This window comes from Martes martes (assembly GCF_963455335.1).
Source record: "Martes martes genome assembly, chromosome: 1".
Classification (NCBI taxonomy): Eukaryota; Metazoa; Chordata; class Mammalia; order Carnivora; family Mustelidae; genus Martes; species Martes martes.
In genome coordinates, this window is record NC_137888.1 from 167,421,937 (window position 1) to 167,710,294 (window position 288,358).

Here is a 288,358-nt window from a genome sequence, read left to right on the forward strand (position 1 = left end):
CATGAGGAAACATTGAGACAAATCCAGAGTGGGAGGCATTCCAAAAGGCAAGAGGCCTGGACTCCTCAGAAGAGGCAACATTATAAAAAACCAACAATAAAAAATGTTGGGGCCTCTTTTACATTCCAAAGACTAAGGAAACATAACCACCAAATGAATTATGTTGATTAGATAGCCTTTGAAGGAATTCTATGAAAGACAGGACAATAGGGAATGTTTGAATGTGGGCTGTATATGAGATGGTGTTTTGGAACTATTGTTAATTTTCTTAGGTGTAATGATGTTATGTGCTTATGTAGGAGAATATCCTTATTCTTAGGAGAAATGTGTTGAAGTATTTAGCAATGGTATTTTGTGACATCTACAAAATACTCTCAAATCATTGAGCAATAATAAATATGAGTAAAGAGAGAAATCAAATATGGAAAGATGAGTGTAAGTTAATGAGAATGAGTGAAGGGTGATTTCATTTTTTTATTTTTACAATATTTCCATAGAGTTGAACATTTTCAAAATCAGTTATAGGGAGAACTCTAAACTTGGTCTCTCAAGGGGGCTGCCCATCTGTGTCTCCTCTAGTTCAGGCTACACCAGGCCATCCCCCCCGCCACCTGCACATTTCCTGCCTCCTTACCCAGCTGAATTATCATCTCTCTCCTCTCAGGTGAAGACCCCCTTGTGGATGATCAAAATGAACGAGATATCAATTCAGTCGCTGGTGTTTTAAAACTGTATTTCCGAGGACTGGAAAACCCACTCTTTCCTAAGGAAAGGTTTCAAGATTTGATATCTACTATTAGTAAGTATTTCCTAGGTGGAATGGTAGAGGGATCAATTCTGTGACATACCTTTATTGAAGTTGTACTATGGGCTCATTGCTGTGCTAGGCACCTGGGAGGGATAGTATGAAAGGAGCAGTATGTCCCTCATTGTTATAGAACTTAAAACCTAGGTGTAGAGATAATTAGATGGTTTATAATGGAAAATGGCATGGTACCATTGGGTATGGACATAGCTCAGAAGAGGCAGAGGGAAACTTGGTTTTGCAGATCACAGCTGAGAGAGTGATGTGAGCAGAGCCTTCCAAGAGGAGTGGACCAAGTATCCTGGGAAGACACACAGACTAAAGGGACCAGAGGAAGGTGTTCTAGCCAGTGAATGGTGCAAGAGGCTGGAAGGGTAAAATAGAGAAAGAGGGGAATTACCCTGCAAGGATTTTGGAACTTTTCCCCTTAGGTAATAGCCATAGAGGGTCTGGGAGTCAGGTCCGCAACATGACAGATGAGTAAAATGGTAAAAATAAATTGACTGTGAGCTTCTTCTGATGTCACAAGCCATCAGAGTTCTCGGATGAAGGCAGAAGCCCAGTCTAGGGGGCTGAAATCGAGTTATCTTGACTATATAATGCCCAAATCCAAGGCAACATTTTGGGAATTTTTAAAAATAAACTTTTAATATTACAATATGAGAATCTTAGTATTTTAGAATAAATTCTGATTTACAGAAAATTGTCCCATGCCCAGTAATACCAGGGATGCTTCTCACAATGTTCTGAGAGGGATTAGCAGCCAGGAAACTGCTCCAGCGGGTTGGAACTTCAAGCCTCTCGCCTGCCGTTATGAAAGACGCTTCCTCTGCCCTGCTCTCTTCCACACTACTTCCTGCTCTTCTTTCCAGATCCACTTCAAGCTCCACATCACCCTCAGAAATTCCAGGCCACAAAGGCCCAACCGTATCTGAGCTCTGTGTCACGTGCTCAGCTAGTGTTTCCAGAAGTCCCATCAGTCTAGTTCCTTGCATAGCCCTGAGGGGACAAACCTGTTGGCCTCCGGTACAAGCTCATAACATTACATACCTTGGACCACATCTTGAATCAAGATGTGGGGTAGAAAAAAAAAATCCTTTCTCAGTTCCGTCCCAAACCCTGCGATTACGTCCAGGAGAAAATTTCAGAGGTCAGTCTCCCTTCTAAACAGAGAGATGAGGCCTCAGTCTCAGAAACTTTGTATAGAACAGTGCCTACCTAGAATTCAGTAACATTGTTTTGCTTTCATTTTATCTATTTTTATGTTACCTCCTAATTAGAGCAAGTGATCCTGGTTTCTCATTTACAGAATGAGGTGAAATCTCCTCTTCAAATAAATGTATTTAAGAAAGCGATGTATTGAAGTGGAGGGGTACTAGGGCACTGATGACTGAAGCTGAGGACAGGGAGTGACCTGTAAAAAGGGCAGTGGAATCAGTAAACATCCAAGGACCTTTAGCTCTGTGGGGAGGCTTGGGCAAGGCCCCTCGGTTTCAGACTTTGAAGGTAGGATAGAGTCTGCTGGGCAGAGTAGAGAGATCACCAGTGTTTGCAAAGGCCCAGGGACAGGAAGGCCTTCTGTGAGAGGGAGATCATGGCCAAGGCAGCCTGGCACAGAGTTTGTCCTTGGGGGTGCTATTGGCATTTAGGGTAACACAGTGCCTTATTGTGTGTCCCATACATTCAGGACACTTGGCACCTTGACCCCTGGATCCCAGGTGGCAATGTTATTGTGACAACCCCAAAGAATGCCCCATGAATTTGTAAGTGCCCAGAGATGCACTACCACCTCATTTGAGAAACATGACTCCGTATCATCTTCAGATAACTTGGGGAAGGGGTCGCAGCTAGGAGGTGAGGTGGGCTGCTTGGCGGAAGCCCTGCTGTGGAAGGCCTGGGATACGGAGGAGAAACAGGAGAAGCCGTGTTTTAGAAGGAACATGCTGACAGAATGTGGAGGCTGGAGAGAGAGGCTATGTGAGAAAAACATGTTTTCTAAGAGAGAAACTGGCATAGGCTTGGGCATCAGCCCTGCAGGCACACATCAGAACTCTGGCAGCTCAGTGTTCACACCAGCTTTCCCTCTCTATGAGGCAAAGCCCACAAAACCCATCTCCTTACCAAGCCCAGCTTGCTGCTCCTGCCCATAGCCCAAATGACAAAAATACCAGCGTCTCTCTGTCTAGGACGGGCCTGGAAACCGGGCTCAGAGACAAGCTCCTTGGCCAGTATAGAGCTATAGAGTTGGTTGTTTATTCAACACTTACTTCCAGCCTACTCTGTGCCAGGCCTGTGGTGTGGCTGGTGTTCACAAAGAGGTCTCAGGGAACATGGCCCGTGCCTGTGTTAGTCAGGACTCATAGATATCAGGTGACAGAAACTCAGTGTATACTGGCTTCATCCATTAAAGGGAATGAATTGACTCACATACTTGCTGTGAGTGGCCAGACGAGAGTCTTGACTCAATCCCTAGAACCGAGAAAACTGTCTTGGCCGGAACTGTGTGGACTGCTCTAGGAGATGTTGGCTGCCTGGCTCCCTGAGGATGAAGGACCCCCTGAAAAGCCCCTTTGTGTTACAGAACTGGAGAACCCAGCTGAGAGGGTGCACCAGATCCAGCAAATCCTCATCACCCTTCCCCGAGTGGTCATCGTGGTCATGAGATACCTCTTTGCTTTCCTCAACCAGTGAGTCGCCTGGCCATTTGGGGGTGGGGGGGTGGCCCCTCAGCTCTGGCCTCCTTTGGGAGGGGATGTCCTGAGGCTTTTGCAGGTGCAGCTGTTCCTAAAACAGAACATGGAACCCTCCTGGAGTTGAGTAGAGCCCTCGAAAGAAAGAACCCACAGGGGGAAAGATTTCCCTTTCCCAGGTGACTTGTGAGTACCTCCTTTCTTGTAGCCTCTCGCAGTATAGCGACGAGAACATGATGGATCCCTACAACCTGGCCATCTGCTTCGGGCCCACCCTCATGCACATCCCTGATGGGCAGGACCCTGTGTCCTGCCAGGCACACGTCAACGAAGTCATCAAAACCATCATCATCCATCATGAAGCCATCTTCCCCAGCCCCCGGGAGCTAGAGGGACCTGTGTATGAAAAATGCATGGCTGGAGGGGAAGAATATTGGTAAGATTCCATTCTTCTTAATATTGTAATTATCATCATCGCTATCGTTGTTGTTGCTGTTGAACAGGAACAGTAAGAAACCCCTCGATTTTCTTACTGCTTTATAGTCTGTATTTCCATATGCATTTTCTCATTTGAGCTTTGCCACAGCCTTATATGAGAGATAGTTGCATCAGCCCAAACTCTCTTGGTTTATAAGGGACAGAAATACAAATCAAATTGGTTAAGCTAAATGGGAAGTTATTAGCTTACTTGACTTAACTAAAAAGTCGAGGATTGTGGCTTCAGGTATAGCTGGATCCAGGAGTTCAACTATTATCATCAGGACTTGGTCCTGCACTCTCCAAACTTTGGGTCTGTTTTCTTCTGTGTTGGCTTCATTCTCAGGTAGTCTCTCCCTTAGTGGCTTCAGGAAGGCATCTAGTAACTCCAGATTTAGAGCACATTTCTCTCAGCAACCCCAGTAGAAAAAGGGCGTCTTCTTCCCCAGTGCCCCAACACAAATCCAAGAATTCTATCCCCTTCCTGAGGCTTGAGTTTGGTGAGCAAATCACATTGGTTAGGAGATGTCAAGCTGTCATGGACCGGGTGAGTCACAAACCCATCTCAGGCAGCAGGGGAGTAGATAATAATCCCCACCACAACCTCTTGAAAAAGGAGTTCTTTTTTCCAGACACAGTGAGTTCACGTTCTTTGAGAGCTCCACGCTAGGTCAGCAGTTGGTAGTTGGGCACCTCTGGGTACCTGTGCTACATGGGGTCTTGGGAGAAAAATGTCAGAACCTAATCAAAATCAGGGCTGACTACTTTCCCCAGACTAAGACCTTAAAATGTGGTAAGACAGGAAATGTTTTTAAATGTGGATTCAGAACACCAGAGACAAGCCAAGGGTTCCTATTCGTTCTTTATTCCCAATCCAGGACAACACACAGCTGTGTATTTAGGTATTCCCCATACTGCTTTCAGCTAGGTTCCTGTAGTGGGGTTTTCTTTTGATTATCACAGTGTTCCTGGACTCTTAAATTGCTTCAAAGAAGGGAGACATTCCAGCCCCTTTGTTCCCCACATTGTCCCCCATAGAGATGTCGGGCTCTGCTGTATTATTTGAGGCACCAGGAGCACATCTGTCCCTGTTCTGTCACAGAGACATTAAACAGCCAGCAAGCATGCTTTCTGGACAAAGAGAAGCTTTTCACACAGTGTTTGCAACCATTACCCGTTCTCTTTTCTTCCTCCAGTATGATCATTAATTGTTCTGGGAAGGGTCTTCAAGATCTGTTGTACTTACCAAAGAACAATATCCACTAACCACACTTTTCTTAATGCCATTAGAGTCCCAGGAGAAAGGGAAACTATTAATTACATTGGAGGTATTTTCAAAGCCAAAGAGGGGGATTTGGCTGAGGATCACACTGTAGTGGACAACATTCATTCATTTGACGAATGGACAGATGGTTGCTGAGTGTCTGTCCTAGGCCTGGCTCCAGGCAGGGGGTCAGGGATGTAACCTGAATGGGCTTAATCCCTGATGCAGGGAGCTCTTGGGGAGGAGGAAACAAACAGTTCCAGAAGAGGGTCTCCCTGAACCAATGTAGCGAGGTCGGAAAGGGCTTTCTGGAAGAAATAATGACTCAGCAGAGGCCTGTTGGATGAACTGGAGTCAGCCAGTCGAGGAGTGGGCAAAGAATGTTCTGGACTTGAAGCATTCAGTAAAACGGAGAGTGGTTCTGTGTGGCTAGAGTGTTGCAGATGCCGAGGAAGTGCACAGGCCAGCAGGTTTTGAAAGGTTTCAAGCCATTGTGTAGCATCTGGACCTTACCCAGGAGACAGTAGAGAATTTTTCATAATGAAATTCATATTTCTCAAATGCCATTGCAAATGTCGCTTCCTCCAAGAAGCCTTCCCTGACCACCGTATGCAGGTCCCCTCTGCTGTTGTCTCTGCTCATTTGCTCCTCCATAGCACATTTCAACTTGCAGCAGATTATTTCCTGGCCCCTGAAGGCAGAGTCTGTCCACTTACCCATCGGTGTGTCCCTCCTACCTAGCATATATCAGGACTCCATCCTGGCTCAGTTAGAAAACTGACTATAGGAATAAACCCTGACCTTGAGAAGCTTATCATTTAGAGAGGGGGTCGCGGCTGGTGAAATTATCCCAGTGTATGAATTATAAATCTGATAGGCCTGGACTCACTCTGCCTCCTCCTGTGCCCATTATGGCTGCCAGCCTGCTGGTGCCATGTGGACTGGCCCGGGCTTTTGCACACAGCACCCTGAGGCAGCCCTGAGAGCCCTGCTCCTTGGGAGCTTCGCTCCTCCTTGTTGGGTATGTCGCGTCCTCTGTAAGATGTGGAAGCAGGTTAGGTAAATGACCTACCGCACTTCCAGAGTTCCTTCATGTTTTGGCCTGTGGTCCTTCTGAGGATAAATGCCAGGATTTTACACTGATCTCTGGGTCTTACGGAACACCTAGGAATTGGCAGCCTTGCAAATTCCAGGGCTAGGGGAAGCTGGGGAAGGTGATTCAGGATAGCTGCCCATTGCAGGGGCTGGCAGCAGTTTTCTATTAGGAGGGCCTATGGGTGGTTCAATGGGTAAGGATGGCGGGTCTGGGCCTGACCTGGGTCAAGCGCAGAGGTGGGCGGGGCTAGCACTTAAGCTGAGGACAGTGTGAGGGTGCAGAGCCCAACGTGTCCTCTTCCCACGTTTCCTTGCAGTGACAGTCCACACAGCGAGCCAGGGACTATCGATGAAGTTGACCACGACAATGGCACAGAGCCTCACACCAGTGATGAAGGTGAGTGACGGAGAACCTGGGGCCAGTGAGCTTACCTGGAACCTCTCACACTGACTCATGTCTGCCCAACCTCTGTGCTGGCCACATAACCCCCTCCAGCTTTGCAAGTTAGCACATTGCCTTCCACAATAGAGGGGGGACCCAGAAAGATCTCGGAGACATGTGCATTCCTGTTCGCCACACTCCTACCCATCTGTTTCTTCCCTTTCTGTGTCCTGCCTGGCCCAAGTGCAAATCCTAAGTGACAAGAGTTTGCTAAGTAGGAAGCATACTTCAGCCCCCGTTTCTTCCCCACCAGGGATCTGTTCTGCACCCAGCCTGTGCTAGGACTTGGGGCACTTTGATGAAAGACACATGAGTTGTGGAGGAGCTCCCAGTCTCGTTACCTGACACATTAGGAGCGGCTCCCCATGATCCACAGAAATAATGCCCAACAAATCTGTGTCCCTAGGGCACGGGTGCCCCAAAGATGAAACCAGGCAGGGATGACCCAGAGACGTGCTGGTGGGAGAGAGGGAAAGCAGGCCTGGGCTTTGAGGGACTCATTGGACCCTTCCATCCCTTCTAGACAAGGTGACTAGAGTTGGGTTCATCTCTAGGGAATGTGGACCACATAGACAAGCAATCTGGATAATATGAGCAATGAAACCATTAGAGAGAATAGGCATGGTACCCAGGGTCAAGGGTATGTTAAGGACCTGTAAAAATGTTTTAGTTTCTTTTAAAATAATGAGGAGAAAAGGAATATGATCCAGCCTGTGTTATATTCATCTTTATATCAATTCAGTTGTAATATATAATTTTTTTAACTTTTTTTTTTAATGGAGGAAGGGACCTATGAAAGTTATAACACAATCCTGTATAGACCAAACATAGCCCTCCTTTCTGCCTGTGATAATTTTATTTTGAAAAAAATCATTATGTAGAGGTTTTCTTTTTTTTTTAATATTTTATTTATTCGACAGGGAGAAATCACAACTAGGCAGAGAGGCAGGCAGAGAGAGAGGAGGGGAGCAGAGAGTCTGATGCGGGGCTCGATCCCAGGACCCTGAGATCATGACCTGAGCCAAAGGCAGAAGCTTTAACCCACTGAGCCACCCAGGCGCCCCGTGTAGAGGTTTTCTTATAAGCTTCTGTGTTTCCCTCTGGGACAGTCCCAGGCCCTGCTGGCCACCATTTTTGTTAGGAGAGCTGGTATATAGTACTCATGTGTGGTTTCTGGGTGCCAGTGGAAAGAGCTGGTTCTAAGACTGATAGGTGGATTTGCACTTGCTATAATGACAGATACTCCAACCCAAACTGATTTAAGCATTAAAGGCCTCAGATATCATATACCTGAAAAATCCCAGGTTAGGCACAGCTTCAGGAATGGATGGATCCAGCTTAGTTGATTTTGTTAGGAATTTGTCTCCATCTTCTGTTCTGCTTCCCTCTGTGTTGGCTTCGTACTCAGATAGGATATCCCTGTGTGGTGGTCTTTGGCAGTTCTAGGCTTTCATTGTCCTTTTGTCCAAAGTCCCAGTGGAGAAGAGCTTCCTTCTCATCATGGTTCTAAGAAAGCTCCTGGGGTAGAGTCTCTGGACTGCCTTGACTCACACACCCCACCAAGAACCAAGCACTGTGGCCCAAGAGGGAGCCCATGGGTCAGGCCTGAGTCACAGGTATGGAAGAGCAAATCTAGGGATAATGTCCAGTTCTGCCAGAATCCTCAGAAGCTCCAGTCATCCAGGGCTGAGGAAAATGTCCTGCAGAGCCTTTGTTTGGAGATGTGAAGGCTGCTAACTTCTGCTTGTTTGTAGCGATTTGGTTTTCTCTTTCCTTCTTTTTGGGTCTCTTGCCCTACCACCTCCAGCTCTTCTGCTTCTCCCTTCTTGACCTGTCTGTTGCTTGCTTTATTTCCATGTGTGTGCGCACAGCTCCTTCTTGCTCTAGATCTTGCTCTGTCTTCCCTTTCCCACTGGGGGAAAGTAGTTCTTGTCCCACAAGACAGACGGATTTTTCAGCATGAAGATCTGTTAGGACAGCTGCTGGTGGAGGCGGATGTGTGTGTGTCTGCAGGAGGGTGGGTCTGGTGCCCTCTGAGGATCCTCACAGCCCACCTTCCTGGAGGCTTAGGTCACTGTGCATCTTCCCACACATGCTGAGTTTTCCCACAGCTCCTCTGCCTGGGGGATGGAAGGCTGCTGTGGGGGCCAGGCCTGAGGAGGAGGGACGGAGAGAGCAGGTCTTGCTGGGTACATGAGGAAGCATCCGCAGGGCACACCCAGCAGGCTTCGCCCCATCAAGAGAAACCCCTCATAAAATGCTACCTCCCTCCTCTCGGAGTAGAGGCACACTATATCCCTGGAACAGGGCAAGTCAGAGCTTCTTGTCTGCTTCCCCAGAAGGTCCCTTCTCGATTGTTCCTTGTCAGGTTGCTGGTTTCTGAGCAGGACAAAGGCAGAAAGATCATCCTGGAAAGGGCAACAGCCAGCTTCAGAAGAGCCAGTTTCATGCTCCCTAAAGTTTCTCACTGTTTCCTGTGTGCTGGTGGTGGCTGCTGAATCAGGAGCATTCTTCAGAGGAAAATTAATTGCATTTCCTAGATGTTTACCTACACACCTGCCCCAATCAAAACAGTCACAGAAATACTGAGTTGCAGGAACAGTTGAGGGACACTAGACTCTGAGAAAGGAGACCTGGATTTGAAGAACAGGGAGAGACCTTCATGGCTCTGGGGTCTTTGGGAAGCCATGTAACTTCAGACCTCAGTTTCCTTATCTATAAAATGAGAATGACAGCACCAAGAAAATTGTGGCCTAGGATAAAATGATGTGACCCATATGAAGGAGCTTAGCACAGTGTCTGGTACAACTAGGTGGGTAGGAAACATTATGCTGTGTCCAGGAGAAACCCCTTTTAATTCTTTTTTTTTAAAAATGTATTTCTTTAAAGAGTTTATTTATTTGACAGACAGAGATCACACGTAGGCAGAGGGGCAGGCAGAGAGTGAGAGGGAAACGGGCTCCCTGCTGAGCAGGGATCCTGATGCGGGGCTCAATCCCAGGACCCTGAGATCATGACTTGAGCTGAAGGCAGAAGCTGAGCCACCCAGGCACCCCTACCCCTCTTAATTCTGATTAAGAAACTGAAGCCACGGATTTTTACGGATCCAACTGCTCTTTGGCAACCCAAACCTCCTGATAGCTTTGTCTGCTTTCCTCTAAGAGATTTCATTTGGGGGATCATCAGTGTCTTTGTTTTTCTTTTTTTTTTAATTAAAAATTTTTTTAAATTAACATATAATGTATTATTAGCCCCAGGGGTACAGGTCTCTGAACTGCTAGGTCTACAAACTTCACAGCACTCACCATAGCACATACCTCCCCCAGTGTCCATAACCCAACCACCCTCTCCCTACCCCCCTCCCCCTGGCAACCCTCAGTTTGTTTTGTGAGATTAAGAGTCTCTTATGGTTTGTCTCCCTCCCGATCCCATCTTGTTTCATTTTTTTCTTCCCTGCCCCCCAAGCCCCCCACATTGCCTCTCAAATTCCTCATATCAGAGAGATCATATGATAACTGTCTTTCTCTGATTGATTTATTTCACTTAGTATGATACCCTCTAGTTCCATCCACGTTGTTGCAAATGGTAAGATTTCGTTTCTTTTGATGGCTGCATAGTATTCCATTGTATATATATATACAACACATCTTCTTTATCCGTTCATCTGTTGATGGACATCTAGGGTCTTTCCACAGTCTGGCTATTGTGGACATTGCTGCTATAAACATTCGGGTGCACGTGCCCCTTCGGATCGCTACATTTTTATCTTTAGGATAAATACCGAGTAGTGCAATTGCTGGGTCGTAGGGTAGCTCTATTTTCAACTTTTTGAGGAACCTCCATGCTGTTTCCCAGAGTGGCTGCACCAGCTTGCATTCCCACCAACACTGTAGGAGGGTTCCCCTTTCTCCACATCCTCGCCAGCATCTGTCATTTCCTGACTTGTTAATTTTAGCCATTCTGACTGGTGTGAGGTGGTATCTCACTGTGGTTTTGATTTGTATTTCCCTGATGCCGAATGATGTTGTGCACTTTTTCATATGTCTGTTGGCCATCTGGATGTCTTCTTTGCAGAAATGTCTATTCATGTCCTCTGCCCATTTCTTGATTGGATTATTTGTTCTTTGGGTGTGGAGTTTGATAAGCTCTTCATAGATTTTGGATACTAGCCCTTTATCTGATATGTTATTTGCGAATATCTCCTCCCATTCTGTCGGTTGTCTTTTGGTTTTGTTGACTGTTTCCTTTGCTTGCATGTCTTTGTTTTTTTTGGAAACAGCCCTATGAATGGAGCCCAGCAGACTTCGAAGGTCAAATCAGCCAGAAAACCACGACCCCATGTCTTTGTAATAGATGGTTCGCCCAGTGAGTGACCAACCAAACTGGAGGAAAAACTTAGTTCTTTGGCCTTTCCTTTCTCAACATATTCTGTACCTAAGTGATACCTGCTGCCCTGCCTGGAGTCTATTAGCACATCATGGGTATATGTCTGAAAAATCCACTTGTGCTTGCTCTTTGGTCTCCAAGATTTATAAAGAAACCATGGTTAGGCTAAGAGCCCTTGATTGTCAGAACTAAGCCAGGTGAAAACATTGAGGTGGCCTGTCAATAACAGCTTTATTAATTAGATGCTAAATAAGGACCTAGGCTGCCAGATAAAGAAACTACTAAAATCAGTTACAAACATGATCATATAGTTACAGTATGTCAGTTTCCAATTATAATTGCACCACCATTCTCTCACTGATATTTTCCCAAAATTCTTCCAGTTGCCTTCCACTCCATGTCCATCATCTACATCTGGAAAGCCATTATGCCATTAACTTTAGGAGATCCATTGTGAGCAACATTTTGTTTCTGTTGGAATGTGTGCCTCTGAGAAGAGGTCCATGGTTTTCATCAGATTTTTCTAGGCATCTACTAGAAATCAGGGTCAGATTTCTTTTGGCCTGCAGTTCGTGATACTTCCTTTAAGAAAAAAATGTCAAGCACACAGAAAAGTGGATGGAAATTGTACCGTCATGCCCATAAACCCACCATCGAGTTTCTACATTTGTTAACATTTTGTTGTATTTATTTTATTGTGTATCTATCCATTCATCAATCCATATTATTCTAATACATTTTTAAAAGATTTTATTTATTCATTTGACACATACACATAGAGAGCACACAAGCATGGGTTGTCCCTGTCCCCTCTCCCTGTCCCCTGGTCAGACTCCTTGCTCAGCAGGGAGTCTGCGTCTCCCTCTCCCTCTGTGCTCTCTCTCTCATTCTTTCTCGAGTCAATAAGTAAAATCTTTAATAAATAAATAAAAGTAAAAAAACCAAATAGCCAAATTTTTAAATGGGCAAAGGATCTGAAGAGACATTTCTCCAAGGAAGATACATAAATGACAAGCACATGAAAAGATGCTCAGCATCATTAGTCATGAGAGAAATTCAAATTAAAACCTTAGTGAGATACCATTTCACATCCGCTAGGATGGCTAGCATCAAAAAGTCAGATAACAACTGTTGAGAAGGATCACACACTGCTGGTGGTAATACAAAATGGAACACTTTGTTTTTGTTCTTTTGTTAAGATTTTAAATTTTCTTTATTTGAGAGAGAGACAGAGATAGTGAGAGTGAGAGTGAGCACAAGTGAGGAGGAGAGGAAGAAGCAGACTCCCCACTGAGCAAGGAGCCTGATGCAGGACTCAGTTCCCAGACCCTGGGATCATGACCTGTGCCAAAGGCAGACACTTAACTGACTGAGCCACCCAAGCACCCCTGCTTTTTTATTACTGAGTTGTAAGCACTCTTTATATATTCTAGATATAAGTTTCTTATCAGATATATGATTTGCCCAAACATATTCTGTGTGCTTTTTCCCTTTCTTATTGGTGTCCTCTGAAGCACAAAAGTTTTCTAATTTTGATGACATCCAATTCATCTATTTTTTTCTTTTTATTGTTTATGTTTTTGGTGTTATGTCTGAGCATCCTTCACCAAATCCAAAATCATGAAGGTTTATCCTATGTTTTCTTTCCGGAGTTTTAAGTTTAGGTCTTATGTCTGGTAATCCATTTTGAATTAATTATTGTATATGGTGTGAGGTAAGGGTCCAGCTCCATTCCTTCTTTGTGGCTCTCCAACCGTCCCATCATCATTAGTTGAAAGGATTATTCTTTCTCGTATTGAATGATCTTGGCTCCCATATAAGAAATCAGCTGACCATAGATGTAGTGGGTGATTTTTGGACTTTCAGTTTTATTCCACTGAACTATATTTCTGATCTTGTGCCAGCACCACACTGTCTTGATTATTACTGTTTTGTAGTAAGTTTTGAAATCAGAAAGTGTGAGTCCTCTAATTTTAGTTCTTCTTTTTCAAGTTATTATTATTATTATTATTATTATTATTTTCTATTACAGGTTCTTTGAAATTCCATATGAATTTTCGAGTAGCTTGTCAATTTCCACAGAGAATTCAGCTAGCATTCTAATAGGGATTGAACTGAATGTGTAGATCAATTTAGGAGTGTTACCGTCTTAACAGTGTTAAGTTTTCTAATTCATGTGTGATACATCATTTCAGTTCAGCCTCAGTTTTCTTATCTGTAAAATGAGGAGAGTGCTGCATGTATTGTTGTGAGGGTAAACTGTGATAGTGTCAGTAGAACATTTAACATACAGTAAAAACTCAATTAGTTCATGCAAGTAATATGGAGTGCCAGCTCATCCCAGAGACTGTTCTAGAAGGGGGAAAATAGCAAATTATAAAACAAAAACCTCTGTCCTAATGGACCTCACATTTTAATAGAAAGATCAACAATAAACAAGTTTTCAAACTACAAGTGCACACGCATACAAACACACACACAAGTTCAGGTTGTGCTAAGTGCTATGAAGAAGAATAAAACAAGAGAAAATGTTACAGTGATTTGACAGTTAGTACTTTTGTAGTTCAGGGTGTCAAGTCCTTTGGTCTTGCTGGGCAAAGATGTTTGCGTATAGACCTGAATGAAATTAGGAAATGGCACACAAGGGTCAATAAATATTTGTTGAATGTGAATGAATGCAAATATCTCAGAGAACAGTATCCCAGGGAGAGGCAATAATAAGGGCAAAGGTCCTGTGGCAGGAAAAGGCTTAGAATGTTTTAAAAACATCAAGAAGGCTCTATGAATATTTATGAATAGAGTGTTAGGGGGTAAAGTGTAATGATGTCTGCAACTTACTTTAAAATTCATTAAAAAATAAGATGGATAGATGGATAGAAGGTTGGATGGTTGGATGGATGGATGGATGGATGGAATGATGGATAGATATGTGACAAAGCTAATACAGTAAAATGTTAGCAGTAGAATTTAGGTGCCAGGTATATGCATGTTCACTTTCAACTTTACTTTGTGTTTGAAAAATACCAGAATACAGCGTTGGAGGAGAAACATTAAGAAGGCTAATGAGGCCACGAGGGAGGAACTGAGTGAGGAAGAGAGTGGTCCGGAGCGAAGCTGCAGAGGGTTCCAGGCCCAGAGCACAGAGGGGCCTCAGCTGGTGTGAGAAGACATTGGGGGTTGGCTCCAAGCACAGTGGGAAGCCTTCAGAGGGATTTCAGCAAGGAAGTTTCATGATCTGATTATGATTTTAAAAGATCCCTTTTGCTGCCTTGGGGAGAACTACCCGAGCACAAATAAGAGGGGGAGGCGTGGTAGAGGGACAGCAGTGGTCTGGAAACAGGGCAGTGGCAGTGGAGGTGGCGAGATGGGTCCGGTTCAGGGGACACTTCGGAGGACTTGTTAGTGGCTAAGACGCGTGGTGCTCAGGAGCAGACTGAGGCCTGAGCGAGCAGGCGGACGGTCTGTTTCCTAAGATGGGGAGGGTGAGAGAAGTAAGTCTGGGGAAGGGTGTGTGGGAGCGTCCTAAGGGGGGGAATCATGTATTCTGTGTCAGGTATGATGAACCCAAGTAAGAGATTTCCTAATAGGTGGTGGCTATGATCACTCTTTCTACCGCACACGCTCATGTAATGGCATCTGCAATCACACGCGCCCTCTCTCTGCCTGCAGCTCCGTTCTGCTCCTCCTCTTTTCTTCTTTTCTTCCCCTTACATTTCCCATTCCTCCTCATCGCCCCACTCCCAACTCCAGACCACCCCCAGTGACTGCGGGAGGCTCTAGAGATGCGGAAGGTGGGACCTAGACACCCAGGCAGCCCCTCCAGGCTCCCCCTGGCAGGAGCAAAGCTCTGCTCCCATCAGCTCCTTCACCAGTGTGGGGAACTGGGCTCAAAGGACAGTGAAACCCGAGAGCACACAGTGCCCTGGGTGCAGCTTCTGGTCTTGCAAACCCTCTGGCCTTTTTGTCTCCATAGCTAGGTGGGCAGACGGGTGACCGGGTGGCGCTAGCCTACGGCTGGTGTAAGATTCCAGGAGGTAGCAAAAAGGAGGACAGAGATCTCCCCATTTCCCTGAGAAGGTAACTCTGAGTCAAGATATGAGTTAACGGGGCCCATTTAGCTATGCTGTCATCTTACATCAACTGTGTTAGAATAGCCTTTAAAGACATTTGTCAGGGGTGCCCGGGTGGCTCAGTGGGTTAAGCCTCTGCCTTTGGCTCAGGTCATGATCTCAGGGTCCTGGGATCGAGCCCCACATCGGGCTCTCTGCTCGTCAGGGAGCCTGCTTCCCCCTCTCTCTCTGCCTGCTTCTCTGCCTATTCGTGATCTCTCTCTCTCTCTCTCTGTCAAATAAATAAATAAAATCTTAAGAAAAAAAAAAAAGACATTTGTCAGAGCCAGCTGGGGAAGGCTGGCCTCATTGCCTGAGGCCCGGTCCCTGTAGAAGGCTGCCCCAGGCATTGAGGACTAGCCACAGCTCACAGGAGCCCTGGCATAGTCTTCCTGAGCCAGCTGCTTACAGAGGGGAGCCCTAATGTGCCTGTGGGTGTGGTGGGGATTAATGGGAGAGATGAACAAAGGAGGTTCCTCCTTCTGCTCTTTGATTTTCTGTGCTGCCCGTAGCCCTTATAAGTACATTAGCTCTGGTAACAACTCTCCTATAGAGCTAACTATGTGCCAGGCACTGTTGCAAGCACTTCCTATACAGTAACTCATTTAATCCTCCTAACGGCCCTCTAAGCTGTGTGCTATTATTAGCATTCCCATTTTACAGAAGAGGAAACTGAGGCTTAGGAAGAAAAAATAAGTTCAAGATCACACGGCTAAAAAGTACCAAAGCCAGGTGTTCTAGGCTTAGCTCCTTGGTGGGCAAGTAGGTGGCTGGATGGACAGATGCAAGATAATCCATAAGGAACAGAGCAATCCAGAGTCAGCGCAGGGAAGGTAGCTGCAGGCTAGAGAAATCAGGGGTCACTTGCATTACTCTTTTATTCCATTAGAAGTCAATGCATTTATTATTTTTATGTAGGTAAATATATACATAAATATATGTGTTATTTTTATAGTGTCAAACATCTTTGTGCTTGAAGTATAAATACATTAACACCCACAGCTGGTTTTCTATCAAGTAGGGGCATCTCTTAGGGTACAACCTTAACACAGATTAAATAAATCATAGGCATAGCTCCCCTGCTCCCCAAAAAGTCTCTTTCCATACCTCACTATCTATATGGCCTTGGGAAAGCACAGAAACTCTCTGTGGCTTAGATTTCTTGTCTGGACCTACCCCATAGGGGAAAGCCACTAGTAATTATAATCATGAGAACAACTACCAGCTGAATACCTCATGTATGTCTGTACTAAGCCAAGGACTTTCAAACATGATGGCTTTTAAAAATCTATTTAAGTCTATTTCTTTTTTAATTGAGATGAAATTGACATATAACATTGAATTAGTTTCAGGAAGACCACATAACAATTCAATACACGTATTGCAAAGTGATCACCCCCGTGAGTCTAGTTAACATTCATCCATACATCGAAGTGTGGGCCATAGTCAGCAGACATAGTTACAAATTTTCTTTTCTTGTGATGAAAACTGTTTAAGATGGGTGCTCTTAGCAACTTTCAATGCAATGCATTATTATTAGCTTTAGTCATCATGCTCTACATTCCATCCCCAGGACTTCCTTATTTTATAACTGGAAGTTTGTGCCTTTTGACCACCTTCACCCCTTTTGCCCACTCCTTACCCGCCCCCGCCCCCAGCAACCGCCAGTCTGCTCTCTGTATTTGAGAGTTCAGTTTGTTTTTGATTTTAGATTCCACATATAAGCAAGATCATATGGTATTTGTCTTTCTCTATCTGACGTATTTCACTTAGCGTAATATCCTCGAGGTCCATCCATGTTGTTTCAAATAGCAGACTTTCCTTCTTTGTTATGGCTGAATATTCCATTGTATCTATATACCACATTTTCTTCATCCATTTATCCATCTATCTTTTCAAGTTAGTGGTTTTGTTTCCTACAGAGAAATCCCCAGCAATGGAATTATTGAACGATATAGTAGTTCTTTTTTGAATTTTTTGAGGAACCTCTACACTATTTTCTACAGTGGCTGCACCAGCTTGCATTCCCAACAGTGCACCAGGATTCCCTTTTCTCTACACCCTCACCAACTCTTGTTATTTCTTGTTGTTATTTTTTTTTTTTATAGTAGCCATTCTGACAGGTGTGAGTGCTCTCTCCTGGTAATTGTGAGTTGCACTTCCCTGATGCTGAGTGACGCTGAGCACCTTTTCGTGTGTATGTTGGCCATCTATATGCCTTCCCACATGCATTATCTTTTAATCCCCCAAAATCAACTGAGGTGTACAGGGGTTACGTGACCTGCCCCTGGTGATGGAAGTGGGCAGTAGGGGTGCCCCAGGGACGAGAGCCATATCCTTATTGCTTAATCCAGTCAGGGCTTGTCACTAACCAGTGAAGAATAAAGGTATGATTGGTAAATGTGCATGTGTAAAGAGGTAAGTTAGAGCTGTGGCCCCAGTAAGAATTGTCTCTCCTCCAAAATTAAATCCATGGATGAATGTGTTACTCAGCTCAGGTTGCCAGAACAGAACTGGGCGGCCTAAACAACAGAAATTTATTTCCTCATAACTCTGGAGGCTAGAAGTCTAAGATCAAGGTGCTGTCAGGGCAGGTTTCTGGTGAAGCGTCTCCTCTTGGCTTGTAGAAAGCTGCTGTCTCACTGTGTCCTCACACGACCCTTCCTCTGTGTACATTCACAGAGAGAAAGAGAGATCTCTGGTGTGTCTTCCTCTTCCTAGAGGGACACCAGTCCTGTCAGGTTAGGCCCTACCCAAATTACTCACTTTAACCTCAGTTACTTCCTAAACACCTGTCTCCAAATACCATCACATTGGGAGTTGGGACTTCAGCATATGAATTGGCTTGGGTGGGGGTGGGGGGGTGGGGGGCACAGTTCAGTCCATAACAATGAGCTTTGAAGAGTTACGTGAGCCCTTGAAAACTGTGTACAGCAACTTTGCACCGATGGGAGTCCACCTACACTCAAAAAATAAGAACCACTAAAAGTATTGCAAGTGGACGAAGAGAGAAAGGGTCCATGGACAAATAGAAATGGAACTTGTATTGAGAGGTAGAAGAAAGAGAAATTTCTTTTTTTTTTTTTAAAGATTTTATTTATTTATTTGACAGAGAGAGATCACAAGTGGGCAGAGAGACAGGCAGAAGGGGAGGGGGAAGCAGGCTCCCCACCGAGCAGAGAGCCCGATGTGGGCCTCGATCCCAGGACCCTGAGATCATGACCTGAGCCGAAGGCAGGAGCTCAACCCACTGAGCGACCCAGACGCCCCAGAAGGAGAAATTTCTTAAGATATTATTTTAATTAGTGTTAGAAAGTAGAAAACAAGAGGGGTAGTGGAAAATAAGTATATGGTAGGTCAGAAGTCAGATGGCCTGCCTGAGGCCACAGCATGGGGAACAGGTCTGAGCTAGAACCTGGTATTCTGAGCCCTAGCCCACTCTGTTTGCACCGGCTTGCTGTCTGTGCTGCCTCACGGAAGCCAAAGCCATCTGAGCAAGCCTCCTGGCTGCCATCCTGCTCACTTCATGGATGCTCTTTTCCTTTGCTCTCCTTCTAGAAGTGGAGCAGATCGAGGCCATCGCCAAGTTTGACTACGTGGGGCGGTCCCCGCGTGAACTATCCTTCAAGAAAGGGGCCTCGCTGCTACTGTACCACCGCGCCTCGGAGGACTGGTGGGAGGGTCGTCACAATGGCGTGGACGGACTCATCCCACACCAGTACATAGTGGTGCAGGACATGTGAGTGGGAATCAAGACCTTCTGTGGAGAATGCCGTAATTGATTAGTGATGTCTTGAATGGGCCCAGGAAATAGGAGTGCTGGGCTGTATGCAAACCGTCTGCTCTCGCTGGTATGACACACTGGTCTTTTGTAAGAATGGATTCTTTCTAACTTCACTTTAAATGATGATCCACTTAATAAATAAGCAAACTGCTCATCCTTTGGAGCACACAGAGACAGGGCTTGGTGCCATTGGCTCACCATCCTGACCCCCTGACAGCCTCCAGGGCATTCATCCCTGCCCTGGTTCTCAGGTTCCACGGGGTCTTACCATATTCCTCTGCCCTCTTGGGCCTTCCCTATACTCAGCAGCCAACCCACTGCCCCCTTCACTGCCCACCATTCTCTGTCCCCCCAAGGGGCTCGCTCAGAGGATGCACAGAAACAGTCATCCCCGCATTTCCAGTTAGTGGGGTACTATTATTTTTTTCATACTTTTTTTTTTTTTAAGAAAGAAAGGCCTGCATCCTAAATACCTAGCCCTACCCGAAGACGCAGAAAGTCAACACCTTCTCTTCTTTGGAAGCCATCACATGTTCCAACAACCCACACTCCTTCTGAGTCAGGGCCAGGTGGAACGGATTTGTCAGGGAAGCAGCCACCATGCTGGCCCTCAAGGGAAAGCATAAGCTTTGATGGCAGGGGAGATGGTGAAAACCAGAGAAAAGTCCAGGGCCAGGCAGGCAACAAGAGAAATGCCAGTGGAGGAACCTTGGCCGCCACCTCATGATTATTCAAAACCCTGGGTTGGGAGCTGAGGGATAGAGGCACTGTTCTTCCTCCCTTGCTTAGCCCTAAACTGCTGCCCAGGGCCCCACACGGAGACTCAGCTCTCAGTGCTCAGCTTGTGGGCTCCTCCCCCCCCCCCCCATTACTCTAGCACTCCCTGTTGCATTTAGTTCGTCCTAGCCTGGAGCAGCCTGGGAGAGGAAAACCTAGAGGAGGGCCTGAGGCCGAGCGGGGTGGTCTCCTGCTGGAGAAAGTAACTCAGGAGGGACTGAGACAGTGGGCGTGTGTGTGGTGCTAAGGCACAGAGTGGGAAGGGCCTCATCCCGAGAATGGGCATAAATTAATCATAAAGTGTGTGTGGATCCACCCTTCAGATAGGTCTCCAGGAGCCCTGCGCGTCTGGGGTTCTCTGGAGCAAAGCACTCCCGATTCACATCTGTCCTTCTCCCCAGGGATGATGCCTTCTCCGACAGCCTGAGCCAGAAGGCTGACAGCGAGGCCAGCAGCGGGCCGCTGCTGGATGACAAGGCCTCCTCCAAAAACGACCTCCAGTCGCCCACGGAGCACATCTCGGATTACGGCTTTGGGGGGGTGATGGGCCGGTAGGAAACGCGGATTCATTTTTTCCTGCTAGTGCCATGCCCAGCTGTGTCTGGTTTGGGAGAGGCAAGGGGGCAGAGGGGAGAGAGGGAGGCTATTGTGGCCCCTTGTTCCCTGCAGGATGGGGTATCAGACACACTGGGGGGTCTGGCTGGAACTGGCCCAGAATGCCAGGTGTAAAATGGTCCAGCTTGGAATTGGGGTGTGGAGAAGGAGGAGAAAAGACATATATTGGCAAATCATTGCCTTTTATTTAAAATAGTAAATAGGGAGAAAGAGAGAGTTATAAACTGACAAGTATTTTTCCTACCTCTCTCCAGTTCTTGCACCTCCTTCCCCATTTTCTGTTGAAGACCTAAGTTGTGTTATATTTAAAAATTTAAGGCTCACATAGTGCACTCACTCCCTGTAGTGCACTACACAAACAGAAAACTCACACCCACGCCCCTGGTGGGGGAAACTGACACTCGGCTCCACCCACTTATTTGGTGGGAGCACATTTGCCAATTTCTTCCCTTCCCCCTGTGTGGGCTGGGCTGTGTCCCATGACCTTTCTGCCAGGCAAGGAGCTGTGCTTGTCATTCTGCCTGCCCCTATGGTCCAAAGAATGTGGCCCTTAAAAAAATGTAAGAAAAAGAAGAAAAGAGAAGCTGACAGTTTCTCACTGCTTTCTCAGTCAGATTCTCAAAATGTCATAGTCTTCATTTTTTTCTTTGGAGAGGTCATGGGATCAGCTCCCACATATGGGTACTTGCAGATAGAGCCAGAGATACAGTCGCAACAGGAACATATGTTTATGAATTTACTTCGGCAGAAGTCTCCGTGCCTCCTTTCCGTATATTCTGTTCAGTTCAGCAAACAGCAAAGGCACCATGATAGGTAATGGAATTGGAGCCACAATGGAAGTCTGGGATAGGTAGAAGACAAAGCCATGGTTCCTTGAATTCTAGGAGGGCCATATCTTCTCCTGCCTCACTCTTCCTCTCCCTCTTCCCTCCCTCCCCTACTTTATTCTGGTTCTTTTCTTTCTCCATGTTTCCTCCTCTCCAACACCTATGCTTTGGTCCTGTTGGGGTACGCACGGGCAGTGCTTAGCTTGGCTGGTGGCTCTGGGATCTGAAGTGCTGCTGACCACGTTGAACTTGGCCCTTCAGTCACAGTCCATTCCAACAGTCTGCCCCTCCTTCCCACCCGCTTGCCACTTCCAGCCTCCCCTCCCTTCAGATCTTTGTTGACCTCCCTAGAATGTGGCAAAATCGCCTATGGGTGGAGCCTGTTATCTTCAGAGTGCTTTCACACCCACCAAAGCTCCCTGGAAGGTGGGCAAGGAGTGTTATGCCCATTTACCAGATCGATAAAGTGGGTCTGAAAGAGGGCACAGGAAAGTTCGTGACAAAGCCAGCCCTTCTGATAGATACTCTAGTCCCCTTTTCACTCCCACAGAGTTTCCCTAAAGAGTGAAAGGTAGCCAGATGCATGTTGAGGACATGACATGACAAGGCATGTTGAGTTTATCACTCCTGAATACCTAGTTTTCCAAGATCTGGAAAAGCCTCATAGAAATCGCCCTTTGCTGGGGAGATTGGGGGTGGGCGACAACACTGGACTATGTTCAGTTCCCAGGGTCCTCCTCCTCTGCTTGCAGGGAGCTGGTGACTTTTCGGTACAGTCAAGCCTCAATGCTTCAGACCAATTAAGAAGTCCTTCAGAATTCATGGAAATGTCTGAACCACTTAAGAACAGATCATGAGCCCAACTAACCATCACCAAAGCATTCTCAGGTTGAAATTCTCCTGGCCTTGACTTGACGTGTAGACAAGATTCGTTTTGTAATTAGTAGCACCACCATCTGCAGTTTGGAAAGCAGAATGCTTCCAATTCCTTCGAGTGTGCAGATTAAACCTGCCCCTTGCCACTGAGTTACCTACTCAGGCTGTGCTTTTGTTGCATAATTGAGTTTGGCTGAATGAGGCTTTACTATACCTGCTCCCTAGACTAGTGTGTAGTGTGTGGCCTGGGGGTTAGCTGATCCATTCTGAGACTTGCCAGGGTTGACCTCTGCCCCATGCCCCTGCCCCCTGGCTCCTTTGCAGAGTGCGGTTACGATCTGACGGAGCGGCCATCCCCAGGCGCCGAAGCGGGGGCGACACCCACAGCCCACCCCGGGGCCTGGGCCCCAGCATAGACACGCCACCCCGGGCTGCCGCCTGCCCCAGCAGCCCCCACAAAATCCCTCTCACCCGGGGGAGGATCGAGAGCCCTGAGAAGCGGAGGATGGCGACATTTGGGAGTGCCGGCAGCATCAACTACCCTGACAAGAAGGCTCTCTCGGAAGGGCACTCGATGAGGTCAACATGCGGCTCCACCAGGCACAGCAGCCTGGGGGACCACAAGTCCCTGGAGGCTGAGGCCCTGGCAGAAGTAAGGGCCAGTGGGAAGGCAGGCTGGGCCAGCTGAGAACCCCAGAGGGCGGCCGGGTGGGAGCCTGCGAACTGGGGAGCCACTTTGCCCTTCACACCACGCTCAAGGTTAAGCAAGCTGGCTTCCTGTCTCTGCTGGCCTCCCCAGGGGAGCAGAAGCTGGATGGGTGCAGCATGCCTGCCCTGGGGGCGGGCTGGTGAGAGGGATGTGGTAATGGCAGGTGTCTCCACAAGATGGCTCAGTTGAGTTATTCATTCATTCATTCATTTGTCTGATCATTCATTCCTTTATCTGTTCATTCATTCATTCCTTTATTGACAAATATTGATTGAGCCACTGTTGTGAGTCAGTCACTGCACTAGGCACCGACAGTACAGTGATGATCTAAAATGGCCCCAGACCCTGCCCCCCGCTGTCCCATCTTCCCGGAGCGCCTTTCTGCAGCCCCACTCGGCAGATTGCTGCATTACCTCTCAGACTAATGCAAGGCTCATGCCTAAACCACCCAGCTGCTCTTTCTCTGAGCTTTCTGTCTTTCTGGCTCACATTCTGCCAGGGTAGAGTGGTGGTGGGGATGGTGGTAGAGGGGTAACCATTGCATTTATTTTTTACAGTTTTACCTTTCAGTTCATGCTGGAGCACTGCAGAGAGAACAGTGAAGTCCATAGGGGACTTCATTTAAGCAAACAGGACACAGAAAGCAGGAGTTATCACTGCCGGGCTGGGATATAGTAAAGATGGGGAGAGGATTGCCATCTCTCCCCTCATATAGATAGTCCCCCACAGCTAATCCTTTGGGTAAAAGAACAAAAATCCCATTCTTAAAGTAGCTAGTGTTCTGGGCAAGGGATAAAATGTCATGAAGAAGCATAAAAGTTATTAGCCGTTGACCAAACATCCCATAGTCTCTTAGCAAAAGGGATAGGCAGGGACCCTGCCTGTGCCAGATTGGAGCCTGTTTGGGGGGCCCAGGGCAGGCAGGAAGCCATCTGTGGGCTGGGGAGGAGAGAGGGTAAAGGGGGACATGGCTGTGAAAAGGGACCGGAAGAACATCTCCAGGCCCCAACTCCATCAGTGTGACCAGACTCACAATTTTTCTTGACTTTGCCTCGGGGCAGAAAAGGGAATGTGTCCTAATAGTGCTCAGGGTCACCGGGGGTTGTGCATCGCCCCATCCTGCAGTGGTTTTAAGTAATATTTCCTGTTGTCCCTCAGCAGCCAGGTCGATTGGGCTGTGCCCCATTTGTGTGGAGGCATCCCTGTAACAGCTGTGTGAGCCAAGATCTCTGGCTAAAGGGAATGTGGAACCACTGCGGGCAGTTCACAGAGTTCCATGCCATCCATTATCTCATCCCATCTTCACAGGAAGTGTAGGTTTCAGCAGAGGAGCAAAGCATGGTGCAGAGAGCCTGACACTTGTCCAAGGTTACACAGCCAGCAAGTGGCAGAGGGGTCTTCCCGCTAAAAAACTAGGCCCTTTGCCGTAGCTCAGGGCTCCTGTTTTGAAAGCTGACATCCAGCTGCAGCGCCCCCTCCTGGCTCAAGGAGGAACAGAAGCCCTGGGAAGGTGGAATGATGAGCCCCCACCACCCGGCAGCCCCGCCACGCCCAGGTCCTGGACTGCCTCAGTGGGTCTCTGTGTCATTCAAAGTGCTCTCACTCTGGTGAGCTCTTACTCTCCAGGAATTACATAGGCAGGTGAGAGAGGTTTTATTGCTTATTAAAGTTTGTATTTTTGAAAAAAGCAAACTTTTCTGATTACAATACAGAGAAGAATGTGACAGTTGCATTATTCTGGAGTGAACATTGTGGGATATTCTAATATATAACCACCAAGGAATTTTTCAATGGGTGAGGATATTTAAAAAAAAAAAAAACAGTAATTGTGGGGTGCTTTGCGGGCTCAATTGGAAGTGTGTGCAACTCTTGATCTCAGGGTTGAGTTCAAGCCCCATACTGGGGGCAGAGATTACTCAAATAGATAAATATTTTTAAAAAATAACAATAATGGTTAGGGACCTGGGCTCTAGGTTGAGACGGGTTATGTTACTAACTAGCTGTGTAACCCTGAGCAAGTTGCTTAACCAGGCGGAGCTTCAATTTTCTCATGTGTAAAATGAGCGTAATGGTAGTTTCTACCTTATAAGTGTGAGGATTAAATGAACTGCAAAAAGAAAGGGCTTGGATTGGTGCTCTGTCATTACCACTGTTACTGCCATTATCATTGATAATGTGTGCTTACTGTCAGGAACCATGCCAACCTCTTCACAGGGACTGTATCATGTAAGGTATTCATCAGCCCCCTGAGGTTGTGTTATCATGATCTGTATTCACAAATGAGGATTCTGAGGCTCAGAAAGGTGAGCTAACTTGCCCAAAGTCACCTAGCAAGGAAGAAGCAGAGCCAGGATTGGAACCCGTGTCTGTCTGACTCCAGAGCCTACCAGTAGTCTCACCTGCCCTCATTGCAGTCTGCTGCCTGTGCAGGCAAGTGCGCAGGTGATGCCCACACGGATTCCCTCAGGTGGTCATAGGACACCCTGGAGGTTTCAGCTCCATCCCAGCCACAAGGCTCATGTGTGCGGATACCTCCCTAAGAAGCCCATAGTCCGATTAGCAGCTGCAGAAGGCCTGGGGCCGAGGCCTCCAGCCTCTGTGCTGACCAGAGCTCTTTCCCTCGGCAGGACATCGAGAAGACCATGAGCACGGCTCTGCACGAGTTGCGGGAGCTCGAGAGACAGAACACAGTCAAGCAGGCGCCAGATGTGGTGCTGGACACCCTGGAGCCCCTGAAGAACCCGCCAGGCCCCATCAGCTCAGAGCCCGCCAGCCCCCTGCACACCATCGTCATCCGCGACCCAGACGCCGCCATGCGCCGCAGCAGCAGCTCATCCACCGAGATGATGACCACCTTCAAGCCGGCCCTATCCGCCCGCCTGGCCGGCGCGCAGCTGCGCCCGCCTCCCATGCGGCCCGTGCGGCCGGTGGTGCAGCATCGCTCCAGCAGCAGCAGCAGCTCAGGTGTGGGCAGCCCAGCTGTCACGCCCACCGAGAAGATGTTCCCCAACAGCTCAGCGGACAAGTCGGGCACCATGTGACCTACAGGACGGGGCGGCACTGCCCTGGCCCGCCGTGCGTGGCCCGCCACGGCTGAGGCTGGGCTCTCTGACTTCCGCGGCCTTCCCGGGGCTCCTGGCCTTGTCTGGCAGGGACCAGAAGGTCGCCTGGAAGCGCGTCTGTGCAGAGCTGAGGCCCAGATGCTGGCCGCAGCTCACGTTCAGCCATGTGAATCCCACAGACCTCCCCTGTGTAAGCAGGCCCCCAGTGGGCTGCAGGAGCAGGAGGCCCACCTAGAGCATCTCCTGAGCTTGGGGCAAAATGGTCAATGGCTTCCCCGCATATGGTCACTGGAAAATTATTCTCTCGACGTTCTCTCTGCATACATAAATATGTGTGTATATATATGTGTGCATATATACACACATACATGTACGTATGTGTCTGTAGGTGTGTGTATATATATATATTTATGCATCTATATACATATACTAGATCTGGACACACGACTAAATGTATATAGGATCTCCTTTTTTCTTTTTATGAAACTTAGATTTACCTCAGACCCGTACCACCAAACACCTCCCGCTGAGTTACTTGGTGGGACTTGCAGGGACCTTTCTGGGAGAATTTAGAGGCCTCAGTGACTGCGAACGAAGCAATACACCACTAACTTGCAGAAAAACACACAAAAATAGTCTCCCACTGTCTCCAGAAGTTGTGGCCTTCCAGAACAGTCTGCCCCTAACGGAAGGGTGGGGCAGGCAGTACCCCAAACAGGCTGTTCCTAGAGGTGGGGAACCCTTCACAGAACCCCCCCGTCTACCCCAGAGACCCTGCCTTTCCACCCGGAGGCCGAGGGCCAACTGTACCCCTGAAGGCACGGGAGGGTGTTGGTGAGATAGCCCCTGACCACAACATCCTTGTGTTTGTACGTAGATAAAGGGGATAGTGAGAACCTAAGCCCCGTCGTAGCACAGTGTTCTGTGTGGTTGGGAAAAAGAAAAAAACAAAAACAGTGGTGTGAAACACTTCAAAACCTAGACACGCTGTAGGAATAAACCTGTGGTAACTATAGAGGTTTAACTTATACCATTTTCAAAATATTTAACTTTTCTTTTCTTCTTTCTACTAATTATACTGTGTCAGATCTGGAACTAAACAGGCAAGGAGGCTTTCAGTCATATCATTTTAATTTAAAATCAGTCTGTGACCCACTTTGGCTGGTGCCCTCCTGCGTGAGGCACAGGAGCCTCTCAAGCAGGGGCCAGAGAGGGGCCGTCCTTTCTGACCCAGAAAACACTCTGGTTGCGCTTGGCTTCCCTCTCTCCTCTTCCCTTCCCAACCGCTGCTCCCCACCCCCTCCCGCCACCTCCATAGCATTTAATGTAATTACAAAATGTAGTGATAGAACTGAGGTGAGTGACTTTTTAGGAATGAGGAGTGAGACTTCTGCTTCTCACCTGGGAAAAGGCCTTCTGGATCACTGTTGTTCCATTTTACTTCCTCTTTTGATCTCTTTGTTTTCCAGAGATAGGCTGTTTCTAGCTAACCGAACACAGACAGGTCAGATCCTATGGGGGCCACTTTTATTCATCCCCTCATGCCAAGCCAAGGGTCTCCTCCTTATTGTTCTCAAGCTTCCTTTCTTTTTCCTGAGGCCTCTGAGTGTGTCTCCATGGCTGTGGTTTGGAATCAGAAGTCCTGTGTTTTGAGTCTCAGTCCCCACCCCATAGGAGCTGTGGGACTCTGGACATGTCACTCCACCTCATTGAGCCCCAGTTTCCTGCTCCAGAAAATGAAGGCAATAAAGGTAAAATGTAAAGGAGCAAAGCTCTAAGCTGGAAAGCACTGTGCCAACATGATTGCTCTTTTCATTATCATTAGTAAGGTAAGTCTTTTAGATCAAAACCCATCCAGGACCTTCCTTTTGAAGTCTCCTAATGGCATTTGAGAACTGGGTGGTGGAATTTTCCTAACAGTTTCCTAGGAGCCCTAAAGCACAGCCCTACAGAGATACCACCTATTGATGCTTGAAATTCTGTCAAGACCATTTCACCATAGTTGTTTAAGTTTTGCCCTCTCCTCTGGTCCTCCATAAAAAGGTTATTACACCCCAGGGGGAGGGACCTATTAAGTCACTAATCCCTGGGTGTGTGGGAGTGGTAAGCCATTACATTTTGTCGGAGGGATTGGCAGTTTGCGCATTCAGTGGAAAAGTCGAGAAAGGGCACAAAAAGAGTGTCAGAGAGAGATCAGTGAGAAACTCGACCTCCTTGTTTAGCCTAAAACCAACCATTCTGTTTGAGCTCCCGGAAATGAAAGAGCCTCAGAACCACCTAGGAGCCCCTCCGTCTTTGAGCAGATGATGACATCCCCATTTTATAGCTTAGCAAAGAAAGCAAGGCCTTGGGATGTGCTGTGACGTGCCCAAGATGTAATGGATGGCCGGGAGTGAGGGCCGTGTCAGGCACTTCCTTGCAAGGACGCTATGCCGTCCAGCCAGGACACAGGCTTCTCATTTCTACCCCAGAGATACTCCCACACCTTAATGCAGTAGCCTCCTGTGCAAAATGTCACATTCTCTGCCATGACTACAAGATGAAAAGAGAAAATTTGAGTTGACAAATCTGTTGCTTGCTATGCAGAACACCAGTCAGACATGTGGCTTTTCCTATGAATTGACTGCATCATTTCCTTCCTGAAAATGGATCTGCCCTTAACCAAATGACCTAAAGGCAGAGCCTTAGCTGTTTTCTTTGAGCACCTATTTTTCCATTGGGAAACGGCTGATGAGTTCACATTTAGGGAAGCTCACACCGCACTCATCCAGCCCCAGATCCGACTCTTGACACAGAACCAAATGGAAAAATCCTTTCCTGCACCACGCCCGCCCCCCACTTGCTCATTTGGCACTATGCATGTCTCCGCCACCCTCCACGCGCACCCCGTCCCATCCACGGTCACTGAGCACTGGCATTCTCTTCCTGACTCCTGCCTGTGTTAGTCCACTATATATTGCTGTATTTGCTTAAATGCTGGAAAGTAACTGTTAAAATGTGAAACTGTAATTTTTAAAAAGGCTACGATTAAATTATAGCCAATGCCACTCACCAAATCTTTGCACCTAGTAGATAGATCAATGTAAAAAACAAATACCAGAAACCTAACTGTACAGTGAGTGTGGGGGAAATGTAGTAACCTAGTTAGTAGTCCTCAATATAACCAATTGTACAAGGGGGAGTGGTGTTTACCTACTTGTTCATCGCCATTACTGAGAGCTATACTGATCAGTTCATTGATAACGGGCATTTTATTTTTTTGTCTTCACAGAATGATTTCTTTTCTTAACCTTCAACTTACCCTGAGGTCAAGCTTTCTGTCTTTATGTGTAACTGATGTTTAGTCTATTTTAGGAATGAACCAGCAAGATGTTCATTTAAAACTGACCAAAGACAATTCATTCCTGGTCTAGTTTCCTGGGCCTTGGGGCCCAGCCACCGCTAAAGACCTTTCTCCGATAAAATTGAGAACAAGCCGTGCTTCCTACCCCACTCTCCCTCTCTCCCTTTATTCCCCTTTCCTCTTAAAGAGCTGCTCTGAGCTGTGGGATTCTATGAAAAATTCTTGCCTTTCCTTGTTTTCAGTGCTAACGATTTCTCACCTTGAAGCGCCTTTTGAACCCCGGACAGAGCGCACAACTGGAGGGAATTGTAAGCTTGGGAATTAGACTTGGGAGTCTTTTCTCTGAGGTCACCAGGCCAAGGGGCAGGAGAGGAATGGATTCCCAAGGGATGAAAGGTTTCTATTCAACGAAGAAATCCGAGTGGGAAGAGACGCAGGGAAACGGAGCCAGCATTTGGCTCCCGGCTGGAACCAGCAGCTCAGAGATCTGCCTTATAAACACTTCAGAACTGGGTTGTGGTACATGAAGGGGAGCCAATATGGGGAAGGGCCTTATGTGGGGCCAGCCTCTCTGTTGGAGTCCCTTGGAGTGCCTTGTTGGGTATATTTCTTTCTCATTCAGGAGGCATGAATGCAGAGGACTTCCTGTGGCCTGGTGGCTCCTTGGCACTCAGCACACGTACTCAGCTGATGGAAAACCACAAGGACTAATGTGATGGTTCTTCCTCTCAGTCTTTCTATTCCTAACTTTTCACACATCCAGATGGTTCCACACTCGAGCAAATGCCTCATTCTCCTGAGAATCCCAGAAAGAAGAGTGGCTGGCTCACAACCATGGCAGGGGGGGCCCCCCACTGGCCTTGGGAGGACGGGCGGGAAGGACAGGGCAGGAGGGGGTGAGCGAGGTGTTGCTTAGCTGATTTTCTGCTATGCAGAGCTAATGCTGATGTTTCATGTCAACTTCCCCGGTTCTCTGGGGCCTCCTCTCCTCGGAGCAGCCATGTAGAGAATTCCCCACATACCCAAAGCTGCCCCGGGGGAGCTAAGAGAAGGGACTTCGCTGTTGTGTCGGACTCCTCCTGGCTTCTCTGAGATCGATCTTGCCAGCATCCCGCTCTCCCGTCCTCTGGGACTGGCCGAATGACCACCGCTGCCCCTTGCCAACACCTCCTTCCTGTGTGAACTGTCCCAGGCAAGTAACAAAGCTGTTCCTTGAACCAGAGCAACCAGAGTGCACTTTGCCTTCCTTAGACGGAAGTAGATTCTGGCTAGAGTTTCGGCTCAGACTCTAGTTCTGGGCAGTGTGACTGTTTACACGGTTTGGCAATAGATTTGGTTCTGATTGCTTCAGAGTGGCTGGTCAATTTAGTTTCCTTTGGTTTCCTTCCTCCCCAGACTGTGTCAGGAGAAACAAACAAAAAGAAAAAAAAAAAAGAAAACAACCCTAGGAAATTGCTGGTTGCCTGTCCCCACGTGATGATAAGTGTCACCCTCTTCCGGATATCGTTTCTCTACCTTAACAACCAAACGCCCGTCCTATAGAGTGTCTGATTGGATCCTCTGTTGCGTATTCTGATGGTGCCTGCTGGTTTGACGTGGAGCTATCCTGTGAAATAAAACAGCTTAACTTTTCTCAAACATGTTCCTGTGGCTTTTTGGAAGGGCGAGGTGACATATGGGAGGTGGGGAGGTCCCAGAAGGTTGTTTCTGTGTGCTTCCTCCGGGAACCGTCCCTGGATCTCCTTTAGCTCAGATCCAGCGAGGGGGAAGGCCAGCGTTCCAAGGAGGACTGCTTCAGTGGTAGAGCTAATTGAGAAAGGTCATTGTGGGAGGCCCTCTGGGAAGGCAGAAGCTGGAAATGTGAAAACAAGGGCAAATGGGAGAAGGAGCTGTCATCTGCAAGAGTGCCTTCAGAAGTTTAAGACAGGTCACCAGAGGCCACAGGATACTGAGTTCCCTGTGAAGGCATGTGCAACATTTTAGCATTTGTGTCTTCACACATGTGATACTGCCCCTTGGATTTTAAAAAAATCTCTGTGTGTGTGTGTATGTGTGAAGTGTTTATTGATCACTTACTTCTGTAAGTGATCTAGTAAGGCACTAGATTAAAGCCCTTTACATGCATTTTCTCAGCAAATTCTCATAATGGTTATTGAAGGTAAGTACCCTTCTTAAATCATATTCTGCACATGGGGAAATGAGGCTCTAAGAGGTTAGGTGGCTCGCTCAAGGCTAGGCTAGGAAGTGAAGGAGCCCAGTCTGAGTCCAAAGCCATGCTCTGTACAAGTTCATCGTACTGCCTGTCATTGAGCATGCCCATTACACCAGCGTTGATGGTGGCATCCCATGATTAAGTTAGTGTACAGCCTGCCACAGTCCAAGAAGCCTCCAGGCCCGTCCTTCCTTCCTTCCTTCCTTCCTTCCTTCCTTCCTTCCTTCCTTCCTTCCTTCCTTCCTTTCTTCCTTTCTTTCTTTTTAAAAAGATTTTACATATTTATTTGACAAAGAGAGAGAGAGCACAAGTAGGCAGAGAGGCAGGCAGAGAGAGAGAGGGAAGCAGGCTCCCTGCCGAGCAGAGAGCCCGACGTGGAACTCGATCCCAGGACCCTGAGAACACGACCTGAGCAGAAGGCAGAGGCTTAACCCACTTTAGCCACCCAGGCGCCCCAGGGTCTTTCCTTTCTGATGAACTCTCCGGTGGGTCTTCGTGCAGAGGCTTCTGTGCAGAAGAGAATGAGGTCTTCTGCCAGGCTCAGGGACTTCATTATTCTCACCCTGAGCTCTCAGCACTCAGTGCTGGTCTTTTGCTAATTTCAGGCCCCAGTGCTGTGAAACTTTCTGACAGGCTACATTTTCTGTGCATTCCACCACCTGTTCACCGCTTGTAGCAACCATGTTCACTTGAGAAACTCAGATCAGAGGCCTCTCATTCAAGATTGTAGGAAGCACCTTTGTGTGCATTGTGCTCCGAGTTAGCTCCTGGCAAATAGGTGGGTAAGACCTACCCTCAAGCTGCTCTCAGTCTAATTGCACAAAATGATCACTCCGTGATTCTGAAGTCTACTTTGACTCCTTATAACAAGGATTAATAGGACAGTGTCTTTGTGCCACTGAGGCACAAAGAAAGGGCACATTTCAAGTGCTTGTGGGCTTTACTGGCCACAAAGCAGTCCATTGCTTGACTGTCCACTTCTGGTCTTATCTGTTTAAGACTCTTGGTTTGCAAGTGATAAACTATCCAATCCAAACAGTTTTGGTTTTTTTTTAATGAACATATAGTGTATTATTTGTTTTAGGGGTACAGGTCTGTGAATCATCAGTCTTACACAATTTGCAGCACTCACCATAGCACATACCCTCCCCAATGTCCATGACCCAGCCACCCTATCCCTACCCCCCCACCCCCCAGCAACCCTCAGTTTGTTTCCTGAGATTAAGAGTCACTTATGGTTTGTCTTCCTCCCCAGTCCCATCTTGTTTCATTTTTCCCCTCCCTACCCCCCATAACCCCCCACCCTGCCTCTCAAATTCCTCATATGAGAGAGATCAAATGATAATTGTCTTTCTCTGATTGACTTATTTTGCTCAGCATTATACCCTCTAGTTCCATCCATGTTGTTGCAAATGGCAAGATTTCTTTTTTTGATGGCTGCATAGTATTCCATTGTATATCTATATACCACATCTTCTTTATCCCTTCATCTGTGGATGGACATCTAGTTTCTTTCCATGGTTTGACTATTGTGGACATTGCTACTATAAACATTCGGGTGCACGTGCCCCTTCAGATCACTATATTTGTATCTTTAGGGTAAATACCCAGTAGTGCGATTGCTGGGTCATAGAGTAGCTCTATTTTCAAATTTTGAGGAACCTTCATGCTGTTTTCCAGAGTGGCTGCACCAGCTTGCATTCCCACCAACAGTGTAGGAAGGTTCCCTTTTCTCCGCATCCTTGCCAACATCTGTTGGTTCCTGACTTGTTAATTTTAGTCATTCTGACTGGTGTGAGGTGGTGTCTCACTGTGGTTTTGATTTGTATTTCCCTGATGCCGAGTAATGTTGCACACTTTTTCATGCGTCTGTTGGCCATCTCAATGTCTTCTTTGCAGAAATGTCTATTCATGTCGTCTGCCCATTTCTTGATTGTGTTATTTGTTCTTTGGGTGTTGAGTTTGATAAGTTCTTTATAGATTTTGAATGTTAGCCCTTCATATGATATGTCATTTGCAAATATCTGCTCCCATTCTGTTGGTTGTCTTTTGATTTTGTTGACTGTTTCCTTTTCTGTGCAAAAGCTTTTGATCTTGTTGAAGTCCTAATAGTTCATTTTTGCCCTTGCTTCCCTTGTCTTTGGCGATGTTTCTAGGAAGAAGTTTCAGCTGAGGTCGAAGAGGTTGCTGCCTGTGTTCTCAAGGATTTTGATGGATTCCTGCCTCACATTGAGGTCTTTCATCCATTTTGAGTCTATTTTTGTGTGTGGTGTAAGGCAATGGTCCAGTTTTATTCTTCTGCATAAGGCTGTCCAAATTTCTCAACACTATTTGTTGAAGAGACTGTCTTTTTTCCATTGGACATTCTTTCCTGCTTTGTCGAAGATTAGTTGATCATAGAGTTGAGGGTCCATTTCTGGGCTCTCTATTCTGTTCCGTTCATCTATGTGTCTGTTTTTGTGCTGGTACCATACTGTCTTGATGATTATAGCTTTGTAATAGAACTTGAAGTCTGGAATTGTGATACCACCAATTTTGGTTTTCTTTTTCAACATTCCTCTGGCTATTTGGGGTCTTTTCTGGTTCCATATAAATTTTAGGATTATTTGTTCCATTTCTTTGAAAAAATTTGATGGTATTTTGATAGGGATTGCATTAAATGTGTAGATTGCTTTAGGTAGCATAGACATTTTCACAATATTTGTTCTTCCGATCCATGAGCATGGAACGTTTTTCCATTTCTTTGTGTCTTCTTCAATTTCTTTCATAAGTTCTTTGTAGTTTTCTGAGTACAGATTCTTTGCCTCTTTGGTTAGGTTTATTCCTAGGTATCTTATGGTTTTAGATGTAATTGTAAATGGGATTGACTACTTAATTTCTATTTCTTCTGTCTTGTTGTTGGTATATAGAAATGAAACTGACTTCTGTGCATTGGTTTTATATCCTGACACTTTACTGAATTCCTGTATGAGTTATAGCAGTTTTCGAGTGGAGTCTTCTGGGTTTTCCCATAAAGTATCATATCATCTGCAAAGAGTGAGAGTTTGACTTCTTTGCCGATTCAGATGCATTTTATTTCTTTTTGTTGTCAGACTGCTGAGACTAAGACTTCTAGTACTATGTTGAATGACAGTGGTGATAGTGGACAGCCCTGCCATGTTCCTGACCTTAGAGGAAAGCTCTCAGTTTTTCCCCATTGAGGATGATATTCTCCATTGAGGATGGGTTTTTCATAGATGGCTTTTGTGATATTGAGATATGTATCCTCTATCCCAACACTGTGAAGAGTTTTGATCAAGAAAGGATGCTGTACTTTGTCAAATGCTTTTTCAAAATATTGAAAGTATCATATGGTTCTTGTTCTTTCTTTTATTAATGTATTGTATCACATTGATTTATTTGGATGTTGAGCCAACCTTGAAGCCCAGGAATATATCCCTGGTGAAAAATTCTTTTAATCCTTTAATGTATTGTTGGATCCTATTGACCAGTATTTTGTGTCCCTGTTCATCAAGGGTATTGGCCTGTAATTCTTTTTGATGGGGTCTTTGTCTGGTTTTGGGATCAAAGTAATGCTGGCCTCATAAAAACAGTTTGGAAGTTTTCCTTCCATTTCTATTTTTGGAAAGAGTTTCTGGGGAATAGGTAGTAATTCTTCTTTAAATGTTCGGTATAATTCCCCTGGGAAGCCATCTGGCCTTGGGCTCTTGTTTGTTGGAAGATTTCTTTCTTTCTTTCTCTTTTCTTTTCTTTCTTTCTTTTTTTGGGGAGAGGTAGATTTTTGATGACTGCTTCAATCTCCTTACTGGTTATGGGTCTGTTCAGGTTTTCTATTTCTTCCTGGTTCAGTTTTGATAGTTTATACATCTCTAGGAATGCATCCATTTCTTCCAGATTGTCTAATTTGCTGGCGCATGGTTGCTCATAATATGTCCTTATAATTGTTTGTATTTCTTTGGTGTTGGTTGTGATCTCTCCTCTTTCATTCATGATTTTATTTATTTGGGTCCTTTCTCTTTTCTTTTTGATAAGTCTGGCCAGGGGTTTATCAATCTTATTAATTCTTTCAAAGAACCAGCTCCTAGTTTCATTGATTTGTTCTACTATTTTTTTGGTTTCTATTTCATTGATTTCTTCTCTGATCTTTATTATTTCTCTTCTCCTGCTAGGTTTAGGCTTTCTTTGCTATTCTTTCTCCAGCTCCTTTAGGTGTAGGGTTAGGGTGTGTATTTGAGACCTTTCTTGTTTCTTGAGAAAGGCTTGTATCACTATATATTTTGCTCTCAGGACTGCCTTTGCTGTGTCCCACAGATTTTGAACAGTTGTGTTTTATTATCATTTGTTTCCATGAATTTTTTCAATTCTTCTTTAATTTCCTGACTGACTCATTTGTTCTTTAGTAGGATGCTGTTTAGCCTCCATGTCTTTGAGTTAAAGTCCCCTACTATTATTGTATTATTGTTGATGTGTTTCTTTAATTTTGTTATTAATTGGCTTATATAATTGGCTGCTCCCATGTTAGGGGCATAGATATTTAAAATTGTTAGGTCTTCTTGTTGGACAGACTTGTTAAGTATGATATAGTGTCCTTCTTTATCTCTTATTATAGTCTTTGGCTTAAAATCTAATTTATCTGACATAAGGATTGCCACCCAGCTTTCTTTTGATGTCCATTAGCATGGTAAATTGTTTTCCACCCCCTCAATTTAAATCTGGATGTGTCTTTGCATCTAAAAAGAGTTTTTTGCAGACAGCATATCAATGGGTCTTGTTTTTTGATCCATTCTGATACCCCCTGTCTTTTGATTGGGGCATTTAGCCCATTTACATTCAGGGTAACTACTGAAAGATATGAATTTATTGCCATTGTATTGCCTGTAAGGTGATTGTTACTGTATATTGTTTCTGTTCCTTTCTGGTCTGTTACTTCTAGGTTCTCTATTTGCTTAGAGGACCCCTTTCAATATTTTCTGTAGGCTTGGTTTGGTGTTTGCAAATTCTTGTAGTTTTTGTTTGTCCTGGAAGCTTTTTAATCTCTCCTTCTATTTTCAATGACAGCCTAGCTGGATATAGTATTCTTGGCTGCATATTTTCCTCATTTAGTGCTCTGAATGTATCATGCCAGTCCTTTCTGGCCTGCAAGGTCTCTGTGAATAGGTCTGCTCTGTGAATAGGTCTGCTGCCAATCTAATATTTCTACCATTGTATGTTATAGACCTCTTGTCCTGGGCTGCTTTCAGGATTTTCTCTTTGTCTCTGAGACTTGTAAGTTTTACTATTACATGTCAGGGTGTGGACCTATTTTTATTGATTTTGAGGGGGGATTCTTTGTGCCTCCTGGATTTTGATGTTTGTTCCCTTTGCCAAATTAGGGAAATTTGCTCCAATATTCCTTCTGCCCCTCTCTCTCTTTCTTCTTCTTCTGGGATCCCAGTTATTCTAATATTGTTTTGTCTTATGGTATCACTTATCTCTTGAATTCTCCCCTTGTGGTCCAGTAGTTGTTTATTTCTCTCTTTCTCAGCTTCTTTATTCTCCATCATTTGATCTTCTAGATCAACTAATTCTCTTTTCTGCCTCATTTATCCTAGCAGTAAGAGCCTCCGTTTTTTGCTGCACCTCATTAATAGCTTTTTTTATTTTAACATGGTTAGATTTTAGTTCTTTTATTTCTCCAGAAATCTTGTTTCTCCAGAAAGGGATTTTCTAGTATCTTCCATGTTTTTTTCAAGACCAGTTGGCACCTTGGTAATTGTCATTCTGAACTCTAGATATGACATTTTACATTAGTAGGATTGGGTCCCTAGCCATCAGTACTGCCTCTTGTTCTTCTTCTTCTTCTTCTTCTTCTTCTTCTTCTTCTTTTTTTTTGACTTGAGTTTTTCCACATTGTCATTTTATCCAGATAAGAATAGATGAATGAGAGAACAAAACACTAAAAGGGTAGCAATGACCCCAGGTTGAATATATATATATATATATATATATATATATATATATATATATATTTATTTATTTTTTTTTTTTAGACTGGTGAATAGAACAGAGCCAAACACTTGATTTTGGGTGTATTTTGGTGTGCTAGAAGAAACTGCCTCCCAAAATTTTAAAGAAAGGAAAAAAAAAAAAATATATATATATGGGTAAACATGATGAATGGATGGAATATGACTGTAAAGATGAAAATTAAAGAAGATTCTAAAAAAGGAATTGGTTGAAAAAAGAGAAAAGAAAAGAAAGGAAAGAATGTAATCAGGCTGGAGACTAGAACAAAGCCATGAGCTAGATTTTGGATATATTTTGATCTGTAAGAAGAAACTGTGTCCCAAAATTTTAAAGATCTTTTTAAAAAATTTATTTATTTGACAAACGGAGATCACAAGTAGGCAGTGAGGCAGGCAGAGAGAGAGGGGAGGAAGCAGGCTCCCCGCTAAACAGAGAGCCCGATGCGGGGCTTGATCCCAGGACCCTGGGATCATGACCTGAGCCGAAGGCAGAGGCTTAACCCATTGAGCCACCCAGGCGCCCCTGTGTCCCAAAATTTTAAAGAAAGAAAAATCTCTATGTGTACAAAAAATAAGGCTAAATACAATGAAGGGATAGAATATGTGACTATAACAATGAAAATTTTAAAAGATTTTAAGAAAGGTATTGATAAGATAAAATAGTTTAAAAACATTAAAATGGGAAAGAGGAAAGATTTTTAAAAATAGAATAAGGAAAAAATAAAATTAAAAAATTTAACTTTGAAAGACTAAAGAATCATGGGAAAAAACCCATGAGTTCTAAGTGTTGCATTCCCCTAGCTCTGGAGTTCTGTAGTTCTCATTGATGGGTAAACTTGATCTTGACTAGATGTTCTTGCTGATCTTCTGGGAGAGGGGCCTGTTGCAGTGATTCTCAAATGTCTTTGCCTGAGACGGAATTGCACTGTCCTTGCCAGGGGCCAGGCCAAGTAATCTGCTTGGGTTCTCTCTCAGGAGCTTTTGTTCTCTGAACACTTTCCATACAGCTTTGGAGGACAGGAATGAAAATAGCAGCCTCCCAATCTCCGGCCCAGAGGAACTAAGAGCTCGGGACCCCACTTCTCAGTGCACCTTAGAGAAAAGCAGTCAATCACTCCCGTCTCCCTGGCCTCCAGCTTTGTTCTGTGCTCACCCAACCTGTGACCAAGAGTTTGTATCTCTGGCGCACAGCCACATTTGGAGTCTCCATACCAGCATATTCTTGCCATGCACTCCAGCGCTGCTCCTCCTGGAGGAGGAAGAAGGAGGGGGTCTCTCCAGATCAGCCACTTGTGGGGTCCCTGATTGAAAAGCAGTGGCCCGACTATGCCTTGGATCATGGTTTAAGGTAACCCTGAGCTGAGAGCCCACTCCTTGGCTTTGTCTCTGCAGCTGGCTTCCCCACTCCCATATCTGGGAACTCTGCCACACTCAGACAGCCCTGGTCTTTTTATGACCCCTGTGGGTTCCAAGATCACACTGTCCCTGCAAGGGCTCCACACCCCCCCCCCCAACCCCGCTCCTGCTTAGCCTCTGGAGCAATGTTTCTCAGTGGAGCAGACTTCTAAAAGTTCTGATTTTGTGCTCCGCTGCTCCACTGCTTGCTGGGAGCTGGCCCTTCCCTCCATGGTCTATCTTCCCATATATCTCCTCAGATTAACTTCTCTGCATGTCCTACCTTCCTACACTTTTCTGTTCCTAGAATTGCTGCTCCTCTTCTCTTCTATCTCCTGTTGAGTTTGTTGGTGTTCAGAATGGTTTGATAATGATCTAGCTGAACTCCTTGGACCTGATGATATTAGGTCTCCTACTCCTCCTCCATCTTGCTCTTCCTCCCCACCAAACAGCTTTTTAAAAAAGAATTTATTGGCTCATGTAACTGGAAACTCTAGGCTAGGACTGTCTTCAAATACAGGAGGACATAAGAACGTGAGTGTTGCCTCCAGGCCAGGGTTCTCTGCTTCCCTCTGGCTGGCTCTCCTCAGCTTCGAGTGATAACTTTGCACTCACACAGGCTGTCTGGAATCTCTGCAGAAGCTCCCTTTGTCTGCACCTCCTCGGCATCAATACAATGCATGTCTTAGATTTGCTTCATGCTGGCCAAAATGGACTTGCGGGTCTGCTCCTGAAGCAGGCCCGAGGGATAGGATAGATCCATGGGTGGTGTCAACCTCACCCAAACCCTGTGTCAGTAAATAAGAGCTGCCCAAAGGAGATCCCAGGGGCTGTCCTCATCCTCTAGACCCCTAATAAATGATAAATGGAGCTTGTTTACAGTGACTACATTTTAGAGTGATTAGTTATGCAACAAGAGTTAACTGATACTCTAGAAAAATGTTCATGTAAATACGGTAAAACTTTGCACTTATGCATGAACTACAGATCAACTTAATAATAAAGCTAATATTCATGGAGTGCATACTCTATGCTCTTCCGAAGACAAAGTACAAAATATTTTGCACACTTCACACCGAACCCTTAAAACCACCCACAAGGGTGAATTATGTTCATATCCCTATTTTATATATGAGGACATGGATGTGTAGGAGGTTTCAGTCCAGGATTCCATCACTGCCCCAGTGCCACAGCCCAAACCCATCTCCTTGGCCACACTGCCTGCCAGACGAAATATAGGAATCACCTACAGGTTCGGCCCTTTCAGGCCAGGCAGGATTATGTGGTCCCCCAAATCCTGGATATGGGGAGGCCTCATTGCCCTCTCCACCATCTTAAGATTAAAGTCTATGCCAGCTTCTCCTGGAAACCCATGATAACTATTATTTATCAATGTCTTTTAAACTCTAATATTGAGGAAAGTGATTATTAGGGATTCTTTGCATTAGTGCCATATTTATTTTCTCATTTTTTTTTTTACTCCAATTCCCCAAAGAACACACAGATTTATGGGATATGAGATATTCATTTTCCAGATGGGGAAGTGGAGGAACAGAGAAGAGGCAGGACTTGCTCAAAGTCCCAGGGTCACATTAAGGGAGAGAAGACACCTCTAGCCTTCCTGGCCCTGGGCCCATGTTCCCTGGGATCTCTCTACTCCCCCAACACCCACCCCTAGCCTACCCTACTCCCACGTTCTACACTGACTAGCTGATCTTGGTGAGCTGTTGGGCAAGGGTGCAAGTGCAAAGACATGAGTGTGGCTACCAGCAGCTGGTAGCTGGTAGCAGCTGGTTGACCTTGGCAAGCGATGAAACTCCCAGAGCCTCTCTTTCCTCAGGAATGTGGGGGCTAATGAGAGACTACTTCTCAGGGTGGTGTGAAGTCTGGAAAGTAAGAGCTATGTAACATGCCCAAGCCATCTCCCTCCCAGGCCGGGGGACCAGACAAGACCCTGAGCATGACTCAGAACAGGGCCCTGAGCTTCACAGGTCTGGGTGTGTTTGACCCAAGAAACATCATGGGTCGGGGGTGGGGGGTGGGAGTGGTCCCTTGTACCTGGCCCCAGGGCAGATGCGGTGGGGATGGGTGATGATTGGGACTTCCAGTATGGTGTGGGCCCAGGTCATAATGAATCTGCTTCTCCTCACCTGACATCTATTGGAGGAGGAAGAAGAGGGGCAATTGTTGTTGCTATTTGGAGCTGTAAGCACTGCCACTCAGTTTTGTTCCTGGACTTCCAGCTTTGCTCCCTTTCTCCATCCACATACCATCCATCAAACTTCCTAAGAGGTCTATTTGAATTCTTCCCAATATGGAGATTAACAGCCCAGGCATGGAGCAGACCTGCAGACCTTCTTTACAGGCAACTTACAGAGCCCTGTCATGTATGGAACAAGATTTTCCTTCTTCATGTGCCCACACCAGTGCTCTTAGGTCTTCGAAGCCCTCATAAATAGCTTGGCTCTTTCTGTTTTACACCAAGTTGTTGAGAAATGTATTAAGTTAGGACTCAAAAACTCAACTTAGCTAGAGTAAATGAAAAGGAATAATTTTTGCCCCTCACCTGAGTGAAAGAAAATTAAGATTCAGGCAGGACTGGATCCAGCTGTTCCAACAATGTCAACAACGTTCTGTCTCTCTACCTCTCAGCTCTTCCCTCCTCAGGCTGACTCTTTCCAAATGACAGCAAGGATGGCCCAAAGCAATTCGGTGTACATCTTACATTCAGCTACACCACAGAAAAGGGGTGTATCCTCTTTTCCAATAGAGGATTGAAAGTCCCAGAATTTTCTCTGATTGGTCTGGCTTGGGTCACAAGCTTCCCATGAACCAATCCCTGAACGGAGGGCAGACCTTACTGTCATTGACCAAGCCTTGTCATTTGGTCATTTTTGAACTAGTGGTTGGTGTCATGAGACTTGCCTGACCACCTGATTGAGAAGATGCTAAGAGTGGTTTTCTGGAAGGAAGAGATGGATTCTATTATCAGAAAAATGATGCTGGGCAACCATACCCCAGGAGCCGATTCATGGTCCCCATGGTCCTGGGTGTGTTTTTTTTTTTTTTTTTAAGATTTTATTTATTTATTTAACAGAGAGAGAGAGAGAGATCACAAGTAGACAGAGAGGCAGGCAGAGAAAGAGGGGGAGCAGGCTCCCTGCTGAGCAGAGAGCCCGATGTGGGGCTCCCTCCCAGGACCCTGAGATCATGACCTGAGTTGAAGGCAGAGGCTTAACCCACTGAGCCCCCCAGGCGCCCCCCAGGGGGTGCTTTTGAGAAATGTGTTCAGAACATGATCTTGGCCCTTCTTGCCATCCTTTCACAGGTCCACAGACCCCTGTCAATGGCAGGAAAACACACTCTCTCTCTAGCAAAATGCTTTGTTTTTCTGCAGCGCCCATTGCCAAAGAAGGGTACAGTGGATATGAATAGGACTCATGGATATGAATGAAGACCACCTGGGTTTAAATCCTGGCCTCCCCTCCCTACCAGCTGAGAAAACTCAGTAATGTTCTTTACTAGCCCTGTCCCTCAGTTTCCTCAGCCTGAAAGTAGAGGCAGTGATAGTACTTGCCTTGTAGGCTTGCTGAGAGACGTTAAGTTAGTACATGTAGAACGCATGGGGTAGTGCTGAGCACAAAGAAAATCCTCAAGAGAAGCAGCTGCTCTAACCCTATAATTACTATCTTGCTTTTTGGACAGTCTTAATTCCAGTGCCCCAGTCTCAAGGCCCCAGTCATCATTTTCCCTAGTAGACCTGAGGCCTTCATGTAAATCAGACAAGCTGACTTCCTGCTTCCTACCCAGGGCTCCACAGGGGAACAGGGAAAGACTTAAATATGTTCACACTGAGCACCTACTATGTGCCACACACCATTCAAAACAATTTATATAGACTCATTCTTTTCCAACAGAAAAGCTATAAGGTATGAACTCTGCTTAGCCCCATGAGGTTCAAAAAGGTAAAGGAACTTGCCCAAGATTTATAGTTGCCAAGTGTGGAAGAGGTCAAGAGACATCACACAAATGACAACCCTCCCCCCACCCCATGCCCCAGCATCCATATTAATGTCTTTGTTTCCAGCATGCCCAGCCAAAGCCTCCATTCCAGTGACATCAAACATAGAGACACCTATGTGAACACAGACACCCTCCCCACCAAGACAGATGTTCCTGGTGATTCCTGGTCCCAGCCCCCAGATACACCAGTGTCTGCAGGAGGGAGCAGGTAGGGGTTAGTTTGACTCTTTATCCCCTGTAGGTCCAGCTCAGAGTCCTTTAGTAAGTTGGCGCTTACTAAAGGTGGATTCGATGCAAGGATGTTGAAGTGAATAAAGAATGAATGGGGAGATACTCTATTTCTAACTCAAAGCTTGGGCTTACACCCAGCTCAGTACTCTACTGTCCCCATGTGGCCATTTGTAAAATGGCAGGTAGGATCAATGGTCTCCAATTTTTAGTGGGAAAAATTTCAAACATGTAAAAGAATACAGGGAATAGTATAATTAACCCATTATGTCTATCCTTGGTTTAACAATTATCTGAATTTTTCTGAATTTGCTTTATCTTTTTAAACTGCCGCCAACATCATGACACTTTACTGTGAAATACATCAGCATGTATCTCTAAAAATGACATTTTTTTAATTAAAAAAAAATTTTTTTTAGATTTTATTTATTTATTTGACAGACAGAGATCACAAGTAGGCAGAGAGGCAGGCAGAGAGAGAGAGAGGGGAAAGCAGGCTTCCTGCCAAGCAGAGAGCCTGACTCAGGGCTCGATCCCAGGACCCTGGGACCATGACCCGAGCCGAAGGCAGAGGCTTTAACCCACTGAGCCACCCAGGTGCCCCTAAAAATGACATTTTTCTACATAATGACAATCCCATTGTCAACCTAATAAAATTAATAATAACTTATCAGTATAATGTAATACATAATTCAAATTCAATATTCATTGATCACAAAAATTTCTTTGAAAGGTTAGTTTGTTCAAAGCGGGGTATAAACAAGGGTGTAATGGGGTTATGGCTATCAACTTTTTTTTTTTTTTTTAGATTTTTATTTATTTATTTATTTATTTGACACACAGAGATCACAAGTAGGCAGAGAGGCAGGCAGAGAGAGAGAGGGGGGAGGAAGGAGGCTCCCTGCTGAGCAGAGAGCCCGATGCGGGGCTCGATCCCAGGACTCTGAGATTATGACCCGAGCCAAAGGCATCGGCTTAACCCACTGAGCCACCCAGGTGCCCCTCAACTCTTTTTTATTCTAGCACAGTGACCTCTGCTCATGACCTGTTGAATTACTCTGATCCGTTTTCTTGTAAAATGCTCCATGGTCTGGATATGTCTGGGTGCTTTCTCAATTTCCTCAGTTCCCTGGAGGACATGGTGTCCTCCATGTATGTGTTATAAACTGGAAGTTTATAATGTTTGATTAGATTCCAATGTTTGGTCCAAATGTTTGATTAGATTCAGGCTCACCATTTTGGGGAGGAATGCACCCTAGACGATGTGGGCTTCATATTATATCACATCTGGACGTGCTTTCATGTGGTACCCACTCCTACAGACGATACGATTGACCAGTAGGTTCAGGTGGATTCACCCTCATTCCTCCACTGAAAAACTGAGTTTTCCCTCTGAACAGCAAGAAAATTGTGGCCTGATCATTTGGAAACTGATAAATATCCAGTTAAGTTAGTTTTTGACACCTTCCTTATTTGGGGACCTAGTAAGATTCTCCAGGCTCATCTCACACCTCTTCTGCCCCCAGACCTCAAATCAGCCATGTCTCTAAGGAGCCCAGATTCCTTTCCACGGAAACAGTATTTAGAGACCACAGTCCGTGTGCTAGCACGCAGTGGAGCTGAGATTGGAACCCAGGCTGCCTGACTTCAGAACTAGTGCTCTTAACTTCCATGCCCTCTGGTTAATAATGTGTAATAGTGACAATGACAGTAATAATTGTGATTGTTATTCCTATTGCCAGAGCCACTGTCAGATGCCCTGCTAAGTGCTTCCCAACATCTAAAAAACATAATCATTATGGCAACCCTCAGAGGTAGGCATTCTTATTCTTACCTTACAGAAAGGGAAACTGAGACTCTCAAAGAGAAGTGGTTTACGCAAGTTCATGTGGTAAGTGGAAGGGCGTGGATGCAAATTGGGGTCTGTGTGACTCTCAGTCCTGTCCCTGAGACACTAAAGGCTGTAATGGTTGGTGAGAATTCTGTCTTTGGTGGGGATGCCTGGGTGGCTCAGTCGGTTAACCGTCTGTCTTCAGCTGAGGTCATGATTCCAGGGTCCTGGAATAGAGTCCTGCATCGGGCTCCCTGCTCAGCAGGGAACCTACTTGTCCTTCTCCCTCTGCCTGCCACTCCCCCTGCCTGCGTTGGCTCTCTCTCTGTGTCAAATAAATAAATAAAAAATCTTAAGAAAAAAAAAAAAAAAAGGAAATGTAAGTCAAACCATGTTACTTCCTGCCTAAAACCCTCTCAGGGTTTCCCTCTGTTCCCACAGCAGCATACTAACAATGGCAGCTGGTACTTACACAGCGCTCGGTAGTTGCCAGGTGGTCCAGACACCTTCGTTATAAAAACTCATGGAATTCTCATGACACGACTATGAGGCAAATGCTATTATAATCATCCCTATTTTACAGATGAGAAAACTGAGATGCAGGGAGGTTCAATAACTTGCCTGAGTTAACATGGATTAAAATCCAAACCTTTTATCAAGGCCCAGAGCCTTCCACCCCCAGGTCTCTGCACAGCTGCCTCTGTCTTATTAGCTGGGCCCTGGCACCAGTGTCACCCTCCCAGAGAGGACTTCCCACATCAGGCAGTTTATAGTGCTCCATACTCTTTATTACACCAACCTTTTTTTGTTTGTGTATCACTTAAGCGTTTTATTAAGTTCTCTATTCACTTTCTTACATTCTTGCTTGTTTCTGTCTGGGCCCCATCCTCCCCCCAGGGGGTCAGTTTTTTTGAGAGCAGGGACCAGGCCTGGTCCACACCCTTCCACAAGAAGGGCTGCTTTAGCACCCCTTAGTGGCTCCATAGGGAAGGGGAAGAAGGTAGGAAAAGAAGAAACACGGGCTAGGTCCTAAGCTCCTTGAATGTCCTTCCTCCCAGGACCAGAGCAAGGATGGGTCCTCATGGGGAGAGAACGGAGAACAGAGAGGAGTGTGATGAAGTGAGACACTGCAAAGGAACTCAGGGCCCTGGGAGGCCTCAGGGTGCAGCCTGGCTGCCCCCCCCCCCCACTCCCCTGGGAGGATGTTTCCCTGATTAAGGTTGTCAGATTTGGCAAATAAAACTATAAGATTCTCAGTTAAATTTGCATTTCAGATAAACAGTGTAACTTTTTTTGTTTAAAGGTTTTATTTATTTATTTTTTAAATAATCTCTACACCCAATCTGGGGCTCGAGCTCCTAACCCTGAAATCAAGAGTCACATGTGCTACTGACTGAGCCAGCCAGGCACTCCAGTGAAACTTTAAAAAAAAAAAAAATGTATTATTTGCTCCAGGGATACAAGTCTATGAATCATCAGGCTTACACATTTCACAGTACTCACCATAGCCCATACTCTCCCCAATGTCCATAACCCAGCCACCCTATCCCTACCCCCCACCCCTCAGCAACCCTGTTTGTTTCCTGAGATTAAGAGTCTCTTATGGTTTGTCTCCCTCCTCATCCCATCTTGTTTCATTTTTTCCCTCCCCGCCCCCCCATGACCCTGCCCTGACTCTCAAATTCCTCATATCAGAGAGATCATATGATAATTGTCTTTCTCTGATTGAGAGAGAGAGAGCACAAGATGGGGGGAGGGTCAGAGGGAGAAGCAGACTCCTGGCTGACTCCATCCTGGGACTCCAGGATCACAACCTGAGCTGAAGGCAGTCGCCTAACCAACTGAGCCACCCTGGCATCTGAAAAAAATTGTTTGCTGTTTATTTGAAATTGAGATTTACAAGGCCTCCTGTGTTTTCTCCGGTGGCCCTACCCCAGATCCTCACTTTGTGCTCAGTGCAAAGGAAGATTCTTCTGAGCATTAGCCTGCTTTTTAAATACGGAGCATTTTGTTTTCACTCCTGAATAAGGAAGTACAGTCTCTTTATTATCTAACAGAAGGAGAACGTCTGTGAAAACAGCAGCTTGTTCAGGCAGATTAGCTCCAAGGGGGCGGATAAATACCATGGGGAGGGCAAGACTAATGCCTTGCCCTGAAGTCAAAGCTGCTTTCAGAATCTCTTGTGTTGTTGCTTGGACTTTCCTTTCCTGGCCCAGAGGTGGGCTTGAGTGGGTACTGCAGAAGATGGCAGGAAGTGTATATCGTTCTGCCTGCGAGGAAAAGATTCCCGGGAATGTGGGCTGATTTGGGTGATTCACCTATTCAGTCTCACTGAGCAGCTGGTGGCAGGAACTCAGAGACGAACGGCACTGGGCGCTGCCCTGGAGGCTCTCCAGAGACGGAGAGATGGATCTGGAGCCCAGGACCAACAAGTGATGCCTGTCCCAAATTTGTCTTCCTGGTTGAACCAACAGGAAGAATGCATTTATTTCTGTCTCTTTCTTTCTTATTCTTCTTCTTTTCTCTCTCTTCTTTTTCTCTCACCTTCTCAGCCTTCGTCTTCAACCTACAAGTACTATAAAGGAAAGAAAGTTCACTATCAGGTCTGGGACCTGGTCTTAGTCTCCCCATGCTTGTGTCCCCCACCCCATTATCCACTTCAGGAACTAGGGAAGGAGTTCATCTGCATGCTCTTTTCTGATTGGTTGATACAAACCCTTTGCAACCCCTCACCCTCCAAGGTCCCTGCCACTCCCCACCATTCTGTTGGAGCCCCACAAAGTAAAGCTTCCTGGGAGTCTCAGACCTCTGACCTGTGGACTTATCTGCTCAATTACTCCACCGTAAAGTGTCCGCGGATGATCCTTTATGGTTTGGGGTTAAAAGACCCAGACTGAAAGCTGGACTTTGCCACTGATCTTGAATGAGTCCCTCCTCTGAAATTCAGTTGCTGCATCTACAAAAATAGGAATAATTCTCACGACGATTTTTTTTTTTTAAATGAAACTATTCTGTAGTGGTTAATATGGACTACTCAGAGAAGGGACAGATCGCTATAGCAATCACGGAGGGCAACGTGAGGAGGAGGCATGAACCTAGATGTTGAAAGGCTTGGCAAGGTCTGGATTTGGTTTGATTCCTGACTGTCTTTTCCTAACAGTCAACAGGCATTTATTTAACAAGGGTTTGCTGCAAAACCTAGTGTGGGCTTTTCAAACCACTTACATGCCTTGAGACGCGAAGGGGCAACGTGGCGCGTGCGCAGTGGGAGCGTCTTTGCCGGGCTCCGCCCTTGTACTATAACTCCCAGCAGGCTCCGCACAAGCCTCAGGCGCGTCGCTGACTGTTGACGTAACGCCGTAGCGCGGGGAATTTCGAGTAGCGGTGGAGCGCGGGAGGCCAGTGGGTGCGGGACCCCCTCACCCTACCTAGGACAGACCATGGACTCCCTAGTCGAGCCTCGGTGGCCTCCAGGTCTGGCAGTCATGAAGGTGAGTGCTTTGGGGCGGTCGGGAGCGCTCGGTTGTCCGCAGGAGGCCAGTCCCGCTGTGAGAAGGAGAAAGGCGGAGACGCGAGCTGCGAGCTGGGCCAGGGTAGCCCGTTCTGCTCTGCCACTTACCGACGTGGTAGATGGGCCTCAGTTTCCTCCTGCTGAGGAAGTGGCGGGGGTCAGGCCTCGGTCCCTTGTGGTAAACTTAGGTTGGCCGTCTTATGGAACCGGGTATTAAGCGGTTCAGCCGCAACAGTGAAAATGACTTCGAGAAAAATAGTCACTCTAAATGGTGAAAACGACAGTAACAACTAACCCTTTCTGAGGGCCTGCTACTTGTCAAGCATGTGTAAACTCTCGCAGTACATTAGTTGAGAATTTCCCATTTCTTTTACTTTCTTTAATTTCTTCTAATTACCTTGTGCTGGTTGGCCCTGACTTCTCCCTGACGTGTCCTAACTCGTAACAGTCGTGCATCTCTTAAACAAGGAGATCAGGGCTCAGGCTTAGCACTAGAGCCTTTCATTGCATTTATATTTCATTCTTTTATTTCATTGTATTTCATTATATTATTTCACTTAAATAACATGGTGGTTTTTGGCAAGGCATTCCAGTTCCATTTACAGTAGCAGTGAACCCTGTGTGCTTGATCAAGAAGAGCAAACACATTTTGCTGTACTAGCTAAGAATCAGTTACTTGGTTTTTCTTCTTGTTCTGTAATTATGTATTTTTCTGACTGTGTGCAAGATCACTTTCTAGTTCTATTCCTCAGTTTGGTAAATTTTTTTTTTAAAAGATTTTATTTATTTACTGGACAGAGATCACAAGTAGGCAGAGAGGCAGGCAGAGAGGCAGGCAGAGACAGAGGAGAAAGCAGGCTCCCTGCTGAGCAGAGAGCCCGATGCGGGGCTCCATCCCAGGACCCTGGGATCATGACCTGAGCCGAAGGCAGAGGCTTCAACCCACTGAGCCACCCAGGCGCCCCTCAGTTTGGTAAATTTGAGGATTATGGTATCAGTCACAAGACTGACTTTGAGGATTAAGGGAAGGGACTTGGGGAAGGTTAAAGTATAAGGCCTTTCTTCTTGCCATCACCAGTGTCAGCTACAGTGCCTGGGGACTTGAAATAGCCCCATGGTGAAAAGCTGACAATGGGGAAGGATCTAGGAAGGATGTGGTTTGGAGTTGTGGTGGCCTTGGCATCAAGGTACTTCAGAGAACATAGATTTGAGTTCCAGTGGTCTTGGGTTAAATCTGGTCTCTGGCTCTTATTTAACTGTGCGATCTTGCGTTTGTTACTTAACCTCTCTGAGCCTACATTTCCTCAACTGTAAAGTGGAGACAAAAATAAACAGTTTATAGGGTTGGTTAAATGAGCTGATGTGTGTGGATAGGGATTCTGTCTGGCTTATTCACGGTGCTTAACACAATGTCTGGCACATAGTGCATGCTTCAAGATTATTTGCTAATTGGTTGAAGGTTCTAAGTATCTGGAAGGTAGTAAGCATTCAGCTAATATGTCTTTATTATTATAATCAATAGCACTTTAACATGTGTTGTTTCTTTCCCCCCTTTTTATTTGTTATTGTGAAGATTGAATTGTATAAAGGAAGTAAAAGCTTTGTAGCTTGTAAAGCTTCTTGCTTTGTAGATTTAAGCATAATTTACCACAACTTTCAGAGGTCTTTAGAGGCAGGTTCCATGTCTTCTACGGATTTGATGTCTCACCACAGCACTGAATACAGGGTTCAGCACCTGAGAGTGTTCAGTGATGGAGTTGATTGAAGCCATATTAGAATCATGGTGGAAAGCCAGCCCCCTCCAGTATTTTCTTTTCTATTTTTCTAATAGCTCTTTATTTTATTTTATTTTAATTGTTTGTACCTATTAGTACTGTTTATTTTGCCTATTCCCCTCTCCCCCCACAACCTCCTCAGCAACCACCATTTCTCTGTATTTAAGAGTCTGTTTTTTGTTTATTCATTTGTTTTTTAGATACCACCTGGAAGTGAAATCATATGGTATTTGTCCTTCTGTCAGACTTACTTCATTTGGCATACATAATACGCCCCAGGTCCATCTGTGTTGTCATAAATGGCAAGATCTTATTCTTTTTTAGGGTTGAGTAATATTACATTGTACATGTATCTTGGCTGTTGTGAATAATGGTGCAGTAAACCTAGGGGTACATATGTCTTTTCAAATTAGTGTTTTCATTTTCTTTGGGAAATCCCTTGTAGTGGAATTACTGGGTCATATAATATTTGTTTTTAATTTTTTTAAGAAACTCCATAGTGTTTTCCATAGTGGTTGCACCAATTTACATTCCTACTAACAGTGCAGGAGGGCTCCCTTTTCTCCATATCCTCACCAACACCTGTTATTTCTTTTTCTTTTCTTTTCTTTTCTTTTCTTTTCTTTTCTTTTTTTTTTTTTTTTGGTACTATCCATTCTGACTGGTGTGAGGTGATATCTCATGGTGGTTTTGATTTGCATTTCCCTGATGATTAGTGATTTTGAGCTTTTCATGTGTCTGTTGGCCATTTGTATGTCTTTTTTTGGAAAAATGCCTATTCAGGTCCTCTGCCCATTTTTTAATGAGATTATTTGGGGGGTTTTTTGGTGTTGAGTTGTGTAAGTGCTTTCTGTATTTTAGATATTGACCCCTCATTGGGTATATCATTTGCATTGAATGTATCTCTCCCATTCACTGGGTTACCTTTTTGTTTTGTTGGCGGTTTCTTTTGCTGTGCAAAGCCTTTTATTTTGGTGTAGTCCCAATAGTTAATGTTTGCTTTTGTTTCCCTTGTCTGAGGAGATGTAGCTATAAATATGTTGTTCAGATGATGTCAAGAGATTACTGCCTATTTTTCCTTTTAGTACTTTTGTGGTTTTAGGACTCATATTTAAGTCTTTGATCTGTTTTGAATTTATTTTGTGTATGGTATAAGAAAGTGGTCTAGTTTCATTCTTTTGCATGTAGCTGTCCAGTTTTCCCAACACCATTTGTTGAAAAGACTGTCCGTTCCCCTTCCTGTATTCTTGCCTCCTTTGTTGTAAATTGACTGTATAAGTGTGGGTCTATTTGTGGGCTTTCTATCCTGTTCCATTGATCTATGTATTTTAATCCCTTTGTCATGTATTTGTCAATTTCTCATCTAGTTTTTCTTGAACTTTTTCTAGGGACAAGGAATTAGCGGCTCCCAGAAGTAGCTCTGTTCGAAATTCTTTCTTATACTGCATAGAAACTTGATTCCAAATCCATGGTTGTTAACATAGGAACCATGAAAAGACTTTTGTATCCAGAATTATTTATAAGATTTTTGTTTGTGTGTGTTTTTCTGAACAGAGTTCTAGTTTTTATTCATATGTTTAAGGGGATCTGTGACCCAGAAAACTCAAGAACCTTTCCTCTAGTTATTAAGTCTTTTCACTCATTCCCTACTTTTGCCTTCCACTTTCCCCTCTTCTAAGTTGAAGTCCTAGAGAATCCACTTGACTGCTCTCTGTTTAGTGGAGTGCATGTTATGGTCTTGAAATGGCATGACTAGAAGTTTGTGTAAGAATATTAAAGCTCTGGGGGCGCCTGGGTGGCTCAGTCGGTTAAGCCTTTACCTTCGGCTCAGGTCATGGTCCGGGGGTCCTGGGATCAAGTCCCACACTGGGCTGGCTCCCTGCTCAGCAGAGAGTCTGCTTCTCCCTCTCTCTCTGCCCACCCTCTCCTCATGTTCTCTCTCTCTCTCTCTCTCTCAAATAAATAAATTAAAAAATCTTAAAAAAAAGAACGTTGTAGCTCTGGGGCTCCTGGGTGGCTCAGATGGTTAAGCATCTGAGCATCGGCTCAGGTCATGATCCCATGGGCCTGGGATCAAGCCCTATATCAGGCTCCCTGTTCAGTGCAGAGCCTGCTTTTCCCTGTCCTTCTGCCATTCCCTCTGCTTGTGCTCTCTGGCTCTATCTCTCTGTCAAGTAAATAAATAAAATCTTTTAAAAAAAAGACACATCATATTTGGCTGCACTGAAAAAAAAAAAAGAATGTTACAGCTCATCTGATGCAGTGTCACCTTCCACAAATCTTGCTCAGTATGTGTCAGCACCTCTCCTCCAGAGAGGATGGTTATATAGAAAAAAAGCACAATAGAGATGCCAGGACTCTGACTTTGAGCCCCAGCTCTGCTCTTAATTGGTACTCAACACAGTCCTCTAGCTTTTTGTGTCAATGGTGGGTTACCATCCAAAATAATGGAAGATTTTGGCATTTTCTTGTTTATTTCCCTGGTTTTATAGTAGCAGGATTTTTTTGTTTTGACGGATAATAAATGGATATGTGTATATAGTAGAAAAAATTAAAATTCAGATTAAGGTAAAGGAGAAAATGAAAGTTCCCCATCACCCTGTCATCTGGAGGTAACCATATTTTAATGTTTTCTCTGTTTAATGTGCGTGTATGATGTGTATATGCATTTAAAATTTGGGATCCCTTTGGAATTGACTTCTTGGGTTTAATTCACCCACTTATAGCATGGTAGTCTTCATCTGTAAAACTGGGATATTGATGCTATAGACTTCATAAGATTGTTAGGCAGATTAAACTGTATAGTTCTATTGTAATGCATTGTTGTAGATTTGTTCTCTGATTTTTTAAAAGTTTCCATTAAAACAACACTTTCCCATGGCATTATTCTTTGAAAGTGTGTATGTTTTGTTTTGTTTTGTTTTTTAAAGATTTTATTTATTTGTTTGACAGAGAGAGAGAGAGAGCGGGGGAATGGCAGGCAGAGGGGGAGAGAGAAGCAGACTCCCTGCTAGCAGGGAGCCCCATGGGGGACTTGATCTGAGGACCCGGGGATTATAACCTGAGCTGAAGGCAGTCGCTTAACCAACTGAGCCACCCAGTCACCCCAAAGTGTGTGTTTGTGTGTTTTTAATGGCTACATAATATTTCATCATATAGACTGTTGGTGACATTAGTCTTTTTTTGTTTGTATTTTTTAAATTTAGGTAATACACTCATGGTTAAAAAAATGCGAAACAAAAAGTAGAAGTCTCCCTCCCAATCTGTGCCTTATCCAGTTTTCTGACTCTTGTTACTATTATTTATTACTTTACTGTGTATCTTTTCAGAATTTCTTTATATGTATACAAGGTAAAAATATAATATGTTTTTACTCCATCCTCTTTTTTTAACAAATGGTAGCATACCTTACCTCTTTTTTTTAAGTTTCATTTTAAAGATTTTATTCATTTATTAGAGAGAGAGAGCATGTACATGTTTGGGGTAGAGGGACTGAGGGAGAGGGAGAAGCAGGCTGCCTGCTGTGCAGAGAGCCCAATGAGGGGCTTGATCCCAGGGCCCTGGGAGCATGACCTGGGCCAAAGGCAGACACTTAACAGACTGAGCCACCCAGGCGTCCCTACCTGACTTCTTTTTTGCACTTGTTTTGGCACTCTTTCCATGTTGGTACAGGAGTGAGTTCCTCCTTCTTCTTCTTTTCTTTTTTTCCTCTTAAAAATGGCTCAGTATTCTTATTGGATAGAATAAATCTTATTTTAAATGATTTAGAAGATTTTGCATTGTGAGAATAGACCCTTTTTTCCTATTTGGATTGCATTCCAGGCTGACACACATCTGTCTGACTTTCCAGATTGACCACATCTTTACCTTCTTCTGCCGCTGCTGGCTACAGCTCTTTCCAGGGCCTCCTCAGTTGGCTCTACCCAGTAGTAACTAACATGTGGTACTGTACAGAGAGCACTGGACTGACTGCCCGCAGGGAGACAGGAAGTTTTAGTCTTGGCTTGACTCATACCCCATTTTTGTGTGTGCTTCTTCATTTGTGAAGTAAAGGTTTTAACTAGATACTTTCTCATGTTTGGCTTTAGTATTCTTTGATTTTGTTCTTAACCTTTGTGGTGAATGGTTATTGGTACCTTTCCCCCAACAGTGAGTGTGGGCCAGGGAATGGGGTCTGAAGAAGAAGAAGCTTGGAGGAAGAGCTGGAAACACGTGAGAAATGGAACAGGAGGGCAGTGGCCATTTTGTAAAGGGTTGACAGTATGGAGCAGGAATCTGTACAGTGTCAACTTTATCTGTTGAAAGCTTTTTCGGTAACTTGACATTTGAATGTTTAAGTCATATGGAGAAGGTTTTTCTTGATTTGTCAAGATTCCTTGCAGTTTATGTGGAGTTAATTTTGAGTTTGTGTTTGACAAAAGAATATTTTTTTTTTAAGATTTTATTTATTCATTTGACAGACAGAGATCACAAGTAGGCAGAGAGGCAGGCAGAGAGAGAAAGGAGGGGGAAGCAGCGAGCCCGATGTGGGGCTCAGTCCCAGGACCCTGGGATCATGGCCTGAGCCGTAGGCAGAGGCTTTAACCCACTGAGCCACCCAGGAGCCCTGACAAAAGAATATTCTTAAATTGTTGTTTTTTTTTTTTAGGGTGTGGAGAAAGAGTTCTGTGGCAGGCATTCCAGTCTTGGTATTTTTCTGATAGATATATATGTATCTTTGCATTTCAGACAATAGATGATTTGCTGCGGTGTGGAATTTGCTTTGAATATTTCAACATTGCAATGATGATTCCTCAGTGTTCACATAACTGTAAGTATGCCTTGTCTCTCTGAGTTAGTAAAAATGTGATTTTTACATAAGGTAGTGTTAATTTAACACCCCAGGTGAGTACATGTATTTATTTCTCACCTTTAGCTCTTCTATCTTGAAGTTTTTGGATGATATTTTCTGTTGCCTTACTCTTGGGTATATATTTTTTTAAAGCAGAAAATTACTATATTTCAATATGCAGCTTCTGTACAACCAGAAATTAAAACATCATTGTAAAATGTTGGTTAGAAAACATGGTATTTCATTTGCATTGATGGCAGATGGTTGACATCCTTAGTCATAAATGATCTCTTAGAAACCAGGAACAAAGACACTAATATTCCAAGGGAGATGGAAAACAAACAAACAAACAAACTGCGGAGGAAAGTGAAATAACAAACAAGTAGAAAGGTTTAAGGATATGTGAAGATGTTTGAATTGAGCAATAACAAAAGAAAAGCAATCTTTGTAATGTTGTATTGTCAAAGATTAAAATACTGACATTTAATGTTTGTACTGTTTTAGAGAAAGTCTCGTAGACAAACAATAAGGGACAAGATTGGTGACAATCTATACAATTTTGGGGAAACCTCTGCTTTTCACTCAAAATATAAATTTTGGATATCCTTAATTCCAATGAAGTGGAACTATTGGGACTACTGCAACAAATTAGGTGGAGAAGTTAAAAATAATTTATATATAAGCATGTTCACTGCATAGAAAATTTGTAGCTAATATATGGGCCCATAAGAATACTTGTATATCAGTTTATTTATCTGTACGCCCCAAACAGATATGCACACAACTCCTTTGACAGATAATGTTGGGGAGTAGAATTAGGAAGGGAAAAAAGCGTTTAAGAAGTGAAAATACTATTGTTCACAAATTCCTGTGTCCTTGGAAATCTGGAAAAAGATAATTTTTTATGAATCAATTTTAAATTTACCCTGTGATAAGTGGAAATTATAAATCTCTGCACTTAAGACTTATGGCAACACTGAAAAAAAAAAGACTTATGGCAACACTGAAATGAAGCCTTGCAATGACACCATCCTGAGCTTCTGTGTAATATAACATGTCCGTCATTCAAGCTCCCAAGATTTAGTCCCGTGTCAACAATGAAAGCAGTCAGCATGTCTGGTTACAATTCTCTCTAGTGACACCCTTCAGGTAACTTTCAAACATGAGTTTTCCCAGTACAGTTTTTTGATCTGTGAGGAACATCCACTCCAGCATATGAAAGAGGAGTATCTGTACATTATGAAGATTGTCTTTTGGATTTGAAGATGGTGGTAGAAGCGATAGCATCAATTTCCTATTTAGTCATCACACTCATTTCGCCAAGGGGTGTTTCTGGTACCAGAGATGGAAGTGAAGAACCAGAGATGGAAGATGGAGTAATATTGCCAGCAGAGGTCTTGTGGCACTATTTCTTGCTATTACAAGCAAAGATAGCAAAAGTGTGTTTCCCTGGATCTATCATCTCCTGTGGTTCCCAGTTAAGACTTATGAATTAAGGAAGTCCATAGGACAGGGAGTGTTCCTGATGTCAGCTGTCCTCAGGCCATGTGCAGATCTCTTCCTTTCTTGTTCTTCTCAGATCGCATCTTCTCCCATATTATTTTCTTGGGTTCCCTGTTGGATATTTTTATGCCTCTTGTAACATTACGGCAATAAAGATCTTGTTCACTATACGTGGTTATTTATTTGCCTAGTACTTTTAGATGTTAAATTTCAGAATTTTTTTTGGTAACAAGTTAACACTTAGGTAGTTAAATCATGTAGTCTTTAACATGAATATATAATTCAAAGTTTAAAAACATATTCGAAATTTAAAAATCCCAGTGGGAAATCTACCAGTAAATAGTATTACAGGCAATTTATCACTTACCTTGCTGTGTGAGGCTGGAAAGACTCTTAAATTGAACTTCGCTTGTACTTAGCTTTACGAGTCTATCATTTTTTTTTTTTTTTTTTTAATTCTGTAGCTTAAGGTATTTAACACGTAGTGGTGAGCCTGTCATTGTCATTGTTTAGGAGCTATTTTCATCTGTCTTAGAAGATTAAACAAAAAAAAAAAAGAAAAATCAAGGTAGGCTTAAAAAATTATTTCGGTGTATGGTAGTAGCTTTGGTAAGAAGTTTCTGTAGCAAAGACCTAAGAGGCTCGTGGTGGTAGCAACATGGGCATTATGGGTGTACTTAGGCTTGACTCTTGAGTCCCCAGCTTACAGCTGGTTGAATTTGCAAATGTTAACATTTCTTCAAATGTAAAAATTTGATGAATAATTTCTACTTTAGAAGATGATTGTGAAAATTAAATGTGCAGAACCCAGTGTCTGGCATGTTGTAGGCCCTTAATAATTGTTAGTTCCTTTCTAGGTTAGATTCACATTAGTAAAGATAAGTTTAGGGGATTGTTTTGAAATGTGTATTAAAATAATTTTTATTTAGATGTAATTTACATATAATAAAACACATCCATTGTAAATGCATAATAAAGTATACAAGCATCAGTGAATTTTGACAAAGGTATATACTATGTAACCAGTACAGTTAAGATATAGTACATTTCAACCCCATGATAGAGTACTGCTCATCTTAGTCACTGTAGCCTCAGGCAATAATGTGTATATCTGTTTCTGGACTCTTTTCTGTTCTCTTGTTCTCTGTGTTTATCCCTGCCAATACCACGCTGTCTTAATTATTGTAGCTTTGTACTACATCTTGATGTTAGACATTTTGAGGCCTCCCATTTTGTTTTTCTTTATAAAAATTATTTGGACTTTTTAGGATCTTTGCATTTTATATGCATTTTCATATAAATTTTAGAATCATATTGTCAGTTTCTACAAAAAACCCTGCTGGTATGTGCATCGGGATTGTTCTGAATTTAGAGATCATTCTGGGTAGAAATGATTTCTTAACAATGTTGAGTCTTCAATATATGAACTTGGTATATTCCTCCATTTTATAGTTTTAATTTCTCTCAACAGTATGGGTTAGCTTTCATTGCACAGGCTATGAACATAGAAATACGATTTCTTAATTGACTTTTTATCTTGTGATCTTGGTAAATTCACTTTTTAATTCCAGCATCTTTTTTTGTTGATTCCTTCAGAATTTTTACATATACAGTCATGTTATCTGTGAATAAAAACACCTTTATTTCTTACTTTCTAATCTCCACGCCTCGTATTTTTTTCTTGTTTTACAGAGGATAGTACTTCTAGTACAATTTTAAGTAGAAGTGATGTGAGCAGACATCCTTTTCTTAGTCCTAATTTATGGGGAAATCATTTAGTTTTTTAAATATTGTGTTAGAGTGTTATTATATTCGTGATACATTTTCATAAATTTATCAAGTTGAGGCAGTTCCTTTCTTAATTAGCTGAGATGTTTGTTTTTTTTTAATCATAAATGTGTGTTGAATTTTGTCAAGTATGTTTTCTGCATCTATGGAGATGCTCATGATTTCTTCCTTCATAATATTATGGAATTGCTTTTTGTTTGCTAAAACAACCTTTTATTCCTTTCATTAATTTACCTATTTAATCTTAGTGGTTGAGTTTATTGGCATAGAATAGCCACATGTGGCTAGTGGCTTCTGTGTTAAACTGTGCAGATACATTTCCACTATTGCAGAAAGTTAAAGTAATTATTGATAAGGCTGGATTTACATATACTCCCATTTTGTGTTTGTCCACCTATTCTTTGCTCTCTTTCTGCCTTTTTAAGAAATAGTTGAACATTTTTAAAGTTAATTTTCCACAGTTGCCTTACTAGCTTTGCTTCTCTGTTTCATTATTTTAGTGGTAGTTTAAAATATGCCTCTTTAACTTAATACAACTTCCTTTCAAACAGTATCATGCTATCTGAATAGTGTAGAGCTGTGTTACAGATGTGTACTTCTGCCCTCTTCCCGTCATCTTATTGTCATTCATTTTATGTGTACATATATTATAGACTCTAAAATACATTGTTTCTATATTTGCTTTAGACACCCATTATCTTTTAAACAAATTAAAAAAATTTTTCTGGTTTAACCCACATATTTATCATTTCTGATACTCCCCTTTGTATATATCAAAGTTAACTTCTGGTATCATTTTTATGCTCTCTGCTACTTTTCTTGTAGTATACATAGACTGCTAAAGAATTCTCAGCTTTTGTTTGTCTGAAAAAGTTACTTCACCCTTTGAAAGATTTTTTTTTTTTTTTTGAAAGAAGTTTTCAATGGGTATAAATTCAGGGTTAATGGTTTTTCCCTTTCAGAATATCATTCTGACTTTACTGGTTTCAGATGAAACCAGGTGCAATCTTTTTATTTATAGCTTTCTGCGTATAATGTGCCTTTTTTCCCTGGCTGCTTTTCTTTTCTCTCTCTCTCATTTTTTTTTAAAATTTTTTATTTCTTTTCAGTATAACAGTATTCATTGTTTTTGCACCACACCCAGTGCTCCATGCAATCTGTGCCCTCCCTAATACCCACCACCTGGTTCCCCCAACCTCCCACCCCCCGCCCCTTCAAAACCCTCAGGTTGTTTGTCAGAGTCCATAGTCTCTCATGGTTCACCTCTCCTTCCAATTTCTCTCACTTCTCACTTCTCTCTCTCTCTTTTTTTTTTTTTTTAAAGATTTTATTTATTTATTTGACAGAGAGAGATCACAAGTAGGCAGAGAGGCAGGCAGAGAGAGAGGGGAAACAAGGCTCCCTGCTGAGCAGAGAGCCTGATTTGGGGCTCAATCCTAGGACCCTGAGATCACGACCTGAGCCGAAGGCAGAGGCTTAACCCACTGAGCCACCCAGGCGCCCCATGGCTGCTTTTCATATTTTCTTTTTTATCACTGGTTTTCAGAAATTTGTAATATGCTTTAGTTTGGTTTACTTTGTATTTGTTCTGTTTGGGGTTCCTGAGCTTTGGGTTTATATTTGGAAAGACTTTAGCCATTGTTTCTTTTGAGTATTTTTCTGTTCATACATCCATCCCATGCTCCAGTATTGACTCCAATTAAATTTTGTTAGATCTTAACTATTTTTACTTTACTGCTTGATATTTATCTACAGACATTGAGACTCTTTTCTTATTTCTTTTTCTGTTTTGGTCTCCACCCCTATTCCCCACACTCACCCTGCCTTTCTGTGCTTAGTTTTGGATAATTCTTTTGCTCTGCCTTCAGGTCCATCCACTTTTTATTCTGTAGTATCTTAGCTGTTAGTCTCTTCCAATGAAATTTTCATTTCAGATAGTATATTGATCATTTCTAGAAATTTCATTTAAAAATATTTTCCATTTCTTTTCTCATTAGGTTTATGTGTATGTTTTAAGCTTTGAGCATACTGAACATATTTCTAATAGTGAGTTTAACCTCCCTATCTACTAATCCATTATCTGTGTCATTTCTAAGTCTGTTTCTGTTGACTGATTTTTTTTTTTTAACCTTTCTTGTGTGTAAACCATATTTTCTTATTTCTTTGCATGACTGGTAATTTTTGATTAGATGCTCGCCATTATAGTGTTTACTTTTTTTTTTTAAAGATTTTTATTTATTTATTTATTTATCTGACAGACAGAAATCACAAGTAGGCAGAGAGGCAGGCAGAGAGAGAGAGGAGGAAGCAGGCTCTCTGCTGAGCAGAAAGCCTGATATGGGGCTCGATCCCAGGACCCTGGGATCATGACCTGAGCCAAAGGCAGAGGCTTTAACCCACTGAGCCACCCAGGCGCCCCAGTGTTTACCTTTTTGATTGGGTAGTTTTATTGTATAACTTATTGGCGTGTCAGGCTGTGTTGTGACAGGCAGGTAAGTCACTGTGGATTAGACTGATTCTGTCACGTTTTGTTTTTAAGTTTTGTTGGTGTGGATTTAGAGTAGCCTTTTCTATAGGGCTGGGTTTTTTGGGGGGGGGGGTGCTGCTGAGGGATTGGTAAAAAACACATAACAAGAAATTTACCATATTAACAAATTGTTGTATGTATAGTATTGTTAACTATATGTTCGTTGCTATATAAGAAATCTTTAGAACTTTTTTATTCTCTGTGACTGAAATTTTATATCCATTGCACAGAAACTCCTCATTTCTCCTTACCTAAGTCCTGGCAACAACCATTTCTTTTTCTTCTTTTATGAATTTGACTATATATTTCATATAAATGGAATTATGTAGTATTTATTTGTGATTGGTTTTTTCACTTAGCTTAATGTCCTTAAGATTCATCCATGTGGTAGCATGTGGCAGGATTTCCTTCTTTTTAAAGGCTGAATAATATTCCATTGTATGTATGTATCACATTTTCTTTATCCATTCAATTGTTGGTGACTCTTGGGTTGCTCCCACCTTTTGGCAATTGTGTATGATGCTGCTTTGAACATGGTATTGCAGATATCTGTTTGAGATCCTTTTTTCATTTCTTTTGGATAAATATCCAGAGGTGGGATTGTTGGCTCATATGGTAATTCTATTTTTAATTTTTTGAGAAACCGCCATACTGTTTTCCATAGTGACTGTACCATTTTTAAAAAAAAAATATTTATTTGTTAGAGAGAGAGAGAGAGAGAGCGAGCACAGGCAGACAGAGTGGTAGGCAGAGGCAGAGGGAGAAGCCCGATGTGGGACTTGATCCCAGGATGCTGGGATCATGACCTGAGCTGAAGGCAGCCTCTTAACCAACTGAGCCACCCAGGCATCCCGTGACTGTACCATTTTACATTTCCATCAACAGTGTACAGGTGTTCTAATTTCTCTACAGTGTTACCAACTTTATTTTCTGCTTTTTTTAAATAATTGGCTATCCTAACAGGTGTGAAGTGATATCTCATTATGGTTTTGATTTGCATTTCCTGGATGATTAGTGATGTTGAGCATCTTTTCATATACTTGTTGGCCAATTGTATGTCTTTGGAGAAATGTCTATTCAGATGCTTTGCCCTTTTCAAATCTTGTTTTGGGGTATTTTTGTTGTTGAGTTATAGGTGTTCCTTGAATATTTTGGATATTAACTCCTTTTCAGGTATATGGTTTAGAGATATTTTCTCCTATTTCATAGGTTGTTTTTTTTACTTTGTTCATTGTTTCCTTTGCAGAAGCTTTTTAAATTTATTTAAAATTTATTTAATTTATTAAATTAAATATAAATAAATTAAAAATAAATTAAAATTTATTTAATTTATTTAAAATTAAATAATTTTTTTAAAAATTATTTTTATTAACATATAATGTATTATTTGCCCCAGGGGTATAGGTCTGTGAATCATCAGGCTTACACATTTCATAGCACTCACCATAGTACATACCCTCCCCAATGTCCATTACCCAACCACCCTATCCCTACCCTCCCGCCCCCCTGCGACCTTCAGTTTGTTTTGTGAGATTAAGAGTCTCTTATGGTTTGTCTCCCTCCCAATCGCATCTTGTTTCATTTTTTCTTCCCTACTCCCCACAACTCCCCGCCCTGCCTCTCAAATTGCTCATATCAGAGAGATCATATAATTGTCCTTCTCTGATTTATTTCACTCAGCATAATACCCTCTAGTTCCATCCATGTCGTTGCAAATGGCAAGATTTCATTTCTTTTGATGGCTGCATAGTGTTCTGTTGTGTGTGTGTGTGTGTGTGTGTGTGTGTCTTTATCCATTCATCTGTTGATGGACATCTAGGTTCTTTCCATAGTTTGGCTATTGTGGACATTGCTGCTATAAACATTTGGGTGCACATGCCCCTTCAGATCACTCCATTTGTATCTTTAGGGTAAATACCCAGTAGTGTGATTGCTGGGTCGTAGGGTAGCTCTATTTTCAACTTTTTGAGGAACCTCCATGCTCTTTTCCAGAGTGGCTGCATCAGCTTGCATTCCCACCAACAGTGTAGGAGGGTTCCCCTTTCTCTGCATCCTCACCAACATCTCTCGTTTCCCGACCTGTTAATTTTATTTGCAGAAGCTTTTTAATTTGATGAAGTCCCACTATTTTCACTTTTTTTTTTTTTTTTTTTTTTTTTTTTGCCAGGGCCTTTGTTATCATATCTAGGAGATCATTCCCAAGGATGTTATGAGGCTTTTTCCCTTTGTTTTCTTTTAAGAGCTTTATAGTTTCAAATCTTCATTCTTTTGCATGTGGAAATAGTTTTTCCACCAGCATTTGTTGAAGAGACTGCCCTTTACCCACTGTGTACCCTTGGTGCCCTTGTCAAAGACCATTTGACTGTGTATGTGTGGGACAGCCTCTTTCTCTCTGGTACTCTGCCCTAGAAATTCTAGCTACCTGGATTGCCCTGCATTCTGATCTTTGCTGCTTCACCTAACAAGACTGATGGGCTGCTTGGCTCTTCTCCATGTACAATGGTCATGAAAATGCCTCCAGACAAAGGTTGGGCTGTGATAGAACTTTCTCATTTCTGCCATTGTCCGAAGTCTGAAAATAGTTGTGTTTCATATATCCCTCCAGTGTTTTAGTTGTTTATGGAAGGATCGTAATTCTGGACCCTGTTACTTTCTCATGGACAGAGATGGGCGTCCCTTCTGTAGATGAAAGACTACTTTTTATGAATTCATTGAACTCTACTTAGCTGAAAAAATTAGGCTGTACTTCCATTCTTTTTTTTTTTTCATTGTTTCTTTGTCACTTACAGTTGTCACTGATGTCATTTTTTATTTAAGAGGAAGTCAGTGGAGGGTACTTTCAGTAATTATTTTATGAGCACTTATTTTTCATATTGTACCTCTCATGATTTGATAGGCCTTTGCTACCAAACACATTTGTTACAGTTCCTGCAAGACCAGAAGTTGCTCTGTGGTCTGTAGTATTGTTTTAATGACACAAAAGCCCATAGAACTTAATAGGAACTAGGTAGGGCAATCATGTTCTGCTGTTGTTCTGGATCGACTAGAATTGGTGACCCAGATACTGTGTTTTTCTTCTTTTATATTCTTATGAGGCAGCACTGTGAGCAAGATGGGAGAAGAGTGATAGCTGCACATACGGATGGGACATACAGTTATGCAGAACTGCATGTATGGGAATGCTGGAGTGCTGCTTGTCAGGAGGGATGGTTCTCTCTTAGCAGCTAGCTGGTCATTTAACCCTAGAACTGGAGGCAGAGACCAGCTTTCTCAGCTTTCCAGGACCTATTCCTTTCAAACTGGGAACTAGATTTTCTTATTTTAACTTGACACTTGAGAACTATTTTTGAAATGGTTCATTTTCTCATACAAGCTTTAAGATCACACACAAAAATAAGTGGTTTAACTTATAGAAATTTGTTTTTTACTGTTAGGATGCTAGGCTCTTTTGATATATTTTTAAAATTTTTTTAATTTTTATATAAACATATAATGTGTTTTTATCCCCAGGGGTACAGGTCTGTGAATTGCCAGGTTTACACACTTCACAGCACTCACCATAGCACATACCCTCCCCAATGTCCATAACCACACCCCCCTCTCCCTCCCCCCTCTGCCCCCAGCAACCCTCAGTTTGTTTTGTGAGATTAAGAGTCATTGATGGTTTGTCTCCCTCCCGATCCCATCTTGTTTCATTTATTCTTTTGCTACCCCCCCAAGCCCCCCATGTTGCATCTCCACTTCCTCATATCAGGGAGGTCATATGATAGTTGTCTTTCTCCGATTGACTTATTTCACTAAGCATGATACCCTCTAGTTCCATCCATGTCGTCGCAAATGGCAAGATTTCATTTCTTTTGATGGCTGCATAATATTCCATTTGTGTACCAAATCTTCTTTATCCATTCATCTGTTGATGGACATTTAGGTTCTTTCCATAGTTTGGCTATTGTAGACATTGCTGCTATAAACATTCAGGTGCACGTGCCCCTTTGGATCACTACATTTGTATCTTTAGGGTAATACCCAGTAGTGCAATTGCTGGGTCATAGGGTAGTTCTATTTTCAACTTTTTGAGAAACCTCCATGCTGTTTTCCAGAGTGGTTGCACCAGCTTGCATTCCCACCAGCAGTGTAGGAGGGTTCCCCTTTCTCTGCATCCTCACCACCATCTGTCAGTTCCTGACTTGTTAATTTTAGTCATTCTGACTGGTGTGAGGTGGTATCTCATTGTGGTTTTGATTTGTATTTCCCCGATGCCGAGTGATGTTGTGCACTTTTTCATGTGTCTGTTGGCCATCTGGATGTCTTCTTTGCAGAAATGTCTGTTCATGTCCTCTGCCCATTTCTTGATTGGATTATTTGTTCTTTGGGTGTTGAGTTTGATAAGTTCTTTATAGATTTTGGACACTAGCCCTTTATCTGATATGTCGTTTGCAAATATCTTCTCCCATTCTGTCAGTTGTCTTTTGGTTTTGTTAACTGTTTCCTTTGCTGTGCAAAAGCTTTTGATCTTGATGAAGTCCCAATAGTTCATTTTTGCCCTGGTTTCCCTTGCCTTTGGCGATGTTCCTAGGAATAAGTTGCTGCGGCTGAGGTCGAAAAGGTTGCTGCCTGTGTTCTTCTCAAGGATTTTGATGGATTCCTGCCTCACATTGAGGTCCTTCATCCATTTTGAGTCTATTTTCGTGTGTGATGTAAGAAAATGGTCCAATTTCATTTTTCTGCATGTGGCTGTCCAATTTTCCCAACACCATTATTGAAGAGGCTGTCTTTTTTCCATTGGACATTCTTTCCTGCTTTGTTGAAGATTAGTTGACCATAGAGTTGATGGTCTATTTCTGGGCTCTCTATTCTGTTCCATTGATCTACGTGTCTGTTTTTGTGCCAGTACCGTACTGTCTTGATGATGACAGCTTTGTAATAGAGCTTAAAGTCCGGAATTGTGATGCCACCAACTTTGGCTTTCTTTTTCAATATTCCTTTGACTATTCAAGGTCTTTTCTGGTTCCATATAAATTTTAGGATTATTTGTTCCATTTCTTTGAAAAAAAAATGGGTGGGATTTTGATAGGGATTGCATTAAATGTGTAGATTGCTTTAGGTAGCATAGACATTTTCACAATATTTGTTCTTCCAATTGAGGAGCATGGAACATTTTTCCATTTCTTTGTGTCTTCCTCAATTTCTTTCATGAGTACTTTATAGTTTTCTGAGTATAGATTCTTAGCCTCTTTGGTTGGGTTTATTCCTTGGTATCTTACAGTTTTGGGTGCAATTGTAAATGGGATTGACTCCTTAATTTCTCTTTCTTCTGTCTTGTTGTTGGTGTAGAGAAATGCAACTGATTTCTGTGCATTGATTTTATATCCTGACACTTTACTAAATTCCTGTACAAGTTCTAGCAGTTTTGGAGTGGAGTCTTTTGGGTTTTCCACATATAGTATCATATCATCTGCAAAGAGTGATAGTTTGACTTCTTCTTTGCTGATTTGGATGCCTTTAATTTCTTTTTGTTGTCTGATTGCTGAGGCTAAGACTTCTAGTACTATGTTGAACAGCAGTGGTGATAACGGACATCCCTGCCGTGTTCCTGACCTTAGTGGAAAAGCTTTCAGTTTTTCTCCATTGAGAATGATATTTGCGGTGGGTTTTTCATAGATGGCTTTAATAATATTGAGGTATGTGCCCTCTATCCCTACACTTTGAAGAGTTTTGATCAGGAAGGGATGCTGTACTTTGTCAAATGCTTTTTCAGCATCTATTGAGAGTATCATATGTTTCTTGTTCTTTCTTTTATTAATGTACTTTCTTTTATTATTTTTAATTAATTTTAATAATTATTATTAATTTTAATTAATTTTATTAATGTATTTTCTTTTATTAATGTATTATTATTATTATTTTTAATCACATTGATTGATTTGAAGATGTTGAACCAACCTTGCAGCCCTGGAATAAATCCCACTTGGTCGTGGTGAATAATCCTTTTAATGTACTGTTGAATCCTATTGGCTAGTATTTTGGTGAGAATTTTCGCATCTGTGTTCATCAAGGATATTGGTCTGTAATTCTCTTTTTTGATGGGATCCTTGTCTGGTTTTGGGATCAAGGTGATGCTGGCCTCATAAAATGAGTTTGGAAGTTTTCCTTCCATTTCTGTTTTTTGGAACAGTTTCAGGAGAGTAGGAATTAATTCTTCTTTAAGTGTTTGGTAGAATTCCCCTGGGAAGCCGTCTGGCCCTGGGCTTTTGTTTGTTTGGAGATTTTTGATGACTGTTTTAATATCCTTACTGGTTATGGGTCTGTTCAGGTTTTCTATTTCTTCCTGGTTCAGTTGTAGTTTATATGTCTCTAGGAATGCATCCATTTCTTCCAGGTTGTCAAATTTGTTGGCATAGAGTTGCTCATAGTATGTTCTTATAATTGTTTGTATTTCTTTGGTGTTGGTTGTGATCTCTCCTCTTTCATTCATGATTTTATTTATTTGGGTCCTTTCTCTTTTCTTTTTGATAAGTCTGGCCAGGGGTTTATCAATCTTATTAATTCTTTCAAAGAACCAGCTCCTAGTTTCGTTGATTTGTTCTATTGGGGTTTTTTTTGGTTTCTATTTCATTGATTTCTGCTCTGATCTTTATTTCTCTTCTCCTGCTGGGTTTAGGCTTTCTTTCTTGTTCTTTCTCCAGCTCCTTTAGGTGTAGGGTTAGGTTGTGTATTTGAGACCTTTCTTGTTTCTTGAGAAAGGCTTGTACCGCTATATATTTTCCTCTCAGGACTGCCTTTACTGTGTCCCACAGATTTTGAACCGTCTTGTTTTCATTATCATTTGTTCCCATGAATTTTTTCAATTCTTCTTTAATTTCCTGGTTGACCCATTCATTCTTTAGAAGGATGCTGTTTAGTCTCCATGTATTTGGGTTCTTTCCAAATTTCCTCTTGTGATTGAGTTCTAGCTTCAGAGCATTGTGGTCTGAAAATATGCAGGGAATGATCCCAATCTTTTGATAGTGGTTGAGACCTGATTTATGACCCAGTATGTGATCTATTCTGGAGAATGTTCCATGTACACTAGAGAAGAATGTGTATTCTGTTGCTTTGGGATGAAATGTTCTGAATATATCTGTGATGTCCATCTGGTCCAGTGTGTCATTTAAGGCCTTTATTTCCTTGTTGATCTTTTGCTTGGATGATCTGTCCATTTCAGTGAGGGGAGTGTTAAAGTCCCCTACTATCGGGGCGCCTGGGTGGCTCAGTGGTTTAAGCCTCTGTCTTCGGCTCAGGTCATGATCTCAGGGTCTTGGGATCGAGCCCCACATTGGGCTCTCTGCTCAACGGAAGCCTGCTTCCTCCTTTCTCTCCGCCTGCCTCTCTGCCTACTTCTGATTTCTCTCTGTCAAATAAATAGATAAAGTCTTAAAAAAAATACTTAAAAAAAAAAGTCCCCTACTATTATTGTATTATTGTTGATGTGTTTCTTTGATTTTGTTATTTGGTTTATATAGTTGGCTGCTCCCACGTTAGGGGCATAGATATTTAAAATTGTTAGATCTTCTTGTTGGACAGACCCTTTGAGTATGATATAGTTTCCTTCCTCATCTCTTATTATAGTCTTTGGCTTAAAATCTAATTGATTTGATATAAGGGTTGCCACCCAGCTTTCTTCTGATGTCCATTAGCATGGTAAATTGTTTTCCACCGCCTCACTTTAAATCTGGAGGTGTCTTCGGGTCTAAAATGAGTTTCTTGTAGTCAACATATTGATGGGTTTTGTTTTTTTATCCATTCTGATACCCCCTGTCTTTTGATTGGGGCATTTAGCCCATTAACATTCAGGGTAACTATTGAGAGATATGAATTTATTGCCATTTTATTGCCTGTAAGGTGACTGTTACTGTATATTGTCTCTGTTTCTTTCTGATCTACTACTTTTAGGCTCTCTCTTTGCTTAGAGGACCCCTTTCAATATTTCCTGTAGGCTTGGTTTGGTGTTTGCAAATTCTTTCAGTTTTTGTTTGTCCTGGAAGCTTTTTATCTCTCCTTCTATTTTCAATGATAGCCTAGTTGGATATAGTATTCTCGGCTGCATGTTTTTCTCATTTAGTGCTCTGAATATATCATGCCAGTTCTTTCTGGCCTGCCAGGTCTCTGTGGATAAGTCTGCTGCCAATTTAATATTTTTACCATTGTATGTTACAGACTTCTTTTCCCGGGCTGCTTTCAGGATTTTCTCTTTGTCGCTAAGACTTGTAAATTTTACTATTAGGTGACAGGATGTGGACCTATTCTTGTTGATTTTGAGGGGGTTTGTCTGTGCCTCCTGGATTTTGATGCTTGTTCCCTTTGCCATATTAGGGAAATTCTCTACAATAATTGTCTCCTGTATACCTTCCGCTCCCCTCTCTCTTTCTTCTTCTTCTGGAATCCCAATTATTCTAATGTTGTTTCGTCTTATGGTGTCACTTATCTCTCGAATTCTCCCCTCGTGGTCCAGTAGCTGTTTGTCCCTCTTTTGCTCAGCTTCTTTATTGTCTGTCATTTGGTCTTCTGTATCACTAATTCCCTCTCCTGCCTCATTTATCCTAGCAGTAAGAGCCTCCATTTTTTATTGCAGCTCATTAGTACTTTTTTTGATTTCAACTAGGTTAGATTTCAGTTCTTTTATTTCTCCAGAAAGGGAGAGGGTTTCTCTCTCCAGAGAGGGTTTCTCTAATATCTTCCATGCCTTTTTCGAGCCCATCTAGAACCTTGAGAATCGTCATTCTGAACTCTACATCTGACATATTACCAACGTCTGTATTGATTAGGTCCCTGGCCTTTGGTACTACCTCTTGTTCTTTTTTTTGTGGTGAGTTTTTCTGCCTTGTCATTTTGTCCAGATAGGAGTATATGAAGGAACAAATAAAATACTAAAAGGGTGGCAAAGACCCCAGGAAAATGCGCATTAACCAAATCAGAAGAGACCCCAAATCGTGGAGGGGAGAAAGGGGATAAAAAGAAGTTCAGAAAAAAAAAATTTTAAAAAAGAAAACAAACAAAGAAAAAATATAAAAAAGAAAAAAAAATATATATATATATTAGACCGGTGACCAGAACAGGGTCACCCACTTAATTTTGGGAGTATTTTGGTCTCTTTGAAGAAACTACCTCCCAAAATTTTAAAGAATGAAAAATGTATATGAGGATAAACACAATGAAGGGATGGAATATGCCTGTAAAGATGAAAAAAGATTTTTTTTTAATTTATAAAAAAGGAGTTGATAAAGTAGGTTGGGAGAATAAAGAAAAAGAAAGTGGAGAGAATTTGCTCGGGCTGGAGACTAGAACAAGCCCAGAGCTAAATTTAGGGTATATTTTGACCTATTAGAAGAAGTTGTACCCCAAATTTTTTACAAGAAAAAACCCTATGTGTATACAAAATATAAAGTTAAGTACAATGAAGGATAAAATATGACTGTAATAATGAAGGTTTGAAAAAGATTATTATTTTTATTTTTTTATGAAAGGTATTGTTAAGAGAAACTAGTTAAAAAACGTTAGAAAAGACAAGGGTGAAAGTTAAAAAAAAATTTAGCAGAAGAAAAAAAAATAAAATTAAAAAAATTAAATTAACTGAAAGACTAAAGACTCACGGGGAGAAAGCCATGAGTTCCATACTTTGCTTTCTCCTCCTCTGGGATTCCGCTGCTCTCCTTGGTAAGTGAACTTGGTCTTGGCTAGATTTCTTGTTGATCTTCTGGGGGAGGGGCCTGTTGTAGTGATTCTCACGTGTCTTTGCCCGAGGCGGAATTGCATTGCCCTTACAAGGGGCCAAGGGGCCGGGCTAAGTAATCTGCTGGGGTTTGCTTTCAGGAGCTTTTGTCCCCTGAACGCTTTCCGCTTTCCGTAGAGTTCCGGAGGACGGGAATGAAAATGGTGGCCTTCCAGTCTCCGGCTGGAGGAGCCGAGAGCTCAGGGCCCCACTCCTCAGTGCGCCCTCAGAAAAGCGCTCAATCACTCCCGTCTCCCCAGCCTCCGGCTGCGCTCTGAGCTCACCCAGCCTGTGACTGGATCAAGGTAACCCAGAGCTGAGAGCTCACACCTCGGCTCTGTCTCTGTAGCCGGCTTACCCGCTCTAATACCTGTGAGCTCTGTGACACTCAGACACCCCGATCCTTCTGTGACCCTGTGGGACCTGGGGCCACGCTGACTCCGCGTGGGCTTCACCCCGGTTTAGCCTCTGGAGCGATGTCCCTCTGTGGAGCAGACTTTTAAAAGTCCTGATTTTGTGCTGGGTTGCTCCGCTGCTTCCCGGGATCCGGCCCCTCCCCCCGTGGTCTATCTTCCCGTCACTTTGGATTCACTTCTCTGCCGCTCCTACCTTTCAGAAAGTGGTCGATTTTCTGTTTCTAGAATTGCTGTTCTTCTTCTCTTTGATCTCCTGTTGGATTTGTAGGTGTTTGCAATGGATTGATAAGCTATCTAGCTGATTTCCTGCTACCTGATGTAGTCTCAGCCTGCTACTTCTCCACCATCTTCCATACTCCTCTTTTGATATTTGAAAGCTAGCAGCTGGCGGTATCCTGTTTGAGATTAGAAATGCTTCCTTCCCCAAGGCTTGGATGTTTCTGTGAAGCTACCCCCCCGCCCCCCATTTTTTAAAAGATTTATTTATTAGAGAGAGAGAGGATGTGAGCTGGGGAGGGGCAGAGGGAGAGGGAAAGAATCTCAACTGACTCCCTGTGAGCTTGGAGCCTGACATGGGGCTTGATCCCACGATTCTGCCGTCATGACCTGAGCCAAAATCAAGAGTCTGATGCTTAACCAACTGAGCCACCCAGGCACCTGTAAAGCTACCCATTACATCACTGTTTTATTCTACCCTTCTCCACCCTATCCACAGAATTAGAGCTCATAGTGGGATTTTGGGAGGAAAAATAGACTTCACAAGTGATTTAAATAAAGCCACTGAGGAATACATAGTCCAGAGCTCTTCAACAGCTCTAACTTTGATTGGAATATCATAGTTGCTCACTAGAGAATGCATTATGCTGGTCTGCAGTTCACCAGTACATATTTGGTAGTAAACTAGTAGACTGAAAGTAAGCCAAGAGCTTGATCTACTTTGGGCCTGTGTTTGGTTCTCTTTATGTGAAATAAAACACATACAAGATTATGCAGAAGAGAAAGTAGTAGTCTCATTATGATACTCTGGGACATGTGATCCTGTTAGTGAAATAATACTTATTTGTATTCTATAGGTATATATAATAAGTGTGTTTTATAAACAAATTGTATATGTTTTAAATAATTAATAGGTTAAGAGCATGAGCTTTGGTACTTGCCTTTGTCACCTATTTCCTTTGTGATCTTGCTTGAATTGGGTGAACCCTGAACTGCATTTTACTTATTGTAAAATAGGACTGATATTAGTACCAACCTCAGGGTTGTTGTAAGGATCAAAAAAGTTAGTACATAAAACATGCTTAAAACAGAGCACATAGTAATGCACAGTGTTACATTAAACCACATGAAATTGCCAGTATTTGTTCTTTTTTTGATTTACTGAAAAATGGCAACTTTATATAGTTAAATGCAGTAGCAAAAACCATGCTAATTAAAAAAAAATTGTTGTTCAATCAGAATCACATATTATGGATGCAATTTACTGGCCCAAATGCATTGAATACATATGACTGGGGGTAGGGCCTGGGAAACTAAATTAAAACCAACAATAATCTCTCCCGGGTGATTCAGATAAATAACTGGGTTTGGGAATTCTTGATTTACAGCATTGCTTAGGAGATTTTTTTTATACTGTGAAGGGAATAACACTGATAGTCAAGAGAATGAATCTGGGGAGAAATTTTGCCTCGGAATGAATCATAGCTCATGTTTCAGTTATATCTGATTTAGGTGATATTTTGGACTTTATAGACTTTAGAGTCAGTGTTGGAATGAATTAAAGACTTTTGGGACTGATGGTATGGAATGAATGCATTTTGCACAGGAGAAGGGCATGGATTTTCAGGGGGCAAGGAGCAGAATGCTGTGGACTGAACTGTGTCCCTCCCAGAATTCATAAGCCCTAATCCCTGGTGTATTTGGGAGTATTTGGGAGTTATTTAGATTTAGTTGTGGCCATGAAGGTGGGGGCCTGATGAGGGAATTAGTGCCCTTAAAAGAAGAGACATATATAGCTTGTTCTCTCCCCTCTTCCAAGAGAGGACACTGTGAGTAGGCAGCCATCTACAAGCCAAGAAGAGAGTCCTTACCACAAACCGATCATATTGGCATCTTGATATCAAACTTCTAGCCTCCAGAACTGTGAGAAAGTAAGTTTATTTTCTTTAAGGCACCAGCATATGGTATTTTGTTGTGGCAGCCAGAGCAGATTACATCTAATTCCTCTCTCCAGTACTTTGTATCATTGATGTCATTCATTCCATTTATACATAAGCGCACATAAGAATGAAAATATGTGTGTATGTTTATATATATATGTGAATATAATAAATATATGAAGAAACTGAAGACACTGTTACCTGTTAGATCAATTAAGAATAAGAAAAATAAAAGTTTTTATTCTACCTATATTTCTTCCTTCTCCAGTGCTTTTCCTTTGTTTATATAGATCTAGGTTTCTGACTTGTTTTCCTTCTCTCTGAAGAACTTTTTTTTTTTTTTAAGATTTTATTTATTTATTTGACAGGCAGAGATCACAAGTAGGCAGAGAGGCGGGCAGAGAAAGAGAGGAAGGGAAGCAGGCTCCCTGCTGAGCAGAGAGCCTGATGTGGGGCTCGATCCCAGGACCCTGGGATCATGAGCCGAGCCGAAGGCTGAGGCTTTAACCCACTGAGCCACCCAGGTGCCCCTCTGAAGAACTTTTTAAAGCATTTCTTGTGATGCAGGTCTACTGGGAGCAAAGTCCTCCATTTTCACTTGTCCGAGCAGGTCTGTTTCTCTTTTACCTTTAAAGGATTATTTCACAGGACATAAAATTGTAGGTTGGTGGTGGGTCTTTTCTTTCAATACTCCATTATCTTCTTGCTTGCATGGTTTCTGAGAAGTTGGATTTAATTCTTTTCTTTGGTTATCTATAGCTAAGGTGTCTGCCCCCCCCACCCCACCCCCCCGCCCCAGCTTCTTTTCAAGATTATTTTCTTTATCTTTGATTTCTTGCAGCTCAAATATGATATACCAGGTTGTAGGGTTTTGTGAGTTTTTTTTTTGGCATTTTTCCTGCTTGATGTTCTCTTGGCTTTCTGGATCTCTGGTTTGCTTTCTGACTGTTTGGGGGGAATTCTCAGTCATTATTGCTTCAAATATTTGTTTTTTTCCCCATCTTTCTTCTCCTTTTGGTATTGCTGTTACATGTATATCACACCTTGTATAATGTTCTGCTTCAAAAATGTTCTTAAATATTGTTCTGGTTTTTTTCAGTCTTTTTCTTTTCACCTTTGTGTTTCTATTGAGATATTCTCAAGTGCAGTGATTTTTCCCTAAGCTGTGTCCAGTCTACTGATACCATCAGAGGTACTCGTCATTCTGTTTGCAGTGTTTTTCATCTCTAGCATTTCTTTTTGATTCTTTCTTAGAATTCCCATCTCTCTGCTTACATTACCCATCTGTTCTTCCGTGTCATCAACTTTGTCCAGTTGTTTTAAATTCCTGGTTTTTTAATTCCAGCTTTTGTGCCATATTTGGCTATGATTCTGATGAGTACAGTTTCTTCAAGCTATGTCTTGCTTTTTAGTATGCCTTGTAGTTTTTTCCTAATAACCAGTCATGATGTACTAGGGAAATGGAACTGTAATAAATAGACCTTTATAAAGTAACGTGGCCATGAGATGTCAGAAGTGCCGTGTTCTGTAGTTCTATGATGATATCTATCATTTAGTGAGCCTGTGCCCTGGACTGTGAACTTTACAACAAACTTCAAGTTTGTTCTTCCCCTTGGTGGGACAGGATGAGTAGAGGTAGCTGGAGTTGCTTATTTCCCTTCCTGAGGTTAGCTGGGCTCTGATAATACCCCTAGAGACTTGGGTCCGGTAAAGTTTCTTTTGAGGGCAGGCCTTGTTAAGAAGAACAGAGTGCTCTGATGTATGGCAGAATGATTACTTTCCCCTTCCCCCTGCAGAAGGACAATGGGATTTTGCAGGTTGTCACTTTGAGTACTGGGTAGAACCCTTGGAGCTAAAATTCATGTATGTGTGGGCCTACCCTATTATCTTGGATCCTCTGGAGTTTTTAACTCTCAGACTCCACCCTGCTGAGCTTCCAGTGATTTGCCAATTACAATTCAGGTTTTCCCGCCCCAGCACTGGTTCTAGCAGAGGCTTTTTCTCTGGTTCTTGTGGAGGTTTCTGCTCTGGTAAGTTCTGATTCTCTGTGTCCAGCCTTTCTGACTCTCTAATTTTGGAGCAACAGCTTGTCCGGTAACCTCACTTCTCTGATGGAGCTAGGAAGAGCTGATTTTTCAGTCTTTTTACTTGTTATTAGATGGAGATGGGGTGATGACTTTCTAACTCCTTACCTGTAAACCTGTAAACTGGAATTTCCCCTTTATTCATCTTTGCTTCCCCACAAAACTTAACCCATTGCCTATTTTATCTTCTCTTTTAACGTGTTCTTTCATTTTTCCTCCTGGATGCTCTTGTTGAGGCTGCCAGGACTTGTTCATTTCCTGGTTATCTATACCCAAAATCATACTGTCTCCTCCTCTTTAACTGAACTGACTCCTTTTCAGTGAGGCCCCTTCACTAAGCTGAATTTGGACTGATAGCAGATTAGCTACCATTAAGGGAGCATTCTATTTAGTCACATTTTCCCCCGCTTTGGGAGATCATTTTATACTGCCTTGGGTGTGAAGAATTTAGTTAATGACAATTTCTTGCTTAAATCCTTAGGATTTATTACAATGAATGGTACTGAAATTACCTCACTACTTTGTTAGCTCCTTGAGGTCAAGAACCTTCCCTTATATATTTTTCTTTTCTGAGTGCTTGCCACAAAGTACTTGTTATATGTGGGGTGTTCGACATCATTTGTAGAGTTAGGATATAGAAATCCCTAATTGACAACCTAGGTATATATTATTTTTTAACATGTGTATATCTTACTTAAAAATTTATATTTTAGATGTTAGGCATAGGGATATCTGACATGTATATACAGTATCCATCCCAGGTCTTACACATATGTCTCCTACATTTTATGGAGTTGTGATATCTTAGGGACTCACAATTATTATTATTTGATATCTTTCCCTGTCCTAAAAATGTTGCTTTATCACTTTTGCAAGTATGCATAGGTAGAGTAGAGGTGTTAGAATTTTGAGATTATAATGATATGCCTTAGATGATGGAAATGTTCTAGGGCTTAAGTCAGATTTTGTTAGAAGTCAGATTCCTATGTTATTAATATAGCTTAACTAATTTATTATGTTGCATTTGTTTTTTTGCAGACTGTTCTCTTTGCATAAGAAAATTCCTGTCCTATAAAACACAATGCCCAACTTGTTGTGTGGTAAGTTTTTCTTTCCTGTTTTTTTTGTGTAAACTTAATTGATTGGTGCAAATTTCTGTATCATGTATACACAAAAGCTCAAGGGAAGAGGTATAATTATTGAATTAAGCTACATAAAGGACATTTTCAGAAAGAACCTCTAAAACACATAAATAGAGACTTGGGCTTTGTTCAATTTTTCATAAAGATTTCAAAACCTAAATGTATTTTAGGAAGTAGAAACTAATTCTAAGATCAGGATGTAGCACTTTTAAGTCTTATGATCTATGTATAATGGCTTCTCATGTTTTATAATTTTTCACCCTGGGTAGAAAATCTGATGGTAGGATTATTCATTTGCATAGAGTTGGTATTTAAGTATGTGTGTGGAAGCCAAAGATTCATGGCCATTGGGTCGAGCCCAGCCTAACTGGTTCCTTACTTCTTCTTCTTTTTTAAAAAAGATTTCATTTATTTATTTATTTTAGTAAAAGAAAGAGGGAGGGAGGGAGTGGGGGAAGGAGCAGAGGGAGAAGAAGAGAAATTCAAGCAAACTCCACAGTGAGCAAGGAGCCTGACCCAGGGCTCGGTTTCACAATCCTGAGATCATGACCTGAGCTGAAATCAAGAGTCAGGCGCTTAACTGTCTGAGCCACCCACGTGCCTCATAACGGTCCCTTACTTCTTTCCCAAATTAGACCTTCATGGAAAACAGTAGGAAATTTGATGTTAGTTTCTGAAGCATTTCAAGTAGGCAAAAAGGTAGGTAAAAAGGGCAAGTAAACATAAATAGGAATAAAGAAAAAAGAAGAGGCAGTGAGGTCTAATAGAAAGGATACTGGGACTAATTGAAGGGTTTGGGTTCTAGTTTGGTGCCTCTGGTAGGTACATGGTGTTAAGATGTCATTGAACTTCTCTGAACTATTTCCCTACATTAGAAATGATGCAGTTTGGCTCCCAAGTTTAATCTCTTTACAAGTTGGTGTCTTGCTATAGCCAAGATGATATTATTAAGGAGATGAACTGAATACCATTCATGCCAAATAACTACGGAATCTGTCATTTTTCTGTTGCATTCCTCAACACCAACCTTGTTTTTACCTTTCTTGTAGCACCTAATGCCTCTCCCTATGTGGTCACTTAAAAGAACATCTCTGTTCTGTTTTTTCAGGAGAAATTTTTTGGGATGGTATTTTGAATAACGATTCTTGCTCATGTTAGGTTTTATCTTAGTTGGTACAGAGCGTATACGATTTTATCAGAGGCTGTGGAGAACTTTTATCAGACTTTCAGTCAGCAGATGCTGATTCACTGTTTTAAAATTCCATATTAGTATGAGATAAATGAACTTTATTTTGAGGCTTTCCTGGAAGACTTAGTGGGATGGAGTGTCTCAGGAGGTTGGGTCACACATTTTCAAAACAAGATTATGACAAGTTATTTTATTATTTCTGACCTTTTTCCATCTGTTGTTTTTCCTTTCTAGACAGTCACAGAGCCGGACCTAAAAAATAACCGCATATTAGATGAACTGGTAAAAAGCTTGAATTTTGCACGGTATGATTTAATTTTGTGACTAACCTGTAATTGCTCTGGCCTTATATATGAGTCCCCTCTTTACTCTGTGAACCTTTGGGGATTAGAGAATGTAGGGTTGGATATTTTGGGTAAAAGAAAGGAAGTGACAACAGTCATTTATCACTTATGGACAATCTGATGGTAATAATATTTTCTTCCTTTACTTAACAGAAAGTCTCATCATGAAAAACAAAAGTTAAAATGCAGATTTGAGCACTTACTATTGGGTACTACAAAGATCCTCCAGCTTCATCTTTTATTTTTCCTGTCCTACCCCTAGAATCATCCATTTTTTCAAGGAGTTCCTTTTATTGGAGAATGGTATTTAGGATCAGGATCTGGAGCTAGGTATGATCATTGTTACTGAGATGTCATTGCTAGCTCTCAGTGGACAGAGCTGGGTAACATATGCATGTATACATATGTGTATACTAACCCACGTGTACACGCTTATCTATAATTGTATCTATGGCTGTTATTTATTAACCCATTAATTCTTAATCTTATTTACTCAGCATGTATAAGATGGTGTGCCATGTGAAATAGGTTAATTGCTGGTACTTTATACAGCTCAGAAATGTAGCTTTATTTCTTAGCATGATGGTAAAGTGAGTTTGGTCTCCCAAAGGGATATTAAAAGGCATATTTTACCAAACAGTATCTTCAATTATTTTTAGTTTTAATTGTGCAAGTCAATCAGGAACTTTTATTATGAAGGTACTGTGTTTAGATAATAGGTGCCCATCTCCTTAAGTATATGATTCCTTAGCTGTTGGGATAGTTTTGGAGGTACAGTACAATGGTTCTGAAATGTAAAGAGGTTTCTTCCAATAGAATCACACATTTATTTCATTGGGTTATGCCCTGAAAATGATCAGGTTTAATCCTCTGAACTTGCCTGTTATGACATTCTAGAAATTGGCCTGGTTAGTCATTTCCCTAAACAGAAGCCTAAAAGGATGCTATTTCCTAGATTAAGAAACTCTGAGAGTCTCTGATTCTTACAATTACAGTTTTTGCTTTTCTTATTTTAAAATCTTTCACCAGTTAGATTTTGCAGTCTGTGAGAAAGGATGGAGTCATGTCTTTAGAAAGAAATTTAAAAAATTTTTAAATTTAAATTCAACTTAATTAACATATATTATATAATTAGTTTCAGAGGTAGAATTCAGTGATTCATCAGTTGCATATAACATTCAGTGCTGCTTATTACATCAAGTGTCCTCCTTCATGGCCATCAACCAGTTACCCCATCCTCCTACCCATCCACCCCACCTCCATCAACCCTCAGTTTGTTCCCTGTAGTTAAGAGTCTCTTATGGTTTGCCTCCCTCTCTGTTTTCCTCTTATTTTATTTTTCCTTCCCTCCCCCTATATTCATCTCTTTTGTTTCTTAAATTCCACATATGAGTGAAATCATATGGTGTTTATCTTTCTCTGACTGACTTATTTCGCTTAGCATAATATCCTCTAGTTCTAGCCACATTGTTGCAAATGGCAAGATTTCATTCTTTTTGATGGCTGAGTAATATTCCTGTGTGTGTGTGTGTGTGTGTGTGTGTGTGTGTGTGTGTGTGTATCTCACATATTCTTTATCCATTCATCTGTTGATGGACTTCTGGGCTCTTTCCATAGTTTGGCTGTGGTGGACATTGCTGCTATAAACATCAGGGTGCCTGTGCCCCTTCAAATCAATATGTTTGTATACTTCGGATAAATACCTAATTTACTGCAATTGCTGGGTCATAGGGTAGTTCTATTTTTAACTTTTTGAGGAAACTTCATACTGTCTTCCCCTGTAGCTGCACCAGTTTGCATCCCCACCAACAATATAAGAGGGTTCCCCTTTCTCTGCATCCTCGCCAACATCTTTTGTTTCCTGAGTTCTTAATTTTAGCCATTCTGACCAGTGTGAAGTGGTGTCTCATTGTGATTTTCATTTGCGTTTCCCTGATGCCTAGTGATGTTGAGCATTTTTTCATGTGTCTGTTAGCAGTTTTTGTGTCTAGAAAGGGTTTTATTAGTTGTTTGATTTTTCCTGAGACAGTAAAATTGAATCTCAAGGCTTATTTTTTTCTTAGCTGGTACTGAAAGTATAATGACTTCCCTGCTAGGTGGAAGGGACTGTCACAAAGCAAGCACACGTTTGTTGAAGAGAAGTGATCAGTATCTTTGGGTTCATAGACCTTTTGATAACTTAAAGGGAGGCCTTGGAATGATAGAACTCACCTCTTTCCCACCTCCTCCCAAAAGGAATGGGCTGTTTAATTGTTCATTAAAGTGGGTGTGGCAGGGTAAGAAGCATTGTTTGTGGATTTGGGATGGATTTTATCATTTCTTTCTCCCTCTGTTTGCCTTGTAATTGTTTTATGGTGGACATTTGTCATCTCTAAAGTGCTATTGTACCTTATTTGCAAAATTAGTAGGGATGAAATTTAGGCTAGTCAATTTCAGTACTTGTTTGACATCTGATTTAGGATTGATGAAAGAAGTTGTTTAATTTTATGACTAAAATAGAAGACATTTGTGGTGTTTGTCAATTTTGTTTCTTATCTGTTATTGCCATTTTAAGACATGATGATTTTAAAAACTTTAATATTCTCAACTGAAATAAAAGAGTATTGGAAATAATTCCAGAGATTTTTCAGATAAAAGACTGACATTCAGGGATGCCTGGATAGCTTAGTCTGTTAAGTGTCTGCCTTCAGCTCAGGTCATGATCTCGGGGTCCTGAAATTGAGTCCCACCTTGGACTGCCTGCTCAGTGGGGAGCCTGCTTCTCCCTCTGCCTGCCTCTCCCCCAGCTTGTGCACACACACTCTCTCTTTCTCTGATAAATAAATAAATAAATAAATAAATAAAATCTTTAAAATAAAATAATGTTCTTCAGAAGTGCTGGTGTCGAACAAAACTATTTAGAATATTTTTGTCTAAGTGGAACATCATTCTTGATCTAAATAAGAAAATACTCTTTCTGTGTTTTTGTGTAGCAGCCAGTCTACATCAATGTCATTTTTACAAATTGAGAGTGTACTGCTTTGATTTATCCCCATCAAGGTACGAATTTTTCTCCAGGTTCTTATTCCAAGTTTAGAATTTAAACATTTTATTTATTTATTTATTTATTTATTTATTTATTTATTTATTTATGATTTTACTTATTTATTTGTCAGAGAGAGTGAGAGAGAGAACATAAGCAGCGGGGAGAGGCAGGCTTCCCACTGAGCAAGGAGCCTGATGGGGGACTTGATCCCAGGACCCTGGAATCACGACCTGAGCTGAAGGCAGATGCTTAACCAATAGAACCACCCAGGTGTCCCAGAATTTAAACATTTTAGATGATAATTCCCTTAGCGTCTTATAAAAGAATGTAGAATATACCTTTTCTTATGGTATAGTTTAGAGCATACTGGCTTTGGATTCAAGCACAACTGGGTTCTAATCCCAGCTCTTCTACTTGTGATGTGACTGTGATCAAAATATTAAATCTTTCTGGCCTCTATTCCCCATTTGAAAAGTGGGAATAATAATATTGATACTTTCAGGGATTGTTTTAAGGATTAGAAATGAAAAGTTATACTAAAAGATACCCAGCATAATACCTGGAACAAAGGAACCTAAAAAAAGATTGTTGTCATTATTATTATATGTATTTTACCTGCATTTATATTGTCTTCACTTATATTATAGATTGATGTCCTAAGGTGTTAATAAGAATTTGTGCTTTCGTGGGCCTCTGCCTGTTTAACCAAACGGTCTTAGACTGCTGTTTGCATGTTTTGGATCAGAAGAGCATTTGCAGGGACTTTTACTAAATAATGAAATCCATGGAGTTAATCGCATGGATTTCATGACCATGTCTACCCAGAAACCTATTTTGATTCTTGATTCTTGATTCTTGGCTGCATTCTGAAGAAGTAAGGTTATTGTATAGTTAACAAATGGGCAAGATTTTCCTGTACCTCATGGAGTCACAGTTATTCTGAAGGTCTGTAATTCACTCCCAAAATTTGAGCATCTATGATGAATGCTATTAGGCATTATAATACCAGCTTTCTTTAAATTAAATTTATAGGAGTGATGGGAGTGAAAGAAAGGTTACCAATTTAGTTTAAGTATCCATTTTGGAATTAATATTTTCACATAGCTCATACTTAAGGTGTATGAATTGCAGTAGTCTCATGGTTTTAAATACCGTATGTCCATTCATGGCTTTCAAATTTATATCTTCAGTTAGATCTCACCCCAGAACTCCACACTCATATATCCAGCTGCTTACCTCACATCTCTGCTTGGACCTCTTCAAAGGAATTCTTGATTTTTCTATGCTGCCTGCAGTCCCCTACTCCAAATGTATTGTTCCCACAGTCTTCTCATCTTGTTAAATGGCAGCTCTGTCCTTTCATTTGCCCAGACCAAAAACCTTGAAGTCATCCCTGACTCTTTCCTTTCACACTTAATCTGTCATTCCATCAATAAATCCTGTTGCCTTTATCATTAACAGACTTCCTGAAACTGAAGCTTTTCATCACCCTGCCCATATTATCCTACCCAAGCCAGTGTCAGCTTGGACTTCTGTGGTCACTTTCTGGTGGTCTTCCTTTTTTTTTTTTTTTTTTTTTAAGATTTTATTCATTTATTTGACAGAGATCACAAGTAGGCAGAGAGGCAGGCAGAGAGAGAAGGGGAAGCAGGCTTCCCACTGAGCAGAGAGCCCGATGTGGGGCTTGATCCCAGGACCCTGAGATCATGACCTGAGCCGAAGGCAGAGGCTTTAACCCACTGAGCCACCCAAGTGCCCCTCTGAAGAAGTGGTCTTCTTATTTCTGCTTTTGCCGTCTGATAGTTCTTCTGAGGCCAGCAACCAAAGTGATCCTTTAAAAAGTGGTCCTTTAAGAAGTCAGATCATACTTAATATTGTCCAGAGGTGGTATCCCATCTCATTTGGAGCAAAAGCCAAAGTCCTCTCCCCTCAGTGGCAGTCCACTGTCCCTTTCTGACTTCTCTCCCACTTTTCTGTCCCTCGTTTATTCTGCTCCAGGCACCTGTTTGCCTGTTTCTCAAACATGTCAATCATGCTCTAACCCTAGAGACTTTGTACTTACTGTTATTTCTTGGTGAAACACTGTTTCCCCAGATAGTCGCATGGCTTAGTCCTTCAGTTTCTTCAGGCCCTGTTTTTCATAGGTCATGTTCTCAGTGAGGCCTTCTGTGACCATTCTGTACGGAGTATCAAGCGCATCCCCTCCTCATGCACAGCTTCACTGGCTTCATTTTTTTGCTGTAGCACTTTCATATATGTCATGAGCATCTCACATCTTTTCCCTTACTATAGTATAAGGTTTGTGAGGACAGATGATTTTGTTCATTGTTTTATTTCCACTGCTGAAAGTACCCTGAAAGTAGTAGGCACATGAAGAAGTTAATGAGTTTCAGTTTTGGTGAGGGGCATAATTTTATCACTGCAATAGTGCAACTGTGTGACACCTATTTTTTTTTTTTAAGATTTTATTTATTTATTTGACAGAGAGAGAGCACAAATGGGCGGTAGCAGGCAGAGAGAGAGGGAGAAGCAGGCTTCCTGCTGAGGGAGTAGCTTGACATGGGGCTTGATCCCAGGACTCTGGGATCGTGACCTGAGCTATATGGAGACACTTAACCCACTGAGCCACCCAGGTGCCCCGTCTCCCACTTTTTTTTCAGCATGTACAATCATACCTTGTTTTATTGTACTTTGCTTTATTGCACTTTGCAGATATTTAATTTTTTGACAAATTACAAGTTTTTGGCCACCCTGCATTGAGCCAAGTCTATTATTATCATTTTTCCAACAGCATTTGCTCACTTTGTGTCTGAGTCAAATTTTGGCAATTGTTAAAATATTTCAAACTTTTTCTTTATTGTTATGGTGATCTGTGGTCAATAATACTTGATGTTACTATTGTGATTGTTTTAGGGGGCTCTGCAAACTGCAGCCACATATGACCACAAACTTAATTGACAAATGTTGTATGTGTTCTGCTGTTCTAATCACTGGCCATTTCTCTCCCTCTTCTTGAATCTCCATATTCCCTGAGACACAACAGTATTTAAATTAAGCCAGTTAATGACCCTCCAAGCCATTTAAGTGTTCAAGTGAGAGGATAAGTCACAAGTCTCCCTTTAGATCAAAAACAAGGAATGATTCAGTTTAGTAAAGAAGGCATGCTGAGGGGCGCCTGGGGGGCTCAGTGGGTTAAGACTCTGCCTTCGGCTCAGGTCATGGTCTCGGGGTTCTAGGATCGAGCCCTGCATCAGACTCTCTGCTCAGCAGGAGCCTGCTTCCCCCCTCCCTCCTCCTGCCTCTCTTACTACTTGTGATTGATCTCTCTCTCTCTCTCTCTCTCTCTCTGTCAAATAAATAAATAAATAAATCTTTTAAAAAAAAAAGGCATGCTGAAAACTGAGATAGGCTGAAAGCTAGGCTTCTTGTGCCAAACAGCCACATTTTTGAAGGAAATTAAAAGTGTTACTCCAGTGAACACATGGATAATAAGAAAGCAAACAGACTCACTGCTGATATGGAGAAAGTTTGGTCTGGATTGACCACACCAGCCACAAATTCCCTTAAGCCAAACCCTAGTGGAGAGCAAGTCCCTAACTCTGTCATTCTGTGAAGGCTGAGAGAGGTGAGCAAGCTGCAGAAGAGAAGTGTGAAGCTGGCAGGGGTGGTTTCTGAGGCTTAAGGGAAGAAGCCGTCTCCTTAACATAAAAGTATAAGGTGACACAAGTGCTGATACAGAAGCTGCAGCAAGTGCTCCAGGAGATCTTGCTGAGATCATGAATGAAGGCGGCTGCACTAAACAACAGATTTTCAAAATAGACAAAACAGCCTTCTTTTGGAAGAAGAGGCCATCTAGGACTTGCATAGCTAGAGAGAAGTGTGCCTGGCTTCAACACTTCAAAAAATTGGCTGACTCTCTTGTGAGGGGCTAATGTAGCTGGTGACTTGAAGTTGAAGCTAGTGCTCATTTACTACACAGATAATCCCAGGGCCCTGAAGAATTACGCTAAATCTACTCTGCCTGTGCTCTGTAAATAGAACAACAGAGCCTGGATGACAGTACATCTGTTGACAACATGGTTATGCTCATTGACAATGTACCTGGTCGCCCAGGAGCTCCAATGTCTCCATTGAGATTAATGTTGTTTTTGTGCCTGCTAACACAGCATCCATTCTGCAGCCCATGGATCAAGGAGTGATTTCAACTTTCAAGTCTTATTATTTAAGAAATACGTTTTATAAGGCTATAGCTGCTGTAGGTAGTGATTCCTCTGATGGATCTGTGTAAAGCCATTTGAAAACCTTCTGCTTATCTATTCATTTGTTGATGAATTTGGATTATTTCCAGTTTGTGGCTAGTGTGACAAAAGCCGCCATGAACATTTGTGTGCAGTCTTTGTGTTCATCTTTGTGTGCATCTGTTTTCATTTCTTTTGGGTACATGTCTATGAATGGAATTGCTGGCTTAAATGCTAGGTGTATACTGAACATCATAAGAATCTGGCACACAGTTTTCCAGCTGGATTGGACCACCTCCACCAGCAGTTTATGAGAATTTAAGTTGCTCTACGTCCCGATTAGCATTTGGTAACATTAATCCTTTTAGTTGTAAACATTTCATTGGGTGTGAAGTAGTAATTCATTATGGTTTTAATTTGCACTTTCTGATGACTAGTGTACCTTTTCGTGTACTTATTGACTCTTCTTGTATCTTTGGGTCTGTTACATTTTGACCCAATTTTTAGAAATGGTATTTTGTTTTTTTCTTATCAATTTGTAGTTTTTTATGTATTTTGGTTGTATATATGTATTTTTTTTCTTCCTGTGTTTGGCTTACCTTTTCATTTTCTAAAGGGTGTCTTGATGAACAGACATTTTTTTAATTTTGACGAAGTCCGTTTCCTCTCTCTCTCTGTCTCTTTTTTATGATTACTACTTTAAAAAAAAATCTTGCCTAAAAAGTCTTTGCCTGTCTCAGGTCATAGATATTTTTCCTATTTTTTTTCCCCTAGAATTGTTATAATTTTAGCTTTTACACTTAGGCCTATGAACCTATTCAGGTTAATTTTTATGTATGATGGAGGTTAAGAGTCAGGATTCATTTTTTTTCCTCGACAGATACTTGGTTGCTTCAGCATCATTTATCAAGACTCACTAAATTGCAGTGGCTCCTTTGTTGTAAATCAGGTGACTACATGTGTTGGGCTAATTCTGGACATTCTGGACACATTCTCTGTGTCTCTTTCAGCTAAAACTACAGTGTCTTTAATACAGTAGCTGTGCTGTTAAGTTCTTAACATCTGTAGTAAGTACTCAACTTTGGTTTCCTTTAAGATTACTTTCATTCTGGGGCCTTTGATTTCTTTTTTTAAAAATTTAATTTAATTTTATTTCTTTTCAGTGTTCCAGAATTCATTGTTTATGCACCACACCCAGTGCTCCATGCAATACGTGCCTTACTTAATACTCACCACCAGGCTCACCCAACCCTCAATACCCCTCCCTTCCAAAACCCTCAGTTTGTTTCTCAGAGTCCACAGTCTCTCATGGTTCTGCTCCCCCTCCAGTTTCCCCCAACTCCCTTCTCCTCTCCATTTTCCAGTGGCCTCCATGTTATTCCTTATGCTCCACAAGTAAGTGAAACCATATGATAATTGACTCTCTCTGCTTGACTTATTTCACTCAGCATAATCTCCTCCAGTCCTGTCCATGTTGATAGAAAAGTTGGGTATTCATCCTTTCTGATGGAGGCATAATACTCCATTGTGTATATGGACCATAATCTTAGAATGAATGTATCATTTCCATCCCCACAAAAGTTGCCTTTATTGTGCTTGGCATTTTATTGAATCTATAAATAAATATGGAGAAAATGGGTATGTTAACATTGTTGAGTTTTCTAATCCATGTACATAGGATATTTCTTTACTGAGGTCTTTTTTAAAATTTCCCTTAGCAGGGGCACCTGGGTATCTCAGTTGGTTAAGCATCTCTCTCGGCTCAGGTCATGATCCCAGGGTCCTGGGATCCAGCCCTGAATTGGGCTCCCTGCTGAGCAGGGAGCTGCTTCTCCTTCCTCTGCCTGCTGCTCTGCCTACTTATGCTTTCTATCTCTCTGTCAAATAAATAAATAAAATCTTTAAAAACTTGAATAAAATAAAATTTCCCTCAGCAAATTTGATGGTTTTCAAGATATAAATCTTACACATTTTTGTTAAATTTATTCTTAGGTATTTAAAGTTTTTGATGGTATTTCAAGTGTTATTTATTTTAAAATTTCGTTTTCTCTTTGCTCACATATTAATTTTTGTTAACTGATATTACATTCAGGGTCTTGCAAAAATTCACTAATTCTAGTTGCATGTGGAGTCTTTAGGTTTTTTTGAACATAATCATGTCACCTGCAAATAAAAAGTTTCCTTTTTTCCCCATTGTTTTTGTGTGTGTTTATGTGTGTGTATGTGTGTGTGTGTGTGTATGTATGTATGTGTGTGTGTGTGTGTGTATTTTGTTTGTTTGTTTGTTTTTTTCTGCCTTACCACAAAAGCTAGAGCCTCCAGTACAGTTTGAAGAGAAATAGTGGTGGTAGACATATCTTTTTCTTGTTTTCAGTCTTAGGGGGAGATATCCAAAGTTTTACTAGTGACTATAATATTAGCATAGTTTTTTTGAAGTTATCTTTTATCAGATTATGAAAGTTTCCTTTTGGGGGGCCTGAGTGGCTCTCTCAGTTAAGCATCTGACTCTTGATCTCTGCTCAGGTCTTGATCTCAAGCTTGTGAGTTCAAGCCCTGTGTTGGGCTCCATGCTGGGCACAGAGCCTACTTTAATTTAAAAAAAAAAAAAAAAAAAAAAATTTTCCTTCTATTCCTGGTTTTCTAAAGTGTTTTTATTATAAATGGGTATTGAATTTTTATCAAATGCTTTTTCTGCATTTATTGTAATGATTGTATAGTTTTCTCCTTTATTTTGCTAATGTGGTGAATTAGATTGATTTTTCAAATAGCAAACCAACCTCGTGTTCCTGGAATAAATCCCACTTGGTAATAATGCATTATTTTTTTTTATTTGTGTCCAGATTTTATTTGTTAATATTTCATTTATGATTTTTGTGTCTATATTAGACTATAATGTTATTTTCACACAATGTACTTGGCAGATTTTGTTATCAGGGTTATGCTAGCTTGATGTGAACTGGGAAATATTCTTTTTTTAATTTTCTGGATGATTTTGTGTAACGCTGATCTTATATTATTTCTTCCATAATTATTTGGTAAAATTTACCAGCAAAACCAACTGGACCTGGAGTTTTCTTTGTAGGAAGGTTTTTAATTACAGCTCAGTTTCTTTACTAGATAATACCACTCTTCAGATTTTCTGTTTCTTCCTTTTGGCAGTTTTTGATGAGTAGTCTTTTTCAAGAAATTTCTCCATTTCATTTAAAATTTTGATTATTGATAATATCCTCATATTAATTTCTGTTGGATTCATAATGATGTCTCCTTATAATTCTTTGTTTCATAGTTTGTATTTTCACTTGTTTTTTCTTGTTCAGTCTCGGTAGAAGTTTACTAGTTTCGTTAATTTTTTTCAAAGAACCAACTTTTGGCTTTGCTCAAATCATCTTAAATTCTTATTTTCTATTTCATTAACATCTGTTATTATTTGCTTCATTATTTGCTCTTCATTACCTAATGTTTTAAGTTGGAAGCTTTGAGTGTTGATTTTCAATTTTTCTATTAAGCTATATGTTGTTTTAGCAAACATCCAAGTTATCATTCAACTCAGAATATTTTCTAATTTGCATTGTTTTTGACCTAAAGGGTTATTTGAAAGTGTGGTGCTTCACACACTTAATGTGTCTCTTAAAAGTTTGGAGATTGTCTAATTTTTTTGTTACTGGGTGTCACATGAAGTCACAGTGGTCAGAGTAGATACGCTGAATTTTTTCATTCCTTGTAAATTTGTTGAGATTTACTTTATGGCCCAGAATGTGGTCTATGCTGGCAAATGGGCCGTGTATATTTGAAAAGAATATGTATTCTGCATTTGTCAGTTGTAATATTTTTTGTTAATTACGTCAATTTGATTAATTGGGTTGGTTCAGATATTCTGTATTCTTACTGATTTTTATCTGTTTTGTAAGTTAGAAAGGTGTGTTTAGATTTATACATACTATTATTTAAACCAAACAACATTATGAATGGGCTCTTTCTCCTTTTAGTTCTGTCAGTTTTTACTTTATATATTTTGAAGCTATGTTTTTAAGTGAATATAATTTATCATTCTTATGGCTTTGAATTAAATAGACCATTTTGTCAAAATGAGATATTCCCTTCTATGTCGCATAATACTTTTTGCCTTAATGTTATCTGTTACTTATGTTGCCATATCAGCTTTCTCTTCATTAGTGTTTTCGTGGTACATCTGTTCCTATCCTTTTATTTTTAACCTTCCTGGGTCTTTATATTTAAAGTGTTTTGGGACGCCTGGATGGCTCAGACGGTAAGCAGCTGCCTTCATCTCAGGTCATGATCCCAGGGTCCTGGGATTGAGTCCCACATCAGGCTCCTTAGTGAACAGGGAATCTGCTTCTCCTTCCCCTTCTGCTTGCCACTCCCTCTGCTTGTGCGCGCTCTCTCTCTCTCATAAATAAATAAATAAAATCTTAAAATAAAGTGTTTTCTTTCAGACAGTATATAGTTATATCTTTTGTATCTTATTTTTTAATCCAGTCTGACCATCTTTGTATTTTGGAGTATGTATCCATTACATTTAATGTGATTACAATTTGCCATGTTGCTTTTTGTTTTCTTTCTCCATTTGTTCCTTTAAAAAAAAAAAAATTATTTCTTTATTCCTGTCCATTCTTTTCAGTATTAAGAATATTTTTATTATTTAATTTCCTTTGTTAGTTTTTACATTATATCTCTTAGTGTCACTCTTTTAAGTCCTTACTGAAAAAATGACAAAATACATCCTAATGATAATGTACCATAAATTAGTACTTTTATTATGTCCTGAACAATTCAAGAACTTCACAGTATTTTTATATTATTCAGTCTCCCTTATTTTGCTATGTTTTTGTATGTATTTTATTTCCATTTGTGTTATAAATCCTGTAAGACATTGTTAGTGTTGTTGAAAACAGTCAGTAGTTTTGTTTTTGACCACATATTTACCGTTTCTGGAGCTGTTGATTCTTGCCGACATTTTTGTGCTTCCCTCTAGAATTGTTTCCTTTAAGCTGAAGAACATGTCTTATAGTATTTCTTGTCTGCCAGTGAGGAATTCTCTTAGCTTTTCTTAGTTTGAGAGTGTATTTTGCTTTCACTTTAGAACACTATTTTTTTTTCTTTTTTAAAAGATTTTATTTATTCATGAGAGATTGAGAGAGAAGCAGAGGCAGAGGGAGAAGCAGGCTCCCTGGCGAACTCCATCCAGGATCCTGGACAACATGATCCAGGATCGTGACCTGAGCCGAAGGGAGACACTTAATGATCTAAGCCACCCAGGTGCCCTAGAGCACTATTTTCAATGGAAAATAGAACTCCTGTTAGTTTTGCTTTTTAAATATGTCATGATGTCATTCTGTTATCTTCTTGCTCTCATTGTTTTTGTTGAGAAGTAAATAATGTTTTTATTGTTTCTTAGAGCAGTGGTTCTCAGCCGGGAGTGATTTTATCCCCCCATACAAGGGGACATTTGGTAATGTTTGGTTACATTTTGGTTGTCTCAACCTAGAGTGGGGTGCATGCTACTGATGTTCCTACAATGCACAGAACAGCAAAAAAGTATCATATGATTCAAAGTATCAGTAGTGCCAAGGTTGAGAAACCATGCTTAGAGGTACCATGGCTTTTTTTTTTTTTTTTTTGGTTATGTACAAAAACTTCTTTCTTTTATTTTTTAACAGTTTGAATAATACATGCCTAGGTTTTATTTTCTTTGTTTATCCTTTTTGGGATGGATTTTAATTCCTCCTAACAGTATGCTACCTTTTTATTCTTTTTTTCTTTTTTCATCTTTTTTCTTTAATATTCATCACAGTAATTTTGAAGTCCTTCAAATGCCACTCTTTGGATCACTTCTGGATCCACTTCCATTGACTATTTGATCTTTTAATTAGTGGCTAATTTCTTGCTTCTTTGCATGTCTAGTCATTTTTAAATGTGTTCTGATGAAATGTTATAGAGTCTGTGAATTATCTTCCTTCGAAAGATGTTGGATTCTGTTCTCACAAGTGGCTAAATTACCAGCTCTTCACTTTTTATTTTCTTTTTTTTTAAAAGTAGGCTCCAGGCCTGGTATGGAGCTCAGTGTGAGGCTTAACGCACTATACTGTGAGATCAAGACCTGGCCTGAAATCAAGAGTCAGACAGTTAGCTGACTGAGCCATCCAGGCATCCCACCAGCTCTTCACTTTTATTCTGTTAGGGCCTTATTTAGTTTTTTGCTGGTTTGGTCTATTTATGTTTTATATTTCCAGAGTATGGTCCTTTATCCTGAGATATGGCTTTTATGGGGTTTTAACTGAATGTCTGGGATCTTTACCAATATCTTCCCAGTTTGGCTGGGCTCAGACTCCCAACAACTTTTCACTGACCTTGGGAATCTCAGCTTCTCAACATGTGCTTCTTATGAGATTCTCTTGTTTTCTCTCTTAGGCTTTTGCAGCCCTGGAGATGATCAGGAATGGATGAGAATTTGTGCAGATTTGAGGGGTCCTCTTTCTGTGGGTACCCCCAGTGCAGCGCCCTATTCCTTCGATCCTAGCCATCTTTGCTCAGAACTCTCATCTCTCTTCCCTCTGGTCTCTATTTGGACTTCATTTTAATACCTAACTCCAGAAGATGCTTCCAGGGGAAATTCTTAGGGGAATGTTGGGTCACCTCATGTTTCCCTTTTCTTTCAGTGACTACAGCCTTGCATTGATGATAGTCCATGCTATAAACATTTGTTTTGTATGTTTTGCTCAGATCTTGAAGTTGTGTATGGTTGGAGAATAAGTTTCACACCAGGTATTCTTTATGGCCAGATGCTAAAGTATCTCCATTTTCCTTTATAAAAGATTAACTGCCTTTTATGTCAGATTTGTTGCTTTGAAGAAATACTGGTTTGATTGTCATTATGGAGTAAGTTTGGTATTTCACAGAATCAAGTGTTAATTGGATGAACAGCTTATGTCAGTTTACTTATTGTATATAACTTGACATCTTCATTATCCATTGTGTTTTTTGTGCTTCAAGGAGTCATCTTTTGCAGTTTGCCTTGGAGTCACCACCCATATCTCCTGCTTCCTCCTCTTCAAAGAACCTTGCTGCCAAAGCACACACTCCTGTAGCCTTCAGACATTCTTTAAAACAAGGAAGCAGGTTAATGGAAAATTTCTTGATCAGAGAAACTGGTGGTTCTACATCAGAGTTGTTGATAAAAGAGAATGAGATTAAATTCATCCCTCAGAAAGAGGTGAACACATCTTCAAAGACCAAAGAGACACCTTCCATAGAAAAGGCAGCTCCATATTCCTTAGATGGTCATGTTCCTGAGACACCCTCTACATCAACTTTGAAACAGGTTACCAAAGGTAGGAAATTATTTTCATATATGTATTTTCTTACTTAAGGGAAATCTTTTCATCCCATTTGACCTGAGAATAAATAAGCATCTTGAGGGGGATGGAATGGGAAAGGACAAACCACATTTCACATTATAACAGTCTCGGGAATTGATGTAAGCAGTGCTGCAAGATATTTTTATACTCTTTCTCTCTCACAGAATAGGAATTCAGCTGATTGCTGGAAAAATGAAGCAATTTTAATTAGCTCATATTTTAACTATGCAGTAGCTTTCTAATTTTCAGCTTTTAATTTCCCTCCTCATCTGTCATATCAGTTCCAGTTTAATCTTAAAGAGCTCCTTTTATCTTCTTATACCCCTCTTTGAAACTTACAAGCTGTTCTGACTGGCATTTATAGCCATAGACAATTAGACCCCTCTCCTAGATGTCTGACCTTATTTCTTACCTCTTCATCTCAGAAATCCTCTTGCAGTAGCCATGCTAATCTTCCCATTATTCCTTGAATAAACCCCGAGATTGGAAAAACTACAAGCTGCAGGCCAAATTTGGCTTGACACCTATTTTTGTAAGTAAAGATTCACTAGAAAATAGCCACACGCATTTGTTGACATACTGTTTATGAATGCTTTCATGCTCCATGGCAGTGGTTAGTAGTTATAACAGAGACCATCTAGCCTGCAGAGCCTAAAATCTCTACTAGCTGGCCCTAAAAAGGTTTGCTGGGACGACTGGGTGATTCATTATGTTAAGCATCCAAGTCTTGATTTTTGCTCAGGTCATGATATCAGGGTTGTGAGATCGGACCCTGTATTGGGGTCTGTGCCAGCAGGGAGCATGCTTGAGATATCTACTCCCCCCAGTGCTCAGTCATGTACATGCTCTTGCTCTCTCTCTCTAAAAAAAAAAAAAAAGTTTTGCTGACCCCTGTTTTTCCTTTTTAGACTCTATTCAGATCCTAATCATTCTTTAGTTATGTTAGATGATATTAACATCTCACATCATGAAAGTGTTACAGCACTTGTTTTCTGGGCTATTTTGTTTATAGTTTGCTTTTTTGATGAATTAGCTTGTTTAACTTATGTTTCCACGTCTCCTCTTACCTGTGAAGTTCAGGGCACCTTTTAGGCAGAAACTAAGATATCTTTGGTACGCCCACATCACACATAGTGCAGGGCAATTAGTGGTTATTTATTTTCGTTTTTAAAAAAGATTTTATTTGTTTATCTGAGGGAGAGAGAGAGCATGCACAAGAAAGTGCAAATGGCAGAGAAGGGCAGAGGGAGAAGGAGAAGCAGTCTCCCTGCTAAGCAGGGAGCCTGGTGACGCAAACTCTATTCCAGGACCCTGAGATCATGACCTGAGCTGAAGGCAGATGCTCAACTGACTGAGCCACCCAGGTGCCCCACTATTAGTGGTTATTAAACTTAGGTTAAAGTTAGCATATTAGTACTCAAGGGTTTAAATTTTGTAACGAGAGGCACTTGGTGGCTTAGTTGGTTAAGGGTCTGCCTTCAGCTCAGGTCATGATCCCAGGGTCCCAGGATTGAGCCCTGCATCAGGCTCCCTGCTCAGCAGTGGAGCCTGCTTCTCCCTCTGCCACTGCTCATGTTACTCACTAAATAAATAAAATTGTAAAAAAAAAAAAAATTTGTAAGGATATGTGAATCTTGCATTTCCTACCATATATTTTGTTAGTCTATCAGTTGACAGTTCTTGTAGTCTTTTTAGCTTGATAGTTAACTTTTTTCCCCAACAGACCAATTTTTTCAAATAAAATCTTAACCTCGAACTGTAACACATAAAATCGCTAAAATTGGTCCTGCTCCATTGAAGTAGAGATGGAGGGCCTGACCTCTTGCTTCATCCCTGCCCTTATTATGGTGGCCTCTGGGCCCCAAGATTCTTCCACAATTCTCTACAACTTCATCAAACAGTTTGACAGTGATTGTGTTTCCTAAAGGGAATACTACATTTGTAATTACAAATAAGAGCTAAGTTATTAAATTTGTAACCATTGTTAATTTTGATAGTAGTTGGCCCAAACCAACACATGTTTCAGTTTAGCTGTGCATAGCTTCCTGTCCCCAGCCAGGTTTATCTTATTCATGTTATTATGATTGCTATAGTGCTGCAGATGAATGGCTCCTAAGACGGAAAAACTTAAGATTAGTTCTATAGGTTAGTCACCCCTCAGTAGAAAAGGACTTAACCAAATCATTTTCTGATAAATGAATCTCCAGAATTCTTTGCAATCTCTTCTGTAAGCCCCAGATTCTAATTATGTGACTTACCACAATTTAGCCGTTACTCAGTGAATAGTCTCTCCCAGTCCTGTTGCCCTGAGGTGTCATTGTTTTTTTCTTCTGCTTTCCTAAGTGCATGTTAAGGTTGGGATTCTATTTTTTATATTAATTGCTGAAAGATGACAGGTTATACATTATTTTTGCCCTTTATGTAAATAATAAAGTCTCTCTTTTTCTTTTTAAAAATTACAGTGGATTGTCCTGTTTGTGGGGTTAATATTCCAGAAAATCACATTAATAAGCACTTAGACAGCTGTTTAACACGTGAGGAGAAGAAGGAAAGCCTCAGAAGGTAAGAAAGTTAAGCATAACCTTTGAGTTACTTTAGCAAGGTACTTATGCTTTATAAACTATTTTCCACCTTTTCCATTCTGGCTTCTTCATCCTGAGGGTTATTTCCCATACGCCATGAGAATCTGGTGACCTGCATTTCTCCTTAGAAGTGTTTCTTCCTGGGGCGCCTGGCTGGCTTAGTCAGTAGATCATGTGACTCTCAACCTCAGGGTCCTGAGTTCAGGCCCCACATTGGGCATGAAGCCTGCTTAAAAAAAAAAAAAAAGTGTTTCTTCCTGAGGAATGAGTTTCAAGTATAGAGGCTGAGTATTTTCTCCTTGAATAGTAAGAAATCAGCACTGATAATCTTGCTTGGACTGCTCTTTTTCTAGATGCATCTGTCATATTTCTTCTAATACATTTAGTTTTGTCAGTTTATCCAAAGACATACTCATCCAAACATAATTAAGTTCAAGTTCCAATAGTGGTTCCAAACCCTGCTCCTTGGAATACCGTAGTCCTGCCATTTGCTCTGTCTTGCAGTTTAGAAGCACTGCATATCATATCTCTTAGGGAAGGATTCATTATACCAGTTAGTGTATTGAAGGCTTTGAGAAGTCCTGTATCAATGCAGTTGTTGGGTTTTGTTTAATTCAGTGAGTACTACATTTACTTGACCCAAAAATCTTTTTTTTTTTTTTTAAAGATTTTATTTATTTGACAGAGATTACAAGTAGGCAGAGAGAGAGAGAGAGGAGAAAGCAGGCTCTCTGCTGAGCAGAGAGCCCGATGTGGGGCTCGATCCCAGAGGCCTGGGATCATGACCCGAGCCAAAGGCAGAGGCTTTAACCCACTGAGCAACCCAGGCACCCCCAAAATCTTTTTTTTTAAGATTTTATTTATTTATCAGAGAGAGAGAGCAAGAGCAGGGGGAGAGCCTCTGCTGAGCAGGGAGCCTGGTGTGGGGCTCAATTGCAGGACCCTGAGTCATGACCTGAGCCAAAGGCAGACGCTTAACCCACAGGGGCACTCAGGCACCCCTTGACCCCAAAACCTTTTTATCCTCATAATTTACATCTTACAAAACTGATTTGTAAAGATATGCTTAGGGGAACATTGAACTGCATTTCCATTTAGTTACATCCTGGTCCTGGAGTCTGGTCACATAAAATATACTATGACATTTAGAACATTTTATCCACAACACCCTGGCAGGCCATTTCTTTGATAGGGGTGACAACCCTTAACCCATTCTTTGTAGAATTGTGTCAGAGTTGATTCAAAAAAACTGTTCTTCCTTTTGATGTCTTCAGATTCTGAAGACTCCTAAATGCATTACTCACTTTCACTAAATCATGGATGAAGGATCAGTATTATCTTCACGTTTTGGGAATCATCTGTCAGCCTTCATATTTTAAAATTCTGGATAGAAATTGTTGATTTCTGTTGGTGCTTTTCATGGTAAATGCCACTAAACTGTAGAGTTTCCCATTCGAATTTCACAGTCATGAGTTTAATTGTCTATCCTTGATAAAATTACTGAACTGTCCCTCACAGTGTGCTTGTATAAACTCCTACAAAATGTTTCAGCTCTTGCTACCCACTGTGATTTTAGTTAGCTGTAATCTTACCTGTCTCATAGAGCCCACTGGGCACTTTTCAGAAAAATGTACTTTCTTGAGGGTTTGTAGGTCTTTCTATGATAAATAGTTATCTCTGGCTTTTAGATGTTATTGATAAAGCATAAAAGAAATAATTTAGGGAGCGGTACTGTTGGTTAGAAGAAAAATGTTTGGTTGTTTTCATTCTACATATATTCAATTGTACTATTTCTCTCAGTGTAGTCTTTGGGCGATTTACATCAGATTTACTCTATGGAAGCTTGTTAACATAGATTTTAGGTCTCCACTTCTGAATGTAATCAAAATTGGGGGATGGTATGGAGATGTGACCAAGAATCTGCAATTTAATAAGCTCCCTTGGTGATTCCAAGATTTACTCCAGTTTGTGTAGCATGGCCTTGAAGGTGAACTAGTTATATGCAAGTCCTTTGTAAAATCTCGGGTTTGTTTGTTTTGTTTTTTTTTGATAAACTGTTTACTTTCAAGTGCTTATTAGTTTTTATTGGAAACTTTGGTATTTAAATTTTGGAATATTGGAATTTTAATGACTATTTTGAATGCGTATTTATTAAGCACCTAATACCATGGTGTTGAGCCAAGTAATGTACTCAGAGAGCCAGCTTATAATCAGATTAAATAGTTTAAAGCTCACTAAGGAGTTCTGTTTTTAAAATTGTCCAAATCATTGATAACCCTTAGAGGTAGCTTGACTTCTATTCCATTTTAAGAAGTAATGTTTCTTAACTGGTTTTTTGGAGGGAGCAGAATATCATTTCATAGGGCTTTGCTATATTAAATTGTAACTTAGTGCTTGTCAGTGTATAAATTATATAAATAGAATGAAGAGACAGGTGGTGGTTTTGCTAATACACTTGTAATCCTTATATATTTGTTAATATAATTAATTGAAGTTGAAGAGAACAAAACCTTCTTGTATTTCTTGCTATTGTTTTCAGTCATGTTCTTTGAAGATGATGCCATGAGAATATTATCTTCCTGTCAACTTTCAGGATTCTTTTTTCATTGGCAGTAATGAATTGGTTAAAACTAACCATCCCAACACATCTTTTTTTTAATCTAGAGCCTTTGTACAATGATTGCCTACACTTTAAGGAAGCAGTTTTGCCTGTGGATTGGCACTTTTTCTAAAGCAGCCATATTCTTGAATCTGTAGTCTAAATCTCAATAGTGTTTGTACTCTGATCATCTGAGGTAACAGTTTTTTGCAGAGATTTTGCATGGAAATCACTGGCACATTTTGGGACAAAGATGCTTTAAAGCAATGGAGAACTGAGAAAGTCTATGTAAGTGTGATTCTAAAGTGAGATTCTCACAGCATTTATTGCACAGGCCTTCCATGGGTGTTGCCAGTCTGCATCTTTAGGCCTGACCTCTTTCTGAGACCTCTTTTTCTCTATGTTGGCTGCCACCTAGACTCCGGTATCTGAATGTGCTGTGGGCACCTCAGATGCATCATGTCTAACACTGTCAACCTTATTTGCAAATTTAATTCTTCTTCTCCTTCCTATTTTTATCTTAATGGTTCCGCTATTTTCCCAGTCACACTGGTACTCCATCAGAGGGCCAATTAACTGTTTTATGTGGAGAACATTTGATAGTTCACAGTAACTCTAAGTGATCTCTTTTTTTCCCCCCTTTTTAGTTCTGTTCACAAAAGGAAGCCTCTGCCCAAAACTGTATATAACTTACTCTCAGATCGTGATTTAAAGAAAAAGCTAAAAGAGCATGGACTATCTGTTCAAGGAAATAAACAACAGCTCATTAAAAGGCACCAAGAATTTGTACACATGTACAATGCCCAGTGCGATGCTTTGCATCCTAAATCAGGTAAACTAATAAAGCAATGAGTTCTTGTTTTCTGGTTAAAGCAGTTTTGTGGGGCGCCTGCATGGCTCGGTGGGTTTAAAACCTGTGCCTTCGGCTTGGGTCGTGATCCCAGGGTCCTGGAATCGAGCCCCGCATCGGGCTCTCTGCTCAGCGGGGAGCCTGCTTCTTCCTCTCTCTGCCTGCTTGTGATCTCTCTCTCTGTTAAATAAATAAATAAAATCTTTTTAAAAAAAAAGGCAGTTTTGTGTAGCTCAGGGATTATAAGTCATAGAGCAGAATTTTAATAAATACAATTTTGATCACAGATGAGACATGCAGATGTATTTCTTCAAAAGGTACTTAGAGTTATACTCTGATAAGCCTTTCTCCCAGCCAGTCTCTCAGTCACTATTCTCTCTCAGAGGTAACCACTGCTGCTGGTTTCTTTTGTGTATCTTCCCAGAGATAGTGTGGGATGAAGAGTTGATCTAGAGAGCCATGATTATAATCCCAGTTTTGCAGCTTTATGACTGGGAGACTATGGGCAAGTTAGTTATTCTCTCACTTTTCTCATTTATAAAATAAGGGTTGTAATACTGCATACTGCATAGTGTTTTTGAAAGGAATAAATGAAAAATGCATAGCCCCATACCTTAGCAAGTAATTAGCATTCATAAATGTTATCATTATGATTATTAATTATACACAAACATATGTCCTTGATTATTGTTTGGTATAAATGTTAGTATTATATATACACTGTTTAATGGTTTGTCCTGTTTCATTTAGCCACACACATATTTTGGAGTTTGAATTTTTAGTATATAAAGAATTACCTAATTTTTAATTTATTTTTTATTTTTTTAAAAGATTTTATTTATTTATTTGACAGAGATCACAAGTAGGCAGAGAGAGAGGGGGAAGCAGGTTCCCCACTGAGCAGAGAGCCCAATGTGGGGCTCGATCCCAGAACCCCGGGATCATGACCTGAGCCGAAGGCAGAGGCCACTCTGATCACTGAGCCACCCAGGCACCCTGAGAATTACCTAATTTTTTAAAAACAAGTATAATATGCAAACAGAAAAATATACAAATTGTATTGTTTGGTGTATTATCACAGTATATTTCACAGAGGGAAAAATACCTTTGTTACCACTTTTCAGGTCAGAACCAGTGTCCCAAAAGCCCCTGTGCTCCCCACCTCTAGTCACTACCACCTTCATTCTCACAGGTGATCACCACCTTGACTTCTAACAGTAGGGATTATTCATTTTGTCTGCTTTTGCCTATATTTTATCTTTATGTAAATGGAATAATAAATAGCTTATCTATTCTTTTGAGTGTGGCTTCATTTGTGCAACATTACGTTTAGAAAATTCATCCATGTTTTCATGTGCAGGTGTGATTTTTTTCATTTTTGTTGCTGTAGAGTATTCCATTGTATACGTATTTCATACTATTTATCCATTCAGTGGTTGATGGATATTTGGATTTTTTCTACTCTTTGGCTCTTAAGAATAATGCTGTTGTGAGTGATCTTTTTTATTTCTTGATGCACCTATGCACACATATTTTGGGGGTATATATGTCTAGTAGTGAAATTGTTGTTATATTTCTGTAGCTGTTCAGTTTTCATGAATATAGCCAAAAACTCAGTATGAGGGCGCTTTTTTCCCCCCTCATTTAGTTCCTTTTTTTCTTCCTTTCTTGTTTTCATTTCTACTAATGTGCACTTTCATCAGGAGGTTCAGAGAGTTACAGTTTTTTTCACATCCTTGACAACGTCAGTATTGTCATTTTTCCTTTTTGACTATTCTGGTGGGTTCTTGGTAGTATCTCATTATGGTTTTAGTTTGCATTTCCCCAATGACTTACAATGTTTAGCACAATTTTTTTTAAGATTTTTATTTATTTGTCTGAGAGAGAGAGAGAACGAGAGGGGTTGATGGGGGAGGCAGAGGAAGAAGCAGGCTCCCCTCTGACTTCATTCAAAACATATAAGTTCTTAATTGTACTATTTAATCTTTAGCATTTTGCCTTTCATTAGAGCTTTCTATGTCCTTGCCTACTACAAGATTAGGAAGATCTTTTGTTTTCTTCTAAAAGTTTTATTGTTTTTGCTTTTACATTTTGACCTAGATTTTACCTGGAATCTATATTAGCATATATTGTGAGGTAAGGGCAAGATTCTCCTGTTTTTCCATATGGATAGCCAATTAATGCAGCACCATTTATTGAAAAACTGTCCTTTCCCCACGAAATTGTCAGGACATCTTAATTGAGAATCAGCTAACTGTGTATGTGTGGGTCTTGGAAATTGTTTTGTTCCATCAATTCACATTTATCCTTTTGTCAGTAGTGTGTTGTCTTAATTATTTTATGAGTAATTTATTTATTTATTTTATAAAAGATTTTATTTATTTATTTGACAGAGATCACAAGGAGGCAGAGGCAGGCAGAGAGAGAGGGGGGGAAGCATGCTCCCTGCTGAGCAGGGAGCCCAATGTGGGGCTCGATCCCAGGACCCCGAGCTCATGACCTGAGCCGAAGGCAAAGGTTTTAACCCACTGAGCCACCCAGGCACCCCTTATGAGTAATTTATAATAGATCTTGCTGCCTGGCAATGTAGTTCCTCTAGTTTTGTTTTTTGAGATTGCCTTGGCTTTTCTAGGCCCTTTGCATTTCCATGTAAATTTTAGAATAAGCCTGTAAAATTTCATCAAGAAACTAAAATCTGCTTGGATTTTGATTGGGTCTATGTTGAATCTGTAATCAGTTTGGTATCAAAGTTGATATCGGTACACTATTTGAGTCTTTCAATCCATGAATTTGGTTTATCCCTTTAGTTTTTCATTTCTGTCAGTGATGTTTTATAGTCTTCAGTATGAAGAGCTTTTTTAAAAGACTTATTCATTGGTATTTCATGTTTTTGATGCAATTGTAATTGATGTCTTGTTTTAAAATGTCAGTTTTTATTTTTTTGTCACTGGCATGTAGAATGTAGCTAATTTTTATACATTGTCTTATATCTAGCACCTTGTTATTTATTCACTTTTTATGTGTGCATTTTAAAATTGGCGCATAATCATCCTATTATTTTTTAAAGATTTATTTATTTGAGAGAGAGGGGGAGAGTGCAGCGGGGAGGGGCAGAAGGAGAGGGAGAGAGAGTCTGAAGCAGTGTTGACACTGAGTGTCAAGCACCAACAAGGGGCTCGAATCCATGACCCTGAGATCATGACGTGAGCTGAATTGGATGCTCAACCAACTGTGCCATCGTGTGCTTCTATAATGCATTTTTTTATTGTGTATAGTTAGGTGAGATTTGACAAATGTATGCATAGTCATCTAGCTATCATTTCAGTCAAAATACAGAACGTTTTCTTCCCCAGATGTTCCTCTGCCCTTTTGTAGTCATTTCCCTCTTCCTTACACTAAGGCCCTGAGATATACTGATCTTTTATGTTTCTCTAGTTTTGCCTTTTCTAAAATGCCAGTCAAATGGAATTATACATATTGTACATTATGTAGTCTTTTGTATCTGGCTTCTTTCACTTAGTGTAGTGCTCTCGAAATTTACCCATGTTGCGTTATCAGTAATTCACTCATTTTTATTGTCAAGCAGTGTTCCAGTTTTTGGCTATTAGGGGTAAAGCTGTGATGAACATGGGATTACAGATCTTTGTATAGCCATACGTTTTCATTTTTCTTGGATAAATACCCACGAGTAGACTTATTGGGTCGTATAGATAAGTGTATGCTTAAAAGTAAAGAAATTGCTGAACTTTTTTTTTTTTTTTTAAGATTTTATTTATTTATTTGACAGAGAGATCACAAGTAGGCAGAGAGGCAGGCTGAGAGAGAGGGAAGCAGGCTCCCCGCTGAGCAGAAAGCCCGATGCGGCGCTTGATCCCAGGATGCTGAGATCAGGACCTGAGCTGAAGGCAGAGGCTTAACCCACTGAGCCACCCAGGCGCCCCTGCTGAACTGTTTTTTAAATGGCTACACTATTCTTCATTGTATGAGAGATCCACTTGCTCCACTTCCTTGCCAACACTTAGTATTTCCAGTCTTCTTAATTTTAGCCATTCTGTTGGATATGTAGTTGTATCTCCTAATGCATGTATGCCTATGTATTATATATGTACGTACACATGTAAATCCATTTACACTTATATGCATTAGAAATTATGAGGACATACTGAACCTGTGCTTACAGTCCAATCTGACAGAGTTCCTTACCTTTCTCTCTTACATATTTATATTTCCCTTTTTCCCTCCACAGAGAGAATCCTCCCGTTAGTAGCATCAGCACATTTACTGATTTGTTCAGTTCTATTGCACAATTAAATTAGTTTTAAAATTGCTTCATCAGTACTACTACACCACAGCAAAACAGACCTACCTATAAAAAAGAATTCAGGATATTTTCTAGTTCTCTCTCCCAGGCTGCTTCTCCCCCTCCTCCCTTAGTTAGACTGAGGGTATGTAGTCAAATATGCGGTCATAATTTCCTTTTTAGGGACGCCTGGGTGACTCAGTTGGTTAAGCGGCTGCCTTCGGCTCAGGTCATGATCCCGGCGTCTTGGGATCAAGTCCCGCATCAGGCTTCTTGCTCGGCGGGGAGCCTGCTTCTCCCTCTGCCTCTGCCTGCCACTCTGTCTGCCTGTGCTCGCTCGCTCTCTCTCTCTCTCTCTCTAACAAATAAATAAATTTAAAAAAAAATTTAAAAAAAATAATTTCCTGGGACGCCTGGGTGGCTCAGTTGGTTAAGCCACTGCCTTCGGCTCAGGTCATGATCCCAGAGTCCTGGGATCGAGTCCCACATCGGGCTCCTTGCTCAGCAGGGAGCCTGCTTCTCTCGCTGCCTCTGCCTGTCTCTCTGCCTGCTTGTGTGTACTCTCTCTCTGACAAATAAATAAATAAAATCTTTAAAAAAAAAAAAATTTCCTTTTTACCTTTTTCATTGTGACTTGATTTTTTTTACTGAAATACAGTGAGGTTCATTTGCTTCTTAGTTGATAAGTGTTTTTATTGTGTCCTGGACATTTTGACTGTAATATGAGATTCTAGCTCCTTTTAAAAATATTCTACTGTAGCAGGCAGTCACCCTGTTAAGGTTTAGCTTCAGATCCAGGCCTCCCTCTGTGGACTATGGTTCTAATGACAATTTAGTTTTCAGAACTCTGGCAGTGTTGTTCAGGTCTGCTTCATTTGCAGTCAAATGCTCTACCCCTGAGCTATACCCCCAGGTCTGCTTCATTTAATTGCTACCTGGGGGGCACTCAGAAAACCTGATATTCCATATTGTGGTTCAGTTCTCAGACCTTTTTGGCCTATTAATTTAATTTTTTTCCAAAGACTTTATTTATTTATTTGTCAGAGAGAGAGAGAGAGAGAGCGAGCATGTGCGCAAGCATGAGCAGAGGGAGCAGCAGTCAGAGGGAGAAGCAGGCTCCCCGCTGAAGAAGGAGCCTGATGCAGGACTTGATCGTAGGACCCTGGGATCATGACCTGAGCTGAAGGTAGATGCTTAACCAACTGAGCCACCCAGGCATCCCTGGCCTATTAATTTTAGGATATTTCACATGTGAGTGGGTCAGGAATGTGTTTAGGATTTGCTGTGCAGGTTTAAAGGATGGTTTTCTTCAGGTTTTTTCTCTCTGAGATCCTCACTCCAGTCACTAGTTAGGGGATGAGGATGCTACCTGCTACTGGTAGGTGAGAGATAGAGATCTAGGTTACTCACTAGGTCTTTACTGGCACAGTGTTCCTGAAAGAGAAAAGCTGTCCCCAGTCTTCCTGGTACTGCTGGGGGAATTAAGGGGGTAGAATCCACACTCTACACTTATTCTCTGGTGATACTTTGGTGGGCAGGAAGCATCAGCAGTGTTTAGTTGGACTAGATCAGGTATTATCAAAAGGTTTATTGGTCTCCTTTCATAGTCCTTTGCTAGAACAAAAATTGGTTTCTTGGAGTTTGTGTGTGTGTGTGTGTGAGAGAGAGAGAGAGAGAACGAGAATGAGAGAGAGAGCTGGTTGATGATTCTGGGTTGCAGGTTTCACCAGTGCCCAGTCTGGGATATATAGAAGATAAAGAGAAAGCCTAGGAAACTCATCATCATGTTGTTCTTTAAATTCTGAGACCCTTAGCCAGTGCATCTTCCTCCTTCTATTTTTCATAGTTCTCTTACAATTGTCTGTTATTATATTACATCTAAGGGTTTTAGTTATACTTAGGAAGAATATGAGAAGAGATACGAGTCTAGTCCATCTTCAGAACTAGAAGTTCTTGTTAATTTTTAATTTCTGTTCTAGGTGCAAACACATGTAGGAATGTTTTCTTAGTGAATTAACCCCTTTATCATTGTATGATTTCCCTCTTTTTTTTTTTTTTAAGATTTTATTTATTTATTTGTCAAAAAGAAAGAGAGAGAGAGAGCAAGAGAGCACAAATGGGGAGTGTCAGGCAGAGGGAGAAGCAGGCTTCTGTAGGGCTCCATCCCAGGACCCTGGGATCATGACCTGAGACAAAGGCAGACGTTAAACCGACTGAACCACCCAGGCATCCTTGTAATTTCCCTCTTCATCCCTGACAGCATTCATTGTTCTAAAGTCTGTTGTGCCTGATATTAATATAGCTATTCTATGGTTCTTCTCATTAGTATTTACATGACACATCTCTCTCCATACCTTTATTTTGAACCTATGTCTTTTATTTAAAATGGGTACTTTGGGGTGCTGGGGTGGCCCAGTCAGTTAAGCATCTGACTTCAGCTCAGGTCATGATCTCAGGGTCCTCGGAGGGAGCCCCACATCGGCTCCCAACTTAGCGTGGAGTGTGCTTGTCTCTCTGCCCTTCTCCCTACTCATGCTCCCTTTCTCTCTGTCTCAAAAAAATAAGTAAAATCTTAATAAAATAAAAAGGATTCTTTGCTGAAAGCATGTACTTTGTTCTTGTTTTTTTTAAAATATAATATGCATTTTCTATCTCTTATTACTGCTTTTAGATCATTTATATTTAATGTAATTATTGGGAATAGTTGGCTTTACAGTTAACGTCTTCCTAATTGTTTTTTGCTTGTTTTATCTGCTTTTGTTCCATTTATTTATTTATTGGTTCTCTTTTGGACTGAGTATTTTCTTTTAATAATACGTTTTATTTCTTTGGGTTTATTTTTTCGTTTTAGAAAGTTTTAGCGGTTGACCTGGGGTTTGTAGTAGACACCTTCAAGTAGTCACAGTCTACCTTCAAATAATATGCTTCATTTGTAGTATGAGAACCTAACAACAGTGTAGTCCCAATCCCTAATTCTTTGTGGTGTTGTCATGAGTTTTACATTTTTACCTATGCTGTTAACACAATAATCTTGTTTTCCTTTAAAAGGACAGTTATCTTTTTGAGTAGGTAAAAAAAGAAAAATATATTTTGTATTTACCTTCATTTTTACCATTTCTAGCATTCTTCATTTTCTCTTATAGGAAGAGATAAAGAAGACAAGTTTCTTGTTTCATATTTCCTCTGCTTAAGCAACTTCCTTTAACGCTTTTATGGTATAGATCTGCTAATAATACATTCTCTGTTTTTGTTTGTTGCAGAAAATCTTTATTCCTCCTTCACTTTTGAAAAATATTTCCATGATAGAGAATTCTGGATTGTCAGGATTTTTCCTCTGCTTTTAATTCATTACTCCATTGTCTTCTGGCTTGAATAGTATCTGATGAGAAGCATGATATAATGCTTGATTTTTCTTTATATAATATACTCTTTTTCTCTGGCTCACACAGATTTTTCTCTGTGTGTCAGTGTGTATATATGCTATTCTTGTATTTTTGTTTTGTTTTGTTTTTGCATTTATTCTGCTTAATGTTCCTTGAGTTTTTTACATTTGTGGTTTGATGTCTTTTATTAAATTTGGCAAATTCTGGCCATTAGGTCTTCAAATATTTTTTCTCTTCCCCTTTCTTCCTCTTTTGGGATTTCTGTTACATGTATGTTAGACTTTTTGTTATTGCTCCATAGTCGTAATGCTCTGTATATAAAAGTGTATATTTATGTTTAGTACATTGGAGTTTGAGTGAATTGGATTCACATTAACAAATTAATTTTCATATTCCATTGGGACTGCTATTTATACCTATATACTTAAGTATATGGGTATATACTTAAGTAAGAAAGGAAGGAGCAAAATTACTCTTACGGTTGTCTTCAACTGTTCTGCATGTGTAAGAGTTCAATGTTTTATTCCATATTATTTTTGTAATCTTTTATTTTGAAATAACTTTGGACTTAGAGAAAAATTATAAGAATAGGACAGGGAGTTCATGTATACCCACCTTTTACCTTTAGAGTTAACACCTTATATATCCATAGTATAATGGGCATAGTATAATGATGAAAACCATGTATTAACAATGGCTGTATGTCCTTATTTTAACAGCTGCTGAAATAGTTCAAGAAATTGAAAATATGGAGAAGACTAGAATGCGTCTTGAAGCTAGTAAACTCAATGAAAGTGTATGTTGATGGTCTGTTTCATTATCTGGGTAGAAATGATGGAAAGAAAAATTGAGTGCCCCCCCCCCAAATTAAAGATTGCCAGAATTAAATCTGTTCAATAGGAAATATCCTGAAACACATTTCCATTTAATGTATTATTGCAACTCATTTTTAGCACTGAATTCTGTCCTTTAGCAATCTTCTAGGACAAAATACAATTATAGTCCTATGGAAAAAGCATATGTTTGTACATCAGGTGACCTTGATATTTGTCCTTTCTCTGCTGGTTGCGTTTGATAAGCTCTTTAATATCTGTGGCCCTTAGGATCTTCGTTTGTAAAACTCAGGAATTGAACTATATGATCTCTAAGATCCTCCTTTAGCTCTGGCATTCTGCAATTCTATGATTATATTGATGGAGAAATTAAGTAATTGTAAATCTTTATGAGGATTGAGTATCTCTTGAGCTTATTGAGGGAATCAGAGACTTAAAATTCTTCACTATTGCCTTCCTCTAGCTTGATGGTCCAAAACTTGAGGAAAGGATACCAAAGAAGAAAATAGTCATTGTGTCCTATGACACTGGAGGAAGTGTTTGGGGCTCTCCCAAGTAGACTTTTTTTCCTAGACCATCGGTAATGTGTCTGTAAGGAAAGCTACGACCTTAGGGAAGTAAGTTTATAATCAGATAGTAGAAAAAAAAATGAGATTTTCATTGACTTTATCATTACCTGTGCACTAACTATAAGATGGAAGCTATAACGAATCCTATAAGTAGATTTCTGATCTTTTAAGTCTAAGATTCTCAAAAGTGGAAGTAGAAATTTAAAACACTAAAATCTTACACTGTCATATTTTCCTTATATGTTATTTTTCCAGTAGACTTGGAGAAGTTAGGTTGGAAAAGGTAGAAGACAAGCAAGAAAATCTGCCTTATTAATGATCTGCTAAATGCTTCTTTAGTCTTGTGGTTTCAAGTGTTACTTGTTGTATTAATGAATGTGAAAAATTAAATGTTGAAAGTAGAAATTTAATTAATTGTTGTGTTAATACTTCATCTTAGTCTTAATCTGTATATTAGTGTTGCATTTTCTACGGATGAGAAAACAGTAGTGAGTGAAAGGTATACTTATTATGCTATTTAAGGGAAATCCACAGGAGTTATTCTTCCTAGGTTTATATAATACAGAGATAAAGAGATTATTTTCCCCTATTTTAAATATCCACATTTGAGATTTTAAAGTTTGTATTACTAATTTTTGTTTCTGTCATATTTTAAATTTTTAATTAAGTTTTTTTGGATTATTTTAGATAATGGTTTTTACAAAGGACCAAACAGAAAAGGAAATAGATGAAATTCACAGGAAATATCGTAAGTTGTGTGACATTTTCTTTATTTACAGAGAACTTGGGTTGCAGATTTTCATCTTAAGTAATTTTTTAAAATAAATTTTTATAGTAATGTTTGATATAAACTTGTTAAGCAACTTAAGCAACTGAATTTTAATTGAGTTTTTATTCATTGACCTTTTTTGTAGTTCTCTGTGCCTGCTTTTTGATTTCTAACATTCTTTGAGCTTATCACTAAGCACTTTGCAAAATATTAAATAGTTGCTCTCAAAGCATCTCTGTGAAAATAAAATGGAATTAAAATGGAAACGTTCCTGACTTTCTATCCTGTCCTCAGGCCACTCATTGACAACACTTCTGTGAAGAATTTCAGCACTTTTGTGGCTTCCAAATTTGTGCCAAAAATATTTTTCATTTTATCAGTTATTACCAACTTCCAAGTTACTTCCTTTTCCTTATTAAGCCTTTGTATATATCTTTTCCAGGGTCAGCACTTTAATGTTTTTGTCAGTTTGGTAGCTATATTGCTTGGTTGGTTGCATTTTTAGTTTAAATTTAAATGTAAGTGCCTGACAAACAGGTATTTAATAAATATTTATTGAATGAGTATTCCACATGTGATATGTTTAAGTTGTGCTAAGAGAATTTTGTTTTCTTCTTTTAGTTCTTGGGCTTTGTATAGGTTCAACAGTGATCTGTTTGGGGAGAGGGGAATGAAGTACACAGGCCCTAGATACAGGTGTCATGGCCTGTGCCTTACTAGAGTAGGAAAAGAAGCCTTGAGTATTCGTGGACCGCAGACAGAACAACAAAAGTCACTTTTATTCTCTTGTTAGAAAGTGTGATGGGAGCCTCCTTAGTCAATATTTGGGAAGTCAATGTGATTTTTCTTGAGACAGGAAATTGAGACTACCAAATGATCACTGAATTGCCAAAAATAAGCCCTGTAAAAATAAGGAAACCAGAAAATCTGCTTTTAGAGAAAGTAATTTAAACCACTAAAAGAATGATACCTAACAACACCATACTGAAAAAAATGTGGATTAGATTTAGGCAAGAAAATATACAACTATCTATTGCTCTCCGTTTACAATCTAAAAGAAAGTCTAACTTTACTAGATAGGTTGTATTAAATTAATGCATTTAGCCCTAAAATAAACCTCTGTATCTAGTTAAAAAAATACATGAAATGGACAATTTCCTTGAAAGATACAAATTACTGAACTGTATTCAAGAAGAAGTAGATAAGCAAATTGAATTTGCAGTCCGTGAAGCAATGCCAGGTCCAAATGCGTTCACTGGTGAATTCCGTGAAATTTATAAAGAAGGTAGTAATATCAATTCCATACATATTCTGCTAGAAGATTGAAATGGAAGGAATACTTCTTACCTCACTTTATGAGGCTGAAGTTTCCATGAAACTACAAACCAAAGACAGTATAATAAAAGTTCTTACTAGTATTCCTCATGAACATGGATACAAAAATCCTTAACAAGATTTTAATAAATTAAATCTGGTAATACATATAAAAGATTATGCATCATAACCAAGTGGGGTGGATCCTAATAAGGCAAGATTGGTTTAATTTTAGAAAATTAATCATTGTAATTCACTGTATTAAGTGCATAAAAATCCACTGGTCTGTCATGTGCTTTGAATAGATCTTTTACTGGTGAATGATTTTGTAGTATCATTTGTTGGTTATTTGGAAAATACTGATTCATTGAGTTGCAAATGTTTGCATTTTTATATTGCATTTATATTATATAATGTAAAAAATAGCATTCCTTAGTTTTACCGCCAGTCTTTTTTTTTTTAATTAACATATAATGTATTATTTGTTTCAGGGGGACAGGTCTGTTATTCATCAGTCTTACACAATTCACAGTGCTCACCATTGCATATACCCTCCCCAGTGTCCATCACACAGCCATCCCATCCCTCCCACCCCCCTCCACTCCAGCAACCCTCAGTTAGTTTCCTGAGATTAAGAGTCTCGTATGGTTTGTCTCCCTTTCTCACCACCAGTCTTAACAGAAAAGTTAAGTATGGGAAGTTGTACAAAATGGTGGATACAAGTTATCCAAAATTCTGATTTCCCTTGAAAGCTATTCTTTCATATTTGGCAGCAAATACTGTTACTTGTTTTTCCTGAAGTGACAACTTCGTTCCCTCATTCATTTTTGAGAAAATATATTATCCAAGAATGAATAATCACAGTTTGTCTACTGTTCTTTCAAATAAAAACAATGTTCATTTAAAAAGTGGCTAATTTAGCTCACAACTGAAATAATTACACAGATGCTTCTGCAGGGCACTTGGGGTATGTAGCAGAAGTGCTATATTTATAGTTCTCATTTTACCTCTAAGGTTATTAAAAAGGTACTCCAGGGTCAAAATTTAATAAGATTAATAATTTTCTTACGGCTTCATCAAGGATATTCTTAAGTAAGATTGACTTTTTTAAAATGGGTGGTGCGTGGTCATGTAGAATATAGTGATTACTGGTACAGTTCAGGGTCACTTCCTTGGCTTATGCTAAGACACCCACGGTTTTATCTATCATTACTATTGCACTGTCTGTGCATATGTCAGTGTAACAAAAAAAAAAGGCAAATAAAATAGGTTTTAACCTCATTTGCCCTCTGAAAAAGGCTCAGAGATCTTCAGGAGTCGACCAGTACACTTGAAATTCTGCTATTTCAGAGTGTAGAGGATGGGTGGGGAGGCAGCGGAGAAAACTGAAGGAGTGGCCTGGAGATAGGAGTGGAACTTCGAAATGTGATATTAGAAAATCTAGGAAAACAAAGTGTTTCAAGAAAGGAGATATGATGAATTGTGTCAGATGCTACTGTAGAAGGTTGAGTAAGAGATGGAAGGCATCAGTACATCTCACAACTCAAGTGGTAAACACTAACTTCCACAAGAACAGTTTCATTAGAGAGGAGGCATCAGAAGCACTCCATGTCGGCTGAAACACATTGGAGGTGAGGAAGTGAAACTTAAGGTGGACAGCTCTTTGGGGGAGGTTTTACTATGTCAGGGAGAGCAGAAAAATGAGGGCGTAGCCGGAGGTGGGTGTTGGTCAAGGGATGGTTTTGTTTGTTTTTCAAGTTGGGAGATAACATAGTGGCTTTCAGATCTTTTTTGACTGCAGCCCATGGTGAGAATTATATTTATTTATTTTAAAGATTTTTTTTTTTTTTAATGTGTCAGAGAGAGAGCACAAACAGGGGGAGCAGCAGAGGGAGTGGGAGAAACAGACTTACCACTGAGCAGGGAGTCAGACGTGGGGCTTGATCCCAGGACCCCAGGATATGACCTGAGCCAAAGGCAGATGCTTAACTAACTGAGCCAACCCGGCACCCTGAGGATTATATTTTAGATATAATTCATTAGATAATTTATTGTGAAATAAAAGTTTCACAAAGGAATATTTACCCTTCTCATTTTTTAAAAGATTGTATTGAGATGTTTTCAAATGATGTTTGCATTCACCCTCCCCCAACCTTAAATGGACCCAACCTTAGAAAAAATTATCTTCTATCATTTTTCTCTCAAAATTTCAGTGACTGAAAAAAATATAAGTAGTGGGATAAATATGTTCCAAAGCCTGCCGGTTATGCTTATCCAAACCACCCATATTGCATCCTATTCTCCCTTTTTCTCTCTCTCTTTTTTAATAAGACTTTATGTTTTTAGAGCAGGGGAATGTTACAGAAAGTTCCCATATATCCCCCATGCCTACACATGCATGACTTCTCCCATTATCAACAACCCCCACCAGAGGGTACACTTGTTATAGTTGATGAACCTACATTGACACATCATAGTCACCTGAAGTCCATACTTAGGGTTCATTCTTGGTGTTGGAGAGAGTTACAATGACATGCATCACTGTGGTATCCTGCAGAGTATTTTCACTGCCCTTAGAATCCTTTGTGCTTCATCTGTTCATACCCTCTGCTACCAAACCCCTGGCAACCACTGATCTCTTTATTACCTGCATTGTTTTGCCTTTTCCAGAATGTCACATATTTGCCATCATGTAATACGTAGTCTTTTCAGATTGTCTTCTGTCACTTGGCAATATGCATTTAAAGTTTCTCCATGTCTTTTCATGACTTGATGGTGCTTTTCTTTTTAGTGCTGAATAATATTCCATTGTCTGGATGTACTAATAGCTTATCCATTCAACAACTGAAGCACATCTTGGTTGCTTACTCTTGCCATTTTTAATGTACTCTGGCACTTTCCATACTACTCTTATTATTTCATTAAGAAAAAAAATGCTGGTCTATACCTAATTGTTTTCATAACCCACACTCTCACTTCTAGCAGAACAGTCGCAGGTGTATTTGTATGCCAGTGGGAAAGGTGCATAAGAGGAGGAAATTGTTGATGTGAGACAGGGAGAGGGTGAGTAAGCACAGGTGCTGTCTCTTTGGGACGACCTTAGTGATGGAATCCAGAGGGTAATTTAGGGCTTGGCTCCTCCCCCCCCCCCCACCCCAAGAGAATAGATCTACACCTTTATTTATTTACTTTCCAATTAGCTTAAATACTTGAGGGGTACAGCCTCACAGGATTCTATGGCCAATGGCATAGCAGGAAGGTTGCTTCGGAATTTGGCATGAACCATGCTACTGTTTCCATGAGCACGAGTTACCTTTCCTCTGATACCTCTGGTTTTGTTTGGCTTGCCACCAGCAGTCACTGTGGTGTTCTTTGTTTTGTACACATAAGCACATCTCTTGCCTAGGTAGAATTCAGATTTATCTCTAGCATAAATACGTTTAATTTTAAGAAGAACTGTGTGTTCCCTCTGGTTCCGGAGACCCGGCTTATAGCCAGCAAAAATGGCCTTGAACCACAGCCTCCAGAGCTTTTTGTCGTTTTAGGAGTCCTGTTCCCAGCAGACCTCCACAGGTTCGAAGATGGCCAGGTGTCGGCCTTTAATTGCTGCAAGGACAGTTATTTCTCAGTCAATACAAGGAAGATAGAGCGTATGTGCACAGATGAAGGGATGGTAGTTGGAAGATGACAGGGCTCTGGTTAGAATGTTTCTGTGTTTTCAAAAAAAAAAAAATATATATAAATATATATATATATATTTCTGTGTTTTCAAAGTAGTGTGAGGCCAGCCGAGAAGGGAGTGTTGCAGGTCTGGAAAAGTGTGACATGGTCATTTTGGAGAATAGTAAAGCAGTGTTTGCTAGAGAAAGGTGAGAAATTTGTATAGCAGTGTTGAGTGCCCATTTTAGGCTTATGTCATGAATTTACAGTGACACTGGTCAGTTCAGGGCTAAATGAATATGCCCTTAGTGAGTATTAGCCATTACTGTTATTCTCTTCTCCATCCAGGTTTAGATGCTTGGGTGTTCTAGGTGGTTGGTGAAAAAAATGGATGAGATTTTACTTTGAGAGACACTGACTCCAAACTTTTTCTGTGACTTAAAGTAGTTGAGTGAGTATCTCAGTATCATCCTTTTGGAGAATGAGTCTGTCCTATTCTTATGACAGCCTGACTTTGGTCTTGTGTACTGTAGGGTTCACGGGCAGATCTAGAGATGCTTTGGCTGTAAAAGCTTGTCTAAAAAAGTAGTTAAGGGGTGGTGAAGGAGTGAAGGGCTTGACTTGGAGAGGCAGAAAGGGTGATAGAATTTAAGTATTAAAAATCTTGAAGAATATCAGTTGGTTGAATGTGGGGCTTATTTATCAGCTTCCACAATTATCTCAGCCACTTAATATTTTTAAGAGGTAAATTCAGGGCATCTAATTAGCAGAACTGAGATTTTAAACTCAAAAGTACTCCTTGCCAGATGGCACAGCTCCTAAAATGAGATGAAGAGATGAATGGGAACAATTTTATTAGTCATAATCTCTTAGCATTGTTCATCTTTTGAGCAGAGGTTATTGGACTCTTTGGGCCAAAGCCAGAGCAGTGGCTGCCATTTACTTTTTGGTTTCCAGCCTAGCTATAGGGGTAATCAGATCAAACAGAGAAAATCTCTTTTAAACCTGGGCTTTTATTACTTCAGAGGAGAAGGTCATTAAGCCTTCTTAACTCTTAATGAGATTACTTGAGCAAGTTTCTTAAGTAATTCTTACACCCATAATTCCATGTATGCAATGGCCTTCCTGGGAGAAGATCTAGACCAGGTCTGACCAAATTTCATAGACCCCATAGTGCTGTGTTACCCTTGCCTAACAGAAACCATATAGTGATGGTGGTGGTCTCCCACTGACTCTGGGGAGCTGAAGGAAGTATAAAATAATTATCCTCAAATGCACAGAGTTAAATAGGACCTGAAGAAATCACCTAGCTTGTTTCCCAGGTAGGATCTCACCTATTTCTGAAGAGCTAACTTTTACCAGTAATCTTTATGGCCAGCCCAGATTTCTTTTGCTGGAATTTTAACCAAGCCAACATGTCTGTTTCATGGGGAGTTTTACATGTATTGTACACATAAATATATTGGGATTAGGAGCAGTCTCTCCTTAATGTCCAAAGTACAGTCACATTTATAGATCAGGAATATTGAAATCAACGTGCAAATGAGGAAAAACTGGCTTCTTCCACAGTGGGGAGGGAAGTCACTTTGACCCTTCGCCCTGCAGGATTTTGCATGTCTGTAGACAAGAATTATTTTCCGTTGCCATCAGTTATCTACAATTTACAGAGCTGTAACATAGCTCAAAGGCAGCGAATGCCTGGAATCTTGGAAGGGTAGCACTAGGAAAGGCATACTTTTCAATAAAAGCACAAATTTTTTCTTGTACTCATTTATTCTTAATATTGTGCCACAGGGAAAGTGTTGGTTACTGTATGAAAATGGTCTCAAAACTTGAATTATTTGCAGTATGATTCTAAAATACATTTTTACAGGATTTACGACATCATTTTGAGCCATGACTTAAGTGTATGACGGTGCTAGATAAGTCAAGTGCAACCTCAGCTGTCTGTACTATAGTTCAGGATCACAAATAGACATCCTAAAGGCTGTGCTCTAACAATGCCTGGCTATTCTTTATTGAGTAAATGAATGTACACTAATAATGGTGACATTGAGATCAGGCTTACATTATCTTCAGATTATTAAAGTAGCAGGTGTTATTCAGATTGGTGTTATTACGATATCCTGAGATAAGGTGGATTGGGGGTAAGAGGTGGATGTTAAAGGGATCTTAATGGGATGTTAAAGGGATCTTCTTAAGAAATGCCAAGGAGAAAGGGAATCCAAATGGATATCCTTTGTTTTTATAATCCAACTTTACCGGAGGCTTCTGCTTTTATACTCAGGTAGTGTTCTTCATGTTAGTACTCTTGTTTCTTGGGTGTTAGAATGGTGTCTTTTGGATATATTTAAGAAAGTGGTATCTTTCATGCTTTATCAAAAGCCTTTCAGAGTATGAGGTTTGGGGGGGAAAACCTATAGTAGCAAACTAGGAATATCCTGTTTCCATGTTTGTTCCTGAGGAAAGGAGAAGATAAGAAGGAGAGGCTTCCGTGACCCCTGGCTTTATGTATTTTTGTGCTTTCCAGTTTGTAAATTTATTGCAAGTGATTCCCAAGGATTTTTTTTTAAAGATTTTATTTATTTATGAGAGAGAGAGAGTACTAGTGAGCAAGCGGGGGTGGGGGACAGAGGGAAAGGAAGAAGCAGACTCCCAGCTGAGCAGGGAGCCCAACTTGGGACTTCATTTCAGGACCCTGGGGTCATCACCTGAGCTGAAGGCAGATACTTAACCCACATATAACTGAGCCACCCAGGCACCCCAACAAGAATGTTGTTCTTGAGCAAGTTTGTACACATCTTGATACTCAGTAAGTCAGCATAACAAAAATACAGCTTTTACAGTCCTTGCTTTACTGAGAAGATCTTTTGAATTTTAGGTAAAAAACATCAGAATGAATTTCGGCTTCTGGTGGATCAGGCCAAAAAAGGATATAAGAAAACTGTTGAAATATCAAAAAAAAAAGTAACAAAAGAAGAAGATGGATCTACAGAAAAGCTATTACCTATTTGCGTGGGTAAGAGACTAATTACAGTTAGTAACTAAAAACAAATGTGTTGAATTTCACTATTTATTTTTAAGATTTTGTTTATTTAACTTAGAGCATGTGTATGTGTGAGAGCAGGGAGAGGGGTAGAGGAAGAGGGAGAGAGAGAATCTCAAGCAGACTTCCTGCTGAGCGCAGAGCCCAACACAGGGCTTGATCTCATGACCCTGAGATCATGACCTCAGCCAAAACCAAGAGTTGGACAATTAACCACCCAGGTGCCCCTGAATTTCACTATTTGTTTTTAATATGAAAAGAAAGTAAAACAATGGGAATTTACCTTTTTATTAGATATCTGAAGTGGAAAAAGTATTTTTAGACATATAGCTGTTGTTGAATGTAAACTAAGTTTGTTACTGTGGGAAAAATGATTGGGAGATGCCCTGAAGACAAGTTTCTAAAATCTTTGGTTTAATGGTAAATCGGAAGTTTCTTAGTTGTTTCAGCCTAAGGATGTTTTTTAGGTGTAGGATTTATTGCTGCACATCTTCAAATATTGTACAAATAATTTATTTTTATTTTTATTTATTTATTTGACAGGGAGAGAGAGAGCACAAGCAGGCGGAGTAGCAGGCAGAGGGAGAGGGAGAAGCAGGCTCCCTGCAGAATAAAGAGCCTGACATGGGGCTCGATCCCAGGACCCTGGGATCATGACCCAAGCTGAAGGCAGTTGCTTAACCAACTGAGCCATCTAGGCGCCCCATATTGTACAAATAATTTTTATCTTAGAATAGTTTTTGTTATAGGTCACTGGTATTTTGGATGGAATATTCTGCTAAAAAGTCTGAAGCTTATAAACTTCAGGTAAATTCCCATTGTTTTACTTTCTTTTCATATTAAAAACAAATAGCGAAATACAGCACGTCCTTAATTTGGGTCCATTTTAAGTTTGAGATTAATATCATACTTCTCTTGTCAGGGCTTTGGGCCAATGAACAAAACAGAATCAATGGAGGAAAGTGCACATAAAAATTCCTTTTTTTTTCTTTATTGTGATAAACTATATATAATATTTATCATTATAACCATTCATAAATGTACAGTTCAGCAGCATTAAATACACTCAGAATATTTTATTACAGCCACCACCATCTAGACCCAAAACTTTTTCATCATCCAGCATAAGCTCTGTACCTATTAAAAGTAGTAACTCTCTTGCCCTTTCCCAGCCACACTCTGGTAATCTCTCTTCTATTTTCTGTGTGAATTTGCTTACATTAAGTACCTCATGTAAGTGGAATCATATTAATATTTGTCCTTCTGTATCAACTTATTTCACTAAGCATAATATTTTCAAGGTCCTGTTGTACCAAATATCAAAATTTCATTGCTTTTTATAACCAAATAATATTCCATTGTGTGTACATGCCACATTTTGTTTATCTCTTCATCTGTAATGGGTTTCACCTTTTGGCTATTGTGAATAATGCTCTGTGAAGATTGGTGTTCAAACATATGTTCAAGTGTCTGCTTTCCATTCTCTTGGGTATATACCTGAGGATGGAGTTTCTGATTCTTAGGATAATTCTATGTTTACTTTTTGAAAAACCACAAAACTCTTTCCAAAGTGGCTATACCATTTTACATTCCTGCCAGCAGTGTTTAATGATTCCAGTTTCTCTATATCCTTGCCACACCCATTCCTATTTTTTTTTTTTAACCATAGCCATCAAGGTAGGTGTGAAGTGAATATCTTATGGTTTTGATTTACATTTTCCTAATGCCTAAAAATGTTGAACATCTTTTCATATACTTATTGGCTATGTGTTTTTCTTTGGAGAAATGTCTATTCGTGCTCTGCTCATTTTTCATTTGGTTTGTTTGGGGGTTTTTTGTTGGTTTTTTTTTTAGGAACTCTTTATATATTCTGGATGTTAATCCTTTTCCATGTATATGACTTGCATATATTTGTAAATATTTTCTTGGTTGTCTTTTTGCTTTCGTCATAGTTTCTTTTGTTGCACAAAAGTGCTTAATTTTGATGAAGTCCGATATATCCATTTTTTTCTTTTGTTACCTGTGCTTTTGGTGTTATATCCATGAAATTGTTGCCAAATTGTTCATGGAGATATTTCTCTTTGTTTTCTTCTGGGAGTTTTATTGTTTTAGCTTTTAATGTTTAGGTATGTGATCCTTTTTGAGTTAATTTTGGTGTGTGGTGTAAGGGTCCAACTTCATTCTTTTATGTGTAGATAACGCACCAGTTTCTAAAAAGACTATCCTTTCTAAAGAGAATGCTCTTGATATTGTTGAAAATGAATTGACTGTATATGTAAGGGTTTATTTCTGTACCCTCTGTTCTACTCTCTGGTCTGTATGTCTGTTCTCATGTCAGTACTATACTGTTTAAATTACTGTAGTTTTGTTATACATTTCAAAGTCAAGGCATATGAGTATTCCAACTTTATTCTTCCTTTTCAAGGTTGTTCTGACTATTTGGGTCCCTTGAGATTCCATGTGAATTTTAGGATGAATTTTTCTATTTCTGCAAAAGTACCTTTGGAATTGAAGCTGTAGATTGCTTTGGGTACTTTTGATATCTTAAAGGGTATTCTAGTTTATGAACACAGGATGTCTTTATGTCTTCTTTAATTTCTTTCAACAATGTTTTGTAGTTTTCAGCACTTCAGTTTTTCACCTCTTTGGTTAGATTTATTCCTAAGTGTTACTGTTTTACATGCTGGTGCGTTCTTTTCCACTGCCCCCCCCACCCAAGTTTCCTGGTAACATTTAGTAGGTTGCTGCCTGAGTATGTACCTCATGCTCTTTGTGAACAACTTGAATGTGTTTGTGTTGAAGGATTTTCTTAGAAGGTAGTTTAGTTCCTGAAAAAAATCTGGCTTAATATCTCAGATTGGGAGAACATTTTGCTTACTAGTTGAATGTTTCTTGAAAATGATTGATTACTTATACTCAGGGCTATGCATTATATATGTATATGGCATAAAAACTGCTCGCTCTGGGGTTCAGAGATGATTGCTGCTTCTAGGTTGTTGTACATGAATGCATGTGTCTGAGAAGGGTGGAGAGTGTGGGAGACAGGAGGACAGACAGACTGTCGCAACTAACTGGGAAGTTGAGCTCTGTACAGCATCATACAACCAGTGTAATTTTTATTCTTTGGCATCAACTTGGTCATTGAAGTGTCAATATAAGTGAAGAAGATACATGTTCTCTCAAGTAAATCCTTCATCTGTTTTTGTCGCATGTCTTCGGGGATGCTTGATGTCAGAGCCTCAGAGTGGTCTGCTCTGTTTGATGTTCTTTTCTGACATCTGTGGACAGATATGAAAGATAACTGACTTTTAGTGCGCACAAATTGTTGAATGATACTTGTCCCCCAAGATGGAATTTATATTGGAGAGGCTTATATAAGAGGGGAAGAAGTATGAAAAGAATATAAGTCAGGTACAAAAATAAAAGATAGTTTTAGGTTGAATTCCAGCTCCCTGGTTTGTCAGCTTGATTGCATTCTCCTGTCCAGCTGAGTGTTGAATTGTCTGGGTTCACTGAGTTTACTGGGTGATTGATTCTTCTTAATGTGATCCGGGGTGTCTCTTTACAAGAGATCGTCAAGCTCCTGGGTGGTTTTTGTGGTTAGCTTCTTCTTTTCTTTTCCCAGATAAACATTAGAGGGTACAGTTCAATTTTGGTAGTGATTTGGCTTATTGAAAGCCCGACATCAAGAGTGTTTTTATAGAAATTACACTTTTGTGATGTATGCTGTTCTTTAGTATAACAAAAACTGTTTATTTCTGGAGAGATCTTGACTGTATGGACTTGGAAAGGTTTCTTTTTGAAGAAGCTATCTTATTCTTTTTCCATAAATTTTCTCTTTATGACAAAGCCTTGACAGTTTTTTGTGTCTTTTGTTGAAGATCACTTGCCCGTGCAAGCACACTGGATGAGTGATGTGTGAAAGCTCTGCTTCTCTGTGAGGAAACTTATGAAAGGGGGCTTTATACTACTAGCACGTGTGGCTTGCATGCTAAGTACTTACTCAGTTCCTGAATCTTAAAGACAGTGCAGCTGAAATCCTAGCAGAGTCCTGGAACAGGTCATGAGAGAGAGTCCTGGGCACTGAGGAATCCTTCATGGGTATTATTTTCTGCACTTACATTTGCAAATATTTGGTCATACCTGTATGTTATATTCTTGCAGACACTGTCTGTATGCCTCCAGCTTCCCTTATTTTTATTTTATTTTTAGCAAGAGACCTCAGAAATTCAGAATATGACAAGGGATACATAGAAATATGACATGTATTAGATCAAACAGAAATACTAGTTATGTCTGATTAGTTTTCTTTTTCCGTATTGAATATTAGATTCTATTTAGTGGACTAAGAGAAATATCCAGATGGATTCACTACCGCATAGTAGTCAGTGACAAATATAATGGTTCTTTTTTTTTTTTTTAAGATTTATTTATTTGAGAGAGAGTGAGCACGAGAGTGGGAGGAGGGGCAAAGGGAGAGAGAGAGAGAGAGAGAATCTTTAAGCAAACTTTCTACTGAGCAGGGAGCCCAACACAGGGCTTGATCCCAGGACCCATGAGATCATGACTTGAGCCGAAACCAAGAGTTGGACGCTCAACCAACAGTCACCGAGGTGCCCCAAGCCCGTGGTTCTTTTGTTAATTGAATTTTTAATCCTTTTTTGTTGTGCTTCATATGTTTGTCCATCTTCTCTCATCTGTGAAATATGCAGGAATTCTTCAGGGATACTGTAAATAGAAGCCTCATTAGAATGACAGTTCACTACTCCTGATTTTAAAAGGAAATTTTGTTTTTACTTTTTATTATATTTTATTTTTTAAAGATTTATTTGCTTATTTGAGAGAGTGAGTGAGAGCACAAGCAGGGGGAGTGGCAGACAGAGAGGGAGAAGCAGACTCCCTGCTGAACACGGAGCCTGATGACACAAGCTCAATCCCAGGACCGTGAGATCATGACCTGAGCCAAAGGCAGATGCTCAATCTCATGGACTTGATCCTGGGACTCAGGCTAATGACCTGAGCAGAAGGCAGACTCTTAACCAACTGAGCCACCTACGCTGCCCCAGAAATTTTGTTTTTAAATTAATTAAAATGGAAATACCTGGGGTGGATAGTATAAATAGATGGCCCATGGTAGTGTTGATTCTTATTCTCTGACTGTTGCTAGAGTTTTGGAATCAATGTTAGATAAACTTCCATTTTACTAAGTATAAGTAATAATATTAAATGTTGTAGAAATAGTAGGTCATAGATTTTCTGGTACTCTTAAATGTTTTTTTTTTTTCCTTTCTTTTTTTCCTTTTTAGAACAGGAAGATAAAAAAGTGGAATTCTTAGATACTTCCCCTGTAACAAACCACTTCTCTCAATCAAAGCTTGAATCCCCAGGGAGAATGGAGCCTGATAGACCAGATGATTCTTCCAGTTGTACTGATATTCAGGAAGAAGCTCTCTCTTCATCAGAATCAGACTCATTCAATAGGTAAGAAACCTGTATTACCTGATGGTTTTAGACTTCTATTTCCTGTGCATGTTAAGATAGATAGGCAAAAATAATTAGAAAATAACTTTGAGGCCTGGGGCAGTTCACTGTTGTTCCACTTCAGTCTCCTCTTCTGCTTTGTAACTTGCACACTGATAGCAAGCAGGGAAGCATGTGGGAGAGTATTGCAGTAGCTGTATGTATTTTTCTTGGAGTTGGAAAAGGGAGCATGATAGGCAGTGATGTTTGTTGGCAATGAGTGAAGAAGATAAAGACAGCTACACTAGAAAATAAAAATGACCAGAAAGACAGTGCATAGGAGACTAATACAAAAAGGAATAATTTTATTGAGCCAAGTAAGAACGGATGGGGAAGCTTTAAAAATGAGAGATTTATGTTTTTCCAAATGATTTTTTAAAAGATGTTTATAAGGGACACCTGGGTGGCTCAGTCAGTTAAGCGTCTGCCTTTGGCTCAGGTCATGATCCCAGGACCCTGGGATCAAGTCCAGCATTGGGCTCCTTGCTCAGCAGGGAGCCTGCTTCTCCCTTTGCCTGCCACTGTCCCTGCTTGTGCACTTGCTCTCTCTCTCACAAATAAATAAATAAAATCTAAAAAAAAAAGGTATTTTTAAAAGATGACATGTTTTTAAAAGATAACAGACATAGAGTTAAATCATTGTATGTATGTATATAATATATGTATAGCTATATGTGTGTTTATAACTTTTGTGTTCTGGCATTTCATTTTATATCATAAATTGTTTGTACCCATGTTTCTCCCTCATCTTTTGTAGCTGTTTTTCAGTCGGTGCAGCGTTCTCTTCTAGTTCTGTACCATAATGACCAGATTCTTCAGTTTCTTTTAGATATCTACATTTTCCTCAGTGTTCTACTTACACCTAAAACTGTGGTAAAGCTCTCTCTTATAGAGCCTTATGTTTCTAATAAGTTATTTTTAACTCTATTTTGACCATGGAGGTGTTGCTGCCTTCTGAGTGAATTACACCAATTTTAAATGCTACCATCAGCATGTGAATATGTTTTAGAAATTATTTAATCTTTGATAATTTCTTCATTTAAGAATTAACAATGCTCTAGAATGATATGTGTATATATCATTGTCTGTATCATTGTATATATCTGTGTCTAAACTGAAACATCAAATTAAGAAGAAATTTTTTTGTAAGAGGAGTATACCCAAAGACCCTCTGCTTTCCTAGGATTCTTGGGAAACTGTTTCATATTATTCAGGGTCGGATATTAGGAGGGGAAAATCTTCTCCCCTCACCCCTAATGTTTTCAGTGTCAGTAGCGTATCTCAAGTTGGGTTAAGTGACCTGTGTCTTGTCCCGTTTTGTCTGAGGGCATGATACTGCTGCACGGTTTCTCTACATCAGGCTGTTCTCCAAGTCCAGTAGGCAGTATTTGTTTTTAAATACAAGTCGTGTAGGAATGCGGGGTAAAAATAGAGGAAAATCAGAGTTTAGGGGAGTAAGAGTTCATTTATAACCATAGTCATAGAATTTGTGAGTCTCTGGGAATGCCAGGGTGAGTTTGAATTTGAAGTGCGGGAATGGAAGAAAGTGAGGAGGAAATGCATGGCAGCCAGATGTATATTTAAGTATTTGGTGATGAGAGGATAGTTAAGTAGGGTGAGTTTGTTGGAGGTCTTAGCCTCAGACAGATTTATTGGCATCAATGAAATGTGAGCAGATTATTAAACCACTAAAAACATTTTTTTAAGGCAAAATTATATTCTGTTTCACATTTTAATTAGTTCTGCACGTGTATGTGTCTACATACACACATACACCCATATCCAGTGCAACTACTTAGTAATTACAAATTTTTAACAGCTGTATTTTGAGATGTAATTTACATACCATACAACTCACTTGTGCAAGTGTACCATTTGATAGTTTTTAGTATGGTCACAAAATTGTACAACCATCACCACAATTTTAGAACATTTTCATCACCCCAAAAAGAACCCTCATACTCATTAGCAGTCATTTCCCATTTCTCCCCAACTTTGCCAGCCCCTGGCAGCTACTCATCTACTTTGTGTCTCTGTAGATTTCCCTGTTCTGGATAGCTGATGTCAGTGAGGTCATACCGTGTGTGGTCATTGTGACTGGCTTCTGTTATTTAGCTTAATATTTTTAAGGTTCATGTTGTAGCATGTTTCAGTGCTAGATTCCTTTACATTGCAGAATATTACTCTATTGTGTGGGTATACAGTTTATTATTCATTTACTAGCTGATGGACATTTGGGTGTCTTCTAATTGCAGCCTTACAAGGAAAAAGAATCATTGAGTTCGCTTGCACCCCTTGGCAGCAGAGCTTTAGAGACCATATATGAGGATTTGCTTGGCTTACCCTTGAGAAAGTGAGCAGTGTCCATTACTCATATCTCAAGTTTGAGTAACTATTAAATACATTGTAAATATTAAATATGCTAATCTTTGAATTTGTAAATTTACTTGTCATTTTGTCAAACTAAGATGCTTTTTAAGTTTAAAAGGTGGAGTGTGTTCCTTATATAATACCTCAAAACCAAGGTTAAAGGGGTAGTGAGAGTAAGGTGAGCCTTTACTAGTGGTATTTGTTTTGATATCAGGACAGACCACTGGGCAACTGATTCAAGAGTAGACTGTAGAGAAGTAAGTATGCAGCAGAAGCCACTCGGGTATAGCAGGAAAAGTAGCAGGCTTAGAGTTGAGTGTCTTTGCATCAGGAGCTGCTGGGTGATTTGGGAATCAATTTTGAAGTCTTCACATATCTATGAAAAACATATAAAAACATCTTATTATTTCAGATCTGCTGGAAAGATGAATTCAGGTGATAGAGAGTCTTGATAATTGTGTTTATTCTACTTTTATAAAAATGAAATCAGTTACATTTCCTTCAGTAATGCTGCAAAAATTGGGACTCTGGCTGGACATTGCATCTCCCTCATTCTGCATCTTCAGCTATATCATAGAGTTAGTCCCACAAGTTATCTTTTATTCTTTCTCTTTTCTTTTTTTTTCCCCCCTCCCTATTTCTGTTCTGAACTTTGTTAGAGAAAGCTGTGAGCCTGGGCTAATTAGTTCCTTTAAAATTCATATAATCTGGCCTCAGCTGGGTGCTGATCAGTGAGGCATAGTCTTCTTAGTTACTCTCTATTGCATTTCCCATGGCACCTGTTCCATGCCATTGTCTGTGTGTTTCCTCACCTTCAATAGATGCCGTGTCTGCAGTTCACCAAGGCCAGCTAATATGACCTGCCTCCAGCTCTACTTTGCCCATTTAACTTTTTTTGTAATTTCTGATCTCTTCTTTCCTGTTTACCATAAGAGAAAGACATATTTCTTAAGATATTTCTAAAAAATTTTTCCTGTCAGTGAGAAAAAGAGATTTCTTTTTTTTTTTTAATTTTTATTACATTTTTAATTTTAATTCCAGTATAGTTAACATAAGGTATTATATTAGTTTCAGGTGTACAGTATAGTATACAATTCTGTACACTGCTTAGTGCTCCTCATGCTAAGTGTAGTGTTAATCCCCTGCACCTGCTTCATTCCTCTCCCTACCTGCCAACCCTCTTGTAACCATCAGTTTGTTCTCTATAGTTAAAAGTCTGTTTCTTGGTTTGTCTCGTTTCTTCAGTTCCATGTAGGAGTGAAATCGTATGGTATTTGTCTTTTTCTAACTGAGTTATTTCACTTAGCATTATACTTTCTAGCTCCACCCATGTTGTTGCAAATGACAAGATTTCATTCTTCCCTATAGCTGAATAATATTCCATCACACACACACACCCCTTCTTTATCCATTCATCAATTGATGGACATTTGGGCTGCTTCCATATCTTGACTATTGTAATAATGCTGCTGTAAAGGAGACATATTATTTCTTATGATAAATTTATCTACCTCCTCTAAAACATTGCTTTGCCAGTCATCCCTCGGGTTGGTTCTTGGATGGCCTCTTTCAGCCCTTCCTTTAATCTTTTTCTCTCTCATTCTTCCCACTAAGCAGGAAGTATTTTCTACTTCTATGAACTTATGTAACAGTGAATCTGAATTCCATAGCAGTTTTGTTTTTTAAGACTTATTTATTTATTTATTTGACAGAGAGAGAGAGAGAGAGAGACAGCAGGAGAGGGGTCACAAGCCAGGGGAGAGGGAGAAGCAGGCTTCCTGCTTAGCAGGGAGCCCGACATGGGCCTTTATCCCAGGACCCCAGGATCATGACCTGAGCCGAAGGCAGACGCCTAACTGACTGAGCCACCCAGGTGCCCCTGAATTCCATTACAGTTTATCTAAGTCAAATCCTTTCTTGTATTATAGTCATTTGAGTATCTTGTCATTCCTATAATTATCCATCAGAGTCCTTAAGAATTGAGTCTGTCTCTCATTTTCAGAAAAATTGCCTGCCAGTGGTTTACCACTAGTCTGCAACTAGTACTAGACCTTTATTTAGTGAATGATTTATTGATTGTAAGACATAACATTTTTTGTTTTACATTTTAATGTCTGAAATTGTGATGTGTATTACAATCAATGGCGTCTTACAGTTGTTGCCTGCCAAGTTTTGGTCATGATGTATTTACTGGTTTGTGAGCATCATGAATCTTCAGACTGTCATTTTACTTGAGCTACATGCATTGTTAACATTACATTGGGCTGTCATTTAAAATATTTTCCACAAAGTAATGAAAGAAAAAAAGATAAAAATATGAAGAAAGTACAAACAGATTGTAAGTTTGATGTTAACAAGTTAATATTCATCATTGGATGAATGGCTGCAATTCCATTCTTGAAAAACAATCAAGTGATTCACAGGACGTAGGGAAGAAAGATACACACAAGTCTGAAGACTTGTTACAATTTTGTTAATGAACTATGTGCAGAGGATTTTCTCTTACATGACCAACTGAATGTAGGAGAAATGGTTAAATCCCTTGGAATATATAGATGAAATTTCAAAGTAATAACAACATGACTGATTCACATGTTGCAAAAGACTATTGTTAGGGTGTCCCACATCAATTTGTCAGACCCTTTCTGATGTCTTTGAACTTCTTCTAGTCATATGCGATGTGATTGAGGAAAGAGACAAATTTAGGAAGTGAATTTGCCTGAAATTCCTGGAGACAGTAGTCAAGTATTTTTAAGAAATGCTGTTATCTCTGGTGCCGTTGGTAGTGCAAAGGGTAACTTTGTGCGGGAAAACTCACATTTCGTAGATAATGAGTCAGAATGTGATGAAGAAGATTCCGGCTCTAAATCTGAAGACATTTTGGTAATACTTTAACCAGTTTATTTCAGTTCTTTTTTTTTTTTAAATATATGCACAATGGTGGTATAAAATAAAAACTTATATCTACATATATTTATAGAACTATCTGGATATGTAAATTTAAAATTCTAAGTGAAAAGCAAGTCTTTTTAAAAAAGATTTATTTATTTATTGAGAAAGAGAGAGTGAGTGAGTAAGTGGGGAGAGGTACAGAGGAAGAGAATCTCCAAGCAGACTCCCTGCTGGGTGGAGCCCAGTGTGGGGCTCTGTCTCATGATGCATGAGATCATGACCTGAGCTGAAACCAACCATCAGTCACTTAACTGACTGAGCCACCCAGGTGTCCCAGGAAGTCTTATATCATAGTTGAATTGACCTTGGTTTTTTTCTAAGTGACATTAAGTAATGGTTCATCTTGCCATCAGTGTTTTGAAATGCAGTATTTAAATATGAATAAGGTTTCACTCACTTCAAATACAATTTCATCACCTAGTTGGAAACTTAAAAAGTATGTCATAATACTGGTTGTTGGTAACCTGGCAGAAGACTGTCATGAAGAATAGTGATCCACTGATTAATGCCAGTGTTATTTAATGACTACAAAACCTAAATAGTCAAAAGAGATACCCAGTCATTTGGAGTAATTAGCTCCATAGAAATCAGGAAAAGAATTCAAAGGGAGAAGAGGACCCATCACAACCAAATGCTTTTAGTAGACTCTTAGCTTATTAGAGGTAAGTCGTCTTTATTTATGTGGTCCAACTTTTACTTTCCATAATATTCAGGGATTAGATGGAAAGTTATTACCCTTATTGAGATATTTTCCAACCCTAAAATCCTATAACCCTGTTATTTTTGATGAGTGTACTAGTTGGTAAGTTACCTGTGTTCTTTTACCACTTGTTCATTTCAGATCACAAGGTAACCTTCTAGAGTATATTTATTCCTTGTATATTAAAATGTTTCTATCTTTATCCCTTTCAGTTTTTACAAAAATTTCTTATTTTTCCCTTTGTATGATAGTTTTGTTGCTTTCATTGTAAAACCCCAAATTTTCAAAACCCCTTTAAATTAGATGTTATGCTTATTTTGAAGAATAGAAAATTTAGGTAAACAAAAAGAATAAAATTCCCGAATTTTATCAACCAGAAATAATTTCATGTTAACATTTTCGTGTGTAGATCCTTCTGAAGATAGAGAGATGGATAGATGGATAGATAGGTGAACCTTTTTAAAACAAAAGGATCATAGTATTTTATAATTTTTTATGCTTTTTTACTTTTTTTAAAGAGAAAAAGTCATGCTTTTTCAGGTCTAATGTGAGTGCAAATATATTGTGAATTGTTTTGAACTCATTCAGTCATGCTTTAATACAGAGTATAGATCTTACTATTAGACTGTTGAATAAAAATATTAGTTTTCTTTGTATTAGAACAATATTCATACTTATATAATATGGCAGACTGACACCTAAGAATAATCTTATGTTAAGACCCAGTAGGTTATCCAATCCAAGTAATTATTAGGATGAAGCTATTTTGTTGCTAACTTGTTTCTTAACTCTTAAGTAAGTACCTCTTTAGAATTTGAATTATGAATGCTGTGTTAATTCTCTGTTGCCAACCTGAAGACAGATGATAAGCAAATTGATTAGAAGTTTATATTTTTGTACACCTTCTTGTTAGATGATTTCCGGGAGTTCAAGAGACTTGTCCAGATTTCTGTAAATTAACTTACTGTTCTTCTTAATGAAAAAAAGAGAGCTTTTGTTCCCTGAGTTTTGGCAAGCAGGAAAAAAATGCATTTTTATTGAGTGCTACATTATAAAAAAACTGCTTTTGATTATGACCCTTTAGAGAAAGCTTTATCTTCATGCAGAGATGAATAGTAGTCATGCTTTTCTTTGGAAGACTCTCCAGATAATTATTTTAAAAATATGTATTTAGTTCTAGGCAAAAGAATTTATAAAGAGACATTGTGTTTTGGCTTAATTAAGAAATTTGAATAAGATCTGTTGATTAGATAATATTAACTATGTCAGTATTTAATTTCCTGATTTTGATAATTTCATTGTGGTCATATTAGTGAATGTGGTTGTTCTGAAGAAGTGCACACTGAGGGGTGAAAGGGGTATGATGGCTCCAACATACTTTCAGTGTTTAAAAAAAATAATTATTTGTGTGTGAGCACGTATGTGCACACATAGTCACTTTCTGTAGCTTTGAAATTATTAAAATTAAAAGATTTATTGAAAAGTTATTGTCCATAATCAAAGAAGTTTGTTTATACTAGGAAATTTTCTAACGGAAAGATTTATACTTATGATTTATTGACCCAAAAAAGTGATAGCCAGTGCTCTACATAGGGTGGTGAGCATGGTTTTCACATAACCCAGTCAGTCAGTTCAGGACCAACCCAGCCAGGTTATCTCTGCTTTGGTGTGTTAGAGAACTTGGGCTATGAAGTGGCAACTGGGATTTTGGTACTTAGAAAGACCAACTAATTTCTTCACTTGGTAATGTAGGTGAACCTTTTTGCAGATTCTAGGTATCGGTCATAAAAGAATCTGAGTCAGATAAGGTGTGAATGAATACATTTTAACTTTTCACAATTTCTGACAAAAAGTTACCTCTTCTCTGATGCTAAATTAGCAGCAACTTTGTAGGAAGTCCAACCCAGACATAGGCGCAGAACAGGCTCTTTGACTGAAAGGCTTAAATTAACCATTGGTCATGAATTTTATATATGTTGGTGCAACTTTTCTTCACTTTTCAGTCATTTTTGGAAAAACTGTCTGTCCAGAGTTCTTGAGAGCAAGAGAATAACAACAAAAAACACAGAAATGTGAAGAAATCTTGATTACTATTTATTGGAAAATTTAAAGGATAAATTTCATCCTTTCATAAGTTATGAGTAAACCAAAGAATGATGGCACAATCTTAGGAGAAAAGGTAGTATTGTGACATTCATCTAAGGAATGTTGAATACTGGCATCATCAGCCTGTTGATAAGACCAAGTAGAACTTTTGACTTACTGAAAGAAAAGGGAAACACTATGTCTATCACTGATCAGAGTGGTCCCTTCTAGCCAGAAGGTCAAAGTTCAGATGTGTGTTGAGATTCCAAAGTTTAGTTTCAGGCAGGTCTTTCCCTGCAGGTCTTGGTGAGGATTCTGTAGACCTAAGTTGAAAATTGGTGAACACAGCAATATGGGAATTTTAAGCAGTGAGGAGTACAAAGAATCCTGGGTTTTCATGCTTTCTATTGAAAAGCTGACGGGGTCTTTTAAGTTTTTGGATTCAAAAATAAAGTTATTCACAACTTTCATGTTCCTAGACAAGAGTCCCCTGGAATAGTGAAGTATGTTGGTAAAGCCTTATTAATGTGGGCAGTAGGGTGTGTAATTTTGATAAATGTTACTTGAGAGCTAAGAGTGTTGCCCATGTTATATCACTAGCCCACAGGCAAACATTGTAAAGATGTGGAGATGAAAGGTTAAAGGAGTTAAATAAGTTGCTTAGGGTGGTATGTATTGTATGTGGCAATATCAGGATTTGAATCCAGGTATAGTTCACCCTAGATCCAAGTTCTCCTGACTGATAATGCTACTGTGACCAAACTTGCTTGCTTTTCACATTCTTGAAAGAGTGGAAACATGCAGGCATTGAAATGGTTAGATTTCCTGAGAAAACCCCAAGACAAGAATTGGAATGGAAGTGGTTAATCTGGAAGGTGAAGAAACCACTATGGGGAGTGAACACAGGAGACAGGAAGGTGAAGACAATATTGAAGGGGGCATGTTATTAAACCAGATAGCACTTTGAGCAACTGGAGTTTTTTCAAAACTCTTTGGAACTAGGAGCTGAGTTAACTCAGACAAAGGGTAAGGAAGTCCAGTTACTTGGTTGTGTCTGCCCTCTGCTGCCTGCAGCCTCCCATGCTGGTGACAGAGCAGGCTCCAGCAGGGAGAGGACAATCCAACAAAGGCTCTGACAGTTGTAAGTCAAGCCTGTACACTGAAGGGATAAGGGTAAAGGGATCAGGCAGGGTACCATTGGGATCTGCCAAAGCAGTGTTTCCAACTGAAGATAGGAAGATGGTTTGGTTTTATGTATGCTTTATCAGTACAAATGGGGATGCTCTAGGCTTTTGCCTAGAGCTCTAGTCCAAAAGAGTGTATAGGGATGCCTACAGACTAGGCATTCCAGAGCTAACTGTACCTCTGCACATCTGTTTGCCAAGCACATGTGCCCATTGCTGCCAGGAGTGGAAGAGGTAAGGATGTCTGGGGCTATTGAAGAAGTGATAGAGAAGGAAATGTCAGGGGGAGAAAGGGACATTATCTAAAAAGCTCTGAGACAAATGTGTCCTGCAAACTGATGGGAGAAAATGTGCTTGTTGATGAGAAACAGTTTACTTTTTCATCTTGTGTGATAGTAAACTGAAGTAAGAAATAATCTATTATCATACTAAAGTTTACCAACATACTGAATAAAAATTTCTTGGCCTTAGGTAGAAAATCACAAACACAAAACTGGGAGTTCTGATTGTCAGATATATTTCCTTACCATCCGCTTTGTTTCTGCTTAATAGAGATAACTGTATTGTTAATGACCCTTGTGTGTATGGACATCCTCTCCCACTTCTGAAGTTACTCTACTGGCTGTAGCACAATAGGTCTGCTGGTCTTTTTGGGGAAGGTCTTTTGAAGTACCTTAGGGATAAGTAACAATATTGTATGACTTTGAACCCTCCTTGGACATATTAAAAAGAAAAAACAAAAACTAACCTACTACTCAGCACATCTAATGGTAATCATTACATTTTTTTTTTTACACACAGTTTCTTACTTATTTATGTTTAAGAAGTAGAAAGTGGTATTTTGAAGTATACTTATCTGTACTGTTTGGTTTGCATTGTTGTGTGGGCCTTAAATACTTCTCTAACATATATGTGTTGAAGTTTCTCCCTGACTTATTTTAGAAGACTTTTATCAAATCTTACCCACCTATAGTTGGGCATAATTTTTTTCTGTCATGTTAGCTATGTGTGCTTCTCTCTCTTTCTCTCTCTCTCTCTTTATTTTTTTTTTTTTAAAGATTTTATGTATTTATTTGACAGTGAGAGAGAGCAAGAGAGCACAAGCAGGGGGAGCAGCAGGCAGAGGCAGAGGGAGAAGCAGATTCCCCGCTGAGCAGGGAGCCTGATATGGGACTCGATCCTAGGATGCTGGGATCATAACCTGAGCTGAAGGCAGATGCTTAACTGACTGAGCCACCCATGCGCCCCTATATGCCCTTCTCTTAAAATGGGTGGCAAATGGGAGCCACGTTGTTGGAGTGGGAGATTACAGAAAAGCAAGGTTAAAGCTTTCGTTGTGGTACAGGGTGAACTCATGGCCGGTTTACTGTAAATTCAGAGGGATACATACAGAGCTATTTATAGATCTGTGTAAGGAAGTGAGCTAATGTACAAACATGTATTTCCTTGCTCTGTCAGCTGCCAGGGCCAAGAAGCAAGGGCACTGCAGTTGGAACCAGCACACCTAGTTCCCTGATCTTGGTTTCTCATAACAATCCCCAAAAGAAGGAACTACTGCTTCTTGGAGAAATGGCTGATTCCCCAGCTGGGGCAGGAAGCAAGACAGTGCTAGAGAAAGTGTTAGAAGAAGAGAGAGAGAGAGAGAGAGAGAGAGAAATAGAGGAGGGAGGAAGGTGTGGGGAGGGAGTATGGAGGGGAGTATGAAAGGGAAGAAAAGGAAGGGAAAAGAAGAGAAAACAAAAACCTGACAGCCACTACCTCAGCCAGGAGATCAAGGTCATCATCCACGGTGATGTTATGTTGATGGCATGTGTTCTTGATATGATGTGGTGGGAATGACACTTTCAATAACCTCAGTCAAATTGTGAGAAAAACATCAGACAAACTCCATTTGAGGGTCCTACAAAATACCTGACCAGCACCTCCAACTGACAGGGTCATCAAAAACAAGGAAAGTCTGAGAAATTGTCAGTCTAGAGGGGCCTCAGGAGACCTGAGGACTAAATGGAATGTAGTGACCTGGATAGGATCCTGGAACAACAACAAAAAAGACATTAGTTAGAGCTGAAAGAAATATAATTCAAGTGTAGGCCTTCAGTTAATAATAATGTATTAATATTGCTTCCTTGGTTGGAACTAATGAATCAGACTAGTGTAGCTGGTAACAGTAGAAGAAATTGAAATGTGGAAATGTTTTGTACTATCTTTGCAACTTTTCTGTAAATGTAAAACTGTCCTAAAATAAAAAGTTTATTTAAAAAAAATATTTAGGACATCAAATTGGGCACTTTCTGGGTTGTAGTAAGGTTAGTTATTGAACTATTCCTTTTTTCCTTTCATTTAACGTTACTTGTTACATTTAGTCATATAAATTAATAAGACCCCGTTTTAATGCATTATATAAATGTGTTATTATTTTATGCTATGTTAAAATTTAATCCATAAATGTGGCCTGAGGGAAGAATTCTACTTTCCTCTCCATTGTCTTTTTTTTTTTTAAATCAGTTTGCTTTCTTGTACTAATATTTTTTTTCTGTAGAGTGATTTCCCCTCCAAAGATGTAGCCCAGCCTTTGCATTTCATCATAAGAGAAAACATGTACAATTTACAGTATGCCTCATCCCCTTTAGTTACCATATTTTTATTAGTGAATATATACTTGTAAAACTGATTTCAGTAGTGATCCTCCAAAAACAGCGTGAAAGGACAAATAGTTTTATCTTTTCTCTAGTACTCATTGCCAAAGGATATTTGTTGTTCATTAATAAGGTTTTTTTTTTTTACTCTCAGGCAGTTGATGTTAGCACATTTGCAGGGAGTTTTTTTTTTTTTTTTTTTTTTTTTTTTACTGTATTTTTTTTAAAAAGATTTATTTATTTATTTGACAGAGCGAGAGAGATCACAAGTAGGCAGAGAGGCAGGCAGAGAGAGGGGGAAGCAGGCTCCCTGCCGAACAGAGAGCCCGATGCGGGGCTTGATCCCAGGACCCTGAGATCATGACCTGAGCTGAAGGCAGACGTTTAATCCACTGAGCCACCCAGGTGCCCCAAGGAGTTTTTTTATTATGCATTTTTATTGGGTAATATGATGAGATTCTTTAGAGTAACTTTGCTGCTGTTTTATAATAAGTTCCTGATTTTTCAGCCTTCTGAGTCAATCCCAGGTGGCAGATATTTTTGTTTGTTTTTATCAAATTCATGAACTGCCATAATAGAGAAGTTCTCTGTAAAATTACTTTGAGCCCTTCAGTTTCCTTTATCAGGAGAGAGTTTTTAAATTATTATTACTTGTGTATCTGAAATGCTTATAGAAACTGGCAGTTCCTTCCAGGTTCCATACTTATCAAATGGTACCTTCATTGCCATAGCTGGGAGCAGTGTCTGATCATCACCCAAGGTTTTGGTACTGTGACTGTAGCGTTGAGAGTTTTGGTTGGCATAACAAAGTAATACTTGCATAAAGTTGACATTTTTAAAGGGTGTTTTCCTTTTTTAGTTTTCAGACATTTCATAAACTACATACAAATTCTTGTTCGTTATGCTTCTGGATATATTTAGCTTGACATATAAAACTGAGAATACAAGCTTGACTGGCTCAGAATTTAGTTTTTCATTAAAAAAAAAAATAGAGTAGCTGATGGTGTATTTTTCAGAATGCTTTCAGAAGAGCAAGTGTGAGACCTTGAAGGAACTACCAGCTTCTTCTGAATGTTAGTAGGCATGCAGTCAGTATTTTGGATGAACTCTCCCAGACCCCCAACTGTGGACAGCCAGGGAAGAGCCTTCTGCAGTTAAAAAACAACCAAATAAATAAAATTTAAAATCAGAGTCCTGTTCTGGTGAATGAATTTGGGTGGAACAGAAGTATATAATTTACATATCATGCTCTTGGAATTTTATATTTTTAGTCAGTTGATCTAGTTTATAATTTGTTACAGTCACCTTGGAAGTTAAAATCAGAGGTTTTTTCCCCCCCTCCGCCTTCTCATTTCATACTACCTTTGCTTTTAAATCAGGAACAGATAGATGAGGTCTCCTTGGAAGCCTTCAGAACTTGGGGAAAAGACATATTAGGGTAGAATACAAATATTTTCAAGTTAGAAGGTGATACAAGAAGTCACTAACTATAGTAACTTAATACCACAGGTAAGGAAATGGAGGCCTGGACAGGGCCAGGACAGGGGACTTATCCAAAGTCAGTGAATAAAGTGGAAGCCAGTAATTCTCAGCCCAGGTTCCCCGTCCTGCCCACCTCCCCCTGATCCCCCCCCCCCGCCCATGACAACGGGAGTTGCATCAGGACTTTTGTCTTAGGCACCATTGCTTTCTTTGCTTGTAGCATTTTAATGGAGTTGTTCAAAATATCAGTTAGATAAGGAATGAGCTTATGTTCTGATTTCCCTGAGATAGGCCAGTTTCCATTTCTTGTCCTGGTATCATTATTAATAGCCATAATATTACTCTCCAGAGTGTCTGGGTTTAGATGCTAGATTGTACGGTTGCCTTGTTAGGACATGCAGTGTTAATTTGCACATGTTCTCTGTTCTCTTTATTCCCACACAAACATTCTGGAACATGGGTACATATAAAATTGCTGATTTTGCTTCCTCTGATTTTACCACATGAGTAGTGCATATTGTTCTTTTATCTCAGAGAGATTTGAGTGTTAAAATGTAACAGGCCTCAAATGCAGAAGCCTTTTTTTTTTTTAAAGTAATTCTACAGAAGTCAGTTATAGAAGCCTTTAATATTGCAATAATGTGTGCTATAGTATGCTTCTCTTGTCCTAATAAGTGCATTTTATTAGAGCCATTTAGAATGTGTTATTGGAGTATGGGTAATAGTATGAATACAAAATTAAAAAACTATCAGAACATTAAAATTTGGTGTAAGTACAGTTTAGAGGGATTATTCTTTCTCATGCACTAGGTCATTTAGTCTAACACTTCATTTTTTTAGGAACTGAATTGCAAGAAGGCTCAATGTCCACTGCCTAAATTCCAGCAATATAAGGTAGTTTTCAGATTCTTCTCCTCTGTGAACTTATCATGAGGATGGAGTTTTATTGCCTCAACTTTGACTTAATACTAGATTTCTGTGGTTTGCGTGGTTAGTATTGGCCCGGCTTCTCAGTTGAATGTGCCTTCTCGGGGTAGACAGGTGGGTAGATGATGTAGAAGTTGGCCTGGCTGTGCAGAAGTCATGCTAGTCTCAGTATGAGCTTCATATCCAGCCCCTTGGTCCCTGTTATTACAGAAATTTGTAATGAAATGAAAGCTTCCTCTTAAGTTATAGGGGAGATTTTCATCTTTGCAATGTTGCTTGTCTTTTAATTTATTTCTCCTTATGGAGGTAAATATTGTAACCTGTCACTATGATCTTGTTATCTTTCAGTATTTTTTTTATTTGTATCAGTCATTATACTGCTGACAATCTAAAGAATAAAAACAAAATGAAGCATCATGGTTTTGCCCCCCTGCCCATTTAACTTGAGAGTTTGATTCAGTATCTAGTTGTAGCAGTGAAAATTTTGCCAATTAAAAAAATTTTCCCTTACATTAGACTTTCAGAGTTGATGTCTTCTTTTGTTTCTTAAGTTTGTAAGTAAAACATAAGCATACATGTTTAATTGTATTTTTAAATAGAATTTTTCGAGACAGCAAAGAGGATTCTAATGTTTGGAATTAACCTAAAGTCCTTTTATTTCTCTTTTTTAAAAAACCAACACATAGTACTTTTCTTAACTTTTTTTAAGAATTTAAAGAGATTGACCTAAAGGTCGTCTCTCTTTAATGCAGTGTTTCCTAACCCTTCTTGGCACACAGAAAAGTTATTTGTGTGTTATGAAGAGGTGATGCTGGAGGCCAGAGGTGCCTGTGATGACCTTCAAAATTGTTTTGGCTCTTTTAGTCCTTTGCATCTCCATATAAACTTTAAAATCAACTTGTCTATTGCTATAACAAAAAAAAAAGAAAGGGAATTTTGGTTGAGATTCAGTTGAATCTGCAGGTCAGTTTAGAGACCAAATGATTTATCAATATTGTTCTGATCCCAAATGGTCTGTTTTTAACGGTTAACTCCAAGGGCACCTGGGTGGCTCAGTGGGTTAAGCCTCTGCCTTCGGCTCAGGTCATGATCTCAGGGTCCTGGGATTGAGTTCCGCATCGGGCTCTCTGCTCATCAGGGAGCCTGCTTCCCCCCTCTCTCTGCCTACTTGTTATCTCTGTCTGTCAAATAAATAAACAAAATCTTAAAAAAAAAAAAAAAGTTTAACTCCAAATGTGAGAATGGATGGGGGGAGAGGGTGCTGGAGGTGAAGCAAGAGTGGAAACAGGGAGACTAGTTAGGCTTTTGTAGCGATCCATTCTAGGGTTTATGGTGGGGTGCATCTGCATAATGATAGTGAAGATAGAAATGGGTGGGATTGGGGATACATTTTGGAGGTAGGAGCTGCAGAAGTTGCAAATGGGTTGTATATAGTGAGCAAGGAAAAGTTCAGCATCAAGGATGAATCCTAAATTTGTATCTGTAGCAACTAGGTGAATAGTTTTGCAATTTAGTGCTTACTCAGTAAGCATCTGACCAAGGCATGACCAGCAAGTCTGCCTGGTGGTTTTTATTTTCTTAATGTAGCTAAGGCAGTTTCATCAGCTGAGAGTGGGAGTAGGGTGGCTGATAGGTGATTTGGGAAGGTATGAGTCCTTTTGAGAGTGGGACTCAGAATGTGCCAGATAAGTATTATAGGATTGCCTGGTAGCAAGGATGGTCCATTTCAGATTTGTGGTCAAGAATTTCAAATGAAAGGGGAGCCTGAGTGGCTCAGTTGGTTAAGCATCTGCCTTCTGTTTGGGTTGTGGTCCCAGGGTCCTGGGACTGAGCCCCGTGTCAGGCTCCTTGCTCAGTGGGGAGTCTGTTTCTCCCTCTCCCTCTACCTGCTGCTCCCCCTGCTTGTGCTCTCTCTCTCTCTGTCAAATAAATGAATAAATAAAATCTTTAAAAAAATATTTCAAATGAGATTAGTTAGCAGATAAAGTCAAATGAATAGATGTTTTGTTTTTTGGCATGTTTAGTTGCTCATGTACAGCTCAGAATGATAGTTAATTTTGGTTAGCCAGAATTCCTGCATTAATTATAGAGGATAGTGTAGGGTACTTGAAAGAATCAGACAAATTTGATATTGAATTGCAGCTAGAATTAAAATTAAGATAAATATAATGATGATTGCTTTGGAATTCTTTCTCATCCACTGAGAAAATGTCAAATATGTAGCTTTAAAGAAGTAATATTCAACTTTGATATATAACTTAATAGAAGTATTTTTTGACAATGAAAGAAGATGTGTTAATACTTTTTCTTATCATTTATAGAGGCTTAATAGTACCTTTTTAAAGAAAATATTCAGGAGTAGATAGTCTTTTTGAGCATCTGGTAAGGAAAGGACTGACTAATAAGGAGAGGACCCACAAACCCAGGAGAAAAATGGGCAAAAGTCATGAATAGAGATGGTTTGCTGAAAGAGAAATACAAATTAAATCCAATTCTCACCTGGTAGGTTGACAAAAAATCTTATTAACATTTTCTTGCATCCTCTGCTGTAAGGCTGTGAGGAAACAGACACTCTCATTTATTACTGGCTGGTACTACTTAATACCATTCCGAAGGAGAAGAATCCGATGGTATCAACCAAAAGTATTATTGTTTTGCCTTTTAGTCAGTATTCAGTGAGTTTGTTCTCCAGATTCCACCTGCACTTATGCACAGTGACTTACACACAAGGTTATTTATTGTGTGCATAGTAACAAAAGACTGGAAACTACTCAGGTATTTATCATTGGGGCTGGTTGATTGAACTATAGTACAGCCATACAATGAAATACTGTGTGGTTGTTCAAAAGGACAATCTCTGTGTGCTTAATAAGGGAGAGATTCCCAGGATAGATTTGTTGTTCAAGACCGTTGTTCAAAACAGGATAGGTAGCATGTGGTTTCCTTTCTAAAAGGCGGGTGAGGGATAATGTATAGTTATATTTATTTGGTTTTTGCATAAAGAACACCAGAAGAATAAAAAAAACTAATAAGTGATTACATTTTGGAGACAAGGGGGAATGGGTTGGTAGGGGAGTGAGGAGAATGTGAGATTTCTCAGTGCACATCTCTTTATGTCATTTTGGTTTTGAACCCTGTAAATATATTAGTCTACTTTAAATGGAAAAAAGTCTGTACTCCTTAAAATAAAGTTTGGAAATCTTTGTTACCTTCAGTGTTAATATAAATTGGTTAATGAAGTTGGATGATACAGGCAGTAAGGTAAGAAAAAGATATTAAAGAGATTTTGTAATTTAGGAGGCATTGGGATTATTGGAAAAATTGCTAAATAAGTTTATGTTTCTGGTCAAGAGAAAACAGTATCTAAAGAAAACATCAAAGTAAACAGTAACATAAGTTAAAAGTATATTACTATAATTCAATGATACCTTGTATTTTAAAAAATCTTCATGATTGCTTTTGGAAGGTTGTCAATACATTTTGTTTTTTAACTTTTAAGAATGTGACATTTATTTAATGTTGCCACAAAATCTTTTTCTACTAAAATACATTACTGTACTTTATTATAGCCGTTATTATAGCCATATATCACTTATGAACTTCAAAATACCTCTGGAAGCTAAATGATTCCCTATGTTTCAGGTGGCGATATTTATTTGTTGAAAGTTTTTAGAGAAATGTGGGAATGTCGAATAGTTCTGTCGCACCTTTTGCGTTTTCAGAAGAACTTAAACTAGGTGGTAAATGAGCCTACTGTCCTTTGGTTGAATGCAACATTGTTTTGGGGGGAATACATCTTCACGTAAGATACTGTGACATCAAGTCCTTGAAATGTATGTGTCTACGAGATCCTCATACCTAGCAGGCAGGCGTTTTTGTTTGTGGAAGTTCATCTCAGTCATGGTTTTCTGACACTAGAGTGGTTCCCAGCATGTAGCCGATTGTTGGATTGATTTCCCTGGGTTTCACTTGCCCTGTTGATAAAATGGAAGGATAGGGGTTTTTTTTGTTTTGTTTTTTGTTTTTTTTTGCTGGGCTAACCTCCCTGGGTGATTCTAAAAAAAAAAAAAAATGAGGTATTATATATTGTGAATGCTTTGTAAATTAAACATAACCTTAGTTTTAAGTAAGGTTTGCTTTCATCTCTTAAGGATTTATCATGTATTACTTGATAAAAAAGTTCTTATTCTTGTATTTGAATCTAGCTTCATTTTATATTTTTCTAGATGTAATGGAGAGCAGTGAAACTCTTAGCTCTGCTTTATCCATGAGCCTTGTTGGTGGTTGTCTGATAAACCTTATTGATGAGTGTATAGGAGAAAGTAGTATTTTTTAACTCTTGTGGATTAATAGCATTTTTCATTCTGCTGCTACTGGTTGAAGCAGCACAGTGTGGTAAAAAGAAGAGGAGCTTTGCATTCACATCCCTGTTTTTGTTTTTTGTTTTTTTTTTAACTTACTTTAATGTCCCTGATCCTTTGTCCATCTGTGGGGTAAAACCTAGGCTGCTTATATGAAGTAAAGCTAAGGCACATTGGCTAATTATTACAATGGTTTGTAGAAGTAGTTGCTCAAAAAATGGTCATTTTTGTCATTGTCAACATTGAGTGATTTCTTGTTTGAACATAGGATGTTTACTATTCTAATGTTTTATTGTTAGCCTGCTGCTAACTTTGGGCATATAAGCTGCTGCTTATCCTGTAGAATAAGAACAGATTACTAAAAATAAGGGTTTGAGGAAGGATTCATGGGAGCCAGCAGCATTTAGTTAGATACCGTTGTCTGGTGGCACTTTGTGCTATCAGTCCTCCAGTGGTTTATCCTTAAGGAGGTTTTTGTTTTTGTTTTTGGGTTTGATATACTCAAGCATGCTCAAGTTAATGCCATAATTATGAGAAGAGATGGGACTGTGGGGGAGGGTGGTGGAGTAACTACTAGATAATAGCAAAATCCCACTTGTAAGTAATCTTTAATCCACAGGATTTTTTATAGCAGATGTTTGCATTTTTTTTCTATCCTACAGTACCCTGTGTACCTGCCATGCTGGATAAATAACAAGTTCTGATGAATTTGCACCCTGGTGTCATAGAAACAGTGGAAATCAGAGATTAAAATAGAGCACACAGTGATCAGGTTTTCTAGCGCAAATGGAAGCATAGTGCTGAGGCAGTTATTCAAGTAATTCAGACCCAGATTTGTTATATGAAAATCGAAGCACTATTTATTGAACACTTACTATGTGCTGAGCTCTGTGCTAACCATTCTCCATGTTATATTGATTAAACTTTAAAATATCCTCATTAACTGCATGTGTTACCATCCTGACCTTATAGGTGAGAATATTAAGACTTGGAAAGACTAAGTAACTTGCCCAGTATTACATATTAAGTAACAGGAACAGCACTGAAACTTGACTGTTTGATACTAAAATCTGTGATTTCTTATTCTCTGGGTAGTCTTATCAGTCATATACCATTGTGAGAGGTATTAGGCATCTTTTCAGCTTTGGTAGTAAAATCTTAACTAGTACGATGAAATCAGATACTGCAAAAGAAAGATGCAAAATGTGTTTTCCTTTGCCTGTTAAAATGTTGTGCTACTACTTTTGGTAAGAGAATAACAAGAGTAAAACGTTATAGAAAGTCCAGTTAGGTCCAAGACCAATAAGCCAAAAACAGTTTAGCTTATATTTCTGAAGGTTTGAGCTGAAAATAAAGATTAAATGATATGAAAATTAAGTATGGGTGTTTTAAATAGATGTACTAGAATCTTTCTGAACAGAGGTTGGGAATTCCATAGAATTCAAGATTAATATTTTTGCCTATGAGTCCTTCTTATGTCTATTTAATCTATAGAATAATTCCTGGTCTAGCCTGGACTAATGGTAACATCAGAGAACACAGTTTAAACACCCTTATATAGGGAGCTGTGACTTTTAAGTACCTGACCTCATATTCATCCAGCTTCTTAAAGCATGGTCTACTAGAATGTTCAAACCCAAATAGTAGAGGAGCTGAGATTTACTCTGAAAAGTTGTTGTCTGAGAATTAAAAGCTATAGCTGTGTAGACTCATACATGCTCTGACCCCTTATATAACAGAGTGAATATTTTCTCCTGTGGAGGGTTTTTTAGATGTCTTGAAAGTATATGAAAGGAATTTTTGATCTCCAAGGCACAGTAAAATGACTAAGACTCCAAAAATATTAATTATTATCCACAAGGAAGAGATCTGTGAGTGTTAATTTTAGTAATACTGACTATTGTGCCCAGTAGTCTCTTTGTAAAATCCTATTTGTGAAACTGTTTGTGTAATTTAAGGAATGTGGCTTTTAAGTAGAATTTGGTGAGTGCATTACTTTAAAAAGGAACGAACAAGTCTCTCTCCTGTTTTAATTGTATTAGCGTCAACTCTTAGTTGTTTTTTGGGAGATGTGGGGAGGGACAGAGGAAAAAGAAGAGAGAATCTTTTTTTTTTTTTTTTTAAGATTTTATTTATTTATTTGACAGATAGAAATCACAAGTAGGCAGAGAGGCAGGCAGAGAGAGAGGGGGAAGCAGGCTCCCTGCTGAGCAGAGAGTCCAATGCGGTGCTTGATCCCGGAACCCTGGGAACATGACCCGAGCCGAAGGCAGAGGCTTTAACCCACTGAGCCACCCAGGCACCCCAGGAGAGAATCTTTTTAAGCAGGTACCGTACCCAGTACAGAGGCCTACCTGGGGTCTGATCTCATGATCCTGAGACCATGACCTGGGCAGAAAATCAAGAATCGGATGATCACCCAACTGAGCCATCCAGGCAGGCACCCCAACTCTCAGTTTCTTAGTGGTGACTAGAGTCAGAGTAGCAGATATAGCAGATAATCCTGAAATATCACTGTAGGTAAAGTTTATGTCATTCAGATTAGTAACTAAACTGGGGTGGAAGGAAAGGAGGCAAGAACTGAGGATGTTGGGAGCTAGCTGGGCAGCATGTCTAGTCAGGGGTATTGAAGTCACAGAGCAAGAGGAGAATGCAGACCATTTTTGAGAAGTGTTTTTTGTGAACCTCCTCTACCATCTGTTTTCACTGAGGTAGTGTAGCAAAAACTGCTTAGATTTATGTCACTAATGTACCGCAAATATTTTCTTTTAACAAATCAATGATTTCTACTGGTGATTTGAAAGCCTGTAGGTAAATTGACCACAAGACTACTAGGTTAGTTGACAGGCCCAGCTGTCCTGCTTACTTAGCTAGAACAGGAGGGATGCTTTGTAACCATTCTGTTAAAAACAAACAAACAAAAAAAAACCCCACAAAAAAACCACAACTGTATGTGTGTGTTGGGGATGTTGGCAAGAAGCACACTTTATTTCTTCTAGCCCTGTGACACCTACCAGAACCCAGAGCTCATGACCACCCTTTAACTCCCATTCCCTTTGCTTATGGCTTCTCGATAGGAGCTCCCTAGTGGATGGAACTTGGTTCTTGGCAGCAAGGAGGCTGGATGGCCAAAACACACACACACACACACACACACACACACACATACACAACACAACACAAAATACCAACTTACTCTGTGTATAAAGCATATATATATATACACACACATATAATATATAAACAGGTACACATAATATTTCAGTATTAAAATCTCATAGAAAGGCAATTATGGAAAAATAAAAAGTCTAAAAAAGATCCTTAGGTGGGGGACGATAAAGAAAAAGGTTGAGAGACACTGCCGTAGCTCTGTCCAGGTGAAGAAGAGTGGGTGATGGTATCAGTGTAACAGGAGAGAGAAGAGGAAAAAAAAAGTTACATGAAAACAACTTCAGTTTTCTTTATAAAGTTGTAGTAGTTAAAAGTGAAGTAAGGAATAACAAAGGTTGGGCTTTTGGGAGTGGAAAGGATAGACTGCTTCTCTGGGGGTGAGCGTGGCAGTAGCTATTAGCCCTCCCTAACAAGTGGCTGTGAGGGTCTGTCTCTTAGAAAATTCATAAAGTTGGTGAAATCTGCCTTGTATCTCCTTAAGAACCTTCTGCTTTTCTCCCTTCTCTCCTAATACTACATTTAGCTAGCTATTTAGTGAGAAAGCTTGTTTTAAGACAGTTTACAGTAAAGTACAAATTACCAGTAAAATGAATGTTATTATTTAATGGGGCACTAGCATTTGCATGGGGGGGGCACCCTCAAATGTAGAAGAGTAGCAGATGATGCTTAGTTACTCTGATACTTTAGATCAGATCTTCCCAACCCAGGGGCTTGAAGGAATGATTCACTGGGCCTGCAAGAGCACATACATAGCAAGAATTATCTTTAGACAAGAGTTATCTTTAAAGAGTGTCTCACAAATCCAGGTACTACTGTTCTTTCGCTGTCCTGTATGTGCCACTGTAATGAGTGAAATATAGACTAGAAGACTCACTAAATTTATAATACTTTATTATTATTTATTTTCTCAAGCCACCTATACTGAATGCATTGTTGCTACCATCTGAGGATCCTTATCCTGAAATGCCTGAGAACCACTGAGCTAGCCGTGTTGGAGGGTCACTACCCCTGCACAGCACGTGGAATCGCCACACAGAGGCCATTGCACGCATGAATGAACCACAGTCAGAAGGGCTCGTGCATATAGCTCCTTGAGAGGCTTAGGGTTTGGGGGGTACCCCTTGAGTAAAATATTTGGCACAGAGGAGTGTTGATTGATGGTTGTTGCCTTGTTTTGTTCATGCACTACAGGCAAACATTGCTTCAAAGTGATTTGTCAGTAGTTGAGAATGATTCACTGGTGCTCCATAATTTTTAACCTTATGTTATCTGAGTATCATTAGAAAATGATTGGCATAGGGGCACCTGGGTGGCTCAGTGGGTTGAGTCTCTGCCTTCGGCTCGGTCATGATCTCAGGGTCCTGGGATTGAGCCCCGTGTCGGGCTCTCTCCTCAGCAGGGATCCTGCTTCCTCCTCTCTCTCTGCCTGCCTCTCTGCCTACTTGTGATCTCCCTCTCTCTGTCAAATGAATAAATAAAATCTTTATTAAAAAAAATAGAAAATGATTGGCATAGACATATCCAATCCTATTGTTTCTCATCCAGGAGAAAGTTATTCCTTTGTTTTCGCCTTCTCCACCCTGGGGTAGTGACTCCTGTTTCTGAGTTGTCCCATGAAATGCCCTTCACATTTTTTGTCTTGGATACCTAAAGAAATGCTTTTTTGCTATTGATGCACATCTTATTTTTTTTTTCTTTTTACTTACTTGGTAAGAATTATTTGGGTAAGAACAAGATGCTAAAAGCTTTGGAACACTTTTTTCTTTTTAAGAAATAATACATGTCCTCTATAACCTTATTTTACCCTGTACCCTGCACAGATAGACCAAAGATTATATGACACTTTAAGCCAGTTTGTATTATAACAAATTCCATTATTAGCACAGTTCAAATTAATTAAATTTTACTTTACTTTGGTTATAAAGGGACTAAAAGCCACTTAGGAACTTAATGTCTCTTTGTGAATCTCATTACTAGAGTGCAGTTTTTTAAACACAGTTTGATCTTTGGTTGCCATGGGAGATTAAAAAGGTTTGTGACTATATTCCATTTCAATGCAGATTTTATGTTGAAGGATTTATTTAAACTTTAATGATTTTTCTTTATTATTGCTAGTTTATTAAGTTTTTTTACATTGATGTATAATAAACTGCAAATATTTAAAGCACACAGTTTGATGAGTTTTGATACATGTATACAGCTGTGAAATCATCTTCACAATCAAGATGGTGAACCTATCCACTCCCAGAGTTTCCTTGTGCCACTTTGTAATCCCTCCTTGCCCACCCTCTGCCCCCTGCAGGTAATCAATCACTGATTTGCTAGTTTGCTTTCTATCACTAGATATTAGTTTGCGTTTTCTAGAATTTCATATAATGGAACCATGTGGGTATGGTCTTTTTATTGTCTGACAATATTGATGTACATGTCCTTTTAGTTCCAGTTCAGATATCATAAGAGATCTTCTAGAAGAAGAGGAAGCCTGGGAAGCATCACATAGGTGAGTTCTCATCATCAAGAAGTAGTGTGTACTCTGAGAAATTATAATTCCATGCAGTTGATTTTCAAACAAAAGAGTATTTGTGCTTTCTGATTTAAGGTAATAATTCACACACATTAAGGTAAAGATTTCCAGTTTACTACTTGTTTCTGTACATTTTTGCTTAGAAGTGGAATCCCACTGTAATAATTCTGCTTACTTGTCAGAAGTTGTTTTCGAAAGACAGATTGTTCCAATGAGAAATTTACAGTTTAGCCATAAGCACTGACTCAGAGTGTTGAGAAAACTTTCAGTCCTTTCCTAGATGTTCCCAGTCATGTTTAGTGTAGAATAAATGCAGCAGTTTGATTCCTTTTCCTGTTAGCATTTAGGAATCTGTCTGGGAAATGAGAATGGTGGAGGGGACCTATTCCAGGTCCTACCAGTAGGTAAGGAAGAAAGTAACAATGCCGAAGAATATTACATTTTCATTAATCTCCACCTGCAGGAGTGATCTGCAGTACAATGGGGCAGCTTTGTTCCACTGTAATTTTGTGATTACACTTCAGTGGGCTCTCCAAACTGCCTAGCAGTTTTACTGTTTCTGTGGTCATTTCTTTGCCTGGTTCTTCACAAGGATTATTTGAAACCTCACCTCTTTCCAGTGGCTGCACCCTCAGCTGGAGACCTTTTCTCTTCCTTTGTAGAGAAAATAGAAGCCATTATGTGGGAGTCCTCATCTTTCCAACACCAAATGTATAAATCTGTCTATATTTGTACATATTTTATTCCTCTTTTTATATTTGCCTCCTTTTATAATAAAGGGATGTCCTATCAGAGGCTAATTCTTCCTTGTTCCTACCCATTTGTTAGGAACTTTATCCCTTCTTTGTCTGGCAGCTGTTCCCCCTCAACTGTATCTTTGTCATTGGATTCTCAGACTGCTCAAATCTTTCCATCTTAAAACCGACCAGGCAACAAATAACACCTCATTCAGTGTCTCCTCTCATTCCCATCTCATCCTGCAGCCACTGTTGTATCTTTCTTTTCTTTTCTCTCTCTCTCTTTCTTTTTTAAAGATTTTATTTGCTTGACAGAGGGAGGCCCACAGCAAGAGAGGGAACACAGGAAATCAGGGGGAGTGGGAGAGGGAGAAGCAGGCTTCCCTCTGAGCAGGGAGCCCAATGCAGGGCTTGATCCCAGGACCCTGGGTTCATGACATGAGCCAAAGACAGATGGTTAACGACTGAGTCACCCAGGCGCCCCTCTCCTTCCTTTACTTAATGGATGGTCTCTACCTGCGTTTTCCACCTCCTTATCTCCCACTTATTCTTCCACATTTTCAGCCAGTTCCATCATTCATCTGAATTCATATTCACGAAGGTCATCAAAGAACTCTATCTTGCTAAATCCAAAATTAAGACCTTCTTTGACTTCTTAGCAGATTTGATACTGTTGACCTCTTCACGTTTTTAAAAGCCTCTTTGAGACTCAAAGAGGTAAATTTCTATCCCAAGGTCACTCAGCAGTAAGTGGTCAGTGATGGAGCTAATATTGTAACCAGTGTGTCAAAAGTCAGCTCTTTGGACCATTACACTGTGTACTGTCTTTACAAAGAAGGAGAAGTTTACTGTACTGAGATTTTGTGGTTTCATAGCTGAATCACTGGGACAATAAGAAGTGTGTTGTATCCAGGGAAAGCATTATGAGGAGATTTATCAGGCCAATGAGTTATTTGGTGGTGCAAACAGTAATGTTTTATGAAAGTTTGGGATTTTGGCTGTATTACTCTCACCTGAGCATTATTTAAATTTGCATTTTGGGAAAGAAGGCCACTGCTTAGCCAACTCTTTCCTCTTGTACCAGGAATCACCCTGTTCATGCTGAGCTAAATCTGACACCAATGGCTATGACACCTTGTAGCCAGAGTTTCTGCACCCCAGGCATTCTCAATAATGATGGCCTCCAGAAGTCATCATATAGGGTGCCTGGGTGGCTCAATGGGTTAATAAGCCTCTGCCTTTGGCTCAGGTCATGATCTCACGGTCCTGGAATCGAGCCCCGCATCAGGCTCTCTGCTCAGCCGGGAGCCTGCTTCCCCTTCTCTCTCTCTCTGCCTGCCTCTCTGCCTACTTGTGATTTCTCTCTCTGTTAAATAAATAAATAAAACATTTAAAAAAAAGTTATCATATAACAAAGCACTGAGAAGACCAATCCCATCGATTCATCCTCATAAATAATAAATGTTACAGCTAGAAGGATCTAAGTGTTCATCTCATCTAATCCCTTCATTTTACAGAAGGAAGCTGGACCCCAGAGTGGTATATTGACTAGGTCAAGGTCCACAGCTAGTTAGTGGCACTGCCAAGATCAGAATCCAGGCCTCCTGACTTAAGCTAAGCATAGAACAGTGCAGATAAGCTTATGCCATAATGTAACTTTAGAGGCAGAATCAGGAAAAGCCTCCATATCTTTACTTTTAAACAAAATTTGGCAGTTTACATCTTAAGCTTATAGGCGTGTTTTGTGGTACCACAGTGGCATATTTGAGATATTTGTCCTAGAACATACTATTTCAGTTCCAACACATTCTCTTAATTCCATAAATGATTGAGAGGTTCTATTAGCAACACAGTGTTCCATATAAAGCAATATTTTCATGAGCAGCAAAAAACCCAAAAACTATTTTCTGCAGACTGGTCTTGGTTTCTTATGTCTGTAAATATTTGTTCATCTTACTGTTTTGAGCTATAAAATATATTTACATCAAACAGAATGAAAACAGTAAGAGAAATGGTCCTGGTATATCATTTCACATTTCTAGGTTTCATTTTTTTATATATATAAAATTCTGCCCCAGAGAGTCTAAGTCCCTTCTCTCCAGAGCTGCTTGCCCTCCACTGTCCCCTCCCTCAGTGAATGGAGTGTGGTAGTCTTGCCTCACTGTTCAAGCCAGACACCTAGGAATCGTTTTCAACCTCTCATACGCCTTGACCTTTCATATTCAGTCATCTGCCAAAGTCGTATGGGTAGGTGGTGCTCAGACCTAAATATGCATCACAGACATCTGAAGGACTTGTTAAAACACAGATTATTGGGCTTTACCGAATTTGAAGAGTTTGATTCTGTACATTTGGGGTGGGGCCTAATAGTTTGCATTTTTTAACACGTTCCCCAGTGTCTCTAAGCTGCTCCTGGGGCCCCCACCCGGCGCAGCACCTTAATGATACCTCTCTCCATCAGCCCTTTGTGCTACAGTTGGCTACAGGCCTTTTGCACTTCTCTCTAGCTTGCTGCAACAGCTGTCCAGCTGCCTCTCTGCCTCTAGTCGTTACAGTTCATTCTGCTGGTAAGATCTGAAACATATTGCATTCTTTCTGTTGGACTTTAAAGTCCTTCGGGGACTTGCCAGCATCCAAGGCTCTTACTGTCATGGCCCCAGCCTACCTACTGGCTCATGGAATTTCATATGTGCCTACCCCCTCTCCACCCCACAATTCCTTGTTTCATCTAAGCTGAACTACTCATAGTCACCTCAGAGAGTCATGTTACCTTGCTTCTGTGCCTTTGCTTTGCCTCATTGCCTTTTCCCCTTTCCTCATCTAGATGGCAATTGTCATTCCTTTCCCCACAGTTCCATTCAGAAGCCCCTGACTCTGCTCTAGCACTCTGCACTTACCACTTGACTGCCTTTCTAGAGAGCATGCGCATTGGACCTTGAATCTTCATGTGTGTAGCCTAGTGCCTGGGTGGCCCATAGTGGGCACTCAGTAAGTATATAAGTGAAAGAATATGTCAGTCAGTGTTTATTGGCTCTCAATACACTCATTAATGGATTTAGCTGTTAGTGACAGCTTCTGTGGCTTCAAGAACCTGTGAGTGGATAAGGATTGTTACTTATGAATCATTTTAACTATCTCATAGTGCCTAAAGAGGAAATTTTAGGAAATAGCTTTCTCTAATATTCTTATAAAATCAGAAAGGAATAATTTTCTCTGTTAATCTGAATTTCATCTTAACCCCATGAGAATTCATTTGCAGCACATTTTATTTACCCATTCAACAGCTGATGGGCATATTTGGGTTGTTTCCAGATTTCGGGGATTATGAATAAAATTGCTGTAAGGATTTGAGTGCAGTATTTTGTGTGGACATAAGTTTTCATTTCTCTTAGGTAAATATCTAGGAATGGCATCATATGGTTCATGTATGTTCAACTGATAAGAAACCGCCCAGCTGTATTCCACCAGCAATGTATGAGAGCTCTAGTTGCTCCATATCTTGGCCAGTACTTCGTCATTGTCTTTATTTTTAAAGCCATTTTAATAAAGATATAGTAGTATTTTTTTGTCATTTTAATTTGCATTTCCCTAAGGATTCACGATGTTGAACTGCCCCTCACATGCATATTTGCCATTCCTATGTCTTTTGATGAAGTGCTTCCTCAAATATTCTGCCCATTTATTAAATTGGGTGGTTTTTTACTTTTGGGATTTATGAGTTCTTTATCAGAAACATGTTTTGCAAATATTTTCTCCTACTTTATTGCTTGCCTTTTCATTTTCTTGATAGTGTCTTTCAAAGAGCAGTTTTAAGTTTTGATGAAATCTAATTTGTCAATTTTTTCTTTTCTTTTACATATGGTGCTTTTTTGTGTCCTACCTAGGAATTCTTTACTTAACCCAATGGTTTTCTATTACGTTCTAGAAGTTTTAGGATTTACATTTAAATCTATAATCTATTTCAAGTTTTTTATAAATGGTACACAGTATAGATTGAGGTTCAGTTTTTCTCTTTTACATGTGGACCTCCATTTGCTTTATTTATTGAAGAAACTATCCTTTCTCCATTTAATAATTTTGGTACCTTAATCAAAAATCCATTGGTTATATATGTGTGGGTCTATTTCAGGAATCACTGTTTTGCTCTGTTGATTTATGTGTTTTTCTTTTCACCAGTGACACACTGTCTTCATTACTGCAACGTTATAATAAGTCAGGAAATCAGCTAGTATGAGGCCTCTAACTTTCTTTTTCCAGTTTACATCAGAATTCATTCTTTGTATTTTATAGTGTATCAGTTTTAACAAATGTATAATGACATGTGTCCAACATTATAGTATAAAGAATAGTTTCCCTGCCCTAAAAATCCTTTATGCTCCACCTGTTCATCTCTCCTTCTCTCCAACTTCCAACAACCACTGATTTTTTTCTGTCTTTATAGTTTTGCATTTTCTAGAATGTTGTTTATTTGGAACCCTACAGTATGTAGCCTTTTCAAATTGGCTCATTTCACTTACTAATACTCATTTAAAATTGCCCCATGTCTTTTTGAGGCTTGATAGCTCATTTCTTTTTAGTGCTGAATAATATTCCATGGTCTGGAGTATTACAGTTCTTTTATCCATTCACCTATTGAAGGACATCTTGGTTGCTTCCAGGTTTTTGCGATTATGATTAAAGTGCTATATATAATTATATTCTAATTAAAAACAAAGTACGGGATTTTGTATGGACATAAGTTTTCGGTGCCCTTGGAGAAATACCAAGGAGTGCAGTTGCTCGATTGTATGGTAAGACTATATCTAATTTTGTAAAAAAAACTGCCAAACTTTGTTCCAGAGTGGCCTATGCCATTTTGCATTCCCACTGACAGTGAATGAAAATTTTTTCTTGCCCTACATCCTTACCAGCATTTGGTGTTGTCAATGTAAATTTTTCTTTTTTAGAATTGTTTTGGCTATTCTGGTTTTGTTGATTAGAATTGAAGCTGAGGTGGGATGCCTGGGTGGCTCAGTTGGTTAGGCAGCTGCCTTCGGCTCGGGTCATGATCCCGGAGTCCTGGAATCGAGTCCCACATCGGGCTCCTTGCTCGGCGGGGAGCCTGCTTCTCCCTCTGCCTCCGTCTGCCAGTGCTTGCTCGCTCGCTCTCTCTCTCTCTCTCTCTCTGACAAATAAATAAATAAAATCTTAAAAAAAAAAAAAAAAAAAGAATTGAAGCTGAGGTGTGCTTGGTGGCTTGCTCAGGTAAACAACGGACTCTTGCTTTCAGCTCAGGTCATGATCTCAGGGTCATGAGACTGAGGCCCATGTTGGTCCTGGCGCTTAGTGTGGAGTCCACGTGGGACTCTTACTGCCTCTCCCTTTGCCCCTCCCCCCACTCTCTCTCAGATAATAAATAAATCTTAAAAAGAAAAAAAAAAAAGTGGTGCTGAGGTTCCCCTGTCCCTAAGGGAGAGGAAAGGCTATCCGTACCAGTCTGGATGTGCTGCTGAACTTTGGGAAGGGATTTTGTGGTTCTGTTGGATATAGGTACCAGATTCACCATCCTACCCTGTCCTGTGGGAAAAGGAAGCACCTGAATTGATTTAATGGGGTTTGGGTAAGACTCACTATGGGGAAGGGAAGTTAATGTGACTTTGTAGATGGAGCCCTTTGGGCTAATTCATTATACTGTTGTTTTTAAATTTGTATGTATGTAGGAATTGATGGGTTATGTACTCGTAATTCCATATCCAGTAAATGCCAGAGCAAATTCTCTGATAGGGAAGAGCCACACACAGAGAAGTGAGTTGAGTTCCCATAACCCTAATCACCCTTTATAGCTACAAGTCTTAAGACTAATGATTTTCCCTACTCGAGCCTCAGAGAAAGGAGGCAGCTTCAACCTAGAGGCACCCTTTGGGATTTTGGACTTGTGTCCAGCCTAGCATAGCTACAAGTTATACATCTTTTTGAAAAATAGCTATTTGCTTGCTATTAGATTCTTGTCAAAACTGAATGGCCTGATCCATGGAGGCTCTTATGGACTGAATTGTTTCCCCTAAAATTTGTATGTTAAAGCTCTAACCTCCAATGTGACTATATTTGGAGATGGAGCCTTTAAAGAAGTAATTAAGGTTAAACAGGTCATAAAAGTGGTCATGAAGCCACAGATTGGCAGATCTCCTGCTTAGAGGCTGCAAACCTGAATGGTGCTGAGTAAACCATGTGGGTCATTCATGTACATATCACTAATAAGGGTCCATTCTTTGAAGGAAATGACTGGAATCAATAATGGGCTGATGGTCAAGGGATTCGCTAGACTTTTTATCCTCCCTACAATCTTCAGGCATCTAATATTACTGAGTGTTGGAATGGCCTCCTTTAAAAATGTCAACTCCCTCACCTTCTAGTCCACACATCTTAGTAAGGAAATTTGGTCACTGAGTGCCGCTGTCTCCAGAAAGGAATCCTTTCCTTTTGGCCACTTTCTGGGTAATGATTAGGACAGAAAGGGTTTTGAGGTTATATATTTGCCTATTTCAGAAACTCAGGGTTCCTTCTTAACTATTCCTGGGCATGATGCTTCTTTCTTTCTCCTAACAGCAACTGTATAATGGCCAGATTGGTACATCTTCTGGGTAGCAGCTTGGCCGGCAGGGGGCGGGGAGGGGGTGTCCTAGCGGATTCACACTTAATTCTGATTCAGCTTATTGGATTCACTTTCTGGACTGATATGGTTCTAGGTCAGGGATAGCAAACTATGGTCCATAGGCCAAATCTGGCCTACTGTCTCTTTGTTGATAAAATTTATTGGAACATAGCCACACACATTTATCTATCTGTTGGCTCTCGTTCTTTTCACGATTACAACAGAATTGAGTAGTCATAACAGACTGTATGACCCTCAGAGCCCAAAATACATGGTCCTTTACACAAAGAGTTTGCCAACTCCTGTCCTAAATCAAAAGGCTAGTGATGACTTGCCTGAGTGCAGTACTCACTGAGTCTTCTTACTATGGCCCACATGTGTCAAAGGGGGAACATAATGAGTCTCTGAAAAGTTTAATAAACTTTTTGAGGAAATTGAGGAAAAGGTACAGTTACAGCTAATAAAAAGGCACAGGCTGGTTTTGTGAAGGGGGAGAAAGAGCAACTGTGCTGACAGTGGAGGAGGAACCTCTTAGACTCTGGGAGTTACAGAGAGGGAGGGACAATAATGAACTTTGTCCTTCAGAGCCCCCCTGGAGCCATCTCTCCATGTGTATCCTCCAGCTTATCCCTAGAGCCTTTATCATATTAATCGTAGTTACTTAAAGTTTTAGTCTGATGGTTCCAACATGTGGGTCATTCTGTCTGTGTCCCTTGCTTACTTTATATCTTGACAGTGGACTTTTTATTTGTTTTTTCTTCTTTGTGCATTGTACATCTTGTGTGGATGCTAGACGTCTTGCAGAGGTCCTTAGATACTGAGGTAAAAATAGGGTTTGTGCCTGGAAACAACATGCTTCTTCTCTTAGGCCATTAGTGTGGGAAGTTGAACCCAGGTTGGAATTTTCTGATTCCTAACATGACTTTCAGTGTATCAGAGGCATCAAATTCCTCAACCAGTGGGCTGATTTTACCTTGTGCTTAGTATGAGGGCTGGACTGTGGGAAGCTTTTGTTCTCTGATTTTGTTCTCATTTACCTTTCAGCCTTGTCTGCACGCCTGCATTCCAGAGGTGTAACCCTCCATGTCTACACCTCTCCCTCAGCAGCTTACTGCTACTCCCTATTACTTGGTGCTTGGCTCCTGATGGGAGCCTGCTGGGGCTCTCTTGTTGTCTCGTTCCAGCTACAGTCTTGGGCAGACCCTGTGTGCCTGGATCTCGGGGTTGGAGCTTTCTCTTCCCATCTTTCCCACCTCCCTTGGTAGTCAGACTGCCTTGCCCAAGCCTTTGCTTGGTGTTGTTTGAGATCACCAGCCCAAGATAATTTTCTGCCCTTCCTCTAGAGGTAAAGATTTTTATTTCTATTTCCCCAGCAGCAAAGAAACTTTGCCAGTGTTCTTGCAAATTATTTCCTGTCCTTCCCATTCAAGCAGACTTCCCGTTCAAACATTCTGCCCCTTCTATAGAGATAGTAGATCTTTGCCTGGTTCCTGTGAGCCAGTGAGTTTCCCTCAGCAGCTGAAAGCTCTCAGTTCATAGGAGAGAAGAGTCCCTAGAGGAGTTAGGGCTTTCTGCCTGATCACTGTCACCCGCATTCACCAGCTTTATCCTGTGACACCAGAGTGGGCTTTCCTCAGTCTCCCACCCTGCTCCCAGTCTTTCTTATGAGCACCATTGGAAGCTCCTGGAAAAGAGCTTGCCAATGCATGTGGCCTGTCCTTTGTGTCAGGGGCCTTCAGTACCAGCCCATAGTTCAGAATTCATTAAAGTGTTAGCTCATGTCCACTTGCCTGGTTGTACAACAGCCACCTTCCTCCCAGTTCTGTGTCAAAAGTGATAGAATTTATGTGACCCACCTTTCTTTCATGGGGCTTATCTTTCTTTGGAATTTGTTTTCTTGATTGCCTTACAACCTCAGCTCTCAGACAGGCTCAAGAGAATTATTTTGTTAGACACTGACTTTGTCTTGTTAGGATACCAGCACTTTTTTTTTTTTTTCCAGTTTTCTTCATGTTAAGCTATTCTAGATTTTGATTCATAAGAAAGGCATTCAGTTCCTGCTTCTGTCACTTACGGCCTGTAATCTTTGCTTAGTCACTATTTTCTCAGTTATAAAATGTGTATAATAACAACAGTAATAATAATTACTATAGATTTGCCAGTGGAGCAGAGAACTGTTTAGTGTATGTGAAAGCACTTGTCAACTAGAAGCTGCTGTAGGATAATCATGATCATTATTTTCTGCTTTTTCCTATTTTCTGTTTTCAGAAGTGATCTTCAAGACACAGAAATGAGTCCAAGACAGAATCGTCGTACCAGATCAGCAGAGGGTGCTGAGACTGAGCCGAGAAATAAGCGGAATAGGAATTAGTGAGGGCTTTGCTGACCTTTCCAGTGTGGTGATTGGAGTGTGGCACTTTGGGTTGCCACATAGACTTCATATTTATAAATGCCCAAGTGTCACCTTCTCAATATGATAGCTGATTTTCATACATTTTGCCTTTCCTGGGAAAAATAAGTTCTAAAACACCCTCACTTGGTCAATTACTCACTGTCTCTAAAGCATCTCTGTCTAAAAATATTGACATCTGCACGTCTGCCAACTTTGCAGAGTACACAGAGATCTTGACAAAGAGTTTTTTGTGGTTTTGTTTCTGAATTTCGGGATATCCTTAAAGCATTCTCCTCTTCCATGTAGAAATTAACTTGAGAAAAGGACTCTTTTCAACCTCTCTCACAAGGAACAGCTGAGGAGTTAAGAGCCTTTGTATTTCTGGAAAGGCAGCACCACTTATCAGCCCTTGATGCCTGGATGCCAGCATGCCTGTCACAGCAGTTATGTGATGGTCATTGCCCCAGTTTTTAATGTAGTCGTTTGTCACTTGGAATAGGATGTTGGTATTGAAACTAAAAGTCACAAACACTAACTTTGAAACATTGGGCATATTCTTTGGAAATGGCACTTCAAAATGATATTAGTCTTTTTTTTCCTTTTTCACTTGGGTAAATCAGATCTTTACTACTCTGACTCCCAGCTATTAAATAAAAAGAATGCAATAAATGAATTTGAAAATGAATAGACTGTATCAATTTAAAATAATGTTCTGGAAATAGTGTCTTATGAATAGTGGAGTACAAGCTACAGATCAGTGGAAAGACTTGGTCAGAAATTGTCTCTGTGCAAAATGTCCACCAGTTCCCAGTTCTTCCAGAGTTCCTAAGGCCACTCTTCAGCATCCCAGAGTCAGCCCTCTACACCCCTGTCCCCACATCACTCCCGGCCCAAACACATCACCTTTCAAATAATATGACAGCACATGAGCCAGTGCTAAGAAAACAAATTTATGAATGTACCAGAGAGACATTTGTGTCTTCCCCTTTCCAAAGAATGTCTCCATTGACTTTGGCTTTTTGGTATGCTTTTGGGTTTCTGGATAATGTGTGGAGTCTCATTATGACTTAGAGTTCAGCGCTTCCACACTTAAATGGCCATTTGTTTTCTTTTTGAGTTCCCTGAGCTTCAAATGGTTATATAAGAATTTGTCATAGTCATTTCATCTGCTAAATTATGAGTGGTACATTAAGGAAACTAAAAGCACCACTCACTGAATCTTTCAAAGGATCTGATATGAGGTAAGTGAGCAATATCAACTAAAATAAGGTTTAACATTGATGTGATATTTACGTCACTGAATTGCCAGAAATTATGCTAAAATGAAAACTGTTCCAATAAAAATTGCACAGCCTACTATGAATTAAACTGGAAGTAATTACTACTTTAATTGCAGCTGTAAAAACCAAAATCCAAACAAGTAAATGTGAAGATCTAATTGGCTTTATTCAAGTATTCATGAATCAGGCAGCATCGCATCTACAAGTAGAAAGGAGCACCAAGTTGCTGTACAAAATGGACAGTTTTTAAAGGCAGAAACAAGGTCGAAGGAAGGACTGAAGCCATTAGCAAAAGAAAAGAAAGGATTGGTGTAGGCAAGTTCACCATTTGGGGGAAGGCTAGATGCAGATGATGTCAGTAATGCTGATCAGGAAATTCCAGACTGGCTGGGTAAAGGTCACATTCCCGCAGTGCAATTAAGTTTTGGTTGCTGTTGTGGGGGCAAGTGACTCCATTTTGGGCCCGTTATTTCTTTTCCTTTTTCTTCTTTTTAAACACAACAAAAGGAGTTTGCAAGGGAGTAGTGAGACCCAAGATAGGGAGTCAGGCAAGTGACTTTATTCAGAAAATATTTGCTTATCTTCTTCGTTAGGTAGCCATCACTGTGCTGAGTGATGTAGGAATGATGTTAGGGTTCAAAGCCAAGGGCCAAAAAAGAACTCTTAAGATGTCTTTGGTGTAAAAAGATGGTTTCATTAAAGTATGGGGAGAGGACCTGTAGGCAGAAAGACTGCACTGGGGTCAGGAAGAGTGGCCCATTATATAGTATCAAGTTGTGGGGGGGTTAGGTATAGCATAAGCCTCCCAGGTATTTTGACAAGATTTCCAGGATCCTGAGGGGGCTAGCTGTTGTTAGGAAAAGGGGTTAGTTAGGAAAAGGTCATTTATTACTCTTTAGTAAAAACTCAGTCATGAGACTTTTCAGATGTGATTCAGTGGCTCATATGCTTGGAGGATGATTGCCAACCTGTATCTTGTGGGGGTAGAGATAAAGGAAGTTTCCAAGGGAATTTTTATATGTTAAAGTAGATTTACAGGAACCTGGGGGTTGGACTAAGACTGTCTTTTGCCCTTAGCAAAGTATTAACATTGAAGCAGCTGAGTTCCTAGAGGAATGCCACTCTGCCTGTTTCAAGGACTTGTCAGTGGGCTACAGGTAGTAAGGAAATTTAATAGTTTTTTTTTCTGCCTTTGTTCCCATATCACTGAGCACTGTGAAAACAGAGGTGACCAGAGGCCATCTGAAATGGTGGTTCTCTGTAGGGCAGAGAGGAAGATTTTGCCCCTAGGAGACATCTGGCAATGTGTGGAGACATTTTTGGGTGTCACAGCTGTGGTGTTAGGGGATTGCCACTAGTATCAGTGGGTAGAGACCAAGGATGCTTCTCAACATACTACAACACACGGGGTAACCCTCATGCTGTGTTTGCTCAGGCTGCTGTAACAAAGCACCATGGACTGGGTGGCTTAAACAAAAGAATTTTTTTTTTCCCTCCCAGTACTTGGAGGGTGGCAGTCCAAGATAAAGTCAATAGGGTTGGTTTCTTCTGAGATCTCTCTCCATGGCTTGCAGATGGCCATCTTCTTACCGTGTCCTTAGATGATCTTTCCTCTTTGTTTCCACATGTTTGTATCATAATCTCCTCTTAAAAGGACAGCAATCATACTGGATCAGGGCCCAGTAATACAATTTCACTCTACTGTAATTATCACTTTAAAAACCCTGTTTCCAAGTGCATTCACATTCTGAGGTGCCGGGATTTACAACTTCAATATATGAGTGGCAGGGTCAGGGAACACAACTTAGCCCATAGCACAACCCCCCCCCCCCCAATTAAGAATTATCTGGTCCATTAAAATTGTCAGTGATGATAAGATTGAGAAACTCCTGTGTAGAGGAGCTCTCAAATCTCCTTGAAAAATAATGCCTAAAGGGCATTTACTGAGCTCTGTATATTAGCATTTAGAATACATTTAATACTCACATATTGAAAGAAAGGGATTTTTATATCCATTTGAGAATGAGGAACATAGGGTAAGTGTTAAATTCAGGACTGAAGCCAATAAGCTTTTGATTTCCAAAGTTCATCTTTTAGTGAAAAAATGATCCTCATCACTGGTTATTCTTTTTACCTCCTAACTCCCCTTAAGGGTAGTCAGGGAGGGTGTAACATCTCCTGTGGGTATGTCATTCCACAATGGCAGCGATATGCTTATGGTTTGGGGAGGGTGCAGGTAAGCTGCTGTGTCATCCAGAAAGGGACTTCCAGGTTGATCTGATCTGTCAGGCCATGCTTTCATCTTCTAATCCCTTCTCTCTTCTTTATATCTCTCATTGAGAGTCACTGGTCTCATTGAAAAAGTAATTCATATACATGACAGCATGAACAGTGTAGTGATGACTGTATATTTAAGAAGTAACTCATGTGGTTGTAGAGCTTTAGAGCAGGTCTCCCTAAAATGTGCCCCTTTGGCATTTGGTAATTGAGCTAAAGCAATTGAGACCCTGTAGGCCCAAAAACTTTTTGCCAATTCCCTTAACTACCTGGAAGAATTTAAACTGATTTAGAATTAATACCAGAGATAAAATTTTATCTGTATAACCTTTCTCAGATAAACATCTAATTACATCTAAAGCATCTGATCTTTTTCTTATTTCCCTGTGAATTTGGAACTCCAGGCCTCTATCCCATTCCTTTCTGTCTTTGAACCTCTCAATGTATGTGGGATTCTCATACATACAAAATTAAATTTGATTTTCTCTTGCTAATCTGTCTCATGTCAACTTGTTACACCAGCTGGAAGAATCTGAAGGCTAAAGAAAAAATTTTCCTCCCCAGCACAGTAAAGGTTCTTGCCAACAGGAGTAAAAAAAATAGAGAAGATTTTGGAGATTTTTTTTTTTCCCTGGTGGCCTTCAGCCCTATAGAATGAGAAGAAGGCAGTTCTTTAGATTATCTCACTAATCGTTGCTGTGGTTGAAGTCAAAATTTGACTCTTGAGTTTTCTTAGAACTTGGGAAAAGGCAGAAACAGTGGATTATGAAATTCTTAGCATCTGCTAAAAGAAAATAATTATTCAAGTGAAACACACTTTTTCCTATTATGTGTTTCTTTTTATGATAAAAGTAACTAATTATGAACATTAGAGGGGGGAAAACCATCACAACCATTGAACTCATGACCGTTCTTTTAACTTTATTTGGTTTTAGTTTTGGGGTATATCAGATGTCCTTAGCTATAGCCAGTTGAGGTAATAAATAGATCATACCAGCACTGACATCTCTTTGTTACTGGCTTCACATCCCCAGCTACCCTTAGGCCTTCTGGGGACATTTCCCCAGCCCCTTCCCCATATGTCCAGGTATCCCTGGCCTCAGGCTACTGAAAATACAGGAACAAATCCATGCCTCAGTATGTTACTGCTCTCCTGCCACATTCCTGCTGGGCATCTGTCACCCTTGCCAGTGCTCTCTCACACTGCTGGTCCTGCTAGAGAATCATGACTTGCCTTGTCCTGACTTGCCGTGTGCCAAATCATCCCTCTGCCTCCTTCCTGTTGATTTCACTGATTCTTGGCCTTGCTGTGTTCTAAGTGGAAGCAATGAAAATGTGTTCCCCTAGTTTGATAGTGTGTGCTGTCCCCTGGAACCATTGTATCCTTCATAAACATTTTGCTGCTTCTCCCTTTTTCTTTCTCCCTTTCCCCTTTACCTTCTCTTCTTTCCCTCCCCTGCCTTTCCGTGGCTGTCATGACTAAATGTCAGGTAGTATAGTTCAGAACACACACCCCCTACACACCCCCTGCCCTAATGGGACTGATAGACCAAATGGGCAGATGGACATTAATTAAGTAATTACACAGATTATCATTCTGATAAGTGAAATAAAGCAGAGGTACATGACCCTATGAAAATACCTAATAAAGGGATTTTGTTTTCCCCATAAGTTCTATAAGGAGCTTAAAAATCAGTCCAAGGGGTTAATCACCATAGTCCTGCTTTATCCTCTATGTCCTCATCCCCAGAAACTGTGTGTATCTTGTGACTTTTTTGGTCCAGAATACAAAATATTAAAATACTCATTGAAGTAAACGTATGCAAATCAGTGCCTGTGTGTCCACTAACTTCACCACTATGTCAGACAAGCTGGACAAGTCAGAATTACATATGACCCAGCCAGGAGTGACTCCATGCTGCATACACACACACAGTGTTTTTATCACTTTGCCACAGAACACTTTCACACTACATTATCAATACTCTTTAGTATTGTGACATGAACCCATCTGGATCATGTGCCACATTTACAGTCTTCTTTTCCTGGATGTTGAATTTACGGCCAGTTTTTCCAAGTTATGAATAATAATACAATTACTTCCTTCACTTAGATTCCCAGAAATGTAATTGTCGAAACATTAGCTTTCAACAAAATATATGGGCAGGTTTTTTTCAAAAGAGAGGACATTAGGATATTAAACTCTAAAGGGAATTTGGTCTGTGCTTTAAAACAATGGTCATTAAGAAATATATTGGGGGCAGCTGGGTGGCTCAGGGGGTTAAGCCTCTGCCTTCGGCTCAGGTCATGATCTCAGGGTCCTGGGATCGAGCCCCGCATCGGGCTCTCTGTCCAGCAGGGAGCCTGCTTCCCCCTCTCTCTCTGCCTGCCTCTCTGCCTACTTGTGATCTCTCGCTGTCAAATAAATAAATAAATAAAAATATTAAAAAATATATATATTGGAGCTCTTTGTGGGAATTTCACAGCAAGTGCAAAATCTTACATATGGCTGCTACTTTTGTTTAGCTATCAAACCTGATAGGTCCACTATTGACAGGGACTAACAACAGACAGTTCTGCAGGGTTATCAGCAAACAAAAGGCCAAAATACTTTGGGCATTCTAATAATGTATTTAGGTTCTCCGAGGGCGATGGCTAGGGAACCTTTTTATAGCATTGCATAGCCAAGTTGAATATATTTTCTGGCAAGATTCTAGAGCTCTCATTTTTCTAGTGCTGTCCAGAGAAGAGTCCAGCTGCTTTGGGTGCCTGATGAACAGGTGAGAAAGTTGGCATACTCTTATGAATGTCTTTATTTGAATGGAGGGCTGGGTGGGTTCAGGAGTACCAGCAGGCAGAGGACATTTTTGGTCCCAGTATTACACCTTAGAAACTCTTAAGTTTCGTAAGTGAAACCCCAGACTTCGCATGGCATTGTTTATTACTTCATTTTGGTTGCATAAGAAGCACATCACGATCTTGAAGGAATTTTACATATTTTTTTTGTGTGTAGCGTTTAAAGTAGTCCTGACTTTTCTGTGCCAAACAGTATGTCTGAACCACAGAATGCACTTCAGACATGTTGTAGTTGAATGAAACTGTTAAATACAACAGTTTGAATTCTGAAGAATATCTGCTAAAAACATTCTTACTTGGCAACATTAATTTCTGAAACCATGAAATCTCTATAGAGCAATTTCTATTGTATTTTCAGTTCATGTCATTGTGTTATCTAAATAGGCTGAAAACCTGAAGGAGGAGGTAGGTTAAGGTTGTGTATGTGACAGCTGACATCTTATGCATCTAGCAATACAGGCTTCATAGAGACACATTTTGCCTAGATGTGTTTCAAGATCATACAGTTTGGACTACTGCTGATTTCTGTCCAGAAGTGGAAAAGAGATAATTATATGTTTCTTAAAGTCCTACCCTGTTCAGGGATGGGACTTTTCTTGCAAAGTAAAAGAATATCGTGATAAATTTGGGGATAGTTGTGTTTAAACCTGTGTGTTCCTCATGCAAGGTAATAGATCGCGAGACCTGGGCTGTACTCTTAAATTTTGATAGGCTAAGGGCACTTGCTAAAGGATGTTCTTTAGTAAGACGGGACTAGAACCCAGAGGAGAGGAGTGAGATACGAAAGGCAGTTCTGAGCAAAGAAATTGGCAAACACATTGGCAAATCTAAACAAAGACAAACCAAAAGAAAAAGAAAAATGTGGTATGGTCCAAACAGGGTGGAAAGACAGTATTACACAGTACCATGGCCTGTGGGAAAGGAAAGCCAGAATATTAAAGATATTCTGAGGCCCTTGGTATTGCTTGGTGGGAGGCATTGACCTATTTTACATTTTAAGTCAAAGATCTCTTAAATTTTTAGGGCTAATTATTCATGAATGGAAACAATGTAGTATTTTTCAAGTCAGACAGTGGGATTAAGGGAAACTTGATCAAACCACTGCTAGACAGAAAAGAAAGTTAACTACAGAAATGTGGTGAAAACATGAAACAAGATGGCCTGATAAGCCCAAATACTTGATAATCACTGTATATAAATGACTGGAGTTAGTAATAGCTCATGTTTATTACATTGTGTGCAGTGCTTGCCAGCCACTGTTCTAAGGGCTTTGTCAGTGTTAACTCAATCATTACAACAAAACTTTACAGAGAGGGAAACTGAGACAGAAGTCAAGACATGTTCCAAGAATACACATGTTGCATGTGTGGCAGAGATGATACTGGATCTTTAATTCCTCCAATGTATTTCAGATAAGCCCAAATTTCTCAGAGGAGTGACTTGCCATGACTTACACCGCCCTGGCTGACCGGAGCCCTGTCCACTCTCCTCCCTTCCTACAAGTCCCTTTCTGTGCCAGGCTTGGCTTTCTTTTCTTCATCCTAAGTACTGTCCAAAGTTATTTTATTTGCCTGCCTGCTTATCATTTGTTTTCCCCTACCAGCACGTGAGCTCTGGGAAGAGGGGCTGTCATGTTTCCTGCTGTGTCTGCTGTGCCTAGGAGAGTGTCTGGTACATAATAGGTGTTTGAAACTGTTTGTCAACAAAAAATGAAAAGCTGTTTGTGGTCTGTCTTCCCCGGCTGGACCGTGAGGCCCCTGAGGCCGGAGACTGTATCTGTGTGGTGCTCACCCCTGGACCCCCAGTGTTCAAGCAGCCTGGGAGGCCAGCGGGTTAGCACTGAAGAGGCACTGGGTGAGTCCTTGCTGAAGAGCAGAGAGATGCGGTTAGCGGACTCAGGGGCCATTGCAGCCATTCCTCCTTCCCTCAGCTCCTGTCCTTTCTACGTGCTCTACGTCGGTCCCAGAAATGCTTGATTCAACAGGATGGAAATCACACCAACGATATCATGTATGTGAACTGCTTGTCACTTACTCCAAATCATCATGACACTCAGTAGCAACTCTGTGTATCTTTACTTAGTTGTACAGTAATCTTTTCTGTCAGCTTACTTGATGACAACGCTAAATGTTTTTCTGACTTTAAGAAGTTTGCTAGTCCTCTAGGGTAGACATAGTCTCCGAACTAAAAAATGTTACAGGAAACATCGTTGAGGACCTCAGTCATGGAAAGTATTTCCTTTCCTTTCCTTTCCTTTTATTTTCTTTTCCTTTTTCTTTTTATTATTTTCTGTTTTTATGTAGAGCTTACCTAGAGTCTTACTTCTTTGGGCCCAAACTTAATCTTGCTTTGAATCTTTGCGTTGACCTGCATGTTGGACACAGATCTTCGCTTAAAATGGATAAGAACCCCTAATGCTAAAAGCTATTACTCTGTCTTCCTAGGTGCCTTCAAGGATTTTGTGAATAGCTTTCCTGTTGGCTTAATAAATGGTCCCAGGGTCTCTGTGTCATATTGAAATGTGCAGCACAGGAGCACCTGCCTGGCTTAGTCTGAGGAGCATGTGAGTTTTGATCTCAGGGTTGTGAGTTTGAGCCCCATGTTGGGTGTAGAGATTACAAAAAAAAAACAAAAAACAGGGGCACCTGGGTGGCTCAGTGGGTTAAGCCTCTGCCTTCAGCTCAGGTCATGATCTCAGGGTCCTGAGATCGAGCCCCGCATCCAGCTCTCTGCTCAGCAAGGAGCCTGCTTTCCCCCCTCTCTGCCTACTTGTGATCTCTCTCTCTCTGTCAAATAAAGAAATAAAATCTTAAAAAAAAAACCCAAAACAAAACAAGTAAATAAGCTTGAAGTGTTCACACTGTCATGCTTTTTCTCTGGAGGTTTTGTGACAAGAAGAGCGGAAATTTTGTTCTGGAGACAAAGCTCTGCTCTTGGGAGTGAAGATCCGCTGTCATCAGGGAACAGATGAAGGGGCATCTGAAGGATTATTGTGGTTGTGATCATAAAAAAAGGCCTGAGATTATTTTACGTTTTTTATTCAAGAGATCATAAGACTGGAATTTGAAATCAACCTCATTGTTGTTAAACTGAAGGTACTCAGTGGAAAGAGAAAGAGTGTTTCTCTCCAGGTCACACAGCAGACATACATGGTCAAAGTAAGAACTGAAATTCTACTTGGACAGATGAAGGGTTGGGTACCAATGCACTGTTAAAACCACTCATAGCAGGGCGCCTGGGTGGCTCAGTGGGTTAAGCCTCTGCCTGGGGCTCGGGTCATGATCTCAGGGTCCTGGGATTGAGCCCCGCATCAGGCGCTCTTCTTGCAAGGAGCCTGCTTCCCCCCACCTCTCTCTGTCTGCCTCTGTGCCTACTTGTGATCTCTGTCAAATAAATAAAATCTTTAAAAAAAACCCAAAACACTCTTGGCTCACTGTAGGATCTCGAGTAAGTCCTCTAACTTGTTCATTTGTGTTATCAGTCTTTGGGGACACCGATTCCTGTCTTTACCATTTTCTGGAGAAAAGGCCAGGTGGATATTATAGCTATTTAATTATTTGTGTCCAGTTACACATGGAATAGTGATGGCCCTTTTATAGGAAGAGTAGAAATACCGTCAGAGTGCCTGTAATTAGTGTATTTAACATTTTAATTATTTTTAAGCAATATATTATCATGGTTCATTATTCATAAGGTACAAAAAGAGTATACAAAAGAAATCTCTCTGCCACCACCATTTTCTAGACATTGAGTACCCCTCCCTGGAGCCAACCAGTCTCTCCCAGTGGATTTTTCAGAAATATTTTTTGCACATGCAAGAAAATATGTAGCCTCCCCCCTTTATATTTCCACAGAAACAATAGCATCCTATATCCACTGTTCTGTACCTTGCTTTTTCTCCTAATATTACACCTTTTAAATATCATTTACTAAAGTATCCTCTTTTTTTAAAGACTGCATAGGATTGCACATATGGCTGGTTGTTCCAAATGTCTAAACCACCTCCCAATTGAAAGATATTTCGATTTCTATGAAATCTTGACATTTGTGACGACGTGGATGGAACTAGAGGATATTATGCTTAGCGAAATAAGTCAATTGGAGAAAGACAACTATCATATGATCTCCCTGATACGAGGAAGTGGAGATGCAACATGAGGGGTTTGGGGGGGTAGGAAAAGAATAAATGAAACAAGATGGGATCGGGAGGGAGACAAACCTTAAGAGATTCTTAATGTCACAAAACAAACTGAGGGGGGCCAGGGGGAGGGGGGTAGGGAGAGGGTGGTGGGGTTATGGACATTGGGGAAGATGTGTGCTATGGTGAGTGCTGTGAAGTGTGTAAACCTAGTGATTCACAGACCTGTACCCCTGGGGCTAATAATACACTATATGTTTATAAAAAAATTAAAAAATTTTTAAAAAAGAAATTTCAATTTCTATTTTCAATTTCTATTTTTCTATTTTTGTTATAAATTTTGCTAAAATCACACACACACGCGCGCGCAAATTGTGTGTTTGTGTGTATGTATATGATAAATTCCTAGAAGTGAACTTAATGGGTCAAAGATTTCTTTTTAAGGATTTTATTTATTTGTCAGAGAGAGGGAGAGTGAGCGCACACACAAGCAGGCAGAGTGGCAGTTAGAGGCAGCGAGAGAAGCAGGCTCTCCGCCGATCAAGGAGCCTGATGGCGTACTCGATTCCAGGACCCCGGCATCATGACCTGAACCGAAGGCAGTAGCCCAACCAACTGAGCCACCCAGGCATTCCTGGCTCAAGGATTTTGATAGTTCATGCCACTTTAATATCTTGAGTCTAAATACTGCTTTCAACTTCTTCTTTCCAAATGATTATAGGCTCTGGCCCTTTGACTCACAGAAACTTAGGATCTGAGATGAGGGGGAAAAGGTATGAATATGTGTCTGCATAATAAAAATAGGAGACAGAAAGTACCAAGACCACAACCTGGCCAACTGAGAAGGGACTAAACATGAAGCTTGGAAATCTTTGTACAGCTCACACTGTCACTTTCGGATGCAAAGACTCCCAGAGTGTCTGCTCCCCCAAACAGGGCATACAGATCACAAAGGACCCCGTGGAGCCTGACCTAGACTATTAATCCTTCATCTAGTTTTTCTTTATAAGGGTCAGAATGAATGGCATATGACAAAAATTAGTATCAAAATAGCAATAAATATTTGTTGGATGAGTGAGTATATTCTTAGATGCCTGTGAATGTCTGGGTCAGCACAGAACTTCCTCAGACTGCTCAGGCTAGTGCTGGGGGCTTGTGCTGTCACTAAGAAGACAGGGCAAGTAGGTTGTGCCATGTGGGGTCCACGCTCATCAACACAGACCAAGTCATACAGAACTGTGTACACCAAAGAAAGAAAAAAGACAATTTTCCTGTATGAAAAAACACACAAAAGCACAACTAGCAAGCAAAGTATCAATGAGTGCTCCCCTTCCAAAAGCTGCTGCCCCGAGGGCTGGGGGTGTAATGTCACAACTCTGGGCCATGTACCTAAACATTTCTACCTTCGCCTTGGTGCTTACAGAGTTGGGCACGGTAATGTGGTAATTGACCTGATGAGAGAGGAACAGAGGTAAAGGCATTTGGCTGAATTTAGTTTCAAGTATCTTGGTAACTAAGGCAGTGTGGGAAATGTGTAAGAAGGCTTTGTTCTCCCTGGCTAACACCCTGTTGTTACTTGGTTTTCATGTTGTCAGTTCCCTCTAGGTATTGTGTATCGTCTTGTTTCGGTCAAAGCAGTGGGATTGATGGTTGCAGGTGAGGAATCGGTCCCTGGTCTCCATCCCTCAGGCATGTCACCTGTCTTAGAAGAGCTAAGATAGGAAGTGTCCCCACTTGCTGGAGGCAGCTGTGCCTGTATTCTCACCTGATTCTCAGGCCACTCCCTACAAGCCCTGAGGCCCGCCTAGCTCTTCCTAACCCTCCCGTCAGCCACCCATGCACCGTCTCAAGATTCAGATTTTATTCCCAAGGCCTCTCTTATGCCCCTCTTGCAGGAGGAGGAAGAACTGAGTTGGGACTATATAGCAGATGGGATTCCCCATCTGCTGGGTTGAGCTTCAACCCAATCTTGTAGATTGTTTCCGATTCAGTTTTGCAGGAGGGTGCCTGACTCTGGTATGGTAATGGCTGGGGGTTTTAGGATAGATTAGGCACCATCGGGTTCAATGTCATCTATGTGAGCTGTCCATTCAGCTCCCCTGGAAGATTACTTAGAAGGGAGTGAACTACAAGGCGGCACTTGTCATGAGTGTTGTCTCTTCTCTGCCAGCCAATAATACCATGTCTTTAACCCCCTGGATAATGTGATTCATTTAAAAAAAAAAAACATTGTAGACCTCCAGATTTATAACCATATCAAACTGGTGAGGAAATCAAATGGCCTGATTGGGCCTCTTCAGAGTGTCAGGAATGGGAAGTTTAGGACTCCCTGGAAAATGCCTGCTGCCCCGACCCTGCCCTCGCCCCAGCCAGATCCCTGCTCTGAGAACCCCCAGCTCACACTCTGTTGGCTCAGGTTTTCCTAGAAGCAGATGCCAAGAGAGACTTGGGCCAGAAGTTTAAATTGAGGAAACACCGGAGAGGGGTGAAAGGTGAGGGAGCAAGACGAGGTTGGGAGAGCCTTCTGGCACCTGTCAGAGGGGGGAGGGAAGACAGAGGCTTGGGTAGATGGAGCCTCAGACCATAGTGTAGAAATCACGCCCAGTGCTTCCCTGCAGCCCTGACACCCTGCTTGTCCAAGGGTTTCCAATGGAGCAGAATGATACTGGACGTGGACAGGGTGAGGCTCGGTCTAAACCCCAGCTCTGCACATAGTTCAGCACAACTTTATCTCAGGCCTCCTCTGGGAGGTGCTTTTTCCTAACACTAGGAATACAAAGATGTATAAGGCACCATCCTTGCGCATGAGGAACTCAGTCTGGTAGAAAGACAAGCAGGTTGGAAGATAATTAGAATAGCATGCACAGTTCACAGAAAACAATACGATTAGAATAATCCTGGGGGCAAGGGGCAGGAACTTCATGAGAGATATTTGGTATTCAGGATGGCACGGATATTGTATCTCTGGTCTCCCATTAAGTAAAAGTTGGCCCCTAAATTAAGGAAAATGTTTTCATTGCCTGGCTTAAGATCATAAGGACACCCCATTGTGGGGTGTTCCCTCCATCAGCTTTGCTCCAGTAGCCCCGTCTTTCTAGCCTGAAGAGAACTAACACGGACCCTTTGGGACAGCCTCTCGGGGGCCTCCACTGTCCCCTGCAGACAACCATAGGCCCTGAAAGGAGACCAATTGCTTCCTGGCCTGCTGGCGCCACCCTCCTGGGCTTGGGGGTCTTTGTCTTCTTTGTTCTGAGCTGAGCAGGAAGGGGGAGAGACATGGAGGGACCACTCTTCTCATAAAGGACCCCAGCCCCCAGTGGCCATCTGAGGGAGGTGGAAAGCTGTCCCTCTGCCTACATTCTGCTGACTTCAGGGGCACAGCTTTCCCGAGTCCCAAAAGGGGGTCTTTCTTCTACTTCCTTGAGATGGCAGGGAAGGAGGCAGGAATTGCAGAAGAGGATCTTGAACAACAGTCACTCAAGGCCTTGGCTTCCCCGGTGGTAAAAGAAGGGTGAGCTGGAGGCTTCCGAGTTAAGCTCCATCACCTGACGTCCTTCCTGGTCTGGCACACCCCAGCTGTGGGGCTGTTCCAGTCAGAGACCAGAGGCTCCTCGTCCTCAGAAGGGTGGAGGTCAGGGCTGCAGATGGCGTTCCTGAGCTGGACACTCTTCATGGGTCCCTCCCTTGCGAAATGAGAGCTAATGTCCAGACCTGCTTCATATTGAGGGGGATCCCTGGAGTTGATGGGTAGCTCTCCACTCAGCGAAGGGACAGAGAAACCTTTTCCCTGCTCAGCTGTCAACCAGGAAGGGAAGGAACTGGTTTCAGGTACTTTAGAAGCAGGCCCAAAAAAATGCAGCCTCTGAGGCTGGACAGCTCAAAGGTGGGAAGAGTCCCTGGAACCTTCAGAGAGGACACACAGTGGCTCTGGGGCTGCCTGTATCCTGGTGACATGCAATTTCCTTGGCCAGTCTGAGAGTCTTGTCTTGTTGCTGGTTTGAGAGAAAGGGCTCCTGCTCTGAGGAACTACTGGCAAGTTTCTTTGAGGCACCAGTAAGGACATCCTGAAGCTGCCACCCACCTACTTGTGGGCTCAGTAGGTGGGTTACTGGTATCTAGACTTAGACTTATAATGGAGGGAAGAGGAGGGATAAAGAGGTTGAAACAAAGGGAATATCAACTGGGTCGTGTCCATGGATTCCATGGAGATTTGTACAAGGATCAGGACCACTTCCCGGGAATCCTACCTCTTGGAGACTAACTTTGTTAAACAGCTTTCTTGAGATGCAATTCATTTAATGTACAATTCATTCACTTAAAACATACTATTAGTGGCTTTTAGTTTATGCAGAGTAGGCAACCATTGCCATAATTGATTTTAGAACATTTTCATTGTCCCTTCATTCCTTATCTCTTACCCACAACGCTCCCATCCTTCCCAGCCCCAGGCAACAACTCATCTACTGCCTGTTGGTCTATTTCCTTATTCCATACATTTCATATCAGTGGAATCATACCATATGTGGCCCTTTCCATCTGGCTTCTTTCACTAAGCATAAGTTTTTCAAGGTTCATCATGCTGTAGCACATACCAGAGCTTCATTTCTTTTTACTGTTTAGTGATATTTCATTGCATGTGGCGTTTATCCATTCATCAGCAGATGGATATTTGGGTTTCTTCTACTCATTTTGACTGTTATGAATTAATGTTCCATTTGTGTACAAGTTTTTATGTGAACATATGTTTTTATTCATCTTGGGTATATATCTGGGAGTGGAATTTCAGGATTTCATGGTAACTCTGTTTAATTTATTTTGAGGAACCGCCAAAGTATTTTCCAAGGTGACTAGCTGTGAATTGGGGTTCCAGTTTCTCCACATTCTTTCCAACAGTTGTCATTATCTGTCTTGTCTATTACAGCCATGATAGTGAGTGTGAAGTGGTATCTCACTGTGGTTTTGTTTTGCATTTCCCCAGTACCTAATGATTTTGAGCATTTTTTCCAGTGCTTACTGGCCAAATCTGTGTCTCCTTTGGAAACATGTCTGTTCAGATTCTTTGCCTATTTAAAAATTTTTTAATCTTTGAGTTGTAAGAGTTAATTGTATAGTTTTCTAAATTTCAGTTTAGAGAAGATTGTGCATTGGTAGCTTACAGAGATAGAATTATGTTTGTGTTGTGATCAGGTATCTTACAATCTTGCTGAACTTACTAGTTTGGTAACTTTTTTGTAGATTCTGCTAGATTTTCTATGTAGAGAATCATGTAGTCTGCTAATCAAGATGATTTTATTTCTCCCTTTCCAACCTGGATGTCTTTTTCAATTTTATAAGGAATCTTATCTGAGCATAGAATTGTAGGTTGACTTTTTTTTGAGTATCTTAAAATATTCACCATTGTCATCTCACCTGCTTTGCTTCCTGTGAGAAAGTTTCTGCCATCCTTATCTGCTCTTCTATATGTAACATGTCTTTTTTTCTGTCTGCTTTTGAGATTTTCTCTTTTTTTTATTGGATTTGAGTGTAATGCAGGAATACTTTGTTTTATTGTATTTCACTTTATTGGACTTTGCAGATATTACATTTTTTTTTTGATATTACATTTTTTAAAGTATTTTTTAATTATTATTTATTTGACAGAGAGACAGACAGAGAGAGAGGGAACACAAGCAGGGGGAGTGGGAGAGGGAAAAGCAGGCTTCCCGTGGAGCAGGGAGCCTGATGCGGGGCTTGATCCCAGGACCCTGGGATCATGACCTGAGCCAAAGGCAGACACTTAACGACTGAGCCACCGAGGTGCCCCAGATATTACCTTTTTTTTTTTTTTTTTTTTTTTTAACAGATTGAAGGCTTGTGGCAACACTGTACTAAACTAGACATCAGCATCATTTTTCCAACAGCATTTGCTCACCGTGTGTCTCTGTCATATATTGGTAATTCTTGCAGCGTTTCAACCTTTTTTCATTATTATTTGTTATGGTGATCTGTGATCATTGATTATATCTCAGTTAAAGCTCAGATGATGGTTAGCATTTTTTTGCAATTTAATTGAAGTATAGTTGACATACAATGTTACATGAGTTTCAGGTGTACAACACAGTAATTGGACATCTCTCTATGTCGTGCTGTGCTTACTACAAGTGTAGCTACTATCTGTCACCATACAACACTATCGCAGGATCATTAGCTATATTCCCTATGCTGTGCCTTTCATCCTTGTGACTTCCACAACTGGAAGCCTGTATCTCCCTGACCCTTCACCCATTTTACCCATCGCCCCCTTCCCTCAGGCAATCACCAGTTTTCTGTATTTACGGGACTGTTTCTGCTTTTTTGTTTGTTCATTTTTTTGTTTGTTTTAGATTTCACATATAAGTGAAATTCTATGGTATTTGTCTTTATTTCACTTAGCATAATACCTTCTAAGGCCATCCATGTTGTTGCAAATGGTAAGATCTCCATCTTTTTTTTTTTTTTGGCTGAATAATGTTCCATTATATGTATGTATGTATGTGTGTGTATATGTATATCACACTTTATTCATTTATCTGACAATGGACACAGGCTGCTTCTGTATCTTGGCTATTGTAAATAATCTGCAATAAACATAGGGGTATGTAAATCTCTGTCTTTTCAAATTAGTGTTTCTGTCTTCTTTGGGTAAATACCCAGTAGTGGAATTAAGGGATTGCATGGTATTTCTAATTTTAATTTTTTGATGAAGCAATAAGATATTTTTAAATTAAGATATGTATACACACACACACACACACACACACACACACATATATATATTAGGCATAATGCTGTTGCACATTTAATAGACAATGATGAGTAAACATACATTTGATATCACTAGGAAACCAAAACATTCATTTAAGTCACTTTACTGTGATGGCATGGAACTGAAACTTCAGTATCTCCAAAGTATGCCTCTGACAGTCTGTGTCCGTGTTGTTTCCTTCATGTTTCTTGCGCTTGGGCTTTGTTGAGCTCCTTGGATCTGAGGGTTCATAATTTTCATCAGATTTAGAAAAGTTTGGCCATTATTTATTCTGTCCCCCCTTCTCTCTACTGTTGAGGATTTCAGTTACATGTATACTAAAACTGTCCCATATTTCACTGTTGGTTCTTGTCATTACAATTTTTTTTCTCTCCGTGTTTTATTTTATATACCTTGTATTTCCACACTTGAAGTTATTTAATCTTTTTTTCTGCAATTTCTTCTCTGTCTTTAATTGTACCCACTGTACTCTACACCTCAGACGTTTTAGTTTTCATCTCTAGAAAGTGATTAAGATCTTTTTTGTCTCTGCTATGTCTCTACTTAATTATCTGAACACAGGGAATTCAGTTATAATAACTGTTTTATTGAACTTTTGTACTCATTCTAACATCTGTATTATATCTGGATCAGTTTTAATTGATTGAATTCTACATTATAGCTTGTGTTTCCCTAATGCTTTGCCTGCTTGGTAATTTTTTACTGGATGCCAGATATCGTGAGTTTTACCTTGTTGGGTCCTGAATGTTTCTGTGTCCTTATAAATAATCTTGATCATTTTTCTGGGATGCATTTGAGTTACCTGGAAACAATTTGATTCTTTTGGGTCTTAAGATTTTTTTTTTTTTTTTTTTTTTTGGTGGGTTCAGAACAAGGCTCAGTCTAATGCTGGTTTCCCCAGTATTGAGTCAAGACCTTCCTGACTGCTGTGCTGAATGCCCTGTGAATTACGAATATTTCCAGTCTGGCTGGTGGGAATCGGCTATGACCAGCTGTGGAAATAAGTTTCCAGCTGTACATGAATGCTGGGCACTGTTACCTCTAATCTTTTCATAGTTCTTTCTACAGCATCTAATATTCTTACATGTGCTAATTAATATTCTCTTGAAGACTCAAGACAGGCCCTCTGCAGGTCTCCAGGGCTTGCTCTCTGTGCAGAAATCTCTCTGTGTCTCTGTCTAACTGGTTTCTCTGGACTCCCAGCTGCATCTGCTCATCTCAGGGAGTTCAGCAAGCTCTGCTTGGGTTCCCCATCCCTGCACTGTGACCCAAAAACTCTCTCTGGGTGGCAAGCTGGAGCAGCCCACACTCTCACTCCCCTTGGTGGTTTCCCACTTCCTAGGGATCAGTATCCTTCATTACCTCAGGGCCAGTTTCTTGATAATTGCTGCTTTAACCGCCCCCCCTTTTCTGCATATTTTAAAAACTTTTTATCAGGCAGGAGAATAAGTCTGATCTCTATTACTCCACTTTGGCTGGATGTGGAAGTTGCCCATCACCTTGTTAATTAAATTGCAAAATAATAAAAATAATTTCAAGATCATCAATAGTGGTACAGTTAAATAAATATGGTCCATATATATGATGTTGTATTTTAAAGCTATTAAATGTTTTGGAAGAATATTGGTAGATACACTTCATAATATAGTAAATGAGCAAAAGAAATTATAAATCGGTATTTACACTAAATTCCAGTGCTTAAAAGTGTATACTATATATATTAGTCATGTATTCTGTGTATACATAGAAAAAAAGAAAACACCCAACATGTAATTTCTGAATTTTGGTATTTCAGATGATTTTCATTTTCCTTGCTGTTTTCTGTATTTCTAAATTGTCTCTAATGCATCCATTGAGAGTCCCCTACAAGTGTGTATGTGTCTATGTGTACATATATATATGTGCACATGTGCGCACACGGGAGTGGGATAAGGAGGAAATATGGAGGGTTTGATTAAAGGAGACAGAGGACGGTTGCACCATAAGCGGCTCTGCTACAACTCTCCTGTGAGATTTAGGGCAAGTCATTTTCCTTCTCTGAGCCTCAGTCTTCTCAGCCACAGAATGATCTGTCCTGCTGGGACATGCTTAGAGCCAGTGACTGCTGTAAAGTGCATATTGCCTTGCTTGTTCTGCCTTTTTCATTTCTTCTCCCAGGGCTTCCTTAAGAGCTAGAGAAAGTGAAATATTTCCCAGAGCTCTCTGTCACTCCAGATGGGATGACATTTCTCTGCTGGTCTGTTTTTCTAGGTCAAGGAGGAGTAGGAAATTGTAGGGAATTGATGATGTTGAAGGAACATCTCCATCAGCTGCTTCCTGCCAGGCTGAAGTGAGCAGTGAGCACAGGGCTGGGCAGGGACAACGGGATCCTCCGTGACACTGTGTGCAGATCCCTGTTCCCACTGCGGCCCCCGCCAGCTGGTGCCACCTCCTGCTCACTTCCAGGACAGCTATCCTCATTGTCCCCAGGCACCTCCCTGTTCCTCCCCGATGTGAATGCTCAGCTTGTTCCTGCTACACCGCCCTTCTAGCTTCTGCATCTCAGTAGCCCCAGGTGTGAGCCCTGAGAGAGCAGGACAGCGGGAACTGAGGAGGACAGGATGGGAGGCAGAGAGGCGAAGGCCACCCAGAGCTTGTGCTGCACCGGCAGTCTGGGAAGGCGAGGGGCCTGAGAAGCATGACAGGAACCAGGGGCATTTAACTAGAAAAGAATGTTCTTTGGGACATTTGTATGTCTGGGTAATAAAAGCTGGCGTTTGCTGGGCCCTCGGCGTGTGCCGGGGACTGTGCTGCATTTTCTTTTAAAAATTTTCACAGGTGCCATTTACAGATGAGGAAACTGAAGCATGGGGAAAGAGAAAATCACTGTGAGTCTACCTCAGTGCTGATCCCCACAGGATACTGAAATGAGTGGGCAGGAAGCTAGGGCACAGAGCCTGCTGTGGCAGGGCTGAGATTTGAACCTGGGTTTGTCTGGGTCTAGTTCCTGCAAGTCTTCACCACCATGTATGGGGACTTTGATTATTCCTATGGGACCTAGTGGTAAAATCTAGACTAATAGGTGGAAAGTACAGGGAGACTTCTTACAACTCAGTACAAATAATATTTCTCTTTTCCACTATTCAAAATGGAATAGGAATGGAGCCTTGACTGTGAGTTGACCATCAGTGGTTATAAAGAAACCAAGGATTTAGCAGGGACACAGAGGAGACCCATGTGTTGAGTATATAATGTGTATGCCAGAGTCACCGAGTGACCTCTTTGGGGTCACTTAGAATATGTGTGGGTACAAGAATGAAGGGAAGAGGGTGTCAGCCAAGGGAAGATGTCTAAGATCTGGGAGCAAAATGTCGAGCTGTGATTGTTAAAACATTAGGACCAGAGTCAAAGGTTCTTGGCACTGCCAAAGATGGCCTGTGAAGGGACAGCACGTGACAGGGGTAGAGTAGGCAGGTTTGGGACCAAGATCCTGTGGGTATACAGTCTATGGGAATTCCTGCACAGGAAAATCCTGCACAGAAAACTTACATCTGGAATTCCAGCCTTGGAACCTCATTCCCTCGGCTGCAGACTTTCTTCTTTGTTAGGGTATGTTAGGGTATGTTTTACCAAGTCGACTTAGCAGAGGTTGAGCTGGGGCAGCAACCCAGCGTGTAGCTCCCACCCTCTCTACCTTAGACTTCTCTGAGTCCTGGGCCATGTGCATGTGCAGCTCTGTGATGAGGCACTCCACTTCCTCTGGCATTGTCGGGGTTGACAGTAGGGGAAGACAGGCATGGGCTCCCGCTGTCCCAGATTTTCCTCTTGGGTTTCAGGGCAGCCACAGGGATTCCCATTAGTCCTCATTCTGTCCTTTGTCACAGCCGGCTCTTCTCTGGACCACAAGCCTGGCTAACCTATGCCTTCAGGCACCCAATCAAAAGCAAAGACCCAGCTTTGCTTCGCCTTCTTAACCAGCCCTCAGGACTGCTTACATCCTAGTTTCTTTATCAAACACTATGTTCCGTATCACTTGTCAGGGTTCTGCTTCTCTAATCAAACCTTTTCCTGAATTACACACATACCTGTCCCCTCTACACGCTTAAGCTTCTACTGGACCCTTGCATATTACTGACATTTATCCGTGGCTCACCCTAACCCAGAAGATCAAGTCCCAATCCCTAAAGATGGCTCTCCAAGCCCTTCATTCACCACACCGACATCTGTTCTTCTCTGCTATGCTAAGCTGCTTTCCAGCCTGGGATTGAATCTGGCTCTACCTCTTACAGCTACAAAGTCTTGGGCTAGTTAATTTCCACTGAACAGCCATTTCCACACGTATAAAATGTGCATGACAAAACCTCCCTTCATGGCTAATATTCCGCCCACATGACCCTATCAGTTGTATAATGTCTGTGTCCTCTCTTGATTCGTTGGTTCCCTACCCTGCTGATTACTAAATACTTCGAATATCACCCTGTATTAGTTTTCTTTGCAGCATCACAAATTATCACAAAATTAGAGACTTAACACCTATTATTTCCCAGCTTCTGCAGGTCAGAAGTCTGGGCATAGTGTAGCTAGTTTCTCTGTGCAGGGTGTCATAGGGCTAACATCGAGGTGTGGCTAGGGCTGCATTCTTATCTGGAGGTTGGGTCCCCTTTCAGGCTCTCTCAGGTCATTGGCAGAATTCAGTGTCTGTGGCTGCAGGACTGAGGTCTCAGTTTTCTTGCTGGGCATCAGCTGGAGGTTTTTCTCAGCTCCCAGAGGCCATGTGGCCCTAGGTCCTAGCCACATCACCCTCTTACAACATGGTGGCTTAGTTCTTCAAAGCCAGCAGGAGAATCTCCAGTCTACTATCAGAGTCTTGCATAATGTAACCTGTTCAAGGAAGTGATGCCCCATCATAACCATGGGTCCTTCTCACACTCAAGGAGAGGGGATTTTACACAGTGTGTACACCAGGGGGTGGGGATTTGGAGGGCCATCTTAGGAGTCTGTCTGCCACAAATCCATCTGCTTCTTAGCACTGGGAGTGAAATGAAATATGGAAGCACCTAGCGCTTGGCCTGGCATGTTGTTGGTCTTTCATATATATTCATTAAATCTCTTTCTCTGACTTATTCATGATTTCTTGAAGCTAAAGGATCCCACCGTGATGTTTCTCTTTATCTCCACCACCCAATGTATAGGAGGCCCAGGACATGTGTTCCACTGTAAGAGGGAAGGAAGACTGTATCAGAGAGCAGGGGTAAGGGAAGGGTAAGGGACTCTGGGAGGAGTCAGGGAGCAGGGTAGGGGCAGGCTCAGATATGAATGAGCAGAGGTGTCTGCGGGCATCAAGGACAAGCTTTGCTTCTATCACCTCTTTCAGATCCCATGCCATTCCCAGCCTGTGGTTGATGCTGCTGCTAACAAATGAGCAGTTTATGATGCATCCAGGGGAGCATCTGTAGAGGATCCTGGAAGAGCTGATCCAGAATCAAGGGGAAGAGGGGAGGCCCAGGGTGCCTGTCCAATTAGCTGGCTCACCCCTCTGATGCAGAGGCTGTGTCTTTTTATCCTCCACCTTCTCCAGATAGGCCCAGTGGGGCAGACTTTTGAATGCAGTTTAGAAATCCTGGCTGACATGCCTTCCAGGATTCAGGGCTCCAGCTGTGACTACTCCAGCGAGAAGGGGCAATGCACCAGGGCAGAGGGAGGGAAAAAGAACAGAGCTGGTGTAAGGAATTGGAGCTGGGTGAGCTGGTGCAAGGGGGTTCTGTACTCAACATTCACTCATGCCCTTTCCCCAAAGCCCACCTGCAAACTCACCCCCTTTCCCCATCACCCTAAATGAGAGCAGTCAGCTTCTTTGTCCCTGTGCATGGGCAGTAGGTTTCAGTAAAAGAGCACTGAACCAGGAGTCAGGATACTCGGCTCCCACTTTGTTAAGTAACATGCTATGTGAACATGAGTGTATCAGTTACCTCCTCTGGGAATCAGGTTTTCTTACCATTTAAATGAGGAGGCTGGAGCACACACACTTTGGGGTGGGTCTCTGTCAGCTTTACATTTGGAGATGATTCAATTCCAGAGGCCTTATTTTATTTTGGTCTTTTGTTCTTGACCCTTCTCCTTTTGGTCTTGAGTTTAGCACCCCCCGCCCCCAACCAAGTGGTTCCACATAGGCTAAAACACTAATAGACCTCATACTATGGAGTTCATTTGCTAAGTGAACACCAAACCTGGCACCACTGTTCCATTTTTAGGAGTGTGTCCTGAATTTCTAACCTGTGTTATGAACTTCTTGGGATTAGGGACGGGACAGTCCCCCTTTTTGGAACCCAGAGTTGGGTGATAAAGAACCCAGAGGGGGATCTGGGTAAAATAAACCATCTAACATGCCAACATCAAGAAAAGAAAACACTGGCTATTTTCGGCTAGAGTTCCCTGCAGTACGCAGGTTGACTTCCCGCACCTGTTGCACACTCAGCCCAGGCTTCAGTAGCAACGTTGATACAGTCAGCCAATCAGTGACAGCTTCACACCAGGGACCGGTGCTGCTAACAGCCAATGAGCAACAGCGTCACACCAGCGATCATGCTGCAAAGAGCCAATCAGCAACAGCTCCCAGTGCTGTCTCTCTCCCCCGCTGAAAGTCGGCCAATCAGCAACAGTTTTGCTCCAGCGACCACGCTGAGGAACTCGAGGGAACCTTCTGTAACCAGGTTTCCACAGCTAAAAATGAATCAATCCCTAAACGCTTCCTCTGCGGGGAGACTGCCCCGAACTCCACGGCTTCCCCTGGACCGGGCACCTCTTGTCTGTTCGGTGTGTGCCTCACAAGGAGGGCAGTCCCTCCCTTGGCTAACAGTTCGGCGTCTGACTTGAGGTTCCGGCTGGTGGCCTCTTCTCGGAAGCGGGCGTTCCCCAGACTCACGGCACCGTAAGGGCAGGTGCCGAGTCGGCCTTCGCCTCTGGTAGATCAGTTAGATCTCCGTGCCTTAGCAGAGCCCCAGGCACAGAGCGCTTGAATTACTGAATGTTCTCCGGGCCCTCTGACTGGAGCAGGGGCTGAGGCAGGGGATAAGGTGCCAAAGTTAGTAGGAACCAGCCAGTGCGAGGAAGAGCTTTCTTCCTGGGAGAACGGCGTGTGCTGGACTTCAGGGAGCTGGGCCGGGACACGAGAAGACTGGGAGCGTTCGGACAGAGGTGAGTAGCCCCCCTGTTCCTGCATCCTGGAATGCTTCCCATCATCTTGCGCATTTCTGTCCATCCCACAAACCAGCCCCAATGCCTTCTCCAGTCTGAAACATCAAGTGCCGAAGAAGCTGGGTGAGGATAGGGAAAACAAGCCAATCAAACCTGTGGATTAGCTGGGAGGGACCTTGGCCTTGGCTAATAGAATCAGAGTCCCTAAGATGCTCTGATACCTGAAACACAGGGCTGACTCCACAGTATCAAACTGGAAAACATCAGAGAATCACTTCACTACTCTGGACCTCCCGTGCTCCCCTGTACCTCGGGGAGACTGGTCTGAGAAAACAGGTGCCTACACCCTGTCCCCAGAGATCCTGATTAAAGTGGTCTGTGGTTGGGCCTGTGAGATGATTTTTTTTTTGGAAAGTTCTCTGTATGACTCCACTGGGGCTGGGAAATAACCCCCAGGCTAAGTTGGCATCTGAGAACATTTCTACCTCTGACACTGTGACCCCACTACTCTCCGTCCGTGGTGTTGGTAAGGGGCAGAGGCACAGTATGCAGAAAAACAACTTAGAGGTTCACATTTTTAATGGTAACAGCAGTCATGGCTCCCATTGTTGAGTTCATATTCTGTGCTCGGTTCTTTGAATGTGCTCTCTTTTAATCAAGTCTTCACAACACCCCTGTCAATCTTTATCCTGATTGGTGCTTTGGAGATGAGGGAACCGACCCTCAGAGAGCTGTGATATGACTTGTTCTGGGTAACACAGCAAGCTAACAAGTGGCTCAGCTGGGATTTGAACCTGCCTCTGGCTGACTTCAAATCCAGTGCTTGTGACAAACTGGCAAATTCAACATAAGTGGCCATTGAAGTAGTTTCTTGGACAATTAGTGTGATTTGGGGTTACTTTAACATTTACGGAAGGGGAAGTCCACCTCTTTTCTGCTTTGGCTACACTATTACTAGAGTATCGGGTTCTGCTCTCTTATGTTTGGAGGACATTGACAAACTAGAGTGTTTTTGGATGAGTGAGGCCAGCCAGGTGGCTGCAAGGATCCCCACCATCATAGGTAGAACCATGCAGGAATTACAGGCCTTAGCTTCAGCAGCAGACCTGGGAGGTGGGAGACCTGTCCTTGGTGGTGTCATGGGCTGCTGGGTGAGAGAAGGGAGAGTTGTAAAGCCAAGTCCTGAATACTGGCAGGATGGCACTCACCAGATCGGAGTGAACATTGACCTGGTTTGAACTTAGAGTTGAAATCAGTGCTACGGAATTGGCCCATGTCCTCCATGTTGTGCATTTCTGAGATGATTGCTGTCCAGGAACACCGACCCTCTTGACCCCGGGGCCCAGAGGGAGAAACAGCAGGGGATGCTCACTGTGGCCCATGTGACTGTCCTCGGATGCTCAGGAACATCTCAAGGAAGCAGATTCCATCCCTAGGTACTGCAAACGAGCAGGTAGATGGAGGGCACGCCTCCTGCCTAGCCTGGCACACGTATGTATGTATGTATGTATGTAATTCTCATATTTATTTACTTATTTTTATTAACATATTATTTGCGCCAGGGGTAAAGGTCTGGAATCATCAGTCTTACATAATTCACAGCACTCACCGTAGCACATTCCCCCCTAGTGTCCATATACCACCCACACTATCCCTACCGCCCCTGCCCCCCAGCAGCCCTCAGTTTGTTTCCTGAGATTAAGAGTCTCATGGTTTTTTTCCCTCTTGATCCCATCTTGTTTCATTTTTTCCTTCTCTACCCCCACAGCCCCCCGCCCTGCCTCTCAAATTCCTCATATCAATGAGATCATATGATAATTGTCTTTCTCTGATTGGCTTATTTCACTCAGTGTAATACCCTCCTAGTTCCACCCATGTCATGCAAATGGCAAAATTTCATTTCTTTAGATGGCTGCATAGTATTCCATTGCATATATATACCACATCTTCTTTAACCATTCATCTGTTGGACATCTAGTTTCTTTCCATGGTTTGGCTATTGTGGACATTGCTGCTATAAACCTTCGGGTGCACGTGCCCCTTCGGATCACTACATTTATATCTTTAGGGTAAATACCCAGTAGTGTGGTTGCTGGGTCATAGGGTAGCTCTATTTTCAACTTTTTGAGGAACCTCCATGCTGTTTTCCAGAGTGGCTGCACCAGCTTGCATTCCCACCAACACTGTAGGAGGGTTCCCCTTTCTCCGCATCCTTGCCAGCTTCTGTCATTTCCTGCCTTGTTAATTTTAGCCATTCTGGCTGGTGCTGGCACATGTTTTTAACTCGGAGCGTAGGCGTTGGCCTTGAGTGTTGGGACATAGATGTGCTGGATGGGTCCTTGGGTCTCAGCAACTTGATGCAAAGCTCTGGCAGTTTCAAGTGAATGAATGCAGAGCACCAGGTGGAGAGCTGCATCCTGGGGATGGAAACATCAACGGGGCATAGTATCTGTCCCCCAGAAGCTCACAGTCCAGTGTGGGGAAAACAGATGGCTCATAATGGACTAAGTAGGAGACCAAGAGGGGCGAGTATAAGCACGGTGGTGTGGGATACAGGAAAGGGAGTTCCCAGCTCCACAGAAGCCATGGTCTGCTCCAAGTGAGACCTACCTAGAAAGAGAATTTCCAATGTCTGGATAGTTGGGCCCATGAAAAAAGAGGGCAGGGAGGTGTTTTTCCGTTGTAGGCGAAGGGGGGAAATGCCAAGAGCATGGGGTGCGTAGGGAGAGCAACACTTTGGTTCCTGCCCTGCTTATCCCTCCTCCTCTCTCTGATAGAACGCTGCTTCCAAGCATGCAGCCACCGTTCATGCAGCTGTGTCCTGCGGCCCCACGCCCTCGCTGCTAGTTAATGTAGGTGTCAGCACTTGGTGCGGTATGGTCAAGGAGCCCGGACAGCAAGTGTGGTGGTTGTTCCCGGGAGAGGCTTCCTTATCGTCAGGAGACAGACACAGGAATGGGAGGACTTTTCTTTTGGATGTTACTGTGTGCGGATGTGATGCCACACTGAGGGCCACTATCTTGCTACATGAGGGGAGTGAGTATAAAGGCGAAGTCCAGGCTTAAAACACTGGAACTGGAAGATGGAGAGAATCCACATCCTGGATGACGTGATTGGGGAGCTGTGTTTGCTCCCTTAGCTCTGGACTTCTTATGTGACGTAATTCATGTCGTTAGTGTTGGCATTATCTTTTACGTGCGGCTGCTACCATCCTACTAGAAACAGAGAAAAGAGGACTCTCCGAGGGATGTCACCCATCTAGCACATATCCAGGGTTCTTCTGAGTGCGGATGTCCCCCTGAGAATGGACTGTGATCGCCAGTGCAAGCCAACCATCTTCTGGCCCTCACGGCGTTCCTAAACTGGGTCTAGCTGGGGGCAATCAACGTCTTTGTTTTAGACAAATCCTTTTTTATTGTAAGACCAGCAAGAGTTGTCCAGGGCCATTATTAACTATTGTTTGATATATGTGTAAAATCTGCTATCCACCCTGAGGTCTTGCTCCAAAAAGTTGCCCCAGTAAGAACCAACGTCTACCAGCAGAGCGTCTGCACTTGAGACTTCAGATTACATGTTGGTTTGTGAAACCCGCGTTTGTCTCCTGCACCCAGGAGTACACCGGCCTCAGCCCCAGTTGCTATAAAAGATAAACACTTGCCTTTCCCAGTTCCAGACCTTCAAGATGAATTCTAGGTGGACCCAGTGGCCTATATTTATTGTCAGATTGCCCACCCGAAACATATCACTTCTTTCATGTAGCCATCAAGGTTTTTTGTTGTTATTGTTGTTGTCGTTTTAACATGCTGTGGCTAAAACAAAAAACAAACTCAGTTTTATTTAGAGAGATGCCTGGATGCTCAGCATTTCACCTTGAGAAATAAGTCATTCCCTCCAACGCGCAGTGCATGGCTCTGAGTAGAATCTCTGTGGGCCTTGAGCTAGGCTAGAATATCCACACTCTGCTTGCATTTCAGTATCTCGACCATACTTCAGCATGGCCGATAGTGAGTCCGTTTTTTTTGTTTTATTGATTATTCACATTGTTGTCATTATTAATATTTTCTAACATGACAGGGTGTTCAGAAGATCGAAAAATACATTAGTCTTAATCCATCTGTGAATTAATTTCATCCTGGCACATGGTCTCCCATCATTGTCCTCACACAGACATCACTGTGCGCTGCAGGCCTTGCACGCATGTATTTTTGCCTCCTGATTCTTTCCTTCTTGTTCAGTTGTAAGATTTGGCCCATGCCACTGCACCTGTTTTACAATTACTCGTGGGATCGGCAAGTAGTAGAGTGATTGAACTTTGTAGGAGAAACTGGCAGCCGTTTAGGGAACTGTTGTTGGTGTCCTCCTCTTTGTCTTCTGCTGCGTGGTCCATCTCGCCCCTGGGGCTGAGGATTCAGGAAGTGAGTGAGCCATTCCCCATTCCAGGGACAAATCCTGACTGGCATGAGTCAGTCATGGTGGCGCCATGTCTCCTGCCAGAGGCTGGTTTAGGCACCTGCCTGTGTTGCTGTTCTGTAAGGTGGGAGAGGATGGCTGCTGAGGGAAGAGCTTTCATGCCCTTAAAAAGAAGCACGCAGGATGACAAGATGTCACCTCCTTCCACTGCATGTCCTTTTATCTGTAGGTGATGCCTGCAAATGCTGCAGGGACCAGACCCCAGCTCTGTCACCATGTGTCTCCTGTTGGGACCTGTTCACGCCTATTTTAGGGTGTAACTCTGGAGCCTATTAGTTGGAGATAGGTTTTATTATTAGAGCTGATCATAAGGCATTTGGGTGGCACAGACCTGGGACCCTTTCCTGGACAGTCCAATTTTTCACCTTAGTAAAGGCGCTGCCCAATTTCTGGGGCACTCCCCAGGGTCTTATGGTGAATGTCCTGCTCCTCACTGATGTGAAAGGCTGAGGACCTAAAGCAGGGCAGCCAAGTTCTCTTCTGTTTCCCCAGGTGAGTCAGGGCACCAGCTGCCAATGGCGCCAGTCTGATTACTGGGAACACACTGACAAGTGTGACTCAGAGCTGGAAACAGGTCGGGGGAGGCAGGATGCTGGGCTCTTACGGACACCCTAGAAAGAACTTCATCTCTCTGGGCCAAGAGCCCATAGAAAATAGTTCCCCTGTGTCTTTGCAGATGTGGGATTCTCACTAGAGCCCTTAGGGCCACAGACGTGAACTCCTGTCTTAGGGGACTGAGCATTTGGAGGTACTTTGTTTCGACTCTGCCCAAAATGCTTAGGCTTTTGCAAGAGTTTAGGACGCAGACCAAGATTCTAATTCTATTCCTGACTCCGTTTGAGGCTAATTGTCTTTTGGGCATCACTCACGTTCTCTGATTCTCAGTCTTCCTGATTATAAAATATAGTTGAAGGCAATATCTCTCTCCTAGAATTGTCGACATGTGAAGTGACCTTTATAAAATTCAGTGAAACAACAGCAATTGTGGGCCACCTACTATGTGTTAGGCTCTGGGAATGAAAACATAAGGAAGAGTCCCTTCTCTTTAACAAGCTTTGAGTCTAATGGAGTAAATGGTTTGTAGCATTGGTTATTATCACTACTACCCAGGCTCTATATATTTGATGTTCAAGTCAGGATTTTGTTAACATATATCACATGTTCCTACTGCTGCCTCCGTGGCAGGGTGAGCAAGGCTGGCGGGACCCCCTGTGGGCTGGGACCCCATCTGCAAGGCAATGTGGGCCTATTTTCCTCGGGATTTTCCGTGACTAGTCTTTGGGCAGTTTGAGCTGAGGAGTGATGATGTCCCGTTTCTTACTCCCCAAGTCTCCTGTGTGGACCGACAAGATAGGAATTGCTGAGGCTCTAGGAATGTGGAGCATCTGGGAATTGGTGTTGGGCCCTCCTGCTTCTTGGACTGAGAGACTCTGGGCACACATGGCACCCAGCAGAAGCATCCCTCTAGAAGCTACCATGGCGTGAGTAGCTTTCTTTCCCTCCAGCTAGGAGACAAGTACTCAGCCTTGATGAAGGAAGTGTAATTTACTCATCTATCAAAACAGCCTAGTTAGGGCTGTTTCAGACTTTAAACACAAAATAAAACAAAATACTTTCTTTCAGTGGAAACCTCCTTGGAGCTGATGATATAAACAGGTAGCCAGAGGGCGCTCTCAGGTGATGGGGTGTGGAGGGCGGGGTGTCTCCCCCTTTCAGCCCCATCCCTTCCATGAAGTCCCTGGAGGATCTTGGGAAGCCACAGGGCTCCGTATCACACAGCTTGAACTAGGTGGACTGCAGCTGGACGGTGCGGGTGACGTCCCTGTGTATCTGCCACACCTGGTGTGAGCTGAGCTCTGTCGAGGTTCCTGACCCTGAGGACTTTCCTGGCCAGCCACCTAGAGATACTTGGAAATCTATCTTTTGGGGGCTTTAGAGGTTTTTGGTCTTTCCAGAATGCGGTTTCACCGGAAGGGTGTAGTCAGTCCGTACCCCATTCTCAGTCACATGCCCTCGTTCATTCATTGATTCAGCTGATAATTATGGAGCCCCTCCGAAGTGCCGGGTACTGTCCTCCAGTCTGGGGAAATCGACCAGACTCCTCTTACCCTGGAGCCCTTATTCCAGTGGCGGGAGCAGAGCTGCCAGCCAGGCCCAAGGGGTTTTGGGGTACAATGCTGGAGGGGAGTGCCCAGAGTATACTGTAGTCTGGCTGTGCTCCCCTCTGAACTACCGGCCCTATTCAGCCAGGGCTAAGTAATGGGCTGAGACACGCCAGCTCGGCAGGGCATTTCTACGAAATGTGGAGTCAGTTTGTTTGCACACTGTTCTCTTGAGGTCCTTGAGTCTGGTGGCAATGCCTCAGCAGCTACCTTGCGGCAGAGAAGAGGGGACCAAACACCTCACGTGCTTCTAACTCAGTGCCTCTCAGACTTTGCTGCCCCTTAGAACACCGTGGGTCTCTGAAATCCCAGGTGTCCTGGCTGCATTCCGAGCTGTTAAATCAGGTTCTGGGGCAGTGGTCTCCAGCCTCAGTCGCGTAAGACCCTCAGGTGAGTACCGCATGGCCAAGTTTGAGAACCATGAAACTAACAGAAATAATGTGTCTCTGTATGGTTTTTTCCCTTGGATGTTTTGCTGGGCTTTAGGTACATCTAGATAGTGTTCTCTACCTTTGGACAGTATCAGGTTTACGGGAGGGCTTGGTTAAACCCTCACAGGCCACACACACAGCCTCCTGGATCCACAGGCAGGGTTTTATCAGCTCCCCAGGGGGTCTGAGACACCCCAGAGCTAGAGAACCTTGGGAGGAAGGCAACATCTGAGCGGGAGGGGATGAAAAGACTGAATGATCAGGGGCGGCTCACAAATCCATGACTGTTTGGGCCCAGAGCCCAAGAGGAAAAAAAGTCTTTCTGTACAGATGTTATGACTTTGGAGCTCTGCCTCCTATGTCAGTATGCTGGAACTTAGCCCCTGCTAGGGAGTATTGCCTCCAGTTTGCAGATGAGGCAGCTGAGGGCACAAGGAAGCAACTTGCTCAAGGCCAGGTGGGACTTGAACCCCAGATATGCCTGACCCCAGACCCTGGGGATAGGGCAGAGTCACATCTTTCTTCTGTGACCCAACATCTGTTACAGGGAGCTTCAGAGAGGTCTCTCTCTTAACTCAGGTGACTCACTTTCGTCATTCCTTAGAACTGGCTCCCGGGATGCCTGGGTGGCTCAGTTGGTTAAGCCTCGGCCTTTGGCTCTGGTCATGACCCCAGGGTCCTGGGATCAAGTCCTGCATCGGGTTCCCTGCTCAGCTACCTGCCGCTCCCCCTGTTTGTGTGAGCGCGTTCTCTCTCTGACAAATAAATAAATTAAATTAAATTAAATTTTAAAAAAGGAAGTGGCTCCAGAAGTCTGTGCTCAAGACTCCATCCTGTGCTCACCAGAAGACGCTCCTCTTATTCTCCTGAGGGGAGACTTGCAGCCTCCTCCTTTCTCCCAGAACCCTAGAATTTGTGGAATTTTCAGTGCCATAATGCCACTGGGTTCAGACTGCTCCCACTTACCTTTCTCAGTACTTTTGACACTGCAAACATCATATGTTGACTGTAGGGATTATATAATAGTTTCCTTTAGTTTGAAATTCTTCACGACCCGGGTAACCTTCGGCAACCATCTATGAAAATCTCAACTCAGAAGTGGGACCAAAGGGTTCTTAAAGAACACATTCTCTTCCGAGTTTGTCGGCCTGATCAAAGTATCGTTACAGACCTTGGAGCACACATACTCTGAGAACCACACTTCCCGTGTGCCGCCAGGCCCCGTCTTGTGCCTGACTCTGTAAGTGTCCAAGGAGAGTCCTCATTCCTAATTCTTGACAAACCCGAAATTGCTTTCCAGAGAATGCATGCAAAAGCAATTAAGGTTATGAATGGCTCTGGCAGCTGCCACCCTACGTGATTAATTTTCTAATACAGTCAACCTCCTCTTCATTCATATTTGATAGGAAACCCATGTAATCAAGAGGGAAGCCGGGCACAGAGTTGATGGAATTGTGTAGAGGGTTTCTGAATGTGCTGGGGTGCTTTGCCTGCATTCAGGGTTGTGTTTTCCTTCCCTCGGTGACCCTGCTGGCCGTTGAAATTGGCTCTCACCTTGCCTTTGAGACAGTACCAGCTCTCTCAGAAGCCTGCAGCAAAGCTGGTTAAGTAACCAGCGAGGTATTATCTAAAAGAAACAAAATATGGTTGGAGCTTCATTTAGAATCGGCCATGTTCCCTCAAAGTGCTGGGGGTACGTGAAACATCCGTGGCAAAGGGTCCTTCCAGTGATTTCTGTGGGGGAGGAAGTGCATTGACTGTAATATCCCAAAATGGGTCCAAGCTTTATAGTTCGTAAAACACCGCCAAAACCGTTGCCTCATTTGAACTTGTGATAATCCTTAAAGGAGGCGGGAAGACACGGCTGTGGTTAGAACCTTTTTACCGAAGGGGAAAGAATCGCCAAGATTAAATGACATTTAGGCTCTTCTGGCCTCTTTTACACCATCACCCTTCACTCCCCCTCTCCCCCAAGCGCCTCTTTGCCTCCCTGGGTCTCCCAGGCCCCTACCCTGTATTGTAGAATCAAAGACCCTTGTGTTTTGCTGCTCTGATTTGTAACCTACTAAGATGCAGTTCCCACATGTTGCAAGATGCCCAGGGTGCGGCTGGGAACTTACAGGAGCTCAGTCAGTTATTTTGAAAACTGGAGGAAACAGCAGTGCATGATATCTCTCCATCCCCATGGGAAAGGGATAAACAGACCACTCTGCATTCCTTTAGATGACATCATATCTTTGCAAAGTTGGGTTTTCAGTATCTGCAGTGATGAAAAGTGAGAGCCAGTAAAAATCCACGTAGAACAGGAATCGAAGGTGGCAGTGCCCTATCAGGTTGCAAGGCTTAAGAATTTGTGCAGAGCCCAAAAGGCACACATGTCCCATTGGGAAGGAATTGTGGTTCCTTAAGAATGAAATAAAAAGATTATCTTTCTTTTAATTTCTCTGTATTATTTATTGTTGCCAGAACCCAAGTACTTATTAAGTTGCTTGGATCTAACTGCATCATAAATGGAACTGTTAGGTCTTTCTTTTGGCCTAACGGCACTGTGAAAAAGCACCAGTGATACCAAGGGGACCGTGAACCAAAAACACTTGGAAACCTCTCTTGTAACTAAAATGCCTTAAGGTGTTGCTCCTCTTTTTCTAAGAGAACTCTGAAGTTTGCAGAACTTTTAAACCCCAAGATTGGCTGTCCGCCAGAGGGATTTCACTGCTCTGACAAGATGCAGAAGGGACAACTTTCAGCGGGGGTCTTCCTGGCCCTCCTGAGTCACACTTGGGACCAGTTCCTGAATGGGCCCAGGTTGGCCTAAAATAGTGGGATAATTAGTTGCCCCAGAGCTGGTAGAGCGTGAGTGGGATGACTGTCATCCCCGGGTGTCCAGGGACCAGCTCCACAGTCTGTTTCCAGAGGAGAACTTGAGCATCAGTCTCTCTGTTTGGTCTTTTTCTTCAGTGACCTTTAGCTCAGGGTCATTCACATACCTTCCCCACAAGGAAGAATGTGGGTAATCTGGAATCTGTGTCACATGTTTGCTGAGCTCCTCAAAGACATGAGGCTCAGCTCCTTCTTGCTCCCGGTTCCCCATACCCAGCCTAGACTTCGGCCCCTGCCGGTGGCTTCCCTCACTGAGATGAGGGGGGCTGCAGACCGTGGGGGCTGCCTGATGTTCAGGAGAGCTGTGAGGGGCAGAACTGGAACCAAGGGAGACGCTTTCCCAGAGGTGATAAGCAGTCAGGGGATTCTTACCCGCCTGTGAATGTTGCCTGATCCTGGTTCCCTGAGCACAGCTGGTGGGAGGCAGGCCATCAGCAGCTGTTCCTCTGCTCCGTGCTCACCCTGTGCAGGACTAGAACCAGCAGCTCCCACTGAACTTGAGCTGTAAAACCAGCCACTCCTGGTTCAAATCCTGGCTCCACTGAGTACAAGCCATGACTTTGGGAAAGTTATGTAACCTGTGTAAGATTTGGTTTCCTCATCTGCAAAATAGAAATAACAGGAAGGTCCCTTATAAGATTATTATGACAGTTCATTGAAACGCCTTCTGTGAAGTGCTTAGCGGTGCCCGGAACACAAGTCTTCAGTATATGGGAGCAGTTTATCCTCTTCGGCGTCACCATCACCATCATCACTGCTGTCATCTCATTGGAAGCAACAGACCTGTGAAGCTGGATGAAGCGAGGTTAACCATCTCCATTCTGCAGATATGGAAACTGAGGCTCAGAGAGGTTAAATCTGACCTGCCTCAGGTTACACACACAGGGCCCACTGGGACTCCAAACCCAGGTGGCTTCCCTCACTTGGCACTCCCTCAACCGCACCCCATTGCTCCCTCCTCCATCCATCCCCTACCTCCTGCCCCACTCTGACAGGTTGCCAAGTTCACATACATGTCTTGCTGCTCTCACCTCTTGGATCCTGTGCATCAGACAGCCACTGGCAGGAGGGACAGCTTGAGCAGGGGATGAGGAACCCCTCTGGGTCTAGAGGTGTCTCCTGAGTAGACACATAACTTGCTGCCTGTTTTTGACCTCTGACCCTCTTGGCAATGTTGGTGGTTTTGTCTCAGGGGAGCCATCATCCTGAGGAGCGAGGCATGGGATATCTCTCCCATGTGACCCTGCTGTCACTACTTTGCACAGAGCTGATGTTCTGAGATGGTGGGAGCACTTTTTCCCCTGAGGTTTCAGAGGGCTGTGTTTCCTTGTACAGAGACCTTTCCCACATGCCTGCCCCTGGCAGCCTAGGCCCTGATTTGGTAATCCCTTCTCCGTACCCCAAATTGCCCTCCCCTCTACCTCTCCATGAGGGGGAGTGGAACATGCTGGGACTAGTCAGAGTCCAGTTTTGGGTCATCCTCTGATTCAGTTAGTGTTTGCTGTGTAACATTCCCAAAATTAGCGGCTTAAAAGGATTTATTCTTCCTCACAGTTCTGTGGTTTGGCTGGTTTGGCTGGGATTGGATGGTCTGGAGTGGCCTCACTCACACCCTTGGGTCCTCAGATGGAACAGTGTATTAATCATGCCTTCTTATTTTCTGTATTTTTTAAAAGATGTTATTTATCTTTTTGAGAGAGAGAGCATGTGCAAGGGAGGGACAGGGGCAGAGGGAGAAGCAGACTCCCCACTGAGCAGGGAGCCCCATGTGGGACTATGACCTGAGCTGAAGACAGATGCTTAATTGACTGAGCCACCAAGGAGCCCCTTTCTGTATTTTTGATGGTTTGACATCTTGGGGCCTTGCAAGGGACTGCAAGAGTTAACCTATATTTCCAGAAACTTTCCTACAAGGGCTCACCTTTCATGTAGAAACCAAGAGCCCATACTCCTCCTCACCATCTCCTTTGTGGAGCTCTTGTACTTGGGGCCACTGTCTCGCTGCCCTAATTATCCCAGGGCAGGTGCCAGACAACCAGGGACAGCCCCTATGTCCCAGAGCCACTGAAATTATTCAAACCGGCCAATCCTAAACCAGCTTCCTCTACCTTGCCTGCTCCTTCCCATGGAAGCCATGGTACAGTCTCCCCTTCGTGTTTTCCTCTGGCTCCTCTGCCTGCTTCCCCATGTGGTCCCCTGTGGCCGTCGCGAGCCTCCTCCTCTTGCGAACTGTGAGTAACTTTCTTTTCGGTGGCTGTCATGTACTGCTCGGTTAGCCTCACCATACCCGAATCGTAATAAACCTCACATCTGAAAACAGACCGCAGCTGTGATGGCTGTCGGCACAGTCTAGCGTCCTGAAAGCGGCTAGTCAGGGCTTCTTCCCACGGGATCTCAGTGTTCCCAGCGGCAGAGGGAGCAGACTTCCCCCTGTAGACACTTCAGACTCCATCTTGGGGCACACTTGCTAATGTACTGCAAGGGCCAGCTGAGACTCAAAAGAGAGAGACTCCGCTTCCTGATGGAAGGAGCAGCAAAGAGAGGCTGCAAAGCCCTGTGTGCGCGTGGATGGGAAGAATTTGTTGCCTTTTAAAAGAAATCCACCCTATGCTCTGCTTTAAGTGTCTTTGGGCATGTGGCTTCCTTTCCCTTAACCTCACTTTTAACACATTCATAATAAAGTAAAAATGCCTATCCCTTAGAGGACTGCTCAGAGAGTCCACACCATGAACTGTCAAGTGCCAAGGAAATGGAAGGATTTGTTGTTCACTTACATTCCTACCATGGGCATCACATTTAAAAAAATTTTTTTTAAATTAAGATACAATGTATTACTTGCCCCAGGGGTACAGGTCTGTGAATCATTAGGCTTACACAATTCATAGCACTCACCATAGCACATAGCTTCCCCAGTGTCCATCACCCAGCCACCCCATCCCTACCTCCCACCCTCTAGCAACCCTCAGTTTGTTTTGTGAGATTAAGGGTCTCTTATGGCTTGTTTCCTCCCGATCCCATTTTGTTTCATTTTTTTCCTTCTCTACCACTCCAAACCCCCCACTTTACCTCTCAAATACCTCATATCGGAGAGATCATTTGATAATTCTCTTTCTCTGATTGACTTATTTCGCTCAACATAATACCCTCTAGTTCCATCCATGTTGTTGCAAATGGCAAGATTTCATTTCTGGGCATCACATTTTGAGTTAAGAAAGATCCAGGTAGTTTGGATCTTAAGAAATGACTTGGGGGGCGCCTGGGTGGCTCAGTTGGTTAAGCGGCTGCCTTCGGCTCAGGTCATGGTCCCAGCGTCCTGGGATCGAGTCCCGCATCGGGCTCCTTGCTCGGCAGGGAGCCTGCTTCTCCCTCTGCCTCTGCCTGCCACTCTGCCCGTGCTCGCTCGCTCGCTCTCTCTCTCTCTCTCTCTGACAAATAAATAAATAAAATCTTAAAAAAAAAAGAAAGAAATGACTTGGTTATCCCACAGCTTGAACAGAAGGAACGTTTCTTAAAACGTAGGTTGGTGTGCTCCCACTAAGTGCCAGACTAGATGTACCGCCCACCCCCTCCACTCTAGTATAAAATATAACAGTATTTACAGTCTTAGTTGAGATGCTTGATCCTTTCTACAGGTGTCCCAGTTCTGGATCTGGAGAGGAAATTTGGATCAGGTGTCACCTCTGGTCCAACCATGCAGCCAGAGGGGCACAGTAATGGGCACTGAATATTGTTCTATGCCTGTCTTTTTTTTTTTTAAAAGATGTTATTTATTTATTTGACACAGAGATCACAAGTAGGCAGCGAGGCAGGCAAAGAGAGGAGGAAGCAGACTCTCCGCGGAGCAGAGAGCCCGATGCGGGGCTCGATCCCAGGACCCTGAGATCATGACCTGAGCCGAAGGCAGAAGCTTTAACCCACTGAGCCACCCAGGTGCCCCTCTGTGCCTGTCTTGACCCTACTCCTTGAACCTGGCTGGACACACTAATCCCCAACCACCAACAGATCATAGACGTTGCGAATACCCACCCACCCATCTTCTTGCTCCAGACCTTTCTTGCTCATTCCTGACTTGTGCCTGCTTCCCTGTGGCTTCTGCACACTTCCTGACTCTTGGCTCTCTTGCACTCATTATCCTGTTTTTGTACTTTGCCATGTGCCGGTTCTCCTCTGAAATGGTTGGCTCCTGCATCTCAGTGCTTCCAGAAGGGCTTCTGCTTGGATGCAGCTTCTTATCCAAAGCAACAACTGACAGTGGATTTAGTTCCTTTGGGCTGAGTTGTACTTAGGGTGGGACAGCCATCCTGGCCTACTCCTCGGGACCCCCCCTTGCAGCCGTGGTTCCCCCCCACCCACTCCACCCAAGATGTGGGAGTTAGATAGTTTCTCTGTTCAGACCATAGTCCCCTTGAAGGCAGGTGCTGTGTTTCCAGATGTGGTCATTTTGTCCCTAGGGGACTGAGAACATTGGATGGGATATAGAGTCCAAGCAGAATAGATCTGGGCTGGATACTTGTAGTGGACATGTGTTGTTTTATGGCTGTAAGCATCCAGAACTCTTTTGCATTTGGGAGAAATCCTTCATTGGTGACAGACTCAGTCCTGTTTCCCTAAGCAGGGACCTGATGTTCCCTTTCCTCAGCTGCTGGCCTCTCTGGCATATCTGACCTGGGCATAGCCAGCCAGATGCTCCCACTTTGAATCTTGAGGCAGTCTCATAAAAACAACGGTCCTATGAGAAATGAGAAGCTGAGGGCTCAGCGGAGATCACAGGGGGCCCCGAGCAGCGGCTGTACAGGTGAACTGCTCTCACCCAACTCTCCCAGCGGCCAGACTTGGGTTGTATCTTTGCTGCCTAGACCTCCTGGTTTCTGCCCATTTTTTGAGCTTCCTTCTCCTTTTTTGGATGGATTCAGGGACCAGTGCAGTAGCTTCTCAATAATTACTTCTTTTGCTTCATCGAGTCAGAATAAATGCTTGTGTTTTGGTTTTTGTAGTCGAAAACCTGACCGACGCAGCCCACAAATAATGATAAAGGACAGTTTCCATTGCCCAGTGGGTAGCCATACCAGGCAGGGCACTGGGCGCTTCGTGGAGGCAGTCCTGAGTCCTCGCAGCAGTCCTGGGGGGCATTACTGTTTTTTCTCACTTTGCAAATTAGACTCAGGCTCTTATGAACAGGGCTGCTGTGAACACTTCTCGTATGTGTTTTCCTGGCATTCGTGAGCACGCATTTCTGTCGGGTATGTGTCTAGGAATGGAGTTGTGGGGTCATAAAGTACAGATATGTTCATCTTCATTAGCTAATGTTCAATGTTTTCCAGAACGCTCTTACGAAATTCAACTCCCAATAGCACTTGTATGTGATTCCGGTTTCAATATGGGAGTGGATCTTGGCCAGCATTTGATATTGTCTTTTTTATATTAGTCCTTGTGGCAGGTGTTCACTGCTATCTCATTACAGCTTAGTTTGCATTCCCGACTCGGGTCTGCTTCTCTCTGGTTCCGGCACAATTCCTGACTCTTGGCTGTCTTGCATTGATTATCTTGCTCTTATATTTTCCCATGTGGTGTTTTTCATCTGAAATTGACAGCACCTGCATGAGGTTGAGTACCTTTTAAAAAGAATTTTTATTTTTTAGAAGTATTGGTTGGATAGTACGGGGAGTTCTCACATGCCACCCTTGTGGGATATTTGTTGCAATGAATGCACTAATATTCATACATTATTATTAACTAAAGTCCACACTTTACATTAAGATTCACTCTTGGTGTTGTCTGATTCTTTGGGCTTTGACAAATGCATAATAACATCATGTATCCACCATCAGAGTATCGTACAGAATAGTTTCACTGCCCTAAAGACCTGTGTACCATCTCCTCATCTCACCCCGCTTCCCCCAAAGCCCTGACAGCCACTGACTTTTTACTATCTCTATAGTTTTGCCTTTTCCGGAATGTCATATAGTTGAAATCATACAGTGTATAGACTTCTCAGACTGGCTTTTTTCACTTAGCAATATCTATTTAAGGTTTCTCTGTGTCTTTTCATGGCTAGGTTAATTTTTAAAAATCATTTAATAATATTCCACCATTTGGATTAATCTCCAAAATACCCAGTTTGTCTCTCCATTCACACATTGAAGAATATCTTGGTTGCTTCCACCTCTTGGCAGTTGTGTATAAAGCTGCTAGAAACACGCATGCGCTGTGTTTTGTGGACATAAGTTTCAGTGCATTTGGGTAAATACCGAGGAGCGTGATTGCTGGATCGTGTGGTAAGAGCAGGTGTAGTTTTGTAAGAAACTGCCACCCTGTCTTCCAGAGTGGCCGTTTTCACTCCCACCAGCAGTGAATGAGACTTCCTGATGCTTCACATCTCAGCATTTGGTGGTGTCAGTTTTGGGATTCTAATCAGTCTAATATGTGGGTAGCGATCTCTTGTCTTAATTTACAGTTCTCTAATGACATGTAAATTTGAGCGTCTTTTCTTTTTGTGGCCTCACCTGCCATCTGTGTATCTTCATTAATGAGTAGTCTGTTCCTGTCTTTGCCCATTTTTAAATTGGGTTGTTTTCTTTTTAAGAGTTCTTTGTGTATTTTGGATACAAGTGTTTTATCAGATTTTATGTTTTGCATTTATTTTCTCCTAGCCTGTGGATTGTCTTTTCATTCTCTTAATAGCATCTTTCATGGAGGAGAAATTTTTAATTTCAGTGTAGGACAGCTTACCGGTTTTTCTTTCATACATCAGGCTTACATGCATCCTGAAAACCTTATCACCAAACCCAGATTCCTTTCTTATGTGATCTTCTGGAAGTTTTATAATTTTGCACTTTACACTTAAGCCTGTGGCAGGTGTTCACTGCTATCTCAGATTTTGCTATCTTAGATTTTGTAAAGCGTAGAAGGTCTGCATCTACATTGACTTTCTTTTTTTGCATGTGGGTGTCCAATTGTTCCGGCGCCGTTTGTTGAAAAACTGTCCTTTCTCCATTGAATTGCCTTTGCTTCTTTGTCAAAAATCAGTTGTCTGTTTCTGGGTACTCTGTTGTGTTCCATTGATCTGTGTGTCTGTTCTGCCACCAATCCCACTCTCTCTCTTCATTACTGTAACTTTGCAGTGGGACTCGAAGTTGGTGGTGTCAGCCCTCCAATTTTGTTCTCCTTCAAGACAGTATTGGCTGTTCTGGATCTTTTATCTCTCCTTATCAACCTTACAATCAGTCTGCTGCTAGTCACAGAATGATTTGGTGGGCTTTTGATTAGGATTGCATTGAATTAGCATTGTTTAAGCATGTTTTGATATATTTATTTGCCATTTGGATTTTTGTGTGTGACATACTCTTTCTCATCTCTTGTCCATTTTTCTTTTTCTTATTGATTTGTATAAATTCTTTCTATATTTTGAAAAGTGGTCCTTTGTCTTAGAAATTCTCATTTTCCACTTGCCTTCTCAGTCTATTAATGATGTCTTTTGATGAATAGGAGATTTTAATCGTAATTCTGTTCAGTTTAACCATTTTTCTTCATGTTTATATATTTCACGGCCTGTTTAAGATCTATCTGAAAGTTATGAGTAAATTCTTCTCTGTTATTTTCTAGAGCAGGGATGCACAAAATCTTTCTGGAATAGGTTGGATAATAAATATTTGAGGACTGTCAGTCCTACGGTCTACGTCATACCTACGCCACTCTGCCACTGTAGTGGGAAAGCAAGGCAATGTGTAAGTGAAGGCTTGTGTGTGTGTGTGTGTGTGTGTGTTCCAATACAACGTCATTTACAAAGACATGTAGTGAGCCAGTTTTGTTTCCTTGGCCGTCATTTCCTGAACCGTATGTCAGAGTTGCACTGGCCACTCGTACACACTGTGGTGACGGCAACGTTCTATGTGTGCTTTGTTCATGACGTCATGATGGCAGCCACAAGCCCCATGTGACTGTTGTGCAATTGTAATATAGCCAGTGCAACTTACAAATTGAATTTTATATTTTATTTAGTTTTTATTGATTGAAACTTAAGTAGCCACATGGGACTAATGGCCACTGCAGTAGACAGTGTAGTTGTGGAGCCTTATTGTTTTCTCATTTGCTTCAGTCTACACCGAGAAATGGAAATGATTTTAGTGTACAGTGAGAGGAAGGGGATAGGTGACTATCCACTTTACACAAAGACCATTTATTTAAAACACTGTCTTTTCCCCCACAGCTAAGCAGTGCCGTCTTTGTCATATATCAGGTACCTTTGTATGTGTGAGTTGATTTTGGGACTCTTTTATGTCTTGGTATTTATGAGTATTTTTTTGATACTCATCCTTTTCTCTTCTCTAAGAATATCTTAGTGCTTCTTACCCTTTGCATTTCCGTATACATTTATAATTAGCTTGTCAATTTGCATATAAAATCCTTCATCTTGAATTTTTTATTGGGACTGCATTGAATTTGTAGATCAAATTGGAGAAAATTAACATATTTCTGTCATTCAGTCTTCCAAACCAAGTACCTGGTATGACTCTTCACTTATTTAGATCTTCTTTAACCTCTACCAATCATGTTTTTTAGTTTTCAGTGCAGAGGACTTCTACATCCTTCAGTAGATTTATTCCTAGGTATTAAATATTTTTTGATGCTATTATAAGTGATTTTTTTAAAAGATTTTATTTATTTATTTGACACAGAGAGAGAGATCACAAATAGGCAGAGAGGCAGGCAGAGAGAGGGGGAAGCAGGCTCCCTGCTGAGCAGAGATCCCCATGTGGGGCTTGATCCCAGGACCCTGAGATCATGACCTGAGCTGAAGGCAGAGGCTTTAACCCACTGAGCCACCCAGGTGCCCCATAAGTGATATTTAAAAAATTATTTTCTAATTGTTTATGGTAGGCATATAAATATACATTTGTTTTTTATACACTGACATTGTATCTACAGCCTTGCTTAATTTACTTATTAATTGTAATAATTTATCTGTAGATTCTTTTGGATTGTCTGTGCATAAAAGCATATAATTTGTGCATAAGGACATTGATATTTCTTTGATCCTCTTTCTTTCTTCTCTTTATTTATTTATTTTTCTTGGTATTGTGTTGTCAAGAATCTCCAGGAAATGTTGAATAGAGGTGGTGAGAGCAGAGCAGACACTCTTAGTTGCAGTTCAGTCTCAGAGGGAAAGCTTTTATCATGTTTGTTTCAGGTTACCCTCTATCAGTACATCTTACCTGGTTGGTTTCCTAGCGTCAAACCATTCTTGTATTCCAACACAATTTGACTATGTTGTATTCTTCCTTATTCTTAATATTATCACTGGATTAGCTTTGCTAATATTTTGATTGTGATTTTGGCATCTATATTACTAAGCAAGATTGGCCTATAATTTTCTCGTCTTGTATCTTATGTTTTATATTTTTGTCACTTTTGAAATCAAAGTGATGCTGACCTCATAAAAACAGTTGGGAAGAATTTCTTCATCTTCTATTTTCTGGTAGAGTTTTTGCAATATTTGGCATTATTTCTTTCTTAAACATTTGGTAGATTTCACCCATGAACTTAGGATTCTTCAGTTTCTGGTTCATCTTGTATCAGATTTTATAAGTTATATTTTTCTGAAGTGAGTCCATTTTATCTAAATTTTCAAATTTATTGCCAAGAGTTACTAATATCTTACGATTTTTCAAGTCTCTGATAGGTCTGTAGTGATTATGTCTCTGATATTCCCCAAATCAACTCTTTATTCCTTTTCTCTTTTTCTTCATTATTCTCTCTAGGGTTTTTTTGAAGAATCAACTTTGTCTCTCTTAATTTTCTATGTTGTGTATTTGTTTTCCGTTTCATTACATACTACTTATTACTTTCTTCCTTCTATTTTATTTGCATTTTATTTTTTACTACTTATATATTGAAGTATAGTACCATATATATACAGAAAATTGCACAAAACTTAACTGTACAGCTAATGCATCTTTACAAAATTAACACACCTATGTAAGAAATAGAATTTAACAGCACTCCAGAAGCCCCCCATTGTCCCCTCTAGTCACCAATCTCCCTCTCAGCCCCAAAGATAACCATTAGCCTGGCACCTAATCCCATAGATTATGTTTTACCCGTTTTTGAAGTTTATATAAATATAATCATATATGTTTTCCTTTGAGTCTTGCTTCTTTCCCTGAACGTTATGGTTGTGAAATTCATCCATTCTGTTGCATGTAGCAAACATTTGCATATTTAATTGTGCATATGCATAGCATTCCATTGTATAAATATATTATAGTTGGTTTATCTCTTCTATGTTGATATTCAGATCAATTTTGAATTGATTACAGTTTGGAGATAGTATGAATGATTTTGAATAATAAAGGTGCCCAAATCACAATAAAAATATTAAGAAAACTAACACAGTGATGATATTAAGAATAAGGAGGAATACGACACAACCAAGTCGAGCACAATGACCATTGTAGCATATGCTCTTTGGGTGCACAGATGTCCACACTGCTGTTGGATACACAACTGGAGGTAAAACTGCGGGGTCCTAGGGTATTTGTGTGCTTGTGTTAGGAGATACTGCCACGTGGTTTTTCAAAGTGGCCACAAGAACATTTTCCTGCTAGCAGTATATGAGAGTTTGGGTTTCTCCATGTCCTTGCCAAGACTTGGTATTGTCAGCCTTTTTAATTTTAGCCATGCTGGTGGGAGAGTAGTAGTATCCCATTGTAGTTTAAATTTATTTTTTCTTAATGAGTAATGAGATTGAGCATTTTCATATGTTTATTGACTATTTGTGTATTTTTTTTTAAGGATTTTATTTATTTGACAGACAGAGATCACAAGTAGGCAGAGAGGCAAGCAGAGAGAGAGAGAGAGGAGGAAGCAGGTTCCCTGCTGAGCAGAGAGCCCGATGTAGGGCTCTATCCCAGAACCCTGAGATCATGACCTGAGCTGAAGGCAGAGGCTTAACCCACTAAGCCACCCAGGCGCCCTTGTATATTTTCTTTAATGAAGTTCACGTCTATTGCCCATTAGGTTTTTCTCCTTTTTATTTTTTATGACTTGTAAAGGTTCATTTTATACTTTGGCTAAGAGTCTAATTTTTATGTATTGCAAATATCTTCTACTTTTGCCTTTTTACTCCTTTTTTGCTGTCTTTTGGACAGAAGTTCTTAATGTTAGTGTATTCACTTTATCAATCTTTGCCTTCATGGTTGATGCTTTCAATGTCCTATTTAATCAATCTTCACTTATCCCAAAGTCAAGAATATGTAATCCTGTTTATCCTCTACAAGTTTTTTTGCTTCACTTTCCCAGTTTGGAACTAAGACACACTCAGAGTTGACGGAGTACAGGATTTTTCAGCCTTGGTACTCTGGACATTTTAAAGTCACTAATTCTTTGTTGGGAAGGGCTGTTCTATGTCTTGTTGGATGTTTAGCAACATCCTTGGGCTCTGCTCCCTCGATGCCAATAGCATGGCCCCTCTCCAACCAGCACAGTCAAAAATGTCTCCAGAGGGGCGTCTGGGTGTCTCAGTGGTTTAAGCCACTGCCTTCAGCTCAGGTCATGATCTCAGGGTCCTGGGATCGAGTCCCCCGCATCAGGTTCTCTTCTCAGCAGGGAGCCTGCTTCCCCCCCTCTCTCTGCCTGCCTCTCTGCCTACCTGTGATTTCTCTATCAAATAAATAAATAAAATGTTTAAAAAAAAATGTCTCAAGAATTGCCAAACATTCCCTAGGGGGCAAAATTACTCTCACTTGAGAACCACTGATTTAACATATGGTGCAAATTAGGGGTTAATTTTCATTTATTTTCTCATATGTCATTCAATTAATTATATTTCTTTGTTTGCAATTTTTATACCTTCTGTCTATTTTTCTTTGTTGCACTGGTATGATCATCTAGTTCAATGCTGAACAGAAATAATGATAGCAGGGGAAGCTGAGTACTTCACCATAAGTACAATTTTTTTTACGGTAGGTTTACTGAGAATATCTGCTATCTGATTCAGAAAGTTCTGTTACATTCTTCGTTTATTAGGAGTTTTTAAAAATTCATTACTGACATCTGACACTAATATAACACTGTATATTAACTACACTGGAATTAAAGTGAAAACTTCATGAAACAATCATTAATGATTGTTGATGGTTTATGAAATGCTTTTTTTTTTTTTATCTCTATGCCGGTGATCATGGAAATTCCCCTTAATTATGTTAACATGGCATTACATAAGGATGTCACATTAATTGATTTTGTAATGGGAAACTGGCTTTGCGTTTTTTAGAATAAATGCAGGAATTTAGGCCTTGGATTATGTTATCTTCCTCCAGGGAGTTTTTGCTTTTGCATTTGGAAGGCATGAAGGGACATTAGCATTTCAGGATGAACTTCAGCCAGTTTTAGGCCCTGAGATGATTCAAAGTTGAATGCCAGTGTTTTCCAGGCGGCTCTGCTTCCTGTTCATTCATCCTTCCAGGAGACAGCTGTTGATGTTTCTGGGGCCTCATGGTGGATGGGGACAGTTAGCAGGGCTCCTTTTCCTTTAACTTTGATCCATCGGCCTCATAAAGACGTCAGGAGGACTATTGGGGTTCTCAGCCTCTCAGCCCTCTTCCAGAATTAGCAAGTTGACCCTGGGGAAGACAGCCCCAACGTGACCCTTTCTACATTACATCTTCTTCCAAGTCATGACCTGGTCTTTCTTTCCTGCCTTCTTAGTTCTCTGAGGGCTTCAGACCATTTATTCAAATAATAATAACAACTAATATTATTGTTATCATCATTATTTTGTTCAGCTTCCCACTGGGATGGTTGGGTCTGAATTATCTGATCAGTCATTACTAGAGGTGGAACTGTATGTTCTCAACTAGAGAAAAACATATCAAATACATGATCTTGGGGTCATGAGATGGAACCCTGCATTGGGCTCCACACTCATTGGGGAGTCTGCATGGGATTCTCTCCCTTTCTCTCTGCCCTTCCCCTTGTTTGCTCACACACACACACACACACACACACACATGCTCTCTCTCTCTCTCTGTCTGTCTCTCTGAAAAACAAAATAAAACAGTATGAGTATCTTAGAAACCTCTGTGTGCCCTGACTAATCTCATTCTTCTCTCTCTCTGCCATAACTAACCCTGCCTTAATTTTTGTGTTAATCCTTTGTTGCTTTTCTTGACAGTGTTAGCAGCTACCTATGCATTTCTAATTATAATGCTTATTTTTTCCTGTTTTTATATAAATGGAATCTTATTAAATCTGTCCTGTGGTGTCTCACTTTTTTTGCTCAAGTTTATGTTTTTGAAATTTATCCAAGATGGTGATTTTCTCTACTGCACAGTTTTCCACTGATACACAGCGTATTTTCATTCTAGTGTAGGTGGGCATTTTATTGTTATAGGTTTTGAGCTATTATAAGTAATACTATGATGAATATTCTTCTACATACTTCTTGGTCCATAGGTAAAGTTATAGGATATACATATCTTCAACTTTGCTTGATAATACCAAACTCTTTACCAAAATGATTTTATTTTTTTAAAAAATATTTTATTTATTTATTTGCAGAGAGGTCACAAGCAGGCAGAGAGGCAGGCAGAGAGAGAGGGGGAAGCACGCTCCCTGCTGAGCAGAGAGCTGATGCGGGGCTCTATCCCAGGACCCTGAGATCATGACCTGAGCCGAAGGCAGAGGCTTAACCCACTGAGCCACCCAGGTGCCCCACCAAAATGATTTTATTAATTTATAATCCCAACAGCAGTGTTGCTCTTACTCTATAATCTTGCCAATACTTGGTATTGATTGACTTTTTACACCTTTGCCAATATGACTACCAAGTAATATCTTCTATTGTGCATTCCACTGATGTCTGCTGAGATTACACATTTTTTCATATGGGACCATAACTGTCTATTTTTTTCTGAAATATCTGTTCTTGGGTCTTGCTCTTTTAAAAAAATTTTTTTTTGTTTGGGTTTTGTTTTATTTTTTTTTAATTGGTTGTTCAGAGCCTTTCTGCATTCATGGCCATAGCTGCCTAGTAGAGCTTTCCATAATGGTAGAAATGCTGTATCTCTGCACTGTCCAGTGTGGTAGCCACCAGCTACATATGGCTGTTGAGCACATGTAATGGTGCAACAGAGGAACTACATTTTTAATATTGTTTAATTTGAATTTGAATAGCCACATATCTAATAGCCACCTTACTGGACAACACAGTTTCAGGTGATTTGTTGGCCTTGTTTTATGAATCTCTTCTCAAAGTTTGTGGATTATCTTTTCACTCCTTTTATAATGCCTTTGGATGAACAGAGATCTTTTTTTTAAGTTTATTTATTTATGTAAGTAATCTGTACACCCAATGTGGGGCCAGAACCCACGACCCTGAGATCAAGAATCAGATGCTTTCTTTTCTGATTGAGCCAGCCGGGTGCACCAGTGAACAGAAGTTCTTGATTTTAATGCAGTGAATTTTATCATTCTTTTCCTTTTTTGTTTCATCAGTCTTTCCCTTTTTACTGTTTAATATATTATTTATAAAGTCCTTTCTCATCCTGAGGTCTTAGAAATTGATTTTTGCGTGTCTCATGAGGAATTGTGATTTTTTTCTCTCTCCCTCATGGATAGCCAGTTTCCCTAACATCATTTACTAAAGGGTACTTTCTTACCTCACCAATCTGCAGGACTGGTGGTATTAATGAAGATATTGACAAGAAATAGATGGTACACTCATGCAATATAATTGAAGAGTTTAGGGGCACCTGGGTGGCGCAGTCTGTTGAGTGTCCGACTCTTGATTTTGGCTCAGGTTGTGGTCTCGGGGTCGTGAGACTGAGCCCTGCAGGAGGACCTGCACTGAGCTTGGAACGTGTTTGGGATTCTATCTTTCCCTCTCCTTCTGCTCCTCCCCCTTCCTCCTCTCTCTCTCTCTCTCTCTCAAAAAAAAAAAAAAAAAGAGTTTAATGAAGGTACTCCTTATGAAGACGGGAGCAGGGTTTAGGGAAACTGCAGAAGATGGGAAGCTCTTGGGGAGGTACTAGCTGCGATCATGTAGCACATCTAAGCCTGAGGGATCAAGGGGAAGAAAAAGGCTATCATATGGGAGGTGATTATTCGTAGAAAAGCATACCAGTCACTGTGGCCTGAGAGAGAGAATGGACCAGAGAAATAAATACTGGACCATTCAGCCTCACTCTTGTCCCTCCTTCAGATCTCCTGCTGGTGTGGAACCAATCATAACACAGCTGGAAACCAGAGGAACGGGAATACCTTTTTTACATCTTACTGAAACGTTATTCACCTTTAAAGTGCTCTTAAATGATCATTTGTGTCTGAAACTTTAAGATTTTCTGTGTGTTCCAGGTAGACCCAACTGAACTCTCTTTTGATTCCCATAACGTGCTGCGTACCTGTCTTAAGACTCTAATCTTACTACCTCATTAGCCTAGCAAACAATAAAGGTCTTTGATATTAGGGACCTTGTAACTGATGGAGTCCATAAAGGTCAGCGCTGGGGCACAGAGTAGAGTAGAGAAGGCTGGACAGTGTATCTAGATAAACAGAAATCATCAAATACCCCTGTTCTCTTATCAGTCTGTTTTCCGTAAATGCCCGGATTTGTATGGGTTCTCTCTTCATACCATGCCACTGGTCTATTTGCACCAATGCCACACTGTTTTAGTTACTGTAGCTTTGTTTTTTAAAGGAGGCTCCATGTGGCCAGCATTGGGCTAGAACTCACAGCCCTGAGATCAAGAGTCACATGCTCTAATGACTGAGCCAGCCAGGCACCCCAGTTACTGTAGCTTTAAATATGACTTCATACTTGGGAGGACAAGTCTCCCCGCCTTGTTTTTCTTCATCAGGAATGTCTTGGCTATTTTTGGCCTTTTATTCTTTCTTATATATTTTAGAGTCAGCTTGCCAATACCTATAAAAAACTCAATTGGAATTTTGATTGGAATTGCACTGAACCTACAGATCAAATGGAGGAGAGCTGACATATTTACAATATTTAATCTCCCCATCCAAGGATATAGTTTGTATCTCCATATCCTTGGGTTTTGTTTGATGTATTCCTTAATAAGGTTTTATAAACTTTTATACAAGGCTTCCATTTCTTTTGCTAATTTTTTTCTAGATATTTTTTCTTTTTATTGCTATAGTAAATATCTTTTTTAAAAAATGTCACTTTCTGCCTGGTTGTTGCTCATGTGTGAAAATGCAATGTCTCTTGTCTATTTTAGACCCAGCAGCCTCACTAAAATTAGTTTAGTAATCCTGATAGTTTCTCTGAGAGTTCTTTGGGATTTTCTGTATAGATAGTCATATTGTCTATAAATAACAATAGTGCTGTTTCTTCCTTTACAATCCATCTGTTTTTCTTTCTTTCTTTCCTTTTTTTCTTAGAGAGAGAGAGAGAATGCAAGCTGGGTGAGGGGGTGAGGAACACAGGGAGAGGGAGACAATTTAAGCAGCCTCCTCGCTGAGTGCAGAACCCAACATGGGGCTCAATCTCACAACCCTGAGATCATGAATTCTGCTGAAATCAAGAGTCAGTCACTTAAATGACCGAGCCACCCAGGTGCCCCAATGTGTTTTTCTTTTTAAAATCTTCTTGCAGTACTTATGATTTCTAGTAAAGTATACAATAGAAGTGGTATGAGCAGATATGCCATTACTTGCTCATGATTTTAGAGGAAATGCTCTCAATGTTTTAGCATTAGTCGTCGTGTCTCCTATAGGTTCTTACAGAAGCCCTGTATCAGGTTATGGAAGTTCCCTTCTATTGCTAGTTTGGTAAAATGTTTTTGTTTTTAACATGAAAGGCTATTGAATTTTATCAAGCGCTCTTACTATGTTAATTGAGGTCATCATAGGAGTTTTCTTCTTACTGCATTTGGAATGGTTTCATTTCTTTTTTTTTTTTTTTAAACATTTTATTTATTTATTTGACAGAGAGAGAGAGAGCACAAGAGGGGTGGGGGGGGCAGCGGGCAGAGGGAGAAGCAGGCTCCCCACTGAGGAACCTGATGTGGGACTCTGCCCCACAACCCTGGGATCATAACCTGAGCCCAAGGCAGATACTTAACTGACTAAGCCACCAGGCATCCTAAGGAATGGTTTCATTTCTTTCTTTCCTTCTTTCTTTTTTTCTTTTTTTAAGATTTTATTTATTTATTTGTCACAGAGAGAGATCACAAGTAGGCAGAGAGGCAAGGCAGAGAGAGAGGGGGAAGCAGGCTCCCCACTGAGCAGAGAGCCCGATGTGGGGCTCAATCCCATGGACCCTGAGATCATGACCTGAGCAGAAGGCAGAAGCTTAACCTGCTGAGGTACTCAGGTGCCCCCTTTCTTTCTTTCAAAAAAGATTTTATTTATTTGAGAGAGAGGGAAAATGAGAGAGGGAGAGGGAGAAGCAGAAGCAGACACCCCACTGAGTAGGGAGCCTGATGTGGGGCTTGATCCCAGGACTCTGAGATCATGACTTGAGCTGAAGGCAGATGCTTAACTGACTGAGCCACCCAGAGGTTTCATTTCTAATTGCTAAATTCTTAGATATTTTTTAAGGTCTTCCCAAACCTTCCTAACAGCTCCCTACTCTCTATCATAAGGAATCCTGGTCTCCTCTCCCTTCACTCAGTAATTAGCCTCTTTGAGGATAAGGACCATGTGTTCCTCCCTTATCTATCTGTAATGCCCAGCAAACGGGCACATCATAAATGCTAACAAAATATTAACTAAATTTTGGAGTGAGTCTTTCTCATGGCACTTAAGAGTTTTGATTTTATTTTGTCTACATACATTTGCTCCCTTTCTGGATGGAAAGCTTTCAAATGTAGGATCCACACATGATTATTCTTTGTCCCTCTGGCATCCAACCCTGGCCAGAGTCAAAGTCCTGTTCACTGATTGCCTGAGTTCTTGCTCTCCTTCATAATCTCTATCTTTAAAAACATTCAGCGGGGGCGCCTGGGTGGCTCAGTGGGTTAAGCCTCTGCCTTCGGCTCAGGTCATGATCTCAGGGTCCTGGGATCGAGTCCCACATCGGGCTCTCTGCTCAGCGGGGAGCCTGTTCCTCCCCTCTCTCTCTGCCTGCCTCTCTGCCTACTTGTGATCTCTCTCTGTCAAATAAATAAATAAAATATTTAAAAAATAAAAAAATAATAAAAACATTCAGCAGACTTCCAGGAGTAGCCAGTCCTCCTTCAAAGTCCCCCTTTGCAGAGAGGTCTGCTTTACTCCCTCCCACAGGGAACCAGGCCAGGCCCGATGGCTAAGGGCTAAGGAATTTTCTCCAGATTAATTTTTAAAAAGTAATTTTGCAGCAGTCTGGACTTGATTGTTCAGGGCTGAAGGATGGAGAGCAAGCCATAAACAGCATTCCTTCCCTGTGACAGAAATAGAGCCAAGGGCAGGGTGAAAGTGTCAGGGAGCTGGCCACGGGTGGATCTTCACTTTGTGCCCGGCTAGGCATTGAGGTGAACAGGACACATCGGCCTCAGTCTTAAGTCTATAGAGGTTAATCACCTCGGAAGTAGAAAATTCACATTCGACAAGTGGCACCACCAGGCCATCTCTTCATTCATTCACACGTGTATGTCATTCACTCAGTCAGTATGGTATAGCCTCTGCCATGGGGCAGGCATTGTACTAAGCACTAGTGGATTCAGGGATAGGAGAGACCATCCCTGTCTCAGGCAGCTCGTGGTTGAATGTGGAAGCTGTTATGCAAAACAGCTCCAGCGCTGTGGTAAGCGTGGTGGCCAAGATATGTATTCAGGAGCCCAGGGACATGTGGGACACAGTGGCTTTCATGTGTGTGGGTGTTCCAGAGCTGACTGAGAGCGGACTGAAATTTGGCGGGGAAGTTCTTCACCAGGATGAGAGAGAAGGATGCATGTGAAGTCAAGGAGACATGAAGAACATGATAGTTTTGGAATGATGACAGACACAACTGGAGTTTAGGGACAGGATGAGGATGAGAGAGGAAGAAGGGGAAAACAAGATGTGCGGCTAGAAAGGTAGGCAGGGGCCAGGCTCCCGGGGGCCTTAGTTCACAGCAAGAAGGTATGAGGAGGTATGAGAACGTGTGGGAGCCATATCCTCAGGGGTATCAGAAGCCACTTAAACATCTGTGTTGGGTGGTGGAATATGTTCTGATTCTTCTTCTAGAAAGTTCCAAATGGAGAGGAGGGAATGGCAGGAGGCAGGGAACACACTAGAAGCAGGAAGACCCACCAAGAGGAGTGTTGAACTATGCTGGAAGCACAGGCAGGATTACCTGGACAAGGATTAAAAAGACACAGGGAATGGCCAAAGCTTGATGTAGAAATTAGGGAGTGTTTAGAGTGTCATGGAGCCAGTGAAGTGTCCTGGCCGACTGACACCCAAGGGAGGTCATGAGGCTGGGAAGGAGTTAGTACATAGCGGGTGGGGTATCTAGGGCTTCGAAGTCTGTAGAACTAAGTGAGAAAGGGTCCATCAAAGACTCCAAAATCTTAGGGGTTGGAGATGTAGCTCAGGGTACCTGGAAGAGGTCTGTTGGGGATGAGGAAACCTAGATGCTAGACTCTGTTCTGCCACCAACTTGCTGCATGAATCTGAACAAGTTGTTTCTCCTCTCTGGGTTTCATTTTCTTCCTTATAAAATGAGGAAGCTGGTCTAGCTCTCTTCCAGCACTGAAAATTTAGGATGCCAAGGCCCTGGCCTCTATCCTTTTGTTCACTAGTGTCTGCGTTTGCCTTAGACCATCTCAGCCTTACCCACCACCCCCACTGCATCCTGCCAAGTTCAATCTTATCCAAGGAAGCAGAATTGGTGGAAGAGACAGGACAAGGCAAAAATAAGTGTTATATGTGTTCTCGAAGGGAAAGGAAGGCTGTCAGACCAGGAAGCAGGGACAAGCAGTGAGGAAGGAGATTCCAGACAAGGAAAACCTAATAAATGAGATTCTATAGATAGGTTGACTAACAGAAAGGAAAAAGCTGAAGAGTAATGTATCTGTTAGTTTTTGCCAAACTTAATGGCTTAAAACAGAAGCCATTTGTTACTGCTTAGAGTTTGTAGATAAACTGGACAGTTTTGTGGGACTGGGTCAGACTCAGCTGATGTCAGCCAAGCTTGCTCAGGCATCTGTGGTCAGCCAGAGGGTCAGCTGGGGGCTTGCTGGTTGAAGATGGTCTCACTCACTTGTCTGACACGTGTCTGGCTGTCAGCTGGGCCAAAGGGATAACTGGGTCCCTTGTCTTGTACTGTCTAGTAGGCTCACCTCTGCTTGTTCGCATGGTGGCATCAGGATCTAGGAGAGAGAGAGAGAGAGACAGTATGTGAATGGTCAAAATACGTCACAAAGCCAGCCAGGCAGGGGTGTGGAAATAGGCTATCTTTCGATGGGAGGATCATCAGGGTAACACTCCCCAGGGCATGGACAGAGGAAGAAATGAAGGATCATGGCCATTTGTTCAGTCTACCAAAGCGCATCCCCTGAATGCTATTCACATTTGTTCCACATGCAAAATATATTCATTGCTGGGGGCACCTGGGTGGCTCATTCTAACGTTTAAGCATCTGCCTTTGGCTCAGGTCATGATCCCAGGGTCCTGGGACTGAGCTCTGCATCGGGCTCCCGGCTTTTCAGGGAGCCTGCTTCTCTCTCTGCCTCTGTCTGCCACTCCCCCTGCTTGTGCGTGTGCTCGCTCACTCTCTCTTTCTCTCTCTCTCTGTCAAATAAATAAAGTCTTTATAAAAAATAATATGTTCAGTCCCGTCCCAACACCCTAAACAATCTCATTAATCTATGGCATCAAGCTTGAGGTCCAGGATCCCACGATCCAGATCAGATTCCAGTGAGACTCCTCAAATGTGGCTCCTCTCGTTTGGAGACCCATGAACCGAGAAGGTAAGTGACCTGATCTACGTGCAGCTAAAATGCATTGGTGATGCAGCTATTTGTCCATTACAACTCGTCCATTACATGGACCCACTTATTCAGATGGAAGCCACTGGTCTGTTGGAATGCTGCAACCCAGCCGGGCTGACAGTGACAGGGGCCCTGCCAGGACAGTAGGGGATGTTCCTGTAGTAGGTCTCGGTTCTGCTCCCTGGGAGTGGCTCCCTAGTCTGGTTTTCTCTAGGGCTCTTCTGTCTGTCTGTCCTCTGGGACTCCCAGGAGACAGTCTACCTTTGCAGGTATGTAGCTTTCTCAATCTGCTTCCTGTCTACAGAAAGTTGGGGACCTGGGGGCACTTTTATAATTTTGAAACATCTCAGATTCCAGGTCCTTTTAATGAAGGCTGGCAGCATTTCTACATGTTCTCTTAAAAACTGTGTGGGCTTCCAGTGAATATGTTTGGAGTCCAGTCCATTTGAAAAAAGTCACACCCACAGTTGTTTTTGAGGTCTGGCTCCCCCTCAGATCTATTCACTGTTATTTTGGACTGGCCAGACAGCCAGTGCTGTCAAAGTGCCCTCAAAGTGCCCTTGAGCCCTTGTGTCCAGATAAAAGGATCTGCTGGGAGGCAACAATTGAATTCTCTTAGAGATCTTTTTAAAAAAAATTTTTTTTTTCATTTATTTATTTGAGAGAGACAGCATGAGCACGGAGAGAGGGAAGAAACAGGCTCTCTGCTGAGCACAAAGCTGGATGTGGGGCTCGATTCCAGGACCCTGAGATCATAACCTGAGCCGAAGGCAGACACTTACCCGACTGAACCACCTGGGTGCCCCTTAGTTCTCTCAGAGGTCTTAACAGAGGGTCTTTCAGCCGTAGCTGTACACTTGTAGGAAAGTTGCACAAAGCTTCCAGTCGTTTGAAAACTTTCCGTGTAGACAACGACCATCCCTCTAGTCATAGTGTCCAAAGCAGTGTTGGGACCCCAATGTTGGGTCCCCCAATAATGGGTCCGTGATAAAGGAGCGAGACTGATACAAAGCGAAGGTCAAGCAAAGCTTTATTTCACGCCAAGCATTGAGAATCAAACCTACCGGGCGGGGCCACACCTCTTAAAGAGAGCACGACCCCTCCCTGCCTCACAGACTAACTTTTATAGAGCAAAGGCCATGTGGTTGGGCGTGGCCACACACAGGTGGCCAATGAGATTGCAATACACAGAGAAAGCTGCACAGTCATGCTAGGTCACACACAGTCACACATGGGTGGCCAATTGAATTACAGTTCACCCCATAGTAGACATTTGAACTAGCCTATCACCTTGGTGAGAATTGGCGCCCAAAAGGAGGGGCCCACACTCCTTGGTAGCTAGGGAGACAGTATGCGCTTTACTGATTGGATGTCTCCACCTGACCCGACTCATCCCTGCATTTGGGCTGTTATCGCTACCTGACCTGACCCACCCTTGCATTTGGGCTTTGTTACCTGGGACTGGTTACCAGGACTTGCTTTTAAATAAGTTCCCCTGGCAGGGGGGTCAGGGTCAGTTTAGGTTTTACTGCCTAAACAATAAAGTGGCTGTTCAACCAAGATGGGGCAGCCTTCTAAGGACAGGCAGTGTGAATATTGCCTACAAAGTGTGATAAGAGAGACACCAGGAAGATTCCATTCTCAGACTCAAAAAACTTTTTAAAATTTCTTTCATGCCTGAATTCCTTCTGCAGAGACTCAGTGCTTTGGGTTAAGCATTAGCCTGCCCTAGGATCTACCAGGTCTGGCCATTGTCATGGATAACATGTTAATTACCCATATCTGTGCCCTGCCCTTAGTGCTGTGCAAGCTCCATGCCCTCCTTGCTGTCCACTCCCTAAGGCTTCTCTCCTACAGTTTATATTATGCTACAGGAGGAAGCCTGGGCAAGTGCTGTTCCCTCAGTGTAAGTGTGTTTGTTGGTTGGTTCCTTGAACAGGAATTTATGAAATACCTACTATGTGCCAGGCACCATTCTAGATGCTGGGACTGTAGCCCTGAGCAAGTCACTCATCACCCCTCCCTTTTTGGAGTGTACAATCCAGTGGGAGCAGATAGATGGAAAGTAAGTAAAGAACCCCCCAAATAATGCCAGACTGTAATAACCCCATGATGGAAACAAGGTGAGGGTGCTGAGTTGGGCTATCTGGGGAGCCTCGTGAGAGCAAGAATGGGGAGGAGGACAGGGGAGGCTAGAAAGGGAGGCTGAGGACAGTCTTGCGCCTCCTCCACAATTTTGCCCAGTGACTGCAGAAAGGACAGTTCAGTTCAAATAAACAAATAAATCTAGAGAAATATGATCTGTCATAGGAAACTCAATACCATTAGTCATGATTCCCTCCAGGACTGGAACAGTGGACTTGGGTGTCAGGGCACTCGGTTCTAATGCCAGTATAGCCCCCAAGCCCAGAGTGTCTCCGGCGGGTCCCCTCCCTCCCTGGAAGAGCAGCGCTCAGTGCCATCGACCACTTAGTGCTCGTTGCAATGACCAGCAACCTGCATGGGAGCTGGAGGCAGCCCCGGAAAGGCAGCCAGCTGATGGCCGCCCAGCATCTCGCTGTCAGAATTCCCCTCCTCGGCCCGCTGGACGGTTTCCCTGCCTCACTCCACTGGGTTCCAGCTCTAGGCCATCTTTTCTTTTATAGGTTTAGTCATTCTCCAGACAGTTGGCATATCACAGTGCCCCCGGTGCGGCTATCATCTGGCCCCGATGCTGGTCCAGAGTCATTGCTCACTGTGGCCTCAGTCCATGGGCTCAGGGACCACCCGCCACAGTCTGTGCTTTTTTATACCTTCCCGTCTCTGAGAAACAGAGCAGATGGTGGTGACAAACAACCTCGTTGGCTACGTGCAAGATCAGCAGGGGGTGCCGGAAAAGGGGGGTCTGCCGCCCCTGAAGGCCCTGCGTGACTGAATCTTTCCCCTCGGCCAGGCCTCACTTTGCTCTGCCAGGGATGGTCGCTGTCACGAAGGAGGCTGAGAGCAGGAGCCACCATCATTGGTGTGATTGCTCCAGGTCCTTTTGGAGCAGGGATGCTGGGCGGGGGCTGTGGGCCTCATCTCTGACTCATCCCTCAGGCCACACTGTTTTACTCATCCCTGTGTCTCGTCCCTTAGTCCGCTACATGTATGTGTCATGGGACAGGTCCCTGAGATCTGGTGCCTTCCAGCAGTTGTGAATGGCCCTCAGGGTGTTTCAGTTACACACAATCACACTCCAGGATGTTGAGGGGCAGCACAGGCTGTGGGATGGGCCCTTCCAGCAGAGCAACAGCGTCCTCAAAACCCAGACCTTTGCATCTCTCCGCTCTGTTCTGCCAACATCCGCTCCGTGCAGGGCCTGTTCTGCCCTTGGCTGAAGGATGGCTGCGGTCGCAGCAGGGGCTAGACCCCACGGACAGAGGCGTTGTTTCCCAGTCCTCTCTCTTGGGAGGGAAGAAGCCTTTTCCCCCGGACATCCCCCCCAGAAACCTTTCCTGGAACCTTACTACTGGAAGAGAAATAAGGTGTCCTCATGGGCTTAAATTCATCAGGGCTCACCCTTCTTGAGTCGGTTGTGAGTGGTGTTGGGGAGGGCGGAGAGGTCAACAAAAGGGCCGGGGTGGGGGGGGCGCTTCTTGAAGGTGGAGGAGGAAGCTGGAAGGCTCCACTGCTCAGTGTCATGCTGCTGGTCAACCCTGGACCTCTCCGAACCTGCAGATACACTTACTAATTAATTAACCTTGACTCTGGTTGGGAAGGAATGACTGGTTTTAAGATTCAGGGGCAAGACATGAGGGCCAGCTCTCCATAGCCCACACAGATGGAGGATAGGCAGTGGGTGAGCTGGGCCCTGGGACAGGAGTGGTAAGGGCAGCATGGGCACTTGACCTCCATTTACTCAAAACCTCGTCCTTGCTTAGTTCATCTGAGGTCGAATCAGCTGGCTGTGAGGTGGGCTGGGCTGGGTGAGCCTCCACAAGTCTGGACTCATAGGCCCTGAGTCTCAGAACCTTTGGGTCCAAGGTCCAGGGCACTGCATGGTCCATGGCCGTGCAGGGAATCGTGCGCATGGCGGACTAGAGTGATGGCCGAGCTGTGAGGCCGGCTCTAGAGAGGCCACCGGCATGCCTTGTCCACGGGGGCAGGAGTCCCCACCCAGGAGAAGGTTGACATTGGTGTTCCCGGCAAGGGAGTTGGTCCTAAGACAGTGACAGAGAATCTAAGCTCTCCCGAGTTCTTGTGGGTCTCACCAGGCAGTGGCTGATAGCATTCATGCAGCACTTTTTTTTTTCTTTTTAAAGATTTTGACAGACAGAGATCACAAGTAGGCAGAGAGGCAGGCAGAGAGAGAGGAGGAAGCAAGCTTCCTGCTGAGCAGAGAGCCCGATGCGGGGCTCGATCCCAGGACCCTGGGATCATGACCTGAGCCGAAGGCAGAGGCTTTAACCCACTGAGCCACCCAGGCGCCCCCGTTCAGCACTTTTTTCAGCAAACGTTTCTTAAAGCCTCTGACGGGATAAGCCCTAAAGATACAGATGAAAAGCCCCCGCCTCAAAGAGTCGCAATAGAGCGCGCTGGGGAAACCCAGACGCGAAGTCAGACGGCAACTGCGTGGCGTGTTGAGTGTCATCCCGAGAACTGGGGCTCTTGGAAGTGCTCCTGGAAGATACCCCATCCGGCGCTGGGGGCTGGACTAGTTCTCTCTGGCTGCTCTGATAAGTCAGCACAAACCGGGCAGCCCCAGACAACCAAAGTTGATTCTCTTACCATCCTGGAGGCCAGCATCCAAAATCTGGTTCACTGGGCCAAAAGTCGAGGTGTCCGCAGGACCATGCTCCCGCCGAAGGCCCAGGGCAGAATTTAGTCTTTGCCTCGTGCAGCTTCTGGAGACTGCCAGCCCTCCTTGGCTGGTGCCACATCACTCCAGTCTCTGCCTCCACGGTCCCGTGGCCCTCTCCTCTTCTGTCCACTCTCCTCGGCCTCTGTCTTTATAGGGCTCCAGGCAGTGGTATGCAGGGCCCACCTGGATAGCCCAGAATCATCTCCCCATCTTAAGTCCCTTTGTCACAGCGGCATGGTTCTCTTTGTCCTTGAGGGGAGCCTGTCTAGGCTGCAGGGGTCAGGACCTAGAAGTTTTGGGGGGTTATTCTGTAGCCTGCCACAGCAGTCAGGAGGAAAAAGGCCTTTGACATGAGTCCATAAAGAGACGCAGGAGTTAGCATAATGAAGCAGATAGGGAAGACGAGCAGAAAAACAACCAGTACATACGCATACAGCAAACCCCTGAGAACTGCAGTTTTTACTGACCGGGGCTCTCAGCACGGGGGAGGGAGCCAAGGTGAGGGGAGAGGCTGGAGCCAGGTGGCTTGGACCAGACGATGAAGGTCTTCACCTGTGGACCATATCCCATGGGTACTGGGGAGCCACTGAAGGCTTTGAGCCCATGAGCAACAGGATCAGGGTTGCATCCTGGCAGTGCTCCGGAGAAGGGATTCCAGGGGGACCATGGCTGAAGGTGCAGGACCTTTTAGGAGGGTCTTCAGGATGAGTCCTGAACCAAGTGAGTGAATCAAGAGAAGCAGATGAATCTGGGGGCTGTCCAGCAGGTAGGATTTGACAGCACTATGTGCTTGGATAGGGAGAGTGAAAGCAAGTTGGGGGGGAGTCATAACAAGTCCCCCAGGTTTCTGGCATTCTGACACAGGGACCTGGGAGGGGAGCATCTGAGTGAGGAGGGGACAGGTGAAGGCTTGATTTGAGGTTTTTATGGGTCACTTAGTTGTCTAGGAATCAGGATTATAAGGGCCTGGAAATAAGGAGAGATCTGGGATGCTCCAGAATGTAGGTAGCAGATAAAGCAATGTTTGTGAATGTGATCACCCCCAGGAGACTGGGAGTGCAAAGGGAGTATGGATAGAGAAAGAAGAAATCTCAGGACTTACGGCTTAATGCTTCTGGCTTGTTTGGGGTCTTCTTATTTTAAAGAAAGTAGCTGGGGAAAGGATAGTGTGATTACCAAAGGAATAGCTTTCTAATGGTGAAGTTTGGGGAATGCTGTGGGAGGAAGAATCGAGGTAAGGAGGCTTTCAAGTCGTGCACATAAACAATTAGCCTCTCCACCTCTTTGCTGGCCCAGCCGTGGTTGTCGGCCTGTTGGCAGCTTCTGTGATAACTAATGGCCTGTTTGGGGCCGAGGGAAGCCCCAGGTAGTGCCGGGAAACCAGCTACATTTATTGTTGATTCTCAAAACATGTTATGTACCAGCAGCAGGGCTGAATAGAAACCAGGGATGCAAAATGGGCAAAGAGGGAGCCATCTCTGCCCCTCAGTGTCCTGTTACTGCTGGCTTGGCAAAGTAAATGTCTCCTCAGGGTCGTTCCTCCTTCTACCCTTTTTCCTCCTCCACATAGAAGTTCTGAGAAATTCCAAGACTTGAATTGTTAGAGCAAATACTTAAGTGAGGAATCTGAGACCCAGAGGGTAGAAGTTCTTCCTCTCAGAGGAGCTGGGGCAGATGCCGGGCCTCTGGGGTCTTGAATGTCCTCCCTGGAGCTAACCACTGTCTTCTCCAGGGTCCACTCTCTGCTGCTAAGCTGATCCTCACAGTTGTCAACAATACTATGCCATTTTACAGTGTCAGGGAGCCCTTTCCACGTTCATGATTTGCTCAATCCCCAAACCCATCAGATAAATATGAATAACCCTATTCATGGCTGAGAAATTAGGGTCAGAGAATCAGGGATTTCCTGAAGATGTAGGAACAGAACTCTGGTCTCGTTGATTCTTAATCCTGTGTTCTTCCCCCTCCTGACCCTACTACCATCACAGGGTGGCAGAACCCAGCACCAGCACCCCTCATGGCCTGCTGGAGGACTGGGACCCATGCCACAGACCACTGAGAGCCACAGGCACTTGCCAGGGGCTCCTTTCAGAAAGAGAACAAGCCTTCCAGGAGGTCAGGGAGGGGGCCGCTAACACAGCTGACTTCCCACTTCTGCTCTGGGCCAACTCTGGCCCATCTCATGGAGCAGAGGGCTTTGATGCAGGCGAGGACATGTTTCTTGACCTTCAGAAATAAGCTCTCAAGCTTTCAGTTTTAAAGAAAGAAAACTAAGTAATGCATACAACAAACGTACCCCAACACTGAGGTCTGCCCTATCTGTCCCTGAGTCCCAGACAATCCATCTCTGAGCCTACCCCTGGGGCTTGAACATCCCTCACCCAAATTCCTCGTCTCAGCCTGATGCTCACACAAACTCTCCCCTCACCCCCACCCAAAGATGGAAATTCACTTGTCTTCCTGTGTCACCTCCCTTTCTTCACCCCAGCCCAGATCTGTCATCCAGTTCCTGAGCCTTATTGCAGCCTGAGAACAAACTCCATCCCTTGCCCAAGTACTGAGCCTATTTCTGACCCCATCCCATCCTTCACCTCATTCCCAAATCCAGCACCAGCCCAGACCCCACCGATCCCTCTCTTGCCCAATCCCACATACCAAACAGCACTCCACTTTGATCTCTCCCCCCTGCATGCTTTCCTTCATTCTTAAGATTTGGGGCTAGGAGCAAAGGTGCTGATGGCACACATTGCTGGGCAATGTCATAAATGCTCAGTGGTTAAGGGGTTCTTGTTAGGCTGAGAAAAAAGGTGTGGCGGTCAGAGAAAACTCGCTGCTTCCCACCAATGCAACTCACAGTGTTGGGCGGGCACGGGAGGACACGGTGGAGGACATGACCTTCAGTGGTGCCGTGGGCTCAGAGCAGGAGGCAGTGAAGGTTTGTTGTCAGTAAGCCATGTCATTCCAATTGTTCCTTGGTTTGTCTTCTCCCTGCCTTGCTGAGTGATTGACTTTGCAAACATTTCAGTTCCCCAGAGGATGAAGGAGGTCTAGAAATGCTGGGTGTGTGAGAAGCACCGCTGGCTGGGAGGGGGCAGCCCATTCCCAGCAATAACCCGAGCCATCTTTCTCCAGGAAAATGTCAGCTTGATTAGCGTTGGCTCCCACAATGGATTGGGGGGAAAAAATGAACAGTTGCAGTCTTTTTTGTAATGAAAAAAAATTTTTTTTGCATCAGTCCCAAGTTAGATTTTTAATTTGCAGAAACTCCCAAGAACCTTTAGCCAATGTTGCAGTTAGTCCAAAGCTTGATTTAGGCTGGCGCATGAAAACCTCCTGCTTTTAAAGTGCTGTTCACTTTCCAGAATCATCAGCCTGTCCATCCTTCACAATATCCCTGCGTGCAGGGTGTTGTTACCCGCATCTCAGCGATGAGGAATTGGAGGCTCTGGGGGGCTCAGTGGTTGAAAGCCCATCTGCTGAGCCCTGGCCGCTGTTACTGTTCCCACCATATGGACTGCCCAGGGAGGACAGCTGAGGCCTGGGAAGGCCCGGGTGACATGATGGCCTTATGACAGGGAAATATGGGTATAACCCAGGATACCATCAAAGAAACACAGACATGAAGCTCAGTTCCCTCAGCTCTTTCCAGATATCTGAAGGGTTTGTGTGATGTCAGCAGAATGTGTGGATTTTTGGCTGACTGGTTTTTCCTCTGGATCATTCTTAATACTTGCTCTTTTATGACCGAGAGAGCCTGGGGCTTGATGGCCAGATCTCATGGCATGCTGGCCATAGTGCCAAGGTGGAGGGGCTCCTGTCCTTGCTCTTCCAATGAGACAGAAGTTCAAGAGCGTGCCTGAGATCCCGCAGGCTGGGAGCAGAGCTGAGGTTTCAACCAAGATCTGTATTTCTCTCCCCTACTTTAGTACACCTGTTCTCCGCAAGTCAGAAAAAGATTGGATTGTCATCTGAGCCTTTTTCTCTTTTGAGTCCTGTGTCCTTGGACAAGTTGACAGAATTCAGTGAATGCTCATTGAGTAGAACCTCTGGCTGGGAGTGGGGTAAGCAGAAAGGCAAAGACTGAAAAATAGAAGGTTGAGGGGGGACAAGGTCTCTGGCCTCGGCTGTGACACCGAGGAGTGAGCAGCTTCTTTCTGTCATGGATGGAGTGCATCTGCAGATGCGTGTGCTAGGCTAGGTTTTGGGGGGAAGGGTCCTTCCAGAGCTCCTATACGGTGATCCTGTGCTAGTAGTAGTCTGGAATCCCAGGAAGGTGGTGCACACCTCTCCTGGTTGCACATCTGGGCTTTCTCAGTGTCAAAGGTAACCTGTCTCACACTTCAGAAATGTTCCCTGAAGTTTACCACCTGTCAAAGGTTCTTTCTATCTCTTCTAATCACTGTTTTTGGCACAACTCTCTGATTTAATCCATACGCCCACAAATTGAGTGAGGTGTGATTGTTATTACCATTTCAACAGTGAGAAAATGGGGGTGCAGTGATTTTAGCCCTGGCGCAGTGTCATAGAACCAGTACAAAGCCAAGCTGGGCCTTCCCCTAGAACAGTCAGTGCAGTAGCTGCTGCTTCCTCATACAGACCCTGGGAGTAGCGCAAGCCCCGGGAGAAGCTGGCTTGCCTGAGAAGGCAAGACCTGGGGTTCCCAAAATACCATTTGAAGATGCTCAAGTGGGGTCACAGATCATCTGCTTCCCCACAGACCATTTGGTATTTGTCACACTAGATCTTCTCTTTGTCCTCGTGACCTTGTCTGTGAGTCAGTCCTTGACACATGGTAAGACAAACGAGCATGAAATGGAATCATTCAGGTGATCTTTTGGAACCTCTGAGATGCCTGTTCCATGATATAGGGACACTTAGTCTCCCTGAAGCCCATCTGTCTTGGGCCAGGAGATGAGTGGAGCCTTTGGCCCCATCTGCAGAAGACAGATGTCCTCACCACTTAGATGATGTCACTCACATTTCCTGAACCTCTACCACCTCTCACACCTGACAGGTGGTCATCATACCTCATAACAAGCCATATTCCTCCCCTCATAGAGAAATGAGATGGAAGCCAGGCTCTTCATTCCCCCCACTGAAGAGCTTTAAGATGGCATCTTTGCAACAAAATAACCTCTGGGTGACCAAAAAAAGAATGGATTTTTGACAAAATAGAGTTAGTGGATATCACAGTACTAGTTGGCAACCAATTCTAGTTGGCCATTTGGACTAAGATGGTGTGGTTTCCTTTCACAGCTTGGAGCATGTAGACATCATATCTTTCTCACATTGCTTGTATCCAGACCCCCACAGTGGGCCGTGGGCCCAGGTAATTGTAGAAGTAATCTTGGCACCACACCTCAGGTAATGGAAAGGTTTGGTACCATTCTTACTGCTGACCCCTTTCCTCCTCCCATAACCTAACTGCCACCTGATTTCCCCAGGAAAATCTTTTTTCTTTTTGTTTCACTCTGAAAACAGAGCGCTCTCCTGGTCAGGCATCTCCAGGGCACACACACTCATGCACAAAAGGAATGTGGTGATTTCCAAGTGAGATCAGATTATTCCTAAAAGTTCCCAGACTTTCCACTCAGAAATGTTGCAAAAAATTGTTCTCCTCATCCTTCTTTAATTATACATAAAACTGTTCTTTGTCAGGTAACAATATTCACAAGAAGGAAAAAAACGAAGTCATTTTCAATACGTTGTGTTTCTTATGGATCTAGTTTCTACTGTGGTTAAGAGTATTACTTTGCAACCATGTTCTAACGCAATTATATGGTATTTTGATAACCCTCCAATTTTTGTGGGCCAGCTGGGGCATCGAATAGCCATTTAGGGCATTATGTCCTGGGGAAAATGGGTTCTGCATTCAACCAGCCAATTTACAAATGATTCTTAAGAAGACGGCTTATTTGCTGTTGTACTTTGAAATATAGAATTATCTCAGTTTCTTCTTTGATGTGGAAATTAAGGAATCAAATCTGGAATGTTTTAGGTTTTGCTCCAGTGTGGTGATAGACACGTGTCCCCCTTCTCTCATCGGACCCCGAGAGGGGAAGTGCCATTTGGGCCAGCTCTTGCGATCGCCCCACAGGACGCACCTAGAATGAGCTGTTCTGTATTCATATACCTGTGTAACATCATCTGTACTGAGATGTAGCAAGATCCAGCCTTTCAGCAAATTCCCTGAGCAGTCTGGGGCCAGTAAGCACCCTCCCTCCAGAGGTCACCACTATTCTGATCTCTTTTAACCTAGTTTTCCACTCACTCACTCAGAAAGTCTTATGGCACAGTATAATTAACAAACAATGAATCGTACAGGTTTCAAGTATTAATTTCAATGTGTTGTAACAACATGCACCTGTGTAATTCTTACACGAAATAAAATACAGAAATCTCTGTCAGAAGCTCCTTGTACCCCTTCTGATAAACTGTCTCCCCAGTTCCAGCAAACACTGATCTCTAACACTGCACCATAGTTTTGCTTGTTCTTGAAGTTCCTTTGGATGGAATCCTACAGTTCTTACTCTTCAGCACTTGGCTTCTTTTACTTGACATAATAATCTTGAAATTTGTCTAGATTGCTGTGTCTACTAGTAGTTAATTATTTTTCCCCATTGCAATAAGCTTTATTGGCTCCATTTCTTAAATACAGAAGCTAACACTGAAACAATAAAGATTTCAAATACGTATAATGAGATCCCAGTCGTTTGAAACCCTGACACACACACCACAGGTTTTCTGTTCATTGATTTTTGTTTCATTTTTAAATTGTAAAATACTCATAACAAAAACATTTCCATTTAAACAATTTTTAAGTGCAAAATGCAGTGGCTTAAGTACATTCACAGTGTTTTGGGTTTTTTGTTTTTTGAAGATTTTATTTATTTATTTGACAGACAGAGATCACAAGTGGGTAGAGAGGCAGGCAGAGAGAGAGGGGGAACAGGCTCCCCACTGAGCAGAGAGCCCGATGTGGGGCTCGATCCCAGGACTCTGAGATCATGATCTGAGCCGAAGGCAGAGGCTTAACCCAGGCGGAGGCTTAACCCAGGAGCCACCCAGGCGCCCCATATTCATAGTGTTTTGCTACCATCAACACTATGCATCTCCAGACCTTTTTCATCATCCCAAATGGAAACTCTGTCCCCATTGAACACTAATTCCCCATTACCCACCTGTCCCCCTACCCTGTCTCTGGTAACCTCTATTTGACTTTGTCTCTCAATGAATTTGCCTATTCTAAGTACTTCCTATAAGTGGAATCATATATTTGTCTTTTTGTGTCTAGCTTACTGTACTTAGCTGTATCTTCAAGGTACATTCATGTACCATGTGTCAGAATTTCATTCCTTTTTTAAGGCTGAGTTAATATTCTACCATATGTGTAGACCACACTTTGTTTACCCATTCATCTGTTGATGGACATTTAGGTTGTTTCTTCCTTTTGGTTACAGTGAATAAGTAAATTCTCTTTAATTGGTTAATATTTCATTGTCTGAATGTACCACAGTTTTGTCCATTCTCTTGATGGACATGGGGTCCAGTTTTTTACTTTTATTAATAAAGTTGCTTTGAACATTCTTCTGGGGTTCTTCTGTGAACATTTGTTTTTATTTGTCTTGGGTTGATACATAGCAGAATTGCTGGATACTAGGGTAGATATTCGTTTAACTTAATCAGAAACTTCTAAACAATTCTTAAAAGTGGTTGTGCCATTTAGCTCCCCACCAGCAATGTGTGAGAATTCCCACTGTTTCACAGCTTTGCTAAGTTTATTATCTTTTTGACTTTAGCATTCCCCTGAAAGTGGAGTGGTATCTCACTTTCTTGATAATTTCTTCTTTCCTTGATAATTCATGACGTTGAGGATCATTTTATGTGCTTATTGTCTATTTCTCCATTGATAAAGTAATGGCTCAGATGGTTTGCTCATTTTAAAAACTGGATTGTTCATCTCTTAATTGTGGATTTCTTTCTTTATATGTTGTAGATACAAGACTTTTGTCATCTATATGTGAATAGTGAATACTTTTTTTCCCCAATCTGTGACTTGTCAATTCATTTTCTTAAGAGTACCTTTTAAAAATCAGGAAATTTTAAGTTTGATGGAGCCCAGTGTAACATTTTTTTCATGGTTATGGCCAGTGTTTTTTGTGTCAAATAAATCTTAGCTACCTCAAGGTTGTAAAGATACTCTATATTTCTTCTGGAAGTATGATGGTTCTAGGTTTTCAAACTGCTCTTTTTAATCTTAATTTTTTAAAAAATATTTTAAAATAAAGGACTTATAAATTTTATAATTTATTTTTATATTTTTAAAATATTTTTTAATGTTTTTAAAAAATTTTATAATTTATAATTAAAATTTTAAAAATATTTTTAAAAATATTTTAAAGATTTTATTTATTTGAGAGAAAGAGTGCATGTGCACATGCGTGCACGAGTTGGGGGAGAGGGGCAGAGGGAGAGGGAGAAGCAGCCTCCCCACTGAGTAGGGAGTCCAGTGTGGGACTCCAGCCCAGGACTATGAGATCGTGACCCGAGCCGAAGGCAGACACTGAGCTGACTGAGCCACCTAAGCACCCCTTTAGTCTTAAATTTGATCTTATTTTTTAGAAAGTTTATTTAAAAAATTTCCAAATGAACTGGAAAGAATTTTCAGTTAAGACCCCTTTATTCCCCCACTTAGGTTTTACGATTAACAGTTTGCTACATTTATTTATTTATTTGAAGATTTTATTTATTTGTTTTAGAGAGAAAGAGAGCTTGAATGAGTGAGGGGGAGAGGCAGAAGGAGGGGAAGAGAGAGAATCTCAGGCAGACACCCTGCTGAGCATGGAGCCCAATGTGGGGCTCAAACCCTTGACCTTGAGATCATGACCTGAGTGCTGATACCAAGAATGGGACCTTTAGCTGACTGAGCCAGCCAGGCACCCCATTTTGCTACATTTAATTTAATTTTTATGTAAGACTAAGAAAGAGGTTAAGATTTATTTTTTTTTCCCATATAAATATCTAGCTCTTTGTTTAAAAGACTTTTATTTTTCCCCATTGGATTTCTTTGGCATCTTGTTAAAAAATCAATTAATTGTATATGTGTAAGGTCTATTTCTGGTATTGCTGTTCTGTTCTATTATTTGTCTCTTCTTACACCAACATCCCACTATCTTGCTTACTGAAGTTTTATAGTGAGTCCTGAAATCAGGTAGTCAAAAGTCTTCCAACTTTGTTTTTTGTTTTGTTTTTTTTTTTTAAAGATTTTATGTATTTATTTATTTGACAGACAGGGATCACAAGTAGGCAGAGAGGCAGGCAGAGAGAGAGGAGGAAGCAGGCTCCCTGCTGAGCAGAGAGCCCGATGTGGGGCTCGATCCCAGGACCCTGGGATCATGACCTGAGCTGAAGGCAGAGACCTTAACCCACTGAGACACCCAGGTGCCCCCCAACTTTGTTTTTTATTCCCAAAATTGCTTTGGCCATCTTAGATCATTTGTGCGTCCATGTAAGTTTTTGAATCAGCCTATTTATTCAAAAGAGGCTACTTATATTTAATATAGATTATGTTAAATCTATAGATTAATTTAGGCAGGGTAGACATCTTAAACAATTATGGAGTCTTCCATTTCATGAATAGTGTATGTCACTTCATTTGCTTAGGACTACTTTATTTTTTTTTTAAGATTATACTTACTTATTTGAAAGAGAGATCATGAGTGGGTGATAGGCAGAAAGAGAGGGATAAGCAGACTCCCCACTGAGTAGGGAAAGCCCCAACTGGGGCTCGATCCCAGAACTTCAATATCATGACATGAGCCGAAGGCAGATGTTTAATTGACTGAGCTATTCAGGTGCCCCTGCTTAGGACTACTTTAATTTTGCAGAGCAAGATACTGTAATTTTCTGTTTATAGTTCTCAAGTACTTTTCATTAGATTTATTCTTGGGTATATGATTTTGGCTAGTATTTTTATACTATTATAAATTTTGTTTTGGAAATTCATTTTCTGGTTTTGTTTTTTGTTTCTGTTTTGTTTTGTTTTCACTTATTCTAGTAATTTTAAAACTGACTCTGCACAGTTTTTAAAAACAACTTTACTGAGTTATAATTCACATACCATTCAATTTAAAATGTAAAGACTTATATTCACAGAGTTATGCAGCCATCACCTCAGTTAATTTTTAGAACATTTTCATCACCCCCCAAAGAAACTCTGTATTCATTAGCAGTCACCACGTATCATTCTTCTGCTCCCACCTCCCAGCCCTGAACAACCACTAATCTACTATTTAAAAAAAAGATTTAATTAATTTACTTGAGAGAGAGAGAGAGAGAACACGGTGGGGGACAGAGGAGAGGGAGAGGATCTCAAGCAGACTCCAAGTTGAGTGCCAAGCCCTACATGGGATTCAATCTCATGACCTGAGCTAAAATCAAGATTCAGGCACTTAACCAACTGAGCCATCCAGGTGTCCCTTACTTTTTGTCTCTATGAATTTGCCTATTCTGAACATCTCAGATGATACAATAGAATGTAAATAGAATGATACAATGTGTGGTCTTTTGTGACTGGCTGGTATATTTTGTGTAATATATGTGTATATATATACACATATGTATATGTGTTTGTGTGTGTGTGTGTATGTATTTTTAAGATTCATACATGTGGTGTCATGTTTCAGTCATTTTTATGGCTGAATAATATTCTGTTGTATGGATGCAACACACTATCCATTCTTCAGTTAATGGATTTGGGTTATTTCCCGTTTTCCCTATAATGAATAATGCTGCTATGAACATTCATGTTCAAGTTTTTGTGTGGACATATTTTCATATCCCTTGGATATATGCTGAAGAACTGCTAAGTCATATAGCGAGTTTGTATTTTATCTTTTGAAAAACTACCAGACTATTTTCCAAAGTGGCTGCATCATTTTAAATTCTAATTAACAAGGTATGAGAGTTCAGATTTGTCTGCATTCTTGTTATTATCTGTCTTTTTGATTATAGCCATGCTAATGGGTATGAAGTGTACCTAATTTTGGTTTAGATTTGATGACTAATAATGTTGAGCATCTTTTCATGTGCTTTTTGGTCATTTTGATATCTTCTTTGTAAAACAGTTCATTCATGTATTTTGCCTGTTTAAAAGTTGTGGTATTTGCCTTTTTATTACTGAGTTGTAAGGATATTTTTAAATATTTTGGATATAAGTCCTTTATCAGATACATGATTTGAAAACATACTCTTTGTTGTTGTTTCACTTTCTTGATCATACTCTTTGAAACACAAAACTTTTTAATTTTGATGAAGTCGATTTATCTATTTTTTGGTTCTGTTGTTTGTGCTTTTGATATCATGTCTAAGAACCATAGGGTTTTACAAATAGAAAATCCTGTTGTCTGCTTCTTTTCCCAATATATGCCTTTTATTTCTTTTTCTTGATCTTTTGCACTAGCTGAGACCTCTCTATAGTGCTGAATAGAATTGGTGAGAACATAAATCCCTGATTTATTACCTATCTTAGGGGAAAGGGGCTTAATATGTTATTATGTGTGATGTTAGGTCTTCTATCACAATGAGGAAGTTTCTTCCTATTCTGGCTTGCTGAGAATTTTTTTAAAAATTAAGAATGATGTTGAATTGTGTCAAAGGTAATTTTTGGATCTACTGAGATGCTTACTAATGTTTTGGGCTGGAGTACTCTTTAAAATAAGAGAACTGACTGCATTTTTCACCGAATTAGAACAAGTAATCCTAACATTTGTATGTAAACAAAAAAGACCCTGAATAGCTTTAAAAAATATTGAAAAAGAGAAACAAATCTGGAGATGTAGCAATTACAGATCTCAAGTTGTATTACAAAGCCATGGTAATCGAAACAGTATGGGACTGTCACAGAAAACACATATAGAGCAGTGGAACAGACTAGGAAGCCCAGAAAGAAACCTGTGATTATATGGTCAGTTAACCTTTGACAAAGGAAGCAATAATATGCAATGGGAAAAACTTTCTTCAACAAATGGTGCTGGGAAAACTGGACAGCTACATGCAAAAGAATGAAACTGGACCACTTTCTCACACCACACCCAAACATAAACTCAAAATAGATTAAGGATCTAAATGTGAGACCTGAAACCATAAAAATCCTAGAAGAGAACACAAGCAGTGATTTTTTCTGACGTAGGTCATAACAACATTTTTCTAGATATGTCTCCTGAGGCAAGGGGAGGAAAAGCAAAAATAAAGTATTGGGACTCCATCAAAATGAAAATCTCCTGCACAGTGAAGAAAACAACCAACAAAACTAAAAGATGGCTTACTGAATGGGGGGGAGATATTTGAAAATGACATATTTAATAAAGGACTGATAATCCAAAATATATAAAGAACTTACACAATTCAACACCAAAAAGCACAAATAATCCAATCTAAAAATGAACAGAAGATATGAGCCGATATTTCTCCAAAGAAGATATCCATATGGCCAATAGACACATGAAAAGATGCTCGGCGTCACTCACTGTCAGAGAAATGCAAATCAAAACCCCCATGAGATATCACCTCACGCCTGTCAGAACGGCTAAAATAAAAAACACAAGAGACAACAGTGTTGATGAGGATGTGGAGAAAAAGAAACCCTTTGTGCATTGTTGGTGGGAATGCAAACTGAAGCAGCCACTGAGGAATACATGAGGAGGTTCCTCAAAAAATTAAAAACAGTCATTGCACAACTGGATATTTACCCAAAGAATACAAGAACACTAATTTGAAGGGATATATGTACCTCTGTGTTTATAGAAGCATTATTTACAGTAGCCAAATTATGGAAGCAGCCCAAGTGTCCATTGATAGATGAGTGGAAAACGAAGATATGGGGTATGTGTGTGTGTGCATATACCATACTCACACAATGGAATAGTATTCAGCCATAAAAAATGAAATCCTGCTATTTGCAAAAACATGGGTAGATATAGAGAGTATAACGTTAAGTGAACTAAGGCAGTCAGAGAAAAACAAATAGCATATGATTTCACTTACATGTGGAACTTAAAAAACAAAGCAAACAAAGTGGATTGGGGGGAGTGGAGAAAGAGACAAACCAAAAATTCAGACTCTTAACTACAGAGAAAAAACAGGTGGTTACCAGAAGGGAGGTGGGTGAGGGGATGGTTGAAATAGGTGAAGGGGTTTAAGAGTATCTTAATGAGCACTGAGTAATTTATGGAATTGCTGAATCACTGTATTGTATACCTGAAACTAATATAACACTGTATGTTAACTACGCTAGAAGTAAAGTAAAATTAATAAATAAAGTAAGGCAGCTGGGTATTTACCCAAAGAATACAGAAACACTAATTCAAAAGGATTTATGTGCTCCTGTGTTTATTGTAACATTATTTACAATGGCCAAGATATTGAAGCAACCTAAGTGTTCATGGATAAAGGAATGGCTAGAGAAGATGGGGTACACACACACACACACACACACACACACACAGGAATATTACTCAGCCATAAAAAAGAATGAGATTGGGCACCTGGGTGGCTCAGTGGGTTAAAGCCTCTGCTTTCAGCTCAGGTCATGATCCCAGGGTCCTGGGATCGAGCCCCGTATCGGGCTCTCTGCTTGTCAGGGAGCCTGCTTCCCCCACTCTCTCTGCCTGCTTCTCTGCCTACTTGTGATCTCTGTCTGTCAAATAAATAAATAAAATCTTAAAAAAAAAAAAAGAATGAGATTTTTGCCATTTGTGACAACATGGATAAACCAAGAGGGTATTATGCTAAGTGAAATATAAATATCATATGAAAGAAAAATACCATATGATTTCACTTATATGTAGAATCCAAAAGAACAAAACAAATGAACGAACAAACAAAAAGCAGAAACACCCATAAATACAGAGAACAAACTGTTGGTTGCCAGAAAGAAGGAGGGTGGGGGATGGGCAAAATAGGTGAAGGGGAATGGAAGGTACATTTGATTCTTTTTTGTTTCCTTGTCTCCACTTAAATTCCCCATTTATTCACACACATTAGTCCATCTTTTGGATTATAACTTTTAGCATCGTTATCATAGCTATCTCAATACTCTTGTTTGATCTTCCCAACATCTGGGCCATCTTTAGGTCTGCTTCTACTGGCCATTTTCTCTGTGGACCGTGGATCACACTTCTTGCTTTTTCATATGACTTGTTGTCTTTGGTTGTTTGCTAAACATTTTATATTAAAGAACATAGAAATAAAAATAAATATTATTTCTGTCAGGCTACTGGAGTAGGGCTGGCTTAATTGGATCTGAAATTGAGTGATGTCTGACTTTGTCATCCTTTCCCTTGACTCACTTCACCATTGGTTTCAGATTATTCGAAGGCAGAATCCCTATTTTCCCTTCCTCAGGATTAAATCACTGGCTATGTGACTGAGCTCAGTCTCCTCCCCGGAGGAAAGGATAGCTCAAACCATCTCATACTGTGGTTGGTCTTTTTGGTGACCAGCTCCCATCCTGAGACTCCAGGGGATCCACCTTGAGTCCCCTCGTTAGCATAACAAGGAGTCCTATGGTTTGGTAGAGTCTTAACTGGTTTTGAAGCTTTCTGCCAGGAACCAGGGACAAAGACCAGATATATTCTTCACTACACCACAGGACTTCTCGCAGCTCTCCTGCCCAGCCCTGACCTTCGGAGGGGATCTTGCAGTAGGGAACAGGTCCCAGCGCAATGTCCTCAGCAGGGATATCTCTTTGGTCTCCTTCTCTGCCCCTATCCCCTGCTTTGGGTATATCCCATACGTGTTGAAGACTCGTAGGATAAGAGATGGTGAGACTCACTCTGTGGGCAGGAGTCTTCAGGATTCTAATTTGTCATGGCAGCCTAAATATCATTGTTAAAAGTCTGCTGTAGGGGCACCTGGGTGGCTCAGTGGGTTAAAGCCTCTGCCTTCGGCTCAGGTCATGATCCCAGCATCCTGGGATCGAGCCCCGCATCGGGCTCTCTGCTCAGCAGGGAGCCTGCTTCCTCCCTTCTCTCTCTGCCTGCCTCTATGCCTACTTGTGATCTGTCAAATAAATAAATAAAATCTTTAAAAAAATAATAAATAAATAAATAAATAAATAAATAAATAAATAAATAAATGTATGTCTGCTGTAAGTTCAGCTCAGCTGGTTTCTCCTTACCCATCTCTGTGGAGGATGACTTCTCCTCTTGTAGTCCCACCAAGGATGGGGCAGGGGTGGGTTCCTTCTCTCCTTTGAAGAGCACACTACTCTGGAGTTTAGTTCATTTATATTTTTTTGTTTTCAGGGTCTCTGGTGAGTTTTTAAAAACTATGGTATTTTAGCTTCTCTCTCTCTCTTTTTTAAGGCTCTGAATCTCCCATAAACACCATTCATTCTTATCTCAGCAAATATCTAGCAAATATCAGGCATGCATTCTGGGATTCTGCTCTCCTCTCCCCTCTCCCAACACACCCACACAGAAACTGCTAATCAGTCTTCTTGCTTTCTTTCCTGTAGAGACGGTGATGATTTCTTCCAACCCTTCTCAACACTGTGTACCAGACGATCAATTAGATTTGGTGCATGGGATTAAATGTATTTGCCCTCCTGGGTTTAGCCTCAAAGATGTTTTTTTCCCCCAGCTGAGCATTTGGGACCTGTCCAAGAAAAGGGCTGTCACACGGGGTGTCCATCGGTTATGAGTTGTTGTGACAACCAGACAACATTCCAGAGAGGATCAGTGGACATAGAGTTCAAAACAAACTGAGAATGTATTGGAAGACACTGGGGTGAAATGATCCGAGATGAGTTTGTGCCAGTATCATGAAAAGCACACTGAGAGACGGAGGGTACACAGCCAACCCTCACCTGCCTGGGTTTCAGTATATTCGGCGTTGGTCGGTGGGAATGGGATCAGCAAGATAGACTATGCTCTGTAATGTCCTGGTCCCTTCAGGTGCTCGCCTCAACTAGTAGAGAAAACTAGGATAGGGTGATTTTTTCCCCACTCTTTTAAAGCCTGTTTTTTCTACCACCGTTCAAGCAGCAGCAAGGGCTTCCATCTACACTTCCTGTGGAACAGAGAAAGTACAAATTCTTATAAATCTCTAGTGGAGAGGATAGTCTTGAAAGCTTTGATGTTCAGTGGTAAGAATCAAATTCCTGAGAGAGAAAGGGGAAGGGAAATATATATATTTTTTTTTTTGCAAAAAAAAAAAAAAAAAAAAGCTTTTTCCAAAAGCTTGATTTTTAAATATCAAGAACCAAAAGGACTCAGAGGATAGTATTATGTTACTGATCTTCAGAATCTCCTAAGGAAAACAAGAGTTTGGCCTGTTGGCTAGAAGGAAAGTACCAGAGGGGAGGTGATCAGGGTTTAGATATATATTTTTTAATTAATTAATTTATTTATTTGACAGAGAGAGAGATCACAAGTAGGCAGAGAGGCAGGCAGAGAGAGGAGGGGAAGCAGGCTCCCGCCGAGCAGAGAGCCCGATGTGGGGCTCGATCCCAGGACCCTGAGATCATGACCTGAGCCGAAGGCAGCGGCTTAATCCACTGAGCCAGCCAGGCGCCCCCAGGGTTTAGATATTTTTAAGTTCCCAGTATCCCTCTCTTAAGCTAAGCACCAGCATGGGGCTGAGAACTCACTCCCACCCAGATAGATGTGGGGCTATCTCAGAGCAGAAAGACCCACTGCCTGGCTTCCCCAGTGATGGAGTGGTGGGGTGACTGAGGGAGGAGACTCAGCTGATGGACCAGAGGCCATTTCAGACTCCTCCACTGCTGGAAGATTAGAGGAGAAGGAATAAGCAGGAACAGAGGAGAGCAGAACAGTGGGTCTGGGTACCCCATGACCCAGTCAATTTGACACATACAATTAACCATTGCAGAGGGCCTCATTTCACCAATGGATATCACCACGGCTTGGGCTTCACCAAACATGGTAGCTGAGCCCCAAGAGGGAGTGTTCCATGCTTCCTGCAGACCTCTGAAGGACCTGCCTTGTAAGTCCCACAGCATCACCTCTGTTACATTTGCTGGTCAAAGCAAGTGACAGAATCAGCCTACTTTCAAGGGGAGGAGAAACAGGCTCTCCCTCTCTGGAGGGGTAGCAGAGGAACCATGGCCATCTTTAATTGCCCGCAAATCTCAAGACCTTCCTGCATGATGTCTTCCATGAGGACTTTCCTCCCTTCTTACTTGGCCCTCTGCACTATGTTCTTTGAGTCTCAGGAGTGTCCTTCCCCCAGGAAGCCTTCCGTGCATGCTCCTTCCATCCCCACAGACAAGGTTAGACCTGCTTCTGTGCTCTGACACAGATGGTGCTTCCCTGCGCCTGCCCACCACAGCTGTAATAATCACGTGGGTAAAGACGAGCTTGCCAGCTGCCTTTAGTCTCACCAGGAAGGGGGTGGTGCTGGCTGGGGTCAGGAGCACAGCAAGAACATCAGGTTTGTTTTTTTTTTTTAAAGATTTTATTTATTTATTTGACAGAGATCACAAGTAGGCAGAGAGGCAGGCAGAGAGAGAGAGAGAGAGAGAGGAGGAAGCAGGCTCCCTGCCGAGCAGAGAGCCCGATGCGGGACTCAATCCCAGGACCCTGAGATCATGACCTGAGCCGAAGGCAGAGGCTTTAACCCACTGAGTCACCTAGGCACCCCAAGAACATCAGATTTAAGGGCAGAATGTTTTGATGTTGTTTCTGGCTCTGCCACTTATTGGCTGTGTGACTTTGAGCAAGTCACACATGTTCTCAGGCTTTCACTGTCCTCATCTGTAGAACCAGAATACTGATAAAGACCCTCTTCTTACAAATCTGCTATGTTGGTTAAAAGAGAGACCAGATGGAACGCCTTACAGATGCTGACATCCTCTGTAGAAGGTTGGCCTTTCATCCTTTCCACTCCTGCTCTTCTGCATCAGTACGAGGAAGCCAAACATGTACACCTTTGAAATCCAGCACCCCAATGGATGCCATTAGTCCCGAGATGTGACCCCTTGGGGTGGAGAGATAGCAGGAAGCAGGGAAGAGAGGGCCACATATGGCTGCAGTGTGACTGGAACTGTAGTAGGCAAGTGGGTTCAGCTCAGGGGGTGCTTTGTGCTCCCGCCTGGATTGGGGGGGCAGCCCCTTCCCAAACTCTGTGGGGATTCCCAAACTCTCCTGCTGGGAAAGAAGGATCTGGCCGATGGGAATGTGGGCACCTGTGAAGAAAAATAGGTTTGCTTTGAATTTGCTTGCCCATAGTTGACTACGGTATTTAAAATACAGTGTGTGCCCTATGAAGCCGACCTTGGTGAGTTACCCATGAGGCAGCCAGTTAAACAGGAACGATGTCACCCCAGCCTCCAGGGTCTAGTGTGAATCTAAAGTCATAAAGACTTAAAACTGCAAACCTGCCCCAAACTAAATATGACAAAGTTCCTCTGAGCAAATGAATGGTGCTCATTCTAGAAAGCAAGGATGCCAGCAAAGACGACTAGTAGGTTAACATCCAAAGGACTCCAGCCAGTTTGAGGAGGCTCCCTTTGGCCTAAGGTAACCATCAGTAAGAACAATACTGCTGTGGACGAAAAGTTATCAAATATAGAAATTCATGATGAAGCTGAAATGGTAATAATAATTGGTCACCATGAGAGGATGCTAGGGAACCAACTTGTTATTTCCAAAACTAATAAATAAAAGAGAAGAAACACGCATCTTATTCTGTCTTTTCCTGGGAACTTCAGCTAGCCAAAGAGCGGGGGAGGAAAGGTTTCTCTTGACAGAAGTATTCCAGCTAATAAGTGAGGGAAGCATGCTCAAATGAGAATATCACCCTTTGGCAGCCCCTAAGGATGTGAGGGCTGTGGGCTCTGAGCTGTGAGAGCTGCTGACGTGGTCCCAGAGGACGGCTGGTCATTATGCGCTCCCCGATGGAAGTCCTCAAACGCCCCTACTCTGCCGCCAGCCCTGCACCGCTGTTCCAGTCTCTGCGGTCTGAGGTTTCAGAGACAAAGCCTTGCCAGAAAGCATGTGCACAGTGCTTCATGTTCGTTTATCTCGCGCGGTCCTCGTGGTTTCCCTCACTGGGGACCCATAACTGCAACGAGTGTCGCAGCTCATCAGTGTTATGGCAAAGACTTGAACCCAGGGTTCTGATAATTCACTGTCTCTTTTTCCATCTTGTGCACCATCCAAGGTATCCGCAGGGGACAATTTCCAAAATCTCTGGGCAGTGGCAGCTGCCTTGGAATGTGTATGGCCTCTCAAAGTGGTTTAAAGGAACGAGGAAAAAGAGATCACAGGGAGGTCTGCTGCTATGGTTGTGTACTTCCCACACCCTCTCCTAGACGCACCGCACACGTTCCCTGCCTACTACTTCCTTCCTTCAGAGACGCAAACCCACCGGAAACGGAAGCTGGAACCCGGAAACGGAGACCCTGAGCAGCTTTCCTTCTCCAGCTCCTGCCCCCTCCACCTCGCTCCATTCCCGTCTTCCTTCCTTCCTGCCCATGTTCTTTTCTCCTCTCCTCTTCCTTCTTTTTCCCTTTCTTCACCTTTTTTGCCCTCCTTAGTTATCCCTTTCTCCCTGAAGCCTTTCCAGATTCCTCTGCTTATACGATTTCTCTCTCCATTAATCCTGTTAGTTAATAATCACTAACTGATCTGTTAATATTGTTTCCTTAGTACTTCACTCATGGCCTTTTTCATATTCGGCCTTGCCATCATCATTACCTGGGGACTTGTCTTAAGGCCTCCGTGACACTGTCCGCTGCATGAGCACGGTGCCAGGTTGGACACCTCTCTATCCCCTAGCCCGGGCCCCTTGCATGGCGCCAGACGCGGGGCCAGAGGGAGAGACTGACCCAGCACTGGTCCAGACTGGTTACCTTACCGACAGACATGGAGAGGAGACACCTGCCATGGAAGGGGCCCCCAGGGGATGAAGAGCGAGAGGCAGATATTTTTGTTCAAAGAAGAGGCTTCCTAGGCTGCCCAGTATGTGATATGGTTTCTCCAAGGAGAAAGAAAGGGACTGGCCCACCTGAAATCCCAGGAGGAGACTGAGGCCACAAAGCCAAGTGCATCATAACAGGATAAATTGAACACCGGGGTTATTGGTGGAAATTTGCTTGTAACAGTGTTATGAGTCAATCCAAACTTACTGAAAGAGTAAGAAGAGACACGTGCTTCTTACCTTTAGAATTCTTTGTTGTGCAAACATAAGGGCAACACTGAAATGAATCGAAAGGGGGGAGAATGTATCCAGAGTCCCACTCCCCTACAAATCAACTTGTCCAGTGTCCTTTACGGTTGCTGCCCCGGACACTAACTTTCTGTGTAGTTGTGTTTAGTGCAGAACTCATTTTGAGGTTTAATTGCTTTCTTCTGACATAACATACGCCTTTTTTTTCCTTATGGTGTTATTATATGTTTCACAATAATTTTTGCAGCCGCATAATATCACATCAAGGTAGTGTACCGTGATTTATAGAACTACTTCCCTCTTTTCCGATTCTCAGGTCATTCCTAATTTTAAATATTATTGCAATAATTTCATTCTTTTTCTCTCTTAAATTATTGCCTTAACATAAATACACAAGGACAGGATTGCTGAAGCAAAAGGCACTTACGTCTCTTAGGCTATTTAAAACATGTGAAATTGCTTTTCAAGTGGATGACTCACGTTACACCAGCCCCATTACAGACTCTCTCACCCAATATTGTCTCTTTTGCCTCTATTCTCACAGTTTGAGTTTTGCGTTTCTTTCCTTATTAGAGGTCAAATCATTTCCCCCACCTGGGTGTGCTTTTTAATTGCATTTCTGTGATTTAAATGTCAGGGAATCTGCATTCTTTTTTTCTTTTTTTTTTAGACCTTTTGCTCTCTTTTGCAGTTTGTGATATGGTTTCTTAATTGGGGCTTTATGAATGCATTATCACCTTTATTTTGTGGTTGAAATATCCTCCGCACTCCAGCTGAGCACCAGAATGTCTGCGAACCTTCATATACGTGTGTCTGTGTGCACGCACGTGTGTGTTTTCTCTAGGTGCCCACGCCCTCACCTCAGAGGGTCTGGTCTCTCAGGTCTGTGGTGGGGCTGGAGTGTCTTTTATGCTTAACCAGCCCACCAGGTGATTCTGACTCACTGACTAACCACACACGTCTTGATTTATTAATCGAGTGCCAACAGTGAACCTGGCCCTCCGTATATATTGATATGAAAATATGGATGCATTTCGTATTATTCTTCTGTGGGTTCTTAGAGGCCAAATACGAAGTCTCAAGTGCAAACCTCAATGCAGACTGGTTTCCTCTACAATCCCATGTTCATCCCAGCTACTGTTTGGTGAATCTTTTCGGTGGGTGAGGTGCTGAGGGAAGGACTTTATATGCATTGCTTTATTTCATCCTCCCACAAATGTTATGAGCAACTCTTCTCACTACAACTATCCCTGTTACTGTTTTAAAGGTGAAGAGACTGGCGATCAAAGAGGATAAATGACTTTCGCAGGATCGCCAGCAAATGCAGACCTTGAACTCTAGTTTTTAACCTCTAAAACCAGATGCCTTTAACCATGGTCCTAAACCACCAGCTCACTCGGCAGCCAGTGAGCTGAGGGAAGGACAGGTCGGAGGAGAAAGGCATCAGCCACCACATTAAGCCGCCTTGACAGGAAGGGATATATACGGGGGCGAAGATGGGGAGCTTGGTGGGGATGAGGCCCTGGGGACACAGACGTGGTGCTGAGCCCAGGAGACGAGGAAGGCATTAGACATGGCAGTGACCTCCCCGCCCGGAGGAGGTGAGCCCTGACCAGCAGTTCCAGCCAGCCTCAGCTGACCCGGGTGAGGTGTTTTGTCGTTTGTCGTGTTGTGCTGCTCGTTTGTTGCACACATCCTTTGTGGCCTGTAGCAAATCATCTGCCTCTTTGGGTTTGTGCATTGTCCCTGCTTTACCTTCCCCAGCGTTGTTGAGTGGAACAAATGAGGGGTTGATATGACACAACTCAGTAATCCTACTTGTCGGAATGTATTGTACTAAGATAAAAGAAGGGGAATGACCATAAGACAGGAAATTTGCTGTTCCACTCACACAGAGCTTCTTCACGTCGCTTTCTCTCTGTGGCTCTCACCTCAGACCTCCAGAACACATCTCCTCCACTTGGCTGCTGGCCATCAGGTGACCTCATGTGAGACTTTGCTGAGAAACAGAGGCAACCAGACGGTGCCCCATCTTCCCTGCTGACCCACTTGCCCCCTTGCCTGTGTTCTCTGCCTGCCCTCCTGCCCCTCTGGAAGGCCGTCCCTGCTGCTGTCAGAGGCCAGTCCTCACCCGAGTTCTTGTCCTGTCCCCTTCTCATGGCCTGCATGCCTGCCGTCACCCCCAGAGGCTGGAGCATCCCAGGAATATTCCAGGATGCTCTAGGACCTTCCATCTTGGGAGGGAGCCTGAACAAGATTTCTCTCTCCCTCGGTCCTCACAGAGAATGCTCCCTTCCCATACCATCCTGCCATCACACTCTCCTCCCTGGCTGCATCTGTGTCTACCATCTCCTTATGCTTTAGCTGTCATGTCTCTGCTCTGTCCCAGACCATCCCCCTGTTCCCAGGCCACACTCCTGACTGGCTGCGAGAGGTTATGAGACCTCTTATCATGGATGTGCTAAAACAGAGCTGTGTCTTCCCACCCTCCTGCCTGGAGTCACACCTGTTCTTCCTTGTTTCAGTAAGTGGCATGGGGCACCCCCAGCTATGTCGTTGCTGAAGCCAGAAACTCGGAGGTAATCTCTGATTCTCTCCTCACCCTCCCGGCACATTCACTCCATCAGCAAGTCCTACTGGTCCAGCTTTGAAGCTGTCTCTAGGGTCTGCTCCTGCCACACCTTCCACCTGTCCTGTCCAGTTACCAAGCGTGCAGGGCAGCACTGTGGCCTATAGCCTCCTCCCTGGGCTTCCTGCTCCCAGCCTCGCCCTCTCTGCCATTCTGTCTCCACTCAGCACCGAAGAGATCTGGTCAAAAGTAACCAGCTCTTGGAAACGGACTGCCACAGACAGCAGCTTGGGTGAGAGCACTGGATGATGGCAGGTGATGTGGAGCAGCACTGAGGCCTCCTTATGGCTGACGCTGAAACTCCAGATGTGTGAGTGAGTCCCTTTTGGATCCTCATCCTCGTCCAGCCTCCCTAGTAGATGTCCCACAGAGCAGAGATATGCTGTCCCACTGGGACTTGCTTGGATTCCCAACCCACAGAATTATGAGCACCAAAATGGTTGCTGTCTTAAGCTACTGGCACTCCCCTAATTATCCCTCATGAGTGATCTGTTGTACTTAGAATAAAATCCAAATTCCTTGCCATGGCGTATAGGCCTTTGACATCCATTCACTGCCTACCACTTTCCACTTGGGCACCATGCTCTAGCCATGTATCTCCTCTTTATTCCTCAGACATGCCATAGGCATGCCTGCCTCAGGGCCTTTGCACTTGCTGTTCCCTCAGAGTTTTTTGTAGTTATTGGCATGGCTGTATTCTTTCTATTCCTCAAAACCCATCTCAGATGCCATCTCTTCAGAGAGACTTTCTCTGACCGCCCTCATCACTCTGAAATGTTACTCTGTTTTCTTCTTTGCACTTGCCACAATCTAGAACTATCTGGTTCATGGCATCTGTTTATTATGTCTCCCCTCAGAAGTGCATAAGTTCTGTGAGAGCAGGATTTTGTCCCTCCCATTCACAGCTGCATCCTTGGGGCTTGACCAGCTGCCATATCATAGATCTTTAGTAAATGTCTGATAGATGAATGTTCATTGGAAACAACTTAAATACTTGATCATAGGCAAATGATTATGTGTCTGGACCGGTGCTTCTTAAACCTCATTGTGCGGACAGATCACCTGAAGGTCTTGTTAAATATAGATTCTGCTTCCACAATGCCAGGGCTTCTGGAGCAGGCCTGAGTCAGCCTTGCTAACAAGCTCCCAGGCGATGCTAGTCCTGCTGGTCCATGGGACGCCCTTCGCACAGCAAGGCCTTTGGACATTTTCACCTGCCGGAGCACGTCGGGATCCTACAAACATGTTTGTTTGGCAGGAGGGGCTAATGAGCACTCATAATCCTGCCCCTTTGTTCACCCATCTTTCTAGGTATTTGCAGTCAATAACTACGATGCCCAGGGCTGTCTTTTGCTTCTCTTTTGTTTTTCAAGTGGGTGGCATCCCTGTCTTTAACAGCTAAGTATGTTTCTCAGAATTCAATTACCTCCTGCTTTCCGCAGCCGCTGGGTTGCTGTGGCCCAGGGAAGGGACCTCTGATGCTGTCCAAGCGCCCTGTCGGCCTGGCGTGAGAGACTCTAATCCCTGATCGCCTGTAATCACTTTAGCAATTAGCTCATGTCTCTGAGACTTTGAATCACCAGTTCCTGGTGATTCAGGGTCCGTCTGCATCCATCGAGTTTCCTCAAGCAGCTCTGCTGTCTGGCCTCTGCCTCCTGTGCCAGCATTTGCTCGTCTCTCCCCTGAGGCAGAAGGAGTGATGTCAAGTGGATCTGGGGCCCTGTGCCTTCCTTTGCCACCTGGGTTGGACCCTGCAGCTTGGGCGGCAGTCACTTGTACTCATGTGTCTGCCTCTGGCCTTCGAGTTCATTCACGCTCATTAGAATTGCAGGGATGGCCAGCCCCTAACACATGGCCTCAGCAGCAGGGGGCTCAGGAAGGGAAGCGAGGAGAAGACAGTCTTTGTTAGGGCATGTTCTAGGGCTCGGTGTCCCCACATGCCTTTCCGAGCGCTCACTGCGGAGGACTGTGCTGGGCAGTTGCCCATCAGTTATCTCCCCCGCTCCTCCTGAGAGTGACTCAAGAGCAGGCCGCCAAGAGAGGCGGGTGGCTTACCCAGGGTCCCGCAGCTGGTGGGTGGTAGAGCCAGGACTGGGGGTGGTAGCCCCCCCGGATCCCTGCACTGCCGGCCACAGCTGCTGCTGCTACTTTGTGGTGCGTGGAATCAGACCGAATCTCCTGGGGGAGACATTCTTTTGCCACATCAGGGCCATGTGTCAGGGCTTGGGTGGGAAGCCGAGACACGGGCCCGCCAGGCCAGGAAGGAGGCTGCTCTTTGTGGGAGGCACGGGATGTGGATAGCTTTGTCAAGGGTAGGAACTAGCCTTCACAGGTCAGTGCTGTGGGGCTCAGGCTCCTCGGGGCTCCTGACCCAGAGCAGGACAGGGGCCAGCAGCACTGGAGATTCTCCCGTGGGGTTCTGAAGCCCGCACTAGGGAACCCCACCGACCCACAGCCTCCGTCTCCAGAACCCTCCTCACTACTACTCTCCATAGAATAAACTGTTTTGGTGGGTCCTGCCCCCTTAAAATTGTATGGAGATGTTAAACTGGTAACATCTCCCTGGGCATGAGTTGGCCAGACCATTTCTGAGAGAGGAGGCCATGGTCACTGGCAGGTGGAAAGTGGAGGGGGAAGGATGTTGTTCCCGAGTTGTCTATGGCGGTAAGGCATGATGGCAGGGGCGACCAGAAGCAATACTCAGGGAAAGGAGCTAAAGGGGGGCAGCTGGGCAGGGGACCAACCCTTGTTCCAAACTGATTGAGGAGCTAAGTAAAGCTAAGCCTAGCGGAGCTCTTACCGTGTACCCGGCACTGTGCTGAGCACTTAGACTTCAATTCCTTCTTCTTCCTGCCTTCCTTCGTTTCTTCTTTCCCTCTTCCATTCATCCATTTAACTAACACATTTAACATTAACAACCATGTTCACCAGTTCAGAAGATACTGAAATGTGTACAGCAGAAAGCTGTAGCTCCCCCACCTAACACCAGCCCAGCTTTCAGAGTTAACCAAGCACCATTAACAATCTGTTATCTTGGGCACCTGGCTGGCTCAGTTGGTTAAGCGACTGCCTTCAGCTCAGGTCATGATCCCCGAGTCCTGGGATCGAGTCCCGCATCAGTTCCCAGCTCCATGGGGAGTCCACTTCTCCTTCTGACCTTCTGCCGTCTCAGGCTCTCTCTCACTCGCTGTCTCTCAAATCAATACATAAAATCTTTAAAAACAAACAATCTGTTATCTTTCCTATGATCATATGATTGAATGTAATTCACAAAAGATTCTTTATTTTTGCAAAAAAAAAAAAATGCCATGCCATACTTTCCCCATACCATTCTTCAATCTGTTTCCCCCCACCGCAGAGCATGGGTAGTTTTCATGATCATCTCTGTGGATTTCTAGGGGCTAGGTAGGCTCAGAAGGGGATGGCAGAGCTGGATTGTTTGAGGTTCCAAGAAAAGGTTGAGAGAGTGTCAGGGAAGAAAGATCGGGAGCATCAAGACTGGTTTCTTTCCACCCAGGAAAATGTTGGCCAGCCCTGAATCGGCGGCCGTCCAGGTAGGTACCAGCGGAGCAGGTCACCTTGGAGTCCTTTTCTTGGGTTGCAGTCCCAGTCCCCTCCCTTGCAGAAGTCAGTGAAGCTGGTCAGCCAGGGTGCTCTGAGCCTCTCAGGGTGAGCCACTGAGCTAGCCGCCAGTGTGAGATGCTGGAGTAGAGGGAGGCTTTGCTCAGCAGCATCCTCTGCAGGGGCCTCGGGGTTTCAGTAGATGGTAAGCAACATGTAAGTCAACATGACAGGAACTTCTAAGGAAGCCGCATTGTTATCGAGCCACATTAATGGGAGTGTGACATTTAGGACAAAGGAGAGGACTGTCTCACCAGCCTCAGGGCTGGGCAGACATCATCTAGAAAATGGTCTCATCTGTAGACTATGCTTTCTGTGGGGGAGAGCAGAATGACATGGTGAGAAAAGGGTCTATAGACTCTGTCCAGAGAGTGGACCCAAGACACTGAAGACTGGAGCTTGAATGAGGGAGCTTTGTTGTAGGGTCTATAAAGATATTTTTGTGAAGTCCATGGGTCCTGGGGCCAGGGAGATATTATTGCCACTAACAGTGTTACCTTGGGCAACTCTCTACTCTTTTCTGAGCCACAATTTCCTCACCTTTAAAAGAAAGGTCTTAGAAATGTGATTTTGAAGGCCAACCCTTGTTTGAGCATTGTAGATCTAACTTTATGTCTAGTCTTTATTATCTTCTAATGACAGCTCTGGAAGCACTGTGAACATGGCTGGGCTGGATGCTCTGGGGGGGGCAAGGCAATGCCTGTGTGGGTCTTAGCAAGTTGCAGGACTTGGCTTTCTTCTTGATTACCTGTAGACTTCAAATCTGAGAGGAGCTATCAGAGAGGAAATGTAGATTCTTGCTCTAAAAGCAGAAGCAGAGCATTGGTTTCTTGAAGACATGTAGACCCTGATTTTCCTAAGCAATAAGATTCAGTCTCAAACTGACTTTTTGAAGCTGTGCCCAACTTTTCTGGGTAATAACATCTGAGTTTTTATAAAATAATGATAGCAATAATATGAAAGACTTGGCAACACTATCTGTGTCAGTTTCTGCTGTAATACAGTACATATTAAGTATATTAACTCAATTAGTCCTCAAAGGAAGTATTATTAGCAATATCCTCACTTTACAGATAAACTCAAGTACAAAGAGATCAAGAACTTGTCTGAGATCACCCAGCTGAATTATCATCTCTTCCTGCAGATGAATGCTGATGGGAAAATAAAAGAAAGGAAGTCCCCAGGAAACAGTATCTAAATTAACCTAGAAGCTTCCCCCACCAACTCCATCTTACCTCCTCTGTCCACACCCAGCCAAATAGTAGCAGATCTCTGAGGAATGTGGTTGGCTCCATCAGAAATACCAGCATGCTTTCCATATAGAGCAAAATGACGAAAATCCTTTTCTTTATATGGTTTCATCAGTTCAAGGACTAAGTCAGAGAGACAAGTCCTTTTTCTTCTTCCCTCACCATGCTTTTAATAGTGTTACTATAGCTGAGTCTTTTACTGTAAATCTCCTCAAATCCCTTTAGAAAGCTGACAGAATAGAAGTAATGAACACTTGGAGTGTATTTTATGTGCGAGCCTTTGCTCCTGGTGCTTTGGTCCTGACTAGAAATCTGTGACGGTCTTCAATCATCCCCGCTCCCCATTAGAGATAAGAGTAAGAGCCTTCATAGAGCAAATGCCTACTGGGGGCAAAACTTTGTGTGCATTATCTCATTGAATTGTTATAATAACACCTTTTCACGGTGGACTAGATGAAGGCATAGAAGAACTGACTTGCCTAAGATCATACCCAGAGCTGTCTGCTTTTGACCTCTCTCTCTGCTGTTACTCTAGTGTGAGGCACCATCGTCTCTCACAGGCTGCTTTCATAGCTCTTCCCTGGCCCCTCTGCTCCCACTCCTGGCCCCTGTGTAGATTGCATCATTGGCCTCATTAGTATTCTTTGGCTTTGTGGGGATTTTGCAGTTCTTCTGATTAAAGGGGTGGAATGTATTTTCTTGCCCCTTGACTTTGGGTTCGGTCATGTGACTTGATTTGACCATTGCAATAAGGCAGATCCTTAAAAGGTTTGTTTCACTTGGCATCTTGAGCCTCTGTTGTCACCAAGAGAATGGTATGTTTGCAATAGCCTGCTGGTCCCAGGAGAGTTATCCAGCCAGGCTCAGCCCAGATCAGTCTACTCCCAGGAAACTCACACATGCATAAGCTAAATAAATGCTTATTATTGAAGTGTTCTCAAAGGGTGGACTAAAGGGGATCTGTGAGGTCAAATGGTTTTTATAATAATGTGAAGACCTTATGTATCTTTTATATAGTGTTGACATAGGCAGTGATGTTCAATCCAGTGGATTGGATTAAAAAAACAAGACCCAACTGTATGCTGTTTACAGGAGACATACTTTGGATTCACAGGTAAAATAGATTGAAAGTAAAATGATATAGAAAATTTATCATGCAAACAGCAACCATAAGAAAGCTGTAGTGGTTGTACTAATAGCAGATAGATTTTCAGACAAAAAAGTTACTAAAAACAAAAAAGGACATTCTATAATGATGGAAGAGTAAATCCATCAGGAAAATGACAATTATAAACATACATAAGCCTAATAGAGTTCTAAAATACATTAAACAAAAACTGAGAGACCTGACAGTAGGAATAGACAATTCAACAATAAGTTTATGACTTCGATATCTTAATTTCAATAATAGAAAACTAGACAGAAGATCAACAAGGAAATAAAAGACTTGAACAACATTATAAATGAACTAGGCATAGCAGATATCTGTACAACATTCTATACAACAGCAGCAGAATCCACATTCCTCTCAAATGCACATGGAACATTCTCCAGGACAGACCAAAAGTTAGGCCATAAAATACATCTCAATAAATTTAAGAGGATGAAAATAAAACAGAATGTGTTCTCTGGTCTCATAGACTGAGATTATAAATCAAAACAGATGGGCGCCTGGGTGGCTCAATCAGTTAAGTCTGCCTTCAGCATGGGTCATGATCCCAGGGTCCTGGGATAGAGCCTGGCAGCAGGCTCCCGGCTTAGTGGGGAGCCTGCTTCTCCCTCTCCTTCTGCTTTTTCCCCTACTTGTGCTCTCTCTCGAATAAATAAAATCTTTTTAAAAAAATCAACAACAGAAGGAAATTTGGAAGTCATGACTGTCTGTAAATTATACTACACACTCTCAAATAACCAAGGGTAGAAGAAGAAATCACAAGGACAAACAAAAAATTACTTGAAATGAATGAAAATGAACATACAACATACCAAAACTTATGGGATCCAACTAAAACAGAGCTTCAAGAGAAATTTATAGTTGTAAATGCCTATATTAAAAAGAAGGAAGATCTCAAATCAACATGATTGTCTACCTTAAAATTCTGGAAAAAGAAGAGTAAACTAAACTCAAAGGAAGCAGGATGAAGGTAATAAAGAAGATTAGAGCAGGGATTAATGATATAGAAGATAGAAAAAAAATAGAGAAAATCAACAGGATGAAAAGTTAGTTACATGAAAAGATCAATAAAGGTGATAAGCTTTTAGCTACATTGACCAAGTAAGAAAGAGAGAAGAATGAAATTGCTAAAATAAGGAATGGAAGACCTTACAAACCTTTGACTTTACAGGAATTAAAAGGATTATAAGAGAATACAATGAAAAACTGTATGACAAGAAATGAGATAACTCAGAAAATGAACAAATTCTTAGAAAGACAAAATTTACTGAAACTGACTAGAGAAATAACAGGATATCTGAATAGACCCATATAGCAAGTAAAGAGATTGAATGGTTAGAGAATGGTTAGAGAATTAATGGCTAGAAATAAGCAAAACTACCCATAAAGAGGCCAGACCCAGAAGGCTTCATTTATGAATTCTACCATATATTTAAATGCCAAGTGTTTTACAGACTTTTCCAAGAACAGAGGAGGAGAGCACATTTCCCAACTCATTCTGTGGGGTCAGCAATATTCTGATACCAAGACCAGGTAAAGATGTCACAGGAGACGAAAACTACAGACCAATGCATCTTAGGAAAAGGGCCCCCCCCCAAAAAAAAATCCTCAAGGAAGAAAAAAACTAACAAACTGAATTTACAAACATATTAAAAAAACAAACTTTACACATCATGACCAAGTGGGATTTATCCCAGGAATTCAAGATTGATTTAACATCAAAAAATCAAATAATGTAATATACCATATCAATAGAATAGAGGAAAATAAAAGGAAAAACCAGTCATCTCCATGGATGCAAAAGAAACATTAGATTAACACCTCTTCATGATAAAAATATTCACAAACTAGGAATAGAGGGAACCTTTCCAAAACACAAAAACCCACTGTTAACCTCATATTTAATAGTGAAACATTGAATGCTTCCCTCCTAAGACCAGGACAAGGATGTTTACTCTCACTACTTCTATTCAACACCAGACAGCAAGCTCTAGTCAGAACGCCTCACTAAAAAATCATTAGAAAAAACAGAAGGGTTTATCAAGGTTGCAGGATACAAGATCCATATATAAAACTATTTGTATTTACATACCTGCAGTGAACAATCTGAAAATGAAATTAAGAAAGTGATTCCATTTACATTAGCATAAAAATAAAATACTTAGGAATACTTTTTAGTAAAAAGTGTAAAATTTATACTCTGAAAATTATGTAGCATCATTAAAAGAAATTAAAGAAGACCTAAATCATGGAAAGACATTCCATTTTCATGGATCGGAAAACTTATTAATGCTAAGAAGGTAACACTCTCCAAGTTGATCTACAGATTCAGTCAGCTGTTAAAATTCCAGCTGATTGATAAGCTGATTCTAAAATTCATGGAGAAATGTAAAGGGCCTGAGATAGCCAAAAACCAAAAAGAACAAAGTTGGAGAACTCACACTTCTCCATTTCAAAATTTAGCACAAAGCTACAATTATCAAGACAGTATGATACCAGTATAAGGATAGACACGTAAGTAAATGTATTATCATTGAGGGTCTGGAAATAAGCCATCATCATTATGGACAGTTGGTTTTCCACAAGGCCATTCAATGGAGAAAGGATAGTCTTTTCAACAAATGGTCTTGAGAAAACTGGATATCCATGTGCTCAGGAATGAATTCAAACCTCTATCTCATACGAGGTCCAAAAATTAACTCGCAATGCATCAAAGAGCTAACACCATAAAACTCTTAAAAGAAACCATAGGCATAAGTCTCTATGGGATTTAGCAGTAGTTTTGTAGGTCCAACACCAAAATCACAAGTGACAAAAGAAAAAAATAGATAAATTGCACTTTGTCAAAATCGAAAACTTTCATGCTTCGAAGAACACTATCAAGAAAGTGAAAAAGACAATTCACAGAATAGAAGAAAATATTTACAAGTCATATTTCTGAAAAGGGAGGTGTTTCTAGAATATATAAAGAATGTCTATAATCCAGTAATTAAAAGATAGCCCAATTTTAAAAACAGCAGAGGGTAAATAGGCAGTCATGCAGATGAAATATGCAGATAGCCAGTTAACACACAAGAAGCTGCTGGGCATCACTAGCCATCAGGACAGTGCAGACCAAAAGCACAATGAGGTATCATTTCACATCCAGCAAGATGGCTGTGATCAAAAGAGAGAGATAGTAACAAGTGTCGACAAGGGTATGGAGAAAGTGGAACCCTCGTACTCTGATAGTGGGAATGTAAAATGATGCAGCCACTTTGGAGAACAGTGAGGACATGCCTCAAAATGTTAAACATAGAGTTATCATATGTCCCAGGATTTTCACTCCCAGTTGTATGCCCAAGAAAACTGAAAATATGCGTTCATAGAAGAACTTGCATACAAATGTTTGTGGCCGTAACATTTGTCACAGCAGTCCTTCCTTATCTGTGGTTTTGCTTTCCGTGATGTCACGTTACTCATGGTCAACTGTGGTCCAGAAGCAAATGACCGTCCTTCTGACATATGGCCAGAAGGTCAGTAGTAGCCTGCCGCTACATCGCTTTGCCTCTGTCATTCCCCTCACTTCATCTCACCACGCAGGTGTTTTGTCATCCCACATCAACATAAGAAGAAGGATGACAACAGTACATTAAAATATTTTGAGAGAGAGACGTTCATGTAATAACTTTTATTGTAGTATATTGTCATTGTTCTATTTGTTATTGTTAATCTCTTTACATTAAGAGATTAATGTACTGTTAATCTCTTCCTGTACCTAATTTATAAATTAAACTATCATAGGTATGTATGCATGGGAGGAAATAGTGTATTTAGGGTCAGTACCTTCCATGATTTCAGGCATCCCCTGGTGGACTTGGAACTTATCCCCACACATAAGGGGGGGCTACTGTAGAGCTAGAAAGTGGAAACAACCCAAATATGCAGTTCTTTTTAGCAAGAAAAAGAAATGTAATACTGTGACACATGCTGCAGCAATGGATAGACCATGAAACCATGACACAGGATCAAAAAAGTCAGACATGAGGGGCGCCTGAGTGGCTCAGTGGGTTAAGCCTCTGCCTTTGGCTTGGGTCATGATCTCAGGGTCCTGGGATCGAGCCCCACATCGGGATCTCTGCTCAGCAGGGACCCTACTTCCTCCTCTCTGTCTCTGCCTGCCTCTCTGCATACTTGTGATCTCTGTCTGTCAAATAAATAAATAAAATCTTAAAAAAAAAAAAAAGTCAGACATGAAAGGCCTTGTATTGCATGAGTCCATGATTCCTGGATACGAAATGCCCAGACAATCCATACATATGGGAAATACATGAGTGGTTGCCTAGAGCTGGACGTTTGGAGAGAAATGGGGAGTGTGCTAATGAGTATGAAGTTTCATCAGGAAGTGGTGGAAATGTCCCAAATGGCTTAAAATCCCTTAAGTTTGTTACGATACAGTTCTGGAGGTCAGAAGTTGAGAATGGATCTCCCTGGGCTAACAGCTAGGTTTCATTCCTAGGGTTGCGTTTCTTCTGGAGGCTCTCCAGGAGACTCTGTTTCCTTGTCTGTCCCAGCTTCTAGGCCACCTGCACTTTTTGCCTGGTGCCTGCTTCCTCCATCTTCAAAGACAGCAGTGCAGTTTCCTGCAGTCTCTCTGTGACACTGACACTGACTCTGCCCCCTACTCTCTTTCATTGATAAGGAATCTTGTGATTACATTGGGTCCACTCACACAACCCGGTAAAATATCCCCTATTTCAACGTCCGCTGACCAGTGACTCTGATTTCCCCTTGCCATGCACCAGAAGAGATTCACAGGTCCTAAGGATTAGGTCATGGACCTCTTGGTGGGGGGGCATTATTCTGCCTACCACAGGCGGGTAAAACTGCTGGGAACTGAATATGAATTGAGGCCCTGGCACTCTTTCTAGTAATAGTCACTGTATTCTTCCTTGCCACACACTTAGAGTAAAAAAATGCCAGTTCCAGTTAAAAATGTTCTGGACGAAGCAGAAAAAAATACGAATTTTGTTAAATATCAACTTTTGAGCACACTGCACTTTCATAGTCCTGGTGATGAGTTAGGAGGAAGGCACAAAGCACTTCTGCACATGAGGTATGCCGGTTGTGACAAGGAGACACGCCTGTTGCTTGGGTTGTGAGTTGGACCAGTTGCTTTATTCATGGAACACAATTTTTACTGGAAAGAACCAGGGAAAACAAACTTTGGGTATCTGTCAGAAACTTTCACAAAAATGAATGAAATTGACTTGTCACTTCAAAGAAAAAAGAGTTTACAGGATTTGTTGACAAGGACTAAATTGCAGCTTTGAAGGGAAACAGAACTTCAGAAAACTTGTATAACTCTCTGAGCTTGGTGGCTTTTAATACATGAAGACACTCCCGATGAGGTCATTGATGATATTAATGAATGTGCATTTTAGAATGTTGTTTGAGGAAATTTATGAACATTTGGAAGATCTGCATAAACTCATGCAGGATGTTATGAAATCATGCATGGGTGAATATGCTTTTAACGGTCAAGATCAACCAACCAGTGGGTTTTGATGTATCAGTGTGTTAAAAGTTCATTTAGATGGCTCCAGTTTCTACATTGCTACTAGCCTTTTTGAAACAATGACTTGTTGAGTTTTAGTGTAGTACCAAAGAAGAAAATCCACAATACTGAAAAAGCTGTTTAAAATACACTTCCTTTTTCCAACTACATCTGAGTAAGGCTCCTTTTTCATCCTAGTCCTCAACCAAAACTTCATGTTGCAACTGACTGAATGTAGAAACAATCATAATTCAATTGCCTTCTATTGAGCCAGATTATGAAGAGATTTGCAAAAATGTAAATAATGCTATATATGTGTTTTGTTTTGTTTTGGTGCAGTGGTTTTAATAAAATGAAATTTAAGGGGCGCCTGGGTGGCTCAGTGGGTTAAGCCGCTGCCTTCGGCTCAGGTCATGATCTCAGGGTCCTGGGATCGAGTCCCGCATCGGGCTCTCTGCTCAGCAGGGAGCCTGCTTCCCTCTCTCTCTCTCTCTGCCTGCCTCTCTGTCTACTGTGATCTCTCTCTGTCAAATGAATAAATTAAAAAAATTTTTTAAAAATGAAATTTGATAAAATTTTAATAAAACGTACTTATTTTGTAATTTTATAAAATTTAATAAAATTTAATAAAATTTTAATAAAATGCTATGGTTTTAATTAAAAATTTTGATTATTGGGGCACCAGCGTCGCCCAGTTGGTTAAGTATCTCACTCTTGATTTTGGCTCAGGTCGTGATCTCAGGGTTGTAAGGTCTAACTGCAGTGGGGCCTGCTTAAGATTCTCTTTCTCCCTCTCCCTCTACCCCTCCCCGCTCGTGCTCTCTCTCTCTCTCTCAAACCAAAACTAAAAATAAAAAGTTAGATTACTTAAAAAAATAAAACCTTAAAAGAGGTGGTGAGGGGCACCTGGCTGGCTCCGTCAATAAAGTATGTGACTCTTGATCTTGGGGTTGTGAGTTTGAAGCCCACTGGGTGTAGAAATTACTTAAAAAAATAAAATCTTTAAAAAAAAAAAGTTTTGCATGTTAGCATGTAATTGGTTTATTATTGTTATTTTAAAGGGAATTAATATTTTAAAATTTCTCACAGTTAAGATTTTTAATACTGTTAAGTATTGATAAAAATAACTTATATAAGCAAAAGTTGTTTGAGGTCCTTGGTAATTTTTAAGCATATAGAGGTATCCTAAAACTAAAAACTTTGAGAACAACTGTATTATCAAATGCCATTGAGCTTTTGTGGCTGTTTGTTATGTAGCTGTACCTAACCAGGATACTCTCTGGGGGTCTTGTGTCTACTTAGCACAATGGTCTTTGGAAATATTCATCATTCTGGGGCTCCAGGGTGACTCAGTCAGTTGAGTGTCCGACTCTTGATCACGTTGTGATCTCGGGGTTGTGAGATCAAGCCCCGTGTCAGGCTCTGTGCTGGGCGTGGAGCCTGCTTAAGATTCTCCTTCTCCATCTGCCCCTCCTCCTCCTTCTCCAAAAATAAATAAATAAATAAAATATATGTATATAATACATATAATATAAAATATGTAATAGAGAAGTATATATGTAATAGAAAATATTCATCATTCCAGTATATATATAAAATACTATTCACCCATTAAAAGGAAGGAAATCCTTCCATTTGCAACAACATGGATGGATCTTGGATGCATTATGCTAAGGAAAATGAGTGAGACAGAGAAAGGCAAATATTGTATGATCTCACTTATATGTGGAATCTAAAAAAATAAAACCACACTCATAGAAAAAGATCAGAGTTGTGGTTATCAAGAGAAGGTAGGGGGATTGGATGGAGGTGGTCGAAGGTACAAAACTCTAGTTACAAGGTAAGTACTGGGGATATAAAATACAATATAATGACAGTAGTTAACACTACTGTATGGTATATCTGAAAGTTGCTAGGAGAGTAAATCCTAAAATTACTTATGATGAGGAAAAATATTTTCCTTCTCTTTTGTTATCTATATGATATGATGAATGCTACCTAGATGTATTGTGGTGGTTATCCAACAACATATACTAAGTCATTATGCTGTATATCTTAAACTTGTACAGTGCTGTATGTCAATTGTCTCTCAATAAAAGTGGGAAAAAAAAGAAACCTGTCAATACCTTAATCATGAACATAGAGTATCCAGAAGTGTGAGAAAATATATTTGTGTTGTCCAAGCCAAAAAAAAAAAAATCTGTGGGATTATATCATTACCCCACTTGAACCTTCCAATTTCTCTCATATTTAGAAAGAAGTCCAAATTCTCCTGCTGGCTCATGAGGCCCTCCATGATTGGACCTTGACCTCCATGACTTCGTTTCTTATTACTGTACCCTCAGTTCACTGTACTTTGAACACACTTCATGCTACATCAGATTATTGCTGCCTCAGGGCCTTTGCCCTTGCAATTATCTCTGCCTAAAATGCTAATCTCCCAGAGCTAACTCCTGTTTATAGAATCTTGCCCAGGTTTACCTCCTCAGATTGGCCTTCCCTGATGGCTTCACCTAAAATAGGAGCCAAGTTTCCTTCTGTCTCCTTACCTTGATTTTTTTTTTTTCTTCTTCAGAGTTCTTATTCCCTCCTGCTATTATGTTACTGTTCTATGTGTATATTTGCTTATGATCTCTCCCACTGGAATGTAGGGAGGAATACTCCAGGAGGGCAGGGACTTGGTCTGTCTTACTCATAACTGAATCTTAAGGGCCTGAAACAGTGCCTGGAACACAGCGGGAACTTTGGTGTCCTGCAATTTCACATACCTGGGTGTTCCGACAATAAATCCCTCAGAGCTAAGGTTGTGTTTTAGTAAACATCTCTGTGTGGTTAGAGTTTTTTGGAATGGGAATTTACGATGGGGGCAGCAGTGTTTTCTAGGAAAGTGGGTTGGACATCATGCTTTGGGCCCTACTTCTTTGAGGTCTGTTGGTTCACAGACTTGAGGGTCAGTGTTGTGTCTGAGAGAGGTGTTAGAACAAGGCTTGGCAGCAGATTCAGCCTCGTTGACAGGTGGGGCCCAGAAATGCCCGGAGTCTTGCTGCTCTGGACGTGGAGTGGGAACCTTGCAGAGGGGCCATTCCTGGGAAATGGCTGTCAGACTAGTCTAAGTCTAGTGCCTGGTCTTTGCAGTCAGGCAATCCTGGTTCAAACCCAAGCTCCGTTTTTGTTGTTGTTGTTGTTTTCTAGCTGTGTAACCTGGAACAAGTTGTTTAGCTCTCCCCAGCTCCCAGGTCTTACCTGGAGAATAAGGGTAATAATTAAATCACTTCTCAGAATTTAATTGGGATGGTTCATGCAGAGCTCTCGGGAAGCATACAGCAAGCACTCAGTAAGGACTGCCGTGCTGCCGCTGGAGAGAATCATTCCCTAGTCTCCGTTTCCTCTTTGAGGAATGGGGATTCCTGCCTAAGGACCGCATAGAGTTGTTTTTTAAGCTGTAACAAGCGAAGAGACCGGAATGTGTTCTGAGGAAGAAGAGAAGCAGGACAGATGTGGGAGGATGTTCTGATTCGGACTCTTTATAAAGGCGCTTTGGCTCCCTGCAGACTCCAAGCTGTGTGGGCCGGAGGAGATGGGCTTTGCAGCAGGGGTTCAGGTTCCTCTGCCTGCAGCCGCGTTTCAAAGCAAGTGGCGGCCATTCCCTCTCCAGTCACCCTGGACAGCTGTTGGTGGGGCCACACAGTGCCTACCCGTTGCCAGGCCGGACGTGACCCCCGGGCGTTGCAGACCCTGCCTGGGAGGGCAGAGCCAAGGTAAGGCTGTGTGAGGGGATCAGCAGCAGCCCTCCTGCTACTCCTTTCCCTGGCGGGTGGCCTGGCAGGCAGGGGCGGCTTGCCTTCTGTTTGAGTTGACAAGGCCACTTGATAATGTCTTCCTTGAGTCTGAACTTCAGGAAGCTCTCGAGGAACAAGAAAGTTGGGTGTGGCCTGGGCAGCTCTGTGCCTGTGGGTAGGGTTGGGTGTCCATCCTGCTTTTTTTGATACCAGAAGTTAGGTAAATGAGATCCCAATTGGGGTTTAGGCTAAACCTCGCTGAGGCTAAAATTAATTAAGTTAGGTTTATTAATTAACCTAAAAGGCAACCTGATGTAGAATGGGGCCTAGGTTTGGAACTCACTGCAGCTGGGTTTGAACTTTCCCTCCCGCACCCACATACTTGGCCTGGCTATGAGGACTTTTACAACCCAATGAACCCAACCTCATTTACGAGAAGTCCCTCTTTACACACATATTCCTCAAGAAGGGAAATGGCATTAGACCTCTGATTCGGCAGTAGAAATAAGTGATTTCAAGAGCTTTTTCCTAGAATCCCAGATACCCGGGAGCAGGGACGTGAGAGAGATGTGCCCTTCCCCAGGCCCATACGTGTTCCCCCACAAACACTTAACAGACACTACTGAGTATCTCTCTTGTGCCAGGGGCTTTTCGTACCTATTCTCATCCTTAAACCGTTCGATAAAGGAAGGTATTCTTGTCTCCTTGTTACAGTTGAGAAAACATTCTTGCGCCTATAGGACTACAGGCACACTCTTAGCCCTGGGATTTCCATGCACGTGTTGCTGGCTTATTAGTCAAGCCATTCATCACATGACTTGTGCACACACACCGTGCTAGGCCTGGGATGTGGGAGTGGGGGACACTGGGGAATGCCACCAGATCTGGCTTCTGCCTATGGGGACAGGTATTAGTCAACCTCCCTCAACCCACAGATGTGAAATCATAGCAGTGCAAAGTGTTGAGAAGGAGAGATTTGCAGAACTACATGGGGTTCTGACGGGGTTAGAAGGACATGGGGGTTTTGCTGGGATATGACGCATGAGCAAGAGGGAACGTGGCATTGGCAGAAGCTCAGAGAATTGCAAAGAGGGTGGCACAAGACAAGGCTGCCTGGTGGCAGTGGCTGGGCCCCTCGGGTGCCATGGGCTGTGTTAAAGCATTGGTCTTTATCCCTGGGGGGAAGACACTGAATTGTTACCAACAGAGGATGATATCATCACATGTGGCATTTTCAAAGGCGACACTCGGGGCGCCTGGGTGGCGTGGTCAGTTAAGCCTCTGACTCTGGGTTTTGGCTCTGGTGGTCATCTCAGGGCAGTGACATTGGACTTGTACTGGGCTCAGTGCTCAGGAGGGAGTTGGCTTGAGACTCTCTCTCCCTCTTCCTCTGTCCCTCTCCCCCATGCTATCTGTCTCTCTGTCTCTCAAATAAATAAATCTTAGAAAAAAAAAAAATCAAAGGCAAGGCTGGCTGCTGTCTGGAGAGCAGGTGGGAGGGGCAGAGGGCTTGTGGCTTGCCCGGGGAGTGTGTGTGAGTGGCAGCGTGGAGTGGAGTGTGGCATGGAGGCCAGGGGAAGGAGGACAGCTTCAAGGGGTGCTTTGGAGGGTTGGGGTAGATGGCGTGAGGGAAGCTTCCGGAAGGCTGGCTTCACGGGATGCCATCTGTGCCTCAGTGCCAGCCCCATCCTCACTCTTCTCTTACTGTCTTAAAATTCGTAGTAGTGTTTGGCCAAGGGGCTGTGCATTGTCACTTTTTCATTGGAAAGGGGCATTTTCTGCCCCTCACTTGGCACCAGGTTCTACAAGTTAGGAAACTGGGCCTGCTCCCTGGGGCTTGACCCATGGATCTCGGGACTGCCTCTCCCCCAGTCGCAGGCAGTCTCTGAACCAGCTGATCTGAGGAGGTGCCCAGGCCAGCCCTGTGGGGCTCATGGCTAGAGTCACCCAGCTGGGCATGAATCACAGCTTCGGCCCCAGGGGCCCTGGCCCCGCAAGGAGTCAGCAGAAACCAGGGCTGGGTTGTTTTTTTTTTCCCCCTTCTCATTCTGGACCTCACGTTGATTCTCTGAGAAACAAAGGGGATGTGGAAGATGATTTCTTGAGTCCTTTCCGGCCCTGACGTGTTGTGTTTGTTCTGGTCCTGGTGGCATGTCCGTGCCGTGCGGGGCTCTCAGGGCTGCTGGGTCGTGTATGGGCCAGCTTGTGAGGAGGGGGCTCGGCAGGGCCCTTGCTGTCTTCTCTATCACTTGCCCAATTTTCTACCATTAGAAATGCCCTGTGAGGGATGACAAAAGCCCTCTGGGAGTCACGATATTTGGGGCTATTTTCAGCTGAAATATGAGTGGTGTGGTCTTTACTGGCAGGGGCAGGGGAAGACTTGTTAGGAGAGGACAGACCCTTCCTGCCCCATCACACTTTAGCCTGGCACAGGGCTCCCTGGGCCCCCTGGGTGGGCCAGGAGTAACAGTGTGCTGGGGACCATTTCTACTGGCCTACTAGACGTCTGCCCCTGGCTTTCTGGAAGCAGCCTTATATTTCCACCGGCCCTGTGATTGGCAGAGGTTTCTGTTCTCATTTCCAGGCCGCTTGCCTCGGTACCCTGGGGCTTGTTTAGGACTATGTGGTTTCTTGAGGACCAACACCTTTGGCTCCCAATCTGGGACCTTCAGCAATAATTTTGGGGTGGGATGGGTGTGCAGGTTGGGGCATGTGGGGAGAACTCTAACAGAGTTTTCTGGAGCTCTTGTCATGAGCAGGCCCTGCTTCCCTCAAATAAGGGTGACTGAAGAAGCCTTGAGCTTTTGGGCTTGGGGTAGAGAGGACAGATTCCTACTTGATTTTCAGGGCAGGGCTGTCAGTTTCCCAGCTGTAGGGTCCAGCCCCCCTGCACATTCTTGCATTCTTATAGGTAGCGACCACCTGACAGCGGCTGGTATCCCCCACAGGCCATGTGCCGTTCTAGCTCTTGTTCCATTGAATCTCCTTGAACCCCTCAGTGACCTGGTGTGACTGTGTACTTTGCAGAAATGGTACAGCAATACTTTGGGTCTCACTTGCCTTTAGTACCTCCCCCTGAAAGAGGCAGAGCACAGTTCTCCTCCTCCTGACTGTGAGTGGGACTTTGATACCACCTCGTTGAAAGGAATGAGGCAGAGGGAGGCAATACGGCTTTTTCTGGATCTTTCTCTCTGGCTGTCTCTCTCTCTCTCTTTGTGTGTCTCTCTTTCTGTGTCTCTCACGCACGAAGCTTGCCTTTGGAACCCAGCTGCCATGTGTGACGCAGCGTGGGAGCCCATTTGCAGGGGCTCTGAGTGCAGCGCCAGCCACGGTTCCCACCGGAACCGCTGTCTGCGGGAGACCAAGCCTTCAGGAGCCATAGCAGATTCCAACCCCAGCCTTTGAGTTGCTCCAACTGATGTGGAATGAAGCAGAGATGGGCTATCCCGTCCAAGTGCTGCCCAAACCATTATTCTGTGAGTGAAATAAATGTTTTAAAGCCCTACCTCTTGGGGCAAGTTGTTCTGTAGCCATAGTAACTGGAGCACATGGCTATTATCACCATCATCACTTGTTAATTGAGTTAACTGAGGCACAGAGAGGTTGGGGATGCCTCTCAGGGTAACACCGTGAGCATGTGGTCGCAGGAAGACTCAATGCTGGCCGCCTTGCTCCTCCATGCAACACTGGGACCAGACCCGGGGGCTGTGCGTCTACGAGCTGGTTCCTTGAATCCTCCTCTGCCAGCCTTGAACTCTAAGGGTCCCTGAAGGCATAAATAAGGAGACCTCAGGAGATCTGAGGCTTTAGGATCATGATCATCCATTTTGAAGCCAGCAAAGCGAGTGTCCATCCTCTGGCACCCAGGTGGAAAGTTCCAGAACTCAGTTCTCAGAAAAGGGGTCAGAGATCTAGTCTGATGCCAGTGAGCGGAGCAATCTTAGGCAGTCCCTTCCTGTCGTGAGCTTCAGTTTCTCTACCTGTAAAGTGGACAAGGTGTGGGATTTGACAAGGGGATGAGCAGGAAGGGCCCTTCCGGTAGGGGACAGGCTACTTGAGGGCAGGGAGTGTCGGGAGTCCTGCCTGCAGAGCCTGGCTTGCTGCAGGGAGCAGAGTTTTGTGGGCGCAGAGGAGGCAGAGGGGCAGGTCAGAGACCTGCAAGGGGCTATGGGATGGAATTGATAGTCTGCTGGGGACTAGGAGGGTGGCATTTGTGCCATATTGGAGAGGTGGTTTGGTCAGTGGGGAGTTTAATCAGCACCCTGAGTCTGGCATTCGGATGGCAGCTCAGCCTCTGTTTCACTGGGTGACATCAGAAGCCCTTCCTCCTTTCCACCCTTCACATCCGCCCTGTGGGAAATGAACGGAGATGTGTGTCTGTGTTCTTCCTAGTCCTAGTGCTCCAGAATCTTGGGCTCTCCTGCCCTCAGCTCAGGTGTCCTGGCTCAGCTCTGGGGTGTGGCTCTTAGGGAAAAGCTCCTGCACATGGGCTGCCTCTAAGAATACAGGCTGCAAGACCTTGGTTGTCCTGCTCTGGTCTGGTGCATCTGTCTTGTGAGGTCACGTTGCGGGAACGCGGCCCTTTAGGATGGAGTGTGTCAGCATCGTACAAGTGGAGAGAAAGTGCTGTGTGCTTGACAGCGTCCGAAAGAGCTGGGGGAGGGGATGGAAGAAAGTAGCTGTTCCTTTCCAGTGGGACCAGGACCCCCACCAGCTGCAAGCTCCACTCAAAGCCTAGGATGCTTGAAAATACTTGCAGGAATGCTTCGACTTCTCCAGTAGGTGAGGGAGAACCCTGCAGAGGCAAGGCAGAGGGTGGGTCCAGGGTCACTCCCATCAGTCTGTGACATGGCTCTTGGGAAACAGAATTCTCTCTTTTCACATTGCAGAAATGATCTATATGTACTATGAATATCACAAGGTACAGACCGTCAAAATATTGCAGTCATCCGTGACCCTACCAACCACAGATAATTGCTGTTAATTTGTTTGTAACATCCTTTACAGATAACTCTCACCCTCCTTTCTCCCCTCCCCCTCCCCCTCCCCATCCTCCTCCCCATCCTTTATCATCTTCTTCCTCTCTCTCAGCCACACACACAACGCACACACCCATTACAGGTCAATTAGCAAAGATCCAACCTGTCATTTTTTTTTAAGATGTTATTTATTTATTTGACAGAGAGATAGAGAGCGAACACAAGTAGGCAGAGCCGCAGGCAGAGGGAGAGGGAGAAACAGGCTCTTCGCTAAGGAGGGAGCTCGATCCTGAGCTCGCTCCCACGATCCTGGGCGGAAGGCAGTCACTCAGCCAACTGAGACACCGAGGCACCTACGCTCTGTCATTTTTAACCTCTGTATCCTCTTTCGCTGGAGGTACGTAACAAGGCTCTTTCCATTCATCTTTTATCACTGTTCTCAATGCTTGATTAACATCTGTATAAATCTCTGCCTTCTTGCCGGATTGTGTCCTTAAGTTCTGTCACCAGAAGGATACATTTGCTGTGGCGAAAAGTATCCAGGTTTTCCAGACTTTTGATACAATTCTCTTATTTCCTTCTAAGGAGGCTGTTCCAAAATGCATTCCCATCAGCATTGTTTGACAGCCCCAGGACCCCTTCCCCCACCACCCTCTGCCCCAGGGTATTTTTCTTGCTCATTCTCACCAGTTAGAGAGGGGAAAAATGCGATTTTCGGTTGTTGAAGACTTCCTCTCCTGGCAGAGCATTATCCTTTCCCAGACAGTCCACACTCCTCCTCCTCTTCTTCTTCTTCTTCTTCTTCTTCTTTAAGATTTTTATTTATCTATTTATTTGAGAGAGAGAGAGAGAGAGAGAGCTAGGGAGAACTTGAGAGGGAGAAGCAGACCCCCCCATGGAGCCAGGAGCCCAATGTGGGACTCGATCCCTGGATGCTGGGATCATGACCTGAGCCAAAGGCAGTCGCCCAACCAACTGAGCCACCCAGGTGCCCCAGTCCACACTTTTCTGACCCGTGTTTCCTGAGGACCAACTACATGCCCGAGCCATCCCTGCCCCTGAGGAGGCTTCCCCCATGCAGTCGGTCTGTGCCCGCTGTTTCACTCCATGTGTTTGGCTGCCTAGACTTAGAAAATGACAGACCGAGCTGGAGGGGACCTTAGAGATTGACCATACCCTCATTTTAAGGAGAGGAAATGGAGGCCAGGGAGGGGTGGGGGTTTGCCCCTAGGGGGTCATAGAGAGCAGCGCGTTTCTGGTGCAATCGGAACCCTGAATTCAGGCAGGGATTCCAGTCCTTCCGCTTGTCCTGACCTGATCTTCTCACCTATCCTCAGGAGCCCTGCTGTTGGTCCAGTTTAATTCCTGGGTTCAATTCAGGGTCACCTCACTGGGCATACAGTAGGTGCTAAGAAAATATTTACTTAATGAATCTGCATAACAGAGCACAGGAAATAGTACATTTTCATTTGCCAAAATGTGCTCAACATTCCAAGAGGAAAGGATGTTTTGTTGGGTGCCCCTCTGGGAAGAAATGCCTTTTTGTTGTTGTTTTTAATAAAAAAGAAGGTGGGTAGGCTGTTGGAATTGGTGGAGGAGGAGAGACGGGGTTGCCTGGGGCTTGGGGCAGTGTTTGTGTTTGAGCTGTCAGGTCGCTGGAATTTGCCTTAGGTTCCTTGGTGCTCGCAGAGATGGACTGATAGGCACAGGGTAGGGGTGGCAGACGGGAGAAGAGAGCTTAGTTTCCTTTGGTGTCCTGTGTGAATCTACACAAACCTCTTAAATGGTCCCTGGGGACTGTCTCAAGTCCTCTCCCTTCTCCGCTTTTCTCAGACCGCGCCCCCTTGCCCTCGCCTTCACCAAAAGGCCCTTCTGGCTTTTATCTCCAGTCCCTTTTCAGTGCTGCTCAGGCCTTTCAGGACACAGGAGGTGGCTGGGTCTATGCAGAGACAGGAGTTTGGGTCTGGCAGTGGGACCTTGGGCAAGTCACCTGTCCTTGCCATATCAACCTGGCCATCTCCCTGTTCAGGCCAGACCTGCTCTCAAGGGGGCTCTTATCCCATCTGCCTCCTGCCACTTGCTCCCATCCAATCTTTCCTCCTGCTGTTGCCTATCACATCTCTCCTTCAGGTAACCTCCTCTCCCTGCCCCCCAGTTTCCAGCACTGAGCGAGAGAGTGTGAGGCCCCTTCCCAAGGCTGCCAGCCTGGGTGGTCTGGTTCTGGTGGGCCTCTCTAGGCTTGCCTCATGCTTCATGCCAGCCACACTGGCCCCTGACCAGCTGTGTGCCTTGGGCAAGCGCCTCACCCTCTCTGAACCTCTAAACCCCATCTGTAAGATAGACAACATGAGAATCCCAATTGCTCTGCTTGTATGGAGGATAACAACCACCTTGAAATGACTCTCAGCTCCTCGGGGCCCTATTTCTCTGAAAGAAGCCACAGATTTCAAAGATCCTGATTCTCAATAAACCTTTCTTCTGCAAAAGAACAGCCTGCTTTTATTCCAAGCTCGGTTATTCCCAAAGAATGCTTTTTGTCTCAGTTATGTCTTGTTGTGTCTTCACCTAGGCCAACAGTGTCTACAGATGGAGAATACACGTATTTATGCCACTTTCTTAATAGGGGTTATGTTGTCACATTCATTGTCATGCTTTACTCTGTCATTGCTTTCTCTTGGGAAGAATGACCCACGTGTACAAATGCCATACTTTCTTACACACAGCCCTCCTATAGCCAGATTGCCACAGAAATATTTATTCTGGGAAGCCAGGGTCTGACCCTAGTGATTAATATACTGGGGGATGTTCTTGGGGAATCCATTAATCATTTTTTTCAACACATTTTATTGATAAGTATGGAGTAGGTAAGGTGATGGGTAAATATAATGTATCCCATTGGGGGTGCTTAGGGAAAACCCTTCCCTGATCCCACCATGGAGTGGGGCAGGTGTGTTTTACCTCCTAGAATTAGGTTCTCAGATGGCATATATCATCAAATTCCAGAAAACCAGAAGGATGAGATCTCGGAGAGGAGATGACCTTGATCAACCCTCTCATTTTATATATGGGGAAACTGAGGCCAGGGGAGAAAGTTAAGACTACTTAATTCTCACCGGAGTAGTTTGTAATTTGATCTGTAATTAATTAATGTGTTAAAAACAAGGCAACAGACCCCAAATGGTGTTGCTTATGCTTAGCCCCACATTACCAAACTAAGATTCAGTTTCAGTTCACCCAGGGATGGATGGAATTTCAAACCAGTCAATCCGGAACCATCTGATCAGCACTAGTGAGTACCTGTCTGACAGACCCCTGCCTTCCCTATAGTGAAAGTAACCGGACAATAACCAGTCACTTTGTTGCCAAATATAACTCCCATGTTCTGGGGCTCCCTTCTGCCTATAAAAATCTTTCATTTTGTAAAGCTCCTCAGAGCTTCTTTTTATCTAGTAGATGGGATACTGCCTGATTCATGCATTGCTGGAAAAAGCCAGTAAGATCTTTAAATTTTATTCATTTAAATTTTGTTTTTTTGTTTTTTTGTTTTTTTGTTTTTTTAATGATATTATGGGGCAAGAAAAAGACAACTTTCACCTCTTCCCAGGGCTGCTGGAATTCCCAGGCCCATCCGGGAATGCTCACTCAACTAGAACCTTGGGACCAGGATGGAGTAATGGTCTGTCCCTAGGATGTCCTGGCACAGGGCTGTAATTGTGGATTCAGGAAACCCAGTCCGTGACTAACTCAATTCTCTCCACATAATTAAAAGAGGGTGAAGGGAAATGTCAGGAGGAAGTATGCATTTAAATTTTAAAGAGCCTTGTTCATTTTTGAATCCTCACCTCTTCTGCCTTAATTCTTGGTCTCTGTAAATTACTTTAAAAAAACCCACCTGATTTTAGAATAGAAAAGGAGTTAGGAGTCAGAAGAAGATGTCTTTAACATTTCTTCTTCCTTCGGCATCATGTAGGATTTTAATTTTGAAGCATGGCAAAGAGGCAGAAATGGCTTCGGGCCACAAAGGAACATAATCAATATAAGAGAAAGGTAGATTTTTTCCTTTTCTTTTCTTGAGATCTTTCCCCTAAAACTACCTGAAGAATGAAGCCCTCTGCCAGTGCTGATTAGAACAGAAGGCATTTCTCATTCCTTAGGAATGGGTATAGGAATAAAAGGACTTAGTTGAATTCACTACTAAATCCAGTATATCAAGCTCAGGGGAGGGGAAAAATAAGCGTTGAAAGTAACCTGATGTTTGGGAAACGTCAGTTAAATGCTTTTGCAACTTCATCACCATCTACTCAGGGGAAAACACCGCTGTCCAAGCTTCCCGTTTGCCTGAGAGTCAGGAGCTTCCAAACCAAGAAAGGAAGAAACCAAGCGGGTTGTTTATGAGCTCCCTCCCTCTTGCAGTTTTAAGCCACTGTGAAAGAACCCTGTTTATTACCGTTCTGGGGCTAACGCTGGGCGAGTTAACCCTGCTCTGCGGGGTCGGCGGGGCCTGCGCTCCGCGCCTCCCAGCGGACTCATGTGGTGGTGCAGCCCCAGCCCCAGGCTGCAGAAAAGCGGGCCACCAGCAGACAGCGCCGCATCCTGACGCTGTCAGCGCGCACAGCCTCGGCTGCGCTCCGAGCTCGCCTTCTGTCCCCATCCAGTGACCAGTTACGTGCGGGCGAGGGGATTCCAGCTGAGGCTTCAGAGTTCGGGGCCTCACGATAGTATCAGACTGGGTGCCGCCAGCAGCCATCCCAACCTGGCCTGGGAGCAAACGCGTCTTCGGAGCTGTCCGCGGCGGTGCAGTTTCCCCAGGGAGCCAACTTTAGGCCAGGTCGAGGACTGGGTGCAGGTAGTTGGGTCTTGCGCACGGGTAGACGGGTTGGTTGGGGCTGGAGGAGCCATTGGAACCCGAGTGGAGGTGGAGGGGTGCCTCGCGCCCCTGGTAGCTGGAGACACGACTGGTGCTCTGAGAGACTGTAAAGAGACCGCTCAGGCTCAAGATGCATAGCCCTAAACTGTCGAGGGCTAAGACAGCGTCGGCTTCCCGGGACTGCTGGGCTGGGGAAGATCCTTATGAGAGGGGTACCCGGAACAGCATTTGGGAGCCCTGGGGGGTAGGTATTGAGACAGGAGTTCTTCCAGGAGGGGCCGTTGGATTGGGGACCCACCGAAGCAGTTGTGGAAGTTCGGGGGTGAGAGGGGGTGGCTAAACGTCTTAGAAATAGGAGGTTGAAGGGGGATGGTTCTGAGCTGGAGCTTCCCAAGCCAAGTGGCCCTTTGGGGGAATCTCCGAAGGAAGTAACTGGAGGAAGGAGTGATGGCTGTTTTGGGCGTCTTGCGGAAGATTGATGTGCTGAGGGTCTGGAGGGTGGGGCGGGCGGCTAGTTTGGGGATCTCTGGGAGAGGTGGTCTGTTTAGGAGGCCCAGTCCCGCAGGAAAGTGATTAGGACCCTTCCCTCTCCCTCAGTGTAAGTGACTTAAAATCTTAAGGAACCGGCAGTCTGGCAGATTCCCGCTCATTTCCAGTGGCTCAGAGGAGGTACCTCAAACGGGGATTTCCGGGGTGGCTGCTGAACCACCCCCGGGGCAGGCGGTTGTACCCCTAGTCTCAAATAATTTGGGGCTCCTGGGAAGGGTACAACTGAGTCGGATGTGCGTCGGAAGAGTAGTGCTTGGTCTTCACAGAGTCCTCTGGATTCGTTTCAGGCTCCCGCCAGCAAATCGGTCTTCGGCGTCTCAGCGAGTGGAACCCGAGGAGCGCCCCTCACCCCCTCCACCCCCAGGCGCGCAGGATTACGCGTCCCGCCCCACCCCGCCGCACTACTCCTTAAAGGGCTTGAAGACCAGGGGCGCAGGGCGACCACAGTCATGGAGGGCGCGCTGGTGGCCAACTGGAGCGCCGAGGCGGTCAACGGCAGCGAGGCGCCTCCGGAAGCCGAGGGCAACCGCACCGCCGGGCCCCCGCAGCGCAACGAGGCCCTGGCGCGCGTGGAGGTGGCCGTGCTGTGCCTCATCCTCTTTCTGGCGCTGAGCGGCAACGCGTGCGTGCTACTGGCGCTGCGCACCACGCGCCACAAACACTCGCGCCTCTTCTTCTTCATGAAGCACCTGAGCATAGCGGACCTGGTGGTGGCCGTGTTCCAGGTGCTGCCGCAACTGCTGTGGGACATCACCTTCCGCTTCTACGGGCCCGACCTGCTGTGCCGCCTGGTCAAGTACCTGCAGGTGGTGGGCATGTTCGCCTCCACCTACCTGCTGCTGCTCATGTCTCTGGACCGCTGCCTGGCCATCTGCCAGCCGCTGCGGGCGCTGCGTCGCCGGGCGGACCGCCTGGCGGTGCTCGCCACGTGGCTGGGCTGCCTGGTAGCTAGCGCGCCGCAAGTGCACATCTTCTCGCTGCGCGAGGTGGCCGACGGCGTCTTCGACTGCTGGGCCGTCTTCATCCAGCCCTGGGGGCCCAAGGCCTACATCACGTGGATCACACTCGCCGTCTACATCGTGCCTGTCATCGTGCTCGCCGCCTGCTACGGCCTCATCAGCTTCAAGATCTGGCAGAACTTGAGACTCAAGACGGCGGCGGCGGCGGCGGAGGCTGCGGAAGGGCCGGAGGGCGGGGCGGCGGGCAGCGCGGGTCGCGCGGCTCTGGCACGCGTCAGCAGCGTCAAGCTCATCTCCAAGGCCAAGATTCGCACGGTTAAGATGACCTTCATTATCGTGCTGGCCTTCATCGTGTGCTGGACGCCATTCTTCTTCGTGCAGATGTGGAGCGTCTGGGATGCCAACGCGCCCAAGGAAGGTAGCGCTGGCTGGAAACCCGGAGGGAGCGCGGCGGGGCGGGGTCCTTGTCCTGCCTCCTCCGCACTGACAGGTTTCTGGGGATCTCGTGCTGGGGATGTGGGTTTCGGAATCCTGCAGGGTTTGAGGCATGGCTCCATTATCCATTGGCCAGGGGATTAACTTCCCCGAGCCTTGGCTTCCTCTTCTGTAAAACGGCCATAATGATGAAAGTACTGGCTCTCATGGGGGGATGAAATGAGAAAGTGCACGCAAAGTCCTTAGTACAGTCCTTGGGCTACATATGGGGCATATGGTTCCTTATTATGAATGGGAAAACTGAGGTTCAAATGACTTTGCCACTTGGTTAGCAAGTGGTGGAAGTAACTTTCGAACCCTGGTCCAAGCCAAAGCTCTCGCCACTTGAAATTTACTTTATGTTGAACTTCCCCTTTAAGTTCAAATCAACCTGAACTCCTGGGTCTGGTCTGGATGAGAGCAGCGGTAGGTGGGCTATTTGATTTGTCCAGCTTAGCGCTGAGTACTTGAGTAGTCGCTGAGTACTTGAGTAGTCGTCGGAGGGCGGGGCGTTGTGGGGAAGTAAGGCTTAAGGTCCAGTCTCTGAACCCCCGGCTTGTTGGAGGCGGAGAGTCTCCAAAGGCAGAGAGGTGAGTGCCTGGTTGGGGGTGGGGCTTGGGGGGTGGGGAGCGGGGAACTGGCGGTGCCTTGGGCCAGAGACGTTGGTGGTGCTGGGGGGCGGGGAGAGGTGGGAAAAGGATTGGAGCCTCCATGCAAAGATGCAAATTTTCGGATTTGACCTGGTAGGCTGGGGGATTTCTGTAGGGAGGGAATGAGCTCTCCAGATGGGAGGACTGTGGAGGTCTGGGCTGAGGGTGGTAAGGGGAAGTGGGGTGGGGAGTAGAATGGAGTGATATGTGGGGAGGGAGCTTGGGGGAGCAGAGAGCGCCTTGGGTCCTGGGGCTTGTGGCCAGCGCTGGGTTGCTGGGAGCTCCAGACAGCTTCACCTTCATTGCACACAATTCCAATAGCTCATCTGCAAAGAGCAGGAGGGATGATCAGTAGTGGTGAATGACACATTTTGTTTGACGGTAAGGCCATACATAGCACTGCACTGGGATGCAGGTGACTCTAGTGATGTTAAGAGTAGATCAAGGGGTTTGCTTTAGACCCTTTTTGCAGCAATGTCCCATTTCTAAATATGATCACTCCTGCTCCCAGAAGTCTAAAATACAACCATCCTGTGGAAGCTGAAATCTCCCTTCGTTCAGCTGGATAATTTTCCTTTGCTGTCTTTCGGAAACCACAGACTCCTGGCTTTACCCAGCCCTGCCTCATAATCCAGCATTTTTCTTAGTGGCCAGGGCAGTTATCATTGAGCACATAGGGGGCACCTGTGGTGCTGCAGGCTGGGCCAGTGGGGAGGGGAGGACTAGAGCGGGCGGGTGTGGGAGGGAGGGTTCCTGCTCCACCCCAGCTCTTTCCTCCTGTGCCAGCCTCCTGACGAAGGACACAGGACTAGGGAGTGGGCCCAGCCAAAGGCACCAGTGGGTGTTTCTCATTAAGGCATCAGACTACACCTGTTTCCTGGGCGGGAGCCAAAGAAATACTAGACCGGGTCTCGAGGAGCTCAAACCCCAGTCCTTGAGGAAGTGAGACCGATATTGAGCAGATTCTGGGGATGGCTACTGGGGAGCCCTCCCTCCAGCCCTTACTAGTGTGGGACTCTGGGTGAAGGGTCCCCTTCTCTCCTTTGACTGTTAGTATCTTGCTTTTAGAATGAGGACATTTCAGCGTTCATTCATTTCCCTCTCTTTCCTTCCCCTGGCTTCTCCCATTCATTTTTCTTCCTGGTGAATTTTTCTCCCTCCCCCCCCCCCACCATATGACTTCTTGTCCACCCCTTCGCCTGCTCTCCTCTTCCTATTTTCCTCCCTAAAGAATGAGAATATATGGTCAACACATATCTTAGTTACTGAGTGAGGGTTCGATGTTTCCTGTGCTTTGAAAGGACATCAGACAATAATACATGTCTTTGTCTTAAAAACAAAACACAAGAGGAGAGAGAATGAAATCGAGTGCATCCGACCAAAGTGGGGGCCAGAGGCCTTTTGTGTGCATGCTGTCCCGTGAGGATTTCCATGGCGGGGCCTTCTCTCCTGGTGGGGCCAGGCTCCTGCTCTCAGTCTCCAGGAGCAGGAAGAGAAACAGACTCTAGGAACCTCAGGTCTTCCCTCTGTTCCTTGGCTTCTTTCCCAGTTCAGAGGAAAGGGTGGGTGCCATATGGAAAGCCCAGGGCCCCCTCATCCTTGGCCCTATGTGTCCTGGGTGCTCCGAGAAGAGAACAAATGAAGACAATGGGATTCATGATGCCTCCTTCCAGGAGCGGGCACCCAGTCCCCGTGTGAGGGCCTGCCCAGCACCGAGGACTTGGGCTCTGGCCACAAGCCCCGCCAAGTCATGCCACGGCCTCAGGGCAGCAGTGGGGGTCTGAGTGGACTTGGGCTCAGCTGGACTGCAAGCTCTGTGCCCACCTGGCATTAATTGGGATAATTGCAAGTAGCAGGCTGGGCCATCAGAAATAATGGTGTTTACAGTCAGTTTGGAGACATGACTGTCTGGAGGCCATCGGCGAGTGTTAAGGAACAAAACAAGGAGACACTTGAGCTATTCAAGGAATTATGATCAGCACCGTGGAAGGAATGCACAGCCCTCACTTTCCAAGACGAAGGGAATTGAGAAGAGATGCAAAATATCTAGATCCGGGCCCCTTGCTCTGCTCATCTCCTGGGGGGTAGAGGCTGGAATTTCAGGAAGCCCACTGAGAGCAGGCAGAAGTTCTTGCCCGAAGCCCAGGGGCAGGCAGGTATAGATAAAGGTGGAGGGAGGGGGGCACATGTGGGATCAGTCCCTGCCAACAGCTTTGTCCTGAAAACCTCTGAGGGAAGGAGAAGCTCCGAACCGTGGGCTGCCAGAGGGGTTGGAGAAGTCACACTGGCCTTTCAGCTGTCCGTGTGACCCTTTGCTGACCTCAAAACCCCCTACCTCTGTGAGGCTTTGTGCTCCCTGGCCTTCTCTGCAAGCCCAGGCCCTCCTTTCACACCTCTCTCCTTTCATGGACTTCTTTCCCTCCAACGCCTGTGTTCACACCAAGCTCCGCCTTTACGGGTTCAGAGCTCGCCTTGCTCCAAAAGTAATGAGAGGTTGGCCACAAAGATTCAGGTACTGTGGCAAGACAAAGTAGATACAAGGAAACCTGGATGAAGGGGAGAAAGGGATAGGAAAATTATAATATAATCATAGCAATAATAATAATAATAAAGGTTCTGTGTGTAGAGGTGAGCCGTGCATGGAGCTTCCTTTCTTTGTGAGCCAGAGCAAAGACAGAAACTCTCAATTTCAATATTTCCATTGTTCAGAAGAAAAAACAGTGAGGGAAGAGAAAAGGAAGAGGACCACTGTGGTAATTACTGCGCTCCTCCCCACCCAAAGTCCAAAGCAGCCACCCGCTATTGGAGCCCTGCGTTAGTGAGGCTGGTAAGACCACAGGAGGAGTGAGACCAGACACCCATGGCTCGTGTGGACCAGCCCCATATGTATCTTGGCAAGCAAATTCCACTGTCAAAGATTCGGCGCTGATCTTTCCCCTTGAACTCAGTGCGATTTGCTTGGCTGCTGGCCCCCAGGATTCCGACCTGGGGTAGTTGGGAGGCATGTCTGTATTTCCAGGGGTTCACTGATGCTGGTCGGATGTGGTGGGGCTGATTTTGAGTCTCCAGCTCTAGTTTTTGGTGAAATGCCTGGTCCTGTAGGCAGAGATGAGAGAGAAGCAAGGACACGTTGGCAGATGGGGCAGGTGTGCCACTCGTCCACACTGAACACTATTCATGGCTCCTATCTGGTGCCTGGAAGCTAGGGGAGAAGCTTTTGAATTAAAAAATCTCACTCACACTTCATAGATGAGTCATATACAGAATAGTCCCCGTTTTCTCTCAAACTGGTTGATTTCCATGGGAGCAAGAAAATGCCCAGAGAAGAAGGTGGGGACCTCCACTCCACAGAGACCATGGAAGGACCAAGGGACCTGTCTGGTGGGCCAGCACAGTGGGCAGGCACTGTGGAATCCTGCATGGTTTGTGCAGGGAAAGAAGCATGCGGCTGGCCTATTTGGAGCTTGCTCTGCCCTTTTCTCCTGTGTGTCCTTGAGCAAACCACTAGACCTCTCTGGGCCTTAGCTTCCTCCTGTATATAACCAAGGAAGCAAAGCCTACCTGCCTACCTGTGGGGTTGTTAGGAGAATGACAGGGTGTGCCTCTTGGCACCTGGGGGCCATGTGATCAACATCACTCTTCTCTTCCCCCGTTCTACTTGTTCGGTTTTGTTTGCATTCTTGGGATTGACTCTGAGAATCTTGGCAGGTATTCCTGAGGAAGGAGATGGGTGTTTTTTCGGAAGAGCCCAGGCGGAGGGGATTGGGGCACGGAGAAGCAGAGCCTGTAGAGATAGGCAGTGTGTCCAGGGTGGTGGGGATGTGGAGGAGAAACTTGTTAAGGTTGGACTGTGAGCCTGGTCACAGCAGGGACCCCTTCTGTTCTGCTCACTAGTGTGCGTCCACTGCCGAGCACGGTGCTGGGCACCCATCAGGACCTCAGCCAATGCTGGTTGAATAGACACGAGGGATATGGGAGGAGAAAGGTGCTTGAGATGGCCTGGGTTGGTTGTGTGGATTTGGATTCCAGAGAGATAAGGATCTTCTAAGCAGCCTTCCAACACTAGCATTGGCTGCCTGGTGAAGAAGTGAGCACCCCAGTCACTTGGGGGCAACCAAACCTCTGTCAGGAGTGTTGTACTAGGAGGAAGGTGGAAATGCACAGGAGGCCTGGTGTTAAGTGTTTCCCTTTCTGAAAATGAGCTTCCCAGCTCCTCCCTTTTCCTGTGGAATTGTGATCCCTCTGGTGTGGCCTACCTACCTCACCTTTTCAAGGATGTTGTGCCCTCTGGGGGATGGGGAGGCTGTGGGGGGCTGTGGGTCTAGGTCCTCTCTGGAGAGACCTCCCCCTGGCTCTGGGTCCTCTCTGGAGAGACTGGGCTGGCAGGTTTGCTGCCTGAGGGCTTGGGCCACCTGACAACCCCAGTGCTTTGCACTGACAGTTGTTGGAAATGAAGGGAACCTCATGGGGCTCACCCCCAGGGGCAGGGGCTGGCAGGGGCTGAACTGTGCTCTGCCAGCCCCCATTGCATCAGTCCTGGGAGATGGCACTGGGCAGTGCTGAGAGCTGGTCTTGTTGCCTTCTCTGTGATTTGGGGCATGTCTTTGTGATCTCTGGGCCTCCATCACCCCCAGCGGACCCAGTGAGGCTAGAATAGGACACCCTCTGTGGCCATCCACTTCAGTGACATGAGGAGTTAGAGTAGTTGGAAACAGGAGGCCCCTACTTGTTGAGTACCCAGCCCCATGTCTCATCCTCAACTGAACACAGCAAGGTAAAGAGGCTTTGTCCCCATTTTACAGAGAAAGAAACTGAGGCCTAGAGAGGCAAGACCTGCTCGAGGACACTGTTGAGTGAGGGGTGGAGCTGGAATTTGAACCTAGGTCCTCCCACCCCAAAGGCTGCCCCCGTCAGACTGGCCTTCATCCCCAGGCCAGCATTTTCAAGGTGGTCTACCACTCTTGGCCTTGGGATCTTCTGGGTGCTTTTAGAAGCATCCCCTGCAGATATCCATCTAATGGAAGAAATGTGCAGCAAAGCCTCCCCCAACAGATTTTTTTTTCTGCTATTGATCAAACCTCTTGGGGGGAAAGGTGAAGTCACCTGGGACAGAAACCCAAAGGGGAAGCACTCGCATTAGTCAAGAACATAACTCACAATTGCTTAATGACAAGAGTGTGGTTGTTAACTGTCCATCTAATTGCAATTTATCCCCAGAAGGGCCAAGTTCAAGAGCTCTTCAGGGCAGAGAATGATCTGTCCAAATTTCTCCGGCCCTCCCTCCCTCACTGCTCTGCCTATCAGTGGCTCACCTGAAGACCAGACCCTCCGAGGTGCCTGGCCCACCCAAACTTTGGGCACAACATCCTTGAAAAGGTGAGGTGGGTAGGCCACACCGGAGGGACCACAGTTCCACAGGAAAAGGGAGGAGCTGGGAAGCTCATTTTCAGAAAGGGAAACACTTAACACCAGGCCTCCTGTGCATTTCCACCTTCCTGGCCTGGCCCCAGAGCCCTGCACCCTCTTTGTGACTCCAACATTTCTACACTCCTGGCTCTCTTTGCTGAAACACCCAACACACACACACCTGGCTGCCTGTGCCCTCCTGGCACCACCCACTGGGTACTGTGTGTTCAAGGCTCGAGCTTCTCAGCTCCCCCTGCTCCCCGATGACCCCTCCATCCTAGATCTACCACATGTCTCCTTTTGGGTGGAGACCAGAGTGTCTCGACGTCAGCACTCCTAACATTCTGGGCCATGTAATAATCCCTGTCAGGTGGCGGCTGTCCAGGTGGCGCTGGGGAGGGTGTTCAGGCAGCATCCCTGGCCTCTGCCCCTTGCATCCCACTGGCACCTTTCCATCTGTCCTGACCACCAACAGTGTCTCCAGACATTGCTGAATGTCGCCTCTGGTTGAGAAGTGCTGGTTTAAACCCACTGTGGAGGTGTGGCCTGACCTAGTATCTAGCGAACGAGGACACCCTCGTCCCCTCTGTCCTGGGCTCCGGGTAATCTGCTTTGTGAACCCCTGACTGCATGCCAGTTCCCACAGGGTCCTTCTGCTGGGCACCCATGCTGATTCTGTTCTCACCGTAGGGATGCCCACTCCAGTCCCTTCTGCAGAGACCTGTCCTTTAAAGGTCAAGTCCAGGTGTGGATCGCTTTGTGGCACAACTCTAGGCGGTGCCTTTTACTTCGTGGCCTGTGAGAATGATGCTCCCAGGAGCCTTGCAGGGCACAACTTGGCAGCCTCATCCTCCTCTGAAGGCCAATGCATCCACTCTACAAACAGTCATTACTGTCTCCCAACGGTCCTGTCCACACAGCCTCTGCTTTGATACCTTGGTCCTCCAGTGAGGGGAGTTTTCAGGAAGCCATCCCCAGCTCCTCACCTGCCCTCCTGAGGCCAACAGCTGGTGTTTACATAAAAATGGGACAGTCAGGCCAAGGGGGGTTACAGAGCTCCGGGAGTAACACCCCATTTTCCTCCTGGCTGGTGTTGGGCTCTTAGGTCCTGAGATATAGCACGATGGAGTGGCAGCAGTGACCTTGGGCAGTTGACTAAACTGGCCTGGAGCCCAGTTTTCTGGAGTTAGGAATAGAGTTTAGCTTGTGGGCAGGGTGGGCTCTGCCTACCAGTGCTACGGTGCCTGGCATATAGTAAGTGCTCAATCAGTGTCTGCTCTTCTTTCTTTCTTTCTTTCTTCTTCTTTTTTTTTTTTTTTTTTTAACATTTCATTTATCTGAGAGGGAGAGAAAGCACAAGCTGGTAGGGAGGGGCGGAGGGAGAAGCAGGATCCCCACTGGGCAGGCAGCCCTCTTGTAGGTCTTGACCCTAGAGGATCAAGGTCAGGTCAGGACTCTGGGATCCTGACCTGAGCCCAAGGCAAACTTAACCAACTGAGCACTGAGGCGCCCCCAAGGGCTGCTTTACAAAGCAGAGAAATTCCAAGACTGTCAGGTCCTGGGCTGGGTCAGTGCTGTTGGGGGTGGGCGTTGTCTCGAGCTTAGGAGCAGCGTTTTCGCAGAGGGCTGCAGTTTCTGGTGAGGGCCGGTAGCAAGCCCCTGGGTGTTCCAAACCAGCGTGAAGAGGTGAAGAGAAACAAAAGCCTTACCTGGAGGACGCAGCAGGAGGGGAGGTGGGAAATTCTAGTTCTGGATTTTAGAAATGGCAGGGGGCTCTTGCCCAAGGGATGAGCAGGAAAGGGGTGTAACCAGGCAGTGGAGTCCCAGCCCGATTCCAGAGATCCTGATTCTCGGCCACCCACGGAGGGGAAGCCTCAGGCCAGAGTCTCCTGTTGTGCTCTGCAGGGAGCTGGAACTTCCCCCCACAGCGGGCCAGATGCTCCAGCCCACACCTCACTCAGAGAGTGACAAGGGTCAATCTTGCTCATTCTGTTTCTTTCTTTCTCTCCACCAGACCTGGATATCTGGGTATGAATCTGATTTTCCTAGAGGGAACTGCATGAGAATCCAGTCGTGGGGTTAAAGCACCCTCCTATTGTCAAGCAGGGAGATAGCCTTTTTGCCTTTCCAGCAGTTCTATCAGGACTTCCGGTCTGCTAATTTCAAGCTTCACTTCAGTTCAGTCCCTTCTAGAACTCTTCCTGTTTTCTGCAAATGACACCCATCCCCCCAGCCACAAGTCTGGAAACGTAAGTAATGACACTGTGAAGGGATGCCACAGGAAGAGAGATCTTTACTATCATTGTTTATTTATCCCTGCCTCCCTCTTCCCCACCCCCCACTCAGTGAATGCCCCACAAGGCTTTTGTTGATTCTGTCTCCCTGGAGGAAAAAAATCAGGAGGGCTTCAGAGAGGAATCAGCATTTGAAAGGGGTTTCCAAGGATGAGTAGGAACTGGCTGTGCAAAGAAGCACATTCCTTGTTGACCTCATGGGGCAGTTACTTTATTATTATCTTTCTCCCTAGTGGAGGGATACTTCTAAAATTTCAGTGAGTACATAGCTCACGTTGGCGGGGTGGGGGGGCATCTTGTTAAAATGCAGAATCTGATTAAGGAGGTCTGGGAGGGAGCCCAAGAGTCAGCATTTTTACCAAGCGGCCAGGCTATGCCTGTGTAGCCTACCCATAGACTGACTACATATTGAATAGGAAGTCTTTAATATCTTACATCTTTTATCAAAACGTGCAGTTTGCCTTTGCACCTGCGGTTGAAATTGGCTGCACGGCCTGTCGTTCCCTGCAGGGTAAAGAAGGGCTGGTTTTTTACCAAAAGGCCCCAGCCCTTCTGCTTCCAGAATTTGGGCAGTGATGTAACAGATTCCCCCAGATTTGGGCAGTGATGTAATAGAAACTCGGTTAAAGCTATGTAGCCCACAAATTTGGCTTTTAATCCTGGCTTTATGATACGTGGGGTGATCACACATCTGTGAATTTTAAAACCATTCCAATGTTGTAAAATTGTGGTTTTTTCAAAATAAGGCACTTCAAAATACATGTTAGTACTCAATCTTTATGTGAGTATACATTCAAAAATTGTAAAAAGAAAAAGCCTTCTGTGGACTACAGCTCTCAAATTCTTATACAGCTCCTCTAGGAATAAGGTACTTAGACCCAAATTCCCAGTCCCCTTGTTGAGGGGTGTGGTCCTGAACCAAGCACTTGGTTTCGGGAGTGAGGGCCTCTTATGAAAGTGGGTGGGCTTGATTTGACTCCTAGGAGAGGTGTCAGCTAAGCCACAGGTCTTTGAAGTGTATGTGAAATGCATTAGTTGCCTCAGGCATAGTGCAGCCCAGAGAGGCCATGGCCAGCTGCCCGTCAGCTGTTCGGGGCTAATTTGGGCCTTCGGTGACAGGGTGGAGGGGGTGCCGGGAAATCCGAATATGGGAGTTCTTAGGGCTTGAGTAAAGCCAGGCTCGTAGGCAGGTGGAACACTTTGGGGCATACCGTCCTCGTCCTCAAGTGCCCTCTGCCACCCACCCCTCCATGAATCACAGTGCCGAGTGGAAATACAGAGTTGTGTCTGTCTCCTGGGTGTAAAATTGCCCAGCAGGGCATCTGGCTTTTGGTGGGTGGCCATTTCTGTTCACATCTTTTGCTTGGCGCCTAGGAGCCCCGCTTGAGGATCACCCCTAGTCCTCAGGCTTGCACCCGCACAGCAGCCCCGCCCCCTCCCCCCAGTGCTGCACCTCCCTGTTGAATAGAGTGCTGTGTTCTCTGTGTTTCCCTTGAGAGTAGGTCCTGTGACAATGAGCACAGGGCATGAAAGGATGCTAGAACATCTGATCTCCTCTTTTTCCTCCGAGAAAAGCTAAGCTGGTGACCAGGCAAGTGTGAGGACCAGTCCCTGGACCAGTGCCTCCCAGTGGCCCCCCATTTTTGGCAAGGATCAGAGAGAGCAGTTTGTACCACTCAGGGCTTTGTCCTGGGGAGGGATGTTATTTTTATGGGGAGCAAGTGGAAGAGATGGGGTCCCAGTGGAGACCCTGAACTCTGCCCCCCTCAGGGTTGCAACCACCTTTCCTTTTGGCTTTTCTTAATTCACTGGCTGAGTAAGCTTTCCTTTTTTTTTTTTTTTTTTTTAAAGATTTTTATTTATTTATTTGAGAGAGAGAGATAGAGCTCAACTAGGCAGAGAAGCAGGCAGAGAGAGCGGGAGAAGTAATCTCACCACTGAGCAAGGAGCCTGATGCGGGACTCAATCCCAGGACCCTGGGATCATGACCTGAACCAAAGGCAGCCACCCAACCTTCTAAGCCACCCAGGTGCCCCTGGGTAAGCTTTTCCAAATGGACGATCAGGAGTTCCTTTGGTGTCATGGCATCTAACCCCAGGCCTCTGGCTTTTCTTTCTTTTTTTTTTTTTTTAAGATTTTCTTTATTTATTTGAGAGAGAGAACGAGAGATAGCATGAGAGGGGAGAAGGTCAGAGGGAGAAGCATACTCCCCATGGAGCTGGGAGCCCGATGTGGGGCTCAATTCCGGGACTCTGGGATCATGACCTGAGCTGAAGGCAGTCGCTTAACCAATTGAGCCACCCAGGCACCCCTTTTTTTTTTTTTTTTTCAATTTTTGAAGTCATGGGAAAACAGGCAAAGGGCACTTTCTTTAATTGACCTGGGATCAGGAGCCTCTAAACTTTGGGCTTTAAAAATGATGCAGCTGGTCATATCTCATATCTGTTAATAACAATACTAATCACCTGAATAAACACTGCAATTCACAAAGCCCTTTTACACCCCCCACCAGTTTTTTCAAAGTCCTTGCAAGTGTCACCTCCAGTTTATAGATAAGGATGTTAAGGCTCATACAGTAGATGTAGAGTAGAAAGATTAGGTGGAGGATTCAGACCCCAGGGGTTTGCATCTGAATCTTGTGTCCCTGGCTCCTCCCTGAGCCAGGGCTCCACTGGGGCCACTCTGTGACCACTTGCCCACCCCCCTGGCCCCAGAGGAGATGCAGGCTGCAGACCACACCTTTGGAGGAGTTGTGGATTCTGACTTCCAGCTCCTCCTTTTCCGCACTGACTTCATCATTGCTCTGCTTTGTCTGACATGTGGCCAGGGTTGGAGCTGGGCAGCAGGGAACGGCCCTTCAGAGAAGCCAGAATTAAGGCAAAGCGGTGGGCCTCTGTACATTTGCATGGACTGGTCATTGGGTGTAGGCTGCTCCTCGGCAGGGGTTTCTGTTGTGGCCAAGACAGTGCCCCAAAAGGAACTCAGCTGAGAGCCTCACTGGCCAGCTCCCTGGTAGCTGGGGAATGAGCCGCTGGGTCCTAAGACGAGATCTGGGCTCAGGGCACCATACCATCTGCTGCAAATCTGCTAGACCCAGCTCGAGATGGCACCACACTGAGTCGCTTTTCAATGGTGCCTCTCTAACAGCTACCCCACGGGTAGCTGTGTTTTGAAGAAGACAGTCTTGGCGCACCTGGGTGGGTCAGTTGGTTAAGCGGCTGACTCTTGATTTTGGCTCAAGTCATGATCTCAGGGTTGTGGGATCGAGACCCAAGTGGGGCTCTGCACTGGGCATGGAGACTGCTTGGGATTTTCTCTCTCCCTCTGCCCCTCCCTCCGCTCACGCTTTCTCTCAAATAAATAAATGAAAAAGAGAGAAAGAGAAAAAGAAAGAAAAAGAGAGAAAGAAGTCCATATTTAAGGATTTTGGTCCAGAAGAACACCCCGCATGTGGCGTGCACCAGAACTTCAAGCTGGAATGCTGGAGCAGAAAGGAGAGAGGGCAGTTTGCGGTGCCGAGACAGATGCTTCTTCCCTGCGACGTCCAGGCTTGCATGTGAGTTAAAACGGGTCTTTGTATTGAAATCTGCAGGGCGAGATCAGACATTCCCAGGACCCCAAAGAAGATGGAATAAGGGTGGCTCAGTGCGTTAAGCATCTGCCTTTGGCTCGGGTCATGATGCCAGGGTCCTGGGATCAAGCCCCGCATCGGGCTCTCTACTCAACAGGGAGCCTGCTTCCCCCCCCTCTCTGCCTGCTTCTCTGCCTACTTGTGATGCTCTCTCTGTCAAATAAATAAATAAAGTCTTTAAAAAAAAAAGAAGATGGAATAAGGCAAGGACATTCTCCTCCATCGCTGGTTCATTGTTTCGGCACACCTTTGACTTTGTGGCGCCTCGGCAGCCCCCTCGCTCTCCCTGAAGATGGCCCATTGTTTCAGTCTGTTTAAACCCGTCCGGAAGTCACAAGCTAGCTGAACAGGGTAGATAAGCTTGTTGGTTGGACTGGTGGTGCGGGCCTGTAGAGCCAGGAAACGAACCTACGTATGAGCTGACCTCCTTGGCCATGCGGTCTGGCCCAAGAGACTCACTGGATGGACACTGCCATATGTCAGTGCAGCTTCCAGCAGCTCAGCCAGTGGGTCCTGTGTCCTGTGCCCCACCCTGGGCTATCTCAGATCCAAGACACAGCCCAACCCAGGGAGCAGCCTCTCCCCATTGTTCACACGGGTTGGCGTTAACTCTGTTATCCTTAAGAAAAGTAGCATTACTGGGCGTGTACACATCATGGTAGTGATAATGGTAATAACTGAGTACGTTAAGTTTTTACTTTTATTGAGTGCCAGGAATCATGATGGGTACTTGGCATCCTGACTAGTGAAACTTGGCAATGATTCTGTAAAGGAGGTCTTTTTATTACTCCCATTTCACAGATGGAGAAACTGAGGTTAAGAGGTTAGATGACTCGCTCTAGAACACACAAAGTGCAAAATGGCAGAGCCAGGATTTGTGCCGAGTCTGGGTAACTTGAAAGCAAAGCCATCACCAGAGTGTGGGGAGAAGTGGGCGGGGCTTGCTTTGTGGGATTCTGCCCCCACACCCTTAGGAGCCCTTCCCACCACTTTTTAACATCTGCCCCTCCTCCAGGCATCAAGGGTGGGCTAGCTTTCTGTAAAGGGCCAGGCAGGAACTCTTTTAGGCTTGTGGGTATAAGGTCTCTGGAACAGGTACTCAGCTTTCTCCTTGTAGTGCAGAAGCTGCCATAGACAATATATGAATGAATGGGTGTGCTGTGTTCCAATAAAACTTTATTTAGAAAAACAAGCATCAGGTGGGATTTGGCCCCCATAGGCCCAACAATAGAGCTTGTTGGTCACTGGTCTAGACCAGGAGACATTTCTGCTAGGAACGATGATGGTCTGATAGGAGGTAATGTGTTTCCCATCCCAGATATACTTAGATTATAAAAGATCATCACTGAGAACAGGCAATACCCCGCCTCCGTGGGCAATTCTACCTGTGTGGGAAAAGGGTAGTTGCTCTCTGACTCGCCCTCAAATCACACTCTAAGAGGGACTGTCTGGCAAGCCTATGTCTTTGCTTTGGGACTGAGAGGATTCACTAACTGGTACCAACCCGACATGTGTGAACGCTGGTCTAGTTTGAAAAGGAATAGCTTCATTAAGTTCAGGTAGAAACATGGGGTGACATGTTGTGTGTCCCTGGGGATGAGTCTGCTTTGAAAACCACAGGGTCCTGTGCCAACTTGAGCAGTGATTCCCATGGTCAGCATCGCTACATGGCCCTGTGCTCTCTTGGAAATAACATCGTGAATCGTGAGGACAATATTTTCCATGCTTTGTTCTATTCCTGTTGGCTTCTCTAGCCACCAGAAAGGGCAACAGTGTGGTCTAAACAAGGAACAGAAAGTGCAGAGAGCCTGAGAGGGGCAGTCAGTCAGTCGCCTGCTTAGAAACCATCAAGGGCTCCCCACTGTCTGTAGACTAAAGCTCAGGCGGCCTGCACTCAAGGTCCTCCTCAGCCTGGCTCTTTCCTGTTTCTTACCCCGTGAAACTCCCTTTCCCCAACTCTGGCAGTCCCTGAATGTTCTTGGACATTCTCACTTATGTGCCTTCGTTCCTATTGCTTCCTTCCTCTGAAATGTCCTCCACAGCCGGTTCCCGATTCCCAGATAGCTCTCCTCCCTGCTGAGGGCTGGCATTTCCACCACTGGGGACTCCTGTCTCTCGATGGGTAGAATATTGCCAGATTTTTATTTTTATTTTTTTTTATTTTTATTTATTTATTTTTTAAATATTTTATTTATTTATTTGACAGAGAGATCACAGGTAGGCAGAGAGGCAGGCAGAGAGAGAGGGGGAGGCAGGCCACCCGCTGAGCAGAGAGCCCGATGTGGGGCTCGATCCCAGGACCCTGGGATCATGACCCGAGCTGAAGGCAGAGGCTTTAACCCACTGAGCCACCCAGGTGCCCCTATTGCCAGATTTTTAAAAGTGCAATTGTGCCCTTCGCCTTTGACAACCTGACAGGAGCAGGTTCAGCTTAGAGAGGGTCATCCATCCCCCAGGGAGCCAAGTCAGGCCCATCCTATGTGTCTGTGACCACCGGGGGGGTGGGGGGGGGCAGAGGCACCTGCCTTGGTCCAGAGTCCTACAGGGGCTGGCCACGCAGAGGAAGGGAATCTCCATTGGGGGTGGGGGGTGGTGTATCAGGAATTCATCAACTGTTTCCTTTTTTGTTGTTGATATTTCTGTATGCTTTTTTTAAAAATTTTTTTAAAGATTTTATTTATTTATTTGAGAGAGAATTTATTTTATTTATTTATTTATTTATTTTATTTTATTTATTTTATTTATTTGAGTGAGAGAAAGCATGAGAGAGGAGAAGGTCAGAGAGAGAAGCAGACTCCCCAAGGAGCTGGGAGCCCGATGCGGGACTCGATCCTGAAAGTCCGGGATCATGACCTGAGCCGAAGGCAGTTGTTCAACCAACTGAGCCACCCAGGCGCCCTGCTTTTTTTTTTTTTTTTTTTAATAGAATAAATAAGTTAAATGATCCAAATGTAAAGTCAGGCAAATAGCTTAAGAGAAAATATACAATTTTAACTCTATACAGTTAGGTAAAAGGTGGTGCCTTCCGGTGCAAGCCTGTTCATTCCTGCTCTGTCCTCTCCCTTGTTTACTAACCTTACATGCCTGCATTCTTGCCGCTGTGTCTGGTAGTTTATTTCTCAGGGTCCTTTTTAAATTGTAACCGTGTGTTGATTTTTGCCTCCTTTATGTTATACATTGAATTTTTGAGGACATTCTGTTTTTAGTCTTGGTGATTTCTCACCAGAATTTCTAAACTTAAATTCATCTTCTTAGCTACTCAAATCAGATGCGTATTTTTTCATTCTCTTTTATAGAAAATGAGCAGTACCAGCTTTTTTCCCCCTCCACTTTTCCACTTTCCTGTTCTTTACTATTTTAGTCTAAGGTTTAGATGCTCCTCCTTTGTTTCCCTGAACATTCTCTTGTGCAAGACTTTCTGGTTTTATCTGCTCTAGTTTGCTCTTGTGCCAACAGGTGCACCAAGGTATTAGACCAGTGGTTTTCCAACTTGTGTGTGTGTCAGAACTTTACCCCCAAGAGTCTGGTCTGCTAGGTCTAGGGTAAGGCCTGAGAATTTACATTTCTAACAAGTTCCCAGGTGACCAAGGGATCCCAGTTTGAGAACCAAACCATCGTCTTGTGGATAATCATCCTTCTTCCTTTGGTGACTAGGTGACAGATGTCTGACAGATGTCTCCATGCTCTGCCTCTGTGGTGGCATCTAGGTCTTGTGGCTTCACAGTCCCTGTGAGAAATCCTTTCCTGGATTCAGCTCTTGAATTCTGGAGGTTTGTTTTGTTTTTATTTATTTGTTCATTTAAGTCATTTCTATGCCTGACGTGGGGCTCAAACTTACAACCCTGAGATCAAGAGTCACACGCCACTCTGACTGAGCTAGCCAGGCGCCCAGAATTCTGGAGCTATATTTTAAAAACTTTCTGCAGAAAAGATCAAAGAGCAGCAGATTTTTCAAGCCCTCTTGCAGCTGCCTTCACTGGTGAGGATGTGGCTATGAGCAGCATTCTTGGGTGTATTGCTGTCCTCGCAGGTTTCTGGAGGGAGTGCTCACCCTCCTCCATTGGTGGGAGAGATCTGTAGTTTGTCAGATGGAAGCCTATTGCAAGAAACGCAGGTTTTTTTCCTCTCCTCTACTTGGAAGTATATAGGATTAGGAATTTTTCTTTTCTTTCTCCCTTCCCTTCCTTTCTCTTCTCTCCACTCCCCTCCCCTCCCCTCCCCTCCCATTCCTTCCTTTCCTTCCTTCTTTCTTCCTCCCTCCCTCCCTACTTTCCTTTCCTTTTTTCTTTCCTCGACACCCAGCCTGGGGTTTGAACTCACGACATCAAGATCAAGAGTGGCATGCTCTAGTGACTGAGCCAGCCAGGTGCCTCAGGATTCAGAATTTTTCTTTCCTTTTGAAGTTTGAATTTGTAAAAAGCAGTGTCTTGAAGTTGATCCTTAATTTTGTCTGGAACACAAAAAATCCCTAGTATAATGGCTTCTGCCCAGTACCTTAAAGAATTTCAGGATAACCTTTTCTCCTGTGTGAGTCTGATTTGTCATGCCGAAGCGTGCTCTTAGGGGTACAGAACTTTCAGTGTTCTCAACTGCGAAGGTGGCAATGCTTTCTTGCCACCACGCCTTTGCCTGGGCCATTCCTTCTGCCTGGAGCACCCTTCCTCCGTTCTCTGCCTGGAAAACTCCTAAGCATCTTTCAGGTATCGACTCAAATGGCGCTTTCTGTAAGACTGGCCTATGATTTGCTCCGAGTTGCTCCCGGTCCTTGGTCTGCTCAACCGGCCTGCATTGTGCCCACCCTGTGGTGCTACTTATTTTATTTTTGTGTCCCCAGGGCCTAGCCTGGTGCATGGCACACGGTCACAATAGCAGCTACCATGTATTGGGCCCTTACTGTATACCAGGCATTTTTTTAAATCCTTGCAGTCTTCCTGCGTGTTTTGCATACTCTTGTTATCCCCATGTAAAGATTAGCAAACAGCAGTCTCCTGGGGAACTAAAGTAATTTGTTGCTGGCAGAACAAGACTACCAGCTAGGTCTGGCAGCTCCTCGACACTGTGCTCTTGGGCACTCAGAGTCGTGGGCACCGGATACGCGCTGGGTGAGTTATGAATGAACAGGTGGCTGTGACGAGCGCAGCTCCTGCTGACGGAAGCATTCGGCGGGTGCTCTTGACGAGAGAAAGGACAGGGAGCATTCTAGGGCTTGACTGAGCCTGGGAAGGCTGGGGTGTGTGTGTGGCAGGGGCAGGCTGAGCGCACACCCGGAGCCATGATGTGGACGGCAGGCAGACCTTGTCCCTCTACGTCTCTGTCTTGTGACTCAGCACCTGGCGCCAGGGGAAGGCTGTTCTCGGGAAATGATGGTGGCCCTCTAGTAGTGATGGCCTGTTCTCCTTTCTCCCGTGCCCCCATCCTCCTTTCAGCCTCGGCTTTCATCATAGCCATGCTCCTGGCCAGCCTCAACAGCTGCTGCAACCCGTGGATCTACTTGCTCTTCACGGGCCATCTCTTCCACGAACTGGTACAGCGCTTCCTCTGCTGCTCCTCCAGCTACCTGAAGGGCAATCGTCCAGGAGAGACCAGCGTCAGCAAAAAGAGCAACTCATCCACTTTTGTCCTGAGCCGCCACAGCTCCAGCCAGAGGAGCTGCTCGCAGCCATCCACAGTGTGACCGTGCTGGGCCAGGACTGCCTCCCGTGGCTCGGGGTCTGCCAGCATAGACAGTCCACCCCTTGGTGGCAGTGTGCGTGTATGTATAAGGTACCTTTCAGTTTGCACCCTTCCACACCTCGGGGTAGCTTGAGTGGGGTGGGAAATTCTGGCATGGGTTGGGGAAGTAGTCTCCATGGTGGAAATGTTGGGGTGACTCAGCCATCAGACAGTCCCTGGATCTCCCCTGGCTTCCTATGGGGGTTTATACACCCTGCCCCCACTGCTGCTCTCCTTGGTTGATGGGTTGGTTTTATTCTCCTGGACCTGTCATTTCTCTCCAGTATCTTTTTACTCCTTTATTCTGGGATCTTGTGAAAGCTGGTAAGTATGGGATTGGTGTGTGGAAGCGTACTGTTCTGAGCTCAGAATAAGGAGTGGGAGTGGGACCTCAGATGTGGAGGGTGGTGCTAATATCCTTCTGACTTTAGAGTGATTTTACTTTTGCATGGAACCGTCCCAGCATCCTTGGGCACCAGCATGTCAGAAGGTGGCCCTAGGAACAGGGGATTCCCTTATGAAACCATTTGGCATTGGCAGCTGATGAAAAGTTGGGCTACAAATGTTTAAGAAGCTAATATTTATATGAAATAGTCAGGAAAGAAAAAGAAACAGAAGGCATCCAGGTTGGAAAAGAAGAAGTAAAATTCTTGGCAGATGGTATGATTTTGTATGTAGATAATTCTAAGGAGTTCATGCCCACATACAAACCCATTAGAACTAATAAACGAATTCATCAAGGTTGCAGGGTGCAAGGTCAGTATGCAAAGACCAGTGGTATTTCTTTATACTAACAATTCACAATATGAAAATGAAATTAAGAAATAATCGCATTTATACTGGTATAAGAAAGAAAAAATAGGGATACATTTAACAAAAGAAGTACAAGACTTATACCCTGACAACTACAAAATATCATTGAAAGAAACTGAAGAAACTCAGAGAAATGGAGAGACATCCTGTGTTCATGGATCAGAGACTTAAATATTATGAAGATGATAGTACTTTCCAAAATGATCTACAGGCTTAATGCAATTCTCTTATCAAAATCCTGGTTGGCCTCTTTGCACAAATTGATAAGCTGATCCTAAAATTCACACAGAAATACAAGGGACCCAGAATAGCCAAATGATCTTTTGGAAAGAACAAAGTAGATGGATTTACAATTCCTGGTTTCAAACTTCACTTCAAGGCTTCAGTAATCAAAGGAGTGTGGTACTGGCATAAGGATAGACATGTGGATCGATGGAGTAGACCAATGGGATAGAATGGAGAGTGCAGTTAAAAACCTTCCCATTCATGACCAATTGATTTTTGACAAGTGTGGCAAAAGAATTCAGTAGGGGAGACAATCTGCTCAACAGATGGGACTGGGAAAACTGGTAATCCACCTGCAAAATGATGAAGTTGGTGGAGGGGATTAAGAGAAACAAATTTCCAGTTATAAAAGTAAGTCACAGTGATGAAAAGTACAGCACAGGCAATATAGCCAATGATACTGTAATAACTTTGTATATGATTACACTTACTGTGTGAGCATTGAATAATGTATGGGATTGTTGAAATTCTATCTTGTACACCTGAAATTAATAAAGCATTGTATGTCAACTATCCTTCAATAAAAAAAGAATGAAGTTGGGATCCTACCTCACACTGTGTTTAAAATTAACTCAAAATGCTTCAAGCCCTAAATGTAAGAGCTAAAACTATTAAACTCTTAGAAGAAAACACAGGCATAAATCTTTGTGACCTTGGATTAGGCAATGATTTCTCAGATATGCTACCCAAAAGCACAAGGAAAGGAAAAAAAAATAGGTAAATTAACCTCATCATGAAACGGGGTACACAACCTTTGTGCTTCAAAGGACACTGTCAAAAAAGTGAAAAGACACCTCACAGAATGGAAGAAAATATTTGCAAATCATATACTCCTATCTGGAATATATCAAACACTCTTACCACTTAACAATAAAAAGACAAGCTGGTTTTTTTAAAGGGGCAATATATTTGAATAAACAAATAAATAGATATATGTTTATATTCTCACCAAGGAAGACATAAAAATGGCCAGTAAGCCCATGAAAAGATGTTCAACATTATTATTCATTAGGAAAATGCATGTTCAAGCCACGGGGAAATGCCACTTCACACCCACTAAGATGGCCGTCCTCAAAGAGCTGGGCGCTAACAGGTGCGGGCAGGGATGTACAGTCACTGGAGCTCTCCCGCATTGCTTGTGGGAATAGAAAATGGTCCAGCCTCTTGGAAAATACTTTGGCTGTGCCTCAAAAAGTTAAACATAGAATTACTATATGAGCCAGAAATGCCACTCCTGGGTATTTACTCAAGAGAAATGAAAGCATACACAAGTACAAGAACTTGGATGTAAATGTTCTTGACACCATCACTTGTAATAGCCCAAAGTGGAAATAACCCAGATGTCTATCAGCAGATGAGTGGATAAATATGGTCTCTCTGTACAGTGGCATGGTATCTGGCTATAAAATGGAATGAAATCCTGGTACACACTACAACACGGGTGACCCTTGAAAACGTGATGCCAGGTGGAAGAATCCATTGCAGAAAGCCACATACCATCTGGTCCTGTCTTTGTGACATGTCCAGAATAGGCGAATGTGTAGAGAAGGTTAGAGGACCGTGCAGGCCAGGGGCTGCAGGCTGGGCTGAATGGAGAGCGAATGAGAATAGATGCCGGGTTTTGAGGGGGGAGGTGATGAGGATTTTCTAGAATTAGTGATGATGGTAGGTGAGTTTTTAGAATATGCTAAAACCGCTGAATTGAATATTTAAAGGAAGTTAACAACAACAGAAAAAAATGTTTACCAGCTGGAAGGATGAATTCCTTAGACTCTCCCTGAGCTTCCGTTTGTCTCTGTGACTCACCATTTAGGAGGAATGGCTCCTCAGATTTTCCGCAAGAGATGGTGTTCCCAGTTTGGCCGAAGGAGCCAGCGGTGATAATCCCCCCATCCTGCTCTAGTAACCCCCCCATCCTACACAAGTGATGTCTTGTGATTGCAGACTGTTGTGTTTTACTGACAAGAGCAATTCACCAAGGGTCTCAAAGGTTTTACTTACCTGGTAAACAGGTTGTCAGGTGTCCTCTTAGCCTTGAGGAAGGATACAACCATGCCCAAGAACAACCTTTGGTTGTTAAGTACAGGATGTTCTAGATCAGAGGTTTTTCAGTGGGGACTGGCCAACTCATTGGCACTATGGGGCACTTTTTAAAAAACTTCTATACATATTTTTTTGGACTGTGATCCAAGGAAGAGCACTTCCCCAAAGCCCAGATTCACTCTACACACTGTCCTCTTCTCCCTGCACACTGTGTTATGCACATACACGTACACATTTATGCACATAGTAGAAGGAGCTGGTGTGGTCTAGACATTCAGAGAGAAGTGAGGCATGCGCCGGAATGCCCGTATTCAGAATCTTACCAGTTAGTACAAGACCTTCAGGACTAACTGGACACTGAAGACCCAGAGGCAGTGTTGCTGTGACATGTCCCGAAAGTGTGAACACCAGTATGTCCCTGCTCTTTGGGAAGCTAACGGGATGCTGATTGGGGGACTCTGTGGCCATGCTTGGGACCCCTGGGGCACTCTGGGTGCACCTGCAGCTATGGTGGGGTCTGTTGGCTGAGCCTCCCTGCTCACCAACCGGAGAGGCCCTTGCCTCTGCTCTTCCTGGGGAAGCTGCTACCCTAATGGCCAACAGAGGCCACTGGGGTCTAAGGGGACAGCGAGTCACAGATTTTTTTCACTGGGGCACACCCTTCCTGAGCACCATGGAGAACCACCAGATTGGTGGCATTTGATTTCAGCAGCACTCGTGGCTCTCTACCCCTACCCTCCCTGTCTTGTGCTGGAGAGTATGTTCACCATCTCAGTCCTTGTCCAACCAAGACTGGAAGCATGAGTGTGGGGTCCTGATCACTGTCTGGAGCCCAGGTGCCCTCCTTCCCTGGACCCCATGCCTGAGGCCTGCATACTGTCTTCTCTCACAGTGTCAGACTTGTTGACAAACCACACGCGTGGCTGGAAGTGCCAATCAATCGGAACATGTAAGTTTTTTTCTGGAAGTGAAATGTGAACCCTTGAAGACTCTGAGCCTTATTTCTTTAGGCCCTGAAAAGAATAATCTGTCACACAATTTGTGCTCCTTTGGGGATGGATCTGTAGGTTACAACTGCAGGAGGCTGCCTTTTACAAAGATCCTGGTTTCGAAGTCTTTAGCCTTTTCTATTTAGTGGCAATGAAAC

The 288,358-nt window shown here is 42.8% G+C and overlaps 3 protein-coding genes and 1 pseudogene across 6 annotated transcripts in view; 3 read left to right on the plus strand and 1 right to left on the minus strand.

Annotated features, from left to right (window-relative positions):
- Window positions 1-25,897, plus strand: part of SRGAP3 (SLIT-ROBO Rho GTPase activating protein 3) — a gene marked incomplete at both ends in the record, with an annotated part of 247,518 nt that extends 221,621 nt beyond the window's left edge. For all 3 annotated transcript variants that reach the window (XM_080817981.1, XM_080817980.1, XM_080817982.1), the window contains 8 exons: window positions 665-799; window positions 3,387-3,492; window positions 3,704-3,931; window positions 6,649-6,728; window positions 18,827-19,007; window positions 20,231-20,380; window positions 22,472-22,799; window positions 25,484-25,897. In XM_080817981.1, the coding sequence (XP_080674107.1) occupies window positions 665-799; window positions 3,387-3,492; window positions 3,704-3,931; window positions 6,649-6,728; window positions 18,827-19,007; window positions 20,231-20,380; window positions 22,472-22,799; window positions 25,484-25,897 (1,622 nt within the window). The remainder of the gene's footprint in view (window positions 1-664; window positions 800-3,386; window positions 3,493-3,703; window positions 3,932-6,648; window positions 6,729-18,826; window positions 19,008-20,230; window positions 20,381-22,471; window positions 22,800-25,483) is intronic.
- A 22,417-nt stretch (window positions 25,898-48,314) lies between these two features.
- Window positions 48,315-157,545, plus strand: RAD18 (RAD18 E3 ubiquitin protein ligase). Its single transcript, XM_080809864.1, has 13 exons — window positions 48,315-48,446; window positions 54,970-55,051; window positions 76,333-76,394; window positions 77,860-77,930; window positions 92,244-92,581; window positions 95,071-95,170; window positions 98,437-98,621; window positions 107,042-107,118; window positions 108,412-108,472; window positions 116,349-116,486; window positions 121,820-121,994; window positions 146,339-146,401; window positions 156,062-157,545. The coding sequence occupies exons 1-13, from the start codon at window positions 48,396-48,398 to the stop codon at window positions 156,162-156,164; spliced, it is 1,506 nt and encodes a 501-aa protein (XP_080665990.1). The 5' UTR covers window positions 48,315-48,395; the 3' UTR covers window positions 156,165-157,545.
- Window positions 113,009-114,884, minus strand: LOC308351314 (large ribosomal subunit protein eL33-like; annotated as a pseudogene). Its single transcript has 2 exons — window positions 114,827-114,884; window positions 113,009-113,413 (listed from the first exon to the last, which is right to left on the minus strand). The product of its transcript is annotated as a large ribosomal subunit protein eL33-like (transcript).
- A 107,848-nt stretch (window positions 157,546-265,393) lies between the features above and the next one.
- On the plus strand, window positions 265,394-285,709 carry OXTR (oxytocin receptor; the record flags this gene model as incomplete). The annotated part of the gene is made up of 2 exons (XM_080825885.1): window positions 265,394-266,321; window positions 283,785-285,709. 2 exons carry the CDS (start codon window positions 265,394-265,396, stop codon window positions 284,030-284,032), a joined length of 1,176 nt encoding a protein of 391 aa, XP_080682011.1. The 3' UTR covers window positions 284,033-285,709.
- Between the last annotated feature and the right edge of the window lie 2,649 nt (window positions 285,710-288,358).

What these genes read in the sequence shown, in the direction of transcription:
- RAD18 (XM_080809864.1), top strand. Translation starts at nt 48,396, where the DNA reads ATGGACTCCCTAGTCGAGCCTCGGTGGCCTCCAGGTCTGGCAGTCATG. An exon ending in TGCTTTGCATCCTAAATCAG is followed by an intron (nt 98,622 to 107,041) that starts GTAAACTAATAA and finishes TTATTTTAACAG; the next exon opens with CTGCTGAAATAGTTCAAGAA. An exon ending in GCTATTACCTATTTGCGTGG is followed by an intron (nt 116,487 to 121,819) that starts GTAAGAGACTAA and finishes TTTCCTTTTTAG; the next exon opens with AACAGGAAGATAAAAAAGTG.